A 288358-nucleotide genomic window follows, 5' to 3' on the forward strand; every position below is an offset into this window, starting at 1 on the left:
ACAGAGGGTGCACTGAAGGCAGAATGAGTTCTTCAAACCCTAGGGGCTCAGAAAAGCTAGGAATCAAGTTCAAAATGCAAAATGGAAACCATGAAATGAAAGAGCTCAGGTTTAGCTCCTACCTGGTCCAGACGGTGCCGAGAATCATCCACAGAATCTCGCGAAATCAGCTGATGAAAATCAAGGGGGAAAAGCACCTCCAAAGCTCCAACAAACCAAAGTTCAAATGAAATTGTAAAATGAGAGGTAAAAACACTTTTTCTTTACTTTTTACGTAGTTCAAAATGAAATATTAGTGTTCTAACTCGTTTTCAAGCATATATTGTTCATTTCTGACTAGTTTGATGAAGCAGTTAAAGATACAATACAATCTTTGAAAGAACAGAGTTATTTATGGTAAAATCAAAAAGAGACCATTCAATCAAGTAGTGTTACCGCAAGGTTCAAGCTCGTTAAAAAATAAACCCGCATCGAGCAGTTTTAGCACATAGTTCAAGCTCGTTAAAAAATAAACATAAGACATGAGAAAATGTTTCCCCCCGCATTTAAGCTCGTTAGAAAATGAACTATTCCCCGGTAAATAACCATCGTGAATGTAGTACTTCAGTCGTTAAAGCCTTGGTCATGTTTGCACCGTCACCTCCACTTTTTCATTGGTCGATCATTCACCTCCATTTGATTGTTTACCTATTTTGAGGAACAGCTGCGAAGAGTGATTTCACTAGCCATCCTTGTAACACTGCCGTGATTGGAAAATTCCAAACCTTACCTGGAATTAGTTGCTACCCGTTTTATCACTCGTTCCTCAAAAGATGAGTCTCCTTTAAGCTCTTTTCAACTGACTCATAAAATATGAAAAGATTGCCGAGCCATTGGCCTCTCCATCTCGTTAAAGGGACAGGAAGTGTTATCCCTCCTCTAGATTTTAATCTTTTTGGACCTGAGGGATTATTACACAAAAAGATCGAGCGCTTGTTTTGTTCGGCTCGTTAAAAGTATCGAAAATTCATCCCTTCTGTATTGTTTTATACTTTTTTGGACTTAAGGGATTATATGACGAAAAAGGAATTTTGGAGTTACCTTTATGTTCCTTTTCAGACTCTCTAAAATTGAAAAGGACCGAGTTATCTTTGTCGTTAAACTCGTTAAAAATATTAATAGCGACAAACTTGTCTATAGACGAGAACGAGTTTCACTATCGCTAGGCTCGTTAAAACATAGCGATGGGTTTGCCCGAGGGGCAAATTATAGAACAAGCATATGTTATCCTCCTCAAGCTTGAAAAAAATAAAGAGGTACTCGTCAGCAATGACTGGGGAAAAATTGGGAAGAAAACTCAAAGAAACTTTGTTGGTAGCAAGTCGCTCTTGAATATGACACTTCCACTCCGTGTCGAAGTTGGGTTGGGTTGTTTCAGTCACCGGTCACATCACCATGGTCACGCCATACCATCCACATTTGGGGTTAATGCTACCAATCCATCACATCAGTGTCGCCGATATGTTCAATAGAAGTCATTCAGTGAATTCACCTGTGTCTCACCCACTACCATACATTATACTCCATTCTTTCATGACCGCCACCCTAAACCTTATATCACCAGATCGTTTTCACCTCCATTAAAATCATTTGCTCCGTTCCGTGTCATTGATGTGGGATTCATTAAGGCCCTCTTGTGACGGATCACTTCTTGTCGACATCAGCTCATTATCCAAGAAGTTGATCTAGGAACACCCCATTCAGTAATTTGAAGCTTGCATGCCTCAATGGCAAGTTTCTCACTTCCGGCGACAGGTTTACATCAATGGCCTTCGACCGAAAGATTTTGTGTGGTGTTCGATTCCAAGTCCTTTATTCACACCACGTGAATTGTACTGCAGTACCTTGAGGGTCATTATCATTATCGGTGATTCCTCTCGCGCTTGTTAACAGTTTACATCATCGACTGGTAATCAAGCGATGTCTTTCCATGTTCGACTTCAGAACATTTCTCACATGGATCGACTTGTACTTCAAGTGAAGATTGGACGAGATTGAAGACCCCGGATCTAGTTTCATCCATCTGGGATGCGAGATATATTCAGGGAAATAAAGACATTAAATGTACATCATTGCAGCACAGATAATCATCCTATCAAAAGGATGATGGCTCTACCAGAATCATCAGTCTACACTCAGACGATTGTCTATCCTATGTACATGAAAATGAATTTATAAAGCTGAGCATAGGAATGCCCGCCTCAGCTAGATCATGAAAATATTATGAAGATAATGTATTGTATTGTATCTTATTACAGGTCTCCTCCCAGCATTGAAAGAACTTCGGATCCTCATAATAAAGCATTTCACCCGACACCAAAAGGTTAACGGCCTCATACTTTAGGGGGAAACTGTTATAGACATTTTTGTGCCCTGCAACCCCAAGCATGAAATTTCCATAAACCAAGGGCTCCTAAGTCCCTAAAAGTGTTGTTCTAACCCCTAAAGGAACAAGGTCAACAGATTACAGCTTCTCCCAGAAGTTCTCCATGAGAAACTACTCAGAATTGGTCAAAACAGGATCATTGCAGCTGCTCCACTGGCTAGGTGCGTTGCATCTCACCTAGATACATTGTGAGGGTGCATTGCATTTCAAAAGTCCCTTATATGGGGTGTGATGGGTGAGAAATGACAAATGGCAGTGTCATTCTCCGAGGTGGAGAGGCAATGGAAGCTTCCAGAATCTTCTCCTGTGACACTTGCCTCACTGAATTCGACCAAGGATGAGTAAGAGGCCCTCAGTCTCCAAGTGGAAGCAAGAACTGTCAGAGAGAAGACACTAATCAAACCACAAGCTGACTCATCCCTCTTACAGATATCTATATATGGATCCCTCATCCCAGAGATCCAGAGGCTGGAATTTTGCATATTGTAAGGAATTGCTGTTGGTTTCTAGAGACAAACATCAGATTGTTGGGTGATCTAAGCTTTGTTTGAGGTGAAGAGGGGCTTCTTTGATGGGAGGTTGATGCTGGGTCGTAACCAGTGGTTGTAACTCCTCCTGGATCTTTTCTTGTTTATCAATAAAAACTATTTGAGTTTTCATCCATGCTTTTGTATCATTGATGCTTGTTACATTTGTATGGTCAATTTACATCTGATCCTAGATTGTTTATGATTATAGATCCATGTCTTTGTATAGTGCTATGCTTCTGTGATCTTATAGGTACTTTGTGAAGCTGGGCGTGCAAGGGAGCAGGTAGCTGGGGACTATCAAAGAAGAGAAGGATCGAATCGAAGGATTAGCGCAACACAGAGGTTGGTATTTCTGTTCCTCTCTATCTATAATTCATAAACGAAAAACAAAAGTAGTTTTTCTCTGTTTGTTTCTAAGGCAGTTGTCACACCTTACTGGGATAGAGCAGTTCTAAATAGACACTTTTCCCTGTAACACCGCCCAAGCCCAAAAGAGGTGCGGGAAAAACCATTTACCGCCCCCCCCCCCGCTGATGTCACTGCCACGTCATTAGTCCCGTACCCTTTGTTGACGTCAGCCGTCCTTCAAGTCAAATTTTCCCGCCAAAATTCATTTTGTCAATTAAAGGGTAAAAACATCATTTTTGTTATGTTTTTTGCATACAGCGCCCGGCGCTCTCCTGCACCATAAAATCATCCAAATTCACAGTTCCAGTTTCTTGGCCGCCTCCCAACCAGGAAAGCTCCAGCAATGAGCTCGCAGACTCTGCTAACTTGCCAATTTACAGTTTTCTTATTCTTTTGAACATAGTTTAAATCAAACCGAGCGACTTCTGAGCTCACAGAAGAAGAAACAGAGATATACAGGGATACTTGCTACCCTAACCAGTGAACCGTCAGAGACATGGTTTACTAGAGAAAAGTGGTGAGGAGACACCTTAGCAGTTCTATTTTGCCAGACAGCGGTGAGAAGAAGTCAAATTATAACTAAAGAGTATTGAACCCGACAAAGAGAAGTAGTTCAAAATTAAGAGCACATTTAAGGCAAGTAGTCGGCGCGGAGTTACTACTAGACAACTGCAAGCTGAACCCTAAAGGGCTTCCAACATAAATTATCTTTCTCTAGCCACCTCTATGTTACTTGTAAACTAAATTAGGTTAAGATCTAGATATTATCTCATAGCTTTTATGAGATATCTGTTGTACACATTTTATTGTATAAATACCCCCTTCATTAGAGTTTTGAAGAGGTTGGGTGTGCGCGTATTTCCTAGACTTTGCTATAACTCAGAAACTTTGGAATAAAAAGTTGTTAGAATCAATTGTTTTCTAGCCTACTGGATGAATAATTGAAGCAAAGGACTTGTCACAGAATTCTTGAATCAAACTCCGGATCAATAAGTCCCCTATATCTTATGTTTTACAGTTTTCTTGTTTACTATATCATCTGTGTTTCATAATCTGAATGGTAAAGAAAAATGTTAATTCAAAATTTGCTTAGCTGCACTCTGTTTCGGTCTTTATTATTCTCTATGTTTTCTTCAGAATTAACATAAACAGTGAATTCTTAATTGCTCCTGTTTCCGGATTCTCTCATGTTGAATATTTGCTAAGGAATTCTTAACTGCACCTTATCAGTAATCATCCATTTTCCCTCTTTTAATATGTTGAAGGATTCTTAACCGCCCTTCAGCCATTTAAGCCCATTCCATCTGTTTCAATCCTTCAATTGTTCCCTGTTTGACTACCTTGCTCTGTGATGCCATCCTCTGTTAGAAACCAAATCCAGAAAGCCATCCTTCTTTGACTCCATCATGCCCAATGGACTGAACTGTTCTATTTTACCTCACTGTTCTATTGAATCTCACCACCCAAACTCAAAACAAAACCCTTGAACTTCATAACTAGCCTAATACCTTTAAAAACAAAGCTAAATCATAAAGAGAGAGCCCTTTCTGGATACAGATTGGCTAGATTCTATATCTAAAATATTGGTATGTGTTTACCTCAGCCGTATTCCCTTTCTTACAACTTTTTGGAACAACCTTAGTGATAACATCATTGGCGAATTCATTGGGGAACTGAATAATTGTTTGTTACTATTGTTTATTTCATAAGCTACAGATGGAGCCTGAAGTTAGCCAGGTAGCCTTTGAAACTACTTTTGCTTTGCAATTGCAGAAGTAAATAAATGCTGCTTCAATCTATCTCTGGTCTAGTTTATGTTTTGAATAGTTGGTTGCAAATACTTGATCAGTTCCTCTTTTCAATAAATCTTCAGGAAAGTTTAAAACTCCCATATCCAAAACTTCCTAGAATAGACTGTTAAAGTTGTATTATCAAAATTATTTCAAGAAAAAACCAGAAAAATACCTAGAAATTGGCTTCAGAAAGGATTCATTACAACAGATCAAATCCTGATCCTAATCCTCCACCTATGTTTGAAAATCCTAATCTGATCCCTAGGATTCTTAGAAGACAAGCGAGCCAAGGAAATTCTGCTAGTTCACACCTTGACAAATATTTGCAGAACTCCATTCAATCTAAGCTTACCTCTGAGAGAACACCAAACCATTCTGTGATTACTACAGCTTCTCCAAGTTCACCATCAACACCCCCAAGTACCCTTTCCACTCCTCCATATACAAATTTCATTTCCATTATTATCCCTACTCTTCCATTTGTTACATCTATTTCCGCAACCATGGCAAACCAGTATACTCCCCTAAACTTACCTACAAATCCAGGGGCTATGCCTCAAGACTATCAAAATAAAATCACCTATTTTGATGGTACTGGCACTTACATAGCTCAACAACATACCAATAAAATGACCAAATATTTTGAAAGTTATGAGATTGATGATGATGATGTCAGAATGAAAGTTTTTGTTCAAAGCTTAACGGCAGATGTCAGAACCTAGTTTAGAGCCCTCCCTGCAAATAGTATCAATGACCCACAAGCTCTTTATCAGACCTTCTTGAACAGATGGGAAAAGAAGAAAGACCCTCTCCACATTTTATCAGAATATGAAAACCTAAGAAGAGGCACACAAGAAACTGTCCAAGATTACTGTACCAGATTCCATAATATCTACAACGTTATTCCTCAAAATCTCAGACCTCCTCCAGATTTTGCCTTGATCAAATTCCCTGATGCATTTGATTCTGATATCGCATACCAACTTAGGGAAAGAGCTCCTCGAAACTTAGAAGAAATGCAGAGTATAGCTGTCAGCGTTGAGGCAAACCTGATATCTAAAGGATCTAGAGCCAAAGCTGAAAGAGGAACACCTTATAAAGAAGAACCTTCTGCCTTTGAACATAAATTATATGCGATTACTAAAGGAATGGACAGAATTGGAGATAGAGTAGAAACAATCGAGAGAAAATCACCTGGGGATGTTAAACCAAGCAATGCTTGGAGAAATCCAAATTTCAGAAAAAATCAAAATCCTAACATTGGAAAGACAGGGCCTGACCAAAGCATTAGGCCCCCATTTCAAGAAAATTATTCTGAAGCCTCAACTTCTGATGAACCAACATAAGACACTCAAATTAATCTGATGGGACTCAACAATGAACAACAAGTTTTCATGACCCAAGAGGATCAAGAAGCTCACAGCCTTAAACAATTCCAAACTCAATCAGGTGAATCATTCGACTTTAGGGAGGGATGTGATACAACCATTTATGAAGTCCACAAACAACACAATCTGAGGAGTAGAAGAATAGATCTCCCTCAAATCAGAAAACAAAAAGATATCAAGTAGCCCAACAAAGGTAATATCAGTAACCCCCTTGTACATATTCTTGCTAAAACAGGTCCTAACCCTAACAACCCAATTGTTAAAGACGTGACAGACAATCAGCCACCTAACAGAAAACCTTCCACTACTATTCATGCTAAAGAAAAAGAAGAACATCCTTTAGAACATGACTCGGAAAAAATTTAAGCCCATAATCCCACTCCTGTAGAAGACAAAAACGCAAAAAATTCGACTGTCCTAAATACAAAAACTCAAACTAAAAAACCTTTCAATCTTGAGACAGAAGTAGGAAAACTAAAGATAGTTGTTCCATTATCATAATTAGCTAAACATGATGTCTACAGAAGTCAAATCAGCAGATCACTCAAAATTTATGTAAACGAAGATTCAGTCAACGTTTTTTATGACTAGCCAGAATTGATATTTGGCCCTGAAGTAAATGGAAAAATAGCAAAGGGAGAAGTTCCTCCTTTCTATGTAGGTCTAAACATACATGATAAAATACTTCATAATTCCATGTTTGATTCTGGTGCTTCTCATAACTTAATGCCTAAATCTGTAATGGAGAAACTTGACCTTGACATCACCAGGCCATATAAAGATCTTTTCTCTTTTGATTCAAGTCAGGTCAAATGTTTGGGTTTAATCAAAGACTTATGTGTGTCCCTAGTCCAATATCCTACCAAGACCATCTTAATGGACATAGTAGTGGTTGATATTCCACCAAAGTATGGTATGCTATTCTCCAGATCTTGGGGTGCAAAGCTTCAAGGATCTCTACAATTAGATATGTCATACGCTACTATTTTAGTGTTTGGTCAACCAAAGAGACTATACAAAGAAACCTTAATGAAGTATGTAGTAAGTAGTCAAGAGAAACCTCAAAATTTCTCTATCTACTCAGTACATTCGGATATGGATTCTTTTATCCTTTACAATATTGAAATTGCTCCCCCACACGCAATAAAAGTGGAAAGGAAAGAATTAGCAAATGAAAAGTCTAGTGCTCGAATCCATGAAATTATTGAATATCATGAAACATCAGATAGATAAGAAGAAACTAGAAAACCAGATCTTCCTATTGACCAGACCCCTGAAAGTCCAAATACTAATTATAAACATGAAATCCTTTGGTACTTAGAATTGGATGGTTCTGTGAATAAGTTACGGCAAGAACAGGAGTCTGGGTGCACAATTTTGAAAACAATCATGCTGAAGGTCATGCCTATAGGTTAAACTTTAAATGCACTAATAATATGGCTGAGTATGAAGCTCTGTTGCTAGGTCTTAAACTGGTCAAGAAGTTGGGAGCAACTAGAGTGTTAGTCCTAGTGGATTCTAATTTAATCATCCAACAGATAAAAGGGAAGTTCTTGACAAATGATCACAGATTGAGAGAATACAAAGGAATAGCCATAGATATCCTCAACACATTTTTGGAAACTCAGCTTGCCAAAATCCCAAGAAAACATCAGCTCACAGCCTAGCAATGTTTGCCAGGACTTGTAAATTTCCATTTGAACCAAATCATCAATTCACAGCAGAAATTAGACACAGGCCAACCATACCTTATAATGTGAAGAACTGGTAGGTGTTTGACAATGATAAACAGATCAACAATTTTCTAACCTTACAAGAGGAATTTTCTAGCACTAATGAAGACGGAGATACGGTTAGTAAGTTTGACCCAGCAAATCAGATACAAACAGACATTTCAGTAGAAAATGCAACTCAAATGTTTCATCCAACGAAATTCACCAAAGAGGAAATACAGGATCTTAAAGAAACAGATGTTGATGAGATTATTGAAGGAGAAACTGAAATTATCAATTTGAAAGACAATCATTTGCCCAAAGGATTAACTCCTTTTGAAGATCTCTTTGATTTCAATGACATTCCAAAGAAACCTCAAATGGAACCTCCAAAAGCAGACATTGAAGACTACAGCATAGGAACTGAACAGAATCCAAAAATGATAAAAATTTCCAATTCTTTGCCCCTTGATCAAAATCTTAAGTATGTTGAACTGATCAAAGAATTCCAGGATGTTTTTGCCTAGAGCTATGAAGACCTGAAATCTTATAACACCTTTGTAATTTAGCATACAATACCCCTCAAGGAAAATAAAAAACCATTCAAACAAAAGCTCAGAAGAATCAATCCTGTATTACTTCCATTAATTGAAAAAGAAATCAAACGAATTCATGATGCAGGGATAATTTCTCCAATCAGGTTTTCAGAATGGGTATCTAATTTAGTGCCTACCAGGAAGAAAACAAGAGAAATCAGATTATGTGTTGACTTAATAAATGTAAAAAGGGTTTCTTTGAAGGAAAATTACCCTTTACCTAAGATGGATCATATTTTACAAAGGGTAGTAGGTGCTTCTAGGATTTCACTTTTGGATGGGTTTTCAGGTTTTAACCAAATTCTAGTTCACCCTGATGACCAAGAAAAGACTGCATTCACAACATCATGGGGTACATTCAAATATGTTAAAATGCATTTGGACTTAAGAACGAAGGGGCAACCTTACAACGAGCAATGGACATAGCTTTTGCCAAAGAAATTCACGATTTTCTGGTTGTATATCTAGATGACCTCACTGTGTTTTCCAAATCAGATCAGCAACATTTAGACCATTTGAGACAAGTGTTCCTAAAATGTAGAAAATATGGTATTTCATTGAATCCTAAAAATTATATGTTTGGTCTAGAAGAAGGCAATCTGTTAGGCCATATCATCTCCAAAGATGGCATCAGAATTGATCCTGCTAGAATAGAAGCTATTCTGCAAATACCCCACCCGAGAAATGTCAAACAACTTCAAGCTTTCCCAAGGAAGATTAACTTTTTGAGAAGATTCGTACCTAATTTGGCTGAATTAATTAGATTGCTGAACAACATGTCAAAAAAGGATTCAAAGGTTAAATGGACAGCAGAATCCAAATAAGCATTTGAACAAATTAAAATGGTTTTAACTAGAACACCAGTCCTCACAAGTCCAAAGTTCGATAGAGACTTCATAATTTTCTCATTTTCCTCAGAACACACCATAGCAGTTGTTTTACTGCAGAAATATGATCAAAGATGTGAAAAACCCATAGCCTTTTTCAGTAAAGCACTTAGAGATGCCCCTCTGAATTACAAAATCATGGAAAAACAAGCTTATGCACTTGTAAAAGCTATTCAAGACTTCATAGTTTATATACTGTACTCCCATGTAATAGCTTATGTGCCAAGTGCTGTTGTTAAAGACATCCTGACTTAGGATGGAATTGAAGGCAAATGAGGTAAATGGATAGCTAAAATATTGGAGTATGACATTGAAATAAAACCTACAAAGCTGATAAAAGGACAAGGATTGGCTAAACTCATGACTGAAACAAACTTTCAAGCCCTAGACATCAATGAACTGGATAACAAACAGGAGATGGTGACTCCACAAATCAACAAGGCCTTCTTAGAATCGCCTTGGTATGCTGACATAATTCAAGTATTATTAAACCTGCAGACTCCTACAGGGTTATTCAGAACAAAGAAAAGATTTTTAAAGATGAAAGCTGCAAAATTTTGTATTTTAGATGGTGTTCATTTTTGGAAAATCATGAATGTGTTTTATTGAATTGTTTGATAAAAGAAGAAGCCGAAAAAGTTCTTTTCATGTAGGGGACTGCGGTGGACACCTTTACTGGAAATCAATTACAGACAAAATCCTAAGGGCTGGATTTTACTGGCCAACCTTGTTCGCTGATGTAAAAAAGTTTGTTATTGCTTGCCACAAATGCCAAATTTTTGAAGGCAAAAGAAAATTGCTACCCTTACCATTGAGACCAATTTCCACTGAAAAACCCTTTCAACAATGGGGTTTGGACTTCATTAGAGAAATCCATCCTCCCTCATCTGGCCAACATAAATTGATCCTGACGGCCACATATTATTTCACCAAATGGATAGAAGCCATTCCTGCTACACAGGCCAATGATACAGTGATCATAGGATTCTTAGAGACCAATATCTTATCTAGGTTTGGCTATCCTGAAAAAATCATAACCGACAATGTTGTCGTCTTCAAGTCCAAAAAACTAATAAATTTCTACAGCAAATACCATATTACTTTAAGCTATTCCATAGCCTATTACCCTCAAGGTAATGGCCTAGTTGAGTCCTCCAATAAAAGCTTGATCAATATTATTAAGAAACTGTTGGAAGAGAATAAGAAACTTTTGGCAGACAAACTTACTGCAAAGAGATCTATTGGAACTAGCTCTTATGAGTTAGTTTATGTCATGGAGGCTGTGTTTCCTTCATCTTTAGGAGTTCCTGTGATGAAACTACTGCAAGAAGCTCAGGTGGAACCCAATGATATTTAAAGGAGAATAAATCAGACCATCCATTTGCAGCAGACCAGGGAAGAAGTGCAGCAAAGATCCCAAGTGTTACAAGAAAAACTCAAGAAAATATTTGATAAAAGGACCAAAGTAGAAGATTTCTACATTGGAGACAAAGTTCTAAAGTGGGATTCCAGGAGAGAAGACAAAGGAAAACATGGGAAGTTTTACTTCCTATGTAAAGGGCCATTTATCATTCAGGCATTGCAAGGGAAAAATACTTACTTTCTGAAGAGCTTGGATGGTACAGAAACAGAAGAAGGACTAGTCAATGTTGAAGCCTGAAGAGAAGGCCCTAAGCTTCACAAATGTGTTGTCATATATACAAATAAAGCATCCAGTAAAGGGAAAATTTCAGAGCACAGAAAAAGTTATGCAGAAGGCCATCTGACCTATTGTTCTTGACTTTCCACCAGGGAAAGCCATCCCCAAGTGGAGCCAGTGTTATACTCCTAAAGGAATAGGTGTCATATTTCATGATTGACTTGATGAGCTCTGTAATATGTTCATCCTTTCCTTGCTATAAAGGTTTCCATATTATCAAAAAATCAAAAAAATTAAAAAATTTAAAGAGGGTATACCCTAAAAGAAAAATCAAAGGGTAAAAAGAATAAAATGGTCAAAAGAAAAAATGAGAAGAAATGAACCCCAAACAAAGAAAGACCAGGAAAGTGTGCAAGTCCAAAATGGCACTACTATTTCATTTTTTGCAAATAAAGCATTGTGTGTATCTTGTTAACTTTTGCCACAATTGATGAATGGCCAAACAGTTTAATCTTGGCCAGTTCATGTTTGAATTTCCTGTTTTAGAGATAGAGAATAAAATCTGTCCAAACTATTTAATCTTGGCAGATAAGTAGACAGGTAGAGAAGTAAAGGAGTTCAACTATTTAATCTGAGCCCTTGGATGTAATAAGTGCAGACTTAGGTAGGCTTACCATGAAAATAAAAGAAAAGTTGATGAGAGTTTGCTAGTCTAAATGCACCTAAGAAAGAAGAAAAAATGTTAGGCCAAGGTAGGCAGGGTAGGTAGACTGGTGTTGCAGAAACATACTTGTGATTGATTTTGTCTCTAAAAAATGTGTTAATCTTATCCCTATCACAAGTGCAAAGCAGATATTTTGATGCAGCTCAAGCGAGGAAAATTTTATAACTAACTCCCCTTCAGTTTTTCCCCAAAACATTCACTAACTCCCCCCAAAGATATTAAGATCTACTTAATATCCTTAAAATCACTCATTTCATCTCATGACATTTGCCTGAGTAAGACTCTGTTGTACTTGGGAGAATGACTACATTTCTCATACAAACTCTTTTTTCCTTTTATCCTAAGTCTTTAACATTTTAAACTTGGCGCTTTCATTTCACGAATTCATATTAACAATTAACATGTTATTATATAACTCCCATATAAAAGTGATTTACCCTATCTTGTATTATGTGTATATAATAAAAACCCCTATATTTTAATATTCCTGCCCCTGGTTAACTATAACCATATCACTGTATAAAGCAAGGGTTAATAAGTTCATCTGCAACTTGTTAATAACCATTCCCCACGTGAAACCTTGGGATAATTAACCATCCGGGTTAATTATAACCAAACCCCAAACCAATAACATTACGCCCAAAACCATTAAAACCATTGTTTTATTGTGTCGGCCCCACACATTAACCGCCCACCATCTCCACAGTGCATCCACCATCAGATCTTCCATCCATCATCCAATGGTCTATAAACATATTGTGACCCCCTCCACTGCCGAACTTTAACTCCTGGGGAACCAGCACTATTACCTCCGTACCTCTACCACGCGTCACTTCGCTACTATGTTCGCTCTCCCTCCACCCGAAACCGCCCAAGCCCAAAAGCGGTGCGGGCAAAACCATTTACCCCCCCCCCCCCCCCCCCCCCCCCACTGACGTCACTGCCACATCATTAGTCCCGTACCCTTTGCTAACATCAACCGTCCTTCAAGTCAAATTTTCCAACCAAAATTCATTTAGTCAATTAAAGGGTAAAAAAATAATTTTTGTTATGTTTTTTGCATACAGCGCCCCGCGCTCTCCTACACCATAAAATCGTCCAAATTCGCAGTTCCAGTTTCTCGGCCGCCTCCAGACCAGGAAAGCTCCAGCAATGAGCTCGCAGACTCTGCCGACTTGCCAGTTTACAGTTTTCTTCTTCTTTTGAACATAGCTTAAATCAAACCGATGGACTTCCGAGCTCATAGAAGAAGAAACAGAGATATACAGGGATACTTTCTTCCCTAACCAGTGAACCGTCAGAGACATGATTTACCAGAGAAAAGTGGTGAGGAGACACCTTAGCAGTTCTATTTTTCCAGATAGTGGTGAGAAGAAGTCAAATCAGAATTAAAGAGTATCAGAGCTGACAAACAAAAGCATTTCAGAATTAAGAGCACATTTAAGGCAAGTAGTCGGCGCGGAGTTACTACAGGACAACTGCAAGCAGAACGCTAAAGGCCTGCCAACATCAGTTATCTTTCTCTAGCCGCCTCTATGTTACTTGTAAACTAAATTAGGTTAAGATCTAGATATTATCTCACAACGTTTATGAGATATCTGTTGTACACATTTTATTGTATAAATACCCCCTTCATTAGAGTTTTGAAGAGGTTGGGTGTGCGTGTATTTCCTAGACTTTGCTATAACTCAGAAACTCTGGAATAAAAAGCTGCTAGAATCAACTATTTTCTAGCCTACTGGATGAATAATTGAAGCAGAGGACTTGTCACAGAATTCTTGAATCAAACTCCGGATCAATAAGTCCCCTATATCTTATGTTTTATAGTTTTCTTGTTTACTATGTCATCTATGTTTCATAATCTGAATGGTAAAGAAAAATGTTAATTCAAAATTTGCTTAGCTGCACTCTGTTTCGGTCTTTATTATTCTCTATGTTTTCTTCAGAATTAGCATAAACAGTGAATTCTTAATTGCTCCTGTTTCCTCATTCTCTCATGTTGAATATTTGCTAAGGAATTCTTAACTGCTTCTTATTATTAATCATCCATTTTCCCTCTTTCAATATGTTGAAGGATTCTTAACTGCTCTTCAGCCATTTGAGCCCATTCCATTTGTTTCAATCCTTCAATCGTTCCCTGTTTGACTACCTTGCTCTGTGATGTCATCCTCTATTAGAAACCAAATCGAGAAATCCATCCTTCTTTGACTCCATCATGCCCAATGGACTGAACTGTTCTGTTTTACCTCACTGTTCTATTGAATCTCACCACCCAAACTCAAAACAAAACCCTTGAACTTCATAACTAGCCTAACACCTTTAAAAACAAAGCTAAATCATAAAGAGAGAGCCCTCTCTGGATACAGATTGGCTAGATTTTGTATCTAAAAGATTGGTCTGTGGTTACCTCGGCCGTATTCCCTTTCTTACAACTTTTGGGAACAACCTGAGTGATAACACCTATCATGACAGAAATATCAGTGAACAATGTTTTTGAAATAGTGCCCATGTTTCCTTCCACCTCCAAAGTTTGGAGGATCGTATAGGGTGAGGAAACGATTTCATGTGCGTCAGGTAATAGGATTTGAAGAGGCATCATGTCCGAATTAGATATCGAAACATGATGGTGCGAGTCCTCCCAAGGTCGCTCTTCTAAACTCATGATCTCTCTAATAGCTTCATCCTTAGGTAGGACTTGATTGAGTGGATCGAAAGAAGGAGCAGTTATGGGAGGGGTAGTGGTACCATTGGCCGAAACCAAAGTGACTGGAGATTCGGATGCAAATTGAATGGCTTGGTAGGCCAATTCAGCTGGTGATAGTGGCATGTTCTCTCCTTAAGTGTCAATGTCTCAAGGAGCTGGTAGGATCCATGGATCGGTTTGTTCATGATGAATAGATTAAAGCATATTTACCATTTGTGAAACCTTCGGTGGCTGAAGAGGGAAGCAACCCATGAGGTTAGGAGCCTTCAGTAGACCGATACCTAAACTGACGTAACTGTCAGTTCCACCTCCTACTAGGGGTACAAAGCCACTTGGTAATGGTGAATAATCAAGGGTGCAGAAAGACAACTGATCTACTGTAATAACCTTTCCATCCAATGGAAATTGGATGATGCGAAAGACAGTAGATACGACGGCCGTCATGGTAATGTCCAACTGCGACCCAACAAGAGATTATAGTCGAGTTTTCTGTCTACGACTTCTATGTCCATCGTTATGGTTTTCCCAGCCAAAGTGATGGGAAAACTAGCTTGATATCCTTTTGGGATAAAGGTGTGGCCGTCAAAAGCTTTTAGGGAGTTTGACAGTAGGGATAGGGTTGGAGAACCCAGGGCGAGCCAACATGAAGCCAACATGACACAGGTTGAAGCACCTTCGTCGATGACAGTTCTATGTAAACCTTTACCTTTCAAAGTTATATGCACCTTGAATGCAAGCTGGTGCGTAAGGGAAGGTTTACACTTGTCCATGTCGAAAATAGCAAGCATGGAATCCTCTGGGTTGATATGACCAATAGCTGAAAGCAAAGCTTTCCTTTGTGTTGGGCATGTTTGTAATACTTTGAGCACCGACATAGCCGATGCCACTTACGCCAAATCCTCTACGATGTTGTAGTGTTTGGAAACACGAGTAGATGTATTGTGCATTGTGCATTGAAGTGCCCCTTTTGGGGGTCGAATTACAAGGTCTGCAACTGGCCTTTTGATCTACAGATCGTTGGGTGGAAGTGGGTTTTGAGTGGAGGATGGTTCCGCTGCATGAGCGACAGGAGCTCCATAAGATTTGGCTCTTGTGGTGAGTTCTACCATTTCAAATGTGTAAATAGTAGAAGATCCTTCACCAGCTGAAGGATGTTGCAAACCATCGTTGCCCCCTTGCAGGAGTTGTGGTTGGTTGGCAACGAGATTTTGTTGTTGTTGAGTAGGAAAATGATTTCTAAGGACAGCAGGTGCCTTACCAGAATCCCTTTTAGCAAGGTAGTCTGGACATTCCTAAAGCCGCGGATAACACCAAGTCATTTGGTCTTAAGCATAGAGTTTGCATGGATATCTGATGCCTTTATCCTTTTCCTCATCAGTAGGCATAGCGGCCTTCTATTTTGGGTTGGGCTGCTTGGATGATTGCTCTTCAGAAGGAGCGGTCTTGTTCTTATTCTTCTTGTTCTTGCCACCGGATTTTTGTGTAGACTGCACAAAGTTTATCGTAGTGGTAGGAAGAGCAGTCGCTTTGGTAGAGGGGTCCACTGCCAGCTTGGCAATGGAACCACTGAGTTGTTTTACAGTGACCCCAGAGGTTGTGCCGACAATCCCGTCGACATGCACTCCAGGGTGCTGAGTGGTGGAAGCATTGGGGTTACAAGAAGCATGAGGGATTATGTCATAAAGAGTGCCAGACTGTGAATAAATCAAATCTAAGTGTTGGGCACGACGTATGGATTGGTCTTCTATGACCACACCACCTAGAGTGACATCTCTAGTGATTTGTGGCAGTAAGGACTTACAGAACCAGTCCGTTATGAGAAAATCAGGGATGGGAGTTTTGACTAACCTCTTCCTATGTCTCCATTCATGAATATGATCAGAGATATGGGTGATGGTATCTTGACAAAATGAAGTAGGGAGCTCTGTCCCAGTCACATAGCGGATAGGTAACTGAATGTTCTTTAGGAACTCCATCGCTAAAGCATCAAAGGTATTTACTGACGCATGTGGTAACTCAATATACCATTCCGTGGGATTGCCAGTGAGGGTGCAGGGAAAAAGATGTAACCGAACACTATCATCCACCATATAGTTAGAAACACACTAGAGATGGTATGTGGTGATATGGGTGCCCGGATCCTCCCCTTGTTTTCCATTGAACTTTGGGATGTCCATTGGTATTTTATGCGGGATCAGCGACCATTATAAGTTGTGGTACATGGGTTCATTTGTTAGCTTGTATAAGTTGGGAATATCCAACATTGCCAAAAAAGGTAGAGAGTTAGGTGCCCCCAACTCAGACCATGGTGATGATGGATGACTTGAGGAGCTCTATGTTCCTCCCATCATTTGGTTCCCCATAGTGTACATGGGTTACGTGGTGTAGCAGTTGCTTTGCGGTATGGTGTTGTAGAGTGGATTTCCATGAGGATTTTGATACTAGGGTATGAAATTTCCCCAGTATAAGCAGTGCCCCCTTGACTCATTTGAGTCTGTGAGTAGGGTGCCCCCATTGATTGGTTGGGAACCCCTTGTGGATTCCCAACCGACACAGAACTAACCATTTGGCTTTGATTGATAGACGGAACACTCTTGTCAATTAGCGATTGTCCATGCATGCCTGAGAATGGAGGGGGAACTGTGACATTCCCTACCGGCATGTGCATATTGGGAAACCCCACAGATATTTGAATTTGGGGGTTGGTATTGTACATTGGTGGTCGACTGTGTTGTTGGTAAACGGGAACCGTGCCCATAGTGCCGCATTAAGTGTATATGGAGCATTATATGTGGCACTCGTAGAAGGTATGCAATGTGGAACCATAGGAGTGGAACCTAGCATCTGCTGGGTTCCACTTATAGAATGTGTTATGTGAGTTGTCGTACCTGGGACAAACGGGATAGCGAGATTCCACATTACCGGTGTTGTGATGACTATCGACTGGGGAAGTGGTAGAGGACCAACAGTGTCTCTAAATTTCCACAACCTGTGAGTCATCGATGGATAGATGGAAAAGTTCCACCTACTGAAGAAGGAAGTACAGGTACCACAGGAACCATGATAGGGTCTGACGGATTTGTGAGCAGAGTGTTAAAGTGAGGAAGAAATCCTTCCATGAAGAAATCCTCTGGAAAACTTGAATCGTCGGTTGTCCACATAGATCTAGTGTGAGATTTAGGAGAATGATTCCTCGAAGATGAGGAATCCGAGTCAGTGGAACTCGTCGGATCTTCCACAATGAGTGGAGGAAGTCCTAACAATCTTCTGGAGTGACGACGAGGGCCAAATGTAGCCACGGTGACCATTAAGTTTTATTAAATAAATTTTAATGTGATATTCTTTAAATTCTTAAAAATGATAGCACTCAAGTACCTAAAAATAAAAAAATACACTAAATATATGAATCAGAAAATAGAGGGAAAGTACCTCGTCTGATAAGCACCGATCACTATAGGTGAAACCTAGTATCTCAATGAATAACAGAGAAGGATGGCCAAATGTATGGTTACGGTTACTCTAAAGCTTTGCCTGAACCTCAGATTGAGGGGCCAAGTACTCTCATGAAGACGAGCACCCTCCCAAAAACTGGAGACAGAGTAGATCCGTCCGTGTTAGGTACCAGGACAACTCGTCCCAGTCACCTTGTGTAAGTACGTAGAAGTTTTGGCCACTAGAGATACCTCAAATCACAGACATTATCACGAGGGACATAGTCATATACAGCATGCTGCATGGGCAAGAAACTTGAGTCCCCGACTCAGTTCCAAAATCCCTGAAGGGACCCCCAATACACAGAATGCCCAAAGGATTTATAAGAGAAGGCAGGCTACCTTCAATTACAGTCTGATGTTGTCTCGTATTTCGCTCCGTTGTTAGTGGAGTGGTCTTGGTAATATGAATGTAGAAGGATTTTTCACTCGTTAACGACACTAGTTTTGGTTTTCAACCTTGTGCAGTTCACTCACATGCTTATCCCAAGATCCTAGCCTAGCTAATGTTGGTTTTCTCAAAAGAGTAATTGATTGATTTTAATGTAAATTTTAAGTGTACTTGATTATTTGTGTTCGGTAGGGGTGTTGACGTATGAATATGGTGAGACTCTTGACTCAATAAATCATGTAGAACAATGCTCTAATTTTTTTTTTCAATTTTTTATGCAAACAAGTCTTATTCTACATATTCATCTTTTCACATATTCATAGATTCGTCTGTGCATCTATATCCTTTCAACGCTTGCATAACCAAAAGATTATTTTCCCAATATTTCTTAACAATTACTAAAAACCAAAATGAAGCAGCTTACAACTATTTCGACAGAAGGATGAATACAATTTATCAGTCTTTCTTTAAAAAAAAAATGTATTTTAAGAGAGAAAAACTAAAACTTTTTCCTAAAAATAAATTTTCAGGACACCAAATTTGCTAACATAATACAGTTGCAAATCTTACTTCAGCCCATGAGAAAATTCCCCCCCCCCCCCTTTTGGTCCACAGACACTATTGGAAATCATGGAAATGGGAGACTAACACTCTGTTTCAGTGTAAACAGAGAGTTACTTGGTCCACTAACACTCCCTGTACACAGGCACAGTTCTTTATAAAGGTCTGTTTAGCCTGGTAACCTGCGTTAGTGAGGGAAATTGCTCAAATAGAGGGCCTTTAGGATCAGTTTCTGAGGAGAATTCAAACAAGTAGGATGTAACAAGATAGTTGGTGGATTAGAAAAGGATTTGAAGAAGTAGAGAGCTCTTAGAAGAAAGAGAAGAACTGAGAGGAGTCCGGGTAAACCGTGAACTAGATGTATAGTCCCCAGTGGAGTCACCAATTCTGTTATGGGGTAAAATGCACGGTGTATGGAGAATGAAAACTACCCTCAAAGGTCTTCCCGGTACCTTTGACAGACTATAACATTATCTGCAGAAGCTACCAAGTTATACACATGTTCATCTATCAAATATAAGTTGACAAAGTATGGAAAGAGGATTACCTCAAGTCTCCTTCTAGATTTGTTTGGAGATTGCTATGCAGCCAAGAAGAACTCCTTCAAAGCCAGCTCCAAGACAATTCCTGCACAAAGGAAAGGCAAACACAATCACAATGTACAATATTGAAAACTAATATAAGAATGTACAATGAGCATATATTTGTATACAACTTAAACTACTCAACTCGACAAGTATCGAAATGAACAAATCAATGAACAATGTTACCAAAACTATGGAGTGGGGAACACAACTGCAGTTTTGTATTTATAATGGAAGAGTGATTACAACCATCCGTTGTATCAGCCTTCCCTTGCCCCTTCTTCCTCTCCCTCTCTCTCTCTTTCAACTCAATTCTTCAAGTGTATGATAGTTCACAACAGCTTAGTGGGCTATCCTTTCAAATGCTTTGACCCCCTTCACAATGGCCCTCTTGCTGCTTATGTAACAATCGAATTAGGGCTGCCAAGCTCCTCCTAGAGTTCATTAGGGAAAAAGCCATGAACCTGCCCTATTTTCAAGATTTCTCCCATTTTTCTTCATTCTCAGATTGGAATTTCCCCAAATAGTTCGATTTTTGGGACTTTCCCTGCTTTTCTTGAGCAAATGTAAGGATAAATATCTAGATATTTATGAGCAGATTCGTTGGCTTGACCCATTGATTATCTCTTAGTTTCACTAACACTCCCCCTAGTCTAACAACTTGAGTTAGCAGGGTGACTAATGCTCCTCTATGCTTGGTAACAATCTTTATAAAGCAGGTTAGCAGTGAAAAACCAGCATTAGTGTGGATTCAAGGCCTGAAATTGTGTTCTTTGCTTTAGTTATGCTGTCTTTCACTTCTGAGTTGATGAGGAGGTCATTTTGTCCTATAACAATCTGAGGTTGTCTCATAAGCCACATGGGATTATTGGCAGCAAGGTAGATATGATGTCAACACCAGACATTGCACTACAATATGTTAGATTAACTGGATAGGAACAAAGGTAAGAGAATTTCTCATCTTTAATGGTATAGACTCAGTAGATTCATTCCTCAACAAAATTGATGTAAATGTGCAGGAAGAACATAAAATACCATTATTAAATGTCGCATTGCAAACGACCCCGACACGATGGTGGGGGGTCCACCATGACTACCTCTATGATTGGGAAAAAATCAAGAGAGTAATGAAAGAAAGATTCAGACAGACGAGGGAATGGCCACAAGATTTTACAAAGTACAGAGGGGATTATGATCCCCAACAAAAATTGGAAAGTTGTAAGGACAGATGGAATCAGGAGGGTGTTCCGAAATAATTATGGGTGCATGGATTCATACATACATTGGGTATATTTCCTAAAGCCTGGTATGTACAAGAAGATATAAGGAGGAAAACAGGAGATTAGGATAATCTGTCTGCACAATTTGCTAGTATTTTTTCTTTCAGGGACAATGATAATAGGTTGACTGAGGCGTTACATGTTATCAAGTGGATTCTAGTCACATTAGGTTAACTATGGGACAAATGCATAGACCAGAAAACCTTACAATATTTCAATGAGTCAGGTTACCCAGAAGCAATGGCCTATGGGAAGGCGGACAAAGAACCATATGAGGATGACCTAGAGGGGTTATGACACTTGACATTCAATGAGACTGAAGAGGAGAGAGGCATCCAGGAGGGACCTGTAACTGGTGCTCTACACTTAATCCCGGGAGAAAGCACAACATTGGAACAAATGAAAAACCTAAGCTCTCATCGATTGGAGACTACTGGGATGAACAAAATACCAAAGAAATTTTTGATATCCTAAGAGAATACGAGGATTTATTTCCCTCAATTTTGGAACTAAAATGGATTAAGGGAGACATAGGAGAAATGAAAATATTCCTGAAACCTGATGCAAAGCCAGTGAAGCACATGCCATATAGGTTGACCCAAGAGTCAAAGAGAAGGTAAAGAAAGAGATAGAAAAGATACTAGAGGCATGCATGATTTTTTCAGTGGATGAGGCAAAATGGGTCAGTCCAATAGTGATGCAGAACAAAAAGGATGCTACAGAGATAAGGGTCTACATGGACTATCACAACCTTAAGAATGCTTGTGTGCACAACCCCTTTCCAACACCATTCATTGATGAGGTCTTATATAATGTAGCATGGATTGAAGCATATTCCTTCATATATGGGGCATCAGGCTACCGCCAAGTCAGAATTGCTGGAGAAGATAAGAAGAAAGCTAGTTTCACTATAGAATGGGGATCATACACCTACCATGTGATGCCATTCAACCTTAAGAATGAGCCTGCAATATTTTTGAGAATTGTGATTGAAACCTTGAGGGACTACATCCATAGGTTCTCATAGGTCTACATGGATGATTGGATAGTATACAACCTTGTAAAGAAACATTCAAGTCTACTCAGAATAATGTTTGATCCCTATAGGAAATTACAGATATGCTTGAACTTAAAAATATGCATCTTTGCAATCCCATTTGGAACACTTTTCGGCCACATTGTGTGCAAGGACAAAGTATGCATAGATCCTTCCAAGGTTGCGACAATAGTAAACATGGACCCACCTTCCAATATCAAGAAACACATATGGATGTTGGGGCACATTGGGTACTACCGAAGATTCATCTGCAACTACTACTCCATCACTGCACCAATGGGGAAGTTTCCAAGGAAGGAGGAACCATTTACGTGGTTAGAGGAGTGTCTAGTTTCACTAAAAATTCAGAAGGAAAATATCTTAAATGCACTGATTTTAGTGTATCTTGACTGGAATAAGAAATTCCATGTCCATATTGATGCATCTGGTATTGCTCTGGGTGTAGTGTTGGCTCAGTCAGGAGAAGGGAGATGTGACCACCCAATCTACTTTTCCAGCAAGAATTTATCAACCACATAAAGTAATTACACCACAACTAAGAGAGAGTGGCACTGGCTATGGTCTACTCTCTTCAAAAATTTAGACATTACTTGCTTGGAGGTCCATTTAAGTTTTTTACTAACCAATCCACATTGAAATATATGGTAAACAAGCCTGTGCTTGAGGGGATAATTTTAAGATGGTTGTTACTATTTTAGTAATTTATTTTCAAAGTAATTGAAAAGTTGGACCGATTGGACATGGGATCTAATCACCTCTCAAGGCTGCAGTCAGGGGGAATTGGAAGCTCTTTGGATGATCAGCTGCCCAACATCGATTTGTTCAAAGTAGAAGCTATACCAAATTAGCTAGAAGAAATCACAATCTTCCTAGCTAGAGGGAAATGTCTACATGAATACACAGCTAAGCAAAAATGACACATGATCGTGCGAGAAAACAATTACCAGTTAATTGCAGGTCACCTATATAAATTGGGCTTGGATAAGGTGTTATGGTGGTGTGTCCTTCACCATGAATGACAAGATGTGTTATGGTAATTCCATTCAGGGGTTGCAAGTGGCCACATTGGAGGGAAATCTATTACGCAAAAGGTGTTGCAGGTAGGGTTATGGTGACCAACGATCTATAAGGTGATGAGCCCCAGAAATGGGTAACTATATGGGCTCATTGCACCTCTTATTTTGATTTAATCCACCATTCTTAGTATTTTTGTGCATGCTTTTGAATATATTTATGTCAATAGAGTGAATTGGGTTAGTCACTTTGCCATGTAGTCTAATGAATGTTTATTGCAGATTTTTTTGGACAATTTTAGACAAAGACAAGGAATTTATGAAGCAAATGGCAACCAAACTTGAGGAAAACAGGGAAGAGGACTTGTAGGAGGGGTGTCTCCTTCATTAATGACTCCTTTCCTCGAATCCTCCATCAGCAGCTCGGAGTACAAAGGCCCACATTGATGATTCCAAGGGGCAGCTGAGCAAGTCAAGTAGGACTGCTATTATCTTCAGTTCTAGGAAGCCGAGCTCCTTAATTTTAGGAGGACTGTTGGGAGTCCCCATTTGTATAAATAAGAAGGCTTTGAGCCTCAGTAGGTAAGCCAGTTCTTAGTATATTTTCGCACTTTTGTGCAGCATTGTGATCAACTCATTTTCAAGCTCTTTTTTAGAATAGTTTATGTGATGTAACTGCCATTTTTGATAATGAAGATGAACCAAGTTTTTAGCCAGCACTGATCTTTTTCAGAGGGCTGAACCTCTTGCGTTAGGGCCCAAACCAAGCTTCCTAGCACCTCCTTTGCGTACTTATATGTTTTTGTTTCCATTCATGAGTTAATTTATGTTGCATATACTCATTTTGCTTCATTAGATTAGGTTGCTTTTGATGGTTAGAATAGTTGTTTTTGTTCAAGTTGCTTAAGTAAGTTTCTGTAGTGACAGGAAAAGATCCAAAAAGGCCAACAGTGGGTCTTGATCTCCTTTCTCCCTCCTTGGGACGATTTGAGGTCAAGGCACTATTGTTGCCACCAAAAACACAGTTTTTGCTCTTTCATGCAACTGCTAGTGTGATACTTTGATTTGGAAAAGTTGATATTGGTTTAGATTCAATTTATTAGCTCGTTTCATGTCCTTTTACCTTTGTTCTCCCGCATTCTTTTCTGTTCATAAGGTACTGTTCAACATTTTTCTGTTTTTAGGTCAGAAATTAGGTTAAGCTAGACAAAACTCTGTCTTCAGTTCTTTCTTTGATCAGTTTTGATAAGTAAGTGTGCAGGTCTCTTGCAGGGCATCTTAGCTCATCATTCCTCCATAAAACATCCAGCACCATCTCACTTCTTATATATCCCCTAGCTCATTCACCACATTTCACCATTCTGCCCTAATTTCTGCATTTTTCTATAAAGTTGTTTTCTTGCCATGTGAACAAATCCAACCATCTCCTTCATTCCTAATCTTCCATGACAAGTTATAGACCCCTCAACACCTTCATCCAACTTTCATTTCCCCTTTCCCATCATTTTTCCACCTTTAAACCTCCAAAAACCACTTTTGGCCTCCTCCTGTAGATCCCCCTGTAGAACCTCCTGTAGATCCCCTGCAGCCTCCTGTAGAATTTCCTTTGAGTGATTTTTCGAATTCTGATCACAATGGAAGTCTTTAGAAGGGTAATAGGGGCTTCTTATAACCTCTCCACACCTTCCTCACCATCTGCAAAAGTAGCTCCATCTTCCTTTGCCACCAAACCTCTGCACAGTTATAACCAGTGAAATCACAAGCATAATAATTACACATAAAAATACTCAAATGTACAAAAAGATGATTTATTCTCATTTCTCTTCAGAAGTAGCTTGAATAAATGCAATTTACCTTTCTAATAGTCAATGGCACCCATTTCAGTAGTTTCCATCTCTTTTCTTGCAAAAGTAGGGTTAATGGGTAAACTAGGGTTTGCTAGGGTTTGCGTTTCATTTCAGTTTTCATTATCTTTATGAAAGTAGAATAGCCCCTGTAGAGTTAGTTTCCTTTCATCATAGTTAAATCTTCTTTTGAGAACTCATAGAAGTTGGCTTAAGCTCCTAGCAAACTTGCGCCAGCTGATCAAGTGACAGCCTGCAGTAAGAGCTAGTACTTGTGCATACAGCACCGTCGCTTCCAAGTTTGTTACGAACTACCGGGTTGATAAAAGTAAAGAAGGGAAACCCAGGAGTTGCAGCATTATTATTGCAATACTAGAGCTCACCACTATTTTTGGCGTCGTTGCTGGGGAAGTGTCAGAGTATTTTGTGATTACTGCTTTTCTTCTATTTTCTACTGCAACATTCTGCTAAGTAGTTTATTTCAACAAAAGTAGAGTAGTTGTTTCATTTCAATTTTGCAAAAGTAGATTAGACATCTCCGGTTTTCATTTCAATTCTACAATTTCATTTCAGCAAGCGTAGATTAAGCATTTCCTTCTTTCATTTCAATTTTGAAATTTCATTTCAGCAAGCGTAGATTAGGCATTTCTTGCTTTCATTTCAATTCTACAATTTCATTTCAGCAAGCATAAATTAGTCATCTTCTGCTTTCATTTCAATTCTGCAATTTCCATTTCAGCAAGATTCATTTCAGTTAGTTGCAATTTTTTGTTCAATCCATTTCAGTTTTGCAGGTACAAGCAGAAAAAAAAAAAAAAATCACCCAAAAAGAGACAATTCCGGAAAATTCCTACCCAACACCCCCACCACATCACTAAGTCACCCTTCTCTCTTCTTTGGTGGCAGTGAACCAGAAGAACCTATAGGTGAACCTCCAGAGATATACGAAGATCCTATAATAGAGGAAGAGCAAGAAACCATTCCTCCTGAGACCATGGTTGAAAACATAAATGTTAGAGGAAATGGGGAAAGAATAGAAGGTGCCTTTCCTATCCGAGAGACCAATGGGGACACAAAAATGAAAAACATAAGTCCTTCAGCCTTACCTCACTTCCATGGACTGACTACCAAATATCCTAATACCTTCTTGTTTGAATTTTTTGTTCTCTGTCGAACCTATGACTATGCAGAGGACGAGCAGAAGTTGAAATTGTTTCCTTCTACCATCAAGGATGTAGCATTACGCTGGTTCATTGGGTTACCTGGAAACAATATCACAACTTGGGCTCAAATGCAGTAAGCCTTTAACAACAAATACCAGGACTACTATAGGTCAAAGGATACCAAGGAAGAAATCTTCTGAATGACTATGTGAAGTGATGAATCTTTAGAAGACTATGAATAAAGGTTTCAACTCAGTTATAAAAGTGCCAGGTGCACACTTGACCCTGAATATCTAAAGTTGGTTCTACTCAGAGGAGTCCTTGAAGACCTTCTAGATACCCTCCATTTGCTGGCTGGGGGAGACATCTACCAACTGCCTTATGATGACATAAAGACCATGTTTATAAACCATTCTAGGTCAGCTAGAAATAGAGGTAGGGGAAGTCAACCTTTAGCTAATACATCCTCATCCAGTTCATCCCTTAGAAACGAACTTGAGAATTGGCTGGAAGATTTCAAAAGCAAGATGAGGTAGACTCTTGCCATGCAAATGGATACCTTACATATCAAAAGGAAACAAGAGGAAGCCGAGAGGGATTTGGCCATCTTTTGTCCCAGGTGCACTAGAAAACATCCTAGGAACGAATGTCCATTGCACTCTATAGAAGTGTGTTTAGTCTGCGAAGAAGACCATCCTACAAATCAGTGCCCTTCCTTTCCCAGAATTAAAGTAACATATCATGGGGCTGAAGGAGCCACTGAACCACTCTATTTCATGAACCAAAGGAGGCCACATGGACCCAGACCTTACCAGCAGGGAATGCAGGGGACATCCTAGACTTATTACAACCCCAATCAAGCCACTTCCATGCCTTCTTGGGGTCCCCCTGCTCATCCTTCTTGGCCCACACCCCCTCCCTGATCGTATCCTCCTCAATACCAGGCTCTGCCAGTTGCTCATTCGTTTCACTCTTATGCTCAGCCACAACCTCAGTGGAATGCACCTCCTCAGGGGTGGAGGCCCCAGTACAACTCTCCTCCCACTCTTTTTCCTCCACCGCCTACTCAACATCAACCATTGCCTCTTGCTCCACCAAGAAAACCCCAAATACCTGCTCAACCGAACCCGAACCCCAATAACAGACAGACCCAACAGGTATATAGTGGAGAAACATCATGTCCAACCTATGCTGTGGAGATTTAGGAGATTAACCTACAGTCTAGGAAGGTTCTCCTAGATAGACAACCCCCTCCTAAGTAGGATGAGGAAGAAAAACAGGAAAGTGAACCAAAAGTCATTCCACCCTTTCCTAAGAGACTAACTGGAACCACACAACTGACCCTGGAAGAAATTGAACTTCTGGGAGAATTGAAACAGTTATGTGTAAAGATACCACTTCTCCAAGCCATAAAGGATGTGCCTATATACAACAAGATGATCAAGGAGAAGTGCTTCAGGCACCCAGGCAGGTGCAAGAGAGATGCTCCAACTATCAATGTCATAGGACAACTGTCCAACCTGATGTTGGGGCAGGTAATCTGTCTGAAATATCTAGACCTTGGGAGTCCTGTAGTCGATGTCCACATCAATGGCACCGTAATCCCCCATACCTTGATTGATCTAGGGGCTGCCATTAATGTGATTACTAGGGACACTATACTCAAACTCAACCTTCAGGGTTCCCTGAGAAAGACCACAATAGTACTGTACTTAGCAGACCGCTCCATTGTGACCCTGGAGGGGATTGTGGAAGATGTAATGGTCTCTATTGACTCCTGGGAGTACCCTACTGATTTCCTTGTTCTCCAGACAAAGGCAAAGCTCAGTAGGTATTCTCTCATCATGAAAAGACCTTGGTTGGCTACTGCAAATGCCTATATCAGTTGTCAAGTTGGGAACATGACAATCAAGAATGGGCATATGTCCAAGCAGCTAGTCCTATATCCTCCTACCCAACCTATGTTAGAACATGATTTACCTCTTTGGTTGGAGGAGGAAGATGAGGATGAAGTCTACTCTGCACCATTGTGTGCAATAGAGGCTACCATGGGGGTCCCACAAACCGAGGATGACCTTATTGAAAACTTGATTCAGAATCCACCCCCCAGTGTGTTGCCATTAGAAGAGTTGGTGGAAGAAACCCAAGACAATCCTGTAGTTGATCTCTATGTGGATGATCCGACCTCTCTCCGAGTCAAGAATGTGGAATTCGGCCCAGAAAGAAACTTGAGGATTAACTCATCCCTATCCACCTCTCAAGAGAAAGAACTGTGTATCTTATTGAAAAAACACTTGGATGGTTTTGCTTGGAGCTATAAGGAGATTAAGGGAGTCCACCCTTCAATCTGTACTCATCACATTTACATTAAAGAATATTGTAACCCAGTCAAGTAGCCTCAAAGGAGGATGAATCCAGCCCCTAAGGACATTGTCAAAGAAGAACTGCAAAAGTTGCTAGATGCAAGATTCATCTACCCCATCTCTGGCAATGAATAGGTCTCTCCTTTGGTGCTAGTGCCAAAGAAAAATAGGAAGTGGAGAATCTGTGTAGACTATCGGGAACTGAACAAGGCCACTAGGAAGGACCATTTCCCTTTGCCTTTCATAGATCAAGTGTTACATGGCCTGGCAGGGAATAAGTTCTTCTCCTTCCTAGATGGGTTTAGCGGGTACAACCATATCCAAATCAATCCGGAAGACCAAGATAAGACCACTTTCACTTGTCCTTGGGGTACTTTTGCATACCGGGTCCTTCCTTTTGGGTTGTGCAATGCTCCTGCCACTTTCCAGAGGGCAGTATTGAGCATATTTGCTGAACTGGTTCATGATTCAGTAGAAATCTATATGGATGAATTTACCCCTTATGGTTCTATCTTCTAGGAAGCTTTGACTAACTTGGGAAAAGTTTTAGCCAAGTGCATCGAAATGAACCTATCCCTCACTCCTGAAAAATGCGAATTCCTAATGACTGAAGGGACCGTGCTAGGTCATACAATTTCTCACTAAGGATTACAGGTGGATCCCAACAAGATTGCTATCATCCAAAGGGTCCCACCTCCTCAAAAGGTAAAAGATGTTCGGAGTTTCATAAGCTTAGCAGGGTATTATAGAAGATTAATTAAGGATTTTGGTAAGCTAGCCTCTGCATTGCTTGGTCTTTTGGAAAAAGATGTTGAGTTCATATGGACTGACAATTGTCAAGAGGCTCTGGATACCTTGAAAGATAAACTGGTAACTGCCCCAATTTTGAGAGGCCCAAATTAGGCCCTACCTTTCCACATTCACGCAGATGCCTCGAACAAAGCAATAGGAGTAGCCTTAGGGAAAGTTGATGAGAAGCTTCCTTATGCCATATATTTTGTAAGCAAAAATTTGTCCAAGGTAGAATTAAACTACACTGTAACCGAAAAGGAGCTTCTAGCTGTAGTCCATTCCCTAAATAAGTTCAGACACTACATCACTGGCTATCAAACATTCGTACACACTGATCATGCTGCAATTATGTATTTGATGAATAAACCAGATGTAAATGCTCGTATTATTAGATGGTTACTTTTATTGTAGCAATTTGATTTGAACATTGTTGATAAGCCGGGTAAGGAAAATGTTGTTGCTGATTTTCTATCTAGATTAGATCTACCTACAGGTGAAGAAGGAATGGTGGATGATCAAACACCAGATGAACACCTATTTGCTATTTCAGTACTCTCTCCATGGTTTGCTGATATAGCAAATTACTTGGTTTCAGCACAGTTTCTGCTACACTTGTCCTCAAAAGAGAAGAGCAAGATCATGAGGAAAAGTGCCCCATTCACCTAGATTGGGGGAAATCATTTTAAACTTGGCCCAGGTCAAATTTTGAGGTGATGTGTAAGGGAGGAGGAAGTTTTTTCCATTCTCCTAAACTATCATGATGGGCCCTGTGGGGACCATTTTGCAGGAAAAAGGATTGCCTTCAAAATTCTGCAAGCAGGTTACTATTGGCCCACTCTTCATCAAGATGTCAGAAGATATATCAGCTAATGTGATCGATGTCAAAAGATGGGGAAACCTACTCCAAGGGATGAGATGCCGCTACAACCTCAAGTGACTTTCGAGCCATTTGAAAAGTGGGGCATGGACTTTGTGGGTCCTATCAATCGTCCTTCAAAATAGAAATCTTACATCATTGTATGTATTGATTATCTAACAAAATGGGTAGAAACAAAAGCGATCAAGGCAGCAATAGAAGAAAAAGTAGCTGATTTTTTTAGGGAAAATATATTTTACAAGTTCGGTTATCCAAGAGAATTAGTCACAGATCAAGGGAGTCAGTTTACCTCCAATCTGATTGAATACCTGCTCGCACATCACAAGATTAAGCACAGAACTTCCACCCCTTATCATCCACAAGCAAATGGATAGGTGGAAGTCACTAACAGAGCTTTGGAAGGGATTTTGACTAAGGCAGTGAGCAGCAACAGAAAATATTGGGTAGACCAATTGGTTGAGGCCATCTAGGCCTATAACAGCACATGGAAAACCACCATAGGGTTCACACCCTATGAGCTGGTCTACGAGAAGAAGGCTTTATTGTCAATAGAATTTGAATATAACACATTAAGGATGGCAACTCAGCTGGACCTAAAACTCAGCCATGCACAAAAGGAAATACTTTAGTTAAATGGATTGGATGAATAGATATTGCAGGCCCTTCTCCACTCAGAGGTAGTCCAACTCCAAAGAAAAATATGGCATGACAGACACCTCAAAGAAAAAAAATTCCAGGAAGGAGATTGGGCACTGCTGTATGATTCAAGATATAAAGATTTCAAGGGAAAACTGAGGACAAGATGGTTGGTACCATACACAGTAGAAAAATACAATGACAATGCTTCAGTCCTGATTCGGACCATCGATGAAGAAGCCATCCCCATGCTCGTCAATGGGCATAGGTTGAAGATCTACAGGAAGCCCCTTTCCAAGCAGGAATTCATTGAGAATTTGAGTAAAACAGTGTTGGTAGTGGAGCAGGTCTCTGCCTCCACTCCACCCACACCCTAAACAAAAAAAAAAAAGAATTAGAAAAAAGAAAAAACAGAAAAGAATAAAATATCGCTGGGTGAAAACCTCTTGGAGGTGCCTAGGGCAGGCAGTAAGGGTGAAAACCTTCTAGAGGTGCCCCAACTGTCTCATAAAAAAAGAAAAAGAAAAAAGAAAAAACAGAAAAAACTAACTTCTTTTGAATGCATTGCAGACTGCAGGAGGGTCACACAAGGAAAAAAGGACATGGCTAGGCTGCATACACCCTTGATAGCTCATTCCTCCATCGCCATTGTCTTTTCCCAGGCCTTGATCTCACTTGTTCTGAAAATTTTGCATCCTACAGGAAACTTTGTGCATTCTATAGGAGGCTCTTGTAGAAACTACAAAGAGCTCAAAATCAAGTTCAGAGAAGAATCTGAGGCTAGAAATTTGTCCAAAAGGCCTGTGGACCTCCATGCCACCATTCATCCTCATAATTCTCCATTCCATCACTGCCCACCCACATTTCCACTCGCTTTTCCTTCCCTGCACAGTAAACATAGAAATTCTGTTTGTTTCGTTTTTAAACAAAAAAATGATGATGAATAAAACAATAGCATTCTTCACTTGTTTCTTACTTGATGTATTCCAGTTGTTAATCCTTTCCTTCAGAACCTTCTTCAGCTGTCTCTTCATTCCCTGCTCAAGCATCAGCCATAAATTTTAGAGGGAGAAGCAGCTATAGGAAATCCTGCAGGATTCCTGTAACAGTTGATCCCTTTAAAAAAACAAGCTCCAGAGGCAGGGTCAGTGCAGCCAAGATGTATGCAACATGTAAGGAGTAGTGCCTGATCGAAAATCACCAACATAAGCCACCAGTTCAGAGGCCACGAGCGCTAGAAGCAGCAACAATAGAAAACAAAGTGCCAAAGTCTGAGCATGCAGGGCACGGTAGCGACTAACAGGTAAGTGGCTAAACCCATTCCTCTGCTGCATGAATATTATTTAGGAACTGCATGAACCATTGAGATGGTCGTGATTAAGTAGAATTAGTGGCCAAATAACTAGCCACCCTCGTTTAGTTCAAACCACCCTTGTTCAGTTCAAACAAGCCTTGTCTAATTCAAACAACAGTTCAAAAGATGCAGTCAACACATGTGGTTTGTCAACTCAGGAAGAAAAAATCAGAACCGGTAGTGGTGGCGACGTATAATGGGAATAATGGAAGTGATAGAAAGTAGGCAACATGAAATACCATAAGGCACTAGAGTAGGAGCAACGGTCCAGATGGGGATAACGTACCCATCCTACCACCTCACCTCGTCACCGCAGATCACGCCATTAGCTTAAGTACACTACGGTCGAAGCCTCCACCACCTTTTGTTTTTATTTTCATCGATGAGTTCTCGACTGCAGCAACTCACCTACCACCTTCAAAACATCGAACCAGTCATTCTCTACTAGTTTTCAAAACCCTCCCGCTTATCAGGCTCTACAGGAGCATTATCGCATTCTACAGGAGCGGGAACACCATCTACAGGAGCCTTTCTACACGAAGGCTAGAGAGTAGCTCTACAGAGGAAAAATTCGAAATTTTTGCCAAATTTGAGCTCGAAAACAGGTAGGCTCAAAAACCCACTCTACATGTGATATATCTACACAAGGTGGTGGGATTAGAGGCAAAGTACTGGGTTGAAAAAGGAAGGGAAAGTGAGCTCAAAAGTCTGCCTGTGTTTTTCTGAATTCTATACAATCTCTCCATTTTCTTCTCTACACTAAAAGTTTGTCTTTTTCCTCCCTGTATTCTCCTATAAAAAAAAAGGGATGCAACCATAGAAAATCAAGCCTGTGAAAAAACAAATTTGCAAGTCTGTTTACTCTGTGAGAAAGAAAAAAATTGTTTTATATACTCTCTATTCTTTCAAAATATTGATTTCCTCCAAAAGTCCGAGAAGTAAAATCAGGTTGAAAACAGGGGTTGAAGGGAGGGAAAAATTGCAAATTGATGTTGTGAAAAAAGAAGAACACGAAAAATTCCCTCTCTAGTTCTAGAAAGACAAACCTCAGCTATTCCTCTGTTTCCGGTTTTGAAAGTTTGTTACCTTCCTCCTCACCTGAGAATTTCCAGCAGTCACTAAACACCATGACAGGAGGTTTTATGAGAAAGGAGCCTTTGAACTCCAACAAATTGCATGAACACCCAGAAGTGGTAGCCCTCTTCACCAGGGCAAACTGGATCCCTTTCTTTGAGAGAATTCATGGGTATGATGAGGAAGTGACAGAGGAATTTTTAATGTCCTTAAGGCCCCATTCAAAAACCCATGCTAGAGTCAATTTCAGGGGTCTAACCATAGAGCTTACACCGGAATTTATCAGCAGAATCACAGGACTTCCACTTGGGCTCCCCTGGAGCAAAGAAGAAAAACCATTAGGACACGTTGCTAAAAAGACATTTTTCCAGCCTGATGAACATCATGTAGAGGATAAGAATGGGATCAAAAGGACAAGTATACCTCATCCATGGGGTGAAGTAAGCTATCAGATCATGAAATATATCTCCTGTGAAGGAAGATACAGTATAGTCTATGGTTATCACTTCAGATTATTGCATGAATTAAGATATGGAATGGACCTACCTGCATCTAGAAAACTTAGTCTACCATATTTTCTCCTCCAATCTTTGATAGAGTGTGGCACCAAATTGAATGTAGGGGTTCCAGACCAACTGGCCAACCATGGGCTCATTAAAGTGCTGGTAGAGTATGTCGTCCACACATACACCATCCCTATAGCCTGGGAAATTTTCAAGAATATGACTAGGGAAGATGAAATAAAAACTCTCACAGATGACCTTAGTCCATTTGGCAGTGAAGAGGAGGAGCAGAAAAAGGAACTTGAAAAGGAACTTGAAAAGGAAATCCATGAAGAGGCACAAAATATTCAAGTAGAAGAGGAAGTAGAGGAAAAACAGAGAGAAGAAGAGAAACATGACCCAACCATAGTTGAACCTAAGGCAGAGAAGGAAAAAACATCAAAAACAAAAAAGAGGAAGAGGACAAAAGCTAAGAAGAAGAAGACCAAGACAGCTCAGAAAAATACTGCCACTTGAAATGCAGAAACTCAGCAAGAAAAGGAGAAAACACCACCAGAGACAGCATAAATTAAAACAGAAATAGTAGACACAGGAAAAACTGCAGAGGGTGAAGAAGAAAAATAGCAGGAAGAAGTGTCCCCTGAGACACTAGCAAGGGAAGCGACAGCTGTTCTTGCTACATTGAGCACTCTAGCTAAGCAAAAGGGGAAAAGAAAAAGACAGACATCGATGTATTTCAAAGCCTGGAGGAGCACCTGAATCAAGGTGGGCAAGCCCCAGCCACCATCGAAAGAACCCATTATCATTGAGGATGCACCTACTATGACAAAGGAGGAATCTCCCTCCAAAATCTCCATCATCTACGAGAGAAGGAGTCCTAAGACCTCCACCTAGAAGGAAAGGATCAAACTAGTGGACTCTAAAGCAGTCCTACAGGAGGCACAAACCTCTCTACAGGAGACACTAGCCAAACTCAAAGAAACTAAAAAACTGGAAAGGAAGGCAGAGGAACAGTCCCAAGAGGAAGGTAAGGCAAAAGAAGTACCAGAGCCTCGACCCCAACCTAACTTAGGCTCCTATTACAATCTTATTGAGGGTGGAAAGATCATCCCACAAAAATTCACAGTGCCTCTTTTCTTTGAACTAGAAAAGGAAAGAGTCAGGACCCACACCTAAATGCAGATTGCAAAATCTAAAGGAGTCAAAGATATAGGGCATTGAAAACAAGTTGAGAGAGATGAGCAGAGAATTGAGCATGGTAAGGTACACAGAGAGCATTAGAAGAGCTCAACTTCAGGAAGAAAATGAACTATTGAAAAAGCAGCTACAAGAAAGGGAACCTCAAGGAGGAAATAAGCTGCCAATCTTGGAAGGACAACAACAAAAAGAGGGACTCCAAGTAGATAGTGAGGCAGTAGAGAAAGAGCAATAAGAAGAAGAACCACAGACAAATAGTGAGACACTGACGAAACAACAACAAGAAAGAGAATCTCAGGTAGAAACTGAAGTGCTGATTTTGAAAAGGCAACTGCAGGAAAAGGAAGCCCAGTTAACTTGCATGGCCAGTTGGGCAATGGAGGCATTACAGTGTAGACAACCAGCTAAATCCTATGCATTGTATCTCAAAGCTTAGTGGCTCCAATTCTAGATTAAGACATTGGATCAGAGGGGCACAATACCATTTCAAGATTATGGCCAGTTTATGCATTTATGTGATCATAGTTCAGCTAAGGATAAAGCAAAGCTAGCAGAATTTTACCTACACAACATGGCACTTCCTGACATGAATTTATGGGATCCAAATGCTGCATTAGGAGACTTACAACTAATGGCTATGGCTTCTTAGATGAGCCATGAAGAAAAGAGAGCAGTGGAAATTTAGAAAATAATGGCAAAATAGCTAAGTGAGTCCCTGATGATAAGGGCAGAACCAGCAGAACCCTTGGCTCTCATCTATGCCCACCAACACCTTGTAGCCAATCCTCAAATTCTCCCTGATTATGTTGACAAGCAAGCACAGGCTATTGCTCATTTTGAAGATATGGAGAGATTGTTTAGCGATGACTGCCTTCATGCCTGCATGAGAAGGTGGAATACGTTGCCTCATAGCTTAAGGATCAGGGGGTATCACTCCCCAAACAGAATGAGGGAGGCCACAGGGAGAGTGCCCCTATATAAACACTCGATGCAAAACTTGAAAGCCAATTGGATTGGTCTTAAGTTCAGTCCTCCACTACTGTTAGGACTGTTGGAAGGAGTTAAGGAGGAGGGAGAACAGAAACAATGGGAGGAAGTGGATAGGAAAGCAGGTTTCCATGATAGAGAGGAAGACATCACATCAGAGGCTTGGGATGTCAAGGAATCTATCAGAGCTATTAAAGCTGAAGAGCTATATTAGTTGCTCAGAGGATGAGAAACCCATTCAGCAGGGGGTGATGATGAGCCCCAGAAATGGGTAACTATATGGGCTCATTCTACCTCTTATTTCGATTTAATCAACCATTCTCAATAGTTTTGTGCATTTTTTTGAATATATTTATGTCAATAGAGTGAATTGGGTTAGTCACTTTGCCATTTAGTCTAATGAAAGTTTATTGCAGATTTGTTTTGGACAATTTTGGACAAAGACAAGGAATTTATGAAGCAAATGGCAGCCAAACTCGAGGAAAACAGGGAAAAGGACTTGTAGGAGGGGTATCTCCTTCATTAATGACCCCTTTCCTGGAATCCTCCATCAGCAGCTCGGAGTACAAAGGCTCACATTGATGATTCCAAGGGGCAACCAAGCAAGTCAAGTAGGACTGCTGTTATCTTTAGTTCTAGGAAGTTGGGTTCCTTAATTTTAGGAGGAGTGTTGGGAATCCCCATTTGTATAAATAAGAAGGCTTCGAGCCTCAGTAGGTTAGCCAGTTCTTAGTATATTTTCGCATTTTTGTGCAGCATTGTGCTCAGCTCATTTTCGAGCTCTTTTTGATAACAGTTTATGTGATGTAACTGTTATTTTTGATAATGAAGCTGAACCAAGTTTTGAGCCAGCACTAATCTTTTTCAAAGGGTTGAAGCTCTTGGGTTAGGGCCCAACCCAAGCTACCCAGAACCTTGTTTGTGTACTTATATGTTTTTGTTTCCATTCATGAGTTAATTTCTGTTGCATATACTCATTTTGCTTCATTAGATTAGGTTGATTTTGATGGTTAGAATAGTTGTTTTTGTTCAAGTTGCTTAAGTAAGTTTCTGCAGTGACAGGAAAAGATCCAAAAAGGCCAACAACAGGTCTTGATCTCCTTTCTCCCTCCTATTGGGTGTGGAGCCTGATTATCTTCTGTATTCAAAGGTTTCAGCCGGATGTATACCCCAAGAAGACTGTACACCCCTCCATTGGGGGGGGTGCGGGGGGGGGGGGGGGACTTGTCCCCCCCATGGGGGTCCTGGGCCAGCGGTCCCCCGGCGAGGATTTGGGGGAAGCACCCCTGAAGCTAAAAATAGATGTAAAAATTCCCTGTAAAAGTCTAGTAATTTCTAGTCAGTCTCGGTCGTTCGTTAGGCAAATGATCTGATGGTAGAAGTTATGTTTAATTTAGGTTTTTTTGCCCCAGAAGGCAACCCCTCACTATATATGAGGGAATTGTATTGCGTCTGTATATATCTGATTCTGAGTGAGGAAGAGAGAGGAGATTGAGAGTGAAGAGGGTGTTACAGCGGATCTACTGTAGGTTGTGTCTCTTCAGTTTGCCGGATAATATAATAAAAGAAAGACTGGTTGTTTCTCCGTGGATGTAGCCCAAACTAGGTGAACCACGTATATCTGTGTCTCTCTTGTTTTATGCATTTTCTATTTTTATATTTTTGCAATATTTTATGTGTTCCAATGCTCTGTAATTTATAATTTTCTAACAACTAGTATCAGAGCCGAAGATCTATTTGGCTGATAAACTCGCAGGAGAGAAGGGTTCCTAGTTCGAGTGGGAGCAATGGCAGAAGATGGTAGGTTTAGGGTCGAAAAATTCAACGGCCAAAACTACCAGCTGTGGAAGATGCAGATGGAATATTATCTGTATCAGAGAGATATGTACCTACCATTGAGCGGAAAGACAAAGAAGCTGACGAGTATGACAGACACAGAATGAGATATTCTCAACAGAAAGGCACTTGGAACAATATGGTTGTGCCTAGCGGCGTCGGTAGCGTTTAATATTTCAAAGGAAACACCAACACAAGGTTTAATGTCAGCATTAGCCAAACTATATGAAAAACCCTCAGCATCAAATAAGGTGTTTCTTATGAAGCGTTTATTTAATATGAAGATGTTAGAAGGTGGATCTGTCGCTGATCATTTAAATGATTTTAATACAGTTACAAGTCAGTTAAGTTCTGTAGGGGTAAATTTTGATGATGAAGTTAGAGCTCTGTTATTTTTGTGCTCATTGCCAAAAAGTTGGAATGGTTTAGTAATGGCCATTAGTAACTCTGTCTTTGGATCTAGTACTTTAAAGTTTGATGATGTTGTCGGTGCTATCCTTAGTAAGGAAATGCGATGGAAAAGATCAGGTGAGACATCAGTTAATGCTTTGAGTGCAGAGTCTAGGGGAAGAAAAATGGAAAGAGGAAAGAGCTTAGGATATCATAGTAAATCAAGGAAAGACAGATACAAGTCCAGATCGGGGATAGTGTGTTGGAAATTCGGAAAGAAAGGACACCTAAAGAAAGACTGTAGATCTCGGAAGGGAAAAGAAGGAGATGCACAACAAGAAAACAATCATGAAGCAAATGTGACAGGTGAGGTGTTACAAGATGCTTTGATTATTTCTTTCGAATATATTACTGATTCTTGGGTGGTAGATTCAGGGACCTCATTCCATGCCACACCTGATAAGAAATATTTTCATGACTATGTTCAAGGAGATTTTGGACAAGTCCGTTTGGGTGATGAGAAACCCTGTAAAATTGTTGGAATGGGTAAGGTTCTTGTAAAACAACATAATGGAAACCAATGGCTACTAAAAGAGGTAAGGCATGTTCCAGATCTGAAGAAAAAAATTGATTTCAACAGGGCAGTTAGGCAGTGAAGGTTGTGTGACAACTTTCACAGATAAAGCTTGGAAGGTCACCAAAGGATCCATGGTAATAGCAAAAGGAGAAAAGGTTGGTACATTGTATTTATGCAATGGTATTTCTAATTCTGTTAATGCTTTAAACTCTACAGGAGAAGATATGGCATTGTTGCATCATAGGCTCGGGCACATGAGTGAGAAGGGGATGCAAATTCTTCACTCAAGAAATTTGTTTCCAGGCTTGAAGCATGTTGATTTAAAATTATGTGAGAATTGTGTTTATGGAAAACATAAAAGAGTCAGATTCCTTAGAGTTGGGAAAGAAAAGAAGAGCGAAAAATTAGAGCTTGTGCATACTGATGTATGGGGACCTACTCAAGTATCATCTCTTGGTGGCTCTCATTATTATGTTACTTTTATTGATGATGCAACCAGAAAAACCTAGATTAATTGTATTCGAAATAAATATGATGTATTTGATACTTTCAAGAAATGGAAAGCTTTGGTTGAAAATGAGACAGGGAAAAGGTTGAAGTGTCTTAGATCAGATAATGGAGGTGAATATTGCAGCAAAGAGTTTGATAGGTACTGTTCAGTGAATGGAATTCACAGAGAGAAGACAGTTCAAACACCACAGGAAAATGGTGTGTCAGAAAGGATGAACAGGACAATCATGGAGCGTGTAAGGTGCATGAGATTACATGCAGGATTGCCTTTACAATTTTGGGCAGATGCTGTAGAAACTACTGTTTATCTAATAAATAGAGGGCCTTCAAGTTCCTTAGATGGTGGTATTCCAGAGGAGGCATGGACAGGTAAAAAGGTAAACTACTCATTTTTAAAGACTTTTGGTTGTGAAGCCTTTGTCCACATTAACAAAGAAAATAGAACAAAGCTTGAGGAAAAATCAAAGAAATGTACCTTTATTGGATATGGTGTTAATGATTTTGGTTATCGCTTATATGATTATGAAAATCACAAAATCATTAGGAGCAGAGATGTATATTCAATGAAAATGTCTTGTATAAGAATCGGTTGCAGGAAAAGAAACAGGAAAAAGAAAACAGAGAATACACAGTGCTTGACAATATCACAGGAAAAGTGATGGTGCCTGAAAGTCACAATAATCAATAGCCAGAACAACAACCACAACAGCAACAAGCACTTCAAACACCTGAAAGTGGTGTTAGAAGATCTACCAGGATAAGTAGACCCCCTGAACGATACTCTCCTTCATTATATTATGTATTGTTCACTGATTATGGTGAACCAGAATGTTATGAAGAAGCAGTGCAGGTAGAAACTAGGAAGAAATGGGAGCAAGCCATGAAAGAAGAGATGGACTCCTTAGCACATAACCAGACTTGGGACTTAGTCAAGTTGCCTGCATGTAAAACAACATTGCACAATAAATGGGTTTACAGGCTGAAGGAAGAAGATGGAGAAAAACAGAGGTACAAAGCTAGACTTGTGGTGAAGGGGTTTACACAGAAGAAAGGTATTTATTTTGATGAAATATTTTCTCCTGTTGTTAAAATGATTTCAATCATAACTATTTTAAGTCTAGTAGCAGTTGAATATTTGCATCTTGAGCAGTTAGATGTAAAGACAGCCTTTCTCCATGGGGATTTGGAGGAAGAGATATATATGTAGCAGCCACAAGGATATGAGGTAGAAGGGAAGGAGAAACTAGTGTGTAGGTTGAAGAAGAGCTTGTATGGCTTAAAACAGGTTCCAAGGTAGTGGTATCTAAAATTTGATAGGTTTATGTCTGAACAAGGTTATACTAGGTGTCACTCTCATCATTGTGTTTATCTCAAAAGGCAAAATGATGGCAGCTATATTATATTTTTATTGTATGTAGATGACATGCTTGTTGCAGGTTCTAACATGCAGGAGATAAATGTGCTCAAAAGGAAATTGGCAAACTCATTTGAAATGTAGGATTTGGGTGCTGCAAAACAAATCCTTGGTATGAGAATAACTAGAGACAGGAAGAATCACAAATTAACATTGTCTCAAAGTGAGTACATAGAAAAGATGTTGAAAAGGTTTAATATGCAGAATGCAAAACCAGTTGGTATACCTTTGGCTAGCCTTTTAAATTAGGGAGGCATGTCCCAAGACTCAGGAAGAAATGACTCATATGTCTAAAGTTCCATATGCATCCGCAGTTGGAAGCTTAATGTATGCAATGGTCTGCACAAGACCTGATATTGCACATGCAGTGGGAGTTGTAAGCAGGTACATGAACAATCTAGGAAAAGAACATTGGATGGAAGTGAAGTGGATTCTCAGGTATTTGAGAGGTACCACAAATCAAGCATTATTCTTTGGTGGTTCAAACATTGCTCTAGAGGGATATGTTGATGCAGATATGGCAAGTGACAGAGATAATAGGAGGAGCACTACAATATATGTATTTACTATAGGTGGAACAGCTGTAAGTTGGATTTCAAAAATCCAAAGTGTTGTTGCACTTTCAACAATAGAAGCAGAGTATGTTGCTGCTACAGAGGCTAGTAAAGAAATTATTTGGTTACAAAGGTTTCTGGATGAATTAGGTAAGAAGCAGGAGTTGGGCAGGTTATACAGTGACAGCCAGAGTGCCAAACATCTTGCAAAGAACTCTGTATTTCATTCCAGGACTAAACATATACAACTCAAGTACCATTTCATACGATCAGCATTAGAAGATGGACAGTTGAAGCTGGAAAAGATACACTAGCCAGAATCCTGTAGATATGTTAACAAAAGTTGTAACCAGGGAGAAACTGAGAATCTGCTCAGTTTCAATTGGTCTTCAAGTATGCTGAAGAAGATGAGAAACAGCCAGGTCCAAAGTGGAGTCATTGTCTAGCAAATGAAGCAGTGGTCGAGTTGCTATAATCAATCTCCAAGTGGGATATTGTTGGGTGTGGAGCTTGATTATCTTCTGTATTCAAAGGTTTCAGCCATATGTATACCCCAGGAAGACCATACACCCCTCCACGTGGGGGGGTAAATCGCCCCCAGCTGGGGGGTCCGGGGGCCAACAATCCCTCGGCGAGGGTTCGGGGGCAGCACCCCCGATGCTAAAAATAGATGTAAAATTGCCTTGTAAAAGTCTAGTAATTTCTAGTCAATCTGGGCCGTTCATTAGGCAAATGATCTGACGGTAGAAGTTATGTTTAATTTAGGGTTTTTTGCCCTAGAAGGCAACCCCTCACTATATATGAGGGAATTGTATTGCGTCTATATATATCTGATTCTGAGTGAGGAAGATAGAGGATATTGAGAGTGAAGAGGGTGTTATAACGGATATGTTGTAGGTTGTATCTCTTCAATTTGCTGGATAATATAATAAAAGAAGGGCTGGCTTTTTCTCCATGGACGTAGCCCAAACTGGGTGAGCCACGTATATCTGTGTCTCTCTTGTTTTATGCGTTTTATATGTTTATATTTTAGCAATATTTTATGTGTTCCATTGCTCTATAATATATAATTTTCTAACACCTCCTTGGGACTATGATTTGAGGTCAAGGCACTACTGCTGCCACCAAAAACACAGTTTTTGCTGTTTCATGCAATTGCTAGTGAGATACTTTGATTTTGAAAATTTGATATTGGTTCAGATTCAATTGCTTAGATCATTTCATGTCCTTTTACCATAGTTCTCTCGCATGCTTTTCTGTTCATAATGTATTGTTTATCATTTTTATGTTTTTAGGTCAGAAATTAGGTTAAGCTAGACAAAGCTCTATTTTTAGTTCTCTCTTTGATCTGTTTTGATAAGTAAGTGTGCAGGTCTCTTGCAGGACATCTCAGATCATCATTCCTCCATAAAACAACCAGCACTAGCTCACTTCTTATAGATCCCCCATCTCATTTGCCACATTTCGCCAATCTTCCCTAATTTTTGCATTTTTACATAAAGTTGCTTTCTTGCCATGTGAACAAATACAACCATCTCCTTCATCCCTGATCTTCCATGACAAGTTATCGACCCATCAACACCTTCATCTAGCCTTCGTTTCCCATTTCCCATCATTTTTCCACCTTCAAACCTCCAAAATCCACTTTCAGCCTCCTCCTGTAGATCCTCTTGTAGAACCTCCTGTAGATCCCCTGCAGCCTCCTGTAGAATTTTCTATGAGTGATTTTTCGAAGTCTGATCATAATGGAAGTCTTTAGAAGGGTACTAGGGGCTTCTAAGGACCTCTCCACACCTTCCTCACCATCTGCAAAAGTAGCTCCATCTTCCTTTGCCATCAAACCTCTGCACAGTCACAACCAGTCAAATCACAAGCATAATAATTCCACATAAAAATACTCAAAAGTACAAAAAGATGATTTCTTCTCATTTCTCTTTAGAAGTAGCTTGAATAAATGCAATTTACCTTTTTAATAGTCAATGGCACCCATTTCAGTAGTTTCCATCTCTTTTCTTACAAAAGTAGGGTTAGTGGGTAAACTAAGGTTTGCTAAGGTTTAGCTAGGGTTTGTGTTTCATTTCAGTTTTCATTCTCTTTCTGCAAGTAGAATATCCCCTGTAGAGTTATTTTCCTTTCATCACAGTTAAAGCTTCTTCTAAGAACTCATAGAAGTTGGCTTAAGCTCCTAGCGAACTTGCACCAACTGATCAAGTGACAGCCTACAGTAAGAGCTAGTAGTTGTGCATACAGCACCGTCGCTTCCAAGTTTGTTACGAATTACCGGGTTGATAAAAGTAAAGAAGGGAGCCCCAAGAGTTGCAACATTATTGCTGAAATACTGGAGCTCACCATAAAGATGCCAAGGAATGCTACAAAGGATGCAATGTGTGCCAAAGGGTTGGGAAGTTGTCACATTGCGACAGACTCCCATTACAACCGATACGTACCTTACAAATATTTGAAAAATGGGCATTTGATTTGATAGGGATGATCAATCCCTTGACACGTCACTCTGATGCCAGGTACATAATCACAACAACATAACATCTTACCAGGTGGGTTGAAGTAACACCAGTGAAGGGCTACACAATAGATACAACTGCAAGGTTTGTATTTGATAATGTCATTTCACAGTTCAGATGCCCCAGGATCCTGACCAGTGACCAAGGATCTTACTTCATCAATGAAATAATTACTTTACAGATACAAAAGTTCATGATACATCATCACAAGAGCAGTCCATACCACCCATGATCCAATGGAATAGTAGAAGCATTCAACAAAATATTGGAAAATGTGTTAACAAAGTATTCTTGACCAATAAAGATGATTGGGATGAGAGGGTGCCAACAAAACTATGGGCATATCACACAATGGTGAAGTGACTACACAAACAAACACCCTTCCAACTTGTGTATGGATGAGAAGTCATGGTGCTAGCTGAATTCTCGATTCCAAGAATCTTTATTGCCGATGCCACTAAAATGATGGAGGAGGCATCACTCCATAAGCAATTTATGAACTATTATAGCTTGATGAAGCACGGTTCCTAGCAGATTTTCACCAAATGGTCAAGCAGAGAAGGTAGAAAGTGTGGCATGACAAGTACATCAAGAAGAAGGCATTTACACTCGGTCTTATAGGTCTATTTGGGCACATCACTTTGGACATTCAGATCAGTACAATTAGGGCTCATCAAACCCTAATTCAGTTGTTACATTCCATAGACAAGTCATCACATTGAATGCTTCCTTCAATGAAAGTTTCCTGGCCTGAAGCCTTGCTGAAATGCCTCCTTGGGACACCAACGCAACCTTGGTTAGGGGAAACTGCACTACAAAGTAGGCAGGCCCATTCTGGCCTACATTGCAATGCACTTAGGCCCTCTTTGACCTGTGCTAGGTGAGATTGAGTGAAATTTGCGTAGGGTTCTAGGAATATTCTTTGATTCTAGATGATTCTAGAATTATCCCATCTCTTATCTCCTCCCATGAGCTTGAAATTGGATAGGCTAAGCATCCATTAACCTCCTATCCTCTCATTCATTTCTCCATGGAAACTAACTCCAAGTTTTCAAGGCCATTCAATACCCCCATTTATGAAAAACCACGTCCATTTCCTATAAATTGAGCACTCATCATAGTGATCAGGGGGCTAGAATCTGAAGTTTGTAGGGAAATTCTATTGGTTTGAGAATTGAGTTCATGTCAAGAAATGTTATGCTGCTGGATTGGTGTGCTTTTGATGTGGCTAGGGTTGGAATAAAGCTGGAGGAGTGGCACAAGATCGAATTTTATTGGGTGAAACTCTTCTTTCTACATTAATAAAGAGCTTATTCATTTTCTCATATTCTTGTTCATATCTATGATGATTGTGTGTTTCAATGTCTTCGATTCCATTGGATTATAGTAGATAGATCATGTATGCTTTGATCGTTTGTTGTTTATGTTTCTCTTGATACAGGTACGAATTGAGCAGGTTTAGTTCAAGTGGGAGCGACAGGAGTGATTTAAAGGGGATTAAGGAAGTGAAAGGCTACAAGTAAGTTCCTTTATCTCATCTATCTACTATAGGAAAAGGTTAAACTACTTTCTTTCTGTTGTTCTAGGTGTAGCTACCCACCTACGGAAAATGTGTTTATCCGTAGATGCAAATTCCATATAACAAATTGGCAACCATAATGGGGAGCGACTATCATTCCTGGTAGTTTACCCTTATCATATTACATTTTAGTAAACTTTACTTAACTTCATTGATCTCTTTTCAGTCATTTTGAAGCTTTTTTGGTCGAAATTTGCACTAGAATGCCTACTCTAGGAATGTGTTGGTACCAATGCACCCTTGGTCAGGGGATAGTGCACTGCAGTGGACCCTTGGCTTAGAGACAGTGCTCTACAGTGCACTATCTCCCAATTTGGCCTGCGCTCATCCCTCTTAGGCTAAAAAAACCCACCTTTGGTTTGATTTTTCCAAAGTTGCTTCTGTTTTTGTTTGCTGAAAGATCAATGTTTATTATGGTTTTGAAATCAAGTTGTATTTCTCCTCCTAGCCCTACTTTGGCCTTGATTATTTAGTGTTTCTTAAATTATTTCTTTATTATTATCAATTCATTGTCAAAGTTAGCTTATAGTCAATTAATATTTTCTGAAAAGGAAGTGTCATAAAGTCTTCATTTATTTAAAAAAGGAACTGTTGCAAAGTCTTTATTTCTTGCGAAAAGTATTGATTGATTGTATGTGCATTTAGTTTCCTTTTGTTCATCTAAAAATTAAGGGAAATAAAAAGAAAAAATTGCATTATGCATCTAGAGGTTTGTGTGTGCTTGTAGGAATATTATAGGGAAAGTTGCATTAAATGTGCTCTTTGCTATTTGATTAAACATTCTGATTGCTCTATCCCTTGTAGTTAAGGTTTTCATTGTTCAAATAAAATGAAAAGAATGCTTCTCATCATAGTTGCATTCTAGAAATTTCAAAGACATCACGCAGTGAACCTAAAAGACAAATTCTTAAACAATATCAACTTAAAAGTTATCTCAATTAACCTAATGGAGCATTGTCACTTAACGAATAACATTTAGAGGTTCTAGGCTAGAGACATGTTCCGGTGTTGTAAAACATAGCAGCTGCCATGAATGGTTTGCAATAAATTCCGAGTGTGATACCTAATTCCACGTAACTAAGTATATCATAGCTCATCCACGTGCTTTCGGGAATATCTGGTGGTGTTATAGTATGAAAAGTATAAAGGAATGCTCTCACTGTGCAGTTTCACATTAGACAACGCTAACAAGGATTGGGCCTCCACGTACTTTCAGGTATATATGGGAGGACTACATTAGGTTGCTATCCATCCATAGGTAATCGATTCGGCCACCTTGTATACTGTGATACACTGAAAGCAACATTAGGGGAGATTGCCTGCACATATGTTAAGTCCTTGGTTTTCTGAGGTAGTATATTGTGGTTCACAGTTACTTGGAAATTCTTTTTCCTAGATTATCCCTCTTTTTTTTTGTTATGTTATTTTGATTAAAATAAAGTTAATTGACCATGGATAACATCCTCCACATCACTCCTTAGTTGATCTTAGGTTGATATATATGGCAACAAATCTGGAGTCCACCGATCAAGGAATTCCATTAGATGGTAATCCTAGTCCTTTTCCTCCTTTCCGAAATATTAGTGCTCCTTATATGGCTACATTATCCCTTCCGAAATTTACCATTGGCTTACCAGTATGGTTGTTCTCAACCTCCTTGGCTCTGCAATTGAATATTCCTACAACTGGACAAAATCAACCTCCAGTTGATCCTAGAGTTGACCCTTTACCTTCTTCATCGGTTGTTTCTTCCTCCCCTTCTTCCTCTTCGCCTGGTGAAAGTATTGGCAGTATTAATGAGGTGGATAAGAAAAAGAAGAAAGGGAAGAAAAAGAAGAAGAATAAAATTTAGTAGGGGGCAACCAAGCAACCATTGCTTCGAATGCAACTTCTGATGAGAAACCATCTGATAAGCCTCACAAACTTCGATATCCTTGCAAACTTTGTATGGGAGACCATCTTCTTCGAAATTATTCTGGCATTCCTCAGATCTTAGAATAATGGTCTTCTTGTTCACGTCATCCTATGTCATCAACTTCTGAAGATCATGCTGGTGACACATCATCAACTAGTGGTAATAAATTTCATGGAAAGAAGGGTAAAGTTAAGTTTCCCTATAGGTTATGCGAAGAGAATCATCCCATTCACCTTTTTCCCTATCTGGATGAAGCCCAAAAAGTGTTGGATAACTATCCTTCTTCTCCACAGCGACTTCCATCTGGTTACAGGAGACTCTCCCTTAATCCTTCACTAGTTGATGAAGTAACTGACCCAAATCAACTGTCAGTCAAACCCACTCTCCGTGAATGTGAATCCCATGAGTCTATACCTAACTAATCAGAGGTCAAGGAAACAACTGACCTCATTTCACTTTTAGTTAATTGTACCTTTCCCAGAGAGAGTGAGTATGATACCACTTAGGTTCTTTTCATTTCTTCAGATTCCAATGAGCTTGGAGGCAACCCTCCTGTTCCATCAAGACATCAGGAAAATCCTCCCATTCTCGTAACTCCAGGAGGTAATTCTCCCTTTCTTATGGTACCCCCTCCAAGTAGTTTGGTCACTTTCTTTGATTGGAATCGATTGGCAAGATGTCATCTTGCTTCTTATATGCCTTTCTAGATCATAGTATAGGTTTATAATAGCATTGTATCTAGCACTATTACAAATGAAGGTGCATCTGTGAGTATCCTTTCCTCCACTGCTTGGTAGGCACTCGGTTCGCCACCACTTGTGCCTGTTACCCAGAATCTATTGGATTTTAACAGAGGAACAAGTCAACCATTAGGGATCCTTCCTCAATTGCTTATTACTTTGGAAGTAAAAATTGTTTATCTCAACGTGATGGTAGTTGCAGGCCCTTTACATTAAAATTTATTTCTTGGGTGCAACTATGTTTATGACATGGGAGCTATTGTTTCAACACTCTTTCGAATGATGTGTTTCCCGCATGAAGGCAGGATTGTCACTGTTGACCAGCTTTCATTTCCTGGTCCAAATATGGCTTTCAGTCAACCATATTTCCTAAATGGTACTTTTGTCCCAATGGTATCTTCCCTGCCATGGGTCAATTATGTGGCAACCTGTTCCATGCCTACATCAACTGACGATCAATTCCATGATGTTGTGCACTATGTACTGGGGGCATTGGAACCAAATCTCTCTAATGGATTCCTTTCTACGCATCCCTTCCAGAGAAGTATTATCCCATCTAATGAGAACCTCTTGGAAGTCATGACCTCTTATGGGTCATGATTAAGGAATCATGAGGATAGTTCTTGGTCTTCTTTCAACCTTGTTAAAAAATGAAACAAGGAATATGAGGATAGTTCCTAGTCTTTTGTTAACCTCGTTAAAAAATGAAACAAAGAGGATGAGCACAGTTCGTTGTCTTATGTCAATCTTGTTAAAAAATGAAACAAGGAATATGAGGATAGTTCCTGGTCTTGTGTCAACCTCATTAAAAAATGAAACAAATAGGATGAGCATAGTTCCTTGTCTTGTGTGAAGCTCATTAAAAAATGAAACAAGGTCCCCTGGAGCAAAGTTCCAATTCGAGTCTTTGATTAGATCTCGTAAAATCCCAGTTGAGACTTTCACTTGATCTCTTAAATAAACCTTCATACCATCCACCTAATGGCCACGAGTAGTCTACTTAGGTTCATGTAATGAATCTTGGGGGTTATGCACCTAGAATCGAGTCATCATGCTAGGGGCATGTAAATGAATCCAAGCATAGTTTTTCGTTTCAAGCTCATGTAAAAATGAAATTGAATCCAAGCATATTTTTTTGTTTCTAGCTTGTGTAAACATGAAACTGAATCCAAGCATAGTTCCCTATGGTTCAAGCTTGTGTAAAAATGAACCCATCTCCATTTTAACCCTTGTGATTTCCATTATATCAACCTCTTACATTGGATGAGCCTTGGTTCTCCTTTTATCATCACTATCTGCTTGGCTGATCAAACGCTTTCTCTTGGTTGTTTTACCCTTTTTGAGGAACAATTGCAATGAGTGTTCTTATTATCCAACCTCTTCACATAAACCAACATGTTTTGAGAAGTTTCGACATCACCAGAACCAGTTGCTATCCTAGACACCACTCGTTCCTCTAAATGGATTCCTCTTTAAGCTCTTTTCAGACTCTTGAAACATGAAAATATTGTTGAGCAATTGTCCTTTTCAGCTTGTTAACAGATTGGAAATGACATCTAGTCAGTATAAGTTTAACCCTTTTCTAGACTAAGATAGATTATTTATGAAAAAGGAATACATTGATCAAACATGGTCAATAGGTTCTCTCTTGTATTATTTTATGCTTTTTCAGACTTGAGAGACAAACTTATGAAAAATAACTTGTGGAGTTTTCTTTTTGTCCATTTTCAAACTCTCTAAACATGAAAAGGACTGAGTTCTCATTGTCGTTAAACTCGTTAAAACATCAAATAGCGACAAACTTGTCCATCATGACAAGACCGAGTTTCACCTTTGCTAGGCTTGTTAAAACATCACATAGCGATGGATTCACCTGAAGGGTGGAATTATACTACAAGCATATGTTATCCTCCTCAAGCTTGTTAAAAAATAAAGAGGTACTGGTCAGCAATGACTGGGGAAAATGGGAAAAGGGATAAATCACTTTATGGTAGCAAGTCGCTCTTGAACATGACACTTTCACTTCATCTCTGTGACTATTTGGGTTGGGTTATCTGCTTGATGGTTATCATACCTATGGTCTATCACACCTTCCATCACTTTGGTTTTGGGCTTACATCATTAACTAGTAATCTGACGGTGTCTTCCCATGTTCGACTTCAGATCACATAGTCACACGGTTAGACTCGCACTTGAGCGAACGATTGGACAAGATAGAAGACCACAGATCTAGTTTCATCCATCCGGGCTACAATTTTAGGAGAGTACTAAATCATCTATACAATGACTTTACACGGATGGTCATCCTATCATGGGTCTATATCTGTAGACGACTATCTATGTACATGTAATGAAAATTTTATATGCTGAGTATGCCTTCCCTCAGAAATTCATGAAAAAACTCAAAATATCATGATATTATGTATTATAATCGATGCAGGTCACCATCTGCTTCAGATCCTCTCCATCGCATCATAAAGCATATCACTCGACATTATCATTTTCGACTTCATGCTTTAAGGGCCAACTGTTACAAGTCTATTTTGTCACATCCTCTCGACATTCAGATCAGTACAATTAGGGCTCATCAAACCCTAATTCAATTGTTACATGCCCTAGACAAGTCATCAAATTGAATGATTCCTTCCATGAAAGTTTCCTCGCCTGAAGCCTTGTTGAAATTCCTCCTTGGGACACCAGCACAGCCTTAGTCAGGGTAACTATGTTGCAGAGCAGGCCGGCCCATTCTGGCCTGCACTGCAGTGCACTTAGGCCCTCTTTGACCTGCGTTGGGCGAGATTGAGTGAAATTTTCATAGGGTTCTAGGAATATTCCTTGATTCTAGATGATTCTAGAAGGATCCCATCTCTTATCTCCTCCTATGAGCTCGAAATTAGATAGGCTACGGATCCATTAACATCCTATCCTCTCATCCCTTTCTCTATGGAAACTAACTCCAAGTTTGGAAGGCCATTCAATACCCTCATTTATGAAAAAACCACCTCCATTTCTTATAAATTGAGCACTCATCATAGTGATCAGGGGGCTAGAATCTAAATTTTGTAAGGAAATCCAGTTGGTTTGATAATTGAGTTCATGTCAAGCAATGTTATGTTGCTAGATTGGTGTGCTTTTGATGTGGCAAGGGTTGGACTAAAGCTGGAGGAGTGGCGCAGGATCAAACTGTATTGGGTGAAACTCTTCCTTCTACATTAATAAAGAGTTTATTCCTTTTCTCATATTCTTGTTCATATCTATGATGATTATGTGTTTCAATGTCTTCGATTCCACTGGATTATAGTAGATAGATCATGTATTCTTTGATCGTTTTTTGTTTCTGTTTCTCTTGATATAGGTACCAATTGAGCAGGTTTAATTCAAGTGGAAGTGGCGAGAGCGATTCAAATGGGACTAAGGAAGTGAAAGACTACAAGTAAGTTCCTTCATCTCATCTATCTACTATGGGAAAAGGTTAAACTACTTTGTTTTTGTTGTTCTAGGTGTAGCTACCCACCTAGGGAAAATGTGTTTATTTGTAGATGCAAATTCCATATAACAGTCTGTGGGCATGTTTTGTTATATGACAGTAAGTTCCTGAAGTTTCTTGGCAAGCTACAAATGTAATGGTTAGGCCCATTCATTGTTGCAGAAATCAGGTAGTCTGGAGTTATCAACCTCGCACAACTAGATCGAGTACTCTTATTAGGGTGGGTGAATGGCGCATGCCTGAAACCCTTCCACGTGTCAAATATTGATACCCACAATTGATTGGGTCTCCGGAAGGGGATAATAGGTAGGAATTGCATCATCATTTACTGCATCAAGGATTTAATTTCTTTTCTTTCTTCATATTTAACCTATAGTGATAAGTCAATCTTTAAAATATTTCCAATAAGGTTTTGGGACATCAGTCTCAGTTGCAGATTCAATGTCACCACACGAAAACTATTTGTGGTTGGGGTGGGGGTAAGTCACACATGCTAGGAGTCCTTTCCATAATAATTAGTCAATAATGATGGTGTTAGGTTAGATTTTGCGTAAAATATTTCCCATTATAGGAAAAATTAATTCCTAAACAGCTTACTTTACGATAACATAATTACCCATCAAATCCACCTTTCATTTTTCAGAAGTAAGTTATCCAAGTCAGGTCCAACTCAGCTGATAGAGGATTAAGATGTTCGAGTTAACATAGGGAAAATTGTCATAGTAAATAGTTAGTGAGTCTCATCAAAAAATTCATGTTGAGGTGGTCTACTTATTTTGCGTGGCAATGCCAAATATATCAAGGTCTGAGGCTAAGGTGATAAATTCGTTCAAATCGCAATCCAGTTCTCAGCACTACCATTGAAGGATTTCCTATTGACCGCCAGTGATTTCAGTTTATAAGCAACGTTCCAGCATGAAAAAGGAAATTCTTTTTGTTCTTGAGGTTGGGTTGGATGTATGAATTTCAGTTACAGAGCCTCTCTACGGAAAATATGACAAATCCATGCTCATTGATAATGATTTGTCGAATTCCTTTCAATTACCTACTCTGGAGCATGAATTATATATAGAACCAGTCACAAAGTAGGACAAGACATCAACAATCAAGGTCAGGAATGACTACAAGGGAATCCAATAGTCTGCTCTGTTACATTTGAGAAATTTTCCTATGTTTGGCACAACTCTTGCAAGAACACAATGCACTAAATTATTGGTCAACAGGATGCATGGTGAGTCGCTTTGGATGGATAGGGAATATCCAATTAATGCGGTTGACATTCAAAGACATACAGGTTTATTGTCAACAGGAGTTTTGGTTTCAACAACATTCCAAACAAATTTGAAAAGAGCTAAGAAAGAGGGGGATGCAGACTACTATTCCATGTACAACACCCAGAGAGGGGGAAAGGAGCATGCATTGACCTAATAAACAAGGAGAAAATTAAGTTCGCTTACTATATCATTGGACAGAAGTTGATGTGCCATTTCTCAAAGAACAAGTGCACCTTGGACACGATATTGATTGTGTAACATTGTACATAGGGCGCCCAAATGAACTAGTGTACCTTTCTCCTTAACAAGTTGTTTGAAGCCTGTGAAGATGTTTACAAGCAGACCATCAACTTCATCTATGGCTATCTGGTAGTTTTTTTAGCAATATGGAAATGGTGCCCACTAGAGGGAAAAGAATTAGTGTGAACCTCAGAGGACCAACCCTTGGCCCTCCGATATGTGCCATGGAGGACTTCAAGGGACCTGAGTAGCAAAGAAATCAACGAGGATTTGTTTGGAGGTTGCTATGTCAAAATTATTGAGGTAATCAAAGCCACCAAAAGGATCCCCGTATCATTTCTGAATGAATATTCAACAACAATTTGGTTTGGGGCTTCTCATGGGAGCACCTTCGTAAGGCCTCTTTGTGTTCACCCGCACATCTTTCAGATGCGAGCCAAGAAATTCATGTTATTAGCTGAAGCTTTTCATGCAGAGGTCGAGTCATGCCCAAGGGTCACAGTGAAAATTAGAGAAGGGAAGCACCCATACTTTTTCGACGGGATGGTACCCTCGTCATTACCAGGTGAAATAGTTGCATACACCAGGAATTGGATCACTAAACATGAGTTGCAGTCGGGCATCACACAAATGAATAAGAAGATGAGCTCGCTCAAGGATACCAATGCGAGTATCACCATTTCATTAGGTTCTATCCCAACGTATATAAATCACAAATTTTTATGCAATAGGACCATATGGTTACTATACCCCTTGTTGTTTCCATACCATCTATATGGCCCCTTTCGCAGTCTAAGTCGACCATCCCCAAGCCCCATAAAAGAAAAAGCACCAAGCCTCCAATCATAGCCAAGAAGAAAAAATCAAACCCTGTAGTGAAGATTGTCGACCTCACCATTGAGGGACACTAGTCTGCCATGACCTCACCCATCACAGAAGAACTCCCACCTTCCACCTCCATAGTTTCGTGGAAAATGCGTGATCCACCCCCCCACATTGCATTGACCTCTGCAACCCCATTAGATCCAATTCCCTCTTAGACACTGCTGGGCATAGAAGATATAAAGGTAGATTTAGTTATTCTATCCACCATGATAGTCCCCGGCTAAGAAAATGTCACCACCTCCATGTTGTCAATGTTACTAGAGTTGGGCCCACTGTTGAACACAAGGCCCATCATTTCGCAATCACTTGTTACTGTTGTTGAGCCCTTTGTGCTCCCATTTATGTTTAAATTTGAGCCAAGTGGATATTGGTGGCCACCTGGCAATTCCACTTGGACCCTTGTCATTGTTTTTTTCAGTTTTTCAGTTTCCTTAATTGTAGCACAATTTACTATTTTTAGCAGTTTTTCGGGTCCTAAACTTTCAGAGCCATTTTGAGGCCCTAAACGATGTTTTTTTGGCAATACACCACCAACAATTTTTTGTTAAAATTGTCTTTTCCATCGTAGTCCTTGGATAGATCCTTCCAATGGGGTATCATGCGCGTCAAACAGAGATAATATGACCAAGTCATGACCCCTGGAAGTTAGCTGTCTAACTAACCCCAACGGGGCCCATAAACTCTTGGTGTTACATCTCCTCAGGTTAGGGTTTTTGGTTGTTTAGGTTTTTCTCTTATTTTTCAATAATAAAAAGGCCCTTGAGCCTCATTTTAAGGTAGTTTAGAGTCATGTAGCTTCCACATCTCTTCTCAGGGATAAGCTAACATCCCCCGAGCTAATTTATTTCCATTTCTGTTACTAGGCATATTTTAGTATTTTACATTAATGAAATGATGTATTATTTCTGTTGCATCTCTGTATTTATGGTTATATCTGTAATTTATTGTGTTCCTGTTTAAATCTGGATTAGTGGAATGTCAAAGTTAACTTGTACCTTAAAGGGTGTGGCGCTTCCAGAGTAGCTGCTGGAAGTAGATGTGTTTCCCCTGGGTAGTTGCTGAAGGATCTGGGAAAAGTTTTCCATAATCACATTCCTTTATCACTCGAGGGCCTTTTCAAGCAAGATTTTGATAGGATCTCTTGCCCCCTCATCTTTCTTTTCATTAGCCATGGGAGGTCGTTGGGATTTGCGAGGCTGGTCTTGTAAAGGTTCGACCAGTTCAAGCCCTAACTCCTTATATCCCGACCTCGTTGGGGACATGCAAAGAAAAATAGAGAAAGAGAAGACCGCTCTAATACCATTGATCCAGATTTAAACAAGAACGCAACAAATTACAGATATAACTAGAAATACAAATATGCAGCAGAAATGATACTTCGTTTCATTAATGTAAAATACGAAAATATGCCTAGTAACAAAAAGGGAAATAAACTAGCTCAGGCGATGGTAGATTATCCCTGAGAAGAGATGTGGCAGCTACATGCCTTTGAACTACCTTACAATGAAGCTCAAGGGCCTTTTTATTAATGAACAATAAGAGCAAACCCTAAACAACCAAAACCCTAACCCGAGGAGATGTAACACCAAGAGTTTATGGGCCCTGTTGGGGTTAGCTGGGAAGCCAACTTAATGGGGTCATGACTTGGTCATATTATCTCCGTTTGACTGCAGGATACCCCATTCGAAAGATTTCCCCAAGTACTACGATGGAATAGACAATTTTATCAGAAAATTGTTGACGGTAGATTTCCAAAAAAGCGTTGTTTAGGGCCTCAAAATGGCTCCTGAAGTTCAGGACTCGAAAAACTGCTAAAAATAGTAAATTGTACTACAATTAAGGAAACTGGAAAACTGAAACAAACAATGGTGGGGCTCCAAGTGGAATTGGCGGGTGGCCACCAATATCCACCTGGATCAAAATCCCCTCGTTACACCCAATCCTATTTCCCTACTACCAACACCTCAATTTGGAGAACCATCGCAATAATCCACATCATCCCACACACATTCAGACAAGTCCATAGCTAGTGGGAAACCCCTATGGATTTGATTCCCTAATCCATCCAGCATGCATCAGAATGATCTCCAGAGTTGGTCATTAGCTCAGTTTTTCAGCTTTATAGAATAATTCATGCAGAGGGCTGCATGGATTCACATTGACCTTGTTGCTAACTATGAGCAGCAACAACAACAAATTTCTACCCTCACAACCGAGCAGGACTAACTTTGCCAGGAGAATAAACAATTGTAGGAACAGGTTAATCAAAACACTTCGAGATTCCATGTTTTGTAGCCTGCCATTTCTGATGTAGTAACTAAGGCTCTAGAAGATTTCTCCACCTGAATCCTAGTTGAATGTTGCAACCACATCCAGACTGTGTTCAGTGGGTTGATATCCTCTAACTAAGAACTTAGGTATAACCTCGATGATACAAAGAAGGCACTACCAGACCCTTGAACGCTATATGCTGATGAGGTTAAGTAGAAGATCATCATTGTAGTTGATCTTAAAGCCTCCATCCTCAAGGCTTTGAATGATAGGTACACCTTCCTACAGTAGGTTCATGACTGGTTTAACAACCTAGCAAAGAAGAATCATCCTCTCTACCCACTCTACAAGAAAATTAATCAACTTCTCGTAGACATCAAGAATTGTAAGGACAAGGAGCAGAGGAAGAAATTCCAAGCAGAGGTCACCTCTCTAGAAGTCCACGTCTAGTAGATCGAGGATGAGTTGGCTAAGACCAAAAAAAATCTCTATGATATCTGACCCCCAGTTCGAACTCATGTAAACACATTGCAAGAAAGCAGTGAGGACATGGAAGAATATTTGTCTTACCTACTAATGACGAACGAGTTCCTAAATCAAGTAGCAACCATCACAAAACCCTCGAAGGTAGCATTGGATATCTATACTCAATTCCGCAAGGGGATGATTACAGTTGTGCCTAAGTTGGGGCCTTCATTTGTAGAAGAAGGTTAAGAAGAAGTGACATCAGCACTAAAAGTGGTAGCAGAAGCATCAACAACAATAATACCAGAGGCACTGGCAGAAATGTCAACAACACTGACAACACCAATGGAATATTGACTCAGGGACAAGTCAATGGAATGTGGTCAGGGCCTTCATTTTGAGATTTTGTAGATAAATAAGATGATGAAAAGTGGTGGAGGTTACCGTTGGGGAGTTTCAGAGTTGAAAACCAAGGGAAGACTGGAAAATGAAGGAAAAATGACAGTTGCGTAAGAGTGGTAGGAAGAAGCAGGGAGAACCGAGCAAGGAAAGAGTAGAGGCAGCTGAGGATGAAGGAAATCGAGCATAAGGAAAGAGGAACTGGAAGTACAAGCATATGGAAGGAGATAAAAATTAGAATAAAGAGTAAAGGAGGGGTTGGTGCTAGTCAGTTGTAGAAACTCTATAGTATCTTCAGTCTTTCTAGGTTGTGAAGTGATGTGAAAGACTCCATGCTCATGGTTGTATAAGTTTATATGCTACATGCGTGATGTTTAATAATGATGATAAGGCCTCAAGCCTTATGTATTGAATTTTGTTATGTTAATGAAGAAGACTATTCTGGAATTACCTTGTGTCCTCGTGTAATAGGCTGACTATTTAAAAATTTTAGAATGCATTTGTTAATTCAGTCTCTTGATATAGCATGAGTATTGTTAAGCTATCTTTTTTGGTTCACTTCCGATTTATATGGTTCATGTGGTATCTAATTACCACCCTCATCTCACTTCAGTCACAACATGCCTCGGGTGAGACTCCTTCCCCTTCTCATGTAAGGTTAAAATATTGGCATTATGCTAGACTACAATGGAGCATTTTCGGCTCCTTTTTCTTGAACCCGAGGTCTCAACCTTGTTGTCATTTTCGTGTCAACAACACTCAATGCTACATTCCTATAATTAGCCCCAAAATCAAGTCACTCAGAAAGTCTCGAGGGTTTCAAATCAATTTCTCTATGCAGTGTTCTCTATAAAATTATTCTACAGTAATAGCTAATAAATTGAAACCGCTTCTTCCATTATTAGTCTCCCTGTCTCAAGCTATTTTGGTATAAGGGCATTAAATTTCGAATTGATTTATTGTGGTGCAAAAAATTATTTATTCTTTGAGGACCTTAAAGCACCCAGATATGATTAGTAAACTGGACTTATCGAAGGTCTATGATCAAATTATATGGACATTCTCCTTTCGGGTTATTTGAGCTTATGGCTTCTCTTAAAAATGGATAAACTGGGTGTTTTCCCTTATCTCATCTACTTTTTTCTCTATTTTGATTAATGGCTCACCCTATTTGACTATTCATCCTTCTAGAGGGCTCAAGAAGGGTGACCCTCTATCACCATTCCTATTTATTTTAGCTATGTAAGGACTTGGCTTCAAAAATATGGTGAATCAAGACACATCTATGGTCTCCACTTGTATGGGGAAAATCTTCCTATCCTCATCAATAATTTGTTGACGATGTTATATTATTTGGTTTACCAACCTCGATAGAGGTGAAAATAATGGGTAGGATTTTACAAATTTTTATGGAATCCTTAGTGACTATAGTGAGCACTAAAAAATAAAATAAAAACAATTCTTCAACTGTCAATGGATGGTTCATATCAGATTAAAGCAGACACTTGGTTTTAGTAGAGGCCACCTTCCTTCAAAGTATTTAGGAATACCTCTTGTATTGTTATACAACAGGGTCTCTACTTGGGAAGAACTTATAGAAATAACTCATCGTAAAGTGAATAACTGGACTTTTAGGGCACTCAACTTTCCAAGTTGCCTAGTATTGACGAATGAAGTTTTACAATCATTACCAAATTACTAGTAATTGGTAATGCCCATTCCAAATAATGTGTGTTAGAAATTGATATTTCTTTGGAGAATTTTTTTATGGATAGACTCAGCTAAAACATGTATGTGGCCATTGGTTGGGTGGAATAAAATGGTTGCATGAAAAAATAATGGAGGTATGGGTCTCAGGGACCCCCTCCTGATCATTAAAGCTTATGCTACGAAGTTGTGATGGCTATGGGTTCAATATGGTATCATAAGTACTTGTCTCTACATTCACAGTTCGATAGATTACAATTCGATGGAAGAATTAAAGGTTTAGGGGTCTAGAATTGGGCTAAGCAAACTAAGGATGTGGTGAAACAATTTTCTTTCTGGGATATCGAAAGAGGAAGGACAACATTATTGTAGGAGGATTTATGGCAGCCATATCCACTATTAGAGGGAAATTAGAATCTATAACCTATTAAAGTATTAACACAAGCCCAAGGAGCCTTTAAAGTGGCAAACTTCTAGAAAATTTATGATAAGGAGCATGGTTGGAGATAGTGGAAAATAGTAGGAGATTGGGAACACTCTAGGGATTCTCTCCCATGAGAGGAATTCCATCAAATCCTCCATAGTAGAATGATATGAGTTTCTCCTAAACATGACATGTTGCGGTGGGGGATGCAATCAGTTGGATCATTTACTTTAAAAGAAGTATACTTTGTATTAGCATATTCTCACTTACAACACAACACTACTTTTTGGAATAGAATTTGGAAATATTGTGGATGGCTCAAATTTTCGACTTTTTTTATGCCTGGAAGGTTGGGGGAATATGTTAACTTGGGACCGTCTACAAAGGAAAGGATTTGAGGGCCCATCAATGTGCATGGTATGTTCACAAGATAAGGAATCAATAAATCATATACTAATCACTTGTTATTATGCCAAGAAAACGTGGGAGTTTTTTAAGAAAATATTCAGGTGTGCTTTACCCAATTCACCAAACATAAGGTCATGGATACATGACTGGTTCTAGAAAAATTTAAGCATCCATTGATAATGAGAGCCTAGAATTTAGCTCTAGGATTTTGTCTATGGAATTTTTGGAAGGAGATAAATTAAAGAATATTTCAAGGAAAACATAAGCCTATGTCAATTTTACAGGATATTGCATTTAAAATTATCAGAGAAATGATGTTGGTGTTCCCTCCAGATTCAGAAGAAGTTCAAGTTGATGATTACGAGGCTCTTACGCTAAAGGGAATCAATATACTATCTAAAATTTCCATGAATTTTCCTTCCATGGCTCACAGTATAGGAATCTCCACTGAAAATTCCTTCTCACCTCCTCCAAAAGCTTTCATTGAGTTAGGCTTTGTTGGTGCCTCAAAAGACAACTTGAGAGATGTTGGTTTTGGAGGGATTTTTAGGGATGAGAACTTAGATCATAACCATGCCTATGATTTTTCCTGTGGGGTGGAAACAAACAACCTTATGGGATTTAGTGCATTGGAGAAATATCTTCAAATAGATGTAAGGTAAGGGTTCAGGTTGATTCATATACATGGTGACTCTCAAACACTTATTTATTGTATAAGAAAGATCCTACTAGGTCATCTTCTAGAGAAACTAGTTCATAGTTGGAACCTACATGACGTGGTGAGAAATATCAAATACTTGTTGATTAATTTCAATTATGTTATTCCCATGCACATGTGGCAGGAAGGTAATAAGGTGGAAGATTGTTTGGCTAACTGGGGAAGCTCAGGTAGACACGTTGCCTTGGATGTGGGCTAGATGGAATTGAAACATAGGGAAGGACTATAGGAAGTAAAGCACTGGGTGGAATAAGATAATACCTAGCTGAAGTTAGGGTCCTCGATGGGGGAAATATCATGACATCGGAGTATCGATTTCAGAAAGAGGAATGACGATCCCTCTTGATGGGAGGTTTTTTTGGGTTGTGTTATATTATTTCCACTACTAGCCGACATAGTTAACCGAGGGGTTAGAAGGGGAGAGGAGCCCCTCCTCCATTGTGTCGATTGCATAGTGGGGGGGGTTACATGGGGTTTGAGGGGTGCAGGTAACCCCACACTATGGGGTCTAGGGCAGAGCCCCAGAAAATTTTGTTTTTGGACCATATATTAGGTTAGGCGGACCTACCTATGGTTTTGTGCATGTTTTTCACACATGGTTTTGGACGCAATGGTTTTCAGTCCATGGTATTGGATGCTTCAGCATGTCTAAATATGTTTTGTAACATTGAAAGGAATATAATGAAAAGTCAAGCTGGTAGTCCCAGTTTTAGGATCCAAGGGAAAATATCTGTGTATATGTGTTTTATGTGTTATGCTCTTGCATTGTTTATTTTCTATGTTTTAGAATTCGTATGCACGTAATTTCTCTATTGGGTTAAAACCTACATTTAGTATCAGAGCTGTTTTGGCTTCAAGCAAATGCTTTTGTTGCTGAGGGGTTTTGCTCGGGCTTGTGGTAGACCCTGTTCAGTGGGAGATCTGCGAGATTGATTCTGGTGGTGAAGGAAGACGGTGAGCAGTGGAAAGATAGAGATCGAGAAATTTAATGGTCAGAGTTTTGAGTTATGGAAACTCAAGATGGAGGACCTATTGATGGATAAAGATCAATGGATCATGGTAGATCCAGGTAATAAACCAATGGGAGTGTCCAATGAAGAATGGAAGAAGTTGGATTGGAAGGCAGAGAGCACAATACAATTATGTGTCTTAGATTCAGTATTTCTGAATGTATCAAGGGAAGCTACGACGAAGGATTTGTGGGGCAAGTTAGGGATTTTGTACCAATCTAAGTCTTTGGTGAATAAACTGTTCCTACAGAAAAATTTGTATAACCTGAGGATGAAATATGGAGACTCGATGACAGAGCATCTGAACACATTTAATATTGTGGTAAGTCAGTTATTATCTGTTGATATTAGAATTTCAGATGAAGATAAGTGCATCGATTTGTTGTGTTCTCTACCAGATTCATGGGATAGTCTGGTTATTGCAATAGGTAGCAATGCAACTGCCTTTCAATTTCATGAAATAGTCTCATCCTTGCTGACGGAGGAAATGAGACAGAAAAATATGGAGAGCAATAATGGTGATGCCTTGTCTGTACGAGGACGGTGCCAAAAAATAAGCAAAAATAAGTCATCGAGTGGGAGATCTAAATCTCCAGGAAAACCTGTAAAGGTAGTCTATTGGAAATGTGGAAAGGAAGGGCACTACAAAAGGGACTATAAATCTAAAGCTCCTGATAAAGGAAATGGATTTGATGATGCTCCTTCTATAGAGGTGAAAACCACCTTAGATGAAGGTGGGGATGTGTACTTGGTTTCTTCAATTACACATGTAGATCATGAGGCATGGTTGATTGACTTAGGTGCATCCTTTCACTTCACTCCCCATAGAGAGTGGTTCTACGAGTATGAGAAATATGATGATGTTAATGTCTTCTTAGGGGATGATAGGAAGGCTAGAATTGTTGGTTGCGGAAAAGTAAAGTTGAAGTTGAAAGGTGGAAGGGATAGAAAACTTCTGGGTGTTCTGCATATTCTTGCATTGGCCAGAAATCTGATTTCTGTAAGCAAGCTGGATGATGCAGGTTTAAAAATAGTGTTCGAGAAGTATACCTGCAAGATGGTTCGGGGAGCATTGGTATTGATGCAGGGAGTTTGGATTGGAACTCTGTACAAGCTACAAGGTAGCACTATTGTTGATGGGTGCAACAACTCTGTGGTTCCTGAAAGTGGAGCATAAAATCTAGTGGTCTCTAGAGAGAAGACCATGCTGTGGCATCAAAGGCATGGACATATTGGAGAGAAGGGCCTTTGAATACTTCATGGTAAAGGTATGGTAGAAGGTATGAGTAATAGCTCTCTGGATTTTGATTTCTGCGAATATTGTGTATTAAGGGAAGAAGAATCGGGTGAGTTTCCCCTCTGGTGGTAAGAGGGTGAAACATATATTAGAACTTGTGCACAGTGATGTGTTTGGACCTGTGAAGGTTCCATCACTAGGTAAGTTTGTGTACTATGTATCATTTATAGATGACTCCTCAAAGAATACATGGATATATTTCCTTAAGAAGAAATTTGAAGTCTTTAACAAGTTTAAAGAATTTAAGGCTCTAGTGGAAAACCAGACAGAGAAGAAGATAAAGGTGTTGAGGACAGATAACAGTGGAGAGTTTTGCAGGAAGGAATTTGAAGAATTCTATAAGAAGTGTGGTATAGCACAACAGAAGACTACTCCATACACACCTGAGCAAAATGGAGTTGCATAAATAATGAACAAGACATTGATGGAAAGGGAAAGAAGCATGCTCAATGGTGTCAGTTTAGGACATGGATTCTAGGCAGAGGTGGTGGAGACAACATGTTACCTAGTCAACAGATCACCTTCATCAGCATTGGAGGATAAGACTCCACAAGAGGTATGGATGGGTAAGAAACCCTCTCTTTCACATCTAAGGGTATTTGGATGTGATGCATATGTACATGTTCCAAAAAAGAAATGAAAAAAGTTGGATAGTAAATCTGAAAAGTGCATCTTTATTGGGTATAAGGATGGTTTAAAGGGTTATAAGATTTGGAACCTAGTAACAAGGAAGGTTGTGTATAACTGAGATGTGGTGTTCAGAGGGGTGAAAGATGTTATTAAACATGAAGTCCAACCAAAGGAACCTGAGAAGATAGTGTTTGAGCTAAAGGAGGAAGAATCAAACTCTACAACAGAGGAGGAATCAGAAGATGAAGAGTCGCAAACTCTGGGTGTGAGAAGATCAGTTTGAGAAGTGAGCTAGAAAGGTATAGTCCATCTTCTTTCTATTCAAATTTTTCTTTATATATTACTGATGATGATCCCAGAACTGTGAAGGAAGCAATAGATTCAGAGGATGGAAAACTCTGGAAAGAGGCCATGGTTGATGAAATGGAATCTTTGCATAAAAATAAGGCTTGGGATCTAGTGGAGTTTCCAGCTAGAAGGAAACACATTGGCAGCAAATGGGTGTTCAAGAAGAAGACAAATACAGAAGGAAAGGTGGAGAAATACAATGCTCAGTTGGTAGCAAAAGGTTATTCACATGTGCCGGGAATTGATTTTGGTGATATTTTTTCTCCTGTTGCCAAGGTAACTTCTATTAGATTACTTTTATCTGTTGCTGCTACTTTTGATTTTGAGGTAGAACAAATGGATGTGAAGAGAACATTTCTTCACAGGGATCTGGAAGAGGAAATCTACATGAAGCAACCTGAAGGCTTTACAGTTAAGGGTAAGAAAGAACTAGTATGCAAGTTAAATAAGTCTCTGTATGGGTTAAAAAAGTCACCAAGGATGTGGTATCAAAAATTTGATACATTTATACGGGGAATTGGCTTCACCAGAAGAAAAGAAAATCATTGTGTGTATTTTAAATTAATTGGTGACCATCTTATTTATCTAGTCTTGTATGTGGATGATATGTTGCTGGTTGGAAATGACAAAGAAATTATCCAGGATTTGAAGACCCAATTGTCCTCCAAATTCGACATGAAATATCTTGGTGTTGCAAACTATATTTTGGGCATGGAAATGAAAAGAGATCGGGCAAAGAGGAAGCTCTGGTTAAACCAAAGGAAGTATGTCGAGACAATACTGCAGAGGTTTAATATGCAAGATAGTAAACTGATGAAGCTTCCTATTCCTGTAGGTGTGAAGTTATCTACTGAATAGTGTCCCAAGACACTAGAAGAGGAAGAGGACATGTCCCGTGTTCCATATGCAAGTTTAGTCGATAGCCTGATGTATGCAATGGTTTGTACTAGACCAGACATTACACATGCAGTGGGAGTATTGAGCAGGTTTATGTCAAAACCTGGGAAGGAGCACTAGACAACAGTGAAGTGGGTTTTCAGGTATTTGCATGGCACTAGTGATTATGGTTTGTGCTAACAAGGAAGACCAGGATTGGATAGAGTGTTGGATAATCGTGGCTTTGTTGATGCAGACTAGGCTAGCGATCTGGATCAGAGAAGATTTACAAGTGGGTATGTATTTAACCTATTTGGAGGTGCAGTCAGTTGGATGAGTAAGAAATAATCTGTAGTGGAACTATCAAATACAGAGGCAGAATACATGGAAGCCACTCATGCAAGCAAGGAAGCAGTTTAGTTGCAGATATTGTGTTCAAGTATGGGGTTAGTACAGGGAGCTATAAGGATAGACTGTGATAGCCAAAGTGTAATTTTATTGGCAAGGAACCCTGCATATCATTCAAAGACAAAGCACATTGATGTTCAGTATCACTTTATGAGGGATACGATAGAAGACAAAAAGGTGTTGTTGGTAAAGGTGGACACTTTGAAGAATACTGCAGATGCATTGAAAAAATATGTGAGCTCTGAGAAGTTCTCTTAGTGTAGAGAAACAATGGGTGTTACAGGGCTGGATAAATGACTAAGCTCTCTTGTGGCCCCTTGTGGAAAGAAAACAACAAGTGGGAGAATGTTGGGTTGAGTTATATTCTTTCCACTACAAGCCCACATAGTTAACCGGGGGGTTAGAAGGGGGGTGGAGCCCCCCCCTTCATTGCACCGATTACATAGCAGAGGGGGGTTCATCATTAGGTTAGGCGGACCTACCTATGGTTTTATGCATGTTTTTCGCACATGGTTTTGGACGCAATGGTTTTCAGCCCATGGTATTAGATGCTTCGGCATGTATAAATATGTAGTGTAACATTGAAAGGAATATAATGAAAAATCAAGCTGGTAGTCCCAGTTTTTGGATCTAGGGGAAAATCTCTGTGTATATGTGTTTTATGTGTTATGCTCTTGCATTGTTTATTTTTTGTGTTTTAGAATTCGTATGCAAGTAATTTATGTATGGGGTTAAAACCTACAGGTTTCTAGTTGGTGTAATTATTTTCATGTGAATAAATTATTTAGTGATAGAGATGACAATCCTTGGAGGTAGATTTGGGCTCTACACTTGGTTATACATGGGTTTCACACGGCATGTCCTTGGTTTTCATAATGGGAGCCACCAACTCAAGTAATTTTCGTATTAACTGCAAGGAGATGGGAGATTGGGGTTTTGTTTTTGTCAATGGTTTCATTAACTCATTTCATTATGTCTACTCAAGAATGGATCATCCCTCACATGGTCTATTGAATGCAAGAAGGAATTTCTCTAGTAGTAGGAGAAAGTTCATTAATGACCTCACTCTCAGGCAATGCCTTGGGATGGCTAAGACATGGTGTATGCAATACACTTGGCTTTCGTCATGAGATTTTAAGAGGGTGTGGTTCATTCATGGTACTAGATACATCACATTTTCAGACTGCAAAAGAATTGATCACCTCCTCTTTGTTCATCAATTTCCTCTTCTCAATTTTCATTCATCACAGTCACTGGTCCCTCCCATTCTTCATTCATCATGCATGCAAGCATATAATGACTAGGGCCTTTGTGAGTTTTATTCTTTATTTTTTGGACCATTGTGTCCAAATTTAGCTTTAACCAATATTTTAATTACTATTCATTAAACCAATCTCTTAATTAAAATTCATTAAACCATCTTTTAACCGAGTATTACTATTTTAAAATTTATGATATTTTTTAAAACTGAGTTTTTTGAAACTTGTCAATAAATAGTTCAATCCTCGTCCATAACTTTGCATTTTTTTATAGGCAAGGCTATAGTTTTTTTTACCTATGTTTTTTAGTTATCAGGGTGTGCATAACAGTGATTGGTTGAGAGTTATTGTTAATGGTGCAAAGGCTCCTCATGTTATTGAGTGGAATATATATATATATATATATATATATATATTCCACTTGGGATAGCTCAATTAGCAATGGCTGTGGAAATGAAGTCTCACTAAATGGGAAGTATTGGGTTCAAATATTGTGATATCCCCCTTATCGGGGTGGTAAGTTTGACATGATGAAGGTGTATCCTACCAAGATTACAAAAAAATCTAAAATATAAAAATAAATTAATAAAACTTAAAACAATGATAATTGCAAAATTTAAATTTAAAGTAAATAGAACCACCTATCATAGTCACTAACTTAGGATCCCTAAGGTTTTAATGTTTTATAAAAGTGACTTTGTTTAATTGTTTCTAAGAGCTAAATTTACTTCCCTCTCACCATGCTTTAACCTATCTATTGGTCCAAAGGGTGTAATGAAATGTTGTAAGAGAGTATACAGAGCAATAGTTATAAATATGAAATTTAATATTTGTTCAATATTGAATTCCACACATTAGTGCACAATGAGTAGTGTCACATTGCATTTGAGTAAGGTTTCTCTTTGAAAGTGCACACCTTCATATAATTAGTGATATTCACTCAAGAAAAAAATCCACAAAACTTGCATATTCATGATTTATGGGTAATTTGTTGGGAAGTTTTTACATTTAAATTTCTTTTTCCCAATAAAAGTATAAATGTATTCCACTCACATTTTCCAAAGTGAAATTGTGTTTTTTTATGTATGTGTTTTTCAATTTTATCATTTTAAATATGTCTCCTTTAGTTTATATTTGAAAGAATTATCCCATAACCAACAAATTACAATGAAGTAAAAAATCATAAAGACCTATGTTAGATAACCTCAAGTCATAGAGTGGACATAACTCTCTCTTATATGCTCCAACATAACAATGTTGCTAAGTAATCTTCAAGTTCTCTACAGACTAGATTCAAGAATGAAAATAAGCATTTATAACTTGTATTAGAAGATTTTTTTATCTGTTTGGAGATGTATGATTTTATTGTCAAGAATAATTTTTATTGACATTACATTCTCACTAAAATTTAAGATAATTTTTTCCTTTATATTTATTGAATCTAATTAATTATGATACATATTCTATATGTTTTACATTATAGAAAGGCCTATGTATAGAAAAATATCATAGCCTATTTTATATCACAATATACTTCTCAAGACAGGGCTCAAGTTATTCCTTTGAAGGCTCAAGTTAGAAAGTGATATCTATATCAAACTCTCTATTTATCTTGACAGAAAAAAAAAAAAAAAAAAAAAAAAAAAAAAAAAAGTTAATATGATAAAGAGAAATAGTCACAAAAAATTATGGTTTAAACTAAATCTCCAAAATGAAGATAAGTATGAAAGTATCTTCCATCTATTTTCAAAAATTTCAAATAAATTTCCAAGCAAAAGTTTGGCTACAAAATAATACCAAGGTGTTGTATATCATTGATATCTATTGTTCAAACCAAATTTAATATTTTTCTTTCAACGGTGTTCAACATTATATGGCTACATGACTTTGTATTTATTGGATTTTTCCATCTTGGTATATATTCTTGTGATTATTATCATTTTCATTATTTATCATTGTTATAATAATTATTTATGTATGTGGAAACATCCATGGTCAAGTTTCTTATCCCTTCCTATTATTCCCCACAATTTCCCAGGCTGAGAGGAGTCAACGAAGGTAACCATAGACCAAGCTTTCAATTTGGTAGCTAGCCCTACCAAACCAGAGAGGGCTCTCTCTATGAGATCACAACCAATTATTTTAGTGGAATATACAATCTTTTTAGGTTAGATATGCTAGGCTTAGATAGGTTTGAAAATTTAGGGTTTTGATGCTAAACAAGGGATGAAAACCAGGCAACTAGGTCAAAAGATCAAAGGGTAACAACAACAGAAATATAAAGGACCAAGGTAGTAGTAGTTTTGTGATAGATTAGGGTTTTTAAATGTAGTATAGTGTTTCAAAAGAGATAATAAGACTTTATGAGCATATATGTCATGAATTCATTAAGCTAGAAATCAAATAACATATAGTGATAATTCCATCAAAACAAAGCTTTAAGGAAAGAATTATGCTTATAAACTTAGGAAAAATCAGTGAATAAATTCATGAATAGAAAGAAGAGATGAATATCTATCATATGAAACTATAACTGAGAAGAAACAAGATCAAAAATTCACTGCACATGAATTCCTAGATAATAACTGCAATTGTACTTTTATTTCCTGAAAATGCTAAAGCACAAGTTACAAGAGCTCTCTCCTCAAATGTCCAACCTTCTCTCTGATTGAGAAAATGATACATATAGACTAAGATAAACCATTTCCCCACCTTCAGGGGTCGAATAGATGACCTATTTTTGAGCAATTTCTCCCAATATGTCTACTAAAAAACTTGCAAAAGTGGATAGATGACATGTAGGGGTGATTATCTATCCAGGAATATAATTTTTTTGGAATTTGGATGACTGTGGAGAAAGCGTAGCACTAAGGCGCTACACAAATAGCTGCCTCTATGTTTCAAAATAGGCCAAAAACCATAAAAAAATTCAAAATGACAAAATTTTCTCAACATTTTCTCAAAATTCCCAAGTGAAGCCATTATCTAATATTTCATGCCATGAGAGAGGCCTCGGCAAGTATATCAAGCTTTTCTTTGTCCTCCTGGCTTGCTAGGGTTTCCTTGAGCTTCTTCTTCAAATGTTTAATTTTGATTTGGGATACCCTGTTTCTTGTGTAGTAATGCACATCCATATGCCTTTGCAAGTTATTGTCCCTTCTTTCCTTCTTGAGGAGCTTCTACATGTGTCCATTGACCTTATCAAGCCAATATACTCTGTCTGCATTGATTTCTCTAGTGATTAGGTCATCTACAATGATCAGACCTCTAGGTGGAGAAACTTCCTTTTGTAGCTCAAGGTCTCTCCTCAAGGCTCTTGTTCTTGATCTCCCTGATGTGATTTTCTTTCCTTTGCCTTTTGAAACTTTCAACTGAGCCACTAATTTTCCCTTTACATCCTCTTTATTTGGATAAGCTACTTGTTTGTCTTGGATCATTTGGTTTACTTTTAATTGCATGTTTTCTTTTTGCAAGCATGCTATTAAAACATTTGCCTCTGTCAACTTGCCTTCTAACCTTTTGATCTCAGCCTCTTTATCCCTTATTATTTGATTTGCAACTATGTCTTCATGGCCTTTCTCCACCTATGACACATTGGTACTTGGATGAGTGAATTCCTCATGATGTGAGGATGCTCTCCTTTCATTTGATGTAGGCTTGGCCCTTTCAATAATCTTTGGAGAAAACACAAGCCTTTCACCTTTGGAGTATGTATTAATCACTTCTGCCTAGAATTCCTCTTGGTAGGTTTGCTTGAAGAAGAAACCTATTGCTGCACTACTGAGTTTGTAGGTGTTGCTTCATCACTAGATATAACTGGAGAAGATGGAGGAAGAACTGAATTTGAAAGGCCATCCCAAGAAAAATTTACATGTGCTAATTGATGACAAACTAGCACTTTCACCAAGCCATGATGAAATAGACTATTATGATGATTTTCTCCCAACCTTTGTACCTTTTCTGTCATTTTTGTTAGACTTTTGCATAGATAGTATGACAATTTGAGTTGTTGAACGCCAGTGAAATGCATCAAAAGCCTCATATGGTACTTATACAGTCTTGAATACCTACCCTCACATGTAAAGTACTTCATGATCAATTTCATGAGAGGGGCATATATTTCCAGCAAATGTTTGAATGGAAAAACATGTTTTGGAGCTACCTTATATGGTGCTTTTAGGTACATATTGCAATTCTGAATGTCAATGTCTTCTTTTTTGAACCCAATTTCTCTAGTGTTTAGAATCCCTGTGGTTGTGGAGATGATTTTCCTTGAAACTGTGAATTCAACTCCTACTATAGTCACTTTATCCTTTCTTAATTTGGTGGCAAAAACACTGGTCAGTTGATCATGAAACTTCAGTTGCTCAATTCTCTGGCAAAAGGTAAGACAACCTGCATCTTCAAATGATTTTATGATGAAGGGAGATGACAATATCTCATGAGTTGGGGTGGGTTCATATCTGTTGACCTTTCCTCCTCTATGCCTCTTTTGTTCAGAGGTTTCAGATTCCATGATAACACCTAGCTCTTAGGAGAGAAACTATGGTTTTTCTTGTAGGAAAACAAGGGATTTTTTAAAACTGTGAGGAAACTTAGGAAATGAAAGGGATAAGGAAATGGAAAAATTCTAGGAAAAATTATGGGGGATAGTGAGGGATGTTAGGGAGCTAAGGAAAGTGAAAATTTAGAATTTGGGTGAGGGGAATGGTTTCAAACAAGAGAAACATGTTGAAATATGGCAACAAGAAAATTCCAATTTAATTTTTCCTTGAATTAAATTGTGAATTAAATTCAAATTTAGTCTTAACAGCTACTTGGAAATAATTAATTTATTTATTTTAAATTAATTAGTTGGATAAATTCAAGATAGAAGTCTTTCTGAAGTCATGCAAGAGTTATCCCTTAAATTAAGGAGATAAGATTGAGTTATATTTCAGTTGTAATTAGTTAACGCAGTTCATTGAGTTAAGTCCAGTTAAATTAGTTCCAAACTGTTTGAGGAACTAATAGTGCATTAACAGTCAGTTGATGCATTAATGCACTCAACTAGTTCTACTCCAGTTAACTAAAGATTCCCTCATCAGAAACTAATGCATGTCTATTCTGAGAAAGACCCAGTTGGGATTAATGTTCAAGGACAGTGTACTATCAGTTGCATGTGTTTTCTCATGGAGAAAACTCATGCATGCAGTTAAGGATTCATCCTTGAGGATTGCGCAGTTTTGAAGGATTGGTTTTCCACTTGGTAATAGGAAAATCATCCACAAGGAAAAACACAAGGAAATAGGAGTTTGGATGGTAGAGAGGAAGACTGGAGAGAAGCCAAGATCACCTGTGAGCATCTGTGAGGATTTTACTAAGAGCTGGCTAGCTGTGAGAGCTAAGGCTTTGTATATTTCCGATGTATTTCCACCATGTATGATAATATAATAGTGTGGGGTTTTTAGCTAAGGCTTTCCCCAAAGTATTTTCATGTGTATTGTGCCATTGATTCTTCTTCTTCTAGTTATATTGTTCAGCTTGAACTTTAAGCTTCCAAAAATTAAAAGCAGAAGTAGGTTATAGTATTCTGCTTTGATTTATATTGCATTATCAGGTTAACCTATCACAGATTTTCTACATGGTATCGGAGTTGTGAACAATATACTTAGAAGAGAATTCGAACTTTGAAGTTCGAGGTTGTAGGTGAAAATCGAATTCACATCATACTTCTAGGTTGGCCAATGGCATTCTATGGCTTGAGACTCAAGTATGCCTTGGAAGGTAGCTCGAATTACATAGCATAGAAAGATAGAATAGAGGCTTTATTAGAAGACAATGGCTTGAAGGAAATCATTATCAAGAAATCCCAAATTCAGCTTCAACTAATGCACAAGAGTTGGCTGCGTGGAAGAAGTGTGTGGCAAAGGCGAGATGGATCATCCTTGAGGGAGCTCGAGACAATATTGTCTCGAGTCTCCATGGGAAGGATACTCCATTTTCAATGTGGAAGACATTGAAGGACCTGTTAGTGTCAGTCTTTGAAACATTCCACTAGTGATCAAATATGCTCTTACAAAGTGGTCTCAGAGTGTCAAAGTCAAATTTTGTCATTTTAGTGAGTTTTCAAGTAAAATTTGGTCACTAGGTATTAGGTCTAGGGTTTGTTTTCACTCCTTCCAAAGTTTTCCAAATGTCAGTCCATGTCATCATTCAACTGAGTGTACCATCATTCAAAGGGTTTTCATCATCATTTCAGGTTCTAATGGGTCATTTTACACCTTGTTCGTGTTTCAGTTGTACTTGGGTAAGGTTCATTTCCCTCTCCTAGGGTTTTGAAGGTAATTTCTCTTGGATGGTCAAACCATCAACACAACTTGTATCCTGATGTTCATACACCTTTCCCTATCCTTAATGTACCTTATTAAACACTTCCTTGTTGGCTAGTTGAATTGTTTATTGATTAAACAATCAAGTACCACATTAAATTGTCAACCTGGGAAAGTCTTTTATTTCAAAGGCTACCGCGTACTGTATGTACTTAACTCTAAAAGAATTAAAAAGTTGTAGTATACATGATTCTCACGCTATGTTATAACAGTGTACTGCAAAGATAAAATGGAAGCAGTTAGTTAAGATTACAAATCTGAAAAGAGAAGTGATGGATGCTCTGTTAGCAAAGGATCAGGACCCTATCCTCCAGGTAAGGACGTTCAGCACCTGCCCCTGTAACCAGATTTCTAATACACACTGCAATTCTAATTCACCGATGAAGTATCCTTTTACAGCTTCAAGCAATTAACAAAACAGAGTACCAGCAAAAAGGAAATCATCAGAGGTAATGCTACAGAATCCAAAACAGAGTACCAGCAAAAATAAATTAACAAACACACTTACACACTTGACAGAAAAGTAAATGGGTGAATCTTGTGAGGAAGGTGGGCCCAGTCCCTCTCACAAGATTCCCCAGAACACAAATGCTAGATTAGGTGCTCAGAACAATCTTCTATTCATCTGCCAAAAGATCCAGTTACAATAAAAGTTCAGACTTTACTGTTGTCTTTCAAAATTTCACTTACAAACTATAATATCCCCCCCTTTCTAATGTAGATGTCTCCTCTTTATAGAGGAGACATCTATTACAATAGACTGTCATAGTTCATTCAGTTAAACCTTTCTGTCAAAAATAAGAAATCCACCCTTGTTACAGGATGTTGTTACAACAGTGTGACAATGTATTCTTTCTTGGGTCTCTTACTGTTACACAGCTGGTAACCGAACTTCGACCATCTTCTTGGAATCCTCGCACTATCCTTTGCCGCTTCCCCATGGTTGCTGATTTAGTAAACCCATGTTGTTCCTGATATTTTAGCAACTGTAACTGTGTTTTACCCTTTTTGGACAGTTGCTGATCATGTTGCGGTAGCGTGGAATTCTGGCGATCTTCTGATAGTTGTCGTTTGTTATTTCCGGTATTCCAGTTGTTGCAAAATAACATTTCCCTGCTTTAGATAGTTGCTGTTGCTGGCTGTAGCAACTGCGTAGTTGCTGCTTCTGGTGTTGCAGCAACTGCGTAGTTGTTGTTTCTGGTGTTACAGCAACTATGAATTATAATTTCTGCAGACTTTAGACAGTTCAACGGTTACTTAGCAACTTAGTTAGCTTTTCCAAAGATAAATATAACGATAACATGAATATGTAATGAATAATTAAACACATAGTCATGCAGAGAGTTACTTCATACCTTGGGGTAATTAGGTCATTATGTAATCAAATCTTTCAACTTATGAACTGAAAAAGGGTAACATTATAGCAAAAATATAAGGTCAAAAATGGTCAATTCTGAGTCCTAACATTCCTATCATTGATATCCCTCAAATTCCTCATTTTCCAACAAACCCTAGTTTCTTGCTACAACTTGACAATTTTCTAGGCTAAGCCTGTGTTTTTCCCTTTTGAACCCCTTCCCCTCACTCTACATTTGAAATTCCACTTTTACCTACTTCCTAACATCCCTCCCTACTTCCCAAAACTTTCTCAAGAATTTAGAAGCCCCTTATCCCCTTTATTTCACTTCATTTTGAAAAATCCCCTGTTCCACACATCGGGATAGGTTTTACTCAAATTATGTTTATGAGCAAGAAAATATGAATTTGGAAAAATTGAAAGAGTTTTTTGTCCATAATAGTCCAAGGAAGAAAAACCTCCTTCATGTTTTACACCAGTGTCATTGTTTTAGAGAAATGTCAAAAATATAGTTTCCTCAGGAGAGTTGCTACACCTCTGGAGTGACCTTAGGAAAATCACGATTTCTCCTAGCTTGGTTGGCCAAATGACTTGCTTGATGAGTGACATGATAGCTAGACAAAAATATATTTCTAATGACCTATCATGAGCTCAATTTTGAGATGAGGAAGACCTTCAAAAGTTGACTTCAACAGCACTCTGCATTTAGGCAGCCTCATTTTTCACATTTTGACTAGTCTTGAGAGATTTGACTTTTGACAGGGCAAATGAACTACAAATTGAGAAATTCAAGATGTTTTGGAAAGTAGACGCAATAATATTTCCAACAAGCTATCCTACACCCAATTTGTACACCAGGAAGACCTCCATAACTAGTTCTGAAAGCGACACTGGGCATTAAATTTTTCAACACATGTTTTTCCAATAGGTGCGCAGCGCCACTGGCACTGTGCTTTTGATGGGGACCTCCTTTTGCAAAATGGTTTACATTTTTGGAATAAGCATGAAAAAAATATGAAAGCTCAGAAATGGCTAGGAATTTTGGACAAGCTCTAGGGCTCAAAAAGGGCAAAAAACACCCAAAAAGTGCCTTCTCTGCCACTTTTTTGCCACACAGGAAGCAGTCTTGGGAGAATCCATTATTGGAGGGGCCAATGGACTCCAAATTCTGAAATTCTAGTTGTTATAGAAATTAGACTCGACAAGATTTCCAAAGAGATGTCCTGCACCTGATTTGGACTCTAGGAAGTCTTCCAAAGTTGGCCTATAAAAAGCACTGCGCATTAAAATTTTGGCGTTGCGCATTAAATGGATTTTGCCAATTTTGCCTGATTTTCCAGATTTTTCCTAGTTTTCTTGGGAGATCACCTTTTCCTCATTTCTTGGTAAATTTAATTATGGTAAATGATGAATTTGATGTAAATATGGTTGAAAATAACTTCATAAGGTAGATACATCAAGTTCCAAGTGGTTTTGAGCTATAATGAATTGGTTTCCTTGGTTTTAGAGGCAAGTTGTTCCACTGCCTATATTCCTGTTCTTAGTTTAGATATGGTTGAAACCACCCCTCTTCTCATGGATTCGATCCTGATAGCTAGCTTGAGTAGTTTCCTTGCCTATATCATTTACTTTTTTATTCATTTGTAAAGGTTTGACTTTGGCAGAAGTGTTGGACTCATTGAACATTTTGTATCAGCAGTTTGGCAAGGAATAAAACCAGGTTTCACAGTTATTTTTGTGGGATTCTTGTGACAGTGAGTTTATGTATTGTTTCTTCTTTGTAATGAGTTTTTCTGATGTTTTATATGTGTCCAAATATCTCTCTTTCTTCTAAATTAAATGAATCAAGGTGAATAGACAAAATACACTAGATATACAGTGCTTTATCTTGGGAATGCATTTAGTTTTCAATGTTTTCATTATTTGAAGAGGATTCATAGTTTCTTGTGCCCTCCTCAACTCCTTAGTAGTCTTACTCTACCATCTCAATCCTTTGCTAGTACATAAGCTCTTGTATACCCTGCCCCACAGGACATGACTGTATCCCTGAGTTGATTTCCCGGATCCAATCTGCGTTCTCCAATTGATCCAGCAACCAAAACCTAAAATCAAACTAGAAACCCTAATCTACTATACCTAGCCTAAAATCAGCATTCATTTTATTCATCTCAAGCCCTATTTGCCAATAATCTAATTGAGATTGACAAGGAGAGAGCCCTCTCCTGACCTGGTAGGGATAGCTACCAGGTTAAGTTTGGTTTGATGTTACCCTAGACCTGCCTTCTTTCAGCCTAATGTAGATTTAGGCACTAACATAGTGGCGACCATATTGGGGAACGTAGTGTTATGTTCCTCATCAAAATGTATCAAGTTAGATCTGATTGTCGAAGGTGGACAATGATCAAACACCGGAAGGCTGAAATCATTCACCTGGTGACTCTAGTGTTGAAGAATCCCAAGGTTTAGAATTTTTATGGCAACTCTACTCTTCAAGAACCAGTAGCTTGAAGAATTTCTCGGTGAATTCATTGTTATCAAAATGGATTTGTTTGCTCGAAGGTATGCTCCCATGAGCCGAGATCACATTCCAGGTTTCCCAAATAAAATTCCTAAGTTAGATTGGCAAAGGAATTTGCCTTTGTTTAAAGATGATGATAGGAATGATGCTGCTTTATTTTGGTTAGATTTCACATGTATATTCGCAAGTTGAAGGTTGATTTTCCTGAAGACTACTTGATGAAGATATTCATGGCCACTCTGGAAGGTGAAACCCGATCTTGGTATGAAATTTTGCCACCTGCTAGTATTTACTGTTTGAAGGATTTTCATGCCATGTTCTTTGAAAGGTATAAAGAATCTTATCCATCATTAAATTTAGTTCAGAATTGTTGCAAACACATTTATAGTTTTATTGAAAACCTTGAGAAATTTTATGAGGATGATGACTTCATGGATGATGAGATCATGGAAGCCTTGTATGAAAATCCATTTCAGCAGCAGAAAGAGAGCTTAGAGGACACTTATCAAGATGCTCAGGAAAATTTGCAGCAGGTTCAAGATCTTAGTACAATGGAAAATGATGAAATAGAAGGTCTTATTTTAGATCTACTCATAGCAAAAGATAGTATGCAGGGAAATCAAGTTTCAATTTCAGATTGTGATAAAGTCAAGTTGGCTAATTCAGACCTAGATTCAGATCGTGATGATGAAGAAGATTCATATCATGATGATGAGGAAATCATTGAAACCAGTCACTTTGTTACACAAGATCATAATCAACATATAATAGCTTCTTCTTTGCTTGAATATGAAGGAATTTTGCATCTTGATATTCAACAGGAATCATATAAAATGGATCAGCAATATGAGGAAAATTTGTATACTCCTTTGTTTGAAATTAATGAAGATATTCAACAACCTTGTGAATCTTTCGAAGGGAAAGAAGACAATCATTTGAGCAAAAGAAAACAAAAAGTATTATCTCCTTTGTCTAAAGATGAGACAGATCAACTCCTGAAAGGTCATGTTACAACCCAAGCTAATGCAGGTTTGCAGTGTGCACATGGTCAAGAAGGTGTTGGTGAAACTTCTTCCACTTTTGAAAATGATGATAGTCTTGAAATTAGCTTTATAGATTAGCGAACATATAAGTTTTTCCTTCATAAAGATGATATGGCTATCATGTTTGATAATCTTGAAGAATGTTTTCTGTTTAAGAAAGGCTTAGATTATGACATTGAGGAGTATGAGCCTGAGAGAGACAGTATGCCAGAATTCGAGTCAGAGTTTCTCATGGTCGAGGAATTTATAGCTAGCAATCAGATAGCAGAAGCTTACACTGCTCTATGCCTTCCTATCAATTAGTAGCCAACTCTTCTTAATGAAGGGAGTACTTGTATTTTTGCTGCTAGATCTCAAGACAAGCTAGTGCCTCAGGACTTTCAAGATCCTTTCGGCATTCTTTTGCAAGCACTAGAGAAGATGGATTTTGCCTGGTTCATTAGCACAAGCCTTGGTTTCAGTTGTTATTGTGAGTTGCCTACATGTACATCATTCTACCTTCTTGGGGAAAGTGAGAGCAGAATTTCATTGAGTAGCCATCTGTTGGATTGGTTAGATTGGAAGATTCACTTCACATGATTGTACATATTTCATCAGTAGGCAGTTGGTTGTCATCATGATTTGAAGCCCTCAAATCTCGATGGACTGCTGCCATTAAAAAGCTTTGTAAGTACTTGTTTCATTTAAGTAAGTCTTGAGTCATATTTTGTTTTCATTAGTTTCAAGATAGTTTCAACTTTTGAGTGTCTAGTTTCAGCTAAGTGTTTAGTTTCAACTTTTGAGTGTCTTGTTTTAGTTTTGAGTGTCTTAGTTCTTAGTCATTTTAGTTATGAGTATTGAGTCTCGAGTTTTGATGTTTTTGTTGCCAAGATTTTGATTCCATATTGCCCAATGGATAAGGCACTGGTTTGCTCTCCCAAAGATCTATGGTTCTTGGCACCTCCAAGGAGCTACCATTCCCATTGGAGCCAGTGTTAGTGTCAGTCTTTGAAACGTTCCACTAGTGATCAAATATGCTCTTACAAAGTGGTCTCAGAGTGTCAAAGTCAAATTTTGTCATTTCCGTGAGTTTTCAAGTAAAATTTGGTCGCTAGGTATTAGGTCTAGGGTTTGTTTTCACTCCTTCGAAATTTTTCCAAATGTTGGTCCATGTCACCATTAAACTGAGTGTACCATCATTCAAAGGGTTGTCATCATCATTTCAGGTTTCAATGGGTCATTTTACACCTTGTTCGTGTTTCAATTGTACTTGGGTAAGGTTCATTTCCCTCTCTTAGGGTTTTGAAGGTAATTTCTCTTGGATGGTCAAACCATCAACAAAACTTGTATCTTGATGTTCATACACCTTCCCCTATCCTTAATGTACCTTATTAAACACTTCACATCACTGATATCCCTCAAATTCCTCATTTGCCACAAACCCTAGTTTCTTGCTACAATTTGACAATTTTCTAGGCTAAGCCTGTGTTTTTCCCTTTTGAACCCCTTCTCCTCACTCAAAATTTGAAATTCCACTTTCTCCTACTTCCTAAAATCCCTCCCTACTTCCCAAAACTTTCTCAAGAATTTAGAAGCCCCTAAGCCCCTTCATTTCACTTCATTTCGACAAATCCCCTATTCCACACATCGGGATAGGTTTTACTCAAAAGATGTTTCTGAGCAAGAAAATATGAATTTGGAAAACGTGAGAGAGATTTTTGTCCATAATAGTCCAAGGAAAAAAACCCTCCTTCACTTTTTATATAAGTAGCATGGTTTTAGAGAAATTTCAAACATATAGTTGCCTCAGGAGAGTTGCTGCACCTCTGGATTGACCTTAGGAAAATCAAGATTTCTCCTAGCTTGGTTGGCCAAATGACTTTCTTGATGAGTGAAATGATAACCAGAAAAACATATCTTTCCAATGAGTTATCATGTGCTCAATTTGGAGCTAAGGAAGACTTTCAAAAGTTGACTTCAACAACTCTCTGCATTTAGGTAGCCTCATTTTGCACATTTTGACCAGTCTTGGGAGATTTGACTTTTGACAGGGAAAATGAACTGCAAATTGAGAAATTCAAGATGTTTTAGAAATAAGACTCAATAATATTTCCAATGAGCTATCCTACACCCAATTTGGACACGAGAAAGGCCTCCAAAACTGGGTCTGAAAGCGGCGCTATGCATTAAATTTTTCAACACAGGTTTTTCCCGTAGGTGCGCAACGCCATTGGCGTTGCGCTTTTGATGGGGACCTCCTTTTGAAAAATGGTTTACATTTTTGGAATCAGCATGAAAAAATATGAAAGCTTAGAAATGGCTAGGAATTTTGGACAAGTTCTAGGTCTCCAAAAGCGAAAAAAACACCCAAAAAGTGCCCTCTCTGCCAAAGCATTGGACTCATTGAACATTTTGTATCAACAGTTTGGCAAGGAATAAAACCAGGTTTCACAGTTATTTTTGTGGGATTCTTGTGACAGTGAGTTTATGTATTGTTTCTTCTTTGTAATGAGTTTTTCTGATGTTTTATATGTGTTCACATCTCTCTCTTTCTTCTAAATTAAATGAATCAAGGTGAATAGACAAAATACACTAGATTTACAGTGCTTTATCTTGGGAATGCATTTAGTTTTCAATGTTTTCACTGTTTGAAGAGGATTCATAGTTTCTTGTGCCCTCCTCAACTCCTCAGTAGTCTTACTCTACCATCTCAATCCTTTTCTAGTACATAAGCTCTTGTGTACCCTACCCCACAGGACATGACTGTATCCCTGAGTTGATTTCCTGGATCCAATCTGCCTTCTCCAATTGATCCAGCAACCAAAACCTAATATCAAATCAGAAACCCTAATCTACTATATCTAACCTAAAATCAACATTCATTTCAGTCATCTCAAGCCTTAGTTTCCAATATTCTAATTGAGATTGGCAAGGAGAGAGCCCTCTCCCGACCTGGTAGGGCTAGCTACCAGGTTAAGCGTGGTTTGATGTTACCCTAGAGCTTCCTTCTTTCAGCCTGAGGTAGATTTAGGCACTAACAGGACCTCTACCAAAACAGTAGCTTTCAAAGGAAATTGGTGCTCAAGTATAAGCTTCGAAGAATTGATATGGAGAAGGGCGATACTATTTCCACATATCTAAAAAAGCTCACCGCCTACACAGATGAGCTTGTCAGTGTGGGAATAGCTACTGTCAATGATGATATGGTGAGCCTCGCTCTCCTTTTCCTTCCAAAGAGTTGGAATAGCTACCAGGACTCTGTGAATGGAAGGGAGAAACTGCTAGATTGGGAATGACTATGGTCGGATCTTATGCAGGAGGAAATCAGGAGGAGCACAGGAGATGGTTCTTCATCCAAGAATGATGATGAAGAAAATCTAGCCTTAGCAAGTAAGGCAAGGAAAGGGAAGGGTAAGGCTTCCCATTTCAAATCAAATTCTTCTCGTGGAGGGAATAAGGGTGGCATGTCTAAAGTAAGATGCTTTAGTTTTCACAAGATGGGACATTATGCGACTAATTTCCCATCGAAGAAGTCCAAGAAGGGATCCTCAGAAGGATCGTAAGGTGAGGCATTAGCCTCTCAGTTTGAAATGGAATTTACCCTCATCGCATGCATGGTATCATCGATGATGGGTTGTGTCTGGTATCTTGATAGTGGAGCCTCATTCCACATGATCGGTGATAAAAATTTATTCAGTGCCTTGGAGGAGAAAGGCCTCAAGATGTGCATAGAGATGGGTGACGACAGAAGGTATAGTATTTCAAGAGTGGGCACAGTTGCTTTTTAGAGGGAGCATGGAGCTCCTCTCACCTTAATAGATATGATGTATGTACCTGGACTGAAGAGAAACTTGGTATCGGTTGCGATGTTGGAGGACAAAGGTTATGATGTTGTCTTTAGTAAAGGAAAGTTGTTCCTAAGACACATAGACACGAGTCAGACCAAGAGGATAGGGATTCAGGTGAAGAATCTCTATCAACTAGAGGTAGATGATTGTGCAGCATTTAGTACGAAAGTAGAATTGGCGCAAAGCCAAGACATTGGCGAGTTGTGGCATACATGGTTTGTCCATTTTCATCATGGGTCTTTGAAGATAATGCAACATATATCTACAGGACTTCCCAAAGGTAAACTTGAGGAAGTTGACACCTGCAAAGGTTGTACCTTGGGAAAGTACAACAAGTCTTCCTTTCATGATTGAGACAGTCGAGCAAAGGTTATCTTAGAGCAATTTCATACTAATTTGTGTGGACCATTCTCAACAACATCCACAACGAAGAAAAGGTATTATGTGATTTTCATTGATGACTATTCTCGTAAATGTTGGATTTATTTCATGCAAAAGAAGGACCAAACTTTCACAAAGTTTTGTGAGTTCAAAGCTTTGGTCGAGAAAGAGTTAGTGAAGAAGATCAAGGCCTTGAAAAGTGACAACAGTGGAGAATATGTCTCTCAAGAGTTTAAGGACTTCTGTTCAGCGGAAGGAATTAAACGAGTGTTGACGACACCTCATAACCCACAACAGAATGGGGTGCCTAAGAGGAAGAACAAAACTATTATAGGGGTAGCATGGGCAATGCTGCATGACCAAGGCCTACCACTTCACTTATGGGCTGAAGCATGCAACATAGCAGTCTATTTACAGAATAGAAGCCTGCATTGCATACTTGGGATGAAGACACCAGAGGAAGCTTTCTCTAGTAAGGGACCAGATGTGGGTCACTTCAGAATATTTGGCTCATCGGTATATTGCCATGTGACAAAAGATGCATGGAAGAAGCTTGAGCCGATAGTAGAGTTTGGGATATTTGTGGGGTACACTGATATGCCTCACAACTATCGAGTGTACTTGCCTACCAGTCGGAGGATAGTGGTTCCCAGAGATCTCAAGTTTGATGAGCAGAAGTTCATGTGAGTTTCCCTTGAGAGGGAGCTCCAACTACAGGCTGTGGAGGAACTGTTGGTTCCTAAGGAGGAGGAGCCTCAGACTGATGCGGAGCAACCACATGTAGAGGTTCCAAGAGTGGAGACATCCACTCAAGCAGAGTCTTCTAGAGATGGAGGGAAGTGCACAAGAGAAGATGACAGATTGTTAGAGGATTCAATAGAGAATGTGGGAGCACCATCTTCTCAGTGCAAACAGAGGAGGTCACCTGAGAGGTACACTGGATACATGGCCCTTGCTGGGGAATGTGTTGAGACTGATCCATCTTCCTTTAAGGAAGCAGTGCAGTAGCCAATTTGGGTTGATGCTATGGTGGAGGAGTATGACTCCATAGTTCGTAACAGTGTTTTGGACATGGTTCCGAGACTGGAGAACAAGTTAGTTGTGAGTTCCCGTTAGCTTTACAAGGTAAAGCAAGCTACTGATGGTAGTGTGGAGAAGCATAAGGCAAGATTTATTTCCTGTGGCTTTTCACAGGTCAAGGGGATTGACTATGATGAGACTTTTTCTCATGTCGCAAGGTACTCATCTATCAGATCTGTGTTGGCACTATCAGCACAGATGGGTTGGAAGATCCATCAGATGGATGTGAAAACTACATTCCTCAATGGCCAGATTGAGGAAGAGGTGTACATAGAGTAGCCAGAAGGTTTTGAGACCTTCGATCGTGAGTCACATGTGTGCTGACTCAAGAAAGAGTTGTACGGGCTGAAGAAAGCACATCGTGCTTGGTACACCAAGATAGACAACTACTTCATTGGGTTGGGCTTCACAAAGAGTGAAGTGGATATGAACCTATACCACATCGTGGTGAAAGGTAAGGTGTTGATCATTGTACTTTATGTTGATGATCTCATATTGACTGGTGATGATCATTTCATCATGTCTTGCAAGGAGGACTTTGCAAGATAATTCGACATGAAAGACATGGGTCTCATGCATTACTTCCTTGGCATGGAAATGTGGCAGAAGGATGGGGAGTTGTTTGTGTCTCAGGGAAAGTATACCAATGATATCCTCAAGAGATTCCACATGGAGAAGTGCAAGCCCATCCAGAATCCTCTAGTAGGTAACTAGAGGAAGGAGGTTTCTACTTCAAGAGAAGTGGTAGAGGCTACTGTGTACAGGAAACTTGTGGGTTCACTAATGTACTTAATGAACACACGACCAGATTTATGCTATGCGGTGAACCAACTAAGTCAAGCAATGGTTCAGCCTACCAAGATGTTTTGGAAGGTGGAAAAGCATGTATTAAGATACCTCAGAGGCACATCTCAGTATGGCTTATGGTATAGATAGATAGAGGGAGTGAAGCTACAGGGATTCATTGATGCAGATTGGGTAGGGAGTCCATCAGATCGAAAGAGCACATCAGGAGAGATTTTCAACCTTGGGTCAGCAGCGCTTTCTTGGTACAACAGGAAACAGAGGTTGGTTGCACTCATCTCGGCATAGGAAAAATACATGGCTGCAAGTTAGGCAGAATGTGAGGCCATCTAGATGCAGAAAATCCTAGTTCATTTGTTTGATCAGAGGATGGATCCAACTGTGATCTACTATGATAATCAAAGTTGTCTCAAACTCTCTGAGAATCCAGTATTTCATGATAGCTCCAAGCACATCGACATCCAATATCATCATCTCGGAGACTGTGTAGCGAGGAGGATCATCTTGCTGCAGTATATTTCGACAGAGGAGCAAGATGTTGATATTTTGACAAAAGCATTGTCAAGGTGTAAATTCGAGTTCCATAGAGATAGGATCGGGGTGGCAAATAATCCTTTTCTTGTTGAGAGGGAGCGTTGAAATATGGCAACAATAATATTCCAATTTAATTTGTCCTTGAATTAAATTGTGAATTAAATTCAAATTTAGTCTTAACAGCTACTTGGAAATAATTAATTAATTTATTTTAAATTAATTAGTTGGATAAATTCAAGATAGAAGTCTTTCTGAAGTCATGCAAGAGTTATCCCTTAAATTAAGGATATAAGATTGAGTTATATTTTAGTTGTAATTAGTTAACGCAGTTCACTGAGTTAAGTCCAGTTAAATTAGTTCCAAACTGTTTGAGGAACTAATAGTGCATTAACAGTCAGTTGATGCATTAATGCACTCAACTAGTGCTACTCCCGTTAACTGAAGATTCTCTCGTCAGAAACTCATGCATGTCTATTCTGAGAATGACCCAGTTGATATTAATGTTCAATGATAGTGTACTATTAGTTGCATGTGTTTTATCATGGAGAAAACTCATGCATGTAGTCAAGGATTCATCCTTGAGGATTGCGTAGTTTTCAAGGATTGTTTTTCCACTTGGTAATAGGAAAATCATCCACTAGGAAGATCGCAAGGAAATAGGAGCTTGGAGGGAAGAGAGGACGGTTGAAGAGAAGCCAAGATTTCCTGTGAGCATCTATGAGGATTGTACTTAGAGCTAACTAGCTGTGAGAGCTAAGGATTTGTATAATTCCTATGTATTTCCCCCATGTATGATAATACAATAGTGTGGGGATTTTAGCTGAGGCTTTTCCCAAAGTATTTTCATGTGTAGTGTGCCATTGATTCTTCTTCTTCTAGTTATATTCTTCAACTTGATGTTTAAGCTTCCGAAAATTGCTAGTAGAAGTAGGTTATAGTATTCTGCTTTGATTTATTTTGCATTATTGGGTTAACCTATCACAGATTTTCTACAAAACACAGTCCAATGCTTTAGAAAGTGTGCTCTGTCTAGGGTTTAGATAAAAATGATGGAATTTGAGGATGGGTTTGATGGATGGTGTTTAGGAAGGTATGAATAAGATAGAAGAAGGTGTATGAATAGTGGGATACAAGTTTTAAAAACAATTCAACATGGAAATCATGAAATCTTTGAAGATTGTTTTCAAAACCCTAGGAGAGGGAAATGAAACATAACACTCACAATTAAGAGAAATAAGAGATTATTTAGCTTTATGAGAGACCACCAACCTATATTTGCTGCAACATTATTTGAAAATGGTGGAAAAAATCATTACAAAGGAGATTACAGCCTTGGAATGAGAATGTATCAGTTGCCATGGATTTGTGTAGCAGAGTAAGAGTATTTGCACAACACAAAAGAGGAACTTGATTTTGGCATTAAAAAACTTATCATTACTTGGAAATTTCAACCTGATTGGGTGAAGTGGAGTGTTGTAAAATGGAATGAGTAAATAGAGAGTGGGTGAGAGTCTTTTATAACTTGAGGAAATCGATTTTTCTCTTACAAGTGGTGAGTGGACCCACCATGACCTTTGTAACCTAACTTTGAAACTTTGCAGCTTCATGACTTTTATGAAGGTATTTCATTTAAGAAAATGAAATAAAAAATGATTTAAAACCTTGATTTCTAGCTTAACCTTTACTATTCCTTTGGATTTCAATGGTGAAATGACCCGTTTTCAGAAATTAACCTATTGACCTAGTGATGACCTAGCATGGGCTTATTAGATGAATTATGAATATAATGACTATGGGACTCTTCTAATGATGATTTGACTTGACCAAAATGGTGTTATTTGACCATGGAATTGAAATGAATAGTAAAGTCTAACCTTCCTAACTAGTGACCAATTTTTCTATTATTGAAAATCTCCTTGAAAATATAAAAATTTGACCTGAAACCCTAACAAAAAACATTGTAAGAGAACATTTGATCACTGGTGACTGACATGACTGACAAGTACTAACACTTCCAACTTTTACTTTTAAAGGAGGTATTTTCCTATGCAAAACTATTTAATATCATATATTTTTTTAATGTTATTATCTAACATATTATATAATAAACAACCTTTTCAAGATTTATTCCATCTATTTTTTTTATTGACATTGTATATTTTATCCAATGTAACACCAAATTAATGCATTAACATACAATTGGATTTATTTAAGGTGGATAGAGGATCATTATCATCCTCCCCACTCAGGTCGATTCCCATAAGTGACATGTTGATCTCATAGAGAGTATATTTATCTAATTGATTTCATCCTTATTGTCGACTGGTCATGTGACCTTAATAATCTAGGGTTTTCCCTATGTACCATCTTCGAAATGATGGAAATTATCCCATGGTTTTCCCCGATATTTGTAACATGGAAAAACATACAATATATGAGGGAAACCTTATGTTCCGTTAAGTTTGGCCTTTAAAAAAATGTGGTCATATTAGTGTAAGTGTGATAGAATGATGAATGAAAGAGCTAACCCTTCTTAATACTATAGATTCAAACATACACCAACCTTCTGTGCCACTATAGATTCAACATACAGTACACATAGTACAATGTTAACATGATAATGTTTTTATTGGTTTCAAGATAATTACTAGTTACTTGATAGATTAATAGATATTTCCATATACAACATTACTAAAATGAATTTTCATTACTTATAGTTGTCTTACATCATCTAAGTTTGTTAAATTGAGCATTATTATATCTAAAATACCATAAAATGGAAACATTAATAATGTGAGTAATGGACTTCAAAAACTAAAACACATCTCATATGTTTTTCTTTCCTCCCCTCATGAAAAATGTATTTATATTCCATATTAGGAACATACATGTTTTGGCCCTCTACGAACTAATAATACTCAAGAACAAGGTTATAATCCATTACAATGAACCTCAACATGTGGCTTGCAAGAATTGAACCTAGGCAGGGAGGACAAGAGTTATTTCTCCCAACCACCTAAGATAATCCCAAATGAAAAAGTACATCTCTTAAGTTATGTGAATAAAATGCACAAGTTAAGTTATTTTTCTATCATAAAAACTAAAAGACAATTGAAACCATGTCAAGTTTATACATGTAGATTGAAGAGAAGCTTCACCAACACTCTCAAAGTATGAAATGATTACCTTGTAACAAAACATCAAATTATAAGGCTAAAAGGAATGGGAAATGAAATTATACACCTCATATTAAAATAAATATATCAGTTAATCTATGAAATTAACCTTTTATGTTTACTTTTGTTTTAAAAATAATAAAAACGTTTCTAAGTAAAATTGGAATGGTTTCCATGGTACAGAATGTTGATGCTTCTAGTGTAGTGTAACTACTAATTATGGAAGTCAACTATCCTACATAATGCATCATATTTGTTATTTTAATAATCAAGTTCCTTTATGGGGGAGGTGGGAGCAAGACCAACATTATTCAACCCCAATGAAAAAATTGTGGCATAATTTGTATGGGGTCTTGGTCATGTGACAAACAACCAAGTGGATTTTCTTGCTCTATGGAAGGCTCTATAAACTTATTTGGAAATAAATTTTAACGTTATTCTAGTCTTAATTGATTCAATTTTTATAATTTGTTAGGCGTTCAAGGTTTGGATCAAGTCGAGCTTTGATTTCCCTCTTATTCTCCAAAGGATTCTCTTACTTTCCTCTCAATTCGAGTATATGGAATTTGTCCATGTTTGCAGGAATTTGAATTCAATGGCACACATTTTGGAAAATAAAGGCTCCATGTTGGGCCAAGGAAGATTATATTTGGAACAAGGAAATTTCAAAATCATCTTTATATCATAGTCATGATGAGAGTCCCAAGGCGTATTTTCTTTCATTCAAATTTTGATACATATGGAAATTTGTTTCGAAGTGGGGATGGGACATATTCCTCCTTCTCTAAATGGTCTATGGTTCTTGTTAAAAGGCTAAGTGGTATTGTATATGGAGATTTATTATTTTCTGACATCGGTCTTCAAAATTTTACTCTAGGTGTCCCATGCACCTTATTATTTGTCTCGAAATCTTTCCTCTCATCTCTGAAATGGAGCATAATAATTTAATTATAATTTGGTGGGAGCAACTAGAAGTCAATATTTCTATGGAGATTCTTTCTTTGAGAGGTGGGTTGGATTTAATTTCATCACCTGACACTTTCAATCATTAGTCTATTCATCATCCTCTAGAGGATTTTTGGTTGGATATGAAAAAATTCCTCAATATGTCACATGGCAGTGTTTCAGTCTCAATTATATAACAAATTATGTGGAACTCTAGAAAATTCTTTGGAAGCCTTACCTCGCTGGTCTTGTGGTGTGGATCAAGCTTGTTGGTGCTTTTTCAAGTGAGGTTCAGTGGTCCTTTCTTGAAATGGAAGAACGTCATTTTCTTCCAGATAGAATTGATGTTGTTTCATTGTTTCTTAAATTTTTGGATTTGGTTGAGGTGTTGTGGGTTTCAGGAAACAACATGATGACATGGATGATAGACAATGCTAGTATTCACAACTATATTTAGAAGCTAAGTTGCTCCAACTTCTGATTATTCTAGAAATTTATTTGAATGAATTGCAAGTAGAATTTATTGCACTCAACACTCGGGTTACAGTTCTAGAGAATTGTATGGTTGGAAGTGCTCAACTTCCTCTTGGAGGTGTTTCTCCTATTTAGCTCCTAATAATAAGAAGCATCTTCGCTCGCAAAGGAATGACAATCCTAATGTTGGGCATTATTGATGTGAGAAACTAATGATGGGTTTATCGGTTTTAGTTTAAAAAAATATGATAAAGAGAAATAGTCACAACAAATTGTTGTTTAAACTAAACTTCCAAAATGAATAGAAGTATGAAAGTATCTTCCATCCATTTTCAAAACTTTCAATTAAATTTCCAAGAAGAAAGTTTGGCTATAAAAGAATACAAAGGTTGTATATATAATTGATATCTATTCTTAAAACAAAATTTAATATTTTACTTTCAACAATGTTCAACATTATATGCCTATATGAATGTATATTTATTGATGTTTTCCATCTTGGTATATATTCTTGTGATTATTATTGTTTTCATTCTTTACCATAATTATAGTTATTATTTATGTATGTGGAAACATCCATGGTCAATTTTATTATTCCTATCAACTTTTACTTTTAAAGGAGGTATTTTACTATGCACAACTATTCAATATCACATATTTAAATAATGTTAGTATCGAAGAGATTATATAATAAACAACCCTTTCAAGTTGTATTGACATCAAATATTTTATTTATATTGGATATCGTATCCAATGTACCACCAAGTTAATGCATTAACATACAAATGGATTTATCTTAGGTGGTTGGAGGAATGATTATCATCCTCCCCACCAAGGATCGATTTATATAAGTGACATGTTGAGATATTAGAGAGTATATTTCTCTAATGGCTTTCATCCTTATTGGTGTATGGCTTTGGGGTCCTAATAATCTATGGTTTTCCCTATGTATCATATTCAAAATGAGGGAAATTATTCAAGGGTTTTCCCTGAGATTTGTAACATGGAAAAAATACAATATATCAGGGAAACATTATTCCAAAATTTAATAATTTGCTTCAATGCTTTTAATTAGAGTTGGAATGCGTGCCTTTTGCTGGTACCTCTAATATTCAACTCCTTCCACAATTTGGCTAACAAATCTAAAAAACCAATGGATTGAAGCCAAAATGTTTCAAAACAGAAAGGGAGATTTAGTGGGGCTTCTTTAGATCAATTTTCAATCGAATGAGCTAGTGATCTAACCCCATGCACATCAAAATTGAAGCTTTGATAAATATATCCTTCTGTAAAAATTCCTCTAATAAAAAAAGGCAACCCAAACTATAGGTTATCTAATTGGTAAACCATTATTCTAGGTAAACATCCCATTGTTGGTTGTAATTTCTAAATGTGCAAGTTATCTATGATCCTCTCAAAATCAGTTGATGATTGGTTTAACCTATGAATGCCCCCCTTTTTCTCCTCTAACAATCTTAGGATATTAAAGTCTCATCCAAATAACCATAAGGAATTTCATATCATTTGTTTTAGCTTCTGTAGTTGCCGCAAAAAAAAACTTCTTATCCCTTGTACCTAGAGGGTTGTAAACCACCAATAGAAATATGAAATCTTCTATTACAACATACCTGAATCTATGTGTAAGAATCCAACCATAAGCCATCTAGTCTTGGATGACCACTTCATGTGGGTTCCACCAAACAACTAAGCCTCCTGCACTACCCCTAGCATCAAGAGACATGGACTCACACTGTTTCCAACAAGTTCTTGATATTTGATTCATTTTCTACCCTATTAGTTTTGTTTCTTGTAATATAACAATTGTTGGGTTTTAATTTTTTATTCTTTCCCTAATATATTAATTTTTTCCTTTAATATTGAGCCCACTTTTGTTCCATGAAAGAATGCTCATGATGATGAGTTGGGAAAAGGTAGTGACTTCTCTGTCGCAACTACTACTTGATCCATATTACCCTAGTTCACTCCAGTGTTTTGTCTCACTTCCTCTTCGGCTTATTTGTCTTCCTCATAGGTTATTTACTAAGGTCTCTCAGTAGAATGTCTTTCCCCTTGTCCTTAAAAGCTTGGAATGATTGATCTATTGAGTCCACTATTGAGTTTCTTTGCTTTCTTTTCCACCTGAGATAAGTATTTGCATAGATCTCTCTTTCCTCTTTGGACAAGTCCCCCATACATTATTGCACCCAATCATTCACCAGTGTGACTAATACCCACTCTTCATCTGAGAGGTATAACGAATTTTGCTTCATTAAAGGAGCTACTTTCTCAAAACCTGACAGTGCATAAAAATCCAAACTAGCTTGTATATCTTCCTCCTCTTCCAACTTACATTTTAACACACATTTTTCTAGAGTTTTTTTTGTGGGAATAATATCCATATGAATGGATTTTATGTTCTAAGAGTCTTCTTCCATAGCCTCCTATGCGAAAAAGTAATTATTCTCCTCCAACCCCTTTGTGTTATAGGAGGTTAGGTTCCTATGATTTCATCTCCATGTAGTGACCTTGGTGAAACCATCATTTTCCATCCAACCTTCTCAGTGGATATTATCTTATCAAGTGGCCATGCTCGTGTTATAGCCTAAATATAAACTGAAAGTTCTTATAATCCATAAGTTGTTTCTAGATCTCTCCTTGATAGTCCAAATCTATAGAATTTGGTAATGGTTGTGATATATTCATATAGACACATAACCTAGAATATGACATGTTTTTACCTCTTTTTATGACCTTTGAGACTTTGAAAAAACATCCTAGTGCTTTCCCTATACCTTCTAGAATTTCCGGTATCTAGAAATCTAATGATAAAGAGTATTGCAATGTACCCTAATAATAATAAAAATAATAAACGATATAATATAATATTAAAATATAAGAAAATAAATAATAAACAATAAAGAAAAGATAATAATAGTAAATAAATAATAAATAATGAAGAAATATAATAATAACAAATAAATAAAATAGGAAATAACAATACTAGAGTTCTAAATAAGTATATATAAAAGTAAACTATAAAATAGTAAAAATGAGTAAAGTTAACAAAAAGTAAAATATTCGTGCTTGCAAGTAAAATATTTCGAGTTGTTATAAGTACAATCTTACCCATATCTGTGCTTATGTCAATTCATCCTTATTTGGGTTGAAACAAGCTTCCTAATTCCTAATGTATAGATGCACTTTGTTAAGGAAGTATGGTCCCCCTTCCAAGATACTAGCTTTATCCTCAAAGTTAGAAAAGATGACTGTGAAGAAACCTTTTTTTCCTAGTCTCAAATCCACCTCTCCCTTTGGTTGCCAATTATGTTGTATCAAATGCTCCAATTACTTCTCTGCCAGCCAAATTCCTATAAACTTACATATAAAAGGATGATCTCTCATGTGCTTCTTGTTATCTTCTAGACATATTGTAGGAATGATAAATCTAGGGCTTTGGGAGGCCTTAGGGATACGCTGACTTCGTAGACCCATTTGCCTCTTATCTCCCAAAATAGGAATTTGAGAGTAACCTCGGGATCCTCCTTATGTACCAAATTTTTCTTCCCCTTGAAAATACATACTAGCAAGAGCATTCCGGGAGAAGGGGTGACCCCCTCCTGCCTTTAAATTCATGTTTAAAGAATCACTATCCTGCAATATTTGAGTTTGTGTAGTTTTGAACACAATATTGAAAGTGGGAGAATGCCCAACCCCAATATATGGCTCCCCAAATTCCATAATCGAATTTTGTAGCCGAGCATTTTCAGCACCACCTCACCATCTTCATCACCTCATGACAAATTATTTTTAATTTCAAATACATTACTAGTAAGAATTTAATGAAGGCTTACTATATTTGCAAACTTGAATGAATGCTTTTCAGTTTATTAAGCAAATTGAAGGGTTATAAATTTATATTTATTAAATATTTAATTAAACATATTATAGATCTATATTTATCAAATATCTAATTGAATAGGTTATAAAGTTATATTTATTATAAATTAATTAATATACAACATTGCATTAAATAAAAAATATTATATATTAACAATTTTGATCTCTATTTTTCAAATATTATATTAAAAAAAGAATACAGAAAATTAAAATTATTTGAAAAAAATAATTTTAAATTATATATAAAATAAATACAACATGTGAAAGGCCCATGAGCCAATTGTTCCTTTTTGTAATGAAATGAGATGGTTAATAACCTGGTAGCCTTCGTCACGGTGACTTCTACAGTGCATGCCAAAAGTGGAAGTATAAATTATTTTATTTGGAATTAAATATATCATCTTCTAACTGATATTTGGTTAGTGTGATATGGACCCTTACTGACCCACAACAATGGAAAGACTTATTAAATATCATAAATATTTAATCAAAAACAAAACATGAAATGTATGAAAAACTAGTAACTATATCACTGCCTCATATATTTGCGACATTTTAAAAAATCCTTAACACATTAATTTTATAATTTAATATTATAAATTTTTTAATTTTTAATTAAATTAAAAAAAAATCCTCCTTAAACCATCGACATATTATTTGGCAAAATAATTCCTTAGACTTGCGTAATGGAAAAAAAATCAATTCACATAGCTCGAGACTTTGTACTTGGGATTTGAACGTGTGACCTAACATTCTTAATAATACTAAAATCATGGAATGTTTTTGGAGGAAAGGGTGTTTGAATTTATCGGAAATCGGTAATCGTTTGGCACATATTATGTTTAAGTGAACGCGTTCACGTGTTAGGATTGGAAAATAAAAGTGCAAGAAATATTTCTTGTAAGAGAAACTAGTAACTAGTAATGAAACTAGTGAGAGTAACTTGTAATGAATGTAAGAGAAAATAGTAATAAGAGTGCAAGAAATTTAATGGAAGAGAAACCAGTAACGAATTATTTTCATTTTAAAGAAAAAAAAAATTGAAAACACATCAAAGCGCAGTTCTCAAAAATATCATTTAAAAACATGAAAACATATGAAAGCTCAATTTAAATGGTAATTAAAAGATTGGTTTAAGAAATGACGAATAAAAGATTCGTTTAAGAATTTGAACATAACGGTCCAAAAAAAACTTTACCAAACTCGACCTTCCTTTTTGCGAATTCTTGAGTGATTATATAGTTGCACTTGATGAATGAAGACTGATAGTAATTGGCAACTGAGGAAGCTCTACAAAGGAGGAGAAAATTCAAACAAGAGGGAAAGGCAGTAGGTGATCAAGGTAATTTTCTACTCTAATTTGTTTGTCTGTTTAATTCATTCCACATGGAATTTTGAGTAACCTGACAAATTTTGTTTCTATATTCACTCAATGTCATGGACTCTCCTATCTCTTTCTTTCTCTCTCAAGCACTTTGATGTAAAGTTGTCTGTCTTATGGAGCGCTCCATAAATGTAGTGTTTTATGCATGAATGTACTATGTAGTGTTGTTGTATGCTTGCAATGTGTTGTGTTGTGGAAATGTGTTGTGTGTGCGCAAATTTTTGTGTTATGTCTCTCTGGATTTGTGTCAATTGAGAGATAAAGTCATGTTCGAGGAGAATATGCACTGGTGGTTGAAGGGCCAACTTGATCAACACATAAGGCTTTCAGAGTGAGTTGGTATCTATGTCAATATTTTCTTCAATTATTTTTAAATGCATTCCTACACCATTTTTCAGTTTGTTTTTATGATGAGTTAGAATTTCATATATAGGAGCTAGAGCAGGGTTTCTAGTGCTTTTGCAGTAGAGAATGAGGAATTTCCAGCGCTTTTACAACCACCAATTTCTAGAGTTTCAACTGCAAAAGAAATATGGTTAAGAAGCAAGGTTAGTATTCTTTGTTGATTTCCTTGTTCTTCTTATAGGCAATGGTAAATCTCAATAGGGGTTTAGTTGTTTATTTTTAGAAAGACAAAACCACACATATCGTATAAATGACATGCCCTATTTATTTTCTAGGGTTTAAAGAAATCAAACCCTAGAATACCTATGCCCTTACAGGTAGGTATTCCTTTCCTTTGTTCCATGACAAGAATGGTGCGCTATCCTTACCTTGCAACTAGGGATGGAGTGCTTATATGTTCTTTCCTTAAACTAGTAATCAACTATGGAATGGTTTTGTGTTTCTTATGTAACAATCCTATAATAGGTTGGGAATATGTGCCTTTAGTAGAATTTAGCATGGAGATTCACTTTCTACTAGACATCCTTCCTCTATTATTTTCATGATATTTTATCTAGAAATACCTATGTAAGATAGTGGTATATCCTTGCTCAAATTAGTAGTGGTATCCTTCGAATGCTTGGCCTTTCCTTGACTAGAGAGGTAGGCATAGGTTACCCGATTAAATTTTTTGAACGAGACCCAGAGAAAGACCTAGAATTCAGGGTAACAACATAACTAGGATAGAATAGTTACAGATAAAGCAAGACCTAGGTTACAGATACAATAGTTCTAGTTGCACATTTATTGAGATCCAGATTATGTAACCTTGAGTAATATATAAACCCAAAAAGAGTTAGATTCTCGAGAGCGATATCTTGATGATTATGACCATCTGAGTCTTTGGAGAGCCAATTGCTCTAAATCGAGGTCGAATTCAAGATCGAGTAATTGCTTTGTATGAGAAATAGCTTTCATTTTCCCTAAATTACAACTGAATATAAAGAAACTACAACCCAACGGAATACATATAATGGAAGAAAATTTAGTTCACATACAGCTTACGATGCTTAATGGGTTGGTACTCTAAGGCCTTCACAACACAAAATCTTTAAAATACCTTTAGAACTCAAAATCTTGAAAGTAAAATGAAAATAACATGTATTGGAATGAGAATAACATGCATTGGAAAAGAGGAATTTAGAAGAAGTTTCAACTATAATGAATCCTAAGAATAGCCTCGTAAAAGCCAAACGATGTTGTAAAAGGGCACCATAATATGAATAGAGGAGAGGAGGTTAACTGATAAAAAGAAAAAACGATAACTCTGAAGTTCTGAGTGCTTAAGACCAAAATAATAAAACACTTTCAATAGAGGAGCACAAAGATAATATGATGAGTATATGAATTACCTTTGAATTCAGATTTATTTATGGTGGTGTAGGATATTGTACAACACACTCAGTTTCTGATTATGTAAATATTATGAATGGGGAAATATTTTTTTTAACTTAGGTATTAAGTGTTATGTATTAAGCTAATGAATTGTTTATTGCCTTTACATATTTTTAATGAGTCAATTATTTACCTAGTGATTAGTTTTTGTCATTTAATAATCTCAGACACAATGCCAACTGCTAATACTATTACATATCAATCTTACATAAGTATTAGTGTTACACCTTTTGTGAAACTACCAGCTAAAACCATCCAACTTTGATTGATTGGATTTTAAAGTTCTATGAACGAATTTGACCATTATATGTATGTGTGTTAATGGGATTACTTAATTAGATTTTATGGTTCTCCATAATGTTCATGGATAGGAGCCAATTTTTTTTTTTTTTGATAGTTGTTTTCCTACTAATCCCTTTATTTTTCAATGTCCAACCAATGTCCAGCCTGACATATTAGACATGGAGCACCTTTCCATCCTTCAATATATTATGGTGTTGGCATTCCTTGGAAAATGAGATTCCTAATAAAACAGTATTGTTAGGGTCCAACCCTAACACCCTTATTTAGGTAATAGGGTCAATTCATAGTTATAGTTAGTTAAAGAGTCAATAAAACCCATATTAATAATTGTAAGTGGTTGACCCACATTTAAAGAAAGGGACCACAATTAGTTGCAAAAGGACCATGGTATTAGATAGATGGTATTAAGAGAACCATGCTACTAACCCATGGTATTGCATGTATGAATCTTATATAAAGGATAGAGACTCCCCATAGAGGAGCTTCGTGTTTTATTTTGTAATCGAACTCCTCTCTATTGGAGGTTACCCCCTTGAAGAGGCAAGTGAACATTGCTTTCATCTCTGAATAATAAACTACTTTCTGTTATTTCTCATTTTGTTCTATGTTTTGGGTTATGTTTCTTCATATATTTGGTATTTTGGCATCTTCTCGCTAGTGAAGAGCATAACAAGTGGTATCAGAGAAATTTCCAGGGCCAGTAGTATCTCCAGGTTTAGCAGATTTGTTTTCCCAGAAACATGTCCCAGCGTCTTTAAACCACATGATCTATCGTTGAGCGCATAAATCTATGGATTTGGGGAGGCATGCATGCAAGAAATACAAGAGGTGGTCACGCTTGTTGGACTCCCTTGTAACCCTTGTGGGTACCCCTTCGAGTAGTAGTGAATTAGACAGAACCGTGCGTGATTTGTCTTCCACATACCCTCTGGGTATATCGGAAGCCCCCTAGGCTCACCTGAAACCTAGCTGTAGATAAACCGTTGGCCGTCTTGCTACTACAGTACACCAAAAACAACACTCGGGGAGATTACTCATGTGTACGATAGGGTAGTCGGGTAGTATGGCTAAGGGTATGGTTGATCCTCCTTAGTTAGTTCCCTGAAAGATTGGGCCAATTACTACTGTTGGACCCTTATGTATAGTATGATCTGTAGCACCTGACACTCCTTGAGACCGTAGTTCCCTCGTCTCTCTGAAGATCACCCATTATCTTCTTTGCTAGATTATATCTAGCAGTTGGGGTTATGTCACCGCCGCAATAATTAGATCCACCAGTTCAAGGTCTAATGCCACAGTACCATTCAGATCTAGCAGCTCGGGTTTTGTCGTCACCATAGTCCAACTCACATTTAGTAGTTGAGGGTTTCGTAGACAGATTTGACCATTTGTGTAGGGAGGCTTGTGGTGCCTATACCTTGGGGCGATTCTCGTAAGACATTAGGAAGGATTAACTTTTTTGGAAATTGGCCAATGTAGTATTGATAAGTAGGGAGTAAAACTCATTTCGGAGTAAAAAAAAACAAACAAAAACAAAAACAAACAAAAATAAACAAACCAGGACGCTTATAAGAGACTTATCCCATAAGAATCATGACGATGAGCTGAGCGAGGTGGTACCATTCACTTGTTAGCTTCAATTTTTGGGTGGTCCCAAATTTTTTCAAAGTGACCACAAGTGACTTGGATTTGTGTATGGTAGAAACCAAAGCTCAAGCCATGGTTAGTGAGAAGATCGAGACCATTGAAAAATAGTTGGCTACTTTAACAGAGTAGATACAGACATTAATGACCGCAGTCACAAGGGGAAAGTCGACGTTGTAATCAGAGGCATATGGTTTTAATGAAGACCTTGAAGGAGAATTTAGCCATCATCTTCACTTCCATGGAAATCACCAACATTCCCACCTTCGACCACCCAAGCTTGAAATGTACAAATTTGATGGCTCTAATCTGACAGTATGGGTAGAACAAATGGACCAATATTTCACTCGGAATAACATCATAGATGATGAAACTAAACTACGTGCAGGAGGTCTTTACTTGGACCAAGAAAGATGGCAATGGTGGTAGTGGCATCAGAAATTCTATCCAAGGAAAATTGCTTGGTAGACATTCGCAAAATCCATTTGTGGCCACTTTGACTGTGAATCTAATTTTTTGGGTCGTCTTACTAAGCTTAGATAGACAGGCACAGTAAATGACTATATTACAGCCTTTGAGACATTGGCCTTTTGCACAGTAGGTCTGGGAGATGAATTCTACTTGGAATTTTTTATAAGTGGTCTCAAAGAAGCCATCCAAGCCCACATCCGAATGCACCACCCATCCACATGGATGGAAGCTTGCATAAAGGCTATCGAAGTGGAACATGCTTTAGCTGCCCAGTCACCTCATCCAAATTTCATAGCCAAGGAATGCCCCACCCAAGCTCAGGGCACTACCCAAACACTTAAGGTTCAAAAGGTGTCCCCAACAGAAATGGTTGAAAGAAGAAAGCAAGGATTGTGTTACTACTATGATGACAAATACTCCCGGGGCATAAATGTAAGGAACCCAAATTCTTTCAAATTGATGCTACTAATCACAGTTCATCTGAGGAAGACCCTCCCTTTGAGGGACCGGAGGAGGAAGATGAGGACAACCAGCAGGACAATGAGCTCCCAGCTACACCAGAAGAACCAGTTATCTCACTCCATGCTTTGGCAGGCATTTCTTCTCCCCAAACTCTCAAAATCAGACATTTTATTAAACTTCACCCTATAGTAGTATTGACTGATAGTGGAAGCATACATAACTTTATCCATCAGAGAGTCGCCGAAGCTGTTCATTTTTTTGCTAGAGGAGTGTCTAATTTCTAGGTCCAAATTCCTGATGGGGGACAATGAAATGTGAAGGCCATTGTGAAAATATCAAACTTCAGATGGGAGATTACCACCTAAAGACCCACATGTTTTCCATCAACATGGGTGGTTCTGAAATTATCTTGGGTGTGGAATGGCTCCACACACTAGGCCCAATCACAATGGATTTCCAAGCGTTATATATGAGCTTTAAGTAGAATGACCACATGCATACCATCCACGCACTCCAGGCAGGTGCTCCTTCTGTCATCATCTCGCATCGAATGGAAAAGTTGTTGAAAATGGGACATCATGGAGTTATCACCCAATTTAATGCCATCCAGGCCATCAAACCCACTACTCTTCATATTCATCTTGAGATGCAACATGTCTCAAATTGCTACCTGCAGGTCTTTGAAAAACCTAACGAGCTTCCACCCTCTAGAGGGGAACATGATCATAACATCACTTTGGTCCCAGGGGCACAACCACTGAATGTGTGCCCATATAGATATCCTTTCGCCCAAAAGAATGAAATTGAAAAAATCATCAAGGAACTCCTAGAATCTAGTGTCATTCGTCCTAACATTAGTCCTTATTCATCACCTGTGGTCATGGTGCTCAAGAAAGATGGGGAATGGCGCATGTGTCCAGACTTCAGGGCCCTCAACAAGCTCACAGTCAAAGATAAATTCCCTATCCTAGTTGTTGATGATTTGCTGGATGAACTAAATGGTGCTCAATTCTTTACTAAGCTAGATCTTCGCTCGGGCTATCACCAAATACTCATGAAAGAAGTAGACATTCCCAAGACTACTTTCCAAATTCATGAAGGCCATTATGAATTCCTGGTCATCCCATTTGGTCTCTGTAATGCCCCATCCACTTTTTAGGGCCTCATGAATCACCTGCTCAAACCATATCTCAGAAAATTTGTCCTCATTTTCTTTAATGACATTCTCATCTACAACCTTACCTGGGGAAAACATCTTCAGCATGTAGACTTTCTCTTACAACTGCTCCAGAAGAATAAATTATTTGTCAAATTGTCCAAGTGCTCTTTTGGCATGGAAGAAGTCGAGTATCTAGTGCACATTATGGGGCATGAAGGTGTCAGGGTGGATCCCAAAAAGATCTAGGCAATGCAACATTGGCCCAACCAAAGACCTTGAATAGTTTGAGAGGATTCTTCGGTCTCACCATCTAATATTGCAAATTTGTATGCAATTATGGTCGCATTGTTAGACCCCTCACTCACCTTCTCAAGAAAAATTCATTCCTCTAGACTAATGAATCACAACAGGCATTTATGGCTCTCAAACAAGCCATGTGTTTCACTCCCGTATTGGCACTACCTAACTTCACTAAATCTTTTGTGGTTGAATGTGTCACTTTAGGTATGGGTATTGGGGCTGTCTTAATGCAGGAAGGTCGACCCTTATCTTTCACCAGCCAAAAACTAAGTTGGAAACATCTGGGACAATCTACCTATGAGAAGGAGATGATGGCCATATTACATGCAGTAGATACCTGGCGACCATGCTTATTGGGGCAGTGTTTCTGAATCCACACAGACCATCAAAGCCTCAAATATTTTTTGGAGCAATGGCTATCCTCACTGTTACACAGTAATTTGTCACCATCCCTGTTACTCCTCTTGTCGTACTTTGGAGGACTCATCCCGGGAGTTATAAGAAGTGACAAAGTCTAAAAACACTTGCATTATGTTCCCCTGAGTATGTACTTCATGTTCCCTGAAGACACCTTCTACAGATTATCCCTGAAAAGTGCTCTTTTTCCATTGGCGCAGGTCCGCAGTATCTTACCCGCGCCAATCATGGAGATCCTCAAAAGAGGGCGCGACCATTGGCGCTCTGTCTTAGAGCAACAGTCGCGCCAACCAAGTTTGGTCATGCTTTTTGCCTTAACGCACGCCCCACTATTGTTTCCTTCATTACATGGAGCTTTTTGAGGATAAAAAATCAGTCTTATGTCGAGTTCTATCCTATCTCCATCTTTAATGGCTTTTGGGGATAATGTTAATCCACAATAGGTGTCCCGGTTCATCGTATCCTCCTCCCTTCTTCATCTATATAAGCTTGTCCTTATGCATTTGACAAGCTAGTCGTTAGTCATGGAGTGCTAGAGGTTGAGTTCTTGAGTTCTTGGAGGAATGCTAGTTGTGATTATCATGAGTGATAATGAATGCTAGAGAGGTTATGCTGCCGGAGAGGAGATACATTGCAAGACACATATAGTTGCTCGCCCAGCCAGGAGAGGTTCAACGTCAGAACCATGGTTGTAACTTTTCCTGTTTATTATTAATTAATGAGCGACTACTATTATAGTTCCAATCTCATTGTCTATTATGGTGATGTGTTGATTTATTTCCTTTCTGATTGAAATATAGTTGTGCCTTGGTAGATTTTATGTTGGTATCTGTCTCTTCCTTTGCCTGTGCAGGTGTCCGTTTATGATCTGCTGGAGTGAGGGAGCGGGAATATCAACTTTGCTTCAACCATAGCGTTGGATTCCAGGTTGGTCTTCTTAGTTCACCTTTAATGCATAACTAGGAACTTGCGTGGCAGCATGGTTTGATTGTGGCTAGTTCTATTTTAGACTAGTGGGATCGCCTCTGTCCGCAGAGGGGATTTACCTACCCAACAATTTGGCGACTCCACTGGGGAGGTGCTATTTGGAATTTGTCTTGCATGTTAATTTTCTTCTGCTTGCTTGAGTGAATGAGCTTCCTGGGTCAGTTTTGAGTTTATTCTTTACTGTTTGACCCATCTGAGCACTGTCAACCTGACCTGAGGTCGTATTATTTATTTTTCTAGCCGGCAAGCTTAATTGGCGCGGTTATTACTCTGACAGTCGCGCCAGTTGGTGCACGTTGCTCAAAAGCAACTTGCGCCAATCCTTTGGTAGCGCAAGTTGCAGGCTGACAGTCGCGCCAGCCCTGTAAATTTTTCCTGTGTGTGGGTGGAAAGCTCTTTCAGTCTCTTTTTATATCTCTTACAGCCTCTGGAAGTGTGTTGAACCTTTGTTTGACTGGTTTTAGCCTTTATCCTTCAGTTTTTTGCTTATATCTAGTGAATTTGCATGTCTAGCCTTCTGTGGGAAGTTTCGGTCTCTTGATTATCCAGTCAGCTTGTTGGTTGTGTCCTGCACCTATCCAGTGATTTGTTAAAGCTTGATCTTCTATACTCTGAGTGATTCACTTCTAGCCTCTTTGAATTGACTTCATTTGAACTTAGATTACATGGTTCATTGAAAGTCTTTGTGTTTTTCCTTGCTTGCATAGTTCATTTTGGTGTTTCAGAGTTGGTTCTATTTCATTGAGTGAACTTGAATTGTGCATATCTCTTAAGATTTGTTTAAATGCATCATGCCATCTTAAAGGAAAGAAAAACAAAATATCTTTTTCATCATATTAGTTAGCGTTTATTGTTATTTGTTGCTATTAAAAAGAAAAAGAAAAAATTTCATTTCTTGTTATTAGCTACATTAGGATCTTTGTTGTTTGTTGAGTGACCATTTCGTTTGTGTAAAGATCTCAACCCTCCTGTAGATAGGATTCATCGAATCAAATGATATAATTTTGGCATATAGTTTGCATTTAAGAAGTTTTTGAGATATCACATACGGTAGGACCAAAAAACTGAAACATAATCGAAGATAAACTTTAAAATAAACTCAATGAACATAACAACGCATTGGAACATAACGCAAATACTCTAGAGGTCTAGGTTAGAGACGTGTTCCGGCATCTTTAAACCTGGTAGTTTATCGTCGAGTGGTTGGGTGATTCCTCCACGGTGAAACGATAGGTGCCAATACGGACTGTGCTCCCACGTACCGTCGCGTATATATTGGGAGACCCCTATAGGAATAAAGCCTTTATCCATAGGAAGCCGTGTCAGCCGCCCTATGATTTGCAATGCAGTGAACACAACATTCACGAAGATCGACCACCCGTACCCTAAAAAGTATTCTGTTGTTTTGCGAAAAGTTTGGCACACCCTCTACCTAGAATTCCAGAGCAGTCACTTTTGATCCTTTTCGGACTCCTTAAACAAAAAGGTGCTTGTGAGAGTCTTGTCACTTCGTGCTCATTAAATATTCGAAGGAGACTAGAGTCATCTTTTATCCTTTTCTCGACTCTTAAAAAATGAAAAGGTTAAGTTCAGTGTCTTAAAATTTATTGGCCACGATAACATCTACCCAATTAGATTTTGTTTGTGTTAGCTTGAGTAGGATTATTTCTCGTTCAATGGCAGCCTTCCCGGCGCCCACCGGCCAAGGTGTTCCTCCTGATGGGAACCCTCGTCCATTTCCTTCTGTTGGAAATGTCGGTGTTCAGTATATCGCAACATTGTCTTTGCCTGGGTTGACCATTGGTTTACCCGTATGGTTGTTTTCAAACTCGGTGGTCTCGAGTGTGATAACTCCTGTTCCGCCACCACCTCCTCCACCCGAACAACACCATGTTGATTCTAAGGTGGACCCCTTCCCTTCTTCGCCTATTGCTGTGTCCTCATCTTCTACTTCGCCTGGTGAAACCTTGGATTTCAGTAACCAGGTGGCTAAGAAGAAGAAGAAGAAGACCAAAAAGAAGAAGTCTCCTAAGGGAAAGGTCGCATCTACCACGAAAATATCTGAAGTGGAACCACCTTCTGCTCCTCCGCGGAAGGCTAAGTCTCCTTGTCGATTATGCAAGGAGGACCATTTTCTTTCTGATTGTCCTGGTATTCCCAGGATCCTAGATATATGGTCCCGTGACCCGACTCACCCCTTGTCGTCGCAGATCGACGATACCTTATCAGTTGGTAAGAGAAAAGGAAAGGTTCGTTTCCCTTGTCGACTTTGTGAAGGTAATCATCTCCTTCACCTTTGTCCACTTATGGATGAAGCCTCCCATATTTTGGAAAGTCTGTCAGCTCCCTTACCCCAACTACCCGCTGGATATCAGCATCTTTTTGCAACTGCAGATCATCTCTCCACTAACCAAGTGATCAAGCATGATTCCTCTTTGGTCCAGCCTTCTCTTCCCGAACCTATCTGTGCTCCACCTGTTCCAGACCAGTCCCTGGTTGGAATGACTGTTGATTTACATTCATCATCTACGCACCACTTTATCATCAAGGATGAACCACCTGAGTCCAAACCAAACGAAAGTCCACAGTTCCAGATTACAGTTGACCCAGTCTTTCAAAAGGTCCAGCTTACAAGTGACCCGGTTTTGCCTACAGAAGTTCCATCCTTAGATGATCTTACATCTGAATCCAAACCAGACAAAAGTCAAAAGGTCCAGCTTACAAGTGACCCGGTTTTGCCTTCAGAAGTTCCATCCTTAGATAATCTTACATCTGAATCCAAACTAGACAAAAGTCAAAAGGTCCAGCTTACAAGTGACCCGGTTTTGCCTTCAGAAGTTCCCTCCTCAGATGATGTTATCACTACAAATAATGAAGACCCCACCATCCAAATTCTATTCATCAACATAGACTCTAATGATCAAGTGAGCATCCCTCTCATTCCTTCGCACCAGGAAGAAATTCCATCAGAATCATATCCGGTTGTCTATCCAGTCCCACCTCCAAGCAACCTAGTTGTTTCCTTCAATTGGGATCAACTAGGCAATCCTCGGTTACCAGCCTCCATACCATTTCGAATTATAGTCCAAGTCTACCGCATGGTTATGGCCGGTACAATTATTGATGAGGGATCTCCTGTGAGTATCCTTTCTTCAACAGCTTGGGAAGCACTTGGTTCCCCACTGCTTCTGCCTGAGATGAGAAACCTTACAGGTTTCCATCGAGAAACCACTCGACCTTTAGGAATTCTTCCCAATGTACCTATCACATTAGAAGGGAAGACTGTTCAAATAGGTGTCATGGTAGTCCAAGGTCCGTTAGATTACAATTTACTCCTTGGACGAGACTATATTTATCGCATACGTGCAATTGTGTCCTCACTCTTCAGAGTGATGTGTTTTCCGCATGAAGGAAGGACGATCAAGGTCGTAGACCAACTTTCATTCCCCGGTTCACACTTCACATATAGTCATCTACCATTCCTAAATGGTCTTATTTCCACAGGAAATGCCCCAACATCCACTCCATCATTCTGATGACGGCAGCTGACCCGGGCGCGTGACTGAGGCCTAGGGGGGCATGCATCCTCCTTCAAAATCGAGTCTTTCCAAGTGAACCTTCATTCCATCCACTCCGTGAATGCCATGAAGCTTGGGGGGCATGTACCTCGATTTGTATTATCATGCTGGGGGCATGCAAATTTATAGCAAGCATAGTTTTTCATTTCAAGCTTGTGTAAACATGAAACCGAATTCAAGCAGAGTTCTCCATGGTTCAAGCTTGTGAAAAAATGAACCCATACCTGATTTACACCCCGTGATTGCCTTTTATCTGCTAAATTCTGCTAGATGAGCCTTGGTTGTTTCATTCCATCGCCACCATATCTTTGGCCGATCATATGCTTTCACTTGGTTGTTTCTCCTTTCCTGAAGGAACCGCAGCGATGAGTGGTTTTATTAGCCAGCCTCTTAACCTTTACATGTTTCGAGTAGGTTCCACCATTACCGGAACCAGTTGCTACCTTTTATACCACTCGTTCCTTCAGGACGAGTCGCCTTTACGCTCTTTTCTGACTCGTAAAATATGAAAAGATTGCCGAGTATTTTTCCTTTTTGACTCGTTAAAGAAAATAAAAATGGAGGTCTGTTTTCAACTCTTCTCTGACCATTTAAAGAAGAAAAGATTGCCGAGTCGCTCCTCTTGACTCGTTAAATGTTAATAAGGGGCGGTCGTTTTAAGTTCTTTTTGTCGACCGTTAAAACATAAAAAGATTACCGGGTTTTTGTCGTTTCAAACTCGTTAATGGTTACGAAACGACGTGGTTTTGACCGCTTTTTTACTTTTTCAGGTCGAAATCACTAATTATGAAAAGTAATCCTCGATCGTAATGATCAGGCGGTTCTTTCGGGTATTATTTTATACTTTTTCGGGCTCGAGAGACACAACTTTACGAAAAAGGACATCCCTGGAGTTTCCTTTTCTGCTGTCTTTTCAAACTCTCTAAACATGAAAAGACGCCGAGTTATTCCTTTGTCAGACTCGTTAAAACTTAATGACATCGGATTTTGTCACAACACAAGCATATGCTATCCCCATCAAGCTTGTTAAAAATAACTGGGGTACTCGCCAGAAATGGCGGGGGAAAAGAAATTTTTTGAACCATAATTATTACCGTGACAGCAGTATGTCGCTCTTGAACATGGCACTTTTCTGCTTTCGTGTCCAGGGTGGGGATATTTCATCTCATATCTTTCACTTGCTTCCATGGACTTGGGTACCTTATTTGACCTCTCATCCACTCATTGCCTCGTCATCATGACCTTTGATACATTAATGTCAAATACTGCCGATTCCATTAATGTGCCGCCGATATGTTCAAGAGAAGTTGACCTCTGCAAAGAAACAACCTCCCTCTGATAGTTCGCACAATCTTGATTAACAACATTATCTCTCTGTCTCATGTCGATGATGTGGGAAACATTATGGCCCACCTTCGATCAGGGTCACTTCCTGTCGACTTCAACTCATTATCCAGGAAGTTGATCTAGAGACTCCTTTCTGGTGCCTTGGAGCCTGCATGCCTCAATGGCAGGTTCTTCGTCTTCGACGTGAGGTTTTCATCATTGGCCTCCGATCGAATGATTCTACGGGTGTTCGACTTCAGATCATTAATTCACACGCCGTAGATTGTACCTATAGTACCTTGAGGTCCATTGTCATTATTGGTGGTACCTCTCGCGTCTGTTAACAGTTTCCACTATTGACTAGTAATCAGACGATGTTCATGCATGTTCGACTTCAGCTCATATATTCACATGCTTGAACTTGTACTCTCGTTCGGGTCGAGATGGAGCGCAAGACCCTGGATTGTGTCTATTGTAATCCAGGCGTGATTCTTGATACTTGACTCATTCACTGGATGGCTGCGACCATACCTGAGTCAATTCATTGATCCTAACCAGATGGTTGCGTCCATACTATGGATCTAGATTATTTATGTACTCTCTTATGGATGGCTGCGACCATGCCAAGTACATTATGTAATTGAACTATCAGTCATGTCTCTTAACACAAATCCTCGGCGGCAGCAACTATATGTGTTCTTATGTGTTCTTGTGTTTTCTTGTAAAGCATTTCACCCCTCTCCACCTCTCAGACCTCATGCTTTAGGGGGCATCTGTTACACAGTAATTTGTCACCATCCCTGTTACTCCTCTTGTCGTACTTTGGAGGACTCATCCCGGGAGTTATAAGAAGTGACAAAGTCTAAAAACACTTGCATTATGTTCCCCTGAGTATGTACTTCATGTTCCCTGAAGACACCTTCTACAGATTATCCCTGAAAAGTGCTCTTTTTCCATTGGCGCATGTCCGCAGTATCTTACCCACGCCAATCATGGAGATCCTCAAAAGAGGGCGCGACCATTGGCGCTCTGTCTTAGAGCAACAGTCGTGCCAACCAAGTTTGGTCATGCTTTTTGCCTTAACGCACGCCCGACTGTTGTTTCCTTCATTACATGGAGCTTTTTGAGGATAAAAAATCAGTCTTATGTCAAGTTCTATCCTATCTCCATCTTTAATGGCTTTTGGGGATAATGTTAATCCACAATAGGTGTCCCGGTTCATCATATCCTCCTCCCTTATTCATCTATATAAGCTTGTCCTTATGCATTTGACAAGCTCGTCGTTAGTCATGGAGTGCTAGAGGTTGAGTTCTTGAGTTCTTGGAGGAATGCTAGTTGTGATTATCATGAGTGATAATGAATGCTAGAGAGGTTATGCTGCCGAAGAGGAGATACATTGCAAGACACATATAGTTTCTCGCCCAGCTAGGAGAGGTTCAACGTCAGAACCATGGTTGTAACTTTTCCTGTTTATTATTAATTAATGAGCGACTGCTATTATAGTTCCAATCTCATTGTCTATTATGGTGATGTGTTGATTTATTTCCTTTCTGACTGAAATATAGTTGTGCCTTGGTAGATTTTATGTTGGTATCTGTCTCTTCCTTTGCCTGTGCAGGTGTCCGTTTATGATCTGCTGGAGTGAGGGAGCGGGAATATCAACTCTGCTTCAACCATAGCGTTGGATTCCAGGTTGGTCTTCTTAGTTCACCTTTAATGCATAACTAGGAACTTGCGTGGCAGCGTGGTTTGATTGTGGCTAGTTTTGTTTTAGACTAGTGGGATCGCCTCTGTCCGCAGAGGGGATTTACCTACCCAACACTCGCCATAGCAAAATAGATGGCTAGCCAAAATGCTAGGACATGATTATGAGATAATTTACAAGAAAGGGCGTGAAAATGTAGTAGCGGATGCTTTATCACGCCAATTTGAGGTTGACAACACCCTGCTAGCAATCTCTCTTCCCATTTCAGATTGGATTGATGAATCCCACAAGGAATGGTTTTCACATCCTTCTCTCTCCCAACTCATTAATAACTTGCGAGCAAATCCTAATTCCACAATGGGCTACTCTTGGAAGGATGAGATTCTTCGCTACAAGGATAGAGTGGTCATATCACCGACATCCATGCTCAAAATGCGCATTTTGGCAGAGTTACACTCACCTCCCACTGTAGGCCATGCAGGCTTTTAGAAGACTTATGCTCACACTCGTCATTCCTTCTTTTGGACAGACATGAAAAATGACATTCTTACTTTTGTAGCTGAATGTGATGTGTGTCAACGCCACAAAGGAGAAATAGTCAAGTCCCCAGGAACTTTACAACCACTGCCCATACCTGCCTCAATATGGATGGAATTTTCTATGGATTTCATTACTGGTCTTTTGAAGTCAGGAAATAAGTCAGTCATCATGGTGGTTGTGGAAAGACTTTCTAAGTATGCTCATTTTGTGCCCTACCCCACCCATTTACCCCCACTTTGGTGGCTCAATCTTTCATGGACCAGATCTTCAAACTACATGGCATGCCCACTTCCATTGTGTCTGATCGTGACCCGATCTCCACCAGTGACTTTTGGCAAGAACTTTTCAAGCTACAATGCACCCAACTCCAACTAAGTGCTTCCTATCATCCCCAAACTGATGGTCAAACTGAAGCAGTCAACAAATGTTTTGAGACCTAGCTTAGGTTCTTCACTTCAAAAAAGCAACATCAATGGCTACAATGGTTACCTCTAGCTGAATGGTGGTATAATACTAACTATCATGCCGCCACCAAGATGACTCCATATGAAGCAGTTTGTGGTCAACACCTGCCTTCACCTGATTCTTATATACCTAGATTCTCTAAGGTGCAAGCAGTGGATCAACTCCTACAAAACCATGTAACCATGCTAGCCTGTCTCAAACATAATCTCCATGAAGCTCAAAATCTCATGAATCAACATGCAGACCAACAGCATTCAGAGCACACATTTCAAGAACGAGATCAGGTATTCTTGAGGCTGAAACCATACAAGCAAACATCACTCAAGGACAAAGGCCATAAAAAATTATCTCCAAAATTCTACGGACCTTATCAAATACTTCAGCACATTGGAGAAGTAGCCTACAAGCTAGCCTTGCCACCAACTACAGAAATACATCCCGTCTTCCATGTATCATACCTCAAGAAAGTGGTGGGGAACAATTTCAGAATTCAAACCAGTCTACCTAAAATGGATGAAGAAGGTTGAATCTGGAGAGCCATGGTATTGACCCATGGTATTTCATGTATGAATCCTTTATAAAGGATAGAGACTCCCCATAGAGTAGCGTCGTGTTTTATTTTGTAATCAAGCTTTGCTCTATTGGAGGTTGCCCCCTCAAAGAGGCAAGTGAACATTGCTTTCACCTCTGAATAATAAAATACTTGTTGTTATTTCTCATTTTTTTATGTGTTCTAGGTTGTGTTTCTTCGTATATTTGGTATTCTAGCATCTTCTTGCAGGTCAAGGGCATAACAAGGATCCACTTCGTAAAACAGAGGGATGATCCTCCCATGAAATGGGGAGACTTAGTTGAGACACCACATAGAGGATGCATAGTTTGGGGAGAAAATATTGCATTCAATGGCATGGTTTATGGTCGTATTCCTATCCTCCCCTTTCCTTAGTTAATGGGCATCATGGAATACACATATCTATTTGGCATTTGTGAGGGCTCTGTAGAGATGATCTACGAAGCCTTTCATGACATCTGACCCTCTGAAGCTCAGAAACACGCCATATCTCCATGCTCTCCGCATTCCCACTACCATTAAAAAAGAAACAGATTAATTTGTTTCTCAAAAACACCTCATATCTGCATGCCCTCCACATTTCCACTATCATTCAAAAAGAAACAAATTAATTTGTTAGCTTGAGAAGGTGTGATTCAGGAAATCTTATATGGAGCTACCCAGCTTGGAGGTTAAGACTCAAGCATTATATGGAGCATTAGACTAAGTGCATCATGGATCGCTTTACGAGGAAACCAAATGCTAAGTGCATCATGAAGTGTTTTATGAGGGAAACTAGACACTTTTGGTTTGGGAACCATTTCAATTAGTAAACTAGATAGACAATGTGTAAATCCCTACATAGCCACATATCCACTACCGGGTTCGGACCAAGATGCAAATCCAGGTGGAGAACAATTGACCAAATCTCATTGAACCAATTGAATGAATCCCATAATTGCCAATAATAGGAAGGGTGTCTTAGGGAAATGGTAGAAAAAATTCCTAGTGTTGATTGTGCCCATTTAATATCATTTAATATTTAAAAGTGATTATAAATTAAAATTATTTTATTAAAATATTATTTAATTTAAATAGATATTTATCAAAATTTAAAATTAACATAAATAATAATAATAAAGATTTATGAAAACTTAAATTTTAACATAATAAATTAATCATAAGAGTTTAAAATAATAATACATTTTCAAACAACTTCCTTAAATTGTATATAGGACGAGTTTTCCAACATCTTCTCCCAAGTTGCAAAAAACGAACATCCATAAAATATTAAAATGTAACCAGAGTTTCATTGTTTAACAACTTTTAACAATTCTATGACTCATTGTCTATGTAGTTTATACTCAACCAAACAAACAAATGCAAGTATTTATAAAAACATAATGAGTTGTTAAAATTATAAATTTAATACCATCAGTGTATATGGAAAGAATTTTTTTATTTTATTTTATTTAGAAAAGTAACAACATTATTTACTCATACTCTATAGATTTTTCATACATCTCCTTACTATGTACCGCACCAAAACATCTAAGAACATCTACAGGCAGAGACCACACTCAGAGGCCCTCATATAATCCCCATTACAAAAAATCATCATAACTGCTCGCCCACACCAGCATAAGGAGCACATCCTCGTGCCCAATAGGAAACATAGAATGCCCAAATATACTCGAAACATAGAAAGAGAGAACTGAGAAATGCGGCAGGTCAAAAAAACTACAACAATATCATAAATTATAAAATAGTAATACTTTGTTAAAAGATTGGTTTAATGAATAGTAATTAAATTATTGGTTAAAGCTAAATTAGAACACACATATTTATTTGGTAGTTGTGAGGGCTTTGTAGAGATGATCTACGAATCCTTTCATGACATCTAACCCTTTGAAGCTCAGAAACACGCCATATCTCCATGCTCTCTGCATTCCCACTACCATTAAAAAAGAAACAGATTAATTTGTTTCTCAGAAACACCTCATATCTGCATGCCCTTTGCATTTCCATTGTCACTCAAAAAAAAAAAAAAAAATTGTTAACTTGAAAAGGTGTGATTCAAGAAACCTTATATGGAGCTACCTAGCTTGGATGTTAAGACTCAAGCATTATATGGAGCATTTGACTAAGTGCATCATGGATCACTTTACGATGAAACCAGATGCTAAGCACAACATGAAGTGTTTTATGAGGGAAACTAGAAACTTTTGGTTTGGGAATCATTTCAATTAGTAAACTAGACAGACGATGCGTAAATCCCTACCTAGCCGCATATCCACCACCAGGTTGGGACCAAGATGCAAATCCAGGTGGAGAACCAATTGACCAAATCTCAGTTGAACCAAATGAATGAATCCCATAATTGCCAACAATAGGAAGGGCATATTAGGGAAATGGTAGACCAATTCCTAGTGTTCATTGTGCCCATTTAATATCATTTAGTATTTAAAAGTGATTATAAATTAAAATTATTTTATTAAAATATTATTTAATTTAAATAGATTTAAAAAAAAAAGTAAGTATGAGATATTTATCAAAATTTAAAATTAACATAAATAATAATAATAATAGATTTACAAAAACTTAAATTTTAACATAATACATTAATCATAATAGTTTAAAATAATAATTCATTTTTAAACAACTTCCTTAAATTGTATATAGGATGAGCTTTCCAACATATTCTCCCAAGTTGCGAAAAACGAACATGCATAAAATATTAAAATGTAACCAGAGTTTCATTGTTGAACAAATTTTAACAATTCTATACATCTCCTTACTTTGTATTGCACCAGAACATCTAAGAACATCCACAGGTAGAGACACTCAGAGGCCCTCATATAATCCCCATTACAAAAAATCATCATAGCTGCTCGCCCACACCAGCATAAGGATCATGTCTCCGTGCCCAATAGGAAACATAGAATGCCCAAATATACTCGAAACATAGAAAGAGAGAACTAAAAAATGCGGCAGGTCAAAAAAACTACAACAATATCATAAATTATAAAATAGTAATACTGGGTTAAAATATTGGTAATTAAAAAATTGGTTTAATGAATAGTAATTAAAATATTGGTTAAAGCTAAATTATAACACAATGGTCCAAAAAAGAAAGAATAAAACTCACGCATGCCCTAGTCATTATATACTAGTGAGCCTAATCAATGAAGAAGGAGAGGGGTCGGTGATTGTGATGAACGAAGAATGAGAGGAAATTCACGAATGAATAGGAGGCGGTCCAAAAATGGTAGTAGGGTGATCGAGTGGATTATTCATGGAGAGAGTAATTTTTTTTCCCTTTAATTTGTTTTTATCTCTCTCTATTTATTCAATTGGTTAACCAGGGAAAGGAAGTAGGCGATTGAGTGATTTTATGTAACCTCACAAATTGTTTTCTCTGTTGAATATATAGGCTGAACATGGGTGTTCCTTCTCTCTCAAGCACTATGATGTGAATTTGTCAGTATTATGGAGTGCTCCATAAATGTTATGTGTAGTGTTGTATACATCAATGTCCCGTGTAGTATTGTGGTATGCTTGTAATGTGGGTTGTGCCTTGTGTAGTGTGTAAATGTTTGTTTTGTGTGTCTGTTAATTGACAGAGAAAGTCCAAGCTAAGGAGAATATGCATTGGTGGTTGAAGGGCCAACCTAATCAACAAATAATGCATTCAGAGAGAGTTGGTACTCATTGCAATATGTTCTTGAATTACTTTTAAATTCATTCTCAGCCCTTTTTTATGATGAGTTGGAATTTTAGGAGCTAGAGTAGACATTTCTAATGCTTTTATAGCAAAGAATGAGGAGTTTCAAGCTCCTTTGGAATAACCAGTTTGCAGAGTTTCAATAGAAAATGAAATATTTCTAAGAAGCAAGGTTAGTATGCTTTGTGAATGGCCTTGTTCTCCTATGTTTCTTCGTGCAGTTTATGAATATCTATATGATATATTTATAGAACATGTCCATTGCAGAATAGTTTTTCCAATTGAGTCATTTTTAGTCCTCTGTGTCGGTTTGAGTTCACATAAGTCTTGAGGATGTTCACATGTGAGGTATAAGGTGGTTTTCCATGTAACACGTTAGGTCGCCCATCAATATTTTTGGCTATTGAAAACATTGGTCTCTCCAAACCCCCAATTGAGCTCCTCATTTTCTCCTTTTCATGGTTGGGATATTTGTTAGAGAATTGGCCTCTACAACACTGAATTGAGCTCCTCCTTTTCCCATTTCATGGTTGCATTGTTTGTTACAACATTGTTCTCTCCAAATTCTTAATTGGACTCCTCCTTTTCTCATTTCATGGTTGGGTTGTCTTTTACAAAATTGGTCTCTCCAAACCGCCAATTGAGCTCCTACTTTTCTCATTTCATGCCCGTGCAGCCAATTGACCCATATCCATAAGAGTTGCATAACCCGATCAAGCCGAAGTTTCCTAAACTAAGAGGTTGAGTAGATATTAACCCTATGAAGAATATTTTGTGTGGGTATATTAAGCATATTAATAGAAGGTTGTTCAGTCAGTTGATATGCACCACCAAAAACCTACATATAGAGAGGCACCACCAAAAACCTTACAGAGTCATATCTACACATTCACAAGAAAGACCCAGCCCTCTTCGTTGATTGTGAAATTCATAAGAGACAACTCGAAGAAACCCCGAAAATTCCAGCAGTGGGGTTTAGCAGGAAAGAAATGCCTACTTCATAGCCTACATAACTAGTTTAGGATCTAATTCTAGACACATAGCTACATAGCCTAGTTACAGATCCAATTCTATTTTAGATGCAAAATTCTGTTTAATACAAAGATTCAATGAAAATTTTGATTTATTAAGAAATTAGGGTGAAATTAATTTTGATGGCATTTCCTCCATGGTATTTTCAATAAAATTCCTGTCAGATTGTGGGTGTCGTAGAAATTGTACTCCAATAGCAAGAAATTGTACTTCGTTTTGAATATCATATAAAACTGATTCTACGGATGGTTGTGATCATGTGGGAATGTGTAGTGCTATGGTTGTTATTGTTTGGGGATGCATGTTGGAGTTTCAAGAGATGCCATATTTTAGTGGATAGATATGCTTGCTTTCTCAAGGGCTTTGAGGATTAGTTTTCTGTTGAAATATAGTTTTTCATAGAGGTGCAACACTTGGTAATGATAATATAGATACTAATGTTGGGTCTACTTAACACTTATTCTAATTAAATGGCCAGTGTATAGATCGTTGAATCAGGTATTATCGATATTGTTGGAGTTTTTGTGTATCAGTGATTATGAAAAATAGTCCAAGTATTCAGGAATAACTAATTTTTTATGATTTTTTCTAATATCTAAAAGTGATTATTAATTAAAATTATTTTATTAAAACCAAGCCACATAGGAAATATACTCGAAGTCAATGCTTTGCTAATGTTGAGGGCAACAAGATATGCATATAAGAATCATACATTACAGTACTTGCAATCACATAATTGATCGAGTGATCAAAGAGTTTGCCATGGATGGTAACAATATTTGTAATTATTTTTACAAAAAATATCATCATATTTTCCCAACCCATAAAGAGCGTAGGCTCATTTGAAATTTCACATGTATTGCTGAGTTTAGTTCATTCATAGTGAGAAAACTGTCAAGTTTCAATCAATATAAAAAATTCATTGCACAAACAATTGTGATCAGTACTTATGAGTTTGATGCCATATGACAACTATCAATCAATAGTTCTGTGTTTAGTGCTCAACACTTTTCAATCAGTAGTCATAGTTATGTTGTAGCATGGGTTATATTATATAAAGTTGTTAATGGTACTTGTTGATTTTACAATTTTTCTCCATAGACAATTGTCAATGGGCAATCAAAAGTTAAATATGCAGACAAGTGTTGATCATAGTGCAAAGCGTTGTGTGCATGGATTGTTTTCTTTTTTAGAAATTTCTAATTAGCATCACTGGTTTGATTTCTATGTATCATGTAATCAATTCAATTTTACACCTAAATTGAACTGTAATGTTGCTATGGGTTATGGGTTATAATGGATTCCTGCTGCGATGCTTAGTGGAAGGAAATTGCATACAGGAGCTAAATTCTTTCTATCTTGGGCTATTGTGAATTGATTCCAGTGGTTTATATATAATAAATGTCAATGATAGATATTACATGGGTTGTTTTCATTGTATTCGGTTCTTGTAAGCAGTAAATTACTAAAGTCCTAGTGGATGAAAATATGAAATTTCCAACCATTAGTCGAGACATATGAGTTAGTTTTATGGAGAGTCGTGCTATTTGCATGCATAACATGGGAACAAGTACATGTACATGTTCTCCTGTATTTTATTCTTATGTTTAGTGGAAGGAAATATTAAGTCTATTGTGATATAAGTTAAATTCGTGAGCTATGTCAGTTAGTAGTTTTGAGTTTGAGTTCATTGGAAATTGCATTGGATGTGTTCATTCCATGTTTAGAAATTGTTGAAAGCTCAATCCCTGACCTATGTCAGTTAGTAGTTTTGAGTTTGAGTTCATTGGAAATTTCATAGGATGTGTTCATTTCATGTTTAGCAACTATTTAAAGCCGACATAATTGGTTAGTAGTCAAGAGGAGGTCATAACTGCTTATGAGATGAACCCATTAGCTGAGTTGCGACCAAACCTGATGAAATGCAAATACTCGCGATGGTCTCCTTGAGCGAGCTCATCTTCTTCTTCATTTGTGTCAGGACCAACTACAACTTGTGTTTAGTAATCCACTTCCTATTGTTTGCAACTATTTCCCCTGGTAACAATGGTGGTACCATCCCGTCAAACAACTACATGAACTTTCCTTCTCTAATTTTCCCTATGAGCCCCGACCACGATCTGACCTTTGCATGAAAAGCTTCAGCTAATAACACAAATTTCTTGGCCCGCATTTGAAAGGTGTGCTGGTGAATGCAGCATGGCCTTATGAAGGTGTTCCCGTGAGAAGTCCCAAACTAAATTGTTGTTGAATATTTGTTCAGCAGCCAACTAGGGATCCTTTTGGTGGCTCTGATTACCTCGAAAATTTTTGACATACCAACCTCCAAATGAAGCCTCATTGATTTCTTTGCTACTCGGGTCCCCCGAAGTCCTCTATGGAACATATCAAAGAGCCAAGGGTTGGTCCTCTGAGATTAGCGCTAAGTGTCTGCCCTCTAGTGGGCACAACTTCCACATTGCTAAAGAAACTACTAAATAACCATAGATGAAGTTTGTGGTCCACTTGTAAACGTCTTCACAGGCTTCAAACAACTCGTTAAGGAGAAAAGTACACCAGTTAAGTTGGGTGCCCTTTGTACAATGTTACATGACTGATATCGTGTCCAAGGAGCACTCATTCTTTGTGAAATGGTGCATCAATTTCCTTGCAATGATATAGCAAGTGAACTCAATTTTCTCCTTGTTAATCAGGTCGATGCTCACTACCTTTCCCCCTCTCTTGGTGTTGTACTTGGAATAGTAGTCGACATCCCCCTCTTTTAGAGCTCTTTTCAAATTTGTCTAGAACGATGTTGAAACCACATCTCCTATTGCCGATAAACCTATATGTCTATAAATTTCGACCTCGCGAATTCGATATTCTCTATCTAGCTAGAGTGACCTATTGTGAATCCTGCTGACCAATAATTTAATGCATTGCATTGCTACAATAGTTGTGCCAAACATACGAAAACTTCTCAAATGTAATAGAGAAGACTGTTGGATTCCCCTGTAGGCATTATTGACCTTAATTGTTGATGTATCATCCTCCTTTGTGACCGATTCTGTATATACTTCATGCTTCAGAGTCAGGAATGAAAAGGAATCTGACAAATCATTATCAACGAGCATGGATTTATCATATTTTCCATAGAGAGGATCTGTAACTAAAATTCTTTCATCCAACCCAACCTCAAGAACAGAAATAATTTCCTTTTTCATGATGGAACATCACTCATAGACTAAAATCACTGGTGGTCGATAGAAAATCCTGGAATGATGGCACTAAGAATTGGATTGTGACTAGAATGGCTCTATCACCTTAGCTTTAGACTCTGAGAAATTTGGAATTTCCATACAAAATAACTATAGCACCCCGACACAAAGTTTCTGATGAGACTCGCTAACTGATTACTATGACAACTTTCCCTATGAAAAATCGAACGTGTTAATCCATTGTCAGCTAAGCTGGCCCTGACTTGGCTAATGTACTTCTAAAAAATGAAAGGTGGAGTTCATGGGTTATTATGCTTATCATAATGGAAGACATTTAGGAATTATTTTTTTACAGTGTGGTGACATTAAAGCTGCAACTGAGACTGATTTCCCAAAACCTTATTGGAAATTTTTTAAAGATTGACTTGTGAGTGTAGGTTAAAGACGAAAAAAGAAAATAAATAAAATACTTGAAACAGTAAATGATGACGTCACTAACTGACTCCTACTAACTTCTCCTAATCCTACCGATGATCCTCTTTCGAAGACCCAACCAATTGTGAGTAGAAATATTTGATGTGTGGAAGGGTTTTAGGTGTGTGCCATTCACTCACCCTGGGAAGAGTACTCTATCTAGTTGTGCAATCTTGATAACTCCAGACTCCCTAATTTACGCAACAATGAACGGGTGTAACCATTTCATCTGTAGCTTGCCCAAAAACTTCAGCAACTTACTGTCATATAATAAAACATGCGCAACGACTATAAATGCCTTATTCTTGATGTGCCTGTCATGACACGCTTTTTGCCTTCTCTGCTCGACCGTTTGGTGAAAATATACTAGGAACCATGCCTCATCAAGCTCTAATAATTCATATAATCACTTCTAGAGTGATGCCTCCTCCATCATTTTAGGGGCATGGCCGATAAAGATGATTGGAATCACAAATTTGTCAGAACCATGACTTCTCGTCCATAGACAAGTTGGAAGGGTGTTTTTTTGTGTAGATGCTTCACCGTTGTGTGATATGCCCATAGTGTTGTTGGAACCCTCTTATCCCAATCATCTCTATTGGCAGAGCATACTTTTATTAACCCCTTTTCCAATATTTTATTGAATGATTCTACAATTCCATTGGATTGTGGGTGGTATGGACTACTCTTGTGATATTTTATCATGAACTTTTATAGTAATGAAGCAATTGTTTCATTGATGAAGTGAGTCCTTGGTCACTAGTCAGGCTCCTAGGACATCCAAACCATGAGATGACATTGTCAAATATGAACCTTGTAGCTATATCTACCGTGCAATCTTTCACTAATACTACTTCGACCCACCTGGTAAGATATTTTTTTGTTATGATTATGTATCTAGCATGAAAGTGATTAGTCGGTGGATTGATCAACCCTATGAAATCGACTGCCCATTTTTCAAATATCTGTAAGGAACATACCGGCTCTAATGAGAGTCTATCATGATATGACGACTTCCAAAACCTTGGCACACATCGAATCTTTTTGCATATTCCTTGGCATCCTTATAAACCATTGCCCACCATAACCTTGCTTGCAACACCTTCCGTGCAATAGCTTTCCCTCTGATGTGGGCACCCGCAATTCTTGAATGGCATTCCCATAATACATCGTGTCATTCATTGTGAAGGACACATTACAACAACACCTGATCCAAGCCTAATTTGTATAGGTGCCCTACTATTAACTAGTAATCAGTTGCTCGCATGAGTATGTGTCATCTTTGCGTAGCTATGAATTCATCCGAACATTTACCTATAGCTAAGAAGGTTGTGATTTATTCTAGGTAATTTGATATAGCTTCTACTTTGAAAAAATTGGTGTCAGGAAGTTGATCATCGAGGAGCCTCTAGTTTCCCCTAACTCCATCCTTGAGAGGTGATAAGGTCCCACATTCAATTGGCCTGGCTTTACAATTAATTCGAAAGTAAATTCCTAAAATAGAAGCAACCATGTTCAAATTCTCCCCTCAATCACCAACTTGTTTACTAGATATTTCAACGTGGAGTGGTCAGTAAAAAAATTAAATGGACCCCCAAGAAAGTAATTTTTAAATTTCTGAAGGGAGTAGACCATATTCAGTGCCTCCCTCTCAGTCGTAGTGTAATTAATTTCTATGGTTGATAACTTCCTTCTTGAAAAGTAGATCGTGTGGTCAAGGCTCCCTTCTCCCGGCTGAGCCAACCTGCCCCAAGAGCAATACTATATGCATCAATATGGACATGGAATTTCTTATTCCAGTTGGGATAGACTAGAATCAATGTACTTACCATCTTTTCCTTAAGTATGTTTAGTGCAACTTGACACTCCTCTAACCACGTAAATGCTTCCTCCTTCCTTAGCAGCTTCACCATTGGTGCAGTGATGGAGCTGTAGTTGCAGATGAATATTTGGTAGTCCTCAGGGTACCCCAACATTGATCTGAGCTACTTGACATTGGCAGGTGCATCCATGTTTACTATCACTGTAACCTTGGCACGATCTACGCATACTCTATCCTTGCACACAATGTGGGCAAAACGTGTTTCAAATGGTACCGCAAAGATGCATTTTTTTAAGTTCAATGATATTTGTAATTTCCTGTAGTGATCAAACATTATCTTGAGTAGACTTGAATGTTTCTTCAGTAGGATATATATTGTCCAATCATCCATATAGACCTCTAAGAACCTATGGATGTAGCCCCTGAAGGATGCAATCACAATTCTCGAAAACACTGTAGGCGCATTCTTAAGGCCGAATGGCATCACATGGTAGGCATATGATCCCCATTCTATAGTGAAAGTAGTTTTCTTATTATCTTCTTCAGAAATTTTGACCTGGTGGTAGCACGATAACCCATCTATGAAGGAATACACTTCATTCCCTGCTACATTATCTAGGACCTCATGAATGAATGGTGTTGGAAAGGGGTTGTGCACACAAGTACTCTTAAGGATGCTATAGTCCACATAGACCCTTATCTCCATAGCATCATTTTTTTCTGTATCACTATTGGACTGACCCATTCTGCCTCATCCACTGGAAAAATAATTCCCACCTCTAGAATCTTTCTTATCTTTTTCTTTACCTTCTCTTTGACTCTTGGGTTCAACCTTTATGGCATGTGCTTCACTGGCTTTGCATCAAGTTTCAGGAAGATTTTCATTTCTCCTATGCCTCCCTTAATCCCTTTTAGTTCTGCAACTCATGAGGGAAATAGATCCTTGTATTCTCTTAGGAGATCAAAAATTTCTTTGGTCTTTTATTCCTCCCAATAGTCTCCAATCAGTGCAAGCTTAGGTTTGTCATCTCTACCAATGTTGTGTTTTCACAACTTCACTGGGATTAACTGTGGAGCAGCAGTTACATGTCCCTCCTAGATACCTCTCTCCCCTTTGGTCTCATGGAACTTCAAGTGTTGTAACCCATCCAGGTCATCCTCATCATGTTCTTTGTCTTCCTTCCCACCAGTAATTTCTTCCATGTACCCTGAATCATAGAAATACGTCAAGGTTCTCTAGTCTATGTATCCATCCCCTAGATAACCTGATATAAGTAGAATCTACTTGATAGTGTGTAACGCCTCAATCAACTTCCTGTCATTATCCCTGAAAGAAAAAATACTAACAAATTGTGTAGGCAGATTATCCCAATCTCCCGTTTGCCTCCTTATCTCTTCTTTTACATACCAAGCTTAAGGAAATGTACCCAATGTATGTATGAATCCATGCACCCATAATTATTTCACAATGTCCTCTTATTTCCATCTGTCCTTACCACTTTCCAAGTGTTGTTGGGGATCATAATCCCCTTTGTACTTTGCAAAATCCTGTGGGCATTCCCCCTCATGTTTGAATATTTTTTTCATTTCTCTCTTGATTTTCTCCCAATCTCAGAGGTATACACAGTGGACCCCCCACCATCATGCCAAGGCTGCTTGCAATATGACATTTAATAATGGTATTTTATGTTCTTCATGCACAGTTACATCAATTTTGTTGAGGAATGAATCTACTAACTCTATACCATTAAAGATGGAAAAGTCTCTTACCTTTGTTCCTATCAAGTTAATCTGACATATTCTAGTGCAATGTCTAGTGTTGACCTCATATCTGCCTTGATGCCAATCATCCCATGCAGATTTTGAGACAACCTCAGAGCTCTGAATGCTCCTCCAGCTAACCAATCCTTCAGATGTTGGGTTGATGTAATCCTCTCTCTTACCCTCCGTTAGCTTGTAGAGTTGATCCAACATCCCTGTCTCTTCTCTTCCATCTACTAGTTCTATGAATCTGGGCCCTTGTTATGGGTCTAGTGGTTGAATCACTCTTACTCCTTCTACCTCAAATATCATTAGTTCTTTCTTCAAATCTATGATGACATTATTTTCATAGGCCCAATCTATCCCTAGCAATTTCAGATAAAGATCCTTGTTTCCCATAATATTGTTTACTTTGAAATCTACATGTGTCTTTACCCCTGCCACATCTACCTCCACATCCTCCAGTCTCACAATTGGAAGTATACAATATTGATTAAACATTCGCAACTATATTGGTGAGAATGTCAACTGAGGTTTCCCCAGTGCTTCCCATGTCTTTCTTGGTAGGATGTTGACATCAGAACCAAGATCTAACATAGTTTCATTGATTTGAAATCCTACAATCTGAGCATAAATTCTGAATTCTCTACATGTTCTCTTCTTATTTCTCCTTACTCTTCTGGTGTGCATTTTAGGCAAGTTAGCAGATATTGTTCTCCCCCAACTTATTCCTCTAGTATGGCTGCCTTCAAGCTTCTCCGTAATTTCCCCATAATATGATCATCATTGAAATCTACAAGAGTAATATTATTTCCTCTTTGTAATACTATTTCTATTGCTCGGGGTTATATGACCGATTCAGGGAGGCTACTCAGATGATTGTGGGTTGGTCCAGAGTTCCCTGATTAGCCTCAATCCATTTTCCGCTTGTGTGTAACTATGTTAATATTAGATAGCACGGTTACCTCGGCGATCCTTGGCTATGTGTTGCTCAAATTTTCTCCCCTTTTTCTATTATGCTCCTCCCATCTTGCAATCAGCTCTGGACAGTCCTTCTTCGCATGGGAATTGACCATGCACTGAGAGCACCAGGGCCTCCTTGGAAGAGGGAAATCTTGTGCAACATGTCTATTGCTGCACTAATATGACTATTTAAATCAATCTTAATTCCTACATTACAGTATCAACTTGGGATTCGTCTATTTATTTCAAGGATGTCACCACTATCTGTGCAATAGAGGTTAGAGGTTGTTACATAACTAAACAAGTCTAATATTTCATCAAGTTGCTGTAAGAGAGTATCAAAAAATCCTAAATTCTCGAATTTCAATAAAAGACAATTCAAACCCCAAATCTAAACCTGATCATAACTGTTAAGCAACAGAAATGATTTTCAAGCAGATGCATTAAAAGACCATATTTAATGGGATATTGTCTGATCTAGTAAATGGAAAGAATCACTACAGTAATAAACAATGAGTAACTACTTTAATCTTGAACATGAATCAAAAAGATCATCAATCAATCGTAACACTCAGCTTATTCGACGCAAATCATTAAAGGAACAACATTAAAGCAATAGAATTAAAGATCTATTTCAAACACAGGTAAATAATAACTTGATTCTATAAAGGAACAGTAATAAAGAATTGCAGGAAATAAGGAAATAGTTATGACACAAAGGAGTAGTGAATCTTCTAGTGACGGGGCCCAAAGCCTCCAGAAGTTATTGCTAATAAAGCTTAGAATGCGATTAAGAAAATATCTCCATATTGCTCATTAATTGAAATAATAAAGGTACAAAATTACTTGTAATGTAAAAATATGCTCTTGTTCGATATAAAGATACAAGAATGAGTAAAAGTAAAATCCCCCTGATCCTTTTCATGCATCAGTATCATATAGCCTAATGGAAAACTAATGGATGAAAGCAAATCTTGAGGATCGAGAGATCCTCAGCATTTCATAGCTAAATGAACGGATTTCCATTTTACAAATTAGCATTCTTGTTCATATCTTTTGCTAGCTCGTACAACCAAGGAACAGTCCTTTCTTGGTTTGGCACTATCGTTCAATCATCTGAACAGAAATTGTCCAATTCCAATTTCTTGTGCATAAAAGCAAGCAAAAGTTAGTCTTTTCATGCTAAAAACATGCAATCTGTCGATGATTGAATTTACCTAACTTTCAAAATATTTGATTCCAAATCCTTTCCAAGAATGAAGACAAATATACAAAATAAAGTGATTTATTAAGTAATGTAAGGGTACAAACATGTCTTTTATGTGACCCAACATACTCCCATACTTACCTTTTTGCATGTCCTCATGCAAGAAAATTATTAACATGTAATTGTGTTAAGGAATAAGCAGGATAGGTCTCTTTTGGATATATCCGAAAACCATTTTTCTTTTTAAGCATTGAAAATGCTTGGCCTTCTTGTCATTCTACCAATTCATAGTCAAAATGGTACTCATCACGCGAATACCAAATAATGGGGCTTCTATATCGGCATTGTATCCATGTAGGGCCCATGCATAAGACAATATTGCTAAACTTAACCAAATGAGCAGCAACAACTTTGAATTTTTGTAACCAAATGGCTCTCTATTCTTAATGATTTTGGAGGAAGACATCCATCTCTGTTTTGCAGCAAGTAAGGCTTCTTCTTTAATATCCTATAAATATTCCACTCTAGATTTTACAGTATCTTTATGGAGTGGACCTAGAGAGGCCACAATATTTCGTTGTTCCATAAAGCGTTTTTGCTGTACAAAAAGGTGTGCGGGTTATTTATGTTCTCCCCTAACCCACATATCTAATTCATGCTCCCTTTTCTAGAAAAGATTGTATGCCTTAGCCCACCTAATCTGATTACATGCAAAAGAAATGAAAGCTTGAAATTGAACATCTCCGATGAAGGTGATACAATTAGCATCCCTTTTGTCTTCCAAAAACAAGTTGTGTAATTATAATTCACATAGAGTATGCTTCACACTTTATTTCTACTCTTTGCAACATTGAATAAAGTATGGGGTTGATTTAAATTCCACTGGTTTACTGACCTTGATAGCTTTGACCTTTAACAACAAATACCTTTCAAGCAAAACCAACTCCTAATTGGTAGCAGGTGACCTACAAGATAAGGCATCTGAATAAATGGAGAAAACAATTTTGATTTTATCTATAGATATCTGAAGCTGATTTTGTACTTATTTTACTTTCTTCTACTTAGCTCTAAGACTAGCATAAGTCTCATCCTCTGTTGTAGTGAGCTCATCAAACTTTTTCAATAAATCCTTAAGAGTGTGTAGGGGTACTACTTCTCTTTGGTACTATGCTAGAGCATGTTGTAGTTATTCTAGTTCTTTATGTAACTTTTGGATGGTAGCCGCCCTTACCAAAGGGGTGTACATAGGTGTATCCTTGGTCTAGACAGTTGTATCATAAGTCACCACTGAGTCGATCTGAGAAATTATTTCCGATGTATCGATTCTTTGAGAATTTTCTGAAAAGTCTATTTGAACTGCAACATCCATTAAGTTCGCAGAAAAATCTGTCTAAGTCTCCATTGAATAGGTACCATATATATTCAGTTTGGGTTCCTATGCTTTCAATATGATGTATTTAAGTTTGAATTCTAATTTAATTTACATGGGTGTATTTTGTTATCGTTCTAGTGGTTTGAAGGAGGTTTTCACTTTGAGAACCAATGGTTTTTAATTCTTCCTTGTTTATGCGAGCCTTGCTCGCTTCTTTCAACCGTTTCCTCATATGTTTGATATTTTTCCTCAATTTCTTATTCTCCTTGCTCGATAAATTCATCCTCACACTATCTGCTTCCCTTGCCTCCTTAGAGTGATGTTTGATTGTAGGAGAAACAACCATATTTGTTTCAAGCGAAAGGGGCATTATATCGTTACTAGGGTCGTGTTCCAATAAAACAGTATCTCCTGACTAAGTTTTTGACTTAGGGCTTCTTTCTACCCAAGTTTCTGGTGCAAGACTTCTTCCTATAGAGGAAATTTGTCCCCCCTTGCTCCTGTGACTCCTCCATATCTCCAGAAGATGGTAAAACTTTTGTATGACTAGAATTATTGGCAGAGGCAGACTGGCTAGGGAGATGGTCTCAGTCTTGCAAATGTTCAGATTGATTTCCATCCATATTTCTAGAGGACGGTACAATTTCTGTATGACCAGAGTTATTGGCAGAGGCAGACTGGCTAGGGGTATGGTCCTGATCCTGTAAATGTCTAGATTGTGTTTCTTCTTTGAAGAGCGTCCCCAAGTTTTCCAAAACTCAAGCCACCTCTTCTTCGTCACCTTGTGGAAAAAAATCATGTGGGCTTGCGGGGGGTGTATAAGACGGTCCCACTTCCTCTGTCAATTCTATAAAGTTATATTGTGATCGAATACTCTTAGAATGTCTTCATTTTGCCTGGTTAGAAGCTAAAATAGAGGTTTTCCTTTTTTATGCCCTCCCTAAGACTGTCGCCCCTAAGGTTTGTCGTTCATTATCTTATTTATCAACATTCTCTACAATTTGGTCAAGATCGTCTCCTGCCTTTGCATTTCCTGGGTTTTCTTTCAACGAAGGTACAACAGGATTTATAAAATTGTCCTAGGTTAATTGTTGTTGGGTAGTTCTTAGGTGACTATGAGTTTAATTAAACCATGATGGAAAATTGTAGCCTACGGGTTCTTGGATTTTCTAACTCGGCTAGCAACATCATGTAGTAAAGAATTTAAAAAGAATGGCAAGTTAATTAACATCTTAAGGTGTCTAGACCGTACCACATCCTTTTGGCCATTGCAAGTGATATATTTCTAAAAATTTGTTGCCAATTCTCACCATCGCTCCTTCAAGGATGTAGGTTGAATACCCTTGCCTTTCCGTATAATTTCTTCGCCCGAATCGCTAAATACTTTAATAGCTTCCTATAATTGTACATGCTTCTCAGACCATATTATGCAATCTGTTGAGAGTCCTGAGATTTCGACTATGACTGCTTCAGAGACTGCTATGGATTTTCCTTTATTAGTTGTGTGTCCATCCTATAAATTCTGCAAAAATTACAATGCAACATCACTGTGAAATCCCTGCAACCTGACCAGGTATTGTATCCACCCGGAACATTCAAGAATTTCTTGAGCATGTTCTGTTATTTGTAACAATGTGGGCTCATTGCGAACGACATTACCTCCCATGCTTGTTGTGCTCCTGTAACAATTCCACTATTCTGCATGCAATATCCTTACTTCTATGGTTTTAGTGTTGAACAACAACGAATATGCTGCATCCAAGAGTTTTAATCAAAGAATTTTTTTATATAAATGTGCTAATAAATGATCAATTAATTAGAAAAATCTTTTTGTGAATGCAATACTAATTAATCAATCCAATCAGAAAGTCATGGTGGAGTTGGATAATTATATCCTATCAAATCATTATAGCACATAACATTCCCCCTCCAATAGGAAAGGGTGTCCTCATCCTCGAAGTATGGGAAAAATAAAAGTACGCACGAGAGCGTTTAATATGGCATGAAGTGAGCGGAGGAGTCCGATAGGTGGAGTAAAGCGAAGTAATTATCAGTCGTACGAGTGGTTAGAGATGATCAAGAAAAATAATAAAGCATATAAATATTCATTATGAACATTAATTTTACCTTTTTGTGATTAATAAAGTGATATCTGACATGGTACGAAAATAATAATGACTTCTAGCATTAGATGATTGGACATAGCTGAAGTGATTCATTGAATGGATTTTCAACGGTTATGCTAATTTTTAGAAGTAAAAACATTATTTGATGGTAGTTTGTCCTTTTGAATTAATTAAATAGGAAGTACTAGCATACTGAATAATTGGCAATATAGAATACCACTCCAATACCATGGCAGAGCCACTACTACCAACAGGCATCTATAGCCTCAATAGGGTTGCCACTTAAACACAAAAAAATAAGCCAGTATCCTCAAATTATGAGTTTTTGTTATCATTGTTTACATATTTCCACAAATAGACCATTATGATGGCATGGTAACCAGATAACCACAATTCCATTCACTAGGGCAGAAAAAAGTGAACACGCTGGCTCGTGATGGGACCTCCTTCCCTTAAGAAATATATAATGCCTTAAAGGCCATTCCCCTGGTGTGGTAGCTAGAGTGGGAATGTCACTTTTGTTAAGTTCTTATGATCATGGTAGGTCGACTCGTAATGAGACCTCCTATCCTCTTGGAGAACACTTCATTTTATTTCCATTTATTATTATTATTATTACAAGTTGAGGGAGGCTCACTAACTCCTTAAGAGTTAGGGATGGTGTAAGAAGTGAAAGAATGCCTACAAAAGATATGCTTACTTTCCTTGTATTGTGTCAAAAGGAACTTTCCATTTGAAAGTGTAAAAGAGAGAACCAACAAGTTGTTGATATTGATGATGAATCAAGTTAAAAATATATCCAAAGGAAAGACATACAACAAGTCATTTAATAGATGAACCATGTCAGATTTGAAATAAAGATGATTGGAAATTGGTTAAAGAAATCATAATGTAATCAATATGAATGCTTTTTCTTTCCTCGATACAAATTTATAGCCAAACGGAAGACTATATAAGTGGAACAACAATTGGTCTATCGGAAATATCAACAACTATTTTGTCAGGAATGGAACAACAAACATACTATCGAGAATGGAACAACAACTGTCTTGTCGGGAATGGAACATAAATTGTTCAATCAGAAACAAACAACAAGTGTATTGTGAGGAATGGAAAAACAATTGTGTTGCTGAAAACGGAATGGCATATGTGTTGTTGGGAACAGAACAACAATTGTTCAATTAGGAGTGGAACAACAGCTGTGTTGTTGGGAACATAACAGAAAATGTGATGTTGGGAATGGAATAGAAAATTTTCAATTGGGAATGGAACAACAATTGTTCTATTAGGAACAGAACAACAACTGTTCAATTGGGATCGAAGCAACAAATGTTCTGTCAGGAACAAAACAACAATTGTTCGTTTTATTGAACAACACTTATCCACTTAATGGAATATCAATAGAACAACAGTCACATGTATAAAAGTTGGTAAAGGGAACAACAGTCATTATTTTGGAAAAGAACAACAGTTGTCTGAAAGACAGAACAATAGTTGTTTGTCCAAAAGGAACAACAACTATAAACAACACATATTTCTAAAGAAAATTCACTCATTCACACAACAATGTTTACTCTATTCAATCATGCAAGTAAAAAAAAAGAAAATGGAAAAACTGATAAGCTATGCTCGCAGAAGATATATACAGTATTTACAATTGAAAACAAACAATTTTCATGAAAGCAAAGCTACCAGGTCTTCACCCCCTACGGCTAAAATTTGCATAGTAGGATCACTGCATACCTATTGGCAAAAAGACTCTTTGGTGAGTGGCTTGTGATAAAGACACAACCAGTGTCCATTCACCCGAAAAGGAGAGCTAGACCCATTAATGGTAATCAAGGTTATAGTGACATTGTTGTTTACTTCATGAATCTCATACAGGCCATGCAGCCTTGTCTACAATTTTCCTGTAAAGTCTTGAAACCTAGAATCATAGAGGAGCGCCTAGTCTCCTTTCTGAAACACTTTCTTCTTAATGATATTATCATGCCACTTAGCCCTTTGTTGTTGAATAATTGTTGTACGTTGTAGAGAAAGTAGTTGTGCTTCATCTAATTCATTTAATTGATGAAGTCGCTTCGTTTGGGCCTCTGTCACATCCAGTTCCACTTCCTGGGTTGTTCTGAGAGTCTTTATTTCAAATTCGATAGGAAAAAATGTTTCCTTAGTGAATAAAAGTTGGTACAAGGAATAACAAGTAGTATTTCACCAGGTTTTGTGATAGGCCCACAAGGCCTCTCGAAGTTTAGCAGCCCAGTCCCGCTAGTGTGTTGAAATTGTTTTAGTTAAGATCGCCTCAAGGACTTTGTTGGTTGTTTCAACCTACCTATTCGCTTGCAAGTGATATAAAGAAGTGATTCTCTATGTTATATGATAGTTCCGTAGGGTGGTCGTAAGATTATGTCCTATAAACTATGACCCTCTATCTATTATCACTTCCCTGGGTAAACCATATCGCACAAATAACTCAAACATAAAATTAATTATAGTTTCTTCTGTAGCCCTTGGCAAAGCTACTGCTTCTACCCACTTTGTTACATAGTCTGTAGCAACCAATATGTATAATTTTTGGTTCGATGGTGGATTGAATGGGTCAACGAAATCCAATGACCAACATTCGAAAGGCTCCTTTACCAACTGCAGTTGTAATGATATTTCATCAGCTTGACCAAGGTGGCCCATCCTCTGATAGTTATCACAAGCCTGAACATATTTTTTTGCATCTTTGAAGATAGTGGACCACTCATAGCCCAGCTTAAGTATTTTATGTCCCGTCCCGCGATCTGTAAAATGTCCGCCACAAGGCTCATCATGGCATGCTTTCAGAATGTCATATATCTCATCTTCTTGAATACATCATCGTATCTATAGATCAAACCTTGTGTGGAAAAGATATCCACCGATCTGGGAAAATTAGGCATTGCATTGGACAATCAACTTCCTTTCCTTAGTTGACAGGTGCCATGGTAGTTTTCCTGCCGCTAGATAGTTCACCATGTCTGCATACCAAGGTGTCTTTACTGCCACAACAAACAAATTTTCATTTGGAAACTGGTCATCCACTGCTGATGGATCATTTTTTTTGGGTACCTGAGATAGAAAAACCACAACTGGATTTTCCTTCCCTGGTCGGTCCTTAATAATGATATCAAACTCCTGTAAAAATACTAGCCAATGAGTCACCCACCCATTAGTAACAATTTTATTAGCTAAATATCTAATAGCAAAATGATCAATATACAAAAAGACTGAATAGCTTGTTATATAATGTCTAAACTTGTTTATGGCATAAAAAACGGCTAAAAATTCCTTTTCTATGAATGTATAATTAAGTTCAACAGAAGTGATATTTTTGTTGATATAATAAATAGCATAGGGATTTTTGTCTTCTTCTTTTCCGAGATCATCGCCTATTGTTGTGTCTGATGCATCTGTGCAAATGTGGAAAGGTAGCTCCTAGTTTGGTCCTTGTAATACTGGTGCAGTTGAAATCAGCTTCTTCAAATCTTTGAAGGCAACATCGCACTTATCAGACCAATTAAATTCGACTTTACCAGTTAAGACATACAAAGGTGCGACAATTTTTGAAAAAAAATCGATAAATCTGCGATAATACCTCGCGTATCCAATGATACTACGTACCTCATTCTGAGTGTTGGGTGTGGGTAGTGCAAGAATTACATATATTTTTGTTGGATCTACCTATATTCCTGCCATAGAGATGTAGTGTCCCAAAATGACACCTTTAGTCATCATCATATGACATTTTACATTGCTTAAGAATAACCTGGTGGCAATGCATCGTTTGAGTACCTTTTCCAAATTTCGCAAGACCTATTCAAAATCATTCCCATAGGGGGTAAAGTTGTCCATGTAAATTTCAAGCCCTTTGTTGATCATATTGGATAAAATTCTCAATATCACTCTCTAAAATGTGGTGGGAGCGTTGCATAAACCAAAGGGTAAAACCCTGTATGAAAACGTACCCCACAGGTAGGTAAACGTGGTTTTGTCCTGGTCTTCAGGGGCGATCTGGATCTGATTATAGCCACTGAAGCCATTGAGGAAGGAAAAAAAATGTTTTCCTGCTAAGGTGTTGAGAACTTGATCGATGAACGGGAGAGGGAAATGGTCCTTCTCGGTGGCCTTATTCATCTCTCTATATTCCACGCAAATTCTCCATCTCCCATTTTTCTTGGGAACGACTACTAATGGGGAGACCCACTAGCTATCTGAGATAGGATAAATAAAATTTACATCCAACAATTTTTGCAGTTCCTCTTTCACAATATCCCTGAGATGGGGATTTAATATTCTCTGGGGTTTAGTATGATCATCCTTCTCGATGTAGATATCATGAGTACATAGCTCGGGATCTATACATTTCATGTTTGAAAATTTCCAGGCAAAAGATTTTTTATATTTTTGCAGTACTTGAAATAAGCCTTTGTTGTTGGTGGTTGGCCAAGTTATCATTAATGTTAAGCATTTTACCTGGTCCGATATTGATTGTTCTAGTGTTATAAACAATGGTTGTGGGTATAGGATGATCATTTGCATCCTTTGAGGGATCTCCCTGTGCCTCATTATCAAGAATGGATTTTAATACTTAACATGTCAGGTTATTCATGAAAACTGGCCTATTAATGAAATTTTTAATCACATCGTCCTCTGTCTAATTTTTAAATTCAAGAGCTTCTTCCAGCATGAGAAGAGAGCAGATGTTTTATTCCAGGTATCTAGGTGGGTGTGACTAAATATTTACAGTAGGTAGACTTGGCTTAGCAGGAGGATACAAAATAATATTTTTCACAGCACTTCCCTGTGTAATAGTCATGTTCCCTATACAAATCCCTATATAGGTATCTACCATCACTAACCAAGGTCGACCCAGTATCAGAGAATGTACATCTAGCCTACTCCTTGGGTTAATGACTAGGAAATCCACAAGATATTCCCAAGAATCAACAAAAACTGTTACATCCTATAAGGTCCCTTCAGGTGTGACCAATAATATGTCAGCGTGTTCTAATAAGGTCAAGGTGCGTTCTAAAGCTGTAATGCCCAAAAATCGACAAGTTTCAATAGTTAGAATATTAATGGCTACTCCAAGATCTACTAATGTGTTTGGAAAGGTGTAGAATTGTATTTGAATGGTTACTATAGGATTCCCTAGGTCATCGTATTTAATCAGCTCTTGTTTACCAAGAAGTAGGTCAGATAAAGTTCCTACCACATGCACTTTTGGTGGATTTTTCAATTTCTTCCCAGGCTTTTTCCCACATAATTCCTTAATAGTTTTTTCATAGATCAGGATATCTTGTATGGCCTGAAGGAGTGGGATATTTATACACAATTTTTTTAATTCCCTTAATATATCAAAATCAGGATAATTAACAGGTTTAACTATTTCTAGTATTTCGAGGAATGGGGGAGAAGAAATTATGATTTTCTCTAAATTCCGTTGATCGACTGTGTCTTCTCCCTATTTGATTTCTATAGGAATCACAGTCGATGGATTTATTTTAGGTTGTTTTTCATTTTCAGCTTCTTTTTCCTCTATGGAAATAATATGCCCTGACCTCAACTGAAGCTCATTACGTTCTATTGGTTCTATTTCATTATCTCAACTTTCGAGAATTTGTACATATTGGACTCGTCTATTGTTATTAGGATTCGAATTTGGTTGAGTTGGGAGTTGGGGGCGTACTGAAGGCTGAGGGTTCTGGAATGGACTAGGCAATGTGGGCTAAGGTTGAGAACCCATTCCCATGGGTAAATTTCTCATCCCCATGGGGTGCTACCAGTTCTGAGGCTAATTCGAGTTTTGTGAGGTGGAAGCAGCCCACTGTGAAGAGTAAGTATTACTGGCTGAACTTTTCCAGAAAGGGGTAGGGCATTGCGGATTTGGTTAGCCAGCCCCTGGGAAGGGCTGGTTTGGCCATGGTGACATGGGGTTCTGTTGGGATTTCCAGGCAGAGAAATGTGTTTGACCTTTCCATGATGTTCCAGGATTTTTTTTGTGGATGATATTGCGTAGGAAAACTCAAGGATGGGTCTTGTGGCATACCTAAGGGTCATGCTTTCCATTGTCGATGTTGTGCCATTAAGTATGTTGGATATGTTCCTTCTTCAACTTCCTTGAATACTGATTTTAACCCCATAAGCAATGGACACTGATCCGTTGCATGGTCCTTGTTGCATATAGAGCATGTCTGGATCATGTCCAAGGGACATTTCCATTGACTGTGCTTTTTTCGGCATCGTGGACAAAATATGACTAGCGTATGTTCTGCCTCAGCTTGTCTCTATCTGGCATGTAACATATCTAACTATGTAGTCAGCATGCCTAAGATGTCTGTCTTGAAGTATTTCAGGAGGTTACCGATTTCTACTCTTGTCACGCCTCTGCTGGGTAGTTTGCTTCCTTGGTCATGGAGTCTCAACTTCCTAATTCAGTGTGTGTGCTACCTTGTGAACACCTGATACACAATCGAAAAATTTCATCATAATATTCTTGAGAAATGTCTCCCTTCCCCATCATATTTAAAGTTTCTATCCATTCTTCTTTCATCACTTTTGTTAAGATGCCTTTCAGGACTGCTTTTGGTAATGTGGAGTGTGGGGATCTCTTCAAATTGTACTAAAATTGTTCGACATATTCCTCTAGAGTTTCATTATCCTTCTCAGACATTTTAAAGATTTCATATTTTAATTACCTAGTCCTACAGTAGCCCTAATATTTCATCAGAAAATAAGCTTTCATGTCATCCTAAGAGTTAATAGTGTGTCCGCCTAATCCCATAAACCATCGCAAAGATGCTCCTTTTAGGGTAGATGGGAACAACTTCAATTTTTGAGGATCGATGGTGCAATCATAACCTTAGCACAGGATTTCAAACTCAAATAAGAAAGCATTAAGATCCTCCATGGTCATCCCATGAAAGGTTGAGGTATTTTCTTCGGGATATTTTACAAGGTGATGAGCCCCAATTTTGGTACAATTTGGGCTCATTTTGGCCTATTCTACTTGCTCAAACCATTCATTTTTTACTGCTTATGCATGCATTTCTTAGTTTATTCATGTTGTTTGTAGGAAGAAGGGTAGGCACTCTATCTACGTGACTAATGCATTGTGATTCCAGGTTTTGGCATTAAAAGGGAGCAAAAGACAACGAAAAAGGAGACAAGGAGACAATGAGGTGGCACTGCTGACTTTTAGGAGAGGATGTCCACGGTCTTGGGGACATTCCTCGTGATTCCCACCAAGAACTCTGAGCTCCAATCCATCTCCCCTCCGAGCTTAGAAGCAGCCAGCTGTTCTACAGGAACAGCAGTTATAAACTGCTCTACAGGAACAGCAGTTATGACCGTCCTACAGGATCAGCAGTTAAACTCTAGTTGGACAGCCGAGCTCCTAAAATCAAGGACACTTGTTGGATCATCGTTTTTGTATAAGTGTAGAGGCCTTAGCCTTGGATAGGTTGTTGAAACTCTCGTATTGCTATTGTAATTTTCGAGCACAGCTCAGTTTTTGTTCCTTTTTGTAAGCCAATTTGGCATGATATCAGATTATGAATAAAGAAGGCAGATTCTGATCTAGTTCTGAGTTTTGTTAAGGAGACTATAGCTCTCAGGTTAGGGCCCAACCTGAGAGCCATAGATCCCCTCTACTATAGTGTTGTTTCCATTTCATTTCAGCACTTTGAGCTTTTCATTTGCACATGCAATTCGAATTACAGGTTGTTAAGTTGGTCTTTTTCATGAGTTAGATAGGAGTTGCTTATGGTGAATTTGTTTCGACTTGCTTAGCGTAGCAGAGGATAGATATAATCGATTGGAGCTCCAACAAAAAGGTTGTTAAGGCTCACTGCCACCTCATCTGGGATTGGAGTGAAGTCCATGACTAACCACCAAAAATACGCATTTCTTTATTCCATGATTGCTGCAAACACAGTCACGTTATGTTAGATGCTGTCACATGATTCACACCTGCACCACACTCCTTTACCACGGCTTCATGCACATTCTCCTTCGCGTTTAGATTGCTGTTCATTGAATTTATAAGCACAGGTAGTCTAAGTTAATGCATTTTCGGTTTGGTGATAGTCACAAGCATTTGTTCCATTTACACTGCTTTCTCTCGTTCCATTACTTCGTCCTCCATCTTGATCATGCATGCAAACACATCTTTGACCCCTGCTCTACTCTGTCATCTCCCAAAGTCTTTCACTCCTCACGTACTTCCATTCTCTAGCCCTTTCGTTGACATAGCCCTTTACCTTCCAACCTACTCCCTACACTCACTTCCCATCCTATTCTTCCACTTCTACAGCCATCACCAGCCTCATTCCTACCTTACACATCTCCCTCTACCATTTCATCATCCCTCCATCATGCCAAACACTCACGGTAGGTCATCCTGTAGCCATTTGTAGACATCCTGTAGAAACCAGAGTATCCTGTAGGATCCCCTGCAGCCATCCTGTAGGAGGCCACTCTCTCGGTTGCTGAGCATCTGAATGTGAGGAACCTCTGTGGATGGATGTTAAGGATCCCTAGGGACCTCTCCTAGCCTTCCCAACCTGTCCCACGCTTTCCTTCCTTCTCCATCCCATCTGCACAATCAAACCCTAGTTAGCACAAAATCACAATCATTCCACACACTTAAGGGAAAAATACAAAAACATATCTTTCATGATGCAAGTAGTTTAGATCCATGCATTTTCACTTATTAGAGGTAACAGCAGCATTGGTAGAAGTTTCATTCACATGTTTTGCATTGTAGAGGTTAGACTAGTTAAATTAGGGTTTCCTAGGTTTACATGCTTTGATTTGCTTTCAGTCCATTTTGTCAAGTAGAGTAGTTTTCCTTTGAGAATAGCTTTCGTCCATCAATTAGCAAGCTTCTTCTGAGAGCCTATAGAAGTTGGCTTGAGCCCTAGCGGACTTGTGCCAGCTGACCAAGTGACAGCTGCGACAAGAGCTAGTACTTGTGCATATAGCACCGTCGCTTCCAAGTTTGTACGAACTACCGGGTTGATAAAATGAGAGACAGGAAGCCCCAGGAGTTGTAGCATTATTGCTACAATACTGGAGCTCACCATCTTTTTGGCGCCATTGCCGGGGAAGCGTCAGAGTATTAGTAATTGTTGCTTTTCTTCTACTTTCGTACTCTTACTTCTGCTCAGTAGTTTATTTCATTTCCATTCTGCAAAAGTAGCTTAGTATTTCCTGCTTTCCTAGATTAGCATTTCCTGCTTTCATAGATTAGCATTTCCTGCTTTCCTAGATTAATATTTCTTGCTTTCCTAGACTAATATTTCTTGCTTTCCTAGATTAGCTTTCCAATTCTGCAATTTCATTTGAGCAATATAGTTAGTTGTAGATCACTTTGTCTCAGTTTTGCAGGTACCAAAGAAAAAGCAAAAGCACTCAAAAAAAGAAAAGTCCTTTCCATTTCATGCCTCGTAGGAACCGAGATAGATCAGGCAAATTCCTACCAAACACCCCCACCACATCACTGAGTCACCCTTCTCTCTTCTTTGGTGACAGTGACCCAGAGGAACCTATAGGTGAACATCCTGAGATATACCAAGACCCTATAGAAGAAGAAGAGTTAGAAACCACTCCATCTGAAGCCATGGCTGATAATAGGAGAGAAGATGAGAGAATAGAAGGAGCTTTCCCCATCCGAGAGACCAATGGAGATATGAAAATGAAAAACATTAGCCCCTCCGCCTTGCCTCACTTCCATGGACTGACCACTGAGGATCCTGATACCTTCTTGTTTGAGTTTGCTATCCTTTGTAGAACCTATGACTATACTGAAGATGAGAAAAAGCTGAAGCTTTTCCCTTCCACTCTTAAGGATGCAGCACTACGCTGGTTCATGGGATTACCTGGGAATAGCATCGCTACTTGGGCTCAGATGCAGCAAGCCTTCAATACCAAGTATAGGGATTATTGTAGGTCCAAGGAAACCAAGGGAGAGATCTTTCGAATGACCATGGGGAATGATGAGTCTTTAGAGGATTATGAGGAGAGGTTCCAACTTAGCTATAAACAGGCCAGGTGCACACTTGACCCTGAATCCCTCAAGTTGGTTCTACTCCGAGGAGTCCCTGAAGATCTCTTAGACACCCTTCACATGTTAGCTGGGGGGGACATTTACCAACTTCCTTATGAAGACATCAAGACTGTGTTTCGAAATCATTCCAGGGCAGCTAGAAAACGAGGTAGAGGAAATCTCCTCTCCACCGGTGTCCCTTTCTCCAAACATGAGTTTACAAACCAATTAGAAGATCTTAGGAGTGAGGTGAGACAGACCATTGCCATGCAGCTGGACACATTCAGGATCCAGCAGAAGAAAGAAGAAGCTGAGAGAGCCTTGGCTGTCTTCTGTCCTAGGTGCACCAGAAAACACCCTAAGAACGAATGTCCATTGCATTCGGTTGAAGTGTGTTTCATTTGTGAGGAGGACCACCCAACAAATCAGTGTCCAACCTTACCTAGGTTTAAAGCCATGTACCAAGGAACCGAAGCCCCCACTGAACCTCTCTACTTCATCAACCAAAGGAGGCCTCAAGGATCTAGACCTTATCAGCAAGGGATGCAAGGGGCATCTCAAGCTTATTACAACCCCAACCACTCGACTCCCATGCCTTCCTGGGGTCCCCCTGCTCATCCTTCTTGGTCCATGCCTCCTCCATGGTCTTATCCACCTCAGTACCCTACTCAACCTACTTCTCATCCATATCACTCACATACCCAGTCGCAGCCTCAATGGAGTGCTCCTCAGTGGAGGTGGAGGCCCCAATACAACACTCCTCTTGCCATTTTGCCTCCACCACCAGTTCAACCTCAGCCTTTACCTCCTGCTCCTCCAAGGCAACCTCAGATGCCTGCTCAACCGAACCCGAACCCCAACAATAGACAGGCTCAGCAGGTATATACTGGGGAGACCTCATGCCCTACCTATGCTGTGGAGATCCAGGAGATCAATCTTAGATCTGGAAAGACTCTTCCAGATCGCCAACCTCCTCCCCAAGAGGATGAGGAAAACCATCAGGAGAGTGAACCAAAGCCTATTCCACCCTTTCCTGAGAGACTAACAGCCACCACACAACCTAACCCAGAAGAAGATGAGCTTTTGGGTGAGCTCAAGCAGTTGTGTGTAAAAATCCCACTTCTCCAAGCCATCAAGGATGTGCCAATATATAACAAGCTGGTTAAGGAGAAGTGTTTCAAACACCCAGGCAGACGGAAGAAAGATGCCTCAACTATCAATGTCATAGGACAGCTGTCTGACCTTATGCTAGGACAAGTCATCTGCCCAAAGTACCTAGATCCTGGAAGTCCTGTAGTAGATGTTCACATCAATGGCACCATTATCCCCCACACCTTGATTGATCTGGGGGCGGCCATCAATGTGATGACCAGGGATACCATGCTTAAACTCAATCTTCAGGGTTCCTTGAGGAAGACCTCGACAGTACTGCAATTAGCAGATCGCTCCACCGTGACTCCCGAAGGGATTGTGGAGGATGTCTTGGTCTCTATTGATTCTTGGGAATACCCTGCAGACTTCCTGGTTCTGCAACCAAAGGCCAAGCTTACTGGATATCCTCTCATCTTGGGAAGGCCTTGGTTAGCTACTGCAGACGCTTACATAAGTTGTCGGGCAGGAAACATGACCATCAAAAATGGTCCCATGTCCAAGCAACTAGTCCTATACCCTCCTGCCCAACCTTCTTTAGAGCATGATTTACCACTCTGGTTGGAGGACAGAGAGGAAGACGAGGTGTACTCTGCACCTCTGTGCACCCTAGATACCACTAGAAGAAATTCTCCTACCGAGGATGATTTGATTGAGACCCTGATCCAGAATCCACCTTCCAGTGCACTATCTTTAGAGAAGTTGGTGGAGGATGCCCAAGCTAGCACCTTAGTGGACCTTTGTACAACCAACCCTGTCACTCCCAGAGTCAAAAGTGTGGAGTTCGGCCCTGAGAGAGCATTAAAGATCAGCTCCTCCCTATCTCCTTCCCAGGAGAAGGAGTTGTGTAGCCTATTGGCCAGCCACTTAGATGCTTTTGCTTGGAGCTATAAGGAGATGAAAGGCGTCCATCCCTCGGTCTGTACCCATCATATATACATCAAAGAGGATTGTAAACCAGTTAGGCAACCCCAGAGGAGAATGAATCCAGCCCTTAAGGACATTGTCAAGGAAGAGTTGCAAAAACTGTTGGATGCCGGATTCATCTACCCCATCTCAGATAGTGAATGGGTGTCCCCTCTAGTGTTGGTTCCCAAGAAGAATGGGAAGTGGAGGATCTGTGTAGATTACCGTGAGCTGAACAAAGCTACCAAGAAAGACCATTTCGCTCTACCTTTAATAGATCAAGTGTTGGATGGACTGGCAGGAAAGAAGTTCTTCTCTTTCCTGGATGGGTTTAGCGGGTACAATCAAATCCAAATCAGCCCAGAAGACCAAGATAAGACCACCTTCACTTGTCCGTGGGGTACCTTTGCCTACCGAGTCCTTCCCTTTGGGCTATGCAATGCTCCTGCTACTTTTCAGAGAGCTGTCTTGAGCATCTTCTCGGAGTTGGTCCATGATGCAGTGGAAATATACATGGATGACTTTACTCCTTATGGGGCCAACTTCCAGGAAGCATTGTCCAACTTGGGAAAGGTCCTAACCAAGTGCATCGAGATGAACTTGTCCCTTAGCCCTGAGAAATGTGAATTCCTAATGACTGAAGGGACCGTGCTAGGCCATACCATTTCTTCCCAAGGATTGCAGGTGGATCCTAACAAAATTGCTCTCATCAAGAGGGTTCCACCTCCTCAAAAAGTAAGGGATGTCCAGAGTTTCTTGGGATTAGCAGGATACTACCGGAGATTCATTAAGGACTTCAGCAAGTTAGCCTCACCATTGTTTGGTCTGTTGGCAAAAGATGTGGAGTTTAATTGGACTGACGATTGTCAGAAGAGTTTGAATGAATTAAAAGACAAGTTAGTGTCAGCTCCAATCCTGAGAGGTCCAAACTGGGCCCTACCTTTCCACATCCACACTGATGCCTCGAACAAAGCCATAGGTGCAGCCTTAGGACAAGTTGAGCAAAAACTTCCATATGCCATTTACTTTGTTAGCAAAAACTTGTCCAAAGCAGAGCTGAATTACACTGTAACCGAGAAGGAATTCTTAGCTGTGGTTCATGCACTGAACAAGTTCCGACATTATATTACTGGTTACCAGACTTTTGTACATACTGACCATGCTGCTATTAGATATTTGATGAATAAACCAGATGTGAATGCTCGTATTATTAGATGGTTACTTTTATTGCAGCAGTTTGATCTAACCATTGTTGATAAACCAGGGAGAGAAAATGTTGTTGCTGACGTCTTGTCTAGATTGGATTTGTCTGCAGATGAAGATGGGACGGTGGATGACCAGATGCCTGATGAGCATCTGTTTGCTATCTCAGTACTCTCTCCATGGTTTGCTGATATAGCAAACTACCTTGTTTCAGCTCAGTTCCCTCCGCACCTCTCTTCAAAAGAGAAGAGCAAAATCATCAGAAAGAGTGCCTCATTTACATGGATTGGGGGCAATCTGTTCAAGCTTGGCCCCGATCAGATATTAAGGCGTTGTGTAAGGGAGGAGGAAGTCTTTGACATCCTCCTCACCTGTCATGATGGGCCTTGTGGAGGACATTTTGCAGCAAAGAGAACTGCCTTCAAGATCCTGCAGGCAGGCTACTATTGGCCCACACTTCATCAAGATGTCAGAAGATATGTCAGCCAGTGTGACCAATGCCAAAGAATGGGGAAACCAACCCAAAGGGATGAGATGCCTCTCCAACCTCAAGTGACTCTTGAGCCATTTGAGAAGTGGGGCATGGACTTTGTGGGTCCAATCAATCCCTCTTCGAGGCAGAGATCCTACATCATTGTGTGTACTGACTACTTGACAAAGTGGGCAGAGACTAAAGCAATCAAAGTAGCAACAGAAGAGAAGGTGGTCGAGTTCTTAAGAGAGAACATCTTCTACAAGTTTGGCTACCCAAGAGAGCTGGTGACCGATCAAGGGAGCCAGTTCACCTCCAACTTGGTTGAAGATCTACTAGCTCATCACAAGATCAAGCATAGGACTTCCACCCCCTATCATCCTCAAGCAAATGGGCAGGTGGAAGTCACCAATATAGCATTAGAAGGGATCTTGACTAAAGTGGTGAGCAGCAGCAGAAAGGACTGGGCAGATCGCCTGGTTGAAGCCACATGGGCTTACAACACCACTTGGAAGACCACCACCGGCTTCACACCTTATGAGCTGGTCTATGGGAAGAAAGCTTTGCTGTCCATTGAGTTTGAGTATAACACTTTGAGGATGGCAGCTCAGCTGGACCTAGATCTCAGCCATGCACAGCAAGAAAGGTTATTGCAGCTGAATGGACTGGATGAGCACCGCATGCAAGCCCTCCTTCACTCAGAAGTGGTTCAACTTCAGAGGAAGGTGTGGCATGACCAACATCTCCATGACAAGCAATTTCAGCCGGGAGATTGGGCTTTGTTGTATGATTCCAGATACAAAGATTTCAAGGGGAAGTTGAGAACCAGATGGCTGGGACCATATTCAGTGGAAAAGTGTCATGACAATGGATCTGTCCTCATTCGAACCATTGATGAGGAAGCCATTCCCATGCTTGTCAATGGGCATCGATTGAAGATCTACAGGAAGCCTCCCTCAAGACAAGAGTTCATCAAAACAATGGAGAAGGTAGTATTGGTCATAGAGAAGGGTCCTGCCCCTGCTTTGGGCACACCCTGAAGCATCTAAAAAAAAAAAAAAAGAAGAGAAGAGAAAAAAATATAAATAAATAATAAAGATCCTTGGGTGAAAACCTCTCTGAGGCGCCCAAGGCAGGTGGTAGGGGTGAAAACCTCATTGAGGCGCCCCTGCTATCTTCCAAAAAAAAAAAAAAGAGATAAAGATCCTTGAGTGAAAACCTCTCTGAGGCGCTTAAGGCAGGTGGTAGGGGTGAAAACCTCATTGAGGCGCCCCTGCTATCTTTCGAAAAAAAAGAGAAAAAACAAAAAGAAAAAAAAAAAAGATCAATAAGTCATTATGTGAAATTTGCATGCAGATTGCAGGTGTTCTATGGAGGAGAGGAAGCCTCTCAAGTCAAAGTCAAAGGTCCTTCTCATGCAGCCAGGACACCTCACAAGCTCCTCCTCCAAGAACGCTTATGTTTTTCAAGGTATGTGCAATTTTATCATGGTTTGAATCTTCTACAGGAAACTGCTGTCTTTCTACAGGAAGGCACAGTTTTTCTACAGGAAGGTGCAAATTTCTACAGGAAGAGTTGCCTGTCTACAGGAAGCTCTGTACTTCTACAGGAAACTTCCTGTAGAAGCTCAGAACGAGCCAGAATGCGTTTCATGAGCAGATCTGATGACTACGGGTTGGTGTGGACGCATGCAAGCCTCTTTTGGGCCCATGCACGACGCTGATACCTTGCTCCACCATCCTCGTCGCCATGCAACTAAGATCCCTGCACCAGCAAACCAGATCAATGAGTTCTCGTGGAAAAATCAGTTGTCAGAGAAAAATGAACACCGAGAGCTCATACCACGTCCATGTCGAGCATCAGAAGCTTCGGGAGCGCGATTAGCAGGTCATCTCCATTGTCAAGTAGCATGCACCCAAGGAGGTGAGACTGTTACAAGGCACCCCGCGGGAATCCTGTAGCAGTCAAACCTGCAGGAGTGGATACCATTCATCGCCCAGCCATCTGCAAACAACACACGGGCGCATGCAACCAGAGCGTCCACTACAGCGCCAGCATCCTGTAACCACGAGCCTCTGGGACTGTGTAAGCCACATGCAGCAGGTAGATCCGTCGTCCAAAAACTGGAAATCATGTGCAGACGCGCGCAGGTAAGTGTTCTAATCCTTCCTTCCATCAAATCGCATGAGTATCACTTTGATTTGTTTGCATGGCGTAGAAATGAATGGTTGAGCGGCCGTAAGGCCAGTTGACTGGCCACGTTGGCTAGTGAAGGGATAGTCAGATGATGGGTGGCAGCCACGACAAAGGGAACACGCAGCACGCACGTGAAGATCAGTCCCGTCAACCGAGAAACGAGTTTAACCGAAAAGGGCGGCGGCAGATCTGTGGGAATGAATGGGGCAGCAAGCGAATGTGCAGGCGGATGATGGGTGACGTCACCCAACGGTCCGATGGGGACAGCTCACCCTCCGCGCCACGAGCTGCGCCGATTCAAAATCTAATCGGCTAGATTGTGCACGTATATCCATCCACCTCCACTTCAAAACTTGAGTTACTCTTCTGAATACCTATGCATGTTGATACGCCAAGCTTTCGGCCGACTGAACACCAGTGAAGCGCACCTCAACCGCAGTCCAACTACCGTTCTCCCCGAAGCCTGCGCACTGCTCCTACAGGAACAGTTTCTACAGGAACGCAGTCCTACAGGAAGCAGTTTCTACAGGAACGCAGCTCTACAGGAAGGTGAAGTCTTCACGTAAGAAAAGGTGGCAGAAAAGAGGTAACCCTGAAACTCCTTCCGCAATTGGCTTTCAAAGGTGGCAAGGTCATTATTCACAGTCTGGTCATAAAAAAATATTGGATTGCCGTGCCTATACTATCGCTTCTATAGGATAGCAGTATAATTAGACTGTGGTCTGTGAATTCATTGCATGCTCTGTCTATAAGACCGAATTTCCTTTGTATCTACCGCCTTTGGTCAAAACCACTGTGTTCATCATGCCTGGTGGGTTTATCAGGCGAGAGCCCACTGATTCAAATACATTAAGGAGAAACCCGGTAGTGGTTGAGCTCTTCACTAGAGCACAATGGATGCCTTTTTGTGATAAACTACAGGGCTACGATGATGAAGTAGCCGAGGAATTCTTGCAGGCATTGAAGCCTAAATCCCAGACACTGGCCACAGTAAGCTTCAGAGGTCTCAGCCTCCAACTCACCCCAGAGCATATAAGTCGAATCACAGAACTGCCCATGGGTCTGTCGTGGGATAAAGAAGAGCGGAAGCAGAGCCAGCAAGCAAAGAAGGAGTTCTTCCCACCTGAAGAATCATTCACAGAGGACAAAAATGGGGTGAAAAGGACAAGCCTGTTGCCACCATGGAATGAAGTTAGTTTGCAAATTATGAAATATATCACCTGTGAGGGTCGTTACAGCATCGTATATGCGTATCACTTCAGGCTGCTCAATGAACTAAGACACCAGATTGACCTCCCTGCAGCACAGAGGCTGAGCATTCCTTACTTTTTACTGCAGTCCTTGATGGAGTGCTCCACAAAGCTCAAGGACGGAATTCCGGATCAGGTAGCCCACCATGGGCTAGTCAAGCTTCTTGTGGAGGATGCTCTCCACTCATATAAAGTCCCCCTCGCTTGGGAATCATTTAGGAATTTAACAAGAGAAGGGAACATAAAAATGTTGCTTGAAGAAACGGAATCCTCTAGCGGTGAAGAAGAAGAGCCAGTAGCCGAGAGTAAGAAAGGGAAAAGCCAAAAGGTCCCGACTCCAACACAGAAGAAAGAACGAAAGGAGAAGGAGGAGGGAAAGGATGACAGAGCAAAAGAGGACACCCCCATCCTGTCAGCAAGGGAAAAGAGGTTGAAAAGCAGGGCAGTCAAAACTGAGGTGGTCCCTGCCAGCCCAAGCACCTCGTCAGCTCTTGCAGTCAAAGCCAAAAGCAAAATCCATGCAGCCAAGCAAGAAAAGGTGGTGAGAGTTGCATCTGCAGGAACGCAAACACAAGCTTCTACAGGAAGCCCGAAAACACAAACACAGGCTTCTACAGGAAGCCCGAAAACAAAGACAAAGGCTTCTACAGGAAGCCCGAAGATCAGTAAGGAGCAGGCTTCTACAGGAAGCCCAAGAGCAACGACCAAGGCTTCTACAGGAAGCCCGAAAATCGTTGGAGAACAGGCTTCTACAGGAGGCCCAAAAACGGAGACAAAGGCTTCTACAGGACGCCCGAAAGTGCAACCACAGGCTTCTACAGGAAGCCCGAAGACAGAGATGGGGGCTTCTACAAGAAGCCCGAGATTGGAAAGAGGGGCTTCTACAAGAGGTCCGAAGGTCATTGAGAAACAACCTCCTGTAGAGAGTCCAAAGACAAAGAAAGAATCTTCTACAGGAGGCCCGGAAGCGGGCAAAGCAGGGTCTTCCACAGGAAGCCCGAAATCTAAAAAGGAGGGGCCCTCTACAAGGAGCTCCGAGAGAGCAAAACACAAGAAAGAGAAGGCTGGCATTCTCGAAAAGGAGGCAGCAGTGGCACTGGCTGCCCTCAGCACACCTCCAAAACCGAAAGAGAAAAGGGAGAGGGAGACCCCTCTACCACCTGAAGCCAGGAGAAGCAAGAGGATGACCGCGGGCAAGCCACAGCCTCCACCCAGCAGCCAAACCACTTCAGGGGATGTCCCTACTTCACCCAGTGCAAGGACCCCCTCTAAAACATCAGCTACCCCCGAAAAGGGGAGCCCAAAAATAACTTCCTGGACACGAAAGATAGGCCAGTCGCCTTCCGAAGCCCGACTCAAGGAAATAGAAAAAGGGAAGGAAGCATCACCCTCGTCACCACCAGGGGCAGAGAAGGCAGGGCCATCAAAAGCAGAAAAGAAAGAGCCTGTTCCAGTCCCGAGTCCTCGGCCAAGGACAAGGAGCAGGAGCAAGGTTGCTCAAGGATGAGCAAATGGTTCAGCTGGGGGGTGATGATGAGCCCCAATTTTGGTACAATTTGGGCTCATTTTGGCCTATTCTACTTGCTCAAACCATTCATTTTTTACTGCTTATGCATGCATTTCTTAGTTTATTCATGTTGTTTGTAGGAAGAAGGGTAGGCACTCTATCTACGTGACTAATGCATTGTGATTCCAGGTTTTGGCATTAAAAGGGAGCAAAAGACAACGAAAAAGGAGACAAGGAGACAATGAGGTGGCACTGCTGACTTTTAGGAGAGGATGTCCACGGTCTTGGGGACATTCCTCGTGATTCCCACCAAGAACTCCGAGCTCCAATCCATCTCCCCTCCGAGCTTAGAAGCAGCCAGCTGTTCTACAGGAACAGCAGTTATAAACTGCTCTACAGGAACAGCAGTTATGACCGTCCTACAGGATCAGCAGTTAAACTCTAGTTGGACAGCCGAGCTCCTAAAATCAAGGACACTTGTTGGATCATCGTTTTTGTATAAGTGTAGAGGCCTTAGCCTTGGATAGGTTGTTGAAACTCTCGTATTTCTATTGTAATTTTCGAGCACAGCTCAGTTTTTGTTCCTTTTTGTAAGCCAATTTGGCATGATATCAGATTATGAATAAAGAAGGCAGATTATGATCTAGTTCTGAGTTTTCTTAAGGAGACTATAGCTCTCAGGTTAGGGCCCAACCTGAGAGCCATAGATCCCCTCTGCTGTAGTGTTGTTTCCATTTCATTTCAGCACTTTGAGCTTTTCATTTGCACATGCAATTCGAATTACAGGTTGTTAAGTTGGTCTTTTTCATGAGTTAGATAGGAGTTGCTTATGGTGAATTTGTTTCGACTTGCTTAGTGTAGCAGAGGATAGATATAATCGATTGGAGCTCCAACAAAAAGGTTGTTAAGGCTCACTGCCACCTCATCTGGGATTGGAGTGAAGTCCATGACTAACCACCAAAAATATGCATTTCTTTATTCCATGATTGCTGCAAACACAGTCACGTTATGTTAGATGCTGTCACATGATTCACACCTGCACCACACTCCTTTACCACGGCTTCATGCACATTCTCCTTCGCGTTTAGATTGCTGTTCATTGAATTTATAAGCACAGGTAGTCTAAGTTAATGCATTTTCGGTTTGGTGATAGTCACAAGCATTTGTTCCATTTACACTGCTTTCTCTCGTTCCATTACTTCGTCCTCCATCTTGATCACGCATGCAAACACATCTTTGACCCCTGCTCTACTCTGTCATCTCCCAAAGTCTTTCACTCCTCACGTACTTCCATTCTCTAGCCCTTTCGTTGACATAGCCCTTTACCTTCCAACCTACTCCCTACACTCACTTCCCATCCTATTCTTCCACTTCTACAGCCATCACCAGCCTCATTCCTACCTTACACATCTCCCTCTACCATTTCATCATCCCTCCATCACGCCAAACACTCACGGTAGGTCATCCTGTAGCCATTTGTAGACATCCTATAGAAACCAGAGTATCTTGTAGGATCCCCTGCAGCCATCCTGTAGGAGGCCACTCTCTCGGTTGCTGAGCATCTGAATGCGAGGAACCTCTGTGGATGGATGTTAAGGATCCCTAGGGACCTCTCCTAGCCTTCCCAACCTGTCCCACGCTTTCCTTCCTTCTCCATCCCATCTGCACAATCAAACCCTAGTTAGCACAAAATCACAATCATTCCACACACTTAAGGGAAAAATACAAAAACATATCTTTCATGATGCAAGTAGTTTAGATCCATGCATTTGCACTTATTAGAGGTAACAGCAGCATTGGTAGAAGTTTCATTCACATGTTTTGCATTGTAGAGGTTAGACTAGTTAAATTAGGGTTTCCTAGGTTTACATGCTTTGATTTGCTTTCAGTCCATTTTGTCAAGTAGAGTAGTTTTCCTTTGAGAATAGCTTTCGTCCATCAATTAGCAAGCTTCTTCTGAGAGCCTATAGAAGTTGGCTTGAGCCCTAGCGGACTTGTGCCAGCTGACCAAGTGACAGCTGTGACAAGAGCTAGTACTTGTGCATACAGCACCGTCGCTTCCAAGTTTGTACGAACTACCGGGTTGATAAAATGAGAGACAGGAAGCCCAAGAGTTGTAGCATTATTGCTACAATACTAGAGCTCACCACAAGGGAATAACTTTCATTGGGGCGTTGGCTACTGAGTCGATGATGGGATATTCCAACATTAAGGTCTGACCTTGAGGTGGTTGATTCGCCATTTGGTTGAAGATGTGCCAATATCCTTTAGGGGCTTCAGGGGGTGCTATCTGAGTAAGTTGGGTACTTTCAATCTGAAGTGGCTTTATTGTACTTCTCAGATCTAGAATCACAGGAGATCCTAGTTCAAACAACTGTGGCTTTGCCTTGGCAGCTCCACTGGTTTCTCCCTCTCCTTCTTTTAAATTGCACAATTTTCCCTCTTGTGAAGGTCCAGAGTATTAGTGATTTGGACTTTGGAAAATTTGCTTGGATCCTTCAATGTTGCTATGGATTTCAGCGTAAGCTGCAATTGTTGATTCTGCTACTTGAGGGATCGAAGTAGAGCCCTTTCCAGATATTGTCCGAGCTCCTACTAACACCTAAGATTCAACTTTCTGAATGATTTCATCTATGAATGTCAATCTCCCAAAGGTCGTCGATCCCTGGGCTTTCGTGGTTTTTGGTAGTGCTTTTTGATCTATTGGTATGTATTTCCCCTAGTCATTTATTCCTATACAACCTCTATGTATCTTCTGAGAGAGGGCGATAGGAGCAAGCTTTTTTCTTACTGAGTATGTAGGTTCTTACCTCCTATTTTCAATAGCCAATTCTACTATGGGGTAAAATGCACGGTGTATGGAGAATGAAAATACCCTGAAAGGTCTTCCCAGGACCTTCAACAGACTGTAAGATTATCTGCAACCGTCACAAAGTTACATGCATGTTCATAAAAAATAACTAACTATCAAAGTATGAGAAGGAGATTACCTCAAGCCTCCATGTAGATTTACTAGAGAGCACAAATGCAGTTGGGTGGAAGTCCCCTGAGTCGGCTCCAGATCAAGTCCTGCACATAGAAGAGACAAGCATAATCACAACATACAACTCTAATAACTAATACATGAATACATAAAAGAACATCTAGTCACATATAACTAAGCTACTCATGCTACAAGGTATTAGACAAACAACTAAATGAATGATAGTACCAGCACCACGGAGTAGACAATACAACTACAATTCTATATTAATATTGGAAGAGTGATTACAACCATCTGTTGCATTAGCCTTCCTTTGCCCCTTAATCTTCTCTCTCTCTCTCTCCCTTGTGGCCAACTTGTTATGATATGAGACAATGCTCAGCAGTCAAGTCGACTATCCTTTCAAATGCTCTGACCCCTTTCACCATAGCCCTAACTTTGCTTATGTAGTAATTGAGTTAGGGTTTCCAAGCTCCTCCTTGAGTTCCAAAATCAAGGAATTGGCCATGCTTTTCAGCTCTTTCCCATTTTTCTCCTTCTTTCGGATTAGAAATCCTCCAAATAGGTTGATTTTGGATGTTTCCTTGATTTTCTCGAGTAATTTTAGGAACAAATATCTAGATATTTATGAGTCAATTCACTCCTTTGACCCTTATAACTTCACCAAGTTTCACTAACATTGTCCCCTTACTAGAAACTTGAGTTAGTAGGGTCACTAACACACCCTTATGCTTGCAAACAAGCCTTATAGAGCAGGTTTTTAGTGCACAACCAGCGTTAGTGTGGAAACCAAACCTGTGATTTTGGTCTTTGCTTCATCCATCATGTCTTTCTCCTCTAAGTTGATGAGAATGTCAATTTGTTGTATAACAAATTCCCTTCAAAGACACAAATTAACTATTATCTTTGACAACCTCCCCGGAAACGGCGCCAAAATGTTGGTGCACTAAGATGACTATTTAAATCAATCTTAATTCTTACATTACGGTATCAACCTGGGATTCATCTATTTATTTCAAGGATGTCACCACTCTCTATGAAATAGAGGTTAGAGGCTTTTACATAACTAAACAAGTCTAATATTTCATCAAGTCAATGCAAGAAAGTATTAACAAATCCTTAATTCTCGATGTTCAATTAAAGAAAATTCAAACAAATAATCTAAACCCGATCGTAACTGTTATGCAACAGAAATGAATTTCAAGCAAATGCATTGAAAGAAACCATATCTAATGGGATACTGTCTGATCTAGTAAATGGAAAGAATCACTACAGTAATAAAAAATGAGTAACTACTTTAATCTTGAACATGAATTGGAAAGAGCATCAATCAATCATAACACTCATCTTATTTGACGCAATTCATTACAGGAACATCATTAAAGCAACAACGTTAAACATATATTTCAAATGCAGGTGAAAAGAATAACTTGATTCTATAAAAGAATTGTAGGAAATAAGGAAATAGTTATGACACAAATGAACAGTGAATCTTCTAGGGATCGAGGCCCAAAGCCTCCAGAATTTACTACTGATAAATCTCAAAACGTGATTAAGAAAAGATCTATGTATTGCTCATTAATCAAAATAATAAATGTAGATAATTACTTGTAATGTCAAAATATGCTCTTGTTCGATACAAAACGAGTAAGAATAAAATCCCCATGATCCTTTTCACCCATTGGTATCATATAGCCTAATGGAAAACTAATGGATGAAATCAAATCTTGAGGACTGAGAGATCCTCAGGATTTCATGGCTAAATGATCAGATTTCCTTTTTCTGAATTAGCATTCTTGTTCATATATTTTTCTAGCTCGTATAGCCAAGGAACAATCCTTTCCTAGTTTGGTGCTATCATTCTATCAATTAAACAACAATTTTCCAATTCCTATTTCATGTGCATAAAATAAAGCAAAAGTTAGTATTTTTGTGCTAAAAACATGCAATCTGTCGATGATTGAATTTACCTAACTTTCACAATATTTTCTTCCAAATCCTTTCCAAGAATGAAGACAAATATATAAAAGAAAGCGATTTATTAAGTAATGTAAGTGTACAAACATACCTTTTCTATGACCCAAAAATGTCCCTCTTGGTCACAGTTGTAACAGTGAATAGGGTCCCTACCTCTTGCCCTTTCACCCCTCATTCCTCCTCCTTGCCCACCTCGAACAATCTCATTGACTCAGAAGGTTGAGTAGTTTAACCTTTCTTCTAGTGCATCCAACACCCTACACTGGTGAGTGTGCTTAGTTGTGGAAGTTCAAAACTCACAGTAGTCGTTATTTAGGACATTAGAATAATTTTTCAATATCAGACACATGCAAGGAGGGTGTCCAAACCCCCTACATACTTCACACTACTCTAGTTTGTTTGCGGCCAGGATACACCCCTTGCGATCCTACCACCGTGACTCCTGCTATGGGCAGAGACCTAGGTGGCCCTTTGGAGCCGACATGCAACTATGCCTTGTAGTCTCAGGCATTCGATGGCAACATGACCTTCCATTAGGCAATTGTTGCACTACACATTTGGTCTCGTCAGCTAGGCTAGTTGTAGATCTGTCAAATTCTTTGTTAGACTTGCAATTTGGTGTTGAAGACCTAATATATAGGGATGATGCGAAACTGCTCTCCCCCAGTATTCATGCAGATACCCTACTATATCCTCTATTCGAGTTGCTTTCTCTAGATCATCTTGTGGTGTCTCGATCTTTTATTTCGTTAATGGCATCCTGGTAAGGGATAAAAGGGATTTGGTGAACCAATTCATCTGGTGATTCAGGTCTATAATATAATTGAACTTACCAATTGCATCCTTAAACCTTTGCATTAGTTCCCATAAAGTCTCTCCCTCCCATTGCTTTATCTCCCACATCTTTGAAAACCCTTGTTGATTTTTTTGTGGAAGTTTGAATTCTTATATAAATTCTCTTTCAACCTTGTCCACAATCAGGTTCTGGTGCAAGTTCAACCATTTTATGAGCCACCTCAAGGCCCTTTCCCTGAGAGTGTTCTGGAAATATATTATCTTCACATTATCAAGTGTCTGGTGAGCTCTCTAGATAGCCTCACATAGGTACCAGTGTTTCTCTACATCTTTGTTCACTTTGCCATAGAATTGTGGATATCTCATGAATGACCTCGCCATTATGGACTGTGTTCAAGCTAAAAGCACAAAGCCTTGTGATATCGATTGTAGAGATCCTTGTAAACCTGAACTACTGCTGCTATTTACACTACTATTAATACCAACTTTATAGTTAACATGGAGACTATGGGTTGGTGTTCATATATGAATCATGCAATTCACCCAATTCCACATTAATTGTCAACGCAGGGCTCTATGAGTTATTTCAAGGTTATCATGCAAAGTATATGTAGGCCATAGCTTCCCTACCCAGTATTGAACACTCAATTATAAACTTAATCAATGTGTAATAGAAAGAGATAATTGTAACAATGAAAAAGAGTAACAACAGTAATGAATGTAACAACAACAAGAGTAATAGGAAAGTAGACTAACAAAAACACACTGATAATCATTCACAACGATAAATAAATTAACTAAAATAAACCTATGCACACATCTATCCAACAACACCTGGTCAGGAGAGTGGGCCCAACTCCCTCATTAGGGCTGTGGCAAGATCAAGAAGTCATGAAATACTCAGAAGATCAGAATTCCATTAATCAAAAGGATAACACACGTATATTGTTACATACTCAAAGTTAATGTAATTATCTGTGATCTTAACTATCGGCTTTCACAACCTTTTAACTCTACTTATATAATTTGTTAATACTAACAACTCCTAGAATTACGGTAGTTGTTTGCCCACAATTACATTGTAGTTTCTTAAGAAATACAGAATATAAATATCGCAATGCGTTGATTAAAATATTGATCCACCGTTGTAGCTGATGTCTCGAGATAGTGCTGCCAGCTGGATGGTCGCCAATTGTCTAACCACAACCTTGATCATACTTCCTCCAAATCTACAAGAATAATCGAATTAGTAAGCCACTTAGGCAACAACCCCCTATGACTATGCTTAATTGATTAATGATTCATAAAGACATGATAATAGGTATACTTTTGCGGTTTAGAATGTAAATTGAACAACAATGGTGTAAAATGGATACAGGAAATAAGGTAAAAAGGTGGGTAAAAACATGTAAATTCAACCACAAACATATCCCCCCAACTAGTCTTTCTGCATGTCCTCATGCATCTCATCGCTTGTCCAAATCTAGGTTGGAGTTGCGATGATCAACAAGAAGTTGTGTGAGATCATATTTTTCAACTAATTTTGTCCCCGAAGGCTTATATGCATCTGTATGGAGGACTTGCTTCAACCAATCCTCGCCTACCTCGTAAGATAGAGTATATTGATCGTCTTGCAGCGAGATAATGGGGAACAGGAACCTCAAGCCCATCCATCAGACCCCACAAAGCTGCATGCATGCAATACATCGAGGTACCCTGGTTAAAGCCTGAGAAAAATTTTGGACCTGAAAAGGTTCACGTATCTTGACGGATGATGACGATGGCATCCACTATTTCTAGTAGCTATCCTAGGCCTCCTCTTCATAAGTAAAAATTTGTTTTGTGCATATGTCAATGCACCAATATTTCTAGGTTTCCATTATCTATACTTTTCATCCCTCGATCCCTAAGAAGGATTGGTTTCTATTATAAATGTTCACAGACTAAAAATTATCCATCTGAAGGACAAGTGGCATGTTTACTTGATTCTCTTCGAACGTGTTGAAGGCCTTCTTTCATTTCACTTGATTAACTGTGTAGGAGGCCAAGGCTCTTAATTGAATATCTCCCACATATGGCACTGTGTTGAATGATTGATAATCACCTAGAAAGTAATCATGCATATCACATCAAGTGTTGATTCAAAATATTGTGGCTTCTCAAGATTCACAAAAACTGTATTGGGTTGTCTATCACATGGCTAATTTCCTAGCGGATGCTTTCTAAACAAAAGAATAGATATTTGTCATGGAGGAACAAAGCATAGTTGTGGGCAAGGGGCAGTAGCTACACCTGCCCTTCTAGTTCCTTGATTTTCTTCTGCTGCTTCTTCTACTTTTGTTTCTCTTTCTCTATTTTCTCCATATAATCAATAACTAATTTTGCGGCTTTCTCATGAACTCCCTTCACTCCTTCTCGATGGGCTTCTAAAGGAATGGTCCCCCATTGAAGGTGAGCTACAGTAGCTTGCCACTTCTGAATTTCTACAGTCATGAAAAATTTTCGTGCCTCGATCACATGCAAAAATGACTCAATCTATGTAGCCAGAGAGGTTGTGGGCCTGTCTTCAGATTGCACTACTGCTGAGATGGTTTTAGCCACAGGTTTCACAACATTCTTATTATGCCTCCTCACTTTCCTTCGTAAGCATCGTACCTGGCTCCTTAGCTTGACAATTTCCATTTTTAGTTGCATGTTTTCCCTAAAATACAACTGATAACTTTCTTTAGGAGGAGGCCTTCGTTGCGTACATTGCTCATTTGATAGTAACCTCCTCAAGTGGTCTCACAATTGGTGTGCGGTTTGGTGGATTGATGTTGACAAATTTGTCAACCGACTCTTGCTTTACCCTGACCCCCTCTTTTTGTTCCTTGACTTGGGTAATAGTCCCAATGTCTTCTCCTTTAGGTCTCATAATCACCATATCTTCCCTTGGTGGTTCTAGAGTCACTGCAAGCCCTTGTCGGGTGGTGTCTTCGACACCCTTTTCTTGTAACTGCTCTGCTTCCCAACAATTTTCTCCTTCGGGTTTAGAATCCTCCACACCTTCCTTTGGTGGATTCCCACTGCTAATTCCATCCTCCTATGCTTCTTCTAGTTTTTCCACCTGCTCAACAATCGACACTAGTTCTTGTGAAGCAGTGTTGACTGCAACCCCTACTTCTTTCAAGGGTTCCTTAATCACTTGAGCAGGTTATTCTAGTCCTTATGTGTCAGAACCACCTACAATTTCATCCAATGGGGGTGATTCTCTCCTCAAAGTGGTAGTCGTCATTGGTTCCTATGGAACACCATCGACTGCATTTTTTTCAATCTTTGTTTCTTCTACTACCATTGGGCCAATAGGAGACACTGGTTCTTGTGGAACCACATTGGTTGTGGCTTCTTTTGTCTCCATTTCTTCTACTCCTATTGAGCCACCAGGAAATTGTTGGGGCCTTTATATTGAATTTTGAAAGATTTTAAGGAATCAAGGCAGAAAACAGGTGGTCAGAACAATGGTTGAGTTGTGGAGAGGACAATCATGGAGGGAAGCAAGACCATGAAGTAGATGGGCAGTTGCGAGAAGGTGTCGAGAGAAAGAAGAAACAACCGAGAAGACAATGAGGAGAGAGGGAACCAGCCGAGGGAAAAGATAGGTGGATGAAATTAGCAGTGGGAATAGGGGAAGAGAAGATAAAAGGAGAAGACAACACAAAGAAAGGGTTGGTCTCTAGTAGGAGCCAAAATCATAAGGGAACAGGATCCTAAGGACCTGAGTAGTTGCGGAGTGGCCAGAGCTATGCTTGGCCTAAGGTCTAAGGAATCTTGTGGCCATGGTATTTTATGTATCTTATTAAGGCTTTACGCTGATGTATATTGTAATGAGTATTCCTGTGAGTTAATATGAATGAAGGAATGAACTAGTTTGCATGGCATTATGATTAAGCGTATTGTTCTGATTTATAGACCTGCTCAAAATTTTATATGAATGTCCTTTCCTTGGATGAATATTGTAACTGTAACAATATGATGTTGTGATGAATGTATTCTTTAAGATACTTATGATTTAATGTATGGATCTTCCTTGATATCCCTCTAATCCTTACTAGTTTTGATCATGGAACCCCTCGGGTGAGACTCCTTACCCTTTGGATAAGGTGAAAATTCCAGCATTGTCTTAGACTAAAATGGATCCTTGTTGGCCCCTTGTTCCTGAACCTAGGGTCTTTCCCTAATGAAATTTTTGTGCCAACAAATGGTTCCGTGCTAGGACTTGAAATCACAATGAGTGGTTTGGAATATGGTATCAAGGATATTTAATAAGTAGATTCATGACTGGTGGGATAACTGAGTAGATCGGTTTATGTGAGAGTAGGTTGCTCATCGAAGCCAACCTAGTGCTAAGGTAAAAAAATAATTTTTGTACTCAAAGGCCACGAGTGATCAGTATGAGATCTTCTGGTGTAAATTCCTGTAAGACTTGTATAACTAGTTAAAGAGATTAAAAGTGAAGAGCCATCCAGAAGGACCTAGGCCAGCCCATCGCGACTAGGTTCTTACAGGCCTTGTAATGCTCCAACAATTGGATAGTGAGATGATGAGGGCAGTATATTTCTGGGTATAGACTACCATAGAGGTGTACATAGTCAATTTTCCAGTAGAGAACGATCAATATTTCTCTATTACATGGAATTTTCATCTATGGATAAACGCATTTTCCCTAGGTGGGTGACTACACCTAGAAGAACAAAAAGAAAGTAGTTCAACATTTTCTTATAGAAGATGAACAAGATGGAGGAACTTACTTGTTGCCTTTCGCTTCCTTGATCTCTTTTGAATCGCTCCGGTTGCTCCCACTTGAACTAAATCCATTGAAAAGGTACTTGCATCAAGAGAAACATAAACAAGAAATGATAAAAGCATACATGATCTATCTACTATAAAACAATGGAATCAAAGACATTGAAACACATAATCATCACATATATGAACAATCATATGAGAAAAGGAATAAGGTCTTTATTAATGTAGAAGGAAGAGTATCACCCAATACAGTTCGATCCTGTGCCACTCCTCCAGCTTCAGTTCAACCCTCGCCACATCAAAAGCACACAACTCTAGCAGCATAACATTGCTTAACATAAAATCAATTCTCAAACCAAAAAAATTTCCTTACAAACTTAAGATTCTAGCCCCTTGATCACTATGATGAGTGCTCAATTTATAGGAAATGGACGTGGTTTTGTGATAAATGAGGGTATTGAATGGCCTTCCAAACTTGGAGTTAATTTCCTGGAGCAAGGGATGAGAGGATAGGAGGTTAATGAATCCTTATCCTATCCAATTTCGAGCTCATAGGAAGAGATAAGAGATGGGAACCTTCTAGAATCATCTAGAATGAAGGAATATTCCTAGAACCCTATGCAAATTTCGCTCAATCTCACCCAATGTAGGCTAAAGAGGGCCTAAGTGAATTGTAATGCAGGCCACAGTGGGCCTACCTTCTCTGTAGTGCACTATCTCAAGGCTTGGGCTACGTTGGTGTCCCAAGGAGGCATTTCAGGAAGGCTTCAAGTGATGAAAATTTCATAGAAGGAGGCATTCAATGAGTTGACTTCTCTAGATCATGTAACAACTGAATTAGGGTTTTACAAGCCCTAAAAGTGCTAATTTGAATCTCGAAAGTGATGTGCCCAAATAGACTTGTAACAGTTGCCCCCTAAAGCATGAAGTCGAAAATGATAATGTCAAGTGATATGCATTACAATGTGATGAAGAGGAACTAAAGTGGATGGTGACCTGCATCGATTACAATACATAACATCATGATATTTTGGATTTTTCATCAGTTGCTAAGGTAATTCATACCCATACTCAACATATAAACTTTTCATTACATGTACATAGATATTCGTCTATAGATATAGACCATGATGGGATGACCATCAGTGTAAAGCCATCGTACAAATGATTTAGTACTCTACTGAAATCATAGCCCGGATGGATGAAACTAGATCCGGGGTCTTCTATCGCATCCAATCACTCGCTCAAGTACGAGTCTAACCATGTGAATATGTGATCTAAAGTCGAACATGGGAAGACACCGTCTGATTACCATCCAATGATGTAAGTCGTTAACGTACGCGAGAGATATCACCAATAATGATAATGATTCTCAAGGTACTGCAGTACATTCTGCATGGTGTGAATAACTGCTTTGATGTTGAACACCATACAGTCTTTTAGTCGAAGCCCAACGATGTCAACATCTAGCCAGAAGCGAGAAACCTACCATTAATGTATGCAAGTCTCAAGGTACTGGAAGGGTGTTTTTAAATCAACTTCTTGTATAATGTGCTGATGTCGACAAGAAGCGACTCGTCATAGGAGGGCCTTGATGTATCCCACATTAACGACACAAAAAGAGTGTAGTGATTTTGGAGATGGAATGTGACTAACGACACAAGGCTCAGGAATGACGGTTATGAAAATGAAGGTTTATGAGTATTGCAAAGGATGAGTTTTACTGAATGACTTCTCTTGAACATGTCGACAAAACTGAATGAATTGGCAGCATTCACCCAAAACCAAAGTGATGGATGGTGTGATAGACCATAGGTATGATAACCATCAAGCAGATAACCCAAACCAAATATTCACGGAGATGAAGTGAAAGTGTCTTGTTCAAGAGCGACTTGCTACCATAAAGTGATTTATCCCTTTTCCCATTTTCCCCAGTCATTGTTGACCAATACCTCTTTATTTTTTAACAAGCTTAAGGAGGATAACATATGCTTGTAGTATAATTCCACCCTTCGGGTGAATCCATCACTATGTGATGTTTTAATGAGCCTAGCGAAGGTGAAACTCGATCTTGTCATGCTGGACAATTTTGTCTCTATTTGATGTTTTAATGAGTTTAACGACAATGAGAACTTGGTCCTTTTCATGTTTAGAGAGTTTGAAAAGGGACAAAAATAAAACTCCACAAGTTATTTTTTGTAAGTTTGTCTCTCAAGTCCAAAAAAGTGTAAAATAATACAAGAGAGAACCTATTGACCATGTTTGATCAACGTATTCCTTTTTCATAAGTAATCTATCTCAGTTCGGAAAAGGGTTAAACTTATACTGAGTAGATGTCGTTTCCAATCCATTTACGAGCTAAAAAGGACAAGTGCTCGGCAATATTTTCATGTTTCAAGAGTCTAAAAAGAGCTTAAAGAGGACTCCACTTAGAGGAATGAGTGGTGTCTAGGATAGCAAATGGTTGGAACTTCTCAAAACATGTTGATTTATGTGAAGAGGCTAGCTAATAAGACCACTCATTGCAATTGTTCCTCAGAATGGATAAAACAACCAAGTGAAAGTGTATGATCGGTCAAGAATATAGTGACAATGGAAGGAGAAAAAACAAGGCTCATTTGATGAAATAGGCTCATAGGATGGCAATCACGAGGGTTAAAAAGGAGATGGGTTAATTTTTACACAAGCTTGAACCATAGGGAACTATGCTTAGATTTAGTTTCATTTTTACATAAGCTTGAAATGAAAAACTATGTTTGGAATTGGTTTACATGGCCCTAGCGTGATGACTCAATTCTAGGAGCATGCCCCCCTAAGCTTCCTTGCATTCACCTAAGTAGACTAATTTTGGCTATCTGGTGGATGGAATGAAGGTTCATTTATGAGATCAAGTGAAAGAATCGACTGGGAATTTACGAGATCTAATCAAAGACTCGAATTGAAACTTTGATCTAGGGGACCTTGTTTTATTTTTTAATGAGGTTGACATAAGACAAAGAACTATGCTCAGATTCCTTGTTTCATTTTTTAACGAGCTTGACATAAGACAAGGAACTATGCTTTGGGACCTATTTCATATTTTAATGAGGTTGATGCAGTAAAAGAATTATCCTCATATTTCTTGTTTCATTTTTTAATGAGCTTGACACAAGACAAGGAACTATGCTCATGGACCTGTTTCATTTTTTAATGAGGTTGACACAGTAAAAGAACTATCCTCCTAATTCTTTAATCACGACCCATAAGAGGTCATGAATTCCAAGAGGTTCTCATCAGATGGGAGGATAATGCTCTGGAAGGGATACGTAGCAAGGAATCCATTAGAGAGATCTAGTTCCAATGCCCCCAATACATAATGCACAACATCATGGAATTGATCATCAGTTGATGTAGGCATGGAACGGGTTGCCACATAATTGACCCGTGGCGGGGAAGATACCATTGGGACAAAAGGACCATTTAGGGAAGATGGTTGACTAGAAGCCATATTTGGACCAGGAAATGAAAGCTGGTCAACGGTGACAATTCTGCCTTCATGCAGGAAACACATCACTCGAAAGAGTGTTGAAACAATAGCTCCCATGTCATAAACATAGTCATGCCCAAGAAGTAAATTGTAATCTAAAGGGCCTGGGACTACCATCACATTGAGATAAACAATTTTTCCTCCCAAAGTAATAGGAAACTAAGGAAGGATCCCTAATGGTTGACTGGTTCCTCTGTTAAAAGCCAACAGATTCTAGTTAACAGGCACAAGAAATGATCAAAGCATACATGATATATCTACTATAAAACAATGGATTCGAAGAAATTGAAACACATAAAAATCACATATATGAAAAATCATATGAGAAAAGGAAGAAGCTCTAAAAGTAAAATGAGGTACAATAGATAGGATTAGTTTCAAAGCAAACAACATATGATCTTCCTTTTCTTTTCTGAAATAATGAATCTGGATCAAAATATATATCAAAGCTAATGTGTTATGCTTATTCTGGATCAAATTCTATATTAGGGCCATTGTGTTATTCTTCTTCGGAATTTGTAGTAGCCTATTAAATGGTTTCGACAATTTTTAGTATAATCAATTCATATCTGCAACAAACCATCACAAATTTAATATTGTAACATATTTAAATTAGAAATCAGTTCAACCGATTTACCTTAATTTTTTTCCGCAACATAGCTTGATGATTTTAATTTCCTAGTCAGAAAAATCAGTGACTAATTTCATTAATATAAGGTCTGATTTCTAAAAAAAAATTCATATCTAAGATTTATACCCCTAGCAAAACCCCGACTTACGCTAGAAAATTGTCAGCCCAAATTTAGATGAAACAAAGGTGACAAAATGAGTATATTTCCTAATGTTACATCAAGTTTCGTTGTTGATTTTGTTACAAAACACTTGGGATATTTGGAGCGCAGATAGTGGCATATCTCATATCAGTAATAAAGTAATGAATTGGAGAGTTTTCATTGTGTTTCTGGTCAACTTTGTTGGTCTACAATTTTTATCCCAGAACAAAGAGATTTTATAGAATATTTGTGATTTTTATATGCTATTTTGACATATCTAATCACTCTAAAGTTTATTAACATTGACTTGAAGAGAGAAACTACAAACTTTCAACAAATATTATGTTCCCAATAATTTCATCATTTGTAACAACATCTTGAGAATGTCCATTTCTTCCACTGAGAAGACGGATGGAAACTAAAATTTTAGGGTCTCTTTGAGAAATTTCAATTATCTATTTGATTAAAAACACTTTGCTCTTCATAGAAATTTCCAGTAAAATTCTTTGTCAAGCCATCTATGTGTATGATAACTAATCAAATACAAATCATCCCTTTCATCCTCTCTTTTTACCTTATTGTATCCTACGAGAAAAACCTTACTTGCACTATCTAGAACAAGAAAGATCCTATAATTACATGTTACACGGCACTGCACATTGCACTTCTGGAATTTCCCTGATGCATATCATTGGAGGTATCCAAAGTTTACTTTTCTTCATATTTGTCATAGTTGTCATCAATTAGAGAGGTAATAATTTCATCATTACAAAATATAAAGGTAGAATTAAGCGCTTGTCAAAAGGTTAATCTGCTATGCTCCCTTCAATAATGGCTTCATTATCCTCTTGATAAATAGTCCTATATTTATTTGATTTGGGGTTGGACTAATCATGCATCACATTAGTTGTGTTGACATTGAGTTTTGGGGTAAGAGAATGGCTCATAGCCAAATTTGAGCAATGTTCTTTAATTTCATATGTATACTCATATTCATCATATATATGATTAGTTCAAAGTACACAACATATGATCTTGTTTTTCTTTGCTCAAATAATGAATCTGGATCAAAGTCTATATCATGACTAATGTGTTATTCTTCTTCTAGATAAAATTATGTGTTAGGTCCATAAATGCTTCATCATGATCTTCATGGATTCCATCATTTCATGCACAAAGATAAAGGTGGCCTTCCTATTGCAAGGTTGGCAACAAGTGTTCATCATGATCATCAAAATTTTGAAATGTTGCGTGACAATGTTTGAGCAAGCTTTCAACTAGATCTTTGAAAGAATGTATTCTCTTTGGGTTGCGATAATGTTTGAGCCAAACTTTATGTTATTATCCCAAAGAAAGTATAAATAATATGATCATGACATCTTCATGTATTTCTTCCAATTCTAAGATATGCTCCATAAATACTAGGACATGTGGAACATCATTAAAAGAGTTCCCGCAAAACTCTAGAATATCCTTTCCATAGTTAGGATGGTTCCTATTTGGGTATCTTGAGATATTTTCAATATCCAAAGTTGGAGATACTTGAGAATTTATTATTTCTCTTTCTTTCCATGATATCATCTGTGTCATTGAGGAGTTAGAAGGAGTGTAGAGAAGTGGTATTATCGAATTTGGAGAGATGATCTTAGTTTTATAATTTTTTTATATGTATTTTTGATGTTGGTAACTCTTAGATATCCCTCTGGTCATCAAATTCAATTTTTTATTTTGATCATGTGATATTATGTTACTCTTCTTATTATTTACTTATCATTATAATTTTCATATTCATCTGTAGGAATAGAACTTAAGAAGTTTGCGTAGTAGATTTCCACTCCCTTTTCTCCAATAGTCCACTACATCAAAAGACTAGTCTACTTAGGTGATACGATATTGTTTACCACTTTATCAAACCTTCTATAAATTCCTTTTTTAGTATAATGAATTCATATATACAATAGACCGTAAAAAATTTAATCTTGTAACATATTTAGATTAGAACTTAGTTCAACCGACTTACCGTAATATTTTTCTCCAACATAGCTTGATGATTTTAATTCTTAGTCAGAAACATCAGTGATTTATTTCATTAATCTAAGGTTTTATTTCTAAAAAAAATTACATATCTAATAGTTATACCCCCTAGAAAAACCCCCAAACATGCTAGATAATTATCATCCCATAGTTAGATGAAACAAAGGTGGCAGAATGAGAATATTTCCTAATGTTACATCCAATTTCCTTGTTGATTTTGTTACAAAAAACTTGGGATATTTCAAGTGATAATGGTGGTATATATCATATCAGTAATAAAACAATGACTTGGGAGAGTTTTTATTGTGTTTATGGTAAGCTTTGTTAGTGGTTCTACAACTTTTATCCCAAAAACAAAGGGAGTTTATAGAAAATTTTTGAATTTTCTATGTTATTTTGACATATCTAATCACTCTAAAGTTTATTATCATTGATTTGAATAGAGAAACTACAAATATTGAAAATTTTGTTGCAGATGAGAAAGTTTTATGGAATATTTGGGCTACCAATTTCCACTAGGAATTCAAAGTTGAAGTCTTAAAGCATCTAGCAAGACTCCCCTCAAATTAACATGCACCAATTCTTTAGTCAGAAGAAGCTTCATTAGTTAGAGGGACTTAGTGTTATGATATTCCGACACATAGGAAATAGTTAAGTACAACTTGGTCTAGTATAGAGTTAGGTAAAGTGTGTTTCTTTACTATGTACATTTTGTAACTTACAATCCGACGGTCACGATATGTAGTGATCCGACGGTTCATTCTCTCCTCAGTATTACCGACACTTGATCCGTGGCTTAACACCCGATTGGTCCATGATCTCTATTTAAAGAGCATGGAGGGTCATTTGTAGGGTAATCCGTCTATGAGAGAATCATATGTAAATTTTCATTCTTTTATTAATAAATTGCCTGAAGTGGCCACGTTGGCTCAGGCCGTGGACTGTTTCCCTCTTTGAGGGTTTTAACCACGTCAAAATACTGGTGTATTGATCTGTGATCTGTTTGTGAGCGGTGTCCTTTGGTGTTCTGTCTGAGGAACTTCCCCTGTAAATTCCTACATGGTATCGGAGCTATTTGAGGGCCGCGTCCGTTGGTGATCCAAATCTGAAGCCGGTAGAACTACATCCGACTGTCGTTTCCTAGATCTACTGTTTCTGACTTCTTTCAGGCTGAGAGGACTACTCTGTTATGTTGGGAGCATCTGTTCCAGTGAGTAACTCCTTTCGTTTTACGCGAAAAGGTTTCCAGTAGCCCTAGCTGCACCATTTTTAAGATCTGGAGGTATACAGTGTTTATTTGCAGTTTACAGTTATTTTCTCTCTGTTTATTTCAGTTTCGGTTTATTTAGCTTTTTTATTACCGGATCTATACCTTTCATTTCTGCGTATGCTCTTTGCCCTGCGACTCTATGCGATCTGGGCAAATCAGAAACAGAAAGGAAGGATTTTTCTCATGCGTATGCTCTTTTCCGCTGCGCCTTAGTGTGATCTCGGAAAATCAGAAACATTGAGGAAAATATTTAGTTTCCGGCTAAAGCTAACTTCGAGCCGCAAGGTTCGTTTTTGAAAATATTTAGTTTCCGGCTAAAGCTAACTTCGAGCTGCAAGGTTCGTTTTTTTTGTATGTCCGTGTTTGGTTTTGTGTTTTTCGTTTTGTAGGGAAAAAGAGCTTTCTCAAAGCAAGCACGCAACCCAAAGCATCAACTCCCCCCCTTCTCTCTCTCTCTCAAACTTTTTGTATAGCTCACTTGGTGCAAAGCTAATTTATGATAGTAGAGGTCTTGGGTTCAAGTCTCCATTTTGTGGGGGCGGATTTTTTCATTTCCGCACATTCCCGCACTTCGTCGACAACTTCATCAATTTTTTTTCAAAAAGCCATAACTTCTTCATCCAGAAGCCGTTTTTAGAACCGTTTTTTTTTAAACGGCCTAATTTTTCGAGATCTTTCCATTGGTACACTTAGTTTTAGCATCTATAGCTTTAGTTTCTATTAAAAATGGAAAGTCCATGCCAAGTCATTCTTGATAGCACTAACTACTTCCAATGGTGGTCCTACATTGTGGATTTACATAGAAGTAAAGGTATTTACAGAATAGCCACAGGCCAAGAGACCAAACCGAAAGATGAAGATAAGGTAGCTAAATGGGAAAATAGGCAAGACCAAGCACGTGGGTTGATAGGGATGTCTATTTCTCCAGATCTTACATTCCATATTGTAGAACTTGATACTCCTGATGAAGCACTGCAACAAATTACTAAAGTCTTTGGAATTAAAAATGAACTTAAAGCCATGCTTTCTGGGAAATACGCGAAGGAAGCAGTGCTAGATTCTAGGAGGAAATGTGGCAGCAAAGAGATAAATTAATCGAGATACAAACTCTGGAAGAAGTACAACAAAAAGCGATCAGGGCAGGACGGGAATATGTGAGAGATTATCGGAAAGAAGGAGAAACCAGTGAAATATGGAGAGTATGGAGAAAGCCAGAAGAATGGGACGAAGACACAAATCAAGAGCTGGGGAAAATATATACCAAAGAGTTAGAATCGAGGAAGATAAAAGCGAGATCAGGGGTGGATATTCTCATATGGGGAAAAGCAATGAAAGGAACCTTTACAGTAAAAGAAGCCTACTATTTGACAAGGTATCAAGAAAGTGAGGAAGAAACTACAGATTGGAGAATTATTTGGGACAGCAAGTGGTGGCCAAAGATAACAATATTCACATGGTTAGTGAGCAAAGAACAAATCCTAACATGGAACAAAATCCAGAAAAGGGGTTTCTATGGACCATCAAGATGCAGTCTCTGTAACAAAGGAATTGAAACCCAGGAGCATATACTGAATAATTGTCCATTCGCCCGAAATCTATGGGAGGAGATTAGAACACTCTTTGGAAAGTCAAATAGAGACCCCAATAACATTAAAAATACCATATTGCAATGGGGCAAAGGACAATTCTCCTACAAGGTGGTGAGGAGAATTTGGAAATTGTCAGTTGGTTTTGTGATATGGTCTCTGTGGAAGGAACGTAATAGAAGGATCTTTCGGGATAAAAGCAACCAACCTGCAAGAATTTGGGAGGAAATTTGTGAATCTATAAAAGACTATGTTTTGACTGAGGCCTGGGAGGAGGAGGATTGGAAAACAAACCAGGAGGAAAGGACAATAGTATCTAAATTAAATTTGGGATATGACATGATCTATCCCAGAAAAGAGAATCGGCAGAGAACTCAAACTCAGAGTCCCAACCAGTTCAGATACCCCGGAGAGAATTTCATCAAGCTGAACTTTCATGGGGCTTCCAAAGGAAACCCAGGGCCGGCAGGCAAAGGGGAAATCTTTAGGGACAGTGAGGAAAACAAAAGATGGGTGTATGCGGAATGGGGAGGAGAAATTACTAACAACGAACCAAAGTTATGGGCGGTGCATCAAGGAGTAAGGATAGCAGTGAGGAACAGATACATGAATTTGGAGATAGAAGGCGACTCGCAGGTAACAATAGAGATGCTCCGTAAACTAAATGATGGGAGGAGCTGGGAGTAGGTTGCTAGGAGCTGGAGGACACCTGGGATTATCCAAGATGTGGCAGAATTACTAAAGAGAATAGATTACAAAATTATTAACCACATTAGACGAAAAGGAAACAAGGCAGCAGACCTTTTGGCTAACTGGGGGAGTAAGGATTCGGATAGAAGAATGGACAACAGCTGGACTACAATAGAGAATAACCCGAGATGGGCAGAGCTTAAAAACATAATCATCCAAGACCATAATGAATTTGCAACCAAATAAAGACGACAACAAGTGACTCCCGATCGGGATGTTAATAGCGGCGTATAGGATAATAAGTGCAGAGCAGGTAAGGGAGCATGACAGAACAAGAGAGTTTCAGGTAATGATGATCAAGGACATGTGGATCACCGCAAGGGTTATCATCTCAAGGCAAGCGATGATAGAATTACGATGGAGGAGGATGGAACTGTCAGGATGTCAGAGATTGGACAAGAGTATGACAGTACGGAGAGAAGGCGAAGAGAGGCGAGTAGGGAGGTGGACAATAGGCAGTAAAAGAAGAAGGCAAATAAAATAGAAAGTAGGTGGAGGAGACGGCGGCATAAGAGAGGTTCATGCAGCTTATTGAGGCAAATTCGTATTGAAGTGTCGAAGACAGAGAAAAGAAACAAGGAGGCCAGGGACCTGGCAGGGAGAACAACAGTGCAAAGGAGGTCGAAAAAACGAAGAGCCAACACGGCAGAGGAGAAAAGAATGGCTACGAGGAGATGGATGAGGAGTGATGAAGAAGGAGAAAACCGAGGACAAGGAGAAAAAGAAAAAAAAGGGAAAGGAATAATGGAAGAAGCCACAGCTAAGGAAATCCTCACGGTTCAAGACGACCCAGAGGAGGATGTTGAAATGTTTGACTCGGACAGAGAGGAAGGAGAACCAAGGCACATATGGACAAGCCGGGTGGCAGAGGCAGGGAGGTTTAATGTCCAGGGTAGCAGGGAAGAAGCTGCCCGGGGTAACCAGGAACAAGAAGGAGAAGGGGTATTCGGAAGCCCATCAGAGAGAAAAGAAGGAGAGGCAGAGGAAGTTATAAGGGAAGGGGAGGCACAGGAGGGAGACGTGGGCAATGCAGAAGAGGGGGAAAAGGAGGGGCTGGAAACAGGGAAGAACGCACAACAGGATCAGTTAGGAAAACAAGGAAATCCATAGGGAAGAAAGTCCAGTTCGCCGAACGGGCCTACTGTGAAAACACTAACCAAAATATCAGAAAGATTATTCAGCAGCTAGAAGAGGAGGCAATTCAGGGTCAATCAGACTCAGAATTCAAAGACTGGGAATATCTCCTCCCAGATCCAGGCAACACGTGAGGATGCATGACATTATATAAGCAGACCCTTCATGTCTACTGGATTATGAAGAGACTGCTAGCTAAGGCAATGGAACAAGTAGCCATGGAAATGGCTGAATTATCTCAGGGAATTCCAAATCTGAAGAAGGAGTTACGGAACATTCAAATCACCTTGTCAATGCAGGATAAGAAGATGGAAGAAATACAGCAGCAGTTAAAACCCAGCAGTCCCGGCATCAAGAAAGAGATGGAGCAGCAGGCAAGCACAGCGGACCAGCAGATGAAGACATGTTAATTAGAGGTTTTTAAAAATCTTTTTGAATTATAGTTAGTCAACTGTAGCTTCTTTTTGTAATACAGAATGCAGACAAGAAATTATGATAATCTCTATGAATGTTTAGTTTATAAAGCATGGACAGACAGAATCAGGACTTTTTATTTTTGGATGGCCATTAAAAACTTAAGGTGGCCAATAAACCCGGTTTCCCCTCGGGGCGGGTTAAGGTCACCACGATTATGTAGTGGTTTCAATTTGAATTAATAGAAAAAGAAGGTCTCTCCCTAGCTTACAAAAAAAAAATGAACTTAAAGCCCATCAACTTGAACATGAATTGCTTACATTGGACCCCAATAATTTTTCTTGCATTGAAGATTTTTTGTCCAAGTTCAAGACCCTTAGACTTCTCTTGGAAGGTGTTAAGGTTAAGAAAGAAGATAGTAGCCTTATCTACTCCATTCTTACTAAGTTGGGACCAGCCTATTCTGTGTTTTTTTCCACCTTCCATTCTACAAGAGAAGCCTTCATTTCTCAAGGACAAACCTACAAGTCCCCTTCCTTTGATTCCTTTTGTGATTCTTTAATAAGAGAACAAGACAAACTCTTACACCTTGGTCTTCTTCATCTTGGAAACTCTTCTAAGAAAGAGTTAGCCGCCCAGCAGCAACCAAATCCAAAGAATCCTAAGAAGTTGTATCCTAAAAAAATGGTCCTAAACCAAACAAGGGTCCTAAGCAATTTCAGCCTCAAAATGAAAAATCATTTCAACAAAATGATAAGACAAATAAAAACAAAGGGAAGAAGACTGATAGACATTGCAACTTTTGTAATCGAGATGGCCACTTAGAATCCAAATGCTTTAAGAAGATGGAAGCCTTGGAAGTAGCAATGAAGAAGCATAACATCCATTTGGAGCAATCTTCAACTTCAACTTCATCTTGAGGAATGACACTTTCTGCATGTGGTTGTCAAGCATCTCGATCTGGCTATGCACTAAATGTATCTTCTTCTTCTCATTCTCATGAGTGGCTCATTGATTCTAGAGCTTCTTATCACATGGCCAAAAACAAATCCATGTTTTCTTCTTTAAATGATTGTAACACCAAAAATATATATGTTGGTGATGATAGATCTCTTAGTGTTGTAGGGACTGGAACTATTCATCTAGACAATGGTCAGCTTAATGATGTATTATGTGTTCCAACCTTATCCTGCAATCTTCTATCTGTATATCAGATAACCCATTCAGGTGAAGGTAAAATCGTTGAATTTTCACCTCATAATGTTGTAATTAAGGACCTAAGAGATCCTAGACAGATTTTGGCTACTGGCATTGCTGATGATTCTACAAGGTTGTATAAGTTTCACAACTTTGGGTCATCAAATCTTCCCTCAGTATTTGTTGCTCATAATGATGAAGTGAGCAAACTTTGGCATGAGCGATTTGGTCACTTAAACTATCGCTCTCTTCAGAATCTATGTAAAGAAAATATGGTGACAGGTCTTCCAATGGTATCTTGCAGAGATGGTGTTTGTTCCGTATGTGTACTTGGAAAACATCATTGGGACAGTTTTGAAAAACATGCCTCTTGGCACGCCTTAGCCCCTTTACAGCTCGTGCATAGTGATTTATGTGGTCCACTTCCAATTGCTTCATTCTCTGGCTACAATTATTTCTTAACTTTCATTGATGATTTCTCTAGAAGCACTTGGGTATACTTCTTAAAACTCAAGAGTGAAGTATTTAACATGTTCTTGGCCTTTAAGGCCTTTGTTGAAAAACAATCTGGACATAAAATTCTTAAGCTAAGATCTGATAATGGTGGAGAATATGTTAAAAACACATTCATCAACTTTTGCACTGAGAATGGAATTCAAATGCAACATACTATTCCATATACTCCACAACAAAATGGTGTAGCTGAAAGGAAGAATCACACCTTAAAGGAAATGGCTAATTGTATGCTTCAATCTAAAGGACTTAGTCTTAATTATTGGGCAGAAGCAATTAACTGTGCAAATTACATAATAAATTGCACTCCTACTAAGGTTTTAAAGAATATCACTCCAGAAGAAGCATGGAGCTCAAACAAACCAGATGTAAGTCACTTTCGTGTTTTTGGAAGTGAAGCATGGACCCATATTCCAGATGAGAAACATAAAGCTTTAGAACCAAAGAGTGAAAAATGTATTTTTGTTGGATATTCTGAAGATGTCAAAGGATATAGACTTATTCCACTTAAGTCCAAAAATGTTATCATTAGAAGAGATGTAAAGTTTGATGAAAATATATCGGCCTGCGAGCCTAGTTCAGTGGATGTGCCACCTCTCCCTATCTCTTCTACTTTTGAAAATATTTCTTCTTCAGATGATGAAAGCGAGGATGAAAATCCTCCCCCACCTTCTCAGGATCCTCCTTCAGCTCCTCAGCTTCCAAAATGGGTCAGTGCTACTCGAGATGCAGTAGGTGATCTTGCCGGTGATCCTACAGATTAGCAATGTACATGTTCTCAGTTCGAGAGAGCCTCTTCTTTACTGGCTCAAGCTTCAGTGAATTATGATCCTGACACCTTTGCAGAAGCTTCAGGCCATCCAGATTGGGAAGTAGCTATGAATGAAGAATATCATTCATTATTGGCAAATGATACATGGGATCTTGTTCCTCTACCAAAGGGACGAAAACTTGTTAGATGCAAATGGGTTTACAGAACCAAGTATGGACCAGATGGGAAAGTTGATAAACATAAATCTCATCTTGTTGCTAAGGGTTTTTCACAAGTTGAAGGCATTGACTATACTGAAACCTTCTCCCCTGTTGCCAAAATGAACTCTATCCGCCTTGTTCTTTCCCTTGCTGCCTCTTTCAAATGGGAAGTCCATTAGATGGATGTTAAATCCGCCTTCTTGCATGGGGACTTGCATGAAGAAATCTATATGGAACAACCTATTGGCTTTATACAAACAGAATCTAGCCTTGTATGTCAGCTTAAGAAATCCCTTTATGGTCTCAAGCAAGCTCCTCAAGCTTGGTATGCCAAAATGGATAACTTTCTTTTAGAATCTGGCTTCTCTAGGTGTCATTCTGACAATACTGTCTACACCAAGAAAGTGGGCAAGTCTCTTATCATTCTTGTTCTTTATGTTGATGATCTTATCCTGACTGGTAGTGATCCCAACCTTATAAACCATGTGAAGTCTAGCCTTAAAAGGAAGTTTGAAATGACAGACTTAGGACACTTACATTATTTTCTTGGTCTTCAAGTCTTGCAATCCAAGGAAGGTGTTTCCCTTTCTCAGTCCAAGTATGCCTGTGATATTCTACGCCACTTTCACATGGAAGACTATAAGCTAGCCCCTTCTCCCTTTCAGTCTGGAGTCAAACTTTCATTCACTTGTACTTCTCCTGAAGTTGATGCTACCTTATACCGTCAACTTGTAGGAAAACTTTTGTATCGAACCCATACTCGTCCTGACCTTTCCTTTGCTGTTGGCCTTGTTGCTCGGTTTATGCAAAACCCACGTGAAAGTCATTAGAAAGCAGCTAAAAGAATACTTAGTTATGTTCGAGGTACAGTTCAGTTTGGGATTCATTACAGTGCCGAAGCATCTCCTCTATTGGTTGGTTTCACTGATTCCGATTGGGCTGGTGACCCTGATGATCGGAAGTCTACTGCAGGTTATGTGTTCACTCTTGGTTCAGGACCTATTACATGGGCTTGCAAGAAACAAGGTGCCATTTCTGTTTCTTCAACAGAAGCAGAATATCATGGTGCCGTAGAAGCTAGTAAGGAAGCCTTGTGGCTTCGTTAGATCCTGTCAGAGTTTGGCTTTCAGCAACAGCATACGACTACACTTTGGTGTGATAATCAAAGTGCCATTCAACTATGCAAAGATCCAGTCCAACATCAGCGCAACAAACACATTGAATTGCACATGCACTTCATCAGAAAGCTCATTCACGACCATGTTCTTGAAGTGCAATATTGTTCAACAGATGATCAAGTTGCAGACATCTTTACAAAGGCTCTAATAGAAGAGAAGTTCACTAAACTTAGATTTATGGTTGGAGTTCAGGAAGTTGTCACTAAGGGGGAATAGGCTCTAGTGCCTCCTTCCTTCTCCTATTGTGTCATATTTGTAAATCCTTCAATCCTATACCAAGCTATTCTTAAGGGGGGATGTTAGGATATTCCGACACATAGGAAATAGTTAAGTACAACTTGGTCTAGTATAGAGTTAGGTAAAGTGTGTTTCTTTACTATGTACATTTTGTAATTTACAATCCGACGGTCACGATATGTAGTGATCCGACGGTTCATTCTCTCCTCGGTATTACTGACACTTGATCCGTGGCTTAACACCCGATTGTTCCATGATCTCCATTTAAAGAGCATGGAGGGTCATTTGTAGGGTAATCCGTCTATGAGATAAGCATATGTAAATTTTCATTCTTTTATTAATAAATTGCCTGAAGTGGCCACGTTGGCTCAGGCCGTGGACTGTTTCCCTCTTTGAGGGTTTTAACCACGTCAAAATACTGGTGTATTGATCTGTGATCTGTTTGTGAGCGGTGTCCTTTGGTGTTCTGTCTGAGGAACTTACCCTATAAATTCCTACACTTAGTTCCTAATACTTATCCAAACAACTTTGGTTTCTTTCATTGAAATATGAAAAGTATTTCCAAGTGATAATATTAGAAATTGATGAGATTATTGAAATAGTAGTGTTTAATGTGGATTCTACCCCATTCACTTTAGTTTAAATATATGAAATAATTGAAATTTATTTTTGTAGCTATTACCATTACCTTTTCTAGACATTTTACGTTGGGTTTCCAAAATATCATCCATTTCACCCTCTTTTCTTTCATTTTTCTTAAGTATCTATCTTATTCCACAACTCCATGACCATGCACTAAGACCACCTTTATGATTAAATATGGGTTTAGACATATTATTTTCCAATACATTTATTTTGGTATTTTGAGTGAATTTATGGTTAAATATTAGAAAAATAACATGTATTCACTTATATATAAAAGTTGGATGAGTTTTGTGATAGGTGTAGCCATATATGAATATCCTTTCACAATCATATTTGGCCTCTAAGTCTCAAATTCGAATTTCCTCTTCAAACTCTTAAATATTTGAGGATATATTTCAAATCATTGATGAAACACATTTCATGGAGAAGAATAATGGAAGTTTTCATAAGTTTCTCCTATTATATCTAGGAGAGATTTATCATAGGATATGAAGAGATTCTAGTTGTTAAATGTTAACATATAGTTTTAACCACATGAGATATTTGTGGACCCAGGAGAGATATGTGGATCTAGGAGAGATTTGTGGATCTACATTTATGAATTAGTAATCTTAGTTTTTGTATAAATATGAGTGTCTTCTCCTCTCAAAGGTTTGTTAAGTTTCGGAATGCTAAAGCTATGCTTATGTTTGATGTCATGAATCCTTGTGATATTCATACAATCCTTTGATATGGTTATGAATTTATCATGAGATATGGTGTTTGATCAAATATCTTCCTAAACTTTTCACCTCACATGCACTCTAGGATGGTCACTTGATGAGTATGGGGTGTATTTTAATGTTTCATTTTTTCAAGATATATTAGTTTCATTTAAAATTATTTTATGCATTGTTTATTTCAATTTGTTTGATTATATTCTTTATCACTCATACAATGTATGTTATTTTGCAACTAAGAACATTCATTTCATTTTCATAGAATTTCATAGCATATTTTTCTTGCACAAGCATTCATAACCAGTTTGTGGCTTTAATTTATGAATAAAATCTCATCTTTGAACACACATTGATCTCTTGAACTACTTTATAGTCTTCCATCCTTCATAGATTAAATTTACAATCTTTCATAGACTATATTTACTTGCCTTCCTAGATTAAACATTTCCGTGCTTTCATAGACTAAATTTCAATTGATTTCATCAATTAAGTTTAGATTCTTTTATAGATTATGTTTACATTATTTCGTAGATTAATTTTCCAATGATTTCCTAGATTAAGTTCAAATACTTTCGTTAGGTTAAAGGTTATTTTATTTCCTAAAATAACTTGTCCCTTTCGTTAGATTAGAATATTACATTTTCTTTTAACGCCTTCAAGAATAGTGATTTTGTCGCTTCAATCAATTATGTGTGTGTTCTTTGACTATATTTCATCTCATATATTTTATTTGCATTTGCATTTATTAAAATTCACTTGCTTTTTAGATTAAGATTTCATTTTCACTTCATCACATTATTTTAATTCATTTGCATAGGTTTACCTTTCATTTCTTGCTATTAGTATTATTATTTAGAACTAAAATTGAAATTTGATTTCCTAGCATAAATTGTGCAAGTGTAGTTCCCAAGTATTCAAACCTAGGTGGAGAATTTAATGCTAAGTAATTTAACTCTCAATTAAATTACCCAAAACTTTCTTCTTTGAGAATTCATTAGCATAGTATTGTTTCTTGTCACAGTTGAAAAAATAACTTGACTCTTTTTCTTAGAACCAGAGTCAAAAGAAGACGCCTCCATCTTCTCCTTTGCATATTTATTATTCTTCCATCCTTTCTTCATGTTCCTGATGAGAGGAAGCTCTCAGGCATGTTTTTTTTTTGGGTATGTTAGGGCCTAGATCTACCTTAGGCTGAAGGAAGGTAGGTCTAGGGTAACATCAAACCACGCTTAACCTGTTAGCTATCCCTAACAGGTCGGGAGAGGGCTCTATCCTTGTCAATCTCAATTAGGATATTGGAAATTAGGGCTTGAGATGACTAAATTTAATGTAGATTTTAGGCTAGGTATAGTAGCTCAAGGTTTCTGGTTTGATTTTTAGGTTTTCGGTCGAAATAGCAAGAGAAAGGATGATTTGGATTACGGCATCAATATCAGTTTCTGCCGACAAACCCAGGGCAAATTAAGTGCCATGTTCAGCCAAGTGAAGATTGTAAATGTGAGAAGTATAAGGGAGAACACCCGCTGCCCTGCAAGCATCAGACAAAGGATGGATCTGCAACAACAACTTTAGATGTGTTACACTAAAAAATGTCACCATGGCTATTTATAGTTAGTATGACTCTATCAACAGTCATGCTATCCTCCTGGGCAAGTCTTATGCCTCTGCTCTCCATGTCAAACTCCAAAAAGAGAGAAAGTCTTTGTAAATGTGTTTATCTCTGGGTACGCAGATTCTCTCGACCTTACCTGCGTATACGCACCTAATGTTCACAAAAACTGCGTACTTGTACGCTTTGTATGTAAAGGGGCAGGTGCGTACCCCTGTAAAGGTCAAAAGGTGCAAGTTTCACTCCAAAAAAGTTACTTGTGTTCATTTCTAGAGGCTTCTAGAAGTGTGTTTGACGTGTATGAAGCGCCTCTAGATGGTTCATGTATCCCTACCAAAGAGGAACTTATCCCATCAATAAGGGAGCTATCCCATCCAAAGAGGGGATTATCCCATTGATGGTGGACCTGATTAACTTCCTCTTGAGCACTATAAATACAGGCATTGGGCCAGAAGGAGGGAGGTTGAAAGCTAAACATTTCTAAGGGTAGATGCTGCTGGAATTAGGACTCCCATTTAGAAGCTTGTGAGGAGAGATTACCATCTTTGCTTGTTCTATTTGGAAGTGGGTGAGCTTTGTCAAAGTAAAGGGGAACTCTTGATGGACCCTGGGAGGGACTTGCACAACACCAAGGCTCAGGTTGTAATGGTTCCTTTTGTTTCCTATTAATGCAAATGAGTCCATTCTTCTCAATAACTTGTTATTTATGAGTTGTTTCATGTACTCCTTGGTCTATATGTTAAATATGTTTTATTTTATGAGATTATCAAGTGCTATTTAATCGTTTGATTGTTAGTGAATGCAGGTTTCGAAGTGAAGGAGGAGCTCATCCGGATCAGCGAGGCTGGACTACTACAACAGCGTTGGACTACAGGTAGGATCTAAACACTTGATTTCTTGTATAGTAAATGCATGTTTAGAGAAGGATTGCTCTTGTTTGTCTTGTTTGTCACTAGAGAGTCTTAGGCTCCTAGGGAGGTTGATTGTGTCCGCACTATCGACTCTTTCCGCCTGACAAAATGGCGACTCCGCTGGGGACTCCATTGATGTGAAAGTTTTTTCCTTTGTATGCAACTTTGATCTGAGAAAAGTCATTTATTTTCTGGTTTTTGGCTCTGTGACTTTGTATTTGGGTGGGCTAGCTTAGGGTTAAATTAGATTTAGTGTTTCTTGGTTTTTCCAGTAGTACGCACCCTCTGAGTATTGCACAGTGCGTACCTGTACGCACTGTTGCTGTGTGCACAGAGCGGGCCCGCACCTGTCTTAACAGGTTGCCTGCGTACCCTGCTAAAAATTAAGAAATTTCCATTTTTTACATTTTTCCTCTTAGATTTTGTTTTTTCTTAGTTTTTACTGCCCAGATCCATTAGTCTCCTGTCAAAGATCTTCACCTGAACTTGTTTCGATAGCATTGAGTGTTTTAGTGGATTTCATAGAAGTTTAAGCCCTAGGGTTTGATTTTTGAGTAGGTCCTGTAGTGACTTTGACGGTAGAAGTTGTCAAGCCTTAGATCTCTCTGGTTTTGACAGCCTTCTTAGGAGTCGAACCTGTCATAAAGTCTACCTGTGAGAGCAACTTACCTTTGAGTTGTCTCTTTGGCAAATTTCGAAGTGCTTGTTGATTGAGTATTGAATTCCATTTTACAAAAAGAACAAAAAGATTTGAGTTTTGTTTTGACTGATTTTTTGATTCTGCATTAGCTGGTCCTTGGCTTGATTTTGGTCAAGTAAAACAACCTAGAATCATCCTTGTAGGCTTTTGCCTCATTAGGTTTGCTTTAGAGTAAATTTCCTTTTGATTTGCTTGTAAGTCAATTTTTCATAGCTTTTATAGATTTTGAGATTGGTTTTCGCTAAAATAGATTTATATGCTTTATTAAATAAAAAATACAAAAACATCTCCTTTGAAAAGTTTTGTTTCAAGTAGCCTTGGGGTATTTTGAAAGAAAAAGAATTTTTCGTGCACGTAAGGAGTGGTCATGTTTGTATGTTTGGAAAGATAAAGAGAATTGTTTCTTTGATTGTCTTTACTAAGAAAGTTGTTTTCTATAAAATTTGCATTTTCCAACTCTCTTAGTTAGGAGTTTCATTGAAAGAGAAAAGTAGCGTAAATCATCTTAGGTGCATCTTTATAGTGGTTCGAGTCGAGTCTACACACCATTGGTTTCATTTCCGCTACCTTTTGTCTTTAAGAAAAACCATAAAATTAACGCTTAAAGTAAAATCAACTTAGTAACTTTTATTTACTAGGGCTCTGAAACACCAATTTAGATCAGGCTAGTGTCTTGGAGTAGGAGAGTAATTAACTCTCCAAGACAATAAAACCAAATAAGTAGCTTATCTTGTGATAGAATAAATCCAATTGTCTCATTTGTACTCTGGGAAAGCTCCTCTTAAAGGAGAAGCACGAGCTCGTGTCCGAACCAGTGAGGGGATCAATCCTCCCTCGTTGGGAACGACGCCAGACACGCACGTATTACAAACGGTAAACCTCGGATTAACCATTGTCGAGGAGCCAGGGGTCACTTGTCGGTAAACCTTGGATTATTGTCAAGGAATCGGCAAGGGGATTGAGCTTGATACTCTGCCCTTGCATGCTGTCGGAGTGTAGACTGTTCCCCCAGGTGCATTTGTTGCGGTTGGTAACCTTAGTGACCATTATCTTTAGGATTCTACCGAGGTGACGGTGGAGGGAAGATCCCACTGTACCTGGAGCAGACGTCGGCTAGACTCACTTGGATTTTCCGGGGGGTTCACTTCACTCGAGACGGTTAAAGTGGAGGAACTTGTGCCGGTCTATTCATTAAGCAGGTTGTCGGGGTAACTGTTCCACCCGCCACTTCTGTACTAGATCCGGCGATGTTGGGTTTCATCTCCAACTAGCGTTTTCGGTCTGGAAGGCTACTGTTTGTGCTTGGTTTGACGCCCTAGATTCTTTAGGCGTATGATTCAAATTTGTTTGGTTCTTTAGAGACTTTAGGTGGTTTGATTTGAGATTTTACTTTGTTTTCGTGTGTAGTAGTTAAAAGTTTTTAGCTGTGGCGGAATTACCGAGACAGTCCCGTAGACTTCGGGGCAAGTCACCTGAGATTGTTACCGGAACTGATTTGTTGAGGAAACTCCGTAGATCACGGGGTGGACCTCCTGAAGACGTCCCGGGTCAGTACGAAGGATTGAAGGTCCTTGTAACTCCTCCTAGTGGCAGTAGAGTAGGTTCACCTGAAGAAGGAGAGTCTTCCTTGGTAGTCCATCCAGATTACCAAAGTCTAGAGACAGGTTATAATCCCGAAGCTGTTACAGTTTCCGAGCTTGCTGGTAGCTTTTCATCTACTAGTGATATAGGCGAAGAACCTGAAATATCTGAACCTGTTACTCCAACTTCTAGTGTTCCAGATTCACCAAGAGTAGAACGAGTTATCACCGAAAATCTTCCTACTGGTTTGATTGCTATTGAAGAACTTGCTCCAGAGGAAGAAATAGGCGTCTCTAACCTTGAAGATCGACCTACTATTGATCTAAGGGAGCGTGAATCTATCTTTTACAGTCCTCCTAGAAGTACTACTTGGTACCTTTCGTTAACCAATTATTTAGACAACTCAGGGGTAGGTTTTTCTCCACCTCGTACTCCTTTTCCACCTGGAGGTATTTATACTCCTGTGAATATGTCTGGTCAGTCGTCCGTGTTTACTCAAACTCCTGAATCTTTCTTACATGGCGGTCCTTCTGTTCCCACCGGGTATCAGTCACTTTCTGGTATCTTTGCGGGGCCATCTCCTCAACCCGTTGATCATGGGTTATTAGCTGGAAACAATGGTAATAAACCGTTGGGTGTAGGGGACATTTACATGATGTCAGGTTCAGTTCCTGTTTCTCAACCTCAAGGTACACAAATTGTGTCTGGGGGGCAGCCTCAAGGTCAGTATGTACCTATGGTACAATACATGCCTCAAGGTCAACCCCAGCCTCAATATGTACCCCAGGGTCAACCTCAGTATCAATATTTACCTCAAGGGTATCAACCTCAAGGGTATCAACCTCAAGGTCAAGGTCAACCCTAGTATCAGTATTTACCCCAAGGTTATCAACCTCAAGGTCAATACTCGAGTCAAGGTTATCAACCACCTCAAGGTCAGTCATATGTTCAAGGTATGGGAACTGTACCTTTCAGTTATCAATCCTATCCTCAATCCGGTTATGGATCCCAGTATCCTCAACCTGTTACGGGTCAATACCCTGGAATGATAGTGTGGGATCCATCACAAGGTCAACAGGTGTTGCAACCAAGTATACAGTTGGTACCTCAAACTGGACAACCCGTAGTTTCTGGTCCACCCCAGCAACCGCAACCTGTCCAGTCAAATGTTCAAACTTCTGTAACTTTGGTAGTTACTCAGCCGCCAATTGCACCTAGTACTCCATCTCAAACGGCTGCAGCAACTACCGCAACGTCTGGCGCAGTTACTTCTGGAGTGTCGACAGCTCCTGTTTCTACTGTCTCTGCAACCACTCCTCAGACATCTTTACCGTTGTCTGGATCTACGATTCAAACCACGGTCCAGATGCCTATAGGTCAGCCTGGTATAAGTACGGTTGTCACTACTCAACCGCAATTTGTTCATCAACCGTACCAGGGACAGTACCAATATGGGCAAGCTGTCCAGCAGCTGGTTTACCAGTATCAACCGTATCCTGGGTACACTTATCAACAACCTCAACAACCCCAGTACGGTCCGGTTAATCCTGGTTTTCCAGGAGGATATAATATCCCGAATGCGATTCCTGTTCCAAGTTATCCTAGATATCCTCCTCCTGGGACTGGTCTTGTGACCCAGAGTTTCAGAGATCCTAACCGGTAGTTACCGTTTATCGCAACTTTGGATTTACCAGACTTGACGCGCCTAACGAACGATCCAATTCAATATCTTCTGTTCCGGCCGCCAATGCCAAATAAGTTGCCCAGTGATATACCCATGTTCGAAGGTAAGTTTGGAGAGGATCCGTCCAATCATGTGATGACTTACCACCTCTGGTGTGCTTCAAATTCTATCTCGGATGATTCGATCCGCTTACGTCTTTTCCAGCGTACACTCATTGGTCTCGCGGCCAAGTGGTACATTGAGTTACCACGGGCCTCTTTTTACAATTTTAGCCAGTTAGCTACCTCGTTCTTAACTCATTTTCAGTTGCCGGTCAGATACGACAACGGCACGGAGTTATTAACTTCACTAAAACAATCGACGTCCACGTATATTTCTGACCACATCCATGAGTGGAGACGTCGAAGAAGGTTAGCGAAAGTTTTTATTCCGGACCAAATCTTAGTTGAATGGTTTGTTAAATCATTATTACCAAAGATTACTGAAGATGTAGCTAAGGCCGGAGTAGTTACTGAGGAGCAAGTCATTGCTCAGGCGCAGTACCTTGACTTAGTTTATACTCAGTCAGGTACGTTACACGAGAAGATCCCAGATCTTCCAAAATCGAATCAAATCGTTGCTGCTCCTTCGGGATCTCATGCCGCTGATGGTATGATTGGTACGGTGAACACAAAGAGCAAGAAGAAATCTTCCAAGAGTTCTACTACTCCTATAATCACCTTGCCTGATTCCCCGACGGGAGAGTCTTCTCCTGAACTTTCCGCCGATATTCACGCTGTAGAGTCATCTACGGCCAAATCAAAAAATGGTGGAAAGAAGAAAGGAAAGAAGAAGGCTAAAGCAGACAAGGCTCTGAAGGAGAAAACAGAAAAGTCGGAAACCAATGACGAAAAGCAAAAACCTCGATATCCTTGTCTTATTTGTGAAGAGGATCATTTTACAAGAGATTGCCCTCATCGGGCCGAGGTTGTGAAAATAGTCAAAGGTTCTCCCACTCCTGCTGTGTTGAAAGATCCATTTCCAAAGCAGGAGAGTAAGATGATAGGTTCTTCCTCGACTGCCAGTGAAGAACCCATTTTGATGATGTCTCATGTGAGGATTGCGACACGGTCGCAAGATTATGGTAGTAAGAATCCTGTTGATGGTAAGGAAGCAGAATCTTCTCATTCTAATCCATCAACCTCAGCTCCTGGTTCCGATCCACTACAGATCGAAAAACCTAACCCGGACTTAGTAATCAAACCGCCCGCCAAGGGTGTTCTTCGAAGGTCTGCTTTCAATCCACATGCGAGAGCGGCCCAGAATTACAACATTGTTGAGGACTTAGCTGTTTCACCCTCAGCAATGTCGGCTTTAGAAGTGCTGCAATCATGCCCAGCACAACGAAAATTACTTTTGTCGGCTATCGGAGCTGTTGATGTTCAGGACCCGAATCTGATAATCTTCGATCTAGAAAATAGTACACCGCGCCTTCCCCATCAAATGGCTTTCCAGATTCCGGTGATAGTCAAAAACAGGCCTATTCATCGGACTGTAATTGATGAGGGAGCTTCCACGTGTATTATGTCGATTCAGTGTTGGAGATCGCTTGGTTCTCCTTCGTTGAACCAATCCCCGACCATCCTTAAGGCATTTGATGGCCGTGGGTTCCGTCCGTTTGGTATTCTACAGGAATTGCCTATAGGGGTAGAAGGTAAAACCGTTAGTCTGGATGTGGAGGTGGTTGATGCCCCTCTAGACTACAACCTTCTTTTGGGTCGAAGTTGGTCATATGCTATGACAGCGGTTGTTTCATCGGTCTTCAGAGTAATAAAGTTTCCACATAACGGTAAGATCGTGACAATTGATCAGCTGACATACTTTTCATCCGACCCAGCCTCTTCAGAGAGTATTCAGCATGTCGGTAAGATGACAATCCCTTATAGGGATGTTGGCGTAGGTTTAGTTAAAGATTCCGGTTTACTGGGAACTTTTCCTTTCCCTCCAATCAACACAGACCCTTCATTTGCATCAATTCATATGATTACATCAGACACGATTATTTACGACGATCCTTGGATTGTCCCATCTGAATCTGAGATAGACTCATTCGGTGATGCTATGCCTTTAAGTCCATATCAAATTGCTTATGAAGCCGTCGTGTCTTTTACCGACTCGCGTTCAACCCAAATCGACCAAATGAATGTGGTCAGTGAGGAATCACTTTTCACATCAACCTCAGAACGGATAGCGTTTCCCGAAGTCGTGTCATCTGACGAGAAACTTCGCGAAATCCTAAGTGTAGACGATCTACCATGGGAGGATCTCCATCATAGATCTTCGTTTTTACTTGATGCTTTTGAAAATGATTTTTCATCTATTTTTACCGCTGAATATGTCAAAAACGCTCAGAATCCAATGAAACGTCCTGATTCAGAGTTGAATTTAGGGAATATTTCTCGCACTATTCCCATTGACATTTCAGTGAAGCCCGGAATTGAGGAAAACATTCATATAGGTGCCTCATGTACAGAAGATGAAATTCAAACTTACAAGGCCCTATTCCAAGAATTCCGCGATGTGTTTGCCTGGTCTTACGAGGAAATGCCAGGAATCGATCCTGCCATTGTTGTTCATGAAATAAAGACCTACCCGGACGCTAAACCCGTCCGGCAACGGTTGCGTCAGATTCACCCTCGAAAAGCGGCTGCGATTAAAGCAGAAGTCGAGAAGCTGTTGAAAGCAGGTTTCATTTATCCAATCCCGTTAACGGATTGGGTATCGAATATTGTTCCGGTTAACAAGAAACAAGGAACAATAAGAGTCTGTATCGACTATAGGGATATAAACCGAGCTTGTCCAAAAGACAACTATCCTACGCCCTATATCGATCAAATAATTGATGATTGTGCCGGAAGCGAAATGTTTTCCTTTATGGATGGTTTTTTGGGCTATAATCAAATCAATATTCTACCTGCCGATCAACCAAAAACGGCATTCATTTGTCCATGGGGGACATTTGCTTACTACAAATTACCTTTTGGGCTTAAGAATGCCGGAGCCACTTTTCAACGGGCGATGTCTTATGCATTTCATGACATCAAGCACATTGTGCAACCATACCTCGATGATTTGCCTGCTCATTCTTTACATCGAGCTTATCACCTTGTCCACTTACGAGCAATCTTTATGAGGTGTAGGCATTATCGTATTCGGTTGAATCCGCACAAGTGTGTATTCTGTATAGAAGTGGGTCGATTGCTGGGATTTGTTGTTTCAAAAGCCGGCATTCGCATTGATCCCTCGAAGGTCGAAGCTATCATCAAATTGCCTCCTCCTTCGAGTTTGCGCCAACTCCAAAGTTTGCAAGGGAAAGCAAACTTTTTACGCCGATTCATTCCAAACTACGCCGAGGTCACTAAGGGTTTTACACGGTTGTTGAAACAGAACGCTCAATTCTTTTGGGACAAGATTGCCCAACAATCTTTTGATGCACTTAAGCACGCGTTGACCCATGCACCATTGTTGCATCCTCCCAACTACAATCAGGACTACTTCTTATACCTCGCAGCTTCGCATTCCACTATTGGAATGGTGTTAGTCCAAGAAGATGAATTCGGAATGGAACATGTGATATATTATCTTAGTAGGACGTTAAACCCCACTGAGCTAAAATATTCGCATGTAGAGAAATTGGCCCTGGCAGCCGTTCAAGCTGTCCAGCGTTTTCGTCACTACATTCTTCTCCGTAAAACTACAGTTATTTCGGATTGCAACCCTATGATTTATATTTTGACTAAACAGCTGCTAGGGGGCAAGTACTCTAAATGGATCGTTATCCTGCAAGAGTTCGACTTGGAGTTCGAGAAGTCCAAGTCTAAGAAATCCTTAGTTTTTGCGGAATTGATGTGTGATTTCCCGCGTACTGACACAGAGACTGTGGCAGAGGAGTCCATTGCGGATGAATCTTTGTTTCTTATCAATACTTTAGATCCGTGGTATGGGGATATAATCATCTATCTCCAAACCCAAACCTTTCAGCCTGAAGCTTCCAAGTCGGAGCGTAGAAAAATTCGGTTTCAATCCCAGCAATATAGAATTATTGGAGATACACTTTATCGCCGGGGGGCAGACTTAGTTTTTCGACGTTGTTTAACTCACGAAGAGGCTGAGAGAGTTTTGAATGATTGTCACTCTGGAGCATGTGGCGGTCATATGTCTGGGTATGCCACAGCTCAGAAGGTGTTGTGCGCTGGCTATTTCTGGCCGTCCATGTTTAAAGATTGTATCATTGCGGTCCGAAAATGCCACAACTGTCAAGTGTTTGATCGCAAGATGCGCGCACCACCTACTCCTCTCCATTCTATAATTGTCGTTGGTCCTTTCGCCAAATGGGGTATCGATTTTATTACTTGTAACCCTCACTCGGCCGGGGGGCATGCATATATCATCCTCGCGGTTGATTATTTTACTAAATGGGCCGAGGCGATGCCTACATTCGACGCAAGCGGCAAAACAGCTGCAGTTTTCGTATTCAATCACATTATAACTAGGTTTGGTGTCCCGCAAGCAATCATCACTGACCATGGGAGCCATTTTCGAAACATCATGATGACTGAGCTTACAAGCCAGCTTGGTTTACGCCACGATAGCTCTACTCCTTATTATCCGCAAGCCAACGGTTTGGTTGAGTCTATCAACAAAGTTCTGGTTATCATGATCCGACGAATCATTGGTATTCATCAGTCGAATTGGCACAACATGTTATTTTCAGCGCTATGGGCATACCGAACTTCAGTGAAAACTTCAACAGGGTTCACTCCTTTCCAGCTAGTTTATGGCTTGGAAGTTGTGTTACCCATTGAATGCGAAATCCCATCACTTCAAATGGCTGTCAAATTACTCCCAACTACTTCCGAAGAGGAGAAACGTTTATTATACTTAGCTCAATTAGATGAGACTCGACGTGACGCTGCATTGGCAATCGAGACTCACGCGAAGCGAATGAAAGCTCAGTATGATAGAAATGTGACCCCTCGAAGTTTTTCGGAGGGAGACCTAGTGCTATTATATGATCAAGCTAACGATAAGCTAGGTGCTGGAAAATTCGTTCCTATGTGGCATGGACCCTACATTGTAAAGCGAAAGCTAGCAAAAGGGGCCTATGAGCTAGTAGATTTTGATGGGGACTCTTTGGGTAAACCCAGAAATGGACTTTACCTAAAGAGGTATTATGCTTAAATGATGGGTATGGAGAATTTTTAGTTAGGTTAGGTTTTCTTTCTAGCTAGTATGTTTGTTAGTTTAGATAGTGTGCTTAGCTTAGAAAGTGTGTTTTTCGTCGTTATTCTGGCTTATCTTGGTTTTACTCTTGATATTGCAGATGTCGACGCCTCTCCAAACGTACATTGGATTTGCCGATGGTGCTTGTCGTAGTACACGGAATATCTCTTCCGCAGCTTGGGTTATCTATTCACCCTCTGACGAGTTAGTTTCTATGCATGGGGTGAGCCTCGGTCAAACAACGAACAACATTGCAGAATACAGTGCAGTGGTTGAATTATTGTCTGAATCTATTTCATTTGGAATTCGATGTTTGATAGTGAGGTTAGATTCTGAACTCGTTGTATTACAGCTTAATAGAGTTTATGCCATTAGAAATCCTGTGTTATTAAGGTTGTTTTTGAGAGTGCGTCTCTTGGAACGTGAATTTGATTACATTGAATATCAGCATATTCCAAGGTCTTTAAATACATTAGCAGATGCAATTGCTTCTCGAATGTTGGACAGATATTTGCGATAATCATGCAAGTAAATTTAAAAACATTTCATCACATATTTTAAACAAGATAAGCCGGTAATAATGATATATATATAGATAGGAGTGTGTCAAAAATATACATCGTCTTCGATCATAGGTTGAAAAACACCTTATGATCGGAAAAATGATAAGTACAAAAAACCAAAATGTCATATGTGTCTACAAAAGTGACTAGCCAATCACTGGTGGTGCTCTCTATACGAGACCACTGCCCGCGTTACCCTACACAGGAACCTCCTAAAAGGTCCTGGGACTGCGACCACATAGCGCTGAAGTCGAATAGGAATGTCATCTATGGTGGTCTCTGGTATACCCGTCGTCAGACGCTCTAGATCCTGTTCCAGCTCGGCTAAGGTCTGTGCGGCCGCATCCTGTGGGGCTGGTGCTGGTACAGCTGGTACTCTCCTCTCAAAAGCCCGGAGGTTGGCCGGACGTCGTGGACCTATATCTGCATTTTGAAAATTTGTGCTGTCAGTTTTGAGGCGATATATATAAAAAACAAAAAAAATATATACATAATTTAAAAACTTGTGAAGAATGAAATACCTCTGTCGTCCCACTGTTCTCCCTGTGGAAGAACCATGTTCGGATCATTCCGAAAATCCATTCCGGCATAGGGAAAATCCTGAATAGCAAAGACCTGGCTCTCTAGCCAATGAAAGTAACCATCAGGAAATCGAACAACTGTCGCGCCCTCATCAGGATGCCGGGCCATTACCGCAACCCATCTCGTCAACTTAGGCTCCCGAGGAGCCCCAACTGGAACAGTAAGATGCTGGGGGATCAGCATTGGAACTCTCTCTAAGGCAAAGCTCACAACTAGAGGCCCATATCCAAAGGTCTTCAGTTGTCCGTTCTTTGCCCTGGTTAGTTGGCCCTTCATATTGGCCAACACAGCATCGCACCAGTTTAAAATGGTGCCTCGGTAGCAATCTATCGCCATCCGCATTTGGGACCCGGTGGCAATGTGCAAGGCGGATGCGCCGCAGAGTCTGGTAACAGTAAAGGCTATCACCATAAGTTCGGGCAGGGATATGTACTTAATTTCTATCCCTTTCTCCTGGTTCTGATTGTTGCACCACTCTAGCCAGAGGCTAGCAAGGGATTGGCCACCCGACCTAGTCCCGGATAGAGTCAGTTGCTCGCCCCTATTTGGCAAGCTAGAGAGAAAATATATGTCGGAGGGCTCTATCTCGAGCTGGTTCTCTCCGACGTAGAAGCATTGATCTCGAATGTTCCACCTTTCAACCAGCCACTCAAGGAATGGCACCTGGCCCCTCATGCCAGGTATGGCCCAGTATTTGTACAGTCCGCATGCTTTTAACGCATCAATAGAAGGTTGATGACCAATTGCGGCCAAATCAACGTCCTCGTGTTCTCTTTCTCTCCAATCTAGCATGGTGAATGCCCTACACACCAGAAAACAATAGTTAGAATTCATTAGAAGAAATTTGATTGGTTGAAATTGGAGTTTGGGGTTTCAAAATGCGTGTTTCACGGGGTACGCATCCCGTGTTCAGAACACAGAGCGGCGGTACGCAGCTGGTCTGAAGGTGGGCTGCGTACTCCGACCTTTTTCCTATATACAAAAAAGGTCGGGGTACGCAGGTCGCCCATGGGGCACCTGCGTACCCCGAGAAACATATCCTAAAACCCTAAACCCCCTAAAGAATCAAACTAAAACCTAAAAATGAATTTTAAACGGATGAAATTGAAGAGGAGGATGTTGTGGAATACCTGAAAAAGACGGCGCTCGATTCTGACGGTCGGATTCTCCGCAATGTCCACGGGAAGTTTTCTTGTCAAAAGCCCTTTTCTCAACCTCAACAGTAAAATGGTAAAAATGACATGGTAAAAAGTCTTTTTATAGGTTTTTTGGATGAATGAATGTTAAATTTGTTTATTTTTCACCATGAAGGGACATTTTTCAATGTATTTTCACCCATCTTAAACAGGTATGAGCAATGTGTCGTTTTTGTGCAGGACAAAAGGACTTTAGAGTAAAATCATCATTTTTCACGAACCAAAACATCAGAGTCATCTTTTAAGCTCTTTTCTGACTCCTAAAATATGAAAAGATTGCCGAGCGTTTCTTTTACACTCGTTAAAACGGAATTAGAAGACGGTCCCCTTATAGCCCTTTTCTGACCGTAAAAACAGGAAAAGATTGCCGGGTTTTTGTCGTTTCAAACTCGATACGGAAATAAAACGACGTGTCCTTGATCGCTTTTTACTTTTCAGGTCAGTGGCACTAATCATGAAAGTACTCCTTGGTCGCAAGATCAAGCGGTTCTCCCAGGTATTATTTTATACTTTTTCGGGCTTGGGGGACACAAATTTACGAAAAAGTTCAACCTGGAGTCTTCTTAAGTTTTTCAGACTCTCTAAAATTGAAAAACGCCGAGTTTCTCCTATACTGGGCTCATTAAAATTTCACAGTAAATGACCTGTTCAATTACAAACAGGAACGAACCACTCCTTCCTAGGGTTCGAATCAAAACTAGGTTGGACTCATCCGAAGGATGAGCTTATAATCAAGCATATGTTATCCTCCTCAAGCTTGTTAAAAATAAAGAGGTACTTGCCAGAAATGGTGGGGGAAAAGAGAGAAGAATGAACCAATTTGTCATCCTTTGTTACAGAAGAACCTTATCACCGCTCTTGGACACGACACTTTCCGTTCACCTGGGTTGGGAAATCCTTTGCCTTGAAAGTTGATCAAACCACATTGAAAGTCTTCAGCCGTTTCCGGGTATTAACTTTGGGTCAATCGTCACCAAACCATCTGTCGTGTCGTTATGTGTTCAAGAGGTCTCTGCAAATAAACCATTCATATGCAAAATACTTGTCATCCATTTGACCATCCCTGAGTCAGTCCTTACAGCAACATTTCTTCAACTTGAAACAATGATTTCGTGTTGTGGGCTTGCCTGCAACGGGTCGCTTTCTATCGACATCAGCACATTATCTAGAGAGATGACTTAGAAATCGTTAGTACCTTGAAGTCTGCATGCATCAATGGCAGGTTTCTCGCCTTTGACGTCAGTTTACATCATTAACTTTCGATCGAAGGATTCCGTGAAATGTTCGACATCAACTCATTCATTCACATCTCATGGATTGTACTGGGTACTTTGAGAACCATTGACATTACTGGTGGTCTCTCTCACACTTGTTAACAGTTTACATCATCGACTGGTAATCAAGTGGTTTCTACCATGTTCGACATCAACTCATTTATTCGCATGGCTAGAATCGTACCAATTCGGGAAGTAGAAATGAAGACCCTGGATCTAGTTTCCACCATCCAGGCTGCGAGGAGTTTTGTATTCATTATATAGTAGACCAATCATAAACAGATGGTTGCGCCCATACTGTGTCTACAAAAGTCTATGATTATGATGTACTGCAAGATCATTCCTGTATCAGAGTAGTTAGTCTGTTAGTTAAAGTTTTGATCTGAGTATGGGAATGCCTACCTCAGCGATGATATAATCTTATACATGTATTTTGTGTTGAAAATTGCAGGTTCTGACCAGGCTCTCCACGAGATAATCCTTGAAATGATAAAGCGCTTCACCCTTCCTAGATAATACAAAACCCTAATCTACTACAGGCTTCGCACTTTAGGGGGCAATCTGTTACACTAAAAAATGTCACCATGGCTATTTACAGTTAGTATGACTCTATCAACAGTCATGCTATCCTCCTGGGCAAGTCTTATGCCTCTGCTCTCCATGTCAAACTCCAAAAAGAGAGAAAGTCTTTCTAAATGTGTTTATCTCTGGGTACGCAGGTTCTCTCGACCTTACCTGCGTATACGCACCTAATGTTCACAAAAACTGCGTACTTGTACGCTCTGTATGTAAAGGGGCAGGTGCGTACCCCTGTAAAGGTCAAAAGGCGCAAGTTTCACTCCAAAAAAGTTACTTGTGGTCATTTCTAGAGGCTTCTAGAAGTGTGTTTGACGTGTATGAAGCGCCTCCAGATGGTTCATGTATCCCTACCAAAGAGGAACTTATCCCATCAATAAGGGAGCTATCCCATCCAAAGAGGGGATTATCCCATTGATGGTGGACCTGATTAACTTCCTCTTGAGCACTATAAATACAGGCATTGGGCCAGAAGGAGGGAGGTTGAAAGCTAAACATTTCTAAGGGTAGATGTTGCTGGAATTAGGACTCCCATTTAGAAGCTTGTGAGGAGAGATTACCATCTTTGCTTGTTCTATTTGGAAGTGGGTGAGCTTTGTCAAAGTAAAGGGGAACTCTTGATGGACCCTGGGAGGGACTTGCGCAACACCAAGGCTCAGGTTGTAATGGTTCCTTTTGTTTCCTATTAATGCAAATGAGTCCATTCTTCTCAATAACTTGTTATTTATGAGTTGTTTCATGTACTCCTTGGTCTATATGTTAAATATGTTTTATTTTATGAGATTATCAAGTGCTATTTAATCATTTGATTGTTAGTGAATGCAGGTTTCGAAGTGAAGGAGGAGCTCATCCAGATCGGCGAGGCTGGACTACTACAACAGCGTTGGACTACAGGTAGGATCTAAACACTTGATTTCTCGTATAGTAAATGCATGTTTAGAGAAGGATTGCTCTTGTTTGTCTTGTTTGTCACTAGAGAGTCTTAGGCTCCTAGGGAGGTTGATTGTGTCCGCACTATCGACTCTTTCCGCCTGACAAGATGAAAGAGAATAACGAGGTTGCTCAAAAGAGCATCTAACAACGGATGAATTCTGCTAAAACTACCATTACAACTAATAGCAAAATCATCATGAAAGGAGCATCATTATGGATGAATTCCTAACATATCACTTAGATAGTGCTGAAACAAAGGAGAAAAATATAATGTGTAAATGAATTATAGGAGAAAAAACATACTGAACATTTAAGCACCGTGATGAATCCCAGGCCTAAAGGGAAAAAACTGCTTTATTATGATATTCAATAAAACTTTACAAAGTCCAAATGCTTCTTTGCTGCCAAAATCCAACCTCTACACTATGAAATTCATAAAATATATACATTTTCTCATCCTTGTACTAAGGGAATTGAGCTCAACCATTTTCTTCAAAATAGAATCAGTTACATTAGACTTGGACCGAATTTCTGAAAATAGGTGTTGAATATGAACTCGTATCTCCTAAATCATAGCACCTGTTACAAAAATGAAAGAGGTTTTTGTGGATAAGGTCACGTTGGAGAAAAAATCTCTCAAATTCTAGAAATTCGTTTCTAGTTACATGTAATCTATGCCACAAAATCATCTCTGAAACAGAAAATCATTAAAAATTTAAATCTGTGAAAATGAGCTATAAAGAGCTAGTCACATATCCCAATTCATGACACCTGTGAATAAAATGAAAGAGGTTTTTGTTATATGGCTCATGTTTAACAAAAACCTCCTTGTTTTTTGCAAAATTACTTTCCATCTATTGTAAAATGGCACCGAACTAAAATGACTAAAACTGTAAAATAAATGAAAATTTTGCTTTGCTTTAATGTAGGCTCCAAATATCACTACATATCTCCAACATAGTAGCACCTGTGCATAAACTGAAGGAGGCTTTTGTTATTTGGTATGTGGTCGACGAAAACCTATTTCACTTTTGTAAAATTCCTGTCCAAACTAATTTTGTAGTAAACGTGTCCCTGTGTGCAGCAACTGACCTCAAAACATGCATAACCAAGAATCAATCATTCATTTTGATCATATCTTATGATCGAGAAACCAGTTATAGGAGTGTGGTATACAGTTGGAAATACTTTTCCGAGCTTCTTCTGATGTACACATTTGTGACATGTTTTGTGTTGAATATCATGTGAAAAACATCTAACCAAACCAAACCTAGTAAGAGCTTATGTTGATCCCTGGTGACAGGTTGCGAAGACTGGCACTAACATTGGCCTTATTGGGGATGGAAGCTCCTTGGAGGTGTTAAGAACACCGTAGACCAAGTGCCTCATCCATTTGGAAATACGGTAAAATAGCTACAAACTCAAAACAACTCATACCAATCCAAACATACACATAGTGCAACCTGTACATAACAAATACCGGAAACTAAAATGTTGCCTTTGGAAGCTTATTTATTTACACAAACCTACCCTACTTTGCTGCAAAAACCAATGGATCAAGTGATGTTGTAATGCCATATCAACCATTCAAGTAACTGTGACAAAGATGCTGCTTGGAAATGCTTGAACCAGGACACAATTGGAAATTCTTCCAGCAATATATACCCATAGTACCTCTGGCTCCGTAAAAGGAAACATTGTTTTTCTTTCAACTTAAAAATATATTTAAGAGAGATTTTTCAGCGTAAATCACAAGATATTTCATTTTTCGACGCATTTCGAACCAACAAGTGTGGTTCATCGTCAGGACAATTTGAATGAGCAGATCAGGCTTAGCATGTTAAATAGGCAGAGTAGGAACTCCAACGGCTATATTCCATGACCAAGTAATAGCTATATTGACAATGGGTCAAAGAAACGAGCGGGGGAGAGATACAAATGGTCGAATCCATGGATGGAAACCCAACGCTAGATGCTGGTGAATCCTCCCCATTCGATGAGAAGGAACTACACGTAGCCTCATTAGGCCGTCCATCAACCAGAACCAGCGGGCAGGAGCTAGCCACGACCTCACACAGGGGAATATTGGAGCCGAGGGATGCTGGGGAGAAATCAGATTGTTCACTCCTCTTCTCAACGTCTAAACCAACAGAAGACAAACCGATCAGACTTTGCTGGCCAGAGGAGCTGGCTACCACGCTTTTTGCAGAGCTTCCAATAACCTCAAGTGGAGGTAGTAAATTAGAAACCTCACACGCTACCAAATCCCTGAGCATAGATTTCTGACTAGCCAAGACCCGACTATGGGAGGCTATAGAAGATTTCGAAGCTAATTTTTGAAACTTCAAAGACTATTTCTGCATCTAAATTTCCTCTAACCTCAAGGACTTAATGGCTAAACAGGCATCGATTCTGGTCCAAAGTGTGGAGCATTGGAAAGGTATGTTTTTGACGAACAATTTAGTGACTTTTCAGTAACAATTGTAACCCTTTTTGCATAATGAACTTAAAGAAATAAAGAATCTTAATAGAATATGTGAGAATTGGTATGGAAAGCTTAATCGCTGATAATTGTTATTTTTCCATGCAGGAAAGGGTGGAAACGAAGGGCTACCATTCGAAAGGAAAAGACAAAGGAGAAATAATTGCTGTCCCTTTAGGAGGGAACCGGATGCGAACAAGATCGAACAGATCAAAGCAAGATGGCCCTGGAAAGAAGGAAGAATTATCAATTCAGCGGAATAGGGGAAGAAAAGTAAAGGATTAACGGCTTGGCGAATCCCTCAGGATCGCTGTTTTGCTTATTTTTGCTACTCAGATACCTCCGCCGTTATTCTTATAAAAAGGGACAGCATTGTTAAGCAAAGGACCTTCTTTTTCATATATGTAACTGTGAATTTCAGACTCAACTTTGATCATCGACTCTCTCTAAGACTTGTTTTCCTGTATATTTGCTAATGCATTAATACAAAAGACTTGGTGTTTATTTCATCTCTGCGTCTGGAGTAATCTAAGGCGGTGTACCGTTGGAAGCTAAGGGCCCGGCTCCGAAGGACACTTGCTTTTGTATCATTATAATTTGGTTTCTGTGTGGTTTGTTTATCTTTACAGTTTGGTAATCTGACGCATTTTTCATATGCTATTCCATGCTCTGTTACGATTAATTCATTAATGGTTTCTTTCAAGAGATTTATGTAGTGACTCTATATTGTATGAGTGAATATTTTCAGAGTTGATTGCATGTTAGCAACTTAAGCCAACTGTTTCTATTACAGAGCCTTCATATTGAATATTGTTGTATTGGATTCATTTGAAATCTCAATTATTGGAATCCGGAAGTAATATTATTCTATTTGGAAACATAGTCATATTCTCTTTAATCATCAGATTGCTATAGTAAGCGTGTTGTGTATATATGTTTGATGATTGTTGTTCCATAATTCATTTGTGAATACTGTTCCATAAAGTATAATTCATTGAAGTTGCTTTAGAGAGAAGATTGCTATTTGATTGCAGAATGTGAGTTTAATTCAATAGAGCAAGCTTAGTCTGACTCGCGAGATTTAGTTTATTGGATTGCTGTTCCATTTATTGTTGTTCCATTTCAGATTTGCTGTTCCATTTTCTGTTTGCTGTTCCATTTTACTTTCTGTCGTTCCATTTACTTGCATTTACTATCTTGGTGTGAGAGAAGGTCTAAGGCTGTAGTGAGCCTCAGCAAGTCGCTGCCTAGCTCCCAGACCTATGGTCCATGCTCTAATTTCCTTTCCATCAGTTTCTAGAGGGATGGGGTACCGCTTCCGTACCCTTGACTGATAAGCTGCGTTGTGTGATTTTATTCTTTTTAGAGCAATTTAGTCATAAGTTTAGCAGCCGTTTACTCTTGTATTTTCTAGACACTGTACTACTAAGCATTACTCTGACGAATAGCCTCGGATTGAGTTACTCTTTGCAATAACAAAGCGTTCCCGGATTGACTTATTAATGTGGCATAACTAGAGGTGAAAGAGACCCTTGTTACAGTTCTACATTTTGGCACCATTGCCGGGGGAAGAGTATAGCCATTTGTCTTTTACAGAGTAGTGTACGAGTCTGCTAGGGGAGAGTTGGATTTTAAAAACGGAAGGTAAGAACCTACGTACGGAGCATGTAACAGCCCTGCTCCACCGTCTGCTTTCCTGGCAGAATTGTGGGTTGAATAGAATTTGGTAGTTTATAGAGTGCATGACTAAGCAGAAAAAGCCCGAAAAAATTATCAAACCTCCGTTCAAACCCGAAAAAGCCAAAGGGCCAGTGACCCTTGGCCGAACAACCTTCATAGATGAAATCTATAAGAAAACTGAATCTCATCCATCAGTAGGGTTTAGGAAAACCAATTCTAAACAACCTACTAGCTCCCTTCAGGCCGCAGGATCACCATCTGTAGCCTTCGCTGAGGTGCATAGTCAGACTGATGAACAGGACTTTTAAGAAATTGAAAATTCTATTCCAGAACAACTGCAGGAAGGGAATCTAAGAAATCTTTGTGAAGGAGAAGGGGAAACAGGAGAAGTTGAGGAGCCAAGATCTCCTCCTAGGATAATTCATCCATTAAAAAGCCCAGATAAAGGAAGCGCTGTGAAAATCATTGTTGAAGGGATTCAATCTCCTCAAGCAACAGGGACTCTCGTTATTCCAGACAAAGGAAGTGCTATTAAAACAATCCCTGTTAAGGCTGTTCCTTCTTCGCCTAAGAATACCCTCTTAGGGATCCTAGAAGGTTATTGGCACATATTCGATCCCATGGCACAGAATCAGCCAAACACTCAAACTTCTACATTACAATACCCTATAGTGGATTCCGCAGCAAATGCTCCTATGAAAGCAATTCCCCTTCAACACATTCCTACATTTCACGGACTTACATCAGAGGACCCCGATGCATTCTTATTCGAATTTGATGTATTATGTAGGGGATATGATTACACCACTGACCCCCAGAAATTAAAGTTGTTCCCCTCCACTTTGAAAGGAGCAGCTTTAAGATGGTTTATGGGTTTAGGTGGTGGGGTTATAAATAACTGGGAGCAAATGAAAGAATCTTTCCTAAAGAAATATCAAGATTATTGTAGGTCTAGAGAACTGAAAGATGAAATATTTCAGATGATAGCTAGACCAAATGAAACACTAGAAGAATATGTAGAACGTTTTCAGTATAATTTACAAAGATCTCCGTATGCATCATTACCTCTGCTTGATAATGTGTTAAAAACAGCATTGATTAGAGGCATGAAGGAACAATGGATTGAAACATTAAATATCATGGGAAAAGGGGATATTTATCAAGAAAATTTTGCTGACATCATTGACTTATGTATCAGGAGCTCGAGAGGTAGCACAAGGATAAAACCAGCAGAATATGATTGGTTTGTCAGAGACAGCAAAATATCAACAGAAGGAGTAACACGTGTAGAACTTGGAAATTTATTAGAAAATTTTAAAACTGATATCCTGGGGACATTGACTACACAACTTGATATTGTGCAGGCTAAACAGAAGCAGATAGAGGCAGAACAGAATTTGGCGATCTTCTGCCCCCGATGTAGAAGAAAACATAGCCACAAGGAATGTCCACTGGATGCAGTTCAAACATGTGCTATCTGTACAAAAGATCACCTTACTGAAAGTTGCCCCTCACTTCCTGGATTGAAGGCAGTATATAAGGAGGCAGAAGAAGAGCCAGAATCAGCATACTTCGTTAACCAGCGTCGCCAATGGCAACCAAGGCAATCAGGTATGTTTTCAGACCCAACCTCTTCTTTTCAGCCTCCACAGTATAACGCTCAGCAATATAGTATGTGGCAAAACCAATCTCAAACCCCATTTCCGAACTGGTCATCACAACCATTTCCTTCTCCAAATCCATGGATGAATCAGCCAAGCCAATTTGGTTGGCCGAATTTTCCTTACGCCCCACCATATTGGCAGAATAACTCATACCCTCCGCAATGGACCCCCCCTACTTCACAAAGTTCACCCTGGCAGACAAATTGGCCGAGATCAACATATCAGCCAACAGGAACTATTCCGCTCCCTCAACCGACTCTGCCAGCTTTGCAACAAAATCCCCAGTCTAATCTGAGACCGCAACTCCCAGCCCAACCCAATCCTAATCCTAATAATAGGCCGGTCCAATCCCTCCAAATTATAGAATCAGCAGAAATCGGACCTGAACTGAGGGAGTGCAATGATCTTCAGTTAAGATCTGGGCGTATAATAGAAACAGAGGGAGATAAAACAGTTCACATTGAAGATCAGTTACCAATAGAACAACCGTTACAACAAGAGGGTGCAAATAAGGAGCAGGTTCAACATCAAGCGAATACACCCTCTCCTCCCTTCCCAGAACGATTAGTCATACCACGACCTGTACAATATCCAGACTTTGACATTCTGGGAGAGCTACAAAACCTGTACATACGAATTCCTTTCCTCCAAGCCATTCAAGACATCCCTATATATGCAAAAACTATAAAAGAATTGTGCATAAAAAAACCAAGGAGGAATGTAACCACTAACCCAAGAGTCCAAGTAGTCGGTACTTTATCTGACCTGTTATCAGGAACACCCATTAAATATGAAGATCCCGGAAATCCAATCGTAACTGTTCAAATCTATGGTCAGACTCTGACTAATGCTTTAGTTGATTTAGGAGCTGCAATTAATATTTTGACAACTTCTACTTGCCAAAAGCTCGGTATTACATCTGTAGAACCCACTTCTACTTTGTTAGAATTGGCTGACCGATCGGTAGTTTCGACCGGAAGGAACACTATACGATGTCATGGTCTCTATAGACTCTTGGAAATACCCAACTGATTTCCTGGTAATTAATCCAAAAACCCGACTGGATGGACACCCGGTAATTTTAGGTAGACCTTGGCTTGCTACCGCCGATGCTTACATTGGTTGCCGACAGGGGAATGTGACCATAACCAGAGGACCAGATATTAAAAATCTAGTTCTATACCCTCTAGCACAGCCGAGTCTTACAATGATAAAAACTAACTAGCACCCTATATCATACCTTACTGACAATATCAGATCACCATTGACTATACAGAAGGCCCTAGACTTTAAAGATCAAACAGAAGATGATGCCATCAATAACTTCGTTAGTCAAACTGAATCTAGAACTCATGCACAGTGTTTCATGATAGAGGCTGCATTCGATAGCGAACTAGAAGAAGATCCCTTGAAAGATACACATGACCAAACGATACCTGTGACTTCTGTCGCCAATAGTAAAGCAGTGGAAATTGAACCGGGAAAAACTCTAAATATCAATGCCAACCTTACACCAGACCAAGAAATAAAACTCATCCATCTGTTACGGAAGCATCAAGAAGCATTTGTGTGGGATTACCCTGATATGAAAGGGATTGACCCCCAATTGTGCACCCACCATATTTATATAGAAAAAGATGCAAGACCTGTCTGTCAACCGCAAAGAAGACTCAACCCTCATCTAAAAGATGTTGTAAAAGCAGAACTTCAGAAACTTTTAGATGTTAATTTCATCTATCCTATTTCTGATAGTAAGTGGGTCTCTCCACTTGTGGTGGTACCCAAGAAGAATGGGAAATGGAGGATTTGTGTGGATTATAGAGAGTTAAACAAAGCCACACAAAAAGACCATTTTCCCCTCCCATTCATAGACCAAGTGTTGGACACTTTAGCAGGAAAGAAATTCTTTTCTTTCCTGGATGGCTTCAGTGGATACAATCAGATTCAGATTGCCCCTGAAGACCAGGATAAAACTACCTTTACTTGTCCTTGGGGAACGTTCGCCTATAGAGTTTTACCCTTTGGCCTATGTAATGCTCCTGCCACATTCCAAAGGGCCATTCTTAGCATCTTTGCAGATCTAATAAATGATGGACTTGAAGTATACATGGATGACTTTACACCATATGGAGATGATTTTGATCCAGCCTTGGACACTCTAGAAAAAGTCCTACAGCGTTGTATTGATACCAGGCTTTGTTTAAGCCACGAAAAATGTTATATGATGATGACTGAAGGGCTCATTCTAGGACATTTCGTCTCAGTAGTTGGAATTCAGGTAGATCCGGCCAAAATTCAAATTCTTTTGCTTATCCCCACCCCCACTACTCAGACAGAGGTACGCAGCTTTCTTGGATTTTCTGGGTATTACAAACGATTTATAGAACATTATTCACACATTGCTGCACCTTTATATGCATTAACTGGTAATGTTGATTTCATGTGGACAGAGAAATGCGACCGCGCTTTCCAGGAATTAAAGAAGCTTGTATCAACAGCTCAAGTCCTTCGAGGACCAAACTGGAATTTACCATTCCAAATCTCATCTGATGCCTCAGACACAGCAATCGGTGCAGTCCTTGGGCAGGAGGAGGATAAAAAACCATATGCTATTTATTATATCAGCAAAAATTTATCCCCTGCTAAATTAAATTACACTGTCACCGAAAAAGAATTCATTGCTGTAATACATGCTGTCAATAAGTTTAGACATTATATTACAGGCTATCCCGTTGTTTTATATACAGATCATTTTGCTATCAAATATTTAGCGAATAAGCCTGTTAAAAATGCTAGAATAACGAGATGGTTGATCTTATTGCAGGAGTTCAATATCACAATCAAAGATAGACCCGGCAAGGAAAACCCTGTAGCTGATTTTCTCTCACGAATACCAAAATCAATTGAGGCAGCAGCAGTGGAAGACCAATTTCCGGATGAGCACCTGTTTGTTGTTGCTGTTCAAACACCTTGGTATGCTGATGTTGCCAACTACCTTGCAGTAGGTAAGTTACCAAAACACTTAACCCCTAATGAGCGTAAGCAGATTGTTCAGAAGAGTACTCGGTTTTCGTGGATCGGGGGTTATTTGTTCCACACAGGGGCAGACATGCAAATTAGGAGGTGTATTCAAGAAGATGAAATTTTCGACATCTTAAAAGCTTGTCATAACGGACCATGTGGGGGACACTTTGCCGAGAAAAGAACAGCACATAAAGTATTGCAGACGGGATACTACTGGCCTACAATTTTTAAGGATTCAAAGAAATTCGTTCAAGCCTGTGACAGCTGCCAGTGAGCAGGACAACCTAGTCAAGCCGACGAAATGCCTCTGAGGCCACAATTAGTCATTGAACCATTTGAACGATGGGCTCTTGACTTCGTTGGACCCATCAACCCATCATCAAATCATAGAACATATATCTTGGTAGCCACAGAATATGTTACCAAATGGGTTGAGGCCGAAGCGTTGCCTAGAGCTACAGAAGATTCGGTAATATAGTTCCTGTTCCATTTGTTTGTACGATATGGCCTTCCGAGAGAAATAATCACAGATGGAGGACCACAATTTTTCGGAAACAAATTAGCTGCAACACTTAACAATTATCACGTCCAGCACAAAATTACTACCCCATATCACCCGCAGGCAAATGGGCAAGTAGAAAGTAGCAATAAGGTAATAGAATCAATTTTAACAAAAACCATTGCTTCACATAGGCATGATTGGGCCGCTCGACTACCTGAAGCACTCTGGGCTTATAGAACCACCTGGAGAAGTACCACTGGTTATTCACCCTATCAATTGGTGTTTGGGAAACAACCTATTTTCCCCATAGAATTTGAAATCCAAACACTACGAACTGCACAGGAAGTTGGCCTAGATTTAAGTGAGGCACAAATCAATCGACTACAGCAAATTAATGAATTGGACGAAATAAGGCTCTCTGCATTACAAAACACAGCACTTATTCAACAGCAGCGAGCTAAATGGCATGATGCACTTATCAAGAACAAAGTCTTCCATGAAGGAGACTGGGCTCTGTTATATGACTCTCGGTTTCAGGATTTCCCGGGGAAACTGCAGACTCGTTGGTTGGGGCCATACGAAATCCAGAAAGTACATGATAATGGGACCCTTACTCTCATTACAATCGATGGTTCTGGATATACATTTAAGGTAAATGGCCACCGAGTTCGTCTCTATCGCAGGCCACTCACTCGGGAATCCTTCTGTGAGCAGTTACGTCAAGACACTGACATGGAAATTTTAGGAGAGGAAGTAAAATCTTCCTCACCTATAATTCAGTAAGGGACGCATCTTTCTTCTGACTTGTACATAAGCTCTTGTATATACGTTTCCTTAATATTTCTTTGATCTTTCTTTCTTAGGATTTGCTTTTTACAGTCAGCGTGTCTTTGCTGTTCCTTTTTCACAAAGGAACAGCAGTTGCTTGTTTTCGTGTTTTTGCTGTTCCTTTTTCAAAAGGAACAGCAGTTGAGAATTTTTGTTGTTCCTTTTCACAAAGGAACAACAGTTGCTTGTTTTCGTGTTTTTGTTGTTCCTTTTTCAAAAGGAACGGCATTCGTAAGTTTTTGTTGTTCCTTTTCAAAAGGAACAGCATTTGTGAGTTTTTGTTGTTCCTTTTCAAAAGGAACAACATTTGTGAGTTTTTGCTGTTCCTTTTCAAAAGGAACAACATTTGTGAGTTTTTGTTGTTCCTTTTCAAAAGGAACAGCATTTGTGAGTTTTTGTTGTTCCTTTTCAAAAGGAACAGCATTTGTGAGTTTTTGCTGTTCCTTTTTCAAAAGGAATAGCATTTGTGAGTTTTTGTTGTTCCTTCTCAAAAGGAACAGCATTTTTGGGTTTTTGCTGTTCCTTTTCAAAAGGAACAGCATTCGTGAGTTTTTGTTGTTCCTTTTCAAAAGGAACAGCATTCGTGAGTTTTTGTTGTTCCTTTTCAAAAGGAACAGCAGTTGAGGATTTTTTTTGCTGTTCCTTTTTCAAAGGAGACAACACTCATGATCTTCGGCTGTTCCTTCTCAAAGAACGGCATCCCAACTATTTGTTTGCATGGATTCTTCTCTTTCAAAAGGAACACCATAGCCATGTCTTTGCTCTCAGTGATGATTCATATTGAGGATGCTTTTCGCCCATGATTTCTCCAGTCTTTAAGATACAGCTATACACTTATGCAATGAACATCAATTACAACATGCCGAAGTCAGCAGATCATAAGATCGCTATCTTTATAGAGCCTAGTATTCATAAGAGGACAAGAGGAGGGACATACTTACTTCTCATCTCCGTTGTCATTGACTTATTCCCATTGTCTTGGTTGGTTATCTTTATCATGGCGATTTCCCTAAAAAATTTCTCTGATTATTACTCAGGAAGAAGAACAAGAGGATTTATATCTTCCCGTTGGGATGATAAGACTTCTTCCACCATTCCCACTCTTAAGGAGTGCTGAACCACCCTTATGTGTAAATAAATAAGAAAAGTGCTTTGCAAAAGAAAAAATGATGAATATGGATTATTAATTGTCAAATGCAGGATAGGGGGTCTCATCAAGAGCCAGCCTACCATGATCATCAGGTTGGAAGCGAAGTGGCATTCCCAGTATGGCTACCACACCAGGGATATGGTCCAAAAGGTATACTAAATAAACAGACCTTGGAACAGGAGGTCTCATCACGAGCCGGCCTGCCCACGTTTCACACCTTCCTTGTGAATGGCATTATGGCTAATTGGTTACCAAGCCAGCATAATGGCCTGTGTTTTGACAAAATACTTCTTATACACATCAAGGATCATGGTTCCGGGGGTGAAATAAACAACTCTTCCAAGGTTATGAACACCTGTCGGCAACAGAGCTCTGTTAATGGTATTGAAGTCATAATGGTTACACCAACAGGGATGATATTAACACCTCTTTGTCTCTTCTATCCTATGAATAATTCATATTTTATTTCCCAATGAACATATCGCACGAACACTCATTACTACCAATCATGCCAAAGGAACTGACAACGACCTCTAGGGATTTCGTACGATTGACAAACGTCCCATCCCCCGGCCTCGCATCATATTACGCAGGCTCTCATGTAAAACGCGATCCACCTTTTTGCCTCGATTTCGGTATTTCGTTGTCCATCTAAAACATGGCGTAATTTTATATGCTGTTCCTTTATGAATGGTTACACGATGGCTGCTGCTCCTCTATTTGACGACTGGGGAAGCCTATCACATCGCGGGGGGGAAGGTAATCTCATTACTCCACGAGTTACGTGTCAGCACACCATTCGGGGTAGATAGTGTACGAAAGTATGGCATGGTTTAACGGTATGATAATTCTATTTTACGCAAAGTTGCCATCCTCAATCCATTTTTGTTGCATACTCTGTTTTTTCGCGACGATCACCTTCTCTGCAGCACAGGCAGTTGTTGTTCCATTGGAAATCCTTAGTAGAACCATGGGAGGAAAGGCAGTCCGAAGTGAACCTCAGGAATTGACAGTCTCTGCTGCTGCCCGGGAGATCCTGGAAAAGGCTGGATGGCTGAATTATTTCAGTCGCCTACAAGAACCAAACGAGACAGTGGCGTTGGAATTCCTGCAAAACTTGTAGGAGGACTACTCCATAGTAAGAGAAAGGCGGATAGCGGTCACTGATGAGGTAATTGCAGAAGTCTCAGGACTACCAGCCACCGGACCTGTATGGACGGTGAGGAAAGAAAGACTACAAAAGATTATGGAGATTTTTCAGGATGAAGGCCAAAGCTTGACAGTGAAGGGGAAGGGAGTTCTGCCAGCAATGTTAGGAGAACCCTGGACCGAACTAGCAAGGATAGTACAGAGCTACATTACTTGCGAAGGAAGGAAGGACGTGGTAAGACCACGCCATCTTAAACTCTTAGCTGTTTTGAAAGAAAAATGTTCTGTAAATATGCCTACACTTTTAAATTCACTATTGCATGATGCGGCCCGAAGCCTGAAAACGGCACAGCACGTAGAAGCAGTTGTTAGCCACCATGGACTGATTCGATTGATAGTGAGCCATAGTCTCACTCAACAGCAGAGCAGCTGGGAGGAGCTCGTTGCATTGATTGAGGGGAAATTGGCTGCACCATCCCCAAAACCTAAAACTTCCTCTAGCACACCAGAACGATCAGAGAAACGCAGAGAAGTGGCAGCAGGGAAACGTGTTGCTCCAAAATGTAAGCATTCTTCAAATACACCAGAGCGACCAGAAAAAAGCAGAGAAGTGATAGTAGAAAAACCTGTTGCCTGTACACCTGAACAACCTGAGAAACCAAGAAAATCAGTCTGGCTAGCTCGAATACGAGGGAGGCTGGAAAAGATTCGGGAAAGCACCAACCAGCCAATTGAGATTATAGACGAACCCCCAGAACCAGAAGGAGGACCTTCCGAAGAAAATGCTGGACAATCTGGGGGCGAGGCTGAGCAAGCCGAAGAAGGAGGTGAGGAGAGAGAAGTGCACTCCGAAACAGAAACGGAAGCTGAACACTCCAAGACAGTCGCTGAGCAGGTCAATCGGGAGGAGGAAGTAGTACAGCCAGTAAGCAGCCCGTTGCGAGACCCTGTGGGCGAAGAAGAATTGGCCGCAATCCTGGCCAGTTTGGGGGAATATGGCCAACCCTCCAGCCCAGCAGGTTTTCCCGATGAACCTCCAGAGGAAGACATACCTGAGGATTCACATGCAGAAAAGGAAGGAGAAGAAAACCCGCCCGTTCATGAGGAAGAAATAAGGGACACCAACCGGGAACAATCTGTTCCCATGGCACCAGAAGAAACTCTAGAGAGAGTGGGAGCAGATTTAAGGGCCAGTCGTAAACCCTCTGCTGAGGCAAGTGAAATCAAGAAATTAAGGACTAAATAGCAGAGGTTGCTGAACACTATAGCCCGGCTTCGACAGAAAATTCGGATTTTGAAAGCCAGTCTGAGGATACAAAGGACCACAAGGAAAAGAAAAAGGACCACTGCAGCAAAATCCCGCAGAACAAGAAGACGAAGGACTTATATTCGCCCTGTTGGTCGAAACCCGGCTGGAAGACCTGCTGCTGTTCCAATTGTCACTGAAGAACAGACTGCTATTCCAAATAACGCTGAGGAGCAAACTGCTGTTCCAAATGATGCTGAGGAACAAACTGCTGTTCCAATTGTTACTGAAGAACAGACTGCTGCCCCAAATAATGTTGAGGAACAGACTGCTGTTCCAATTGACAATGAGGAACAGACTGTTGTTCCAATTGTTAATGAAGAACAGACTGCCGTTCCAATTGGGACAGAGGGACAGGATGACGTTCCATTAATAGAGGAACAACAGCAACCTTTCATTCATGTTAAGAAAGAAAAGGAGAATAAGGAGATCCAAACAGAGGCACCACCCTCAGGGGTGATCCGGGTTCTGAACTCCAAACAGCACAACAAAAAGGTTCAGGTAAAACTCCCGGCCTCTACGACCCTATGGAAAAAGGATCCAAAAACAAGAACCTTGCACAAGATGATGAAGCAAGCTCAGTAAGAAGCTGAACAGTTGAAGGAACAAACAGTCCCCCGGGAGAAATGTGAAGAATTGCAACAGCAACTTCGGGATATGAGTCAATCCGAAAGCCAGGCCTTCGAAGGCTGGCAGAAGGAGCAAGAAAAGGTTGCAAAGGTAACTTGTCGATTAGATATTGTTGTTAGGCAGATGGACACTATGTGTTCTTTGTATAATGATGTTCTGGCCTGTAGGGCTCCTGCTAAAAACTATGCTTTATTTTTGCTTGAACGATATTTACGATTAAAGATAAAAGCTGTCAGGGCAGGTGCCCCTATACAAATCAATATTGTTAATGATTTCATAGATTGTTGCAAGCATTATGGAGTTAAGGTTCAAAGATTATTATGTGAATTTTACTTGCATAACCTCGTGCTAGACCAGGAAACTGATTTAAATCCTGGCCCTTTTGTTGGGGACATACAATTGCAAGCCTTCGTTTCCTTCGGGGTTAATCAGCTAAAATGGCTCAAGGCTTATAATACTTTTCAGAGACAGGAAAATAGCCTAGACTTGTGGGTAAGAGCCGAGCCTAGAGACCCAGTACTGTTATGGAGAGCACATAGGAACCTTATGAGAACCCCGGGTGTTATGGAGACATTAGGACCCATGCACGAGGACCTAATCCGACAAAATCTGGAGTATTTCCTGACTATTAAAGACCTTGCCATCGATGCTGCAAAATTCCGATACCAGACTTCGAACCCAAATATCCAGCTCAGGGAACCGTTCAGATATGAAAATTTTGAGCTAGCTGCCAGCCGACTGAACCTTTATGGCGAGCGCATTTTGCAAGCAGGGCCATCCTGGTTAGGGTATCGATTTCGTAGTCCAATAATTTGGCACCCTGCACCCGGATATCAGGCCTTGTATGAAATGCCTGAAGGTCAAACAAATCAGTTCTTTGATGATCTATTTGCTGATCACGGCTGTAGGCCTCCACACGAGGTTCCCTCTCCAGCCTATTCTCTTACCGCCTTGCATGTCAACTATAATGTTTTCATGAGGGCATGAAACAGGGTAAGCAGGGGGGTGTGTGGAGCATTGGAAAGGTATGTTTTTGACGAACAATTTAGTGACTTTTCAGTAACAATTGTAACCCTTTTTGCATAATGAACTTAAAGAAATAAAGAATCTTAATAGAATATGTGAGAATTGGTATGGAAAGCTTAATCGCTGATAATTGTTATTTTTCCATGCAGGAAAGGGTGGAAACGAAGGGCTACCATTCGAAAGGAAAAGACAAAGGAGAAATAACTGTTGTCCCTTTAGGAGGGAACCGGATGCGAACAAGATCGAACAGATCAAAGCAAGACGGCCCTGGAAAGAAAGAAGAATTATCAATTCAGCGGAACAGGGGAAGAAAAGTAAAGGATTAACGGCTTGGCGAATCCCTCAGGATCTTTGATCCTGAGGGATCGCTGTTTTGCTTATTTTTGCTACTCAGATACCTCCGCCGTTATTCTTATAAAAAGGGACAGCATTGTTAAGCAAAGGACCTTCTTTTTCATATATGTAACTGTGAATTTCAGACTCAACTTTGATCATCGACTCTCTCTAAGACTTGTTTTCATGTATATTTGCTAATGCATTAATACAAAAGACTTGGTGTTTATTTCATCTCTGCGTCTGGAGTAATCTAAGGCGGTGTACCGTTGGAAGCTAAGGGCCCGGCTCCGAAGGACACTTGCTTTTGTATCATTATAATTTGGTTTCTGTGTGGTTTGTTTATCTTTACAGTTTGGTAATCTGACGCGTTTTTCATATGCTATTCCATGCTCTGTTACGATTAATTCATTAATGGTTTCTTTCAAGAGATTTATGTAGTGACTCTGTATTGTATGAGTGAATCTTTTCAGAGTTGATTGCATGTTAGCAACTTAAGCCAACTGTTTCTATTACAGAGCCTTCATATTGAATATTGTTGTATTGGATTCATTTGAAATCTCAATTATTGGAATCCTGAAGTAATATTATTCTATTTGGAAACATAGTCATATTCTCTTTAATCGTCAGATTGCTATAGTAAGCGTGTTGTGTATATATGTTTGATGATTGTTGTTCCATAATTCATTTGTGAATACTGTTCCATAAAGTATAATTCATTGAAGTTGCTTTAGAGAGAAGATTGCTATTTGATTGCAGAATGTGAGTTTAATTCAATAGAGAAAGCTTAGTCTGACTCGCGAGATTTAGTTTATTGGATTGCTGTTCCATTTATTGCTGTTCCATTTCAGATTTGTTGTTCCATTTTCTGTTTGCTGTTCCATTTTACTTTCTGCCGTTCCATTTACTTGCATTTACTGTCTTGGTGTGAGAGAAGGTCTAAGGCTGTAGTGAGCCTCAGCAAGTCGCTGCCTAGCTCCCAGACCTATGGTCCATGCTCTAATTTCCTTTCCATCAGTTTCTAGAGGGATGGGTTACCGCTTCCGTACCCTTGACTGATAAGCTGCGTTGTGTGATTTTATTCTTTTTAGAGCAATTTAGTCATAAGTTTAGCAGCCGTTTACTCTTGTATTTTCTAGACACTGTACTACTAAGCATTACTCTGACGAATAGCCTCGGATTGAGTTACTCTTTGCAATAACAAAGCGTTCCCGGATTGACTTATTAATGTGGCATAACTAGAGGTGAAAGAGACCCTTGTTACAGTTCTACACAAAGGGAGGCCAAAAACAAGCCTGCAAGAAATAAATGCAACCCCATAAGATTGCAAGAGAGAAGATTAAGAGATATTTTGACTTTGTCGATTTCAGCTCTTATTAAAGCTAAACTGGCTTTAAGGAAAATCCGATGATTCAAGGGATTATGCAGGCGATGATTAATCTAGGCGAAGACCGGGATGACGGAGGAGTCTCTGCATCTTTTAAGAAATGCCAGATCTATCTTCAACTTCGAAACCTGCAAGCATGCCTATTCAAATTGGTGAACCTTAGTTGCAATGGCTTTTCCGTGCAGGGATTCAATTGTTGAATTGAGGCTTCTGTGATCCATATTAGGTTTAAGAGAGATTCTTCGGCATAAATCACAAGATATTTCAATTGTCGATGCATTTCGAACCAACAAGTGTGGTTCATCGTCAGGACAAGTTGAATGAGTAGATCAGGCTTAGCATGTTAAATAGACAGAGCAGGAACTCCAACGGCTGTATTCCATGACTAGGTAACTGGTATATTGACAACGGCTCGAAGAAACGAACGAGGGAGAGATACAAAGGGTCGAATGCGTGGATGGAAACCCAACATTGGATGTTGGCGAATCCTCCCCATTTGATGAGAAGGAACTACGCATAGCCTCTTTGAAGTTTCAAAAATTAGCTTCGAAATCTTCTATAGCCTCCCATAGCTGGGTCTCGGTCAGCCAGAAATCTACGCTTAGGGATTTGGTAGCATGTGAGGTTTCTGATTTACTGCCTCTGCTTGAGGTTATTGGAAGCTCTGCAAAAAGCACAGTAGCCAGCTCCTCTGGCCAGCAAAGTTTGATTAGTTCATCTTCTATTGGTTCAGATGTTGAGAAGAGGAGTGAACAATCTGCTTTCTGTCCAGCATCCCTCGGCTCCAATATTCCCTTGTGCGAGGTCGTGGCTAGCTCCTGCCCGATGGTTCTGGTTGATGGATGGCCTAATGAGGCTACGCGTAGTTATTTCTCATCGAATGGGAGGATTCGCCAGCATCTAGCATTAGGTTTCCATCCACGGATTCGACCATTTGTATCTCTCCCCCACTCGTTTCTTCGAGCCATTGTCAATATACCCATTACCTGGTCATGGAATACAACCATTGCAGTTCCTGCTCTGTCTATTTAACATGCTAAGCCTGATCTGCTCATTCAACTTGTCCTGAGGATGAAGCACACTTGTTGGTTCGAAACGCGTCGACAAATGAAATATATTGTGATTTATGCCGAAGAATCTCTCTTAAACCTAGTATGGATCACAGAAGCCTCAATTCAACAATTAAAAGTATATTCCATATATGCTACTATGGGATCATAGAAACCAGATTCTATTTGCTACCCCAGCTCATTAACATATGCTTTTGGTTGGAGATTGTCACATCCTCGCTGTAAATCATAACATCCTTCAATCCAACCATCCAAGGGTAGCCTTATCTTTTCTCCTTTGGGAGGAGGGAGAGTTTCCAAGAACTATTCTGGGTCTTGGAATTCAAGTGATTTAACTTGAACATCTAATAATTCAATTTCATTTTCCAATCTTTCAACCACTAAGCCAAGAAAACAATATTTATTCTCAGGTGTGAGTCGGTTGGATTTCAAGCTAAGAAACAATGATGTTAAAAAACTCTAATCAATCTGAAAATTTTCTATCTCATCCCTTAAAATCAATAACATTTCACTAGATAACGGATTTTCTACATACCCTGTCATCGGTGATTACCATCAATGTTCTGAAAATTGGATTCTTTGGCAGTGAAGTCAAAGCTCGGGATCTTGAACATTGGAGTCATCAGGTAGATGATTTCAGCCCTCATATGTGTCTGACTATTGTCCACCATTAGCAATCAGATCTGCAACTTGAATGATCTTTCTCGGAGAAGATCAGTCACCTTTTCCCTAGTAGATTTGCCACTATGTTAGGGCCTAGATCTACCTCAGGCTGAAGGAAGGTAGGTCTAGGGTAACATCAAACCACGCTTAACCTGGTAGCCAACCCTACCAAGTCGGGAGAGGGCTCTCTCCTTGTCAATCTCAATTAGGATATTGGAAATTAGGGCTTGAGATGACTAAATTTAATGTATATTTTAGGCTAGGTATAGTAGCTCAATTTTTCTAGTTTGATTTTTAGGTTTTGGGTCGAAACAGCGAGAAAAAGGATGATTTGGATTATGGCATCAATGTCAGTTTCTACCAGCAAACCTGGGGCAAATTAAATGCCATGTTTAACCAAGTGAAGATTGTAAATGTGAGAAATATAAGGGAGAAACCCCGCTGCCCTGCAAGCATCAAACAAAGGATGGATCTGCAACAACGACTTTAGATGAAAGAGAATAATGAGGTTGCTCAAAAGAGCATCTAACAATGGATGAATTCTGCTAAAACTACCATTACAACTAACAGAAAAATCATCATGAAAGGAGCATCATTATGGATGAATTCCTAACATATCACTTAGATAGTGCTGAAACAAAGGAGAAAAAGATAATGTGTAAATGAATTACAGGAAAAAAAGCATACTGAACATTTAAGCACCGTGATGAATCCCAGGCCTAAAGGGAAAAAACTGCTTTATTATGATATTCAATAAAACTTTACATAGTCCAAATGCTTCTTTTCTAGCAAAATCCAACCTCTACACTATGAAATTCATAAAATATATACATTTTCTCATCCTTGTACTAAGGGAATTGAGCTCAGCCATTTTCTTCAAAATAGAATCAGTTACATTAAACTTGGATCGAATTTCTGAAAATAGGTGTTGAAAATGAACTCGTATCTCCTAAACCATAGCACCTGTCACAAAACTGAAAGAGGATTTTGTCGATAAGCTCATTTTGGAGAAAAACCTCTCTCAAATGTTTGAAATTTGTTTCTAGTTACTCGTAATCTATGCCACAAAATCATCTCTAAAACAGAAAATCATTAAAAATTTAAATCTGTGAAAATGAGCTGTAAAGATCTAGTCACATATCCCAATTCATGACACCTGTGAATAAAATGAAAGAGGTTTTGTTATATGGCTCGCAGTTAACAAAAAAACCCCTTGGGTTTTGCAAAATTACTTTTCATTTGTTGTAAAATGGCACCGCACTAAAATGACTAAAACAACAAAATAAATGAAAATTTTGCTTTGTTTTAATGTAGGCTCCAAATATCACTGCATATCTCCAAGATAGTAGCACCTATGCATAAAATGAATGAGGCTTTTGTTATTTGGTATGTTCTAGTCAAAAACCTCTTTCACTTTTGTAAAATTCTTGTCCAAACTGATTTTGTAGTAAACTTGTCCCTGTGTGCAGCAACTGACCTCAAAACATGCATAACCAAGAATCAATCATTCATTTCGATCATATCTTATGATCGAGAAACCAGTTATAGGAGTGTGATATACCATTGGAAATATTTTTCCGAGATTCTTCTGATGAACACATTTGTGACTTGTTTTGTGCTGAATATCATGTGAAAAACATCTAACCAAACCAAACTTAGTAAGAGCTCATGTTGATCCCTAGTGATAGGCTGCAAAGACTGGCACTAACATGGTAGAAATTAATTCTCATCATGTTTCTTCTTGGGAAAAAACATCCTAAAGCCTCTAATAAGTGGGTGGGTACCCCACATGCAACAAATTTGAAAAAATTCTTCCCAAACATTGAAAATCCATTTAGTGCAATGAACATTAATTCGTCGTCTTCAATATTCATACAAATGGAAAAGAGATGATCTCTAAACTTGGTAATATTCAATATGTAACTTGTCATAATGACTAAATCACTTTCATGTTTGTGAAAAATTATTCTTCAAAAACTTCTTCCTAAAAATGTTAACACTTCACTAAAGAGAAATTCAACATTTCTAGGAAGATGCTTCTGGACCATTTCAACCATTTGTTTAGGATTATAGGGAGAATCCCCCCTATGATCGTTTATACTCCCTAAGACCTAACATGAAAATTTTATCCATACCTACAATTCCTTGAATCACAACTTGTTTTGAAAAACCGTTATACGGTTGATTTATTTGGTTCAACAGTAAGATTATTATGCCACATGTTTCCAAACTCCACCATTGTCCCATAAAAGAAAACCGTGAGATGTTCTAAATAATAGAACCAATGTTATTGGACTAGAATGGAAATGGGTGAACCAATCATTCCAACTATTTTGATTGAAAATCTGGTCAAACCATTTTGAGTGCCAAACAATTTTAACTGCTAGAAAAGGCCATTTCAGTGATAAACTAGGATTTTTTCACTGAACCGGTCAATTTTGTACAACTTCATACAATGTTACTAAGAACCCACAAAACTCAAAATTGATGTAAAAATAATAATTTATGAGTGGGGCATCCTAATAGTCAACCCTAAGACCCCAAACATGTTATATAATTAATGGTGACATTAGATTATTAAAGAAATTAACTAAAATGTTTAACATTTCGAAATGTTACCAAAGCCATCAAAGCATCCTCCATTGTGGACATACAAGCCCAAAAGTGGCCTCCAAGGTTTGTGCAAAATCTCTCACAATACATGATGAACCCAAAAGTGATGATAAGAAAGGGATTTGTGATGCCTCACTTTGCCTCCAAAGCTCTTTAAATGATAGATTTTTCTATAGGAATACTAGCACACCTTCAAATATTTTCTAGGTGTACATTTCAATTGAAGTAACATAAACTTACAAAATCAATTAGTTGATAAAACCTATGATAACACCAACAATCCTATTCAATTCCATGCCTTCATAAATAAACGCCTTTCTCAATATATTTTCACGCTTGCAGGTCATCTTGACATACACTTCACACATGGATGTAATAAATACAATAGATTAATTTGGCTCACTTACATTTTAATTCGACATTGAAAGGTAGACCCTAGATATACATTGAAAATTGTTATCCTACAGAGGTTGACCCTTTATAACTAATTTCAACATTGAAATTTATATAAATCGCCTTTGTCTCACCCATTTAAATTACTTTTTTCTATGGTATAATCTAGAGCCTTTACAAGATAAGGTTGCACAACTATAAGTACATTCATTTGCTTGCATAATAGGTCTCAATTTATACCTTTTTCTAGGTATAAATAGACATAGTAAACATAATTTATACAATCATTTATTCCCTCCGAGATTGTCATCTTCTACCACAAAAGAGAGAAGTATACAACCTTGTGATCCATGCATATCTTTACAAGTACAACGTGTTCAAGGTCTATTGTCTTCTGTAATGAATTTGATCAAACTTTCCTCTCCTTATTTTCATTATTTCATTATAAATGTGGCCCAATTCTAGCCTAGTCATCCATTGTGATCAATTTCACACCTTGTCCACTTAATATGGGCTATATTTTACATAATAGTGATCTGATATGATCATATATTAAATACTGATGTAGAGTTGATTAGCCATTAGTGAATTGAATAAAAACTGAAAGCACAAAAAACAAGGAAAACTGTTGGAGCAGAACACTTTACGACAGCTGATAAACCATAAGAAAGATGCAAAACTGAAGTATAAACAACAAAAACACAAATATACCAGATAGCGATATTGATTACGGAGTCCCTGATGGACTACATCTCTGGGTCCGGTTTCAAGATGGGCGACCATTTTTATTAGGAATGAGAAAGAATAAGTGGATTACACAGTGAAAAAATAGACTGAATGTGCTCACAGGCACTTCTAGTCACTGTCATCAAATAGCTCCCTGAACCAGCTTTCCAATGCCACTTGCGGTTTCCAAATCCGATTCTTGGTGCTCCCGAAATCCTGAAAACAAAACAGACTATATCTCTCCAGAATCTTCACACAAAACTATAAACTCACTCTCTTGTCTTCAATGGACCATTCTGCCTTTTAGAACCCTGTAAATACATAATAACCTCCTTGGCTGCATTTTGGATGAATTATCTGACTTGTAGGTTCAAATAGGGTTTGTTTTCACAACTTAGGGTTTAGTCACAAGGTTGAATTAATGACAAAACCAATTTTCAAACAAAAAGCCCAAAAATAGACCATATAATAAGCGAAACTGCTAGCTGTCAGAGAAAACCGAGTGGAGGTTAGTGATTGCGCATGTGAACAGCTTATTCCTCGGCAGCTTTGGTAACAGAACGGTGACGGCCAGACTTAATCTTGACGGTTACCTTCAACTCTGTTTACATGTACATGGTTTATCCACACAGCTACAGTTCCGCTAACCTCCAACTACTGACGTTAAACCCCTATCTGCGTTCACATGTGGCTATTTCCCTGATGGTTAAGTCCGCACGGTTTCCAAGCCCGATCATCTGTTAATCTCTGACAGTCTTCTACTATGGTGGTCACATGTATATAGTCCCCGCGTGGTTTACTCCAGTGGTTAGGGGACTGTTATATGATTTATATTGTTTTTTTTGTATTGTTTTTACATTACAAATAGGCCGAGAGCATAACATAGGTTCAGATTTGAACATTAGGGGTAAGTTTGATGGATTTTAATGCAGGATTAGGACTAGGACTTAGGTTTAATGGTGTTTTAGCACAGGTTTTAGTTTTTAGATGTAGGATTAGGATTTTAGGTCTAGAATAAAAATCCTTTTACAATCTTTCATCACTATGTGACATAAAACCACATGCCATGACAAAACCCTACAAAAATTATTGACTCCAGTTGTCTTTGCAACGACAACCTTGACGACAAACTTATGCCTCGGATGACACCTTTGTCGACACATCAACCTTTGCCATGGATGGCACAACCATGTCGACACTAATCATGTTTGTTGAACGAAAAAAAACATGTTGTCGACCAAACCCTAGGGAACTGTCGACGAACTCAAGTCGACAACCAGGCGCTAAACCATCTCCGCTGAATGCCAATAAACCCTATGAACATTACCTAAACAACCAACACTGTCGATCTATCGAAGCTGAACTGAAGCGATGATGACACTGAACGACACCCATGAATGTTGATGATGACACTTTGAACACTTGTGCATTTCGATCGATGGATCCTCCTGGATCATTCCTCTCCACTTGAAAGGTTTTGGACCACAAAAGTTTGACTAATGAAATCATCAATGAGGGTAGAACTCCCTCTCTTTCCATGTTGAGCTGACGATGTACCAATGCATTAGATCAATCACCTGCAGATGATGACCTTGATGATGCTGACCATGATACCTTTTGATTCGATGATCTGTTTCTTCCATTTGCAGTATGTACAATTTGCGACGATGGGTAAACAACCTGTTATCAACATGGCAATTAGATTCTTTCCACGAAGAGTCATAAGTTAGTGATTCAAAAACATATTTGAAAACAGTATTTGTAGAACTTTGTTCAATACATCTAATGGGTATTAACAATCTACTTTCCTGAATAACTGAAATATTCAAAGACTCCTATGATTTTGAATTCATCTCAATTACTTGACTTAATTTACTTTCCTGTTGACTGATTACTAAGTGAATTTTCTGCCCATAACTCATCCAGCTATGATGAAAAGACCACTGCAACTTAGTTTGATTTTGAAAGCATCTAAGTAATTGTTGATTTACTTGAATCACTATGTCTATTAACTGATATTTCCATTGACTAACAATTTCAATTAATGCATTAGTTTTCAAACCTTGGTAAGGAAACTTTAGATCTGCTTTTGAAAATGCTTTGTCATGAAAACTTATAGACTTCCTCTCCAATTGAAGAGAGGTTTCATTACTTCTAAAAGCATGAAATGATGATGTAATACTAAAGAAATGTGACAATGACTTTCCCCAATACTGACCTGCACCCCTGACACTGAAAATAAACATACCATTTGAAACAAGTCTCTGATTAGACTCACATGTACCATTCCCTGCAATACACTGCTGATGATGGTAGTTTCTGTAATTCATTTGAATGAATGAATTGAGATTCATTCTATATTTGAGAAGATGTTCGTAGAACATTAAATGTATCTCATGTTGCTTATCCTGTTCGTGAATAAGACTTCTTGGAAAAGAATTAACCACCTTAACCAATTGATATATAAACTAAATCTCGCATCTCAAACAATCAACCTGATGTTGTTCCTTAATAACAATGAGTACATATTTACTTGAACTTATAAACTTCTTAACTTGATTTGAAATAATTAAATCCAAGTTTCATTTGACTTTGTGTGCCCTAACAATAAATTCAACCCCTTCTTTATTTAGGTGATATTTATTTTCTCTTCTATAAAATACTGCATCTCTATCATAAAGATAAGGACACCCTAAAACAACTCCATAAATGTCTACTGGGACCACATCTAATTCCACTTCATCGATGTACTTAAATGTAATTGCAAATTTTAACCGACATTTCTTTGTGACATGTATCTGAGTTGATTTATTAATCCAACTTAATGGATATGGTCTTGGATGATTATGTGTTTCCAATCCCAACTGATTAACTATATGCTCAAAGATTATCTTTGCTTGCGATCCACTGTCAAACATTGTGTCAATCTTTGTATGCTTAGAAGTTACCCTTATGTGGAAAAGTTCAACTCGTTTATCCTCATGTGAAGGATTTATATTTGAAGAAGATACACTAGATTTCGAACTTTAACCAATATCAAAAGTTTTACCTGTCATAACCATGGCGGTTATTTTCCATTCGTCATCTAAATCTTAGCCGAGGTCTTGCTGGATTGCTACATTTGCCTTCTTTTCATCCTTCACCTTAAGGAAATTTTTGGTCTTAAGTTCTAGATGAAGTTTCTAGCACTTCGATTCATCATGACCAATTCTCTGGCAATGAGAACAAGTAGGTGTTTCCTTCTGAACGATTGCTGATTTCTTTCTCTTCGAAATGTTCCCCTTACTGTCCCTGGAATATCTGTTTTCCATCTCTTTGGATGACTAAGATGACAACTTGAATGGTCTGCCAGCTGATTCAATATGTATGGCCTGAACACACACCTCGTCAAAATCATCAAGATTAAACATTAATAAAGTATGCTACAAATATGAATGTAAACTGCAAATATATTTTAACAAATTTTCTCATGTATCCAATGAAATACCAAGCGCCAATGATTTCTTCCCGAATTATTGAGTAAACTCCTGAACACTCTACCCTTTACCTTACCTCAGATGCTACCAATCAATAACAGCTTGTTGCATGTATCCTAAAGGATAGAACTATTTCCTAAGAGCTTTCAAAAACTTAGATCATGAAGAGATAACTTTTCTTGTACGCTTAACATCTAACTGAGTTTTGCTTTCCCACCAGATTAAAGTTGTTCCCCCCATTCTAAGTGTAGCTAACTAAATTTTAGTTTTATCTTTAGAAATGTTCTGAATGTGAAAATACACTTCTAATTGCTTTGTCTAGTTATCTATCTTCTCAGGATTCATTTCACCATCATAAACAGGTAACTCAAATTTAACATCAAGTTTTAAAAGCAAGGATTTCTTATGTTTCTTATCCATTTTAGATGCTGCACCAGAGGAAGAAGAAGAAGAATAGGATGATGGAGATGATGGAGGTGAAGGAGGTTTATCATTCTTTCCTTTACCTTTGTCCTTCTTCGATGCCTTCGAAGAGGATGCTGCATCTCTTGCCTTCTTTTCTTCGTACAATTCTATCAACATTTGTTGCATCATTAAGAATGCCTGTTGAAACTGTTCCTCACTCATATTAGTCTCAGTGTTTTCACCTACATCAGATCCTGACATGGTTTCTTTCTGAACAACTCGTCGATTTCTAATCTCTAGATTGATCTGCTCAAGGATTCCTTCTCCTCATTGCAACTTAGACCTAGTTAACATTCAATGAAACTCTACAAATGAAAACCTACTCTGCTACCAAATTATATGATCTGATATGATCATATATTAAATATTGATGTAGAGTTGATTATCCATTACTGAATTGAATGAAAATTGAAAGCACATAAAACAAGGAAAACTGCTGGAGCATAACACTTTATAACAGTTGATAAACCATAAGAAAGATGCAAAACTGAAGTACAAACAGCGAAAGTACAGATATACTAGATAGCAATATTGATTACGGAGTTCGTCCCTAATGGACTACGTCTCTGGGTCCGCTAATAAAATGGTCAACCATCTTGAAAGCGGACCTGGAGATGTAGTCCATCAGGGACGAACTCCGTAATCAATATCATTGTCTAGTATAACTATGTTTTCGTTGTTTACACTTCTATTTTGCATCTTTCTTATGGTTTATCAGCTGTTGTAAAGTGTTTCCGCTTCAGCAATTTTTCTCGTTTTCTGTGCTTTCAATTTTCATTCAATTCAATAATGGCTAATCAAATCTACATCGGTATTTAATATATGATCATATCAGATCAAATAGAAAGGTAGAAATTTTCATGGCTGGTTTAAAAATAAAAATTAACAAACTAACACACACAATATAATAGATTATGGTGCCAACAAAAATGGAGTAATCATCCTACAACTTCTAAATTCTATTTTTCTCATAAATATTCTATCATAAGTTGTAGTACATTTTTTTTAAGACTAGAAAGGTGCTATTTCAAAATGACATTTGATGATGTTGGTTTTCTTAGTTAACTGCCTTGAAAACCCAAGCAACTGCTCTAAATGCTTCAACAACCTAGCTATGGCTACAACAATCCTTCCATAAGCTTGTCCCTACACTATTTGGCTTCCTTTCAGAAAAATTCATTGTTAAAGTTCCCTAGTTCAAGTCATTTAATGAAGTCTAAGATCTCCTATAGTTATGACCCCACTTTCTCCCCTCTAAGGGAATTTAAATTATGATTCATTTTGTTGCAATATTCAAATTTTGGGTTTTGTTTACTTCAAGTCACTTTAGATTGTGTAACATAATGGAGAAATCACAAATGGAGAGAACTATTCATGGCATATATAGGTTCAACAATTGATATTACCTATGCATAATTAATTTGAGGAATGATGGGTTCCATGGAATTTTTCTTCCAAAAGGTTACAAGAATATGAAATTATACGCAAAATGTGAGTAATTTTTAGTTTCTTGAAACTCACTTGTCAAAAGAATTTGCAGACAAGAATATTAAATAGTTTGTTTTAATTTAGGTGGATGGATGTGATCATGTGTCATATGAGGTGTGGATCAGTTTTAATTTTATACGGAACCATTTGAAATTTAATGATCGATAAAAAAGGATAAATTTACCACCAATTGTTCATAGTTCTCTATTTGCATTGCATTAAATTTTAATTATTGTTGAACTTATAATGGTCCATCCATCTTGTGAATTTTTTTGGTTCTGAGAGTAATTTTGGATTCGTGTGTCTCGATATCAAACCCAATTACCCCACCATTAATTTTTTCCATAAGAGATACTCAATTCAATTTCTATGGATTCTACCACTTCCACATATCCAATCTATATGTTTTGATATTTCACAATGGTTGTGAGGTCTGACCCACTATGATGAGCCTCATCATTGGGTAATTATATGGGCCTTAATTCACCTCCTAACTTAGTCAAACCAACTATTCTCATAACTTATTGCATACATTTTCTTATATTTTTTTTATGAGATGAGTTAGAGTTGGATATTTTTCTTTGTGTTTAATGTGCATTTAATGCAGGATTAAGGGATAAAGCAAGGAATTTTGGCAAAGACCAAGCTCAAAACTCAAATGGGACAAGGGAGAGGGATTATAAGAGGTAAATCCTCCTCATCTACTACCCCTCCATTCAAATATTCCTCCATCATCTCAGAGTGCAAACAACCAAATTATGAGGACTAGAAGGCAACCGAGCAAGTGAAAGACAAAGCACCAATTTATCTCGATTTTGGGAGCTGAGCCTCCATAATTTTAAGGAGTTCGTTGGAGACTTCAGATGTATAAGTAGAGAGGCCTAGGACTTCAGTAGGATTTTGATTTTTATGGTAAAATTCTACTCTATTTTCGAGTTGCAAGACTTGTGACAGTTTTTTTGATGTAATCTATTGTTTTGGTAATAAGAATGAGTTTTGTTTTGAGCCAGCACTCAGTTAACTCAGAGGGCTGCAGCTCTTGGGTTAGGTCCCAACCCTAGTAGCCAACGCTCTTCTTTATTGTATATGTCTGCTAGAGTATATTCATAGCTTAATTGTTCATTTGCTTAGTAGATGCATTTCCATTACAGCAGTGTAGATTGGTTTGGTTGTGTGATAGTTTTCTTCCATTTGTGCCTTCTTTCAAATAGCAGGTTAGCAAGGAGAAAAGGGATCACCACAAGGTTTTCAACAAGTGTCTCAGCCTCACATCCTCCCTCTGCGACCATGACTTGAGGAAGGGACCCTTCAGCAGCCCCAAAAACACAGATTTCTAGTTCTTGTATGAGCTTTGGAGTTTGTTGTCTTTGATTTAGTATTTGGTTAATGTTGAAAGATAGATTTCATTGTCATATTTTTCCATCTCCATTCCTGCAATAATATCTCACGCATGCTTTCATTCCCTTCAACAACTTTCTTCATGCATAATATAGGCAATTGATTCATGCTTTTCTAGTTTATGAAAAATGTATCTTGTTGCATAGTTCTTTTTGGAAGACACACATGTTTTGTGCAGAGCAGGTACTTCAGGAGGAGACTAAGTCTTCATAACTAGAAGCCACCTTCCACTTCAACCACATTATCCATCCCTTGTTTCACCATCACCCTCACTAGTGTTTGATCATTTTTCATTGAAATTTCCCTAAACACATTGAGCGAATCTAGCCATCTCTTATCTTGGATATTGACTCCTGAGTTCTCCTAGACCTTCTAACACTCCATTCCACCCATCACACACCTTTCCCAAGCTTCCCAACACCTCCAACACCTCACAATTAGCTCTCAGCTATATCTTATAGGTTTCTTGTAATTCCTACAGGATCATCCTATAGGATCCTAGTACAAACTGTAGGTTTTCTTGAAACGACCTGTTTTGAAGCTGAATTGATGGGAAACCTCTAGGAAGTCAAAAAAAGTGCCTTGGGACCCCCCCGCACCATCCAGCCACTTCATAAACCTTCTAGGAATTCTCAAACACCTTCCATCCACCTGACACATCCACAAGAACAATTAGTTGGCATACTTGATTTTGCCTAAAAAACCAAAAAAGTGAAAACAGATTTAGTTTAGTTTCTTTGCTTGCACATTAGTATGGTTTGATGTTTTTTACTTCTACAACTTAGATGGTAGCATTTTTTTATTGTTTATTTAGCAATTCTTCTTAGCATAGATTTTTAAATGGTTAATTAAGGTATGGTATGGTTTAACATTACATGTTGGCCTTTTCCATTACTGTAGTAGAGTAATTCCCTTGGAGTAGATTTTCCCTTCTTCCATCAAAGAATCAAGCTTCTTCTAACTCTATAGAAGTCTGGCTTGGAACCCCAGTGGTCTCTCGCTAGATGAACAGTGACAACAGGCAGAACCATCGCTTTTACTTGTGCATACAGCACTGTCACCTCCAAGTTTGTACGAACCCTGGGTTGATAAGTAAAGTTGGTAGCCCAGTAGTTGCAACATCCTTGCTGCAATACTGACGCTCATCACTTTTTGTGCCATTGCCAGGGAGGTGTCTGAGTATAATGTGATTACTGCTTTCTTTTCTTAAATATTCTACCATTATTTTATTTCGGAAAAAGTAATCTAGCTATTTCCTTTCTTTCAATTTGCATTATCTTCTTTCCTTTCCATTTAGCAAGTAGATTTTTCATTCTGTCAGTAATTTTCATTCAATCAACAATTTCAATTCTGAAAGTACTTTCTAATTCTTAAAAAGAATACAAAACCAACCCAAAAATATTTCCTTTCATGCCTTGTAGGAATAGGGACGCCTTTCCAAATACCCCCACTGCATCCAACAACCAACCTTCTCTCTTCTTTAGTGGCTGTGAACTGGAGGAACCCTTAAGTGAGAAACTTGACATATTTGAAGAACCTATAGGGGAAGAAGAAGAAGAGGAACCCATTCCTACTGAGAAAATGGCTGAAAACTGAAATGACAGAGGGAATAGAGAGAGAGTTGAGAGTGCCTTCCCCATTAGGGAAACCAATAGGGACACTAAGATGAAAAATATAAGCCCCTCTGCCCTACATCATTTCCATGGCCTGACCAGAGAGGAGCCCGACACTTTCCTATTTGAGTTTGTTGTTATATGTCGAACCTATGACTATACAGATGATGACAAAAATTTAAAACTATTTCCATCTACCCTCAAGATGCAACATTGCGCTGGTTCATTGACTTACTTGGAGATAGCATCACAACTTGGGCTCAGATGCAGTAGGCCTTTAACAACAAATATCGGGACTACTGTCGGTCAAAGAATACTAAAGAAAAAAATTTCACGATGACGCTAGGCCATAATGAATCCTTAGAAGACTATGAATTAATATTCCAACTCAATTACAAAAGGGCCAGGTGCACACTTGACCCTGAGTCACTGAAGCTAGTCCTGCTTAGGGGAGTAAGAGAAGATCTTCTGGATACCTTACATTTGTTAGCAGGAGGAGATATCTACCAATTACCCTATGCAGATATCAAGATTGTCTTTAGAAACCATTCTAGGGTGGCCATGAAAAAGGGTAGGGGTAGTCAACCTATGGTCAGTACATCATCTTCCAACTCATCCATCAAGGGTGAAATTGGAAACATGTTGGAAGATTTCAAAAGTGAGATGCTACAAACCTTTGCCTTGCAACTGTACACCATGAGCGTTAAAAGGAAGCAGGAGGAAGCAGAGAGAGCCTTGGCCATATTCTGTCCTAGATTCACTAGGAGGAATCCTAGGAATGAATGTTTGTTGAACTCTATTGAAATTTGCTCGGTCTATGAGGAAAACCACTCCACAGACAAGTGCCCTTCTTTACCCAGACTCAAAGATGTATATCAAGGAGCTGAAGGGGTCACTGAGCAGCTTTGCCACATTAACCAAAGGAGACTTCCTAGGCCTAGACCATACCAGCAGGGTATGCAAGGGTCATCCCATGCATGTTACAACCCAAACTGTTATAGACATTTTTGGGCACTGCAACCCCAATCATAAATGTCCATAAACCAAGGCTCTTAAGTCCCTAAAAGTGTTGTTCCAACCTCTAAAAGAACAAGGTCAACTGATTACATCTTCTCCCAGAAGTTCTCCATGAAAAATTGCTCAGAACTGGTCGAAACTGGACCATCTCACCTACTCCATGGTCAAAGTGCGTTGCATCCCACCTAAATACACACAGGAGGTGCGATGCATCTTGAAAAGACCTTCTATGGGGTGCGATGGGTGAGAGTGGACAAATGGTAGGGTCAATCTGCAAGGTGGAGGATCATGGAATTTTCTAGAAACTTCTCCTGTGACACTTGCCTCTCTGCATTCGCCCAGGGATGAGTAAGAGATCATGAATCTCCAAGTGGAATCAAGAACTATCAGAGAGAGGACACTAATCAAATCTCAAAAGCTGACTCACCCCCCTTGCAAACATCTATATATGGATCCCTCATCCCAGAGATCCAGAGGCTGGAATTTTGTATCTTGTAAGGAAGTGCTGCTGGTTTCTTGGTGCAACATCATAGTGTTGGGTGATCTAAGCTTTTCATGAGGTGAAGAAGGGCTTTCTTGCTAAGAGGATGATGCTGGGTCAGAACAATTGGTTGTAATCCTCTTTGCTATTTCTTGATTATCAATAAAGCTATTCAAGTTTTCCTCCACATTCTTGTATGATTGATGATATATGCATTTGTGTGGTCAATATATATCTGGTCCTATGTTGTTTATGATAATAGATCTATGTTCTTGGATAGTGTTATGCTACCTTGATTCTACAGGTGCTCTTTGAAGCTGGGTAGACGAGGAAGCAAGCGGCAAAGATCTATCAGAAGGGAGAGGAATCAAGCAAGGAACCAAGCGCAAGACAGAGGTTGGTCTCCTTTATTCCCCTCTTATCTATTTATCATAAAGGAAAACGAAAGTAGTTTTAGTTTGTTTGTTTCTAAGGTAGCTACCAACCTTAGTGGGACTAGCAGCTCTGCATAGACACTAGATTTCCCGATAACAAAATGGTGACTCCGCTGGGGAGCGAATAGATTGTTTGTTTATCTACACTTGTTTACTTTATAGACATACAGACAGAGCCTGAAGTTAAGCCAGCTAGCCTTTGAACTGCATTTGCTATACAAGTGCAAAGTAGATCAATGCTTCTTCAGTCTATCTCCAGGTTTTGTTTATGAACTAAAAAATTGATTTACAAGCTCTCTAATTGCCCTTGTGGTGGCTCTAGTAACCTCCTTAGATCTACCCCTGTGATTGGTTTACTGATTACCACTTGCTCGGCCTGAATCCCTGAGCTGAGCTGAAAACTGTGACCCGGAACCCAGTTAAAGTCTCGCCCCTGGTCCATCGCACTGTCTCTTCTGTGAATTCTGGATGCATCGCACTTCCCGAGTGTAGTAGGTGCACTGCATCTCTTTTTCACTGTGTTACAGGTGCGCTGATCAGATAAGGCTTTTCCCGCTCCTAGATTTTGGTTTCTGTGTTCACTCTTTTCAGCGCTATTCAAGAGTTTTGCTGCCTGTAGTCAGTACACCTCTATTGAAACCCCCTTCCTTTCCATTATTCCGCCTCCATTGTGCAAAGAACTGTAAATGTTTTTATGTATTTTGAGCCATTTTCAGTTCTCTTTTACAAAGAAGTAGCGTAATTGAACTGTCATTTCTTGATTTGAAAGTGTCGCAAGTGTTGTTTTCAGTCATAGAAGAGAATATGATTGTTCTTGATAGTCGATTACACTATTACTCTTGTATTTGATTTGAATTAGTAGTTTTTCAAGTGTCGAAAGCAAGTTTTCAATTCCAAATCGCAAAGTGTCGTCATTGTCCTCATTTTGTCTTGAAAAGAAACTTGCTAGTATTTTCGCTTTGAAAAATAATTCAGATTTGTGCCTAGCTTTCTTTTTATCATTCACACATTAAGAAGGATGAAAACAAATACATGCACGTGCATTTGCATTTATAATGTTTGTTGGTTTGATTTAGGACAGTGCATATAGTGTGTGCTCTCTGCTCTATGTTGAAATAATATCATCTCTTTGTCCTTAGTAGCTAGGATTTTCATTGCAAAAAGAAGATTAAATGATTGTTTATCATCTTAGATTGCATTTTAGGAATTGTACATCTACATCATGCAGTGAACTTGAAAGGAAAATTTTTTAAGCAAGATCAACTGTAAAATAAATTTAATGAATCTAAAAACGCTTTGGAACCTAACGCACAACATTTAGAAGTCTAGGCTAGAGAAATATTCGGCGTCGTAAAGCCTGGTGACTGTTGTTTTCATTGATGGTTGGGTGATTCCTCCACTTTGAGACGATAAGTGACAGTACGGACTTGTGCTCCCATGTACTGTCGAGTATATATTGGGAGATCACAATATGCTTTATCCTTTATCCATAGGAAGCCGTGTCTGTCGCCCTATCAATCGCAATGCACTAAACACAGCATTCGAAAGATTGACTGTCGTACCGTAAAAATTATTCTGCAGTTTTGTGATTGGTTTGGTAATCCCTCTGTCTAGATTTCTATAGCAGTCTCTTTCATTCCTTTTCAGAGTCCTTAAAGGAAAAGGTCCATCTGAGCACTTGTCACTTCAGGCTCATTAAAAATCGAAGGCGACTAGAGTCATCTTTTGTTTTTTCTCAACTCTTAAAAATCGAAAAAGCAAGTTGTGTCAAAGCGTCTAAAATTCATCTAATTTGGAAACATGCTTCCCCTTGATTTTCAGTCGATCGAGTAATCTGCAATCGTGGAAGAAAGTCAATCGAAACCCCGTCGTTCGCGGAGGCTTACGAGTCAACCGTCTTTGTCTCTAGAATCAAAACTGTTACGGACAAAGCGAACTCATTTAACCGGTTCCAAATCCCCTGGTAAAGTTAGAACAAGTGTTCCAACACCATCGGAGACTCCGGTTACTCCAAATATTTCTGGTATCCCTCCCTTACAGAAGAAGTTCAGCAGCCACAAAAGGACAGTAGAACTGATCCTAGTGTGAAGGTAAACACCTGTATTACTGATCCAGCTCCATCTACAGCTGATTCGGAAGGTGTTATTCCCCAAACATTTGTTGTTGCAGATTCTATACCTTCTTCGACACCAGAAATATTGTACGGACCTGACAGTCTACCTCTTCCACCTGGTTTGATTGCTATAGAAGAGATTGTGGAGGATCCTCCATCTAGTACTCCATTGCGATTTGGAGTCGGGATCACTCTGTATCCTTCTTCATCAGTAATTAGTCTACCGTCATCGGAAGCTCTGTAGAATCGCTAGGCAATCTTTTGGATAGAGTAGAAATGTCTGAACAACCGTCAACATCTAGGACTATGTCATCTGACACAGCGACGACAGAACTTCCTGCTGTCACTCCAACAATGTTCGCCGGCATACCATCTGTCCCAACTAGCTCTCAATCGCTAGAAGGGGCCCACTTAGGGGCTATTTCGACAGTATGGTCCGTTCTTGTTTGTTCATCCGGAATAGTATTCGGGAACTCTTATGTTGAGTCTCAGCAAATTGATCCTTCAGGGTGTCAATTTGGGCAGTCCGGTTCTCAAGGACAAACAATTCCTTTGAGTACCGGATTACCGCCGTATGGGGGGAAGTATACCCTTTCATTGTCTCCTCCGGGAGGACAACCATACGAGAGTTCACAACAAAATTCAGGTTATGCTGGAATTACATCTAGCGATTGGGTGCCAATACTGCCTCAACAACCAAGAGTTGTATATTCAATGCAACAATGTTTACCTATGTCAAATATACCAACTACGCTGGCTATTGTGACAGTGTCGCAAGTACAAGCGTTGCCTGTTGTATGCCAGCCTCAGGTTTCTCAGGTTGTAATGCAACAGCCTCTTGTCCCTGCGACTCAACCACAATCGCCAACTAGTGGAATGACACAGGCCCAAACGGGTACAATTACCCCTCATCTTGGTCAAACGGCCAGTATTGGACAACAGCACATAGCTTCACAACCATGGCTGGTGCAATACCAACAATCGCAATTCCAACAAGTATACCAAGGATCCGAGCAACAAATCTTTGCAAATAATGGGCAGCTGTATATGCAAAATGGTCAAAATCAACCATTCTACAATGGTTATGCCCATCAACCTTACCAAAGTTACCAGCATCAAATGCATTATGCTGGTATGCAAAGACCAATTGCTCAGGCCATTCCATCTTATCCTGGGTATGCTTCGTCAAACCTGAATCAACAGTTACCCTTCATGGCTACTTTAGAGTTACCAGATCTAAATCGGCTAATGAACGATCCAATTGCTTACACCCCTTGGTGGCCAGTGATTCCGGATAAACTTCTGTCAGATATTCCTAAATTTAATGGAAATGCAGGTGAAGTCCCATCGAATCATGTGATGACGCTTCATCTGTGGTGTTCATCAAACACCCTAAACAATGATTTGATTAGGCTTCGCCTTTTTCAGAGGACATTAACTGGTCTGGCAGCAAAATGGTATATTGAGTTACCCAGAGCTTCGTTTGACAAATTCAGTGCCCTAGCCACAACCTTTTTAACCCATTTTCAGCTACCAATAAGGTATGAAACGGGAACAAAACTTCTTACCAATTTCAAGCAAACAACGACCACTCACATATCCAATCATATTCACGAGTGGTGACGTTGTCGTAGAATGGTAAAAATGTATGTTCCTGATCAGCTTTTACCTGAATGGTTTATTAAGTCATTATTACCTTCCATTACAGAAGATGTGGCAAAAGGAGGAGTCATCACTGAAGAGTAAGTTATTGCTCGTGCGCAATATTTAGACTTGATTTATACTCAGTCTGGCACGCTCTACGATAAAATCCCTGACGCTCCTAGACCGGAATTTTCCATCCCTCCTCCTCCTAAATCAAACAATGACTCTCATGCCGGCGATGGCGTGATTGGTACAATAGACACGAAATCGACAAAGGCTACAACTAAAAAGGCCCGTAAGATTTCCAGTCAAAATGGAAAATAAGGACTTCTTGCCTCGGAAGTAAATGTCGTCTCGACTGATAAAGGCAAAGAAACCAAGCAACCAGGAGGCAAGAAGAAAAACAAAGCGAAGAAGAAGAAACAGGCGGAATCATCACCTGAAAAATCTTCTGCAAACCCTCCTGGAGATAGGAAACCAAAAAGTCCATGCTTAATATGTGATGAGGATCATTGGACAAGAGATTGTCCATATAAAGCTGAGCTCAGAAAATTCTTCAAGAATTCAAAAACCTCAGCGGTATTGACTGATCCGTTTCCAAATCCAGGGACAAATCTGGTTGCTAGTGAAAATGCTTCCCCGTCCCAAGTACTGATGTTGTCGGTTTGGAAACAGCAAATGATGCCTTGATATCAACAAGGAATAAAGATTACGGGAATCCACAGCTGTCGAACAACAAGGATAAAGATCAACCTAGTAGTTCGACAACAACTTTGACAGAAGTTGTGCCACCCATCATTCCAGAGCTAACAATAAAACCGCCAAAGGGAGTAGTACACAAGTCAACATTTAATCCTCGTGCCAGAGCAGCACAGCATTATAATATAGTGGAAGATCTGGCCCAATCGTCATCCTCTATGTCGACACTTGAAGTACTACAAAATTGCCCATCCCAAAAGCAGGCTTTATTATCAGCTATAGGTGAGATAGACCCAAAGGATTCTAATCTTGTGTCCTTTAATCACAAAGGATATGATCCTCAGTTACCAGCTCAACTAGCTTTCCTCATTCAGGTGAAAGCCCTCAACAAAACTGTTCATCGAACAATTATTGATGAGAGGGCATCTACATGTATTATGTCGATGAATTGCTGGAAAACTTTAGGATCTCCAACCTTGTCACGATCTTCGATGACATTAAAAGCATTTGATGGACGAACATATACCCTGCATGGTATTCTAAGTAACTTGCAAGTTGAACTAGGGGGGAAAACAATAGAAATAGATGTCGAAGTAATCAATGGAAACCTCGATTACAACATCCTACTGGGAAGACCATGGATATATGCTATGGCTGTGGTTGTGTCGACCTACTTTAGGAAGATTGCATTTCTTTTCCAAGGAGGAATTACAATCGTCGACCAACAAACATTCCTCCCCAATAGTTCCCAAGTTACGAGAAGCATTCCGATGATCCATGGAAGCCCCCATTCACTTCAAAATATCGGAGTAGGCCTACTAAAAGACCCTATATTAATGGGGACTTTTTCCCTCCCGCCTCCAATCAACTTGGCGGAAGTGGCGACGGTAGGAACCTGCAATATGATATCTTTGACTCAAAAGATCTCAAAAAACGATATTAACATGGATCATCCGTAGGTATTGCCTCTAAGCCCAATAGAAATATTGTAGCAATCAATGTTTTCGACATGGGAGACAGACCTGAATCAACGCTCATCAAGCGTTTGGATAGATAGGTCTAAGGAATATGACACCCCTTCAGATCCTTGGTCGCAAGTGCATTACACCGACGAAGGAATTGTTCAGTCAATGATAATTGAAGGGGCGCATTGGGAAGAGTACCACCATCGTTCCCATCTTCCGGATCATCAAGAAGATACTCCTGATGACCTTCATCATCCTTCAGTTTTTTATTTCCTATCAAATACTGTAAACACAGTGGGTTCCGAGCGAAACTTGTCCAATATTGAAGAGACTATAGCCATAAATATCTCGACCTAAACGAATGTTGTAGAGAATATTTATGTTGGCAAATGTTGTTCTCCTTCAGAACTGGAAATATATAACGCTCTTTTTCGTGAATTCAAAGATGTCTTTGCTTGGTCATATGATGAAATGCTAGGCATTGACTCGAGTATAGTTGAACACGAAATCAAGATGTATCCATATGTCAAACCGGTATAACAACAGCTATGGCAGGTGCACCCCAAGAAAGCCGCTACCATCAAGGCAGAAGTTGAGAAACTTCTCCATGCTGGTTTTATTTACCCAGTTCCTCTAACCGATTGGGTATCGAACATTGTTATTGTGATGAAAAAACAAGGAACGATTAGAGTGTGCGTCAATTATAGGGATGTAAATCAAGCTTGTTCAAAAGACAACTACCCTACACCCTTTATTGACCAGATAATTGATGAATGCACCGGATGTGAAATTTTTTCATTTATGGATGGATTCTCTGAGTATAATCAAATAAATATCCACCCACAGGACCAATCAAAGACTGCATTTATTTGTCCGTGGGGCACATTTTCATATGGCAAATTACCCTTTGGTTTAAAGAACGCGGGGGCAACATTTCAGAGGAAAATGAATTATGCCTTCCATGATATCAAAAACATCATTCAACCATATCTTGACGACCTTCCGGTTCATTCGCGAAAGTGGACCGATCATCCGCAGCATTTGAGAGCGATATTTCTACGTTGCTGACACTACAAGATACGACTCAACCCACACAAATGTGTGTTCTGTGTCAGTTTTGGTCGTTTGCTTGGCTTTATAGTCTCAAAGGACGGTATTTGTCTCGACCCATGTAAGGTTCAGGCAATCATAAATTTGCCTCCACCTTCAAATTTGCTTCAGATTCAGAAACTCCAAGGGAAAGAAAACTTTCTGAGGAGGTTCATTCCAAATTACGCTGAACTTGCTAAAGGTTATACACGTCTATTGAAAAAAGGAGTACCCTTCGTCTGGGATCAGGTCGCGCAAGCTTCCTTTGATGCTTTAAAAGAATCCCTAATGAAAGCATCATTAATGTATGCTCCTGATTATCAAAAAGACTTTAACCTGTATCTAGTTGCAGCGGATACAACCATCGCAATGGTTTTAGTTCAAGAAGACAAAGCAATTGAACATCCTATATATTATTTGAGTAGAAACTTAAATGATATAGAAAGCAAGTATTCCTATGTTGAAAAGCTAGCTCTCGCAGCTGTTCAAGCGATACAGAGATTTCGACACTATGTCCTCTTTTGAAAAACTACCATTTTGTCAGATTGCAACCCCATGACTTATATATTGTCGCGACAGTCGCTGGGGGGAAAATATTCAAAATGGGTAGCAATTCTTCAAGAGTTTGATCTGGAATTCATAAAATCCAAATCAAAGAAATCCCTGCTTTTCGCGGAATTACTATGTGATCTCCCATCGTCGTCCAACGATGAAACATCCGAAGAAACCATCGTGGATGAATCTTTGTTTCTGATATCTTCAAGCAATCCGTGGTATGGAGATATAATCATCTATCTCCAAACCCAAAAATATAGGTCTAATACCTCTCGCTCGAAACAAAAACGTATTCGATACCAATCAAAAGACTACATGATCGTTGGTGATACACTTTACCGTCGTGGTGTCGATACAGTTCCGACGAGGTGTCTCACCCATGAGGAGGCCGAAAAAGTCCTGAATGATTGCCATTCAGGCGCGTGTGGGGGGCATCAATCTGGTTATGCTACGACGCAAAATTTTTTACAAGCAGGATACTTCTAGCCAACATTGTTCAAAGATTGCATAACTGTAGTCAGAAGTTTCCATGCATGTCAAATTTTCGATAGAAAAACCAGAAAACCGCCCGCACCTCTGCAACCGATAGTTGTTGTTGGGCCATTTTCCAAATGGGGCATTGATTTCATGACATGTAACCTCACCTCGACCGGCGGGCATGGGTATATCATAGTCGCTATAGACTATTTTACCAAATGGACTGAGGCGATGCCTACATTAGATAACACTGGTGAAATCACTGCCCTTTTCTTTTTCAATCATGTAGTCGCCAGATTTGGCGTTCCACAGGCTATAGTCATAGATCATGGATCGCATTTTCGCAATCACATGATGGTCGAATTGGCTGCCAAATTAGGGTTGTCCCACGATAGCTCTACTCCATATTACCCGCATGCCAATGGACAAGTTGAAGCAATCAACAAGGTCCTGAAGCGGATGTTGCAAAGGATGATTGGAGTCCACAAAAGAAGTTGGCACCTGATCCTGTACTCAACCTTGTGGGCATATCGAACATCGGTAAGAAATGCAACCGGGTTTACACCTTTTCAACTGGTGTATGGCCTAGAAGCAATCTTACCAGTTCAGTGTGAAATCTCGTCCCTCAAACTCGCAGTCGACCTTCTCCCCGGAACTTCAGAAGAGGAGGCTCATTTCTTGGAACTAATCCAATTGGATGAAACCTGTCGTGATGCTTCTTTGGCTAACGAAGCCCATAAGAAATGAGTCAAGGCGCAGTTCGACAAAAATGTCAAACCCCGTGTCTTCTCAGAAGGTGACTTGGTCTTACTTTATGACAAAGAATCTAATAAATTGTGAGCAGGTAAGTTCAAGTCTTTATGGATGGGCCCCTATATTGTTAAGCGAGTGTTAGCAAAAGGAGCCTACGAGTTAATGGATTATGAAGGGATTCCACTGGCACAACCCCGTAACGGGTTGTACCTTAAGCGTTACTACACATAAATTTGGTGTGGTAACCCATATGCTTTTGTTACATTTTTGTTTTCGCTAAGAGTAATTGTTTTGGTCAAGTAATCCACTTTTTATATTTGTCGCAAATGTCGGACCCATTGGAATCTTTCATTGGATATGCCGACGGAGCGAGTCGTAGTTCGTGGAACCTATCTTCTGTGGCCTGGGCCATTTTTGATCCAAGTGGCGAGTTAGTAAGTTTTAGAGGGGTATGTATTGGTCGGTCAACCAAAAACATCACTGAATATAGCGCGTTGATATAACTTCTCTCTGATGCCATCACACATGGCATAAGCCGACTTGTCGTCAGGCTAGACTCACATCTCATCATACTACAACTCACTGGTATCTACTCCGTCCGAAATCCAGCTATCTATTGTATGTTCCTAAGGGTCAAGATTTTGGAAATACAATTTGATTTTATTCAATATCAGCATATTTCCATAAACTTAAACACATTAACAGATGCATTGGCAAATTATGTGTTAGATAGACAATTGCAACATTTATAAAAAGAAGCATTTCATCAGTATTTGCATCAGGATCATGTAACTTAACCAAAATAAAACTCTAAAAATCAAAAATATATATATAATTGTTTATGGTTTACACATAATGTTTTGTAACCAAGAAAAAATTAGTCAAATGACCCAAAACTCAAAACGCTAGGGAGCACCCTAGTCTAATGATGCTGGTGATAACAAGTCACTGCCTGTGCAATCATGCATAAGAGCCTAGTCCACTAACTCGGCACACCAGTAGTATGTCGCTGCAACCTCAGGGGCAGCTCGTCGGTCCTCACATCTAGAATACCAAGAGTAAGGCACTCGACCTGATCCTGCAATGCTGAAAGAGTCTCGACCACATCAAGGTCACGAAGGATAGCCCTTCCCGCACCCTCTCCTGCTGGAGCGGCAGTTGGCACTCTCAGGCGTACTACTGGTCGAACTAGTCCAACATCTGCATGAGCACATGAGTTTTGGTTAGTCCTGATAGAAGAAAGCACAAGAACATTATAAAGAGAAATGATAAACATAGATATGGTCAGAAAATTTACCGATGACGCCCCACAACTCGCCAGCAGGCAGTACCAAATCTTGATCACCCCGGAAATCCATACCGGCATATGGATACTCAGAAAAAACCATCTCCTGACGGTTGGACCACTCGAAAAAGGTATCAGAAAAGGAAATCTGAGACTGACCATCATGTCTGGCCATAAGGTCGACCCATCTCTGCAGCCATGGCTCAGTCGGTGGAGGTAAACCAAGTGAAATATACTGCGGCTGCATCAACGGGATCTTTTCCAAGGCGAAAGCTGTCAAGATAGAAGCATATCCAAAGTTCTTCAATATTTCATTTTTCACCTAGGTCAGTTGTTCTTTCATCACAGAGAGTACTGTATCACACCAGTTGAACACCTTTGGTTCAAGGCATTCCAAGGCGTACTGCATATAAGACCTGTTGGCCACGTGAAGTGCCGCACTACCAGCCAGTCTAGCAAAAGTAAATAGAATGGTCCTCAGGGGCCTGTCAGTGACATCTCAGATAATGATCTTGCCGTCCTTAATTAGCTGAGATCCCTCTCTACAATACCTGCGAATGTAATCTCTCACAGATTCACCCCCACGGGGCGAACCTGATAATGAGATAGGGGCACCCCGCCTCGATAAGCCGGTCCAAAAATAGATGTCCATGATAGTCAAGGGGATGGACTTGCCCCTAATCTGGAACTCCTGGGTGGTAGGATCCCATGCATCGAGAAAATATTGCAACAGGTTGATTTGTTGCCTCATGCAAGAGACACGGAAAAACTTGAACAGGCCACAGTTCCGCAGTGCATTTACCGTAACCGGATCATGTAAAGCAAGCATGTCCTCTTCTTCATGCTCACGTTCTCACCATGTAACAGGCATTTTTCTCCAAGGAATCTCTGAAACAAACAAGAGAAGAGTCAAGATCCTGATGTGGTGAAAAATAGGCAAAAATTTCCATGAAAAACTGTGCATAAATTGCCCTCTTTGCGCCCATCGCACCCCCAGCAGTGTTCTAGGTGGGATTCATGCTAACTGGCCAATGGGCAAGCCAGCATGCATCACACCTTTCGATGTAGAAGAGGTGCGATGGATCTAGGGCGAGTTTTTCAAACCCCAGAGGCTCAGAAAAACCAGAAAACATGCTCAGAATTCAAAAAGGAAAGGATGAAATTAAAGAGCTTAGGTTTAGCTCCTACCTGGTCCAGACGGCACCAAGAATCATCCATAGAATCTCCCAGAATCAACTGGTGAAAATCAAGGGGTAAAGCACCTCCAAAGCTCCAACAAACCAAAGTACAAATGAAATGGTAAAATGAGAGGTAAAAAGCACTTTTAAATTACTTTTCACGTAATTCAAGATATTAATGTTTTAACTCATTTTTCAAACATGTATTGTTCATTTCTAACTAGTTTGATGAAGCAATTGAGCAAGCAGTACAACCTTTGAAAGAACAAAGTTGTCAATGGTAAATTCAAGACAATCAATGACCATTATTTTGAGCAGTTTTAAAGCAGAATTCAAGCTCGTTAAAAAATAAACATAAGCAATGAGCAAATGTTCCCCCAGAGTTTAAGCTCATTAAAAAATGAACCAATTTCCGGTAAATAACCTTCGTGAATGTATTATCACCAGCCTTTGAAGCCTTGGTCATGTTCTCATCATCACCTCCACTCTGTATTGGCTGATCATTCACCTCCATTTGATTTTTTACCCTTTTTTAGGAACAGCTGCGAAGAGTGATCCTGTTAGCCATCCTTGTGACACTGTCGTGATTGGAAAATTCCAAACCTTACCTGGAATCAGTTGCTACCCGAATTTATCACTCGTTCCTCAAAAAACAAGTCTCCTTTAAGCTCTTTTCAACTGACTCGTAAAATATGAAAATATTACTGAGAAATTGGCCTCTCCAGCTCGTTAAAGGGACCAGAAGTGTTATCCCTCCTTTAGATTTTAATATTTTTGGACTTGAGGATTATTACACAAAAATATCGAGCGCTTGTTTTGTTCGGCTCGTTAAAAGTACCAAAAATTCATCCCTTTTGTATTGTTTTATACTTTTTCAGACTCAAGGGATTATATGACGAAAAAGGATTATTAGAGTTTTCTTTTCGTTCCTTTTTCAGACTCTCTAAAATTGAAAAGGACCAAGTTATCCTTGTCGTTAAACTCGTTAAACCCGAATAGCGACAAACTTGTCCATACAGACAAGAACGAGTTTCACTATCGCTAGGCTCGTTAAAACATAGTGATGGGTTTGCCCAAAGGGAAAATTATAGAACAAGCATATGTTATCCTCCTCAAGCTTGACAAAAATAAAGAGGTACTGATCAGTAATGACTGGGGAAAAATAGGGAAGAAAACTTGAGAAAACTTTATTGGTAGCAAGTCACTCTTGAACATGACACTTTCACTCCGCATCTGATTCGGGTTGGGTTGTTCCATTCGCTGGTCACATCACCATGGTTCCGTCACACCATCCATATTTGGGGTTAATGCTACCAATCCATCATGTCAGTGTCACCGATATGTTCAAGAGAAGTCACTCAGAGAATTCACTTGTGTCTCACCCACTGCAATACATTTACGCTCCATTATTTCATGACCGCCACCCTGAACCTTATATCACCAGATCATTTTCACCTCCATTAAAATCATTTGCTCTGTTCCATGTCATTGATGTGGGATTCACTAAGGCCCTCCTATGACGGATCGCTTCTTGTCGACATCAGCTCATTATCCAATAAGTCGATCTAGGAACAACCCTTTCAGTACTTTGAAGCTTGCATGCCTCAATGGAAAGTTTCTGACTTTCGGCGATAGGTTTACATCAATGGCCTTCGACCGAAAGATTTCATGGTGTTCGACGCCAAGTCCCTTATTCACACCACGTGAATTGTACTGTAGTACCTTGAGGGTCATCATCATTATCGGTGATTCCTCTCGCACCTGTTAATAGCTTACATCATTGGTTGGTAATCAGGCGATGTCTTTCCATGCTCGACTCCAGAACATCTCTCACATGGATCGACTTGTACTTTGAGTGAAGATCGAACGAGATTGAAGACCCCGGATCTAGTTTCATCCATCCGGACTACAATATATATTCAGGAAAATAAAGACATAAAATGTACATCATTACTGCACAGATAATCATCCAACCTAAGGGATGATGGCTCTACCAGAATCATCAGTCTACACTCAAACGATTGTCTGTCTTATGTACATGAAAATGAATTTATAAAGCTGAGCATGGGAATGCCCGCCTCAACTAGATCATGAAAATATTATGAAGATAATGTATTGTATTGTATCTTATTACAGGTCGCCTTCCAGCTTGAAAAAACTTCAGATCCTCATGATAAAGCATTTCACCCAACATCAACAGATTAACGACCTCATGCTTTAGGGGGCAACTGTTATAGACATTTTTGGGCACTGCAACCCCAATCATAAATGTCCATAAACCAAGGGCTCTTAAGTCCCTAAAAGTGTTGTTCCAACCTCTAAAAGAACAAGGTCAACTGATTACATCTTCTCCCAGAAGTTCTCCATGAAAAAATGCTCAGAACTGGTCGAAACTGGACCATCTCACCTACTCCATGGTCAAAGTGCACTGCATCCCACCTAAAAACACACAGGAGGTGTGACGCATCTTGAAAATCCCTTCTATGGGGTGTGATGGGCGAGAGTGGACAAATGCAGGGTCAATCTGCAAGGTGGAGGATCATGTAATCTTCTAGAAACCTCTCCTATGACACTTGCCTCTCTGCATTCGCCCAGGGATGAGTAAGAGATCATCAATCTCCAAGTGGAATCAATAACTATCAGAGATAGGACACTAATAAAATCTCAAAAGCTGACTCGCCCCCTTGCAAACATCTATATATGGATCCCTCATCTCAGATATCCAGAGGCTGGAATTTTGTATCTTGTAAGGAAGTGTTGTTGGTTTCTTGGTGCAACATCATAGTGTTGGGTGATCTAAGCTTTTCATGAGGTGAAGAAGGGTTTTCTTGCTGAGAGGATGATGTTGGGTCAGAACAATTGGTTGTAATCCTCTTTGCTATTTCTTGATTATCAATAAAGCTATTCAAGTTTTCCTCCACATTCTTGTATGATTGATGATATATGCATTTGTGTGGTCAATATATATCTGGTCCTATGTTGTTTATGATAATAGATCTATGTTCTTGGATAGTGTTATGCTGCTTTGATTCTACAGGTGCTCTTTGAAGCTGGGTAGACGAGGAAGTGAGTGGAAAAGATCTATCAGAAGGGAGAGGAATCAAGCAAGGAACCAAGCGCAAGACAGAGGTTGGTCTCCTTTATTCCCCTCTTATCTATTTCTCATAAAGGAAAACGAAAGTAGTTTTAGTTTGTTTGTTTCTAAGGTAGCTACCAGCCTTAGTGGGACTAGCAGCTCTGCATAGACACTAGATTTCACGATAACACAAACCAAACCACATCTATACCTTCTTTGGGACCCCCTGTTCATCTTTCCTAGTCTACACCCCCTCCTTGGTCCTATGCATCTCAGTATCATTCTTAGCCAGCTAGTCAATCATTTCAACCTTATACTCCGCCACAACCTCAGTGGAATACACCACTCCAGGGGTGGAGGCCCCAATACAACAATGCTCTAGCTCTATTGCCTCCACCACCTACCCAACCACAGCTCCTACACTCTGCTCCACCTAACCAACCCCAGATGCCTACCCAGATAAATCCGAACATGAACAATATGCAGGCTCAACAAGTATACAGTGGAGATACATCATATCCAACTTATGTTGTGGAAATCCAGGAGATTAACCTGAGATCTGGGAAGGTTCTCTTGGATAACCAACCTCCCCCTCCACCTAAGGGGGTTGAGGAGGAAAGAGGGGAAAGCAACCTTAAATTAAATCCACCCTTTCCTGAGAGATTAGCCCAACCACTCCAGCCTACCCCAGAAGAGACAGAACTTTTGGGAGAATTGAAAAATTTGTGTGTAAAGATCCCCCTTCTCCAAGAAATGAAAGATGTTCCCATTCATAATAATTTGATTAAGGAGAAGTGCTTCAAGCATCCAGGGAGGCGAAAAAGGGATGTCCCTACCATTAATGTCATTGGGCAGCTATCCAACTTAATGTTGGGGAAGGTGATATGTCCAAAATATTTTTACCCTGGAAGCCTTGTAGTAGATGTGCACATCAATGGCACCATTGTCCCACACACTCTGATCGATATTGGGGCTACCATTAATGTGATGACCAAGGACACCATGCTCAAGCTCAACCTCCAAGGTTCATTGAGGAAGACCACAATAGTTATGAAACTTGCAGACCATTCAACAGTGACCCTTGAGGGAATTGTGGAGGATGTGATGGTCTCCATTAACTCTTCGGAGTACCTTGTAGATTTCCCAGTTCTCCAGCCTAAGACTAAGCTTACTGGTTATCCTCTCATCCTTGGGAGGCCATGGTTGGTCACAGCCGATGCTTACATTAGCTATAGAGCTGGGAATATGACCATCAAGAACGGGCATATTTCCAATGAGTTAGTCCTATACCCTCCTGCTCAACCTTCTCTAGAGCATGATTTACCTTTATTGTTGGAGGAGGAGGAAGAAGATGAGGTTTATTCATCCCAAGTTTATGCTTTGGAAGAAACCATGGGAGGACGACAACAAGATGAGGATGATTGAACACCTGCTCCAAAGTCCAACTTCCGATTCATTTCCTTTAGAAGAAGTGGTAAGGGAAACCCAGAAAAATCATCCAATTGACATATGTTGGGCCGATCCCAACCCACTCCGTGTCAAAACCATAGAATTTGGCCCAGAGAGAACCTTGAAAATCAATCAATCTCTTTCCATTCTCGAATAGGAGAAGCTACGCAACATGTTAAAGGAAAATCTAGAAGCCTTCGCCTGGAGTTATAAGGAAATGAAGGGAGTACACCCCTTAGTGTATACTCACCACATATACATCAAAGAAGGAAACGAGCCAGTCTAGCAACCACAAAGGAGGATGAATCTAGCTCTTAAAGATATAGTCAAAGAAGAACTACAAAAACTACTAGATGCAGGATTCATTTACCCTATCTTCGACAATGAGTGAGTCTCTCCTCTGGTGTTAGTTCCCAAGAAAAAAGGTAAGTGCAGGATTTGTTTCGATTATAGGGAGTTGAACAAAGCCACAAAGAAGGATCATTTTCCTCTACCCTTCATTGACCAAATTCTAGATGACCTGGCAGGAAAAAGGTTTTTCTCTTTCCTAGATGGATTCAGTGGGTACAACCAAATCCATATTTACCCAGAAGACCAGGATAAGACCACATTCACCTGTCCTCTCGGCATTTTTCCTATAAGGTCCTTCCTTTTACCCTATGCAATTCTCCTGCCACTTTCCAGAGAGCAGTCTTGAGTATTTTCGTCAAATTAGTCCATGATGTGGTGGAGATTTATATGGATGATTTTACACCTTATGGCTGTGATTTTCAAGAAGCCCTATCTAACCTAGGCAAAGTACTACACAAGTGCATTGAAATGAACCTGTCTCTCAGTCCTAAAAAATGTGAATTCTTAATGACTGCAGGGACCGTGCTAGGTCATTCAATATCTCAGCAAGGACTGCAGGTGGACCCAAACAAAATAACCATCATCCAAAGGGTCCCACCTCCTCAAAAGTAGAGAGATGTCAGAAGTTTCCTAGGGTTAGATGGATACTACCGAAGGTTCATAAAGGACTTCAACAAGTTGGCCTCTCCTTTATTTGGTTTGTTGGCCAAAGATTCTGAGTTTATATGGTCAAAAATCTGTCAAGAGGCCTTAGACATTCTAAAGGATAAGTTAACCACTGCACCAATTCTTCGAGGCCCAAACTGGGCCCTCCCCTTTCATATTCATGCTGATACCTCACACAAAGCCATAGGAGCAGACCTAGGTCAGGTAGATGAAAAACTGCCTTATGTTATCTATTTTATTAGTAATAACTTGTCAAAGGCTGAACTAAATTATATAGTGATTGAAAAGGAACTCCTGGCTGTTGTGCATTCATTAAACAAATTCATACATTACATTACAGGCTATCAAACATTTGTGCATACTAACTATGCTGCAATCAAATATTTAATAAACAAACGAGATGTGAATTCTCGAATTATAAGATGGTTAATTTTATTACAACAGTTTGATCTAACCATTATTGATAAGCCTGGTAATGAATATGTTGTTGCAAAATTTTTATTTAGGGTAAATATTCCTGTAGGTGAAGAAGGAATGTTGGATGACTAGTTACCGGATGAGCACTTATTTTCTATTTCAGTTTTCTCTCCATGGTTTGCTGATATAGCAAACTATCTGGTATCATCACAGTTCCCACCAAAATTGTCCTCCAAAGAAAAGAGAAAAATAGTCAGGAAAAGCGCCCCCTTCACTTGGATTGGGGGAATTCTTTTCAAACTTGGCCCAGATCAAATCTTGAGAAGGTGTGTCAGGGAAGAGGAAGTCTTTGACATCCTTCTGACCTGTCATGATGGGACCTACGGAGGTCACTCTGTAGCAAAGAGGACAACATTCTAAGTGTTACAAGCAGGTTATTATTGGCCCACTCTTCATCAGGATGTGAAAAAGTACACTAGTCAGTGTGATCGGTGCTAGAGGATGGGAAGGTCTACTCCAAGAGATGAAATGACTATACAACCTCAAGTGACTTTCGATCCATTTGACAAGTGGGGCATGGACTTCATTGTGCATATTGACCCTTCTTCAAAGCAAAAACAATACATTATTGTGTGCACTGATTATTTGACTAAGTGGGCTGAAACCAAGGCAATTAAGGCAACAACAGAAGAGAAGGTGGTTGAGTTCCTAAGGGAGAACGTATTCTACAAATTTAGGTACCCTAGAGAGCTGGTCATAGACCAAGGCAACCAGTTTACCTCCAACATGATCGAAGACTTGCTCAGCCATCACAAGATCAAGCATAGGACCTGTTAGTGTCAGTATTTGCATCCTTCCATCAGTGATCAAAAATCCTCTTTTCATATCATTTTAAGGGTCCCACTCATAAATTTTTTATCATTCCACTAGGTCATGCAAAAAAATAGTCACTGGTGGTAGTCCTAGTCCAAACACATCACCCTTCCCTAAATGTGATTACTTGCTAGCATAGTTTCATATCTTTTTTACTGTACATCATTCATAAAGTTATTTTAATCATGGCATTTGTATCAGTCATGAGGTCATTATGTCATCTTGAAATTCAATCCTTCAAGGTCACATTAGGTCTTTTATGGTTTTTCAAGGTTTCATTAGGTCATTAGGGTTTCCAAGGTTTCATTCCATTGCATAAGACCAAAAAGTAAAGGGTGATCAAATAACATCCCTTCACCATGTGAAGATGATTTTTAAATAGAAATGCTTATTTCATTATGTAATTTTATGTCTTTCAAATGAAATAATTTCACCATCCCAAGCTGTTAACTCAGTGTTCCAAAGATGCCACACCATCAAAAGATCAATTTTTCAAAGGAAATAGTCAAGTGAAAGGGTAAAGTTTCAAAGGGTTAAGTGAATGCCAAAGGGAGTTGTCTTTTACCAAGGGTGTCAAAATCGTCATTTTCCACAAGCACTAAACCCTAATTTCCTCTCCCATTGAGCTAGGGTTGGCTATGGAATCAGAGACATCCAAGTAGAGGAGGCATAAGGGAGGTCATTTCAGCAAGTATGAGGACATTCCAACTCATAAACATCATGTCGCCATCATTTTTCAAGAATTCATTCCAAGGGACAAATAATTTACCACACATAGGGCCGGTTTTTCTTCAAATTGTGTTTCAGACCAAACAGGGATGAATTTGGCAAAAGTGAGAGAGGTTTTTATCCATCATAAGTCAAGAGAGTTGTTTCATTTCTATAAGGAATTTGGTAAAATCACTTTATCTTCTATATGGATTGTTTAAATGAATTTCTTGATGAGTAAAATGATAATTAGACACAATTATCTTTCCAATGAGCTATCATGGGCTCAATTTGGAGTTGAGTAAGACCTCCAAAAGTTTCCTGCAAGAGAACACTTCATTTTTGCACCCTCATTCTGCACTTGTTGACTAGTATTCGAAGAATTGATTTTTCAAGGGCTATAATTAATCATTTTTAGTTCTTTATAGGTCCTTTGCGTATCCAAGAGAGATACCTTTCCAATGAGATATCATGGGCTCAATTTTGACTCCGGGAAGGAATTCAAAATCAATATGCAAGTTAGAAGACACATTTAGCAGGGTCGCTGCGCATTTAGCCTCGTCATTGCGCTCCTGTAGAAGTTGCTGCATGTTTTCCAGAGATCCCAGTGTTATTTAAAATGGTGGTATGCTCCTGTAGAGGTCAGTGCACATTTGACTAGGTCATTGCACCTTTGCCTGGGTCATTGCGTGTTTGCTTGGAAGGAGAAAAAACAAGTCAAAACGTCCTCCATTGCCACCAAGTTTCGAAATTGGTCATCACACACTTTAGTAAATGAGGTAGGTGGAAAAATATATTCACTCCTTCCCTCCATTACTAATCTACATAGGGTTTCATAGGTTTTTTCTTTCATTTCTAAAATCAAACCCTAGAAATAGACTTTCATAGTCCCACCTATTGAGCATGGCCAAGAGGCACCTTCATCCTCTCATCCATCCACCTCCTTTCCTCCACCCCAGTCCATACACCATTCATCTTCATCTGATGAGTCATCCACAACATCACCTCCATCATCACCAATTCATGAGCCTATTCATTCACTTGGTAGAGATGAAGGCACTGGGCAAGAGCATATTGAACATGGAGAGAGAAACAAGCCCAAAAGGGTTGGTTTAGGTACCTTGGCACATACTTATCAGAGAGGCATAGGCAAGTGACATGGAGGACCTCCTAGACAAGGCCAAGAAGGACAATGATATTAAAAGAAGGATGGTGAAGCACTTTGTCATGAGAGACAAAATTGTAAGCGCCAAGCTCAAAAGAGCTCATGCAAAAATTGAGGCCTTGACCAAGTAAGAGGAGAAAAAGAGGTTGGATATTCTTGCCGAGGAATCAAACCATGCCTCAAACATATAGCTAGCTATTAGCCCACCAATTTTGACCATTGTTGAACAATTTTGGCAAGATGTGTTTTACTGTATTTTTTGAAGAAATTTTGGCACAATCAGCATGGTCAAACACACAGCACCTAGCGCGCTGCACTTTTGTTTAGGGAATCCAATGAGAAAATCGTCATAATTTTTAGATTCAAAATGATGAGGAAATGAACCCTGTACTTTTTCTAAGAATTTGGAGCAAAACTAGTCAGCCAAAAGGGTAAAAAACTACCAAAAAATCACCTTTCTGTGTATTTTCTGGCCTAGTCATTGTGCCTTTGAGTAGTCATGGGAGATTGAAATTTTGGAGGGCTAAATGAAGCCCATTTTAAAAAACAAGGGTAGTTTTGGAAACTAGACAGGATAATCTTTCCAATGAGCTATCCTGGGCTAGATTTGGACATTAGGAAGGTGGTCAAAAGTCAACTTGAAGAGGTCATTACGCGTTTGACTAGGGTCATTGTGCGTTTAACAAGGTCGCTCCGCGTTTGATAATTTTCCACAATTTTCACTGTTTCATCCTAGGTTGACTTTTATCTATGCGAAATTCAATTTTTACCTATTTAATTGATCTAGATGATGTAATTATCATGTTTTTACTTTTACCTAGGGTAGATACATTAGTTAGATGGCCTATGTGGCATGTAATGAATCAATTTGCTAGAGTGAGGGATGAGTCACTTTGACCACCCTACACTCCATCTATCAGTTCAGCCTTTCTTGCAAATGCTCCTCCACTCATGGATTTGACCCATTAGCCTAGGATGAGTTAGTTGTTGGCCTATATTATGTATTTTCTCAGTGATTTTATAGGTTGGATTTAGTAGGGATGCCATACTAATGATCAGAGACTATTGTATCAGATTTTGGCAATTTTCAATAGATGAGTTGCAGTTATTTTTCTAGGATACATGTGGTATGAATTTTTAGAATTGTTTCTTATTTGTGATCATTTATATGAATGTTTTATCAGTTTTTAAACCATTCCATGTCTGTTATATGGTAATTTACAAGTTGATAGGCAGAATACATGTTTGCTCATGCTCTGTTTTGGGTAATTTATCATACTTTGTCCATTTTTCCTCAGTTTAGGAAGAATACATCTCTTATGCTCTTCCTAACTCCTCATCAGTCTTAAACCATCTCATCAAATCACCTTTTAAATGTTAAGCTTCATACCTACCTTTCCCCTTTGAATGTCTGCAATCATATCTCATTCGCCCTGACCTAGTCCCTCTGACCTAAAACACACATCCTTGTGACTACCCAACCAAAAATCAAATCAAACAACCCCTTGCACTTTACATCTAGCCTAAAACCCTAATATATCTATCCTTCCCGGTTGTTATCCTTTGGAGAGAACCCTCTCCAGCTTGGTAGGGCTAGCTACCAAGCTAAAAGACTGGTTTGTGGTTACCTCAGTTGGACTCTTCCTCAACCTTGGAGATCCAGAGGAGTGATAATAGGAACTCCACTCCCTATCATCCAAAAGCTAATGGGAAAGTGGAGGTGACCAACAGAGCATTGGAGGGCATCTTAACCAAGGTGGTGAGCAGCAGGAGGAAGGATTGGGCAAAATGACTAGTTGAGGCCACCTGGGCCTATAATACCACATGGAAGGCCACCACTGGATTCACACCATATGAGATGGTCTATGTGAAAAAGGCCTTGTTTTCCATTGAATTTGAATATAACACATTAAGGATGACAACCCAACTAGATTTGGATCTCAGCAGTGCACAAAAAGAGAGATTGTTCCAATTGAATGTTTTGGATGATTTCAGAATGTAGGCGCTCCTACATACAGAGGTAGTTCAACTTCAGAGGAAGATTTGGCAAGATAAAAATATTAAGGAGAAGAAATTTCAGGAAGGCAATTGGGTATTGTTATATGATTCTAGGTATAAAGACTTCAAGGGCAAGTTAAGGACAATATGGCTCAGACCTTATGTTGTGGAAAGATGCCATGATAATGGTTCAATGCAAATTATAACAATAGATGAAGAAGCCATTCCTTTGCTTGTTAATGGACACCGATTGAAAATGTGCAAGAGACCTTTATCAAAACAAGAGTTCGCTGATGATATCAATAAAATAGTGATGATGGTGGAGCAAGTTCCAGCTCCTCCCTCATCAAATCACTGAGAAAAAAGGAAAAAAGAATAAGGACTCAGGTGAAAACCTCCATGAGGCACCTGAGTCCCATCTTTGGGTTGAAAACCTCTTGAGGCGGCCCAGTGATGAAAAAAAAAAGAGAAAAAAGAACAAAAAGAAAAAGAGAATAAGAAGATCCCTAGGTGAAAACCTTTCTTGAGGTTCCCAGGGCAACAAACCTCTCTGAGGCAACCTAGTTGTTTTTCATATATATATATATATATATATATATATATATATATATATTATGAATTTTTCATTTGTAGATGGGTGAGAAGGACAATCAAGGAGCAAAAGAGGATCCCAAAGAGACCCCTACCTCTCACATATTCATTTTCTTCACTCATTACCATGCATCCCTCCATCATTTTTGTCATTTTTCCACTACATTCCTTCGATTTATGCAAAGATTGTGTTTTCTACACGATCCCCTGTATTCCTACAGGATCCCCTGAAAACCTATAGGCCAAATCGAGCTGTTGTCTTTCTAGTAATCTGAGTCATTGGATATTCTACCCGGTCTATTTAAAGTGCATAGGCCAGATCTGCTCATTCAACTTGTCCTGACGATGAACCACACTGGTTGGTTCGAAACGCGTCGACAAAAATTTCTCCATGTGATTTTCGCTGAAGAATTCTTCAAAAAAATTGATATGGATCACAGAAGTCTCAATTCAATAATTGATTCCCTGCACGGAGGAGCCACTGCATCTAAAGTTCATCGTTTTGAACGGGCACGCTTGCAGGTTTCTAAGTTGAAAGAAGATCTAGCATTTCTTAAAAGGTGCAGAGATTCCAGTACTATTTCAAGCCAAATCGAGCTGTTGTCTTTCTAGTAATCTGAGTCATTGGATATTCTGCCCGGTCTATTTAAAGTGCATAGGCCAGATCTGCTCATTCAACTTGTCCTGACGATGAACCACAATGGTTGGTTCGAAACGCGTCGACAAAAATTTCTCCATGTGATTTTCGCCGAAGAATTCTTCAAAAAATTTGATATGGATCACAGAAGTCTCAATTCAATAATTGATTCCCTGCACAGAGGAGCCACTGCATCTAAAGTTCATCGTTTTGAACGGGCACGCTTGCAGGTTTCTAAGTTGAAAGCAGATCTAGCATTTCTTAAAAGGTGCAGAGGTTCCAGTACTATTTCAGGCCAAATCGAGCTGTTTTCTTTCTAGTAATCTGAGTCATTGGATATTTTGCCCGGTCTATTTAAAGTGCATAGGCCAGATCTACTCATTCAACTTGTCCTGACGATGAACCACACTAGTTGGTTCGAAACGCGTCGACAAAAATTTCTCCATGTGATTTTCGCCGAAGAATTCTTCAAAAAATTTGATATGGATCACAAAAGTCTCAATTCAATAATTGATTCCCTGCACGGAGGAGCCACTGCATCTAAAGTTCATCGTTTTGAATGGGCACGCTTGCAGGTTTCTAAGTTGAAATGAGATCTAGCATTTCTTAAAAGGTGGAGAGATTCCAGTACTATTTCAAACTAGCCGTTATCAGGCCAAATCGAGCTGTTGTCTTTCTAGTGATTTGAGTCATTGGATATTCTGCCCGGTTTATTTAAAGTGCATAGGCCAAATCTGCTCATTCAACTTGTCCTGACAATGAACCACACTGGTTGGTTCGAAACGCGTCGACAAAAATTTCTCCATGTGATTTTCGCCGAAGAATTCTTCAAACAAATTGATATGGATCACAGAAGTCTCAATTCAATAATTGATTCCCTGCACGGAGGAGCCACTGCATCTAAAGTTCATTGTTTTGAACGGGCACGCTTGCAGGTTTCTAAGTTGAAAGCAGATCTAGCATTTCTTAAAAGTTACAGAGATTCCAATACTATTTCAAACTAGTCGTTATCAGGCCAAATCGAGCTGTTGTCTTTCTAGAAATTTGAGTCATTGGATATTCTGCCCGGTCTATTTAAAGTGCATAGGCCAGATCTGCTCATTCAACTTGTCCGGACGATGAACCACACTGGTTGGTTCGAAACGCGTCGACAAAAATTTCTCCATGTGATTTTCACCGAAGAATTCTTCAAAAAATTTGATATGGATCACAGAAGTCTCAATTCAATAACCTACAGGATGATCCTATAGGAATTACAGTAACCCAAAAATCCTACAAGAAGCAATATGAAGGCATATAATGGACTTGTTAGGTCCCCAAAATTCACCCTATTCATGATCTAGTACCTCACCTCGTCCACCATCATAATCCGTGCACTCACCATTCAAAAAGAAAGGGATCAGTTTCAACAGTTTCTTTCAGTCTTCAAAAAAGAAAAAAAAGAGGAAACAGAGAGGAGTAAAGAGCATTACTTGAGTATCCTTTTCTCTCCACTCTTCCACTCCTTCTTTCCATCCATGTCACCATCCTCACAGCCCCAACAAGCAAAATGGTTAAAGAATATTGAGGGAGAAGCAACTACAGGACATCCTGTAGGAAATCCTATAGTAGCCTATCCCACAAAATACCAATCACACCAGCAACAAGTCTTCACCAGGATGATCCAGGAGCTCCAAAGCAGCAACATCAAATCTTCAACCATAGATACCTGCAAAAACAAAGAAACCATTAGCAGACATCAAATGGAGGAAGAAGAATTGCATGCAGCAAATATACACAGCAACACCTCTGGTCTTTGACAACTGTAGCATAACATTGAAACTGTTAGAGCCTAGATTTACCTCAAGCTAAAAAGGTAGGATCCAAGGCCAACATCAAACCACACAAATCCTGGTAGCTAGCCCTACCAGGTTAGGAGAGGGGTCTCTCAGGGTCAATCTTAGCAAATTATGATCAATGAGGGCTTGAGATGACTGAAATATCTTCTGATCTTAGGCTAGGTATATGTGCAAGAGATTTTGATTGAATAAAATGATGTTTTTGTTGGCTCAGATGAAAAGGTAGATTTTGGGTGCGGGGATTGAGGCTCAGTCTTGCAGAGATCTCAATGGGGCAAGGTAGGAAATTGTTTTTGGCACTTAAAATTGAATGAGATGGAAGGAATAGACAGGTGAGGTGTTGAAGAGGGCAAGAGAAATCATGGATCCTCCCCAAACAGCTGAAAACATCAAACAACTAAAACAAACTTCAAGTAGATCACTGCAATTTCAATGGATTCTACGTACACTCTTGTTTGTTTAGTTCAGAAGAAACAAGATAGAGAATGGCATACATAACACATAAGCAAATTCAAAATTACAGAGAAAAGCAATGTACGAAGACAAATTTCCACATGGATCCCAAAGAGTGCTGCAAACCCTGGTCTTAATTCCTTAGCAAAATGCTAATATAAATGTATAATGAATCTCTTTGATTTCTCAAAAGTCCAACCATGCTAATGACTGAAAAAAAAACATAATATAAACAAACATAGCTCATACTTGCCTCTAGGGGTCGAGCACACATGTTTAGGATCTATTTCAATTAATTCTAAACTCATAACTAAAAATTAGGCAACAGAACAAAATGCCTCTAGAAACAAGGGAACTGATTCATTCAGTTTGAAACAACCTTTAAACTGATGAATCTACCTCTACAAGTGAACATTTGACATATTCACGTCATGATCCATCAATTTACAATAAATTAAATCACAAATTTTCCATTAGGAAAGTGAAAAAGTCAAACTAGCCAAAGCTGGGCAAAAAACAGAGCAATACTTGGTCAAACTGGCAATTTTTCCTCTATGCACCGCGCTTGATTCTCTATGCGGAGCACCTGTTTGGACCCACTTTTGGAGGCCTTCTTGGTGTCCAAATGAGCTCCAGGTGTGTTTGTTGGAAAGGTCTACCTATCTACGTTCCAATGCAAGTGGAATTTCTCAATTTGACCTCCATTTGCCTCACCAAAAGTTAGTTCTCCCAACACTTATTCCTATGTGTCAAAATAGGGGTAGTGAGGTCATTTTTTGAGTGTTTTTGACCTTTTTGAGGGCTCAAAACCTATCCAAATTTCATGGCCATTGGTAGGCAAGCATATCTTTTCATGCCAAATCCAAAAATGTTAATTTTTTGTGCTCTGGAGGCTCCTATCAAAAGCGAGCGCCACGTGGTGCGGCGCATAAGGCAGAAAATTCTGTTTTTGTGTCAAAGATTTCAAAAATACAAAAATTGCTCCAAATTTTTTGAAATTTGGGCTAAGTATTCTCCATAAAACATGGCGTTGGGCCAAGGAAGCCTCAGCCAATATCTGAAGTCCTTCATCCTCTTTTTGCCTCCTTGATGCTCTCTTCAACTTTGCCTTTAAACTCCTGATTCTCGCTTGGGACACCAAGTTCCTTGACAAGTAATGATATGACAGGTTTCTAAGAATATTCTTCTCATTGATGGCCTTTGCTAGCTTCCTCTCCAAGTAGATATTGGCTCTTTCAAGCCATTACTCCCTATCGGCATTAACCTCCTGCTCAAGTGAAGTGAACTCCACCCTCCTCCTTTGGGCAGCTTGGCGATTCTCCCGAATGTTTTGCAACTCCATAATCACCTACTGGTCTTCAAGATGCTTATTCCTTTGCTCCAGGTACTGTATTGTCCATTGAGCTCTATCCAAGTTGATAGACAAGGCATCAATGTCCACCTGCTGCTCCCGAATGATTTCTCTAAGATTTGTGCTTTGCAGGCCCATATCAGTATCATCACCCTCAATGAGAATGAAATTAGTCTCCAGCTAACCTGATGGTCCTTCTTCCTGTAGTGGCCTCCTGCCTCGGTCCTGAACCTGTTGTGCTAATGATGGAAGCGAGGCCCCTTCCACCCTGGGTGGAGATAACACTCACTTTGCTACTGCAAACAACCATCTAGTGCCCTTCTGATAGGTGATGAACACCGACATGCTAGCGGTCTGTGTCTCATGGCCCTCATGCTGATAAGAAAGTCCACCTATCTCCTGCAAAGCCTCTGAAGGTCCCTATGGATCTCTGAAAAACTCACGAGAGATGAAGTCCTCCCAAGTGATGCCCTGTAAGCCAAGCTGATGAATTACCACAATTTTAATGAGAGAAAAATGGTAAATACTGTTGAACTGCTGCTAAGGAGTCTTGTGCTGCACTAGGGTGGTCATCTTCTCTATGTTTCGGCATAGAAGTAAGGGATGTTCATCATCCTTACCCTGGTAAAATGCATCAGCAGCCTGATATGATAAGCATACAAATGTGAAAACCGACCCTCACAGCTGAAATACCTCATGATCAATTTCATCAAAGGAGCATAAGCATCTTTGAGGTACCAGAAAGGAAATACTCTGCTGAGTTGTCTCAAATAGCCTGGTTTGAGGTATGGTTCATAATGTTGACAGTCAATTTGTTGCCTCTTGTTCCATTTCTCTCTAATGTTGGGAATACCGGTTGCTAATGAAATGGATTCTGGTGTTAATGTGAAAGTGACACCAACTAGAGTGGCTTGACCATCATGTAAATGCATCACAAACAAACAAGCCAACTCATGATGAAACTGAATGCTAGCAACCTTCTCACAAAATTCATAGCAGGACCGATGTTGGAAACAAGAGATGGCAAGAGGGCAGGCCTGTGATTCAGCAACAGTGGTTGGTTCTTCTCTAATATGTTCGCCACCTCTATGAGGCCTCCTGGGTTCATGTACCTTTGTAGGTGAATCACTATGGGTCTCCTCTTCATAATCATATGAAGGATCAGATGCCATCTCTGCTAGTGGATAAACTATCTTGGAGAAGTAGGTGTTGATGTGTTGAACTGTCTTGAACTATCTTTGATGATGTGTTTGACCTTTGCCACCAAGGGAAAATAGTGATATAGGGGACTGTGGAGGGAGAAAACAGTGAGGGACTGTTGGATAGGGTTTAGTTAGGGAAATAGGGAATTAGGGAATGATTTAGGATTTTTTTGTATAGGGACTAGGGTTTGGGATTTTGGGAAATGGGAATTGGGGATATGGGATTAGTAGATTTAAGGGTATGTGAATTTAGGGAATAGGGAAATCAAGGAAATAATGGAGTAAGGGAGTGGTAAGGTGAGAGGATAACTTAGTAGCAAAGTAGTCAATACAAAACCCTAGGCAGCAATTTTCTTTGAAAAATTTCAAATGATAGGGTTTGGTTTCCTTAAAACACTGACCATACAACAAACGCCATCAAACAACCATCAAATTTGGATGAAAAGCAGCGACAGAGGGTCAACCTACTTGTACCAAGACAAATCCACGCGCTTTGGGCGATTTTGGAGTAAGTGTTTGAACTTTCGGGCTTGCTCACTGTGTGCGCCGTGCAACAAACCCAATGCGCCATGCCCAGTGTATGCGTCGTGCCCGTGCAAAATTGAACTGGAGGTTGCGGTTCTATGCGCCGCGCCTCCTACCCAGTGCGCCGTGCCCAGTACTTGGAGTGATTTTCACCCAATTTTTCTCACTTGCTCACCACAACAACTTTGCCTTGCTTCCACTTTGCAAATGAACTTTTCACATGAAGAAATGACTTATAAACAAGGAGCTTTTGAATTTTAATTTTGCAAAACCCACTTTCATAATGCTTTGAACATGAATTTATTTTTTAAACTCTGTTTTTGAACTTTTTCACTTCATTGAGCTTTGTGATGAACTAAATGACCTGAGCTTTGCTTGTTTTGCAGGTGGTTGGAACTACTGGAGCTAGGGAAAGAAACCAGGGTTTCAGGGGAAGTAATTTACATGTGAAGAAAATCAAATTATAGAAATTTGTACCATAAAAGTAAAAATACTCTGTTTTTCCTCAAAATAGAGTTTTCAGGAAAGACACATGTCTTAGCACTTGATGATGAAATTTATTGATGCTGGAACCTCCTCATGGCCTGCTGGTAATTATTGGACACTTTGAAACATTTTTTGACGAAACCCTAATGAAACCCTAGACCTAAATGACAATGAAACCCAAAAGCAAAACCTTTGCAATCTTTAAGACAAAAGATGACTGTATATGCTTTGAAATGAACAAACATGAACCAACAAGTAGATAACATGAGGGAAGCTGTAGGAAAGCCACTACCGTCAGATGATCCATGCGCCTAATGGAATGTAGCTGACTGAGCAGGACACTATTGAGCCTCAAACCTGCACTCCTTTACACATCCTCTCAGCCTCCTTTTCCTATTCATTTCCTTCTTTTGCCACTCATTCCCTCCATCAAATTGCTCAAATCATTGTATTTTAGGACTTTTTACATGGTTTGCTAATTATGCTAATGACTGTTGTTGGTTTAGAATTTTGGTTCAAAGTGCTGCGTTTCCGCAGCTCACACAGGGTTTCCGCAGCTGATCCCGGTTTCCGCAGCCAACCCCGGATTCCGCAACTGTTTTATTAAATGATATGTTCCAGGTCTCCTCAGGGAAGAAGAGCCACATGGGCAAGTTCGTGGAACCAAGGACATGGTGTGTATCCTTCCAGCTCATCCAAACCGGTCATCAAAACCCGTGGTCAACGAGGAGGCAAATACGGTCAAACTAAAGTCATTGGTGGTGGCACGGCTCTACGTGTTCGGTTTGGAGCACGTAAAGAACAGCTGGCCTCTTCCTCAGCCACGAGGACCGTGGGAAACAAGAATCCAACAGCAGATTGATGGCCCATAACGACCGTTGCCTAAATCCGAGGACGGTGCTAGATTACGTGTTTTTACACAGCTGATAGAATAGCCTAGTTTGCATTAAGTTAGTTTGCTTTCTCTGCTATAAATAAAGCGTCTCTAAACGCTGGATAGTTAGTCTTTTTAATCAGTTGTAAACTCTGTTGAGACTTATTTTTATAAGCATTTTGTAAGCTCACCACTGTATTTTTATATGTGCTGTTAATACATGAGAAGACCGTTCTGTTTCTAAGCGTGTAACTGATCTTTTGGATTGGTTGAAGTAGGCGGAGGGCCCCTGTCTGCTACAACCACTGTACAGTAGTTTTACTTTTACTTTCTCGCATTTCTTTTTCTGATTTCATGTATAATAGCTGTACATATGTCTCTTTATTTGCTGCATTTTTATTTCTTTTTCAACATGTATAATAGCTGTACATAAACTTTGAATTCTGCTGATTTACATTTCTGCACTTTTGTTCATGACTGATCAGTGTGTTATGCAGGTTTCTTAGGCGAGCCCGGGATAGTTTTCTTGCTTTTCTTTTTACAACTAGTGGCATTTGTGATCATCTTATCTAGACTGCTGATCTTTATTTTTGATTTTCATTAGTATCATTGCTTTAGTTTGCACTTCACATTCTGCTCATAGCTTATCTAGTTGTTCATCTTTTGATGGCTCTTTATGTCATAATCAACTAACTTTAGTGGAGCCAAAATATCACTTAGTGCAGCTTGGTTTATTTTGTTTTAAGACTCACATTGCTAACTTGCTCATAACTCTTTCTTACATGATCAATCCAGCTGAAGGCAGAAAGGTTAAGGGAAAATTAAGTGGTGTGATTTGTCACCTAGATTTTACATTGCTTAAGATTTAATTGAAGAATTAAAGTAGTTGTTCTTGTTTTTAATTGAGTTTATGTAGATGTCATTTTCATTTTCATTTTCATCAGCAGTAGAGGTACTGGGCCGATGCCATTGGTCTTTTATTTGATGCCTTTACTTTCCTTTAAAGCTTTGATTTCATTTCAGTTATTGTTCAAGTTTTCTTTAGAATACTCTTTAAGTTTCAAGAAATCATTTAGAAGTCGCCACAAACACACACATTCACTCGCTTGATTACATCTCCATCACATCACATTAGGAAAGATAAATCAAAAACAAACTAAAAAGATAAAAACGACAAAAGATTAAGAAAAGGTTATCTAAGTACATATAGTACACCTCACTTCATCAGCTTACGAGCCCCGGGTTGACATTTAAAAGTTGCAATTTAGACATCACTAAATTGACCAAACATTTTGGCGCCATTGCCGGGGAAGTGAAATTAGGTAGCCAATTCTTTAAAAAAAAAAAAAACAAACAAGAAAATTTCAAGGAAGGAAAATTAATAACCTCTCAAAGTATGCTCTCCTCTTGCACCTAGAGTGACCTGGAGGATCAGAAAAGAGAAATTTATTGGTTTAATAGTTTCTTGAGTATGCTCTCTTCTTGCACCTAGAGTGATCTGGAAGATCAGAAAGAGAACTATTACCCCGACTTGAAGAAAAATAAAAAATGACATGCATAGAGCAAGAGATTCTAGGGGAAGGTTTTTAGCTAGAGCCAAGAGTTCGATTTTTACAAGTCCATCTACTTCAAGAAATAGACAAGAGACACCTCCCTCATCTCCAACTTACACTCCTAGCCCTAGGATTCCTGGAATTCAAGAGGCAGAAGTCGACTCTCCCACACCTTCTATCGAATTTGAATTAGAAAGAGATCCTTTCCTTCCTTCTACAGAAAGACAAATTGTAATTGAAGAAGTAGAATCATCTGAAGAAGAGGGAGAAATTCCTTCTCATTCACCCTTTGTAGAAGAACCAGAAGACTCTAAAGTCTCTAGGGAAACTACTATGACAGAGGAAGGAGCTGGTAGAGGTAGAGGTAGAGGAGGAGGAGGAGGAAACAATGGAGGAGGTAGAGGTAACATTGGAGGAAATAGGGATGGAGATAACTCATTTGGGTTTCCTATAGTCGATGAGGACTCCCGAGCCACCATGAAAAACATCTCACCATCTGTCCTCCCAAATTTCCATGGGTTAAGGAATGAGGACCCTGAAACATTTCTATTTGAGTTTGAAGTCGTGTGTCGAACCTATGATTATCTGGATAACTCTCAAAAACTCAAATTGTTTCCTTCAACATTGAAAGGACAAGCTTTGAAATGGTTCATGGGATTACTCACTCAATCCATAAGGTCTTGGAATGATATGAAACAAACATTTTTGGATAGGTACCTGGACTATTGTATGCCCACCAATCACAAGGATGAGGTATTCAAAATGGTGCAAAGAGAAGATGAAAATTTGGAGGATTTGCTTGAAAGATTTCAGTACAACTTGAAAAGAGCAAAAATGAACAACTTAGATGAGGAGACCTTAAAATCCCTTCTACTAAAAGCCATTAGAGATGAATGGATAGATATTTTGAACATGATGGGAAAGGGAGATATATCTAAACTTTCACTCAATGATATAGCAGAACTATGTGTCCATCTCTCAAGGGGGAAGTCTAAAACTCAAAAAGGGCCTAGAGATCCTTCTCTCATCAGAGCAAACAAATCTGCAACTGGATCAGTAAGTAGGGCTGAGATTGGCAATATGCTTGATGAATTTAAAACTGATATCTTAGGAAGTCTTAGTGAACAATTAGACACCCTTAAGATTCACAATAAGCAGAAAGCAGAAGCTGAGGTTTTGGCCATCTTTTGCCCAAAGTGTAGAAAGAAACATGCCCTAAGGGAATGTCCCTTGGATGCAAAATTTGTAGAGACATGTGTAATTTGTTCAGAGAATCATGAGACCAAGGATTGTCCTTCAATCCCTGGGCTCAAAGCTATCTTTCAAGAAGATCCAAATACACTCGAATCTCTCTGTTTTGTTGCAAGGAGACCTTGGCAGGGGCAACAAAATCAAGGGTTTAACAACTCTATGAATTTTCAACCCCCACCAAATTGGAATCCTTGGCAACAACCTTGGTCCCAACCTCAAAATCCTTTTCAATCATGGGTACAAGGTATGCAAAATCCTTATGGGAGATTTTCTCAATTTTACCAATATCCTCCATCTTTTCAAAACCAACAAGCTCCACAACTTCCAAATCAAAATCCACAACTATCATTGCCATTTCAACAACAACAACCTTCTCAACAGAATCCAAATTCTCAACTCTTGCTTCCATTCCAACAGAAGTCCAATCAACTTCCTTCTCAGCCATTGCCAAACCCTAATAATAAAAATCCTCAAAATGCTTACATGTTGGAAGGTCAACCATTTCCTACCTATATGATTGTTCCTCTCAATGAAGTACAACTCAGATCAAGTAGAGTTTTAGATAAGCCTTCTATTAATGATCAAAAGCAAAGCATTTTTGAGGAAGAATCTCTTGAAGCCAATAAGGGTTCTGAAGCATCTCTTCAAAACCCAAACACTCAAAAAGAAAAAGAAAAAGAATTAACCCCCACAACTCCCATAGTTGAGCAACCTACATCTTTATCCACACCTCCTTTTCCTGAAAGATTACAAATTGACAAAGGAGTGGAAACACAAATTTGGTTGCCTGACTATAATTTTCTAGATGAATTGAAGAATGTCTGTATCAAGATTCCCTTGTTACAAGCCATTAAGGAAATTCCTATTCTAGCAAAAACAATAAAGGAGTTGAGCCTTAAAAGACCAGGAAGGAAACCAAGAGATACCAGAAGGATCCACCTGGTAGGAAAAATTGCAGATATCATGATGGGAAAAATTACTATGCAGAAATATGTAGACCCTGGTAGTCCAATTGTCAAAACACATATCAATGGGGTAGAAATACCAAATACTTTGATTGATTTAGGGGCTGCTATTAACATTATGAGTAGACAGACTATGGAACAGCTAAAACTTCCTAATCTTCTTTTTACACCTACTTTATTGCAATTAGCAGATCGATCAATTATTAAACCAGATGGTGTATTAGAAGACATTCCAGTCTCCCTAGACTCTTGGGAATATCCAGTGGATTTCATGATTTTAACTCCCAAGAGTAATCTAGGAGGACATCCTCTTATTTTAGGAAGACCTTGGCTAGCCACAGCTGATGCTTTCATAAGTTGTAGGTCTGGGGATATGTATATTTCTGATGGTAATTCGACAAAGAAGTTCAATCTGTATCCTCCAGGAAAAACAATTACAGAAATAGGGGATAATGAGTGGATTGATGATGAAGATACTATACAACCTGTCCTTACCATTTCTGAGGTTAGTGAAGATAGTCAAATTCTGAACACATTAGAAAATTTTGAACCATCTTCAAAATATGACTCCACACAATTTCAGTTGGATTCTGACATTGAGTGTCTATCATCTAGACAAATGTCTCTTTTCTCTATGGAAGAGTTTGGTAGTTCTGCCATGGAAATTTTTCCAGGAAAAACATTGAATATCAACAGAAACTTGGAAAAATCACAACAAGGGGAGCTAACCAAAATCTTGCAAAAGCATTCTACTGCATTTGCATGGGAGTATATTGATATGAAAGGCATTGACCCTAAGACTTGCATTCATCACATCTACATTGAGGAAAACAGTAAACCAATCAGACAACCTCAAAGAAGGATGAATCCAAACCTTAGGGAGATAGTGAAAGAAGAGCTCCAAAAGTTACTTAATGTAAACTTCATTTACTCCATTTCAGATAGCCGGTGGGTTTCCCCTTTGGTTATAGTACCTAAAAAGAATGGTAAATGGAGGGTTTGCATTGATTACAGGGAATTAAACAAAGCAACTTTGAATGATCACTTTCCTTTGCCCTTTATTGATCAAGTATTAGATACTTTAGCAGGCAAAAAGTACTTCTCATTTTTGGATGGTTTTAGTGGTTACAATCAAATTCAGGTAGCACCTGAAGATCAGGACAAGACCACATTTACCTGTCCATGGGGAACTTTTGCTTACCGAGTACTTCCTTTTGGATTATGTAATGCACCTGCAACATTTCAAAGGGCAGTATTAGGAATCTTTTCTGATCTAATTCATGATTGTGTAGAGGTCTATATGGATGATTTCACAGTTTATGGTAATTCATTTGAAGAGGCATTAGAAAATTTGGAAAAAGTCCTTATAAGATGTAAGGAAACAAATCTTTCATTAAGTCATGAAAAATGCTTTATGATGTTTACTGAAGGGATTGTTTTAGGACATCATATTTTAGGAGATGGAATTAAAGTTGATAGATCAAAAGTTGAAGTCATCTCTAAGTTACCTATTCCAAATTGTCAAAAAGATGTTAGAAGTTTTCTTGGGTTTACTGGATATTACAGAAGATTTATTGAAAACTTCACTAAGATAGCATCTCCGCTCTTCAAATTACTTACAAAATATTGTGAATTCAAGTGGGATCCTGACTGTCAATCTGCATTTGAAACTCTAAAAACAAGAATATCTGAAGCACCCATTCTGAGTGGGCCAAATTGGAAACTTCCTTTCCATATTTCTACAGATGCTTCAGATACAGCTCTAGGAGCTGTGTTGGGTCAAAAGGATTTAGTTCCTTATGCCATTTATTACACCAGTAAAAATTTGACTCCCACTGAGTTAAATTATACTGTGACTGAAAAAGAGTTCTTAGCCGTTGTTCATGCAATTAACAAGTTTAGACATTACATAACTGGCTATGAAACTTTTGTCCATACTGATCATTCTGCAATTAGATATCTCATGAACAAACATGTTACTAATGGCAGAGTCACAAGATGGCTTTTACTTTTACAAGAATTCAATATTACTGTGTTAGATAGACCAGGAAAACAAAATACAGTAGCTGATTTCTTGTCTAGAATCCAAAATACTAACGAAGATTCTCCCGTAGAGGATAAGTTTCCAGATGAATATCTGTTTGCAGTAACTACTAAAACTCCTTGGTATGCAGATATTGCTAACTATTTGGTTACAGGGAAGCTACCTCCACACTTATTTCCTAATGAGAAAAGGAAAATCATTCAGGAGAGTTCAAAGTATTCATGGATTTCTAATGAATTGTTCAAAACAGGGCTAGATTGTGTGATCAGAAGATGTGTTCGGGAAGATGAAATGCCTGACATCCTTAAGGCATGTCATGATGAACTGTGCGGTGGACACTTTGCTGACAAGAGGACGGCCTATAAAATCCTTTCTTTAGGATATTATTGGCCTTCTCTCTTCAAAGATGCAAAACAATATGTTAGAAGGTGTGACAGCTGCCAAAGAGTTGGGAGACCAACTCTTTCAAATGAAATGCCATTGCAGCCACAGGTACTCATCGAACCCTTTGAGAAATGGGCTTTAGATTTTGTTGGACCTATTAATCCACCATCTAAACAAAAGAAGTATATATTGGTTTGCACTGATTATGTTACTAAATGGGTAGAAGCCAAGGCATTGCCTTCTGCCACTGAAAATTCAGTTGTTCAATTTCTTTTTGAGGATATTTTTACTCATTTTGGTGTCCCAAGAGAAATTGTGACAGATCAGGGAAGTCAATTTACCTCTAACTTGATGGAGAAGCTGATGGAAGAATACAAAATCAAGCATAGAAAATCTACTCCATACCATCCGCAAGCAAATGGTCAAGTGGAGTCCACAAACAAAGTTCTTGAGAGCATCATCACCAAAACTGTTCATCTCCACAGAAGAGATTGGGCAGAAAGGCTTCCTGAAGCCTTATGGGCCTATAGAACTACATGGAGGAACACAACAGGACATTCTCCCTATGAACTTGTTTATGGGAAAGAAGTCTTGCTCCCCATTGAGTTCCAAGTCAAGACCTTCAAGATGGCAGTTCAGTTGGGGATGAGTCTATCAGAAGCCAAAAAGCACAGAATGGAGCAGCTGAATGAGCTAGATGAAATAAGACAAGATGCAATTTTAAGGACCGATCTAGTTCAGTACCAAAGAACTAAGTGGCATGACAGATATATCAAAGAGAAGAAGTTTCAAAAGGGAGATTGGGCGTTACTGTTTGATTCAAAGTTTAAAGACTTCAAAGGAAAATTTCAAACTCATTGGCTTGGGCCATATGAGATTGATGAAGTCTTTAGCAATGGAGCAGTTCGAGTCAAGACTATTGATGAGTTTCAAACTCCTCTCATTGTGAATGGCCACCGATTGAAAATTTATCATAAGCCACTCTCAAAAGAGGACTTTGTCAAAATGTTTCAAGAGAATTCTGCAATGAGACTGGTGGAGAAGAATTCTTCTCCTCCATCAGCCTAGTCTTTGTTTCTTTCTGAAAAAAAAAAAAAGAAAAAAAAAAAATGTGTATAAGCCTGAAAACCAATCTCAAATTGGCAGTCTTATACAGAAAATGTGGAGTGAAAATCAGGGACCCCTGACACTCTATATTTTCCAAAAAAAATCTCTTTCACTCCATCTTCACTCCACCTCACTTGTCATTTCCATCTTCACCTCCATCTCATCTTCATCTCCATTCCACTTCACTCCATTCCATTTCCATTTCATTCCATCCCATTAATAAAAGTCCCTCTCAGGACTATTTCATTCAGTTAGTTGTCTTTCTAACTAAATTTGTGCAGCAAAAAGGGGAGTTGTCTTAGTTTCCGCAGCTGGGAACCGTTTCCGCAGCTCGCACCAGTTTCCGCAGCTCGAAATGATTCCGCAGCCAGCACACTCTGTCTCTACAGCAGCACTCTGTTTTCAAAAATCACAGTCAGAGGTATTATCATCACCAAGAGCAGCAAGGATACGAGGCATCTGCAAGATAAGAAAGCAATAAAGGATCAGCAACCTTAATCAACAAATGGCAAACTTATGAAGGTATGATCAAAATCTTTTCCAAACAACAATTTAATGTCATGTTATGCATAGTTATTAAATCATGGACAGAGCCACTAAATGCAATGATTCGGCAAAATCATCCCACTCCTCCTCCACGATAATGCTTCATCCACCTCATACCTTTCTAACGGTTCCCTCATCATCATTAATTCAAAATTCGAAATGAGGCTGCTCCTCCATTACTGGTCGTACCTCTGTGACGTGACCCAATGTACCACGGCTCTCCTTACCGTCATTTCCGCAGCCAATGCTGAGACGTGTGCGTAAGCCACCCGACTCTAAAGGATTCAGCCGTTATTCCGTCCACTTATCACTCCATTTCCGCATGCATTGAACTCATTTCTCATGTTGTCTTCTACTCCCTCGTACTCACACCATTTCCACTCTCATTTACGCTACAAACTCCACAGCTCTGTTCTCTGTTTCAAACCCCGATCACTGTTCTGCAATACGCCTTGCATTACGTTACGGCTACTCCACTTACAGCCGTAATCCACCTGTTTTTCCTGTGAGTATCCTCTTTGACCATCCACACGCAGTCAAAGCTCCAGCCGAAGTTGAGAGCCGAAGATGGGGAAGCTGCTTAGAGCTGAACCTGAGGGTCCGAAATATTTAGAAGGGTATCCACAGACGAAGGAAGCATTAAAGAAAGCACAGTGGCTGAAGTTTATTCAGAAATTCAGAGGGTATAATAAGGAGGTAACGAAGGCATTTGCTCGATCCTTCAATGGAAATACCATGGAAGTAGGGGACCTGAAATTCACAATAACAGAGAACACCATAGCAACAGCAACCAGTCTACCTCAAAAGGGAGACAAATGGTTTAAGAACAGAGGGCTGGAAGACCAAGGATGGAAAGACATGCTTAAGAACCCAGGTATGGACACTTCAATATTCACTAAAGGGATTCCTGTGCATGTAATTAAGGAAGAATGGACTGCATTGTTGTTACTTGTTCAAAAGTTTATCACATGTGAGGGCCGCTTTGGCACTATGTATATGTACCATGCAAGAATTATGATGAATTTCGTGGAAGGCCATGCCCTTAATTTACCCTACTTTCTGTTAGCAAGCCTAAAGAAAATGAGTTTCACTGTCCAAAAGAATGTAGGCCATATTGAATCCCACTTGTATCATCACGGGTTCATTAAAATTCTCATAGAAGAGCAATTGAAAAATAACAAGGATACATGGGAAAAGTTTCTAATCAGAAACCATTTCCAAGAGGTGACTGAAGCCTCTAGCAGTTCCCCTAGAGTCCCAAAAAGAAGTAGGAGAAGAGAAAGAGGTGTTGCAGCCCAAGATCTTCCTACAGAAGAAACTGAGGAAACTGCTCAAGAAGAAGAAAAGGGAGATAAAACTAAGAAACAGAAAAAGGATAAAGGGAAAACAATTGTTCAAGAATCATATCCATCACCTGAACCGTCAGTAGAAGAAGACTCTCAAACCTTGGCTGATAGACTAGTACAACTCCAAGCTACTGCCCTCTCAAAGAAGAAACAGAAAGAAAAACAGAGTAGTCAGCAAAAGAGCACTAGTGTACAAGTGAGAAGAAGCGGTAGACTTAAAGAAAAAATGAGTGTGACTAAAGAAAAACAATCACATTTCATTGATTTGGGAGAAGGCACCCCTGAAAAGACTCCAACTCAGCTAATGATTGAACCAAGTCCTCCACGAGAGGAAAGTCCCTTTCAGCATGAAAGAGAAAACAGTCCTCAAGAATTTGAGTTCAGGCCGAGAAGAACACCTGAAACTGACCCTGACCAGCAGGAGGTATACAATTATTTGGAGACCTTGGAGCAATCAGTTGCAGGTCCAAGCACTATATTACCTCTTGATGAACAGGTCCAATCTTTAAAACAAGAGGTGTTTGAGCTAGAAGTCCTGAACCGGCATATTAAACAAGAAAACGAAGCATTGAAAGAACAAAGCAAGGTGGACAAGATTGTCCATGACAATACCATGCTTCACTTAGGACTGTGGCAGAAGAAGAATAGAAAGTTGAACAAAAAGTGTAAGAAGCTGAGCAGGGCACTGATCAATTTGAAATTCAGGTGTTTAGTCAAGAAACCGAGGACCATTTTGGCATCAAGGAGAAAGAGAAGAAGGCTGGATGTTTTGGCAGAAGCATCTGAGCACATGAATTGAAAATAATGACAAAGTTTTGGTTGCATGAGGACATGCAACACCTTCACAGTGGGGGTATGTTGAGCCTCAAACCTGCACTCCTTTACACATCCTCTCAGCCTCCTTTTCCTATTCATTTCCTTCTTTTGCCACTCATTCCCTCCATCAAATTGCTCAAATCATTGTATTTTAGGACTTTTTACATGGTTTGCTAATTATGCTAATGACTGTTGTTGGTTTAGAATTTTGGTTCAAAGTGCTGCGTTTCCGCAGCTCACACAGGGTTTCCGCAGCTGATCCCGGTTTCCGCAGCCAACCCCGGATTCCGCAGCTGTTTTATTAAATGATATGTTCCAGGTGTCCTTAGGGAAGAAGAGCCACATGGGAAAGTTCGTGGAACCAAGGACATGGTGTGTATCCTTCCTGCTCATCCAAACCGGTCATCAAAACCCGTGGTCAACGAGGAGGCAAATATGGTCAAACTGAAGTCATTGGCGGTGGCACGGCTCTGCGTGTTCGGTTTGGAGCACGTAAAGAACAGCTGGCCTCTTCCTCAGCCACGAGGACCGTGGGAAACAAGAATCCAACAACAGATTGATGGCCCATAATGATCGTTGCCTAAATCTGAGGACAGTGCTAGATTACGTGTTTTTACACAGCTGATAGAATAGCCCAGTTTGCGTTAAGTTAGTTTGCTTTCTCTGCTATAAATAAAGTGTCTCTAAACGTTGGATAGTTAGTCTTTTTAATCAGTTGTAAACTCTGTTGAGACTTATTTTTTTATAAGCATTTTGTAAGCTCCCCACTGTATTTTTATATGTGTTGTTAATACATGAGAAGACCGTTCTGTTTCTAAGCGTGTAACTGATCTTTTGGATTGGTTGAAGTAGGCGGAGGGCCCCTGTCTGCTACAGCCACTGTACAGTAGTTTTACTTTTACTTTCTCGCATTTCTTTTTCTGATTTCATGTATAATAGCTGTACATATGTCTCTTTATTTGCTGCATTTTTATTTCTTTTTCAACATGTATAATAGCTGTACATAAACTTTGAATTCTGCTGATTTACATTTCTGCACTTTTGTTCATGACTGATCAGTGTGTTATGCAGGTTTCTTAGGCAAGCCCGGGATAGTTTTCTTGCTTTTCTTTTTACAACTAGTGGCATTTGTGATCATCTTATCTAGACTGTTGATCTTTATTTTTTATTTTCATTAGTATCATTGCTTTAGTTTGCACTTTACATTCTGCTCATAGCTTATCAAGTTGTTCATCTTTTGATGGCTCTTTTTGTCATAATCAACTAACTTTAGTGGAGCCAAAATATCACTTAGTGCAGCTTGGTTTATTTTGTTTTAAGACTCACATTGCTAACTTGCTCATAACTCTTTCTTACATGATCAATCCAGCTGAAGGCAGAAAGGTTAAGGGAAAATTAAGTGGTGTGCTTTGTCACCTAGATTTTACATTGCTTAGGATTTAATTGAAGAATTAAAGTAGTTGTTCTTGTTTTTAATTGAGTTTATGTAGATGTCATTTTCATTTTCATTTTCATCAGCAGTAGAGGTACTGGGCCGATGCCATTGGTCTTTTATTTGATGCCTTTACTTTCCTTTAAAGCTTTGATTTCATTTCAGTTATTTTTCAAGTTTTATTTAGAATACTCTTTAAGTTTCAAGAAATCATTTAGAAGTTGCCACAAACACACACATTCACTCGCTTGATTACATCTCCATCACATCACATTAGGAAAGATAAATCAAAAACAAACTAAAAAGATAAAAACGACAAAAGATTAAGAAAAGGTTATCTAAGTAAATATAGTACACCTCACTTCATCAGCTTACGAGCCCCGGGTTGACATTTAAAAGTTGCAATTTAGACATCACTAAATTGACCAAACAGACACCTAATATGCAATGCAACAAGAGGATTTGATCTCTGACAAAGGGATGAAGATACCGACACTAACAGAAACCATAGGTAATTATCCCTCTTGCTCTCTCATATGAATCATGTAGTAAAAAATTGTAAGGGTTATGAGCTAGTTGGTTTATAAGTGAAAAGGTGGCCAGTTAACTTGGCCACCTTCGTTCAGTTAGCACATGCACAACAGGGTGTCCTCTCACACATGGCTGCAGTCAAATCAAAGATAGATAAGGAGTAGGACAAAAAGCGGTTAAACTACGGATCTACGAAGTGGGAGATGATTACGATGAGTGGGAAATGATGAGGTGGTAGTGGGGACCAAAGGTCTAAAAATGGCAACATACCATTGCTTCCAACACATGAACTCACCCCGAATCACCATAAGAGGAAATAAAACATTGCTCCCATACATTCATGCATTTCACCTCCTCGAAACTCCCTCACTTAAGTCGCTCTCATAACCCAGGCCACCCACGAGAAGCAAAGATCCATCCTTCACTGCACAAGAATTCCTACAAGAGAAGGCACAAGAATTCCTAAAGGATACAGTCTACAAGATACTCAAAGACTGTCTACAGGATTGGCTGAGAAGAGTATAGAAGGGATATCACGGGAATTTGCCATTGCAACCAGACTAAAGAGGCAGGCTCTAAAATTACATCCCCCTTTGCAAGTAAATGAACCAAGGATACTCTAAATTGAAGATTCCCTCCAAAACCTCATAACCCCTATAACATGCTCAGTTTTAGAGACATGCCAGCAGAGGATGACATCAAATCTCTCACTTATGATGTTAATCCTACTGTCAGTGAAGAGGAAGTAAAACAGGAAGAGGAAGATACAGATGAAGACAAGGATGAGATGGATGAAGAAGGAGATGACACAGAGGAACATGAGGGAGATGAAGAAGAAGAGGGAGAAGAGAAGGAGGATGATGAAGAAGCAGAGGAGGAAATTAAGGAGGAAACTAATAGAGATGATGAAGATCTATAAGAAGAAGAAGACATGAAAAATAGGGAGGAAGGAGGCAATAGAACAAAGGGGACAAAACACAAGGAGGAGTCACCTAGGGTGTCTCCAGAGGCCACTGAGAGAGAGGTAGCAACTGCCCTCACTGCTCTCAGCACCCTAATCAAGAAAAAAACAAAAAGGTAGAGGCAAACATCACTATATTTCAGGACAAGAAAGAGCACAAGAATAAGACAGGGGAAGCCACAAATATCAACAAAAATTCCTATTGATATTGAAGATTCCCTTACACAAAAAGACAAAATGCCTTCCCCTAAGTCCCTTATCACCTATGTAAGGAGGCCTACTACTAGATCAACTTCCTCAAAGGGTAAGGCAATCCTACATGATCCACAGAAAAATCTACAAGAAGCAAAAACAGTCCTACAGGATACTCTGTTGAATCTACAAGAGGCACAAAAATTGGAAAGGAAGGTAGGGGAGCAGCAAGAAGCTAAAGAGGAGGACCCAGAGACAAAAGAACCTAGCTCCCAACCTAACTTGGACTCCTATTACCAGTTTATTGAAGGAGGCAGGGTCATATCTCAAAAGTTTTCCATCCCACTATTCTTTGAGCTTGAGAAGGAGAGGGCTAGAACTCACTTATGGATGTTGATCACCAAGTCAAAGGGGTGGAAGAAATTGGGCACATGGAAGAGAAACTCAAAGAAATGGGCAAAGAGCTAAGTGGCTTAAGGGACAGAGAAGCTATAATGAGAAATGAACTAGAGATAGAAAATGCATGGCTGAGGGGACAACTACAGGAAAGAGAGAACCAACTAGCATGTATGGCCAACCTCTACTTGGAGGCAATCTAGTGTAGGATGCCAGCCAAATCCTATGCTCTCTACCTCAAAGAACAATGGTTGTAGTTTTAGATTAAGAGACTAGCACAGAGGGGAACCATGCCATTTCAGAACTACACGCAGTTTATCGATCTTTGTGATCAAAGCACACTAGAGGATAGTGCAAAAATGGATGAGTTTTAGTTTCACAACATGGCCCTCACAGACATGAATGTTTGGGACCCTAATGCTAGACTAGGAGATCTACAATTAATGACTTTATCATCGTGGATGAAAAATGAGGAGTCAAGAGTTGAAGAAATGAAAAGGATATTGGCCAGAGAGCAAACTAAACCTATTTTGATCAGAGATGAATAATCAAATCCCATGGCCCTCATCATTACCCATAATTTGATTGCAAATGATCCTTAGCTTGCACCTGATATCTTGCTACCTAAGAGAAAGTAATTTCACATTTTGAGGACATGTTTAGGCTGCTATGAGATGATAGTATACATGCTTACCTAAGGAGATGGAACACAATTCCATACAGCTTAAAGATAAGGGAATATCACTCCCCTCAAAGGTTGAGAGAGGCACTCAACAGGACACCTATGTGTAAGAAATCTATGTAAAGGTTGAAGGTCAATTGGATAGGCCTAAAACTCAGTCCACCACTAATCTTAGGGATGCTAGAAGGGAGAGAAGAAGAAGAAGAAAAGAGGTGGTGGGAAGAGGTAGAAAAGAAAGTAGGTTTCTATGAACAAGAAGAGGAAACGACAACAAAGACATGGGATGTTAGAGAGGTTACGAGAGCCATGAAGGGTATGGATATTGACTAAGTTGCTCAGAGGATGAGTAACACTTTCAATAGAGGGGTGATGATGAGCCTCATCATTGTGTAATTATATGGGCCTTAATTCACCTCCTAACTTAGTCAAACCAACTATTCTCATAACTTATTGCATACTTTTGATTATATTTTGTTTATGAGATGAGTTAGAGTTAGATATATTTGCTTTGTGTTGTAATGTGCATTTGATGCAGGATTAAAGGATAAAAGCAAGGAATTTTGGCAAATACCAAGATCAAAACTCGAATGGGACAAGGGAGAGGGATTATAGGAGGTAAATCCTCCTCATTTACTACCCCTTCATTCGAATATTTCTCCATCAGCTCGGAGTGCAAACAGCCAAATCATGAGGACTAGAAGGCAACCGAGCAAGTGAAATACAAAGCACCAGTTTATCTTGAGTTTGGGAGCTGAGCCTCCCTAATTTTAAGGAATTCATTGGAGACTTCGGATGTAGAAGTAGAGAGGCCTAGGACCTTAATAGGATTCGGATTTTTACGGTAAAACTCTACTCTATTTTCGAGCTACAAGACTTGTGACAGTTGTTTTGATGTAATCTATTGTTTTGGTAATAAGAATGAGTTTTGTTTTGAGCCAGCACTGAGTTAACTCAGAGGGCTGAAGCTCTTGGGTTAGGGCCCAAACCTAGCATCAAAGGCTCCTCTTTATTGTACATGTAGGCTACTGTAAATTCATAGCTTAATTGTTCATTTTCTTAGTAGATGCATTTCCATTACAACAGTGTATATTGGATTGGTTGTGTGATAGTTTGCTTCCATTTGTGCCTTCTTTCAAATAGTAGGTTAGCAAGGAGAAAAAGGATCACCACAAGGTTCTCAGAAGGTGTCTTGGCCTAACTTCCTCCCTCTAGTATCATGACTTAAGGAAGGGACCCTTCAGTAGCCCCAAAAACACAGATTTCTAGTTCTTGTATGAGCTTTGGAGTTTGTTGTCTTTGATTCAGTATTTGGTTAATTTTTTAAGGCAGATTTCATTGTCATCTTTTTCCATGTCCATTTCTGAAATAGGATCTCACTCATGCTTTCATTCCCTTCAACAACTTTCTTCATGCATAATATAGGCAGTTGATTCATGCTTTTCTAGTTTATGAAAAATGTATGTTGTTGCATAGTTATTTTTGGAAGACACACATGTTTTATGTAGAGCAGGTACTTCAGGAGCAGATAAAGACTTCATAACCAACAACCACCTTCCACTTCATCCACCTTATCCATCCCTTGTTTCACCATCACCCTCACTAGTTTTTCATAATTTTTCATTGAAATTTCCCTAAACACATTGAGCGAATCCAGCCGTCTCTTATCTTGGATATTGACTCCTGAGTGCTCCTAAACATTTGAACACTCCATTCCACCCATTTCACACCTTTCCCAATCTTCCCAACACCTCCAACAACTCACAATTAGCTCTCGGCTGTATCCTCTAGGTTTTTTGTAATTCCTATAGGATCATCTTGTAGGTTTCTAGTACATCTTGTAGGTTTTCCAGAAACAGCCTGTTTTGAAAATGAATTGATGGGAAACATCTAGGAAGTCACAAAAAGCCTTCTGGGACCCCTCTACACCATCCAACCACTTCATAAACCTTCTATACATACTCAAACACCTTCCATCCACCTGACACATCCACAAGAAAAATTAGTTGGCATACTTGATTTTTCCTAGAAAACCAAAAAAGTGAAAACATATTTAGTTTAGTTTCTTTTCTTACACATTAGTATAGTTTGATATTTTTACTTCTGAAACTTAGATAGTAGCATTTTTTTGTTGTTGATTTAGCAATTATGCTTACCATAGCTTCTTAAATGGTTAATTAGGGTATGATGTGGTTTAGCATTACATGTTGGCCTTTTCCATTACTGCAGTAGAATAATTCCCTTAGAGTAGATTTTCCCTTCTTCCATCAAAGAATCAAGCTTCTTCTGACTCTATAGAAGTCTTTCTTGGAACCCTAGTGGTCTCTCACTAGCTGAACAGTGACAACAGGCAAAAACATCACTTTTACTTGTGCATACAACACTGTCACCTCCAAGTTTGTACGAACCCCGGGTTGATAATTAAAGATGGTAGACCAGGAGTTGCATCATCCTTGCTAGAATACTGGCACTCATCACACTATATCATGTAAGTTTATTAACATATTTAGTTTCCTTTCCTATTTCAATGGGTCTCCATAAAGTAGTGGGATTATTTATGGTTGATTGATTCGAGGAAAACAATATGTTTCTAAATCCTTCTTTATGAGATGTTTTTTGATGGATGAATGTAATTTTTCCCATTTAATTTCTTCTAATAATTTTTTCTACTTTAAAATATATTTAGAGAACTTATATTGGACAACGTTCAAGCTACTCTTTATTCACTATAGTCATTGAAGAAATTTTAACTTCACCGAGAAAATAAAGAAATTAGCCAATGAAAAACATTACTTAGAAGCATTAATTGGTCTTCATGGAAGAGATGGAAGATAACTTGTGAGTTAATTTTATGTCTTACATCTATTTGTGACATTGATTGCTCAAGAAGATGAAAAACTAGTTGGAACGTGTAAGAAGTTTTTTTATTGGCACAACATTTTTCTGGTTTGGGACTTCTTCTTACCATATATTCTGGCGCCCCTCCTATATTTTCTGATGATGCTAACTATGATGAATAAGAACATACGATGACCAATTGTTATAAAATTATATATTACAAAGCAATGGAACACATAGAATATTGCATAAATATAATCACAGAAAATGCATAAAACTAGAGAGACACAGATATATGTGGTTCACCCAGTTTGGGCTACGTCCACCCTGAACAGCCAGTCCTTCCTTTCTATTATCTAGCAAAATGAAGAGACACAACCTACAGTAGATCCGCTGTAATATCCTCTATTTTCTCTCACAGTCTCACCTCTCTTCTCCTCGCTCAGAGAATACACATCTATTACATAGCCTCTATACAATGCCCTCATACAAAGAGAGGGGTTGCCTTCTAGGGAAAAAAGCCCTAAACTAAACATAATTTCTATCGTCAGATCATCTGCCTAATGAACGGCCCAGATTGACTAGAAATTATCATACTTTTACAAGGCAATTTTACATCTGTTTTTAGCTTCGGGGATGCTGCCCCCGAAACCCCCGCCGAGGGACTGCTGGCCCCCAAACCCCCCAGCCAGGGGGGATTAGCCCCCTCGGACCCCCGCGGGGGGGACGAGTCCCCTCGCACCCCCCTGCGTGGAGGGGTGTACAAACTTCCTAGGGTATACATCTAGTTGAAACAAAGACCTCTAAATAATCATGCTCCACACCCAACACCAATTTCATAATAGATTAATTACATTTACCTTGTGTAAAATAATAAAGAGAACTTGCTCCATTTGTTTAAGGTATAGAATTTCAGTATGTTGACTTGATAGATATCTGTGGTCATTACCAAGGACTATTATTAAAGAATATGTACTCATGTACACTAGTGATAATAATGTTCCAGTACTCATGTACACTAGTGATAATAACGTTGGTATTCACTTTTCCCAAAAAATTCTAGGTGCCCATCCAAAGTTCATCTCAAAGCAAAATGTTGTTATGATAGAGATTATGACAAAGATGCATGAAAAAGGGAAGGATTTTGGCTGCATACAACACCCATGAATCCAAAATTCGTAAATCACCCACAAAAATTGAAGACTAACACTAATAATGCTAGTGATTCTACTTTCTCTTGCAGGTTTGCTAACTTTATTGAAAGGAAGACATGTCAAGGGATTTTTTTAGAAACTTCCACAACTATAGTTAGCAAAAAAATTATCACTTACTCTTTAAATCATCCTGTTATTGAGATTGGATTTCAAAAGATAGGCATAAGTAGGGAATCAAATATGACTTCACATTGTCCCCAACTCTACCTTTACTAATATAAGCCTCACTGGAGCCATAATCCTCATTATTTCGCCATAGATAATTCCTAACAAGATGAGCCAAAGCCTATATAAGAATTTAAGAATGAATGAACCAACCAATTGAAATTGTATAGTATGGTGCAAAATGTGAAATCCATGATGAAAGTGAGGTAATATAATGGACTAGGGTTACTAGCTTTGATATCTGACTCAAGTCAAGTCGAGTTAACTATGGGAGCCTTCCTAGACCTATGGATTAGGAGTATATAGAGGTTGCATGATTATATATGTTACAAATATTATGCATTTTTAAAAATCAATGTGTATATATGCAATTTCAAGGACTGCCATAAGTCCTCAAATAATTATTTAAAGGGTGCTAACTCAATGGAAGATAACTTGCCTTATAAGCATGGAGTTGGTGGTTCGATTATACTATACCCTAACATGAATTAATGAATGATATTGTAGTCTATTTTTAATTAAATACTTTTATATTGATTTATTTCAATAGAAAGATATTTTTCTGGATTTGTTGTTTTATATTTTCTCTAAAGAGAAAAAATTAATATTGTATTGTCTTTAAATATAATTTTTTATTGTCCCTACAGAAAAAATAACTAGGATTAAATACATATGGTCTCTAAAAGGACAATATGTATTTAATCCTTATGTGAATGACTCACTTAACACAGTTGAATCCAAAAATGATATCTAATATAATGCACTGTGTAAACCCCCATACTTAAATTCAAAAAGAGTGAAGGGATCTCTAACTCAATGGTTCATGAGACACAATACTCGCTAAGGTTTTGCAAATGGGGTAGCAAGCAGTGGGCTTGATTGTGGGAAAAACTCCACAGTTAAGCGCAATTGAGCCAGAGGCGATCTGGGATGGGTGACCTCCCGGGAAGTCCTAGTTACCGAGTGCAAGCCTCGGAAGTGATGATTGATGCTATTTGATTCATTTCACTAGTTTCAATCCCACTTCTTCACCACTATGAGCATCACATGATACAATGAGTGCTAAGTGAACTATTCAAAAATCATGAGAAATTAGTCAGTTATGACTACCTCTCATGGAAATGGCCATACGTGAATGACTTACTTAACGCAGTTGAATCCCAAAATGATATCTAATATAATGCACTGCATAAACCCCCATACTTAAATTCAAAAAGAGTGAAGGGATCTCTAATTGGATGGTTCATGAGGCACAATACTTGATAATGTTTTGCAAATGGGTAGCAAGCTAAGTTCGCTTGATTGTTGGGAAAACTCCACAATTAAGTGCGCTTGAGCCAAAGGCGATCTAGGATGGGTGACCTCCCAGGAAGTCCTGGTTACCGGGTGCAAGCCCCAGAAGTGATGATTGACGCTATGTGATTCATTCCACTAGTTTCAATCACACTTCTTCACCCATGTAAGCATCACCCGATGCAATGAGTGGTAAGTGAACTATTCAAAAATCATAAGAAATTAGTCAATTATGACTACCTCTCATGGAAATGGTCACACGTGAATGACTTACTTAATGCAGTTGAATCCCAAAATGAAATCTAATATAATGCACTACGTAAACCCCCATACTTAAATTCAAAAAGAACGAAGGGATATCTAATTGAATGGTTCATGAGGCACAATACTTGCTAAGGTTTTGCAAATGGGGTAGCAAGCTAAGTGGGCTTGATTGTGGGGAAAACTCCACAGTTAAGCACACTTGAGCCAGAGGTGATATGGGATGGGTGACCTCTCAGGATATCCTGGTGTTATAGAAATTTTTGGGCACTACAGCCCCAAGCATAAATGTCCATAAACCAAGGGCTCCTAAGTCCCTAAAAGTGTTGTTCCAACCCCTAAATGAACAACGTCAACTGATTACAGCTCCTCACATAAGTTCTCCATGAAAAACTACTGAGAACTGGTCAAAACCGAATCATTTCACCTGCTCCATAGGAAAAGCGCGTTGCATCTCACCTAAATACACACAGTGGGTGTGTTGAATTTCAAAAATCCCTTCTATGGGGTGTGATGGGTGAGAAGGGACAAATGGCAGTGTCAATCCGCGAGGTGGAGAAGCATGGAATCTTACAGAAACTTCTCCTGTGACACTTGCCTCTCTGAATTCGACTAGGGATGAGTAAGAGATCATCAATCTCCAAGTGGAAGCAAGAACTATCAAAGGGAAGACACTAATCAAATCACAAGCTGACTCATCTCCCTTACAGACATCTATATATGGATCCCTCATCCCAGAGATCCAGAGGCTGGAATTTTGCATCTTGTAAGGAATTGTTGTTGGTTTCTTGAGGTAATATCATAGTGTTGGGTGATCTAAGCTTTTCATGAGGTGAAGAAGGGCTTACTTGCTGAGAGGATGATGTTGGGTCAGAACAACTGGTTGTAACTCTCTTGGCTCTTTCTTGATTATCAATAAAGCTATTCAAGTTTTCCTCCATACTCTTGTGTGATTTATGTTTTATGCATTTGTATGGTCAATTTACATCTGATCCTAGATTGTTTATGATAATAGATCTATGTTCTCGTATAGTTTCATGTTGCTTTGATTCTGCAGATACTCTATGAAGTTGGGTATACAAGAAATCAAGTAGAAAAGGACTATCAAAAGAGAGAGGAATCGAGCAAGGAACCAAGCGCAAGACAGAGGTTGGTCTCCTTTATTCTTCTCTCATCTATCTTTCATAAAGGAAAACGAAAGTAGTTTTACTTTGTTTGTTTCTAAGGTAGCTACCAGCCTTAGTGGGATTAGCAGTTCTGCATAGACACTTTTCCCTGTATCAAAATGGTGACTCCACTGGGGAGCGAAAATATTGATTGTTTATCTACATTTGTTTACTTTATAAACTTACAGACGGAGCCTGAAGTCAAGCGAGTTAGCCTTCGAACTGCATTTGCTATGCAAATGCAAAGTAGATCAACGTTGCTTCAGTCAATCTCTGGGTTTTGTTTATAAATTAAACAATTGATTTACAAGATTTCTAATTGCCCTCGTGGTGGCTCTAGTAACCTCCTTAGATCTACCCCTGTGATTGATTTACTGATTACCACTTGCTCGGCCAAAATCCCTGAACTGAACTACAAACTGTGACCCGGAACCCAATCAAAGTCTCGTCCCTGGTCCAGTGCATTGTCTATTATGTGAATCTCAAATTCAGCACACTTCTCGAGTGTAGTAGGTGCCCTGCATTTCAAATTCACTGTGTTACAGGTGCGCTGATCAGACTAGGCATTGTTCCTAAATTTTGGTTTCTGTGTTCATTCTTTTCAGATCTATTCAAGAGTTTTGCTGCCTGTAGTCAGTACACCTCTGTTTGAAACCACTTTCCTTGTTGTTATTCTGCCTCCATTGTGCAAAGAACTGTAAATGTTTTTATGTATTTGTTGAGTCATTTTCAGTTCTCCTATACAAAGAAGTAACATAATTGTACTGTCGTTTCTTGATTTGAAAGTGTCGCAAGTGTTTTTTTCAGTCATAGAAGAGGACCTGATTTTTCTTGATAGTCGATTACCCTGTTACTATTGTATTTGATCTAAATGAGTAGTTTTTCTAGTGTCGAAAGCAAGTTTTCATTTCCAAATCACAAAGTGTTGTCATTGTCTTCATTTTGATTTTGAAAAGAAACTTGTTAGTAATTGTCGCTTTGAAAAATAATTCAGATTTGCGCATTAGCTTTCTTTTATCATTCACATATTAAGAAGGCTGAAAACAAATACATGCATGTGCATTTTCATTTAGACTGTTTGATTGGTTTGATTTAGGATGGTGCATATAGTGTGTGCTCTTTGCTCTTTGTTGAAAGAATATTGTCTCTCTTTCCTTAGTAGCTAGGATTTTCATTGCACAAAGAAGATAAAACGACTGTTTATCTGAAGTGAAAAACTTCTGGAGAGACAGAAATATATATGGAAATATTTTATTAAAAAGATGAATTACAGATGATGATTGATTACAATGGGGTTCCTGGCTTATATACCACCATGGACACCCTTTCGGAAAGGGTATGATCTTATGATCGTGCCCTTTTGTCTAACTAAACCTAAAATTAAACAATAAACCTAAAATTAACTAATTTTTTACTTAACAATGCCTTCCTCTCGAAAGAATGCTTTGTCCTCAAAGCATACGCAACAACGGATGTTGTTGAAAAAATGCTTCATTCTCCCAAGAAGCGTCTTCTTCGGTAATTCCTTCCACTTGATTATATATTCCAAGATGATCAAGGTCCCACACTTTAAAAGGTCTTGGATTAATCTCTCAATTTCCGTTTTTTGGTGATGTGAATATCGGTATGGCTTGATGTTGACGGGGTCTGATCTTGCCTTGACTTCTATTGTATGCTCAATTTCCCTATTAGGTGGCATCTTCATAGGTAGGTCTTGAAATACTTCTTCATGCTTCCGAATCAGATCTTGTATCTCTGGTGACTCTTCTCTGGTCATATTCGCAGATAACATTTCTAATTGGTAACATTGTATTGCATAAGCAGGTGCTCTTCTTCGACTCAGCTTCATCATTTGAGATGATGATACAACTTGATTTTCTGGTGCTTTGAATCCGTGTAGTTTGTACTTCTGACCTCCCCATTTGAATTTTATAAATTGTACTTGATGTTTGGCAGCATAAGTACCTAAAATTCGTAATCATTGGATACCTAAGACTACATCTACTCCTCCTAATGGTACTGTGAAGAATGGAGACTCTAGATTAAAGTCTTGAATCTGCAAATTGACCTTATGGCATTTCCCTAACTTTCAATCTTCTTACCATTAGCTACCATCAGTTTCATGTTTGGTAAGGGAAATGAAAAGATATTGAGTCTCTTTGCCACGGTTGCATCTAAAAAATTGTGTGTGCTTCCAGAGTCGATGAGAACCACTACGTTGTTCTTCTTTATGTGTCTTTTTAACTTTAAAGTCTGAGGTTGTGATATACCTGTCATAGCTGATAATGACACTTGTGGAATACTTCCGTAATCTAATTCTGGTGAGAATTCTGGGGCGTCTTCTGTGTCTTCTATGTCATAATCTTCACTATTTGAATCATTGGTTGCTTCACAATTATATAGGTTCTTTGGTTCTTTTCCTTTAGCACATCTATGTTTGGGGTCCCATTTCTCACCACAGCATTTACATTTACCCTCTTTTACTCTTTGCATTTCCACATTAGATTTTTCATCTTCACGACAGTGCGGTGGAACATATCTTGTATTATTTGAGTCCACATACTGGGGTATCCTTCGTCTTGCATAAGTTTTTTCCGCTTTTGACCAAAATATTGGTTCGGATTTCTTTTCGGCTGTTTTTGCTTTTCGTCTTGCTACTTCTATAGATGTAATGTCATGCATCTGAAGTTCTGCTTGTAAATGGGTTTTGAGTCCCGAGATGTATGACTAAATTAGACGAGATTCTGATAACCCAGGTACTCGTGTTACTAAGGTCTCCCATTCTTGAGCGTATTCGTCCACACTTCATTTTTGTCGTAATTTGATGAGTTTTGAAAAGAACTCTTCTTCCTTTACACCTTGGAATCTTTTGAAGAATGCATCTTTAAATTTTCTCCAGCTAATGACGTGTGTTGTTTTTTTCCACCACATATACCAGTTATATGCTTCTCCTTCCATTTTCATGGATGCATGCCTGAGCTTTTCGTCATCATCATTGATGTCATATATCTCAAAGTATTCCTCTGCTTTATTTATCCATGCAACATTGTTTTTTTTTGTTTCCATCGAATTTAGGCATCTCGACTTTTGCCCTTCGCTGGTATGTTGCTACTGGTTGAGAGAAAAAAGGGTGTTGATTGGTAAAGTTATCCCAGAGTTGCTTGTTTGTAAAGGCTGTGTTACTCGCTTCTTAGTGGGGTGTCGCTAATTTTCTTGGGGATTCAACTTTTTCGTGAGAGTCTGTTGACTTTGTTGAATCTAACGAGATGTGTTCTTGATTCTCTTCACCTTCTTTTAGTAGTTGTGCGGGTGTACAATTCGACCTTTTACACAGAATTTTCAGCATTGTTAAGACCTCTCTGATGCCTGCTTCTGTCTTAACATGGTAATTTTCCATCTTTATTTCTATTCGAATTGTCGTATCGTGAAGATTTTTGATTTCATCAGCTTGCTCCCCAAGCTTGATCTGGAATTCATTTAATCTTTTATTGACCTCGTCATGGTTTTTATTTATCTTATGCTCTGCATCCAACAATTTTTTTTGGAAATCCACCATTGTCATTGTTGACATTGAGCGGGTTTGCGGGGGCGTATATTTATTTGCCAGCTAAATTATTTTTCCTCTCTTCTTTTTTTTTTAAATTAGCTAAAATAAATTTTATACATATAACTTTTAATTAATTAAAAATAAATTTAATTAATTAAATTAACTTATATATATAACTTTTAATTAATTAATATAAATTTAATTAATTAATATTTATATATATATATATAACTTTTTAATTAATTAAAATTAAAATAATTTTAATTAATTAAATTAACTTTATATATATATATAGATATATATATAACTTACAACTAAATTAAAGTCATATGTCATATAATTTATAATATATATTATATATAACTTATATATATCATATATATTATATATGTGTTTTATATGGACAGTCACGTATTACTATATAATTATTTTAATGACCGAATGGACAGTCACGTCCAACCGTAAAGTCACGCTCAGGTTGACTGTTCAAAACACAATGGCTGACGGAACCCTTGACTGTTTTAAAAAAATAACACAGTTCTCACCAAGCAGATCTTTGACAGAACCCTTGACTGTTTTAAAAAAATAACGCAGTTCTCACCAAGCAGATCTTTAACGCAGTTTAAGTAGCAAGCCAGATGTTCAACGTAGTTTAGGTTTCAACGCAGTTCTCCACAGACAGATTTTCAACGTCATTCAAGTATTAACGCAGTTTTCCACAGATGGCTACGGGTCAACGGTGGTGTGAACAGGTGACAATGCGTGGAAACTAGTGCGGAACAAGCGAGCGGGAGAACCGTTCGCTGTGCTGTAGTGAGCCCAGGAGCGACTCGCTCTGATACCAATGAAGTGAAAAACTTCTGGAGAGACAGAAATATATATGGAAATATTTTATTAAAAAGATGAATTACAGATGATGATTGATTACAATGGGGTTCCTGGCTTATATACCGCCATGGACACCCTTTGGGAAAGGGCATGATCTTATGATCATGCCCTTTCATCTAACTAAACCTAAAATTAAACAATAAACCTTAAATTAACTAATTTTTTACATAACATTATCATCTTAGATTGCATTTTAGGAATTGTACATCTACATCACGCGGTGAACCTGAAAGGAAAATTTCTTAAGCAAGATCAACTATAAAATAAATTTAATGAATCTAACAACGCTTTGGAACCTAATGCACAACATCTAGAAGTCTAGGCTAGAGACGTATTCCGACGTCGTAAAGCCTGGTAACTATTGTTCTCACTGTTGGTTGGGTGATTCCACCACTTTGAAACGATAAGCGCCAGTACGGACTTGTGCTCCCACATACCATCGAGTATATTTTGAGAGACCACAATAGGCTTTATCCTTTATCCATAGGAAGCCGTGTCTGCCGCCCTATCGATCGCAATGCACTGAACACAGCATTCGGGAAGATTGACTGTCGTACTGTAAAAAGTATTCTGCAGTTTTGCGATTGGTTTGGTAATCCCTCTGCCTAGATTTCCAAAGCAGTCCCTTTCGTTCCTTTTCATACTCCTTAACAGAAAAGGTCCATCTGAGCACTTGTCACTTCAGGCTCATTAAAAATCGAAGGCGACTAGAGTCATATTTTGTTTTTCTCGACTCTTAAAAATTGAAAAAACAAGTTGTGTCAAAGCGTCTAAAATTCATCTAATTTGGAAAGATACTTCCTCTTTATTTTTGGTTGATCGATTAATCCGCAATCGTGGAAGAAAGTCAATTGGAACCCTGTCGTTCACAGAGGCTTACGAGTCAACCGTCTTTGTCTCCGGAATCGAAACTATTACGGACAAAGCGAACTCATTTAACTAGTTCCAAATCTCCTGGTAAAGTTAGAACAAGTGTTCCAACAACATCAGAGACTCCGGTTACTCCAAACATTTCTAGCATCCCTGCCTTTACAAAAGAAGTTCAACAGCCACCGAGGGATAGTAGCTCTGATCCTAGTTTGAAGGTAAACACTTGTGTTACTCAACCAGTTTCATCTACAACTGGTTCGGAGAGTGTTATTCGCCAAACATCTGTCGCTGCAGATTCCATACCTTCTTCGACACCAAAATATTTTACGGACCTGATGGTCTACCTCTTCCACCTGGTCTAATTGCTATAGAAAAGATTGTGGAGGATCCTCCATCTAGTACTCCATCGCAATTTGGAGTCGGGATCACTCTGTATCCTTCTTCATCAGAAATTAGTCTACCGCCAGCGGAAGCTCCTGTAGAATCGCTAGGTAATATTTTGGATAGACTAGAAATGTCTGAACAACCACCGACATCTAGGACTGTGTCGTCTGACACAGTGACGGCAGAACTTCCTACTATCACTCCAACAATGTTCGTCGGTATACCATCTGTCCCAAATAGCTCTCAATCGCTAGAAAGGGCCCACTCAGGGGCTATTTTTACAGTATGGTCCATTCCTGTTTGTTCATCCGGAATAGTATCCGGAAACTCTTATGTTGAGTCTCAACAAATTGATCCTTCAGGATGTCAATTTGGGCAGTCTGGTCCTCAAGGGCAAACCATTCCTTTAAGTACCGAATTACCACCATATGGGGGGCAGTATACCCTTTCATTGTCTCCTCCAGGAGGACAGCCATACGGGAGTTCACAACAAAATTCAGGTTATGCTGGAATTACATCTAGCGGTTGGGTACCGATACTACCTCAACAACCAAGAGTTGTATATTCAATGCAACAATGTTTACCTATGTCAAATATACCAACTACGCTAGCTATTGTGACGGTGTCGCAAGTACAAGCGCTGCCTGTTGTATGCCTACCTCAGGTTTCTCAGGTTGTAATGAAACAGCCTCTTGACCCTACGACTCAACCACAATCGTCGACTGGTGGAATGACACAAGCCCAAACGGGTACAATTACCCCTCATCTTGGTCAAACAATTAGTATTTGGCAACAGCACATGGCTTCACAACCATGGCTGGTGCAATACCAACAACCGCAATTCCAACAAGTATACCAAGGATCTGAGCAACAAATCTTTGCAAATAGTGGGCAGCTGTATATTCAAAACGGTCAAAATCAGCCATTCTACAATGGTTATGCCCACCAACCTTACCAAAGTTACCAGAATCAAATGCATTATGCTGGTATGCAAATACCAACTGCTCAGGCGATTCCATCTTATCCTGGGTATGCTTCGTCTAACCTGAATCAATAGTTACCCTTCGTGGTGACTTTAGAATTACCAGATCTAAATCGGTTAACAAACGATCCAATCGCTTACGCTCCTTGGTGGCCAGCGATTCCGCATAAACTTCCATCAGATATTCCTAAATATAATGGAAATCCAGGTGAAGATCCGTCGAATCATGTGATGACCTTTCATCTATGGTGTTCATCAAACACCCTAAACGATGATTCGATTAGGCTTCGCCTTTTTCAGAGGACGTTAACTAGTCCGGCAGCAAAATGGTATATCGAATTGCCCAAAGCTTCGTTTGACAACTTCAGTACCCTAGCCACAACCTTTTTAACCCATTTTCAGTTACCGATAAGGTACGAAACGGGAACAGAACTTCTTACCAATTTCAAAAAAACAATGGCCACTCACATATCTGACCATATTCATGAGTGGCGACGTCGTCGTAGAATGGTAAAAACATATGTTCCTGATCAGCTTTTAGCTTAATGGTTTATTAAGTCTTTGTTACCTTCCATTACAAAAGATGTGGCAAAAGGGGGAGTTGTCACCAAAGAGCAAGTTATTGCTCGTGCGCAATATTTAGACTTGATTTACACTCAGTCTGGCATGCTCTACGATAAAATACCTGACGCTCCCAGACCGGAATTCTCGGTCCCTCCTCCTCCTAAATCAAACAATGACTCTCATGCCGGCGATGGCGTGATTGGCACGACAGACACGAAATCGACAAAGGCTACATCTAAAAAGGCCCGTAATATTTCCGGTCAAAATGCAAAAGAAGAACTTCTTGCCTCAGAAGTAAATGTCGTCTCGACAGATAAAGGCAAAGAAACCAAGCAACCAGGAGGCAAGAAGAAAAACAAAGGGAAGAAGAAGAAACAGGAGGAATCATCACCTGAAAAATCTTCTACAAACCCTTCTGGAAATAGGAAACCAAATCATCCATGCTTTATATGCGATGAGGATCATTGGACATCAGATTGTCTGTATAAAGCTGAGCTCAAAAAATTCTTCAAGAATACAAATACCCAGCAGTATTAACTGATCCGTTTTCGAATCTAGGAACAAATCTGGTTGACAGTGGAAATGCTTCCCCGTCTCAAGTGCTAATGTTGTCGGTTTTGAAACAGAAAAATGATGCTTTAATATCGACAAGGAACAAAGATTACAGGAATCCACAGCTGTCGAACAACAAGGATAAAGATCAACCTAGTAGTTCAACAACAACTTCGACAGAAGTTGCGCCGCCCATCATTCTTGAGCTGATAATAAAACTGCCAAAGGGAGTAGTACACAAGTCGACATTTAATCCTCGTGCTAGAGCAGCACAGCATTATAATATAGAAGAAGATCTGGCCCAATCGCCATCCGCTATGTCGACACTTGAGGTACTGCAAAATTGCCCATCCCAAAAGCAGGCTTTATTATCAGCCATCGGTGGGATAGACCCAATGGATTCTAATCTTGTGTCCTTTAATCACAAAGGATACGATCCTCAGTTACCATCTCAACTAGCTTTCCTCATTCAAGTGAAAGCCCTCAACAAAACTATTCATCGAACAATTATTGATGAGGGGGCATCTACATGTATTATGTCGATGAGTTGCTGGAAAACTTTAGGATCTCCAACCTTGTCGCAATCTTCGACAACATTGAAAGCATTCGACGGACGAACATATACCCTGTATGGTATTCTAAGTAACTTGCAAGTCGAACTAGGGGGGAAAACAGTAGAAATAGATGTCGAAGTAATTGACGGAAACCTCGATTACAACATCCTACTGGGAAGACCATGGATATATTCCATGGCTGTTTCTGTGTCGACCTATTTTAGGAAGATTGCATTTCCCTTTTAAGGAGGGATTACATTCGTCGATCAACAAACCTTCCTCCCCAATGGTCCTCAAGTTACGGGAAGCATTCCAATGATCCATGGAAGCCCCCATTCACTTCAAAATATCAGAGTAGGCCTACTAAAAGACCCTATATTAATGGGAACTTTTTCCCTTCCGCCTCCAATAAATCTGGCGGAAGTAGCATCGGTAGGAACCTGCAATATGATATCTTCAGTTGAAAAGATCTCAGAAAACGATATAAACATGGATCATACGCAGGTATTGCCTCCAAGCCCAATGGAAATATTGTAGCAATCAATGTTCTTGGCATGGGAGGCAAACCCAAATCAACTCTCATCAAGTGTTTGGATAGATAGGTCTAAGGAATATGGCACCCCTTCAGATTCTTGGTCGCGAGTGCATTACACCGACGAAGGAATTGTTCAATCAATGGTAATTGAAGGGGAACCATGGGAAGATTACCACCATCGTTCCCTTCTTCCGGATTGTGAAGAAAATACTCCTGATGACCTTCATCATCCTTCAGTTTTTTGTTTCCTATCAAATACTGTAAACACGGTGGATTCTGAGCAAAACTTGTCCAACATTGAAGAGACTATAGTCATAAATATCTCGATCAAAATAGATGTTGTAGAGAATATTTATGTTGGCAAATTTTGTTCTCCTTCAGAACTGGAAATATATAACGCTCTTTTTCGCGAATTTAGAGATGTCTTTGTTTGGTCATATAATGAAATGCCAGGCATTGACTCGAGTATCGTTGAACACGAAATTAATATGTATGCAGATGTCAAACTAGTACGACAATGGCTACGGCAGGTGCACCCCAAGAAAGCCGCTGCCATCAAGATAGAAGTTGAAAAACTTCTCCATGCTGGTTTCATTTACCTGGTTCCTCTAACCGATTGGGTATCGAACATTGTTCCTGTTATGAAAAAACAAGGAACGATTAGAGTGTGCGTCGATTATAGGGATGTAAATCAAGCTTGTCCAAAAGACAACTACCCTACACCCTTCATTGACCAGATAATGGATGAATGCGCTCGATGTGAAATCTTTCATTTATGGATGGATTCTCTGGGTATAATCAAATAAATATCCGCCCACAAGACTAGTCAAAGATTGCATTTATTTGTCAGTGGGGCACATTCGCATATCGAAAATTACCCTTTGGTTTAAAGAACGCAGGGGAAACATTTCAGAGGGCAATGAATTATGCCTTCCATGACATCAAAAACATCGTTCAACCATATCTCGACGATCTTCCGACTCATTCGCGAAAGCAGACTGATCATCCGCAGCATTTAAAGGCAATATTTCTACGTTGTCGACACTACAAGATACGACTCAATCCACACAAATGTGTGTTCTGTGTCAGTTCTGGTTGTTTACTTGGCTTTGTAGTCTCAAAGGACGGGATTCATCTCGACCCATGTAAGGTTTAGGAAATCAATAATTTGCCCCCACCTTCAAATTTGCTTCAGATTCAGAAACTCCAAGGGAAAGCAAACTTTCTGAGGAGGTTCATTCCAAATTACGCTGAACTTGCTAAAGGTTATAGACGTCTATTGAAAAAGGAAGTGCCCTTCGTCTGGGATCAGGTTGCGCAAGCTTCCTTTGATGCTTTAAAAGAATCCCTAATGAAAGCATCATTAATGTACGCTCCTGATTATCAAAAAGACTTTAACCTATATCTGGCTGCAGCAGATACAACCATCGCAATGGTTTTAGTTCAAGAAGACAACGGAATTGAACATCCTATATATTATTTAAGTAAGAACTTAAATGATACAGAAAGCAAATATTCTTATGTTGAAAAGCTAGCGCTCGCAGCTGTTCAAGTGATACAGAGATTTCGACACTATGTCCTCTTTCGAAAAACTACCATTCTGTCAGATTGCAACCCCATGACTTATATATTGTCGCGACAGTTGCTGGGGGGCAAATATTCAAAATGGATAGCAATTCTACAAGAGTTTGATCTAGAATTTGTAAAATCCAAGTCAAAGAAAGCCCTGGTTTTCGCAGAATTATTATGCGATCTCCCATCGTCATCCAACGATGAAACAACCAAAGAAACTATCGTGGATGAATCTTTGTTTCTGATATCTTCAAGCAATCCGTGGTATGGAGATATAATCATTTATCTCCAAACCCAAAAATATAGGCCTAATACCTCCCACTCTGAACAAAAACGTATTCGATACCAATCAAAAGACTACATGATCGTCGGTGATACACTTTACCGTCGTGGTGTCGATACAGTTCTACGGAGGTGCCTCACCCATGAGGAGGCCGAAAAAGTCCTGAATGATTGCCATTCAGGTGCGTGTGGGGGGCATCAATCCGGTTACGCTACGGCACAAAAATTTTTACGAGCAGGATACTTCTGGCCAACAATGTTCAAAGATTGCATAACCGCAGTCAGAAGTTGCCATGCCTATCAAATTTTCGATAGCAAAACCAAAAGACCACCCGCACCTCTGCAGCCAATAGTTGTTGTTGGGCCATTTTCCAAATGGGGCATCAATTTCATGACATGCAACCCCACCTCGAGCAGGGGGCATGGGTATATCATAGTTGCAGTTGACTATTTTACCAAATGGGTCGAGGCGATGCCTACATTAGATAACACTGGTGAAACAACTGCCCTTTTCTTTTTTAATCATGTAGTCGCCAGATTCGGCATTCCATAAGCTATAGTCACAGATCATGGATCACATTTTCGCAATCACATGATGGTCGAATTAGCTACCAAATTAGGGTTGTCCCACAACAGCTCTACTCCATACTACCCGCAGGCCAACGGAAAAGTTGAAGCAATCAACAAGGTCCTGAAGCGCATGCTGCAAAGGATGATTGGAGTCCACAAAAGGAGTTGGCACCTGATCCTGTACTCAGCCTTGTGGGCATACCGAACATCAATAAGGAATGCAACTGGGTTTACACCTTTCCAACTGTTGTATGGCCTAGAAGCAATCTTACCAATTCAGTGTGAAATCTCGCCCGTCAAACTCGCAATCGACCTTCTCCCCGGAACTTCAGAAGAGGAGGCTCGTTTCTTGGAACTAATCCAATTGGATGAAACCCGTCGTGATGCCGCTTTGGCTAACAAAGCCCATAAGAAATGAGTCAAGGCGCAGTTCGACAAGAATGTCAAACCCCATGTCTTCTCAGAAGGTGACTTGGTCTTGCTTTATGACCAAGAATCCGATAAATTGGGAGCAGGTAAATTCAAGTCTTTATGGATGGGCCCCTATATTGTTAAGCGAGTGTTAGCAAAAGGAGCCTACGAGTTAATGGATTATGACGGGATTCCACTGGCACAACCTCGTAATGGGTTGTACCTTAAGCGTTACTATGCATGATTCAGTGTGGTAACCTATATGCTTTTGTTACATTTTTGTTTTCGCTAAAGTATTTGTTTTGGTCAAGTAAGTCCGCTTTTTACATTTGTCACAGATGTCGAACCTATTGGAATCTTTTGTTGGATATGCCGACGGAGCAAGTCGTAGTTCGTGGAACCTATCTTCTGCGGCCTGGGCCATTTTCGATCCAAGCGGCGAGTTAGTAAGTTTCAGAGGGGTATGTATTGGTCGATCAACGAATAACATCGCTGAATATAGCGCGTTGATAGAACTTCTCTCTGATGCCATCACACATGGCATACGCCGACTGGTCGTCAGGCTAGACTCACAGCTCGTCATACTATAGCTCACTGGTATCTACTCCGTCCGAAATCCAGCTATCTATCGCATGTTCCTAAGGGTCAAGATTTTGGAAAGGAAATTTGATTTTATTCAATATCAGCATATTTCCAGAAACTTAAACACATTAACTGAATCATTGGCAAATTGTGTGTTAGATAGACATTTGCAACATTTATAAAAAGAAGCATCTCATCAATATTTGCATCAGGATCATGTAACATAACGAAAATAAAACTCCGAAAATCAAAAATATATATATAACTGTTTATGGTTTACACATAATGTTCTGTAACCAAGATAAAATTGGTCAAATGACCCAAAACTCAAAACGCTAGGGGGCACCGTAGTCTAATGATGTTGGTGATAACAAGTCACCGCCTGTGCAATCATGCGTAAAAGCCTAGTCCATCGACTTGGCATGCCAGTAGTATGTCGCTACAACCTCAAAGGCAGCTCGTCGGTCCTCACGTTTGGAATATCGAGAATGAGGCCCTCGACTTGATCCTGTAATGCTGAAAGAGTCTCGGCCACATCAAGGTCGCGAAGGATAGCCCTTCCCACAGCCTCTCCTGCTGGAGCGGTAGCTGGCACTCTCAGGCGTACTACTGGCCGAACAGGACCAACATCTGCATGAGCACATGAGTTTTGACTATTCTTGATAGAATAAAGTACAAGGACATTATAAAAGGAAAAACGATAAATAGAAATATGGTCAAGAATTTACCAATGGCACCCCATTGTTCGCCAGCCGGCAGTACCAAATCCAGGTCACCCCGGAAGTCCATACCAACATATGGATACTCAGAATAAACCATCTCCTGACGATCGAACAACCCGAATAAGGTATCAGAAAAGGAAATCTGAGACTGACTAGGATGCCTAGACATATGGTCGACCCATCTCCCTACGTGGTTCAATCGGTGGAGGTAAACCAAGTGCAATATACTGCGGCTGCATCAGTGGTATCTTTTCCAAGGCAAAGGCAGTCAAAATAGAACCGTATCCAAAGTTCTTCAATCTCTTGCTTTTCACCTTGGTCAACTGTTCTTTCATCACAAGGAGTACTGCGTCACACCAGTTAAACACCTTCAATTCGAGACATTCCAAGGCATACTGCATATAAGATCGGTTGGCCACATGAAGAGCCGCACCACCAGCCATCCTACCAAAAGTGAATAGAATGGTCCTCAAAGACCTGTCAGTGACATCTCATATGATGATATTGCCGTCTTTACTCGGCTGAGATCCCTCTCTGCAATACCTGCAAACATAATCTCTCACAGATTCACCTCCACGGGCCGAACCTGATAAAGAGATAGGGGCACCCCGCCTCGATAAGCCAGTCAAAAAATAGATGTCCACTACAGTCAAGGGGATGGATTTGCCCCTAATCTGGAACATCTAGCTGGTAGGATCCCAAGCATTGAGCAAATACTGCAGCAAGTTGATTTGTTGTCTCATGCTAGAAATGCGGAAAAACTTCAACAGGCCACAGTTTCGTAATGCATTTACTGTAACCGGATCATGTAAAGCAAGCATGTCATCTTCTTCATGCTCACATTCTCGCCATGTAATAGTCATTTTTCTCCAATAAATCTCTGAAAACAAACAAGAGAAGAGTTAGATCCTGATTTGGTGAGAAACAAGCAAAAATTTCCATTGAAAACTGTGCATAAATTTCCTTCCTTGCGCTCATCGCACCTATAGTAGTGTTCTGGGTGCATTGCATGTCAATTGGCTAGTGGACAGGCTAACATACAACGCACCTTTCGATGCATAAAGGGTGCAATGGAGCCAGGGCGAGTTTTTCAAACCCCAAAGGCTCAGAAAAATCAGAAATCGGGCTCAGAATGCAAAATGGAAAGGATGAAATGAAAGAGCTCAGGTTTAGCTCCTACCTGGTTCAGATGGCACCGAAAATCGTCCACAGAATCTCCTGGAATCAGCTGGTGAAAAATCAAAGGAGGAAAGTACCTCCAAAGCTCCAACAAGCCAAAGTTCAAATGAAATGGTAAAATGAGAAGTAAAATCACTTCTAAATTATTTTTACGTAATTCGAG

Source organism: Pinus tabuliformis, chromosome 7 (genome assembly GCF_031772625.1).
Source record: "Pinus tabuliformis cultivar Carrire ecotype Pingquan chromosome 7, CPIR1, whole genome shotgun sequence".
In the NCBI taxonomy this organism is placed as follows: domain Eukaryota; kingdom Viridiplantae; phylum Streptophyta; class Pinopsida; order Pinales; family Pinaceae; genus Pinus; species Pinus tabuliformis.